The following is a 287770-nucleotide window of genomic DNA, read 5'->3' on the forward strand; positions in this document are numbered from 1 at the left end:
CCAAAAGACTTTGTTCCTACCTGTCACCTTGGTGGTCGGGTGCTTGTTGTGTCCAACTACTTGTAAAACCTCAGCCGAGGCACAGGCTTTCCCCATGCTGCTGCTCACTGCCACGCAGCCTGAGGTGGAAAACATTTTTTTTTTTTTTTTTTTAACTGTGGCTTTGCAAAGGCGCTCACAACCAATGCCATAGGAAAGGGGTGGTTAGTTTGATTTGTTTTTTCCTCCTTTCACGTTCCTGGAAAGAGGGGGCCAGCTGGACCATGAGTCAGGAGGGCTGGGCTCGCCGCCTGCCTCTCCCTGGGGCTCTTGGGGGAGCCGGGCCAAGTCACAGTCCTGGGAGACACTCAGCTTACAGCTGAACCACACGGCCAAAACTGCTAACCTGCTCCTGGGTTTTCCCTTAGCCTTGTCCCACGTTGCCTGCCCAGCACCAACCGTGCTCAGAGCCGCCTTGGGCTGCTGCTGCTGCCTTGCGGCCTCACGCACCGCAGGCTGCGGGACCGGAGCCTTTGCCGGAGGCCAGGCTCCCCTTCAGCATGGCCTGGGGTGGCAGGGACTTTAGCTCCTTCTTTTCCCCAGGCCACAGCAGCTCTCAGAAGCAGGATTGCCGCTCTCGCCACAGGGTGGGACCTCTGGGACGCCTCACACCCGGACTTGTGCTGCTCCACAGGTATGGAATACGTGGATTTGCTCTGAACAGGTAGAAAGACTGGCTGAGCTCTCTGTTAAGGTGCTGGCTGGAAGGGGGAACACATCAATTCCCGAGACCTGCATTTATACCCAAAACTGATGTAACCCAGCAGCTCCAGGACTTGGGCTCCAGCAGCAAAGGCCTTTAGGAGCCTGCATTCGTCACCGGGCATGGGTGAGTGCTGGGTGTCTCCTGCTCAGACCCCGGGAGCACTGCAGCCCGGCAGAATTTCTGCCGCCTATCTGCTCCGACAGGAAAGCAACTGGCCACTTCAGGCCCATCAGCACAAGAGCTATGAAATGGGCTTTCATCTCTTGACAGTAAATGCAACAAATCCTTATGGTCTACGTAATCCCTCGGTTGCTTGATGCTGTTCAGCTGCAGGCAGTGCGTACAGGTCCAGTGCGTGATGCTCAAGGCAAAGACAGCATAAGCTCCACACAGGTAAAGTGGCAGGTGCCAAAATGCAAGTCCAAAACCAGCAGAAGGCCACGGAAACATGTATTTTTATGCAAGAGTGCTTAGTCAAGAAGGGGGAGAGCTAGGTACAATTCCCTTTCATGTCACAGAGACCAAAACCCACATCCCCTCTGCTTCACAACGGCCTTCATCACCACGCGCAAGACATTCTGCAGGAAGGTGCTTCCAGCCAAAATGTTGAAGTGCTTCTACTTCAGACAGAAAAATGAAGCATTTGTTGGCCCAGAGAAAAAGCTTCTCTACTGCGCAAACATCACTGCACCCTTTGGAAAGTGGCCTGGGTTCTCTTAGCCCTGCTCCAATTTCACAGACAAGAGCAAAGCACGAACTGGAAAACAAATGGGATCCAGATCTCCTCTCCCTCACGCAAGTGCTTTTATCATTAGATTAAAAGGTCCAAGTCATTCCCTCCTCATCTGATCTTGTCCCTGGAGCATGCAGATTAAGAGGCTCAAGCGGTCTTAACACCCATGTTTCTTGAAGGCCAGAGCCCTGCATCCCCTCCGGGTTCACACCTGCTGGCACACGTGCCATGAGAGGCAGGGGAGGCTGTTGCCACTTCTCATCAGAGTTTTCTGATTTCAGCACGAGCTGCCCAAATCCCAGGACAGAAGCTGATGGTTCAAAGATTCCTGGCACTCTGCTGTATCAAATAAGGTTTTATGTGCAGGATCGTACGTTGTATGATGGCAGAGATTCCTTTGTACGATCCAAACCCCACTGAATGCTGGGTGGGGATTGGAATGGAGAGGCTGCAGCCCAAGCGTCCTCCAGGTTCTTTCTCTCTCCAGACTACAATCTTCTTCCCTGTCCTCACTCTGATGAAGTGTTCTGCAATCACACAGCTCCCCCAGATATTAATTTCAGAGAAATTGTGAGTTCCTGGTGGGAGCAGTCGCTTAGGCAGAAGAACCGTGGTGACTGAATGCACCAAAGGAAATTGGGAGTTCTGTCATTATTTCAAAGTTGCTTTAGAAAATACCTCATTTTCATTTAATTAGGGATATGTCCCTGCCTGCTGTGAAGTATTATTATGGTGCTTAGTTTCACCTTCACCATTTGCTTTTTCTTCTTTCAAAGAGCTAAGCAAGTTGAGCTTGGGGAAGACTCAATTACTTTGAGGTGTGTTGGCAACATCTACTTCAGAATGAGCTTCTTGTATGATAAGCTGCAAATGGCCTGGCACATGTCATTTTACTGTATGACCACTTCTTTCCCCCCGCCGGCCCTTGCAGACACACACAACCCCTTTTCCACAAGCCCTCCTTACCACTGACTCGTCTGGTCTGATGACTGCTCGCACTGGAAAAGGCTGCCTTTGCAGGGGTGGGGCCCATCGCTCTGTTCCCTGTCCAGCAGGCATTCCCCAGCAATACACCATTAGACACTTTTTTCCAAGGGCAGGCTGGAAGCCCGATGTTCTCATGTGAATCCAGAGGCTGAGGCAATGGACACGTGTCTCCATGTTAATCCAGACCGGCCCCACCCTGGGAGCCCAGAGCACAGCCAAGCGCCCTTTGGTTTCGGGCTCTGAATCTCAGAAGATCAGACTTAAATGACTAGCTCTGAGGACTGCGATTCCAGAGACAGTCCTTTATCAACCTGCAAGCTACCACTGATAATGAGTGCTACCTGGGGGTGAAGATCGTGGTCAGGAGAAGCTGGACCGCAGCCTCTGTTGCCAGGTCCCCTGCCAGCCAGGGCTGCAGATGTGATGCTTGCAGAGTGCGTTAGCTCTGAAGGCAGTGCTCATCTCCCTCTCTGTCTCTCTCCATCTGCTGAAACTGGTTGGCAAAGGAGAGAAAGAATTTAGCACTGTGCGGAGTCTGGCTATCCAGAAAGGCAAGAGGAAAAAAAAAAAAAAAAAAAGAAAACAGAGATAGAAATAAAGGGTGATCAGTAATCATGCCTTTAATAGCTTGTAAATATATATATTTTTTTAATTCCAGGCAACTAAGATGTACATTTGTTGTGTATATCTGACATCTGAAAAATCCATGAGTCCACAATCTGTTCCATTTCATCCCTTTTCTAAAGCACATAAATTAAAGTATCAGTCACCCCAATATACAACAGTTTAATGAAGGAAAAGGTCTTGTTCTGTTTTTACAATTCAGTGTCACCTTTTTATCTGAGACATTATTAGATAGAGTTTTAGCTAGATAATTGTCTTACAACACAAATAGGAAAACTCAGAACTTAGGCTGTCCAGAAAAATTCAAGAAATTTCCACTCCCTGCTCTCAAACTCCACTTCCGAATAAAGCATCAGAGTAACATTTTCATTTCCCGCTAGAAAACGAAAGACCCCCAAAACTCTTCAAACACACCTGGGAAACACTGTTTGGACCACAGAGCTTATTAAACTTAAAACATTAACAGTGCAACGATTTCCCCTTCTACAACTTCAACGCAGAACCTGAATTCACATCGGGATGAACAAGGATAGAAAACACCAGACTACCAGTAGCCTTTTGCGCCTGGGGCTGCTAAATGGCCTCCCACACTCGATTTAGGTATCTGATAAATGCTCTCAGCTTTGAGAGCGCCTGCAGACTTGGGGACCCCAGGCCACTCAATGGTTCAGGCTGAGGCCATTTCAGCATCCCCTTGCTGAACACGGCTCAACCCCGCCTCACACGGCCGGGATTTGAATCCAGGTGGGAAGACGCTGAGGACCCTCCTCTCGCACTGGTGTTCAGCGCTTGGCATGATTCAGCCACGTAGCTGTGGCCGCTGCCCAGAATTATTCCCACTGAAACTGGGGACAGGCTTCTTGCTTATTTTAGTAGGTGCAGGATGACTTTATTAGCAATACAGCATGGGCCTTGACTGAGAAGGGTTTGCTCTTGCCTTTTTCCCATTGGGGAGTCCATGGGCACCACGTACCTGGGGCTGCTCCTCATCAGTCTGCTTGGGAGCTGGTGGGAACAGCCTGTGCTCTAGCACAAGGTTGATTGCACACAGGAAAATGGGAGGCAGGTAGAAACAGTTCATCTGGCTGATGTTTTCACCCATTCCCTAGCACTGAATAGAAAACCTCTGATCTAGGAGAAAACTTAAAGATGAAAGAACACAAAAATAAAGCAAAACCGAGACCTTTACTGCTTTTTCGTCTCCCACTGTTTTGACTAAAGAACCCGATCTAGAAGTGCAGCTAACTCCAGAGACAAATGTACTCTTTCACAGTCTTGTGTGTGTGCAGCACTAGAACAAAGTCACAACTACAGGTGCAAAGGAACAACGTTACAGTCCTCAGAAGACCTACTCTGTGCACTCACCAACAGCTTGAGTTTGCTGATAAAGTTAAGCAAAGAGGTTCATTCTTCTTGAGCACAACCAGCTTCTATCACAAAGAGATTCTAAACTGACATAAATAATTATAGTCTTGATTAAAAAGAATATATTATTCTAGATTTTTGTGGGTTTTAGTTTTCATGTAAAACCCCTATACTCTTGACACCTAGGAACAAAGACAAAAAAAAAAAACCCAGGCACTTGCCGTGCCTTCTCAAGCACTGTTGTGGTGTTTAAGGGACACAGAGGAACTTAACAGATGAGACTAACGCCTACAGTGGAAAACGAGAGGAGTTCTTCATGCCGTTGGCTTTTTCAAGTCTCGGATTTGCTTAATCAAGTAGTTCTTCTCATCAGTGAATTGTTCATCATCCGTCCTCTCTTTCTGGAAATTGCTCAGAAACTCAATTAGCTTGGGTTGGTTTTTCAACAGGATCTCCACAATAGGCTGTGTTTTGTTTGGACTGGCCACAAAAACCTAACATGCAAACAAACACAGGCACAGAGAGACACAGAGAGAAAGAGAGAGGGAAATGAATATCAGTCACAATATCGCCCTAAGTTATTTTCTAACAAGTCAGCTGAAGCCTGGCAGGCAGATACTCTGCCGCTACCCACCTTGTCCCAAGGCACAGAGAGAGGAGTTACAAACATGTTGGTTCAACAGCAAATGGAAGCAAAGCTATGCCTGTGCTTCCCTTTAATTTTGCTCTTTGTGGATAAAGCATTTGATTGTAAGCCCAGCTGTTGAGAGCAGCCTATCAATTCTCAGCCTCCTCCACATGCAAGACTTAAATACACAGAAATTAATTACCAGGAGAACAGAAAAGCTTTGTGTCAGTATTGATATCATTTCCATACTAAACCAGGCCTAAAATTAGACTTGCCAGCTCTGTTTTGGCTTGGAAAAAATGTCAAGAGGCTCCACCTCCCTCTGCCTAGTCCATTCATGGGAGCGTGGAAATTTCCAGCAGCGGGAGCAGGAGTGCCGTGGTGCGCCTGGCATGTTCGCTGCCCTCGCCGAGCAGAGCAGGAAGGCGATGCGATACTCACCTGGCACAGCGAGCCCAGCACTGTGGGCTTACCCGTCTTCTCAAATAGTAGTTTTTAAGGATAAACCTAGTCGTGCTCTGATTTTTCCTCCTGCGAAGCCTAAAGCCGCAGAGTTTTCCAGCTCTGAACGCGACCCCCTGCTCCGCGACACCGTTTCTTTAACATTTTCTCTGCTGTACGTGCCGGCTGACGACAAAAAACTTAAGGCCTGTGGTAAAGGCCAGCAGTGGCAAGCTCTTCCTAGGGACCTGAGGATGCCACAGAGATGCGGGCTCTGCGGACGTGAGGCAGGGGGGGCCGGCGGTGGGAACACAGGCACAGCACAGCCCCGGCCAGCCCGGGAAGAGCTCCCACATCTGGCTCGCCTCGAGGTTACCATGGCTGGTCAACAAAACACCGCCCAAGCGCTTGTGTAACACCATAAATAACTTGAGTTATTCTCTACCCGACAAGAAGAAATTAAGGATGGACAGAACTGGAAAACGTCCAGCTTCCCTCCAAGCCTGTCCAAACTAGAATGAAAACAAATATCTGCTGACAGTACAGAATGGCATGTTGTCCAGCCAAGTGCAGGTGGCGTCACCACTTGCCCGGCTCCGGGGCCACTGGCTCCAGACCTGGGGCTCTTCTGCAGGTTCATTTATCTCCGCTGAGATTGTGCGCACATGAAAACCCAGGCCACATCCAGCTGCGCAGGGAGCAGTCACATTACGTGATGAGGAACATGCGCACACCGTCCTGGGGGGCTGTGTTACAGCCCCTTGCCCCCAGAAACAACACCTGGTAAAGCCTGGGACAGGATTCAGACCAGACCCATCGTTAGGCTTCGTATAACATCCCCTAATTGGGATGTACAAGTGGCATGGAAAATGCCACGGGTGGGGAACGTGTGGAAGGAATGGGGCTTGGCACACATCAACAGTGCCACACTAAGTACTTCTGCCCAGACAGGAAGGTAAGACTTTTTTTTTTTTTATTCCATAAAGGTGAGGCAAAGCATCTACTCTTAAACCCTGGCATCCTGATGCCATAAGAGCCCTAATCCCTGCCTGTGCTTTTGTCTCCTCTGGATCCCTCCTCCTCAGGTCACTTCTAGGAGCCCCTGCCTCAAGGTACTTTTCCCTCTCCTCTGGGGAAAAAGCTGCAACCTCTGCCATGCCGGGTGAATGCTTCCAGGCCCCAAGTCTTTTACAAAGTTCTCCTTGATCTAGCAGCCAGGCCATGGTCCCTGTGACAGTATAGTATCTATAGTTATGCACACCGTCTTTGCACAGGCCTCCACATTGCCCTTCTCTGATTACCCTGAGCTATAATCTCAGATAATGTCTTTTTACGCCTACCTGCCACCTAAAGCTTTTCAAGAGTAGCACCAACAGCCCCAACTCCCACAGATCTCTTCAGAGCAGCCACCCTAAAATAACAGCTTTCCTGCACGATGCTCCAAGCGCTCAAAGTGCAACATCTTACAAGGGACACATCTATCAGTGGGTCGGACAGCTGGTTCACAGCTCTTACTGCACTTAATGGACTGTCGATCACTGATTGTTCTGTTGCAATATCCCTTCTCTTGCAAATAACTTTGATGTGCTGCTATTGATGTGTTGGTTCCCCATATGAGAAATAAAGGGTTTGGGGATTTAAGTCACTACTGAACGTACTTTACAGCTTCCAGTCTGTGTCTTACCTAAGGAATATGAATCTTGAAATCTCCTGGGTATGAATGTTTGGCTCTGGCTGAGACTGTGGCAGGTCACGCTCTCAGCTCGAGCAGCCCCACAACGCAGCTCCCCACGTGCTGACCTACAGCAGGTCACCACGCTGATGGAGGCTGGATACTTCCAGGATTTGCACCATGATTAAGCCCCAAGATGGCTGGACAAGGTTCCTTTCAGAAAAGCAGCACGTAAGCCTACGGGCAGGGATGAGGAAAGTAACCGTTACAGATCTTCATTAAAAGCTTTGAATTTTGGAGTTCAGTTCCCCCTTTGCCACCAGGAGGAAGAAAATGATCAAGTGAACTGACAGGACCCATATTTTCAGAAATAATCTGATTACAGTCTGACCTTGAACATCTTCCTTCAATGAGTATTAGGCCTCCTTATAAAGATAACTGAAGGCTGACTCTCAAAATGAAGAAATCTAAATCATTCTTCTTGTAAAAGCTATCTGGTCTGCAAACAGAACTGGAAGGTTTCAGTGGTAAACCTAGTAAATACCAGCATTTCATATTGGTCCTACAACTGGTATTACTGTAGCAAATAATTAAAGAACTTAGTTTAATAGAAGACATCATGTCCTGTTTATCTTCCTGTTCAATTATTTATAGATTATAATCTTCCCCTTGCAAAACTGTCAAACTGAACATTCAAACAAAGATCATCTTGACTGCCAGTCTTGCTCAGTGTCAACAGGGACTCGTAAAGAGAGGATGTTGAAGGACCAGAAAATTCCTGAAATGTTATTCAATACTTGGGCTAAGCAAACAGAATCAATTCTGCCAGTAACTACTCATCAGCTTCACAAAGCCCAGGATTAGGACCACCATGAGACTTTATTTTTAAAAGAGCCCCCCCTTGTTCAGAACTCTGTGTTGTCAGAGAGGAGGAGATAAAACCCTGAAAACAGAAATCATTATTAACGCTATCTGGAACATTTCTACTAAAAACGAAGTTTAACTGAAGCTATAACACTTCACAGAGAACTTTGTTTCACCTATGGTTTTATTATGAAAGGTTGCGTGTTCTAGAGAACTTGATTTAGATACATAAGAGAGACAGAGACCCAAAATAAAGAGAGTACTCATACTAAAATTCCAACTCTAAAAATAGCTGTTTCAACACAGTTCCGTTTTGTGAATATTTGCAAAACACCTGGAATGAAAATCAGCTCTGAAGCTTCAAAAGTGGTCCAAAGTGGAACTGTTGCTCTCTTCTCCATTAAAAGTCATACACTGTATTTCTTCAAACAAATACCAAAACCACTTGATCGGAGAATCCGACCTTGTTTCCTTACAATTAATAACCAGGCACCACCACCCCCTGGGACTACAGCAGAGCAAAAACAATTACAGAGGTTGGATACCCTGGACTGGGTATTGTAAGTCTTACTCTGGGGTCACACACAATCTTACTGTGTCAGGAAACTGCACACAGAAGTGCCTTACAGTTCATGTTGCTTATAGCACAATGCTTCGCATAACACTTCTTGCCCTTTAAACTCTCCAGCTAAGAAACAGGACACAGCCCCCCACACATGGTTTCAGCTTCATACCAAGAGGAAACTGTCAGTACAGTCAAATTATGTGAGACCATTTGCAGCGCAAGCTGCAGGAGGTAGCTCTGTAATGTGCACGAAAGAGAAGGGAAAAATGAAACTAAGGTCACAAAACACAGTGTACCCATTCTATTTTTAGATTTAAACCGTAAAATCCATCTTGCTAAATGTCTGCTTAAGAACAAGAAAGTTGCATAATCCCAATTCACCACTACAGGGTGTTTTCCTCAAAATAGTCTAATTGTTTACGTGAAAGCCAAGAGAGCTTGTTTTTAGCCTTTATTTGTAAACACGTAAGGTCAAAGGAATACCTGCACCACGCTCATGCACATCTGAAAGAATCGGTCTCCCCTACAGGCAAACTCAAAGCAGGCTCTAGTAATCACTGTCACAAACCCATCACAGGAGCTGGAGAGCCCTTCCCAATATTTGGTCCTCAGAGTGTGCATGCTCAGGACTGAGACCTCTCCACTGAAATCCATGCAGAGAAGAACCAGTGACTCTCAAAGGCTACAACTCTAAGCAACCCCACTGGATTATTTATGGAGGAGGAAGAAAGGGGGTGAGGTGTGTTAGCTTTTCCTGATGATTAAATACTGCCTAATCCTCATGCATACATCGTCTGGGACATCCAGCTTTACAAAGCAGCTGCAGGCCTTTAGGATGGTGCCTCAAGGCAGAAGCTCCATTGTGCTCAGGCAAAAGGAAGAGAAGGAGCTGGAGCGAGGAGGAAGGAAGAATGGAAGAAGGTATTGCAAGTGGGTGCTCTGTTTGTCTTCAATTTCCCACCCAAAGCATCCTGGAGGAGTGAAATTTTCTCAGAGCCTGAAGGGGTACTGGCATTTTCAGCCACAAAGTGTTCCTGCAAAATATTTTTGCACTAGAGGTCCTCATCATTTTCAGCTCTACCTTACTGTTTTGAATCTTCAATAATCAGAAATTGCCTCAGGGAGGTAAGAGCCATATGCCTTTTCTGGGGTCAGCTGGGGCATGGGAGTGTTAGAATCTGGATGTTTACAAAACAAGCACTTTTTCATTTCTACTGTGTCTAACTGGTGAAACATCTAAATCAGGTAACTTAAACCCAAATCTTTTGGCAGCTCAGACAGAGAAGCAAATATCCACTTCTCAGCAGACCTTTGATTTCAAATCACTGTGGTTAGTCTACTGTAATTTCAGCCAGGACTGCACAGGTATTTTGCCAGCACAATTTAAAAATGCGGGCACAGTTTAAAATTTATGAGATTAAAAGCCAAGGGCAAGATTCCTCTCCCAACTACAGGAGCATGGAATTATTACAGCTGACAAGAGAACCAGGCTGAGGGACACTAACCCAGAAACAGGAGGCAGGGACACTGCAGAACAGAGCACAACCAGCCAGTAGTGCTTTACTCCGCTCTCTTAAATAGTTACGGATTTCCTTTAGCAGTTCTCAAAAAGTTAGAATTCAATTTAAGAAGTGAAATCAGAAGAAAACAATCTTTTCTGACCCGCCCTAGAAAGCTAATTGACAATACAATTTTCTACAACATACCCTATAACTACCACTGGGGAGAAGCGGAATGCTTCTACATCCAGCTAACCCAGTTCCTCAGTGAGGACCTCAAAGGCGAGCTCTGCTGCACCTCTAGAGTTACTCTAGTGTGCACTGGTGGTTATAAACGAGCAATTTCCAGCTGATCAGGTCCTGCTCCGAGTCTGCAATTTCCTCACAACATGCACTATGCACATGAGATAGCGTGAGGAATGCCATGGCACCGCTTAAATGCTGGAAATGCTGGAAAAAAACAACCACATCCCATGGAGGTTAGTATCTGAGGTCAGAGTCTGGCCCTTTGAACTGAAGAGATACAACATTACCACTGCAAACTGTTTGTTTTGCTGGACACCCCAAGGCCTCAGCATTACGTCCACATGGTAGCAATTGCAAGTAGTCAAGCAAGGCTGAGCCTGCAATATCTCCAATCTAACTGGAAATGAGATGCAACATACTGGAAAAGGAAAGGAAGGGAGGGAATGGAAAGGCAGAATGGGAGCAACAGCAATGCATTACATGCTTGCACACTGGAATCCTTTCAAGTTATTCCAAATCCCTTCAAATGCCTCTTAAAACAAGCAAAATCAGCTGTTCCCAAGGCCTGGGCCATGCCTATCATTAATTCAGAAACAGCAACTCATGTGTTTAATACATAAAAATCTGGCATTTATTCACAGAGTGTCTAAGAGAGCCCAATCCTCTGATCCCTTCCTTCCATAGGCATCTCAAAGGCTGCAAGTGTTTGGAGCTTGACTGCTCGCTTATCTTGGAGCCACATACCTCCTGATAAGGAGGAGGAGTAGAACTTACTCACAGTGGTTCAGCTGACTATGAAGGAAGTCAGCAAGGGAACAGCTTACCAAGCTGCTTATTTCAGGAAGGGAATTTTTTTTTTTTTTTAATCCTCCTTGAAGCTTTTTTTTTATTTTGGAAACGAAAAGCTTTTTGGAGAAGCTGCACATCCTCTAAGCCTCCAGACTGAAGATCTGAAAGCTTTTTTCCAAATCAGAAATGGCAGAAGTACAAAACTCAGCAAGTCACCCTGAATTTGTGGAGGGTGATGTAACCTTTTTCCAATAGCATGCCTTTTGGTGTGACCTGGTATCTTTCTTAACCATCGTGGGGAAAGATATCCTTACAGGCTCAATATTCCTCTTCTGAAAATCATTAACAGCTCTATTTACATAGTTAGAAATTAATCTGTTCATTCTAAATTAAAGGCAGTTTTGCATAATAACAATCCAACTCACCCTCTGTCCCAAGGCAGAGAACTTTTTTGATAGAAAAATGGTAAACTTTTCACTTATTAACATTAATCATCATGAAAAAAGGGACACTGGTTGGGTCTGGTAATTGTTTAAGACTGCATTAATGATCACTGCAAAAGGACGGAAGGATTAAACTCATTTCAAGCTCAGATTTACCAAATCTTTTTAATACCTTTAAAAGCAAATTGTGTTTGCGCTGATGCACAGCACCAGCACCACCTACTTTTAGTCTTAATGTAGAGTTTTAGGACTTTTATTTTTATCTTTACTTGGAATCACATGGTAAAATGACGTAAGAGTTGGGGGAAGGTACCCTAGATACCACCTAGAAGCTGTGTATTTTGTTACCTGTAGCATTCACCTCATCGCTACTTGACTGACTACCCTCAGCCCAAACCAAAGTGATGCTGCTTTAGAACTCACCTGAAGGAATGCAAACAGAAATCAGAGGCTGAGTGATAGAAAGGTTATAAATTAAGACATTCTCAAATGTTGGAAGTGACTGTAAACCCCAAGCTTTGCCTTAATTTTCTGGGCTTTCTCTAGCCCACCTTGAAAGACACTTTTATGAGGAGAAGAAAAAGTCTGCAACCTCTACAGCTCATACTAGCTCACCTTGAACACGTGGAATGCTTCAAACTGAATGTTGGGGCTTTTATCTCGCAGCAAGTTCATCATCAGCTTCAGATTTTCTGGTTTGCTGATGTATTTTGTCATGATGGCAAAGTTGTGTCGGTCCAGAATCAATTCACCCAGCAGCTATAGACACAATTACAAAAAAATCCCATTTTTTTTATCAGTTCACCACATTATTTTTGAACACAAAGAAAGCAGCAACATATTTTAATGCTTGCCTAAGAGGTTTCAATATCACTACCTTTTAAAAAAAAAAAGTAACTAGACTTGTTATCATGCAATGAGTTACTTAATGCCCAGTAATGCTCATCATCTACATACTACAGAGAGGGATCCCACATATGGGCTGGTGTAATAGGACCTGGCATAAGCCAGCTAGGACAGAAGTAAGTGTAGTGCAGCTGTCCCACAAAGACACCTTCACTTCATTCAGATATTACATTAACACGCCTATCTGGTCCTATCTGCAGGTCATGTCAGACTTGGTGCTGTAGCAGCAAGCAGCACCAGACAGAGACTATCACATTACTCTCAAGTTCATTTTAACCTACGTTCTGAACCAAAGTACAGATTTGAGGTCAGAGGAAAAATGATAGTGTTTGTTCCATAGAAACAGCCCAATACTTCACCAGAGGTCCAGGAAAGAAAAGACACAGTGAGCTCTTGTGCATTGTAAGAAGAGCATCCTAAGCACTTACATCTTTTTTGTTAGAAAGTACATGGCTGCTCTGTTGCCATACATGCATCTTGATATTCTGCCTAACATGGAGTTCAAATTTAGAAGGAAAGTGCTGAGAGACTCTACTTTACCTTCAGAGATTGTCTCTTTGTTACGTAATTCTCAGAATGAAGGAGTTTTTCATAATCCTCAAAGATCTAAAGTAACAAGAAAACACAAATGCATCCGACTCATGTCCATCCTTCCTCCTCCTGGTCCTTCCCACCCCAGAGGAGCAGCAGAGGCTGCAGCAGTGCCACCCTCTAACACTTCACTGCAATGCCAGGGCCAGTCTCATGGCCTTTTTTTCTTGGCTGCTTATCATGCAGTGAATTAATGCCCAGGAACACTCCTCTTCCACATACTGCAAAGAGCAATACCACATATGGACTGGATGTAACAGGAGCTGGTGTGAGCCAACTAGGACAGAAGTAAGTCAGTGCCTGTACAGCCTTCTCTTACAGAGGGTGAATCTGCTGCCAGGACACATAGGTCCAGCACGTAACGTCTACTTACTCATATCATGGTCATGACTTGCTGTGTGATTTAATACAATACCCCAAATTGGTGATGGTGCATCCCGTACTGGCGTATGCCAAAAGCTCCTTTTGTGAGGTGCCACCTCACCAGCCTTCAGCACCCTTGCTCGTTAAAGCCATTTGCCCAATGAGAGTCACTGGGAGCCAAGCGTGTGCTGGCTTTTGCAGGATTGGGCCAAGGGAATCTTGTGGTCAAGAAGATCGAGAGAGAAGGCTATGATATGTTCAAACCATCTACCCAACAAGCAAAAAAACCCAACACTGCTGTCCAAGAATCATCTAAAAAAATGCTCATTTCCACAATTTATACTTAAAAATTTTAAGTGTTAAACAAACATGGAATGGGGACTGTTCCAGAGCAGTGCTTCATTATTAAGGGAAAAGATTAGCATAAACACTAATTTTGCTCCAGTTAAGCTGCATTTGTGACTCAGCAATAATATGCCTGATCTTTATTTAACCTTCTTGGTTACTCTAGAAAGAAAGAAATAGTCTTCGGTCTTTTCACTTTGGCAATGAAATAAAGAATACCTCAGGTAACATGAGAACATAACCTGTGGTCTTAATTCCACGATCCGTACCAGTCCAATTTTAGTTGATTCCAATGGAATTTTTCTGACCCACATTTGGTTCAAAACCAAGCCAAAAAATCAAAGTGAAAAATGGCAGCAAACCAAGGGACTAATTGCCTCAGGATGGTAAGAGGAATACTCACACCTCAGTCCCCCATTCAGGTACACATAATTTCCAGTAATGCTAAAATTTCTTCCCAGTAACTCTTCTCCTCTGTCCCAAAGTATTATAAATAACACCGGTCTGGCCCTATTGGTGATGGAATATCACAAAACTGTTTAAAAATGTGCACCTTTTTTTCCCCATGATCTATTTACATACAAAGTTTACAGTTCCATTCACATATGAGGAGACAGGATGCACGCAGAGAGGAATAAAACTTGCTTTTAAACCAAGTTCTCCTGAAACCTTGGTGTGTGTCCCCAGGTGTGTGCAGAGGGGGTACCTGTATTTCAAACACTACGCAAGGATTCTGCTTTAGTAAAAGCAATGCTTAGTTTTGCATATAGTCCTACATGACTATTTTATGTGGAGCATGAAACCCTCTGCTATTGAAAGCACACTTTTTGCAGCTAAGCACGAACAGATTTTTTAAAAAATTATTCTAGCATTTATACTTACCACATCATAATTTTGTTCCAGAAATTCTGCTACCAATAATTTGTGTCGTGTTAACAGGTCCTGGGGAGAACAGAGAAAGGTTACCTGATAGAGTGTGTTCATTTGATTGCCCCTTGATTCTCAAACGTATTTTAGCATTTTTTACCAGGTCATCTTTTAGGAGGTATTTACAACATGATTCCTATAGACAGAAAGCTTTTAAAAACAATACTGCATTGTGTATTTAGTAGGATTTTAAGAAGAACTCGGCTAATGCTAACAGAATCAATCTAAAACTACTCTAACACTCTTTCTTTATATTCCTTTTCCCTCCCACCTTTTCTTATGGTCATCAGTCATAGTACACAGTGCTTACAATAAACTGGGGTACGGAAAAGGAAGAAAATAAATGAACCCTTTATGGAGGGATCAGCTATGGTCCCAAAGCCAAAAGTGATCTAAATGTTACCCCACAGCTGGAAATTATACTAAGCTGGATCAACGGCTATTGCTCATCTCCCAAGAATACAACAAGACTCAAATTCAACCACTGTATACATACATTTATTTATTTAAAGCCTAAAAGTTAGGCGCTGATCTAAGCCAGCCATCCAGGCTCCCTCCACAGCCACTCCCTCCTGGGAAAGGGCTCTCAGGTAGGTGGGATGAATCCCTTCTGCAGCTCTCTTTCTGCCCAAGGTGGGCTTACTGACACAAGCAGTAGCAGACCTTTTAAACAGCTGGACATGGGATGCCTCCCATGCTAAAAGCCCAACTAATTCAAATTTAATTTAAAGCAACCTCTCCCACAGAAGGGGAATGCTGGTACTCAGTGACAGAGATGCAAATGTTCAGCTCCAGAAGAAATCAAATCTCTTTACTGGATGAATAGCTATGAAATGAAGTGTCCAGTTTGAGGCATTTAAGTTTAATTTTTATCTTATTGCCTCTTTTAAAACATAACACTGCTCACAATAAATGCCTAATGAAGTCCATTCAAGTCAGTATTTTTTCAGTGAATCAGTTTCTGCTATCTTTTTCATCACCTCTTCCTTGGTTTCCTTACCCACAGTCAGAGACTGAAGCTGATGAGTAGCTGAAGCAGATGCACAGACACATCCTCTACAGCATCACAAATAAAAGAAATCCTTTACATACTAATCCTTTAATTTATTTTTACCATCAATTATAAGAGAAAAGCAGAGTCCAGTACATGTTTTTAATACCTTCCTTTATTTAGCAGGACTGCAATGATAGCAGTTTAAAAGGCTGAGTGCAACAAACATGATTCAGAAGCACTTATGCAGGGCACTTAGGAGGCAACTACAACATTTTTCAATAGGGGGCACAAATGGAATATAATCTGAAATGAGTTTTTCATAGAAAATCACGAGAGAGTGTGGAACAGCAGTAATCAATCAGCTCTCTTTCCAAGCACTGCTGGTACCCTCCACAGCTGACTGTATCTTTAAATACAAGCTGCTTTCCTCTGCATTTTTAGCAGCTGTTTCCTCTCTGCAGCGCACCTGGCTGAATTTAATTAAGAAGTGCATCTCCAGATCATCAAAAATTCCAATACTTCCCTACTATAAACATCCTCAGACTTTAATGCACATTTAATTAGCCCTCTTCTGGTGCATAGACTATCCAAGGCTTTCAGCTCTGAACCAGACACCCCGGTGGCAACACTACAAACCCAACACAGGGGAAATAGAACTGAAAACATGAGTTCAGTAAACCAGCCAGCGAGCAATTACAGCACTTATTTTTATGGTATTAGAAAGGAGGTAGCTCCATATTTCATGATTCAGTCACTTCCACATCACTTCTTGCTGTTCCAGCTATTCAGAGTAACAGACAAATAGGAGATGAGATGAACAGCTGGTTTATTTCCAGAACCGACCATGTATCAGGTCAGGCAATTTAAAATAAGGGGCAATTTAAAAAAATGCAGTTTATACATTTTCCCCAAACATTTTAAAAGGTGATTTCTGCCCTATGTCTGAGGATGAACTGCCCTCATACTCTTCTCTTTCCAATGTGTGTGAGGATGTAGAATCCTATTTTTAAATCCTGCTAAAAATACACTCAGATCACAGGGGACAGAAGTAAGTTCCACAGCTGTAGATCCCTGAACAACATCAATCCCGCTTTTCTGGGGAGGGTCGCAGCAGTCTGCAGTCCCTGCCACAGCTTAACTGACCCTTGTCCCCATCCTGCCTCCTGGCTGGGCTGAAGACTGTCCATCACCAACCAGACACTCTGCTGTCCTGCTCAAAGCAGGACCTGGGGAAAAGATGCAAATTTCTTCTGTCAAGCTGGGAACAGAGTTCAGGAGCACTTTTGCTGACCAGAGACAAATACTCTTCCGAGCACAGGGTAAAATGCCAGACAGAGGATTTAAATATCTCAGTTATGTTGCATTTTTATACAGTCCGACACTGTACTTCTGCTTGTCTGTGTTTCTGTGCTACTTCCACTTTCATAACATTTACCTAATGAATACCACGACAGCGCAGCTTAAAATAATGGAAAGATGCTGCTATTGATTAACAGGTGGTTTGAACTGGTACTCCTGCTCAACTCATTACTGAAGAACACAACATTATCTCCACCACACAAATCTTTACACCATTCAGTTCGTAAAAACCGAGGCTGGGTTTTAGTATGTGTTGAATTGCTGAGCTGAACTCTAACATTCTTTACAGTTATTCCTAAGGTCTATCTAATCATGTTTCTAATTAGCTTTGAGAGGAAAGAATGAACAACTTGTTTCTACGACAGCAAGGAACTCAATGATAGAAGAAAAAAGGAGTTACATCTATATTTAGAAGAGCCTTTACCCGAGAAGAATCTTCCCCAACTTGCTTAAATTATTTTTCAGAAATAAACTAATCTTCCCGTACATTAAGCTCATAGGCACCAAATTTTGCTCAAAGACTATACTAGCACCTTGCAGGAAGGATGATGGTCATGTACAAACTCCAAGAAATTTGGCAAGCTTCACCCAACTTCATTTTTAATACAACACAGAGACTCTATACAGAGTCTATGCAGTGCTTTCACCTACTTAACTCTTAGCAGTGTCCTGGTTTCAGCTGGGTTAGAGTTAACTGTCTTCCTAGTAGCTGGTACAGTGCTGTGTTTTGAGTTCAGTATGCGAAGAATGTTGATAACACTGATGTCTTCAGTTGTTGCTCAGTAGTGTTTAGACTAGTGTCAAGGATTTTTCAGCTTCTCATGCCCAGCCAGCGAGAAAGCTGGAGGGGCACAAGAAGTTGGCACAGGACACAGCCAGGGCACCTGACCCAAACTGGCCAACAGTGTATTCCATACCATGTGACGTCCCATCTAGTATAGGAACGGGGAAGTGGGGGCAGGGATTCACCGCTCGGGGGACTGGCTGGGTGTCAGTCGGCGGGTGGTGAGCAATTGCACTGCGCATCATTTGTACATTCCAATCCTTTCATTATTGCTGTTGTCATTTTATTAGTGTTATCATTGTCATTATTAGCTTCTTCTTTTCTGTTCTATTAAACCGTTCTTATCTCAACCCACGGGTTTTGCTTCTTTTCCCGATTTTCTCCCCCATCCCACTGGGTGGGGGGGGAGTGAGTGAGCGGCTGCATGGTGTTTAGTTGCTGGCTGGGGTTAAACCACGACAGCAGTATGGTCCTTACACTGAACCACGGGTCACAAAAGTAAGCATACGAATATGTGGTAAAACAATCAGCGGGCATGGCATTAATCTAAACTTGACTGCCGTACTCAGAAGGGACGGCAAAAATTACAAGGATTTCAAAAGCTTTAAATTATTCCTTCTATTTACTGTTTATGGTCACGATGGGTAGCGGTTTTGTCTCTGGGGGAAAGTAGGGAGAGGAAAAGGCATTTTACAAGAACGGTATGTAATACATGATTAATTTGAGTTTCAAATGGTTGCATAAAAGACCTTGGGTTATCAAGATGAAGAACATTAGTGAACTGTAAATCTGTATTGAATTAAAGATTCTTTGGAGACTTGATCACTGTTGTGAATCCTGTTACAAACAGACCAAGGATTAATTATATCCTTTACTGAACAATAAAAAAAGCCACCCAGTTTAAAGGCAACAGAACATTCAGTGATGACTGCTGACAGAGTGCCATTTTTGACACAATGCTATGATGCGGGTATCGAACAATTTACCTTGAATGTAGCAAAGGCATCAGAAGCTATATCAAAAGTTGACATTTCCACATATTTAAAAAAGTCTCTGAACTGTTCCGAAAAAAGTATGATTTTGGCCAAAGGTTCGTGCCGGATGCACTCTCTCAGCATAATTCCACAGCGTAAGGCAATATTTGGGGATTCGTATCTGAAGAATAAAAAGAAACAGAAAAAATCAAAATGTAGAAGAACAAAGGTAAATGGGCACTTTTCCAGCAACGGGGAACTTTGTAGCATAGGGATCGCCTGCGCCGGAGGGGACACAACACGTGGATGGCAGCTCCCAGCCACAGCACTGTACCCACCAGCCTCAGGACCTCAGCCCAAAGCTAAGGAGCAGACACACAGATAATATGGCCAGTGTTCCCCATCGCTAACCTCTGCCTTCACAAGGCCAAAACACATTTCGGTGTAAATGTGCATTACACCCCCTCTCTGCGGAAAATCCGTGTGGGGAGTGCGTAACGTTTCAACAGAGCTCCTTCACCTTTTTAGATTTATGAGAAAGCAAAGCCCATACAATATAACAATCTCCCTTTTCAGATTTAATTCTCAGCTCCTTAGTTTATCCAAGAAAACTGTAACACCTCATGACCATCCACCACCTCACACTCCTCTTCTAGAGAAGATCGCTATTTATTATATTATTATTTATTATATTATTAATATTAATGTGTCTAACAAGGAAGGTAGGAAGTCTATCCAGGCAGTCTACACAGGATTAAGCTTTCTGTAGTTTCCGAAGATCTTTTTTTGCAGTTTAGGAGGAATTCTGCTCAATCCCTCCTCTGCAGAGGCTATGACTTTGTTCAGGAGACAAGTATTCGTTCCTCAAGTTACAATCCTATTATGGCACACGCATTGCAATAGCCAGGAGCCAGCACACTTCTCAATCTTGGAGAGGGAAGGAGGGGAGAGGCAATTCAGATCATCTTCTATTTCTATAAAGTCTTGATTTCTCTAAAGCTGAATTTAATCTGAAACAAAACTGTTAGAAACACAACTTTAAAAAAAAAAAAAAAGGAAGGATGAAATCCAGCAGTCAGGAAGGACTTAAAATTAACTTCTTCCAGCAATCTTCAGTCATGTGAAAGTGGCGAAGTCCAAGGGGACAGAAAGCATGCTCTGTTTCAATAAGCTGGTTATACTATATCAGAACTGTGTATTATCACCAAGAGCTTATCAGCATCATTTTTCCTTTGAACGATTAATTTCTATCACTAGGCCAAAAGAGGAAGAAAAAAAAAAGAAAAAGAAAAACACAAAATGCCATCTGTGCTGTGAGTGGGGGCTCAAATTTACCACCAGCTTGCAATTTAAAAGAATGGTAGTGTTTTGTGAGCATACCAGAGCTGCATACTTCAACCTCACGTCAACAATAGTTGGCTTAATGAAAAATGAATTACTATTTGAAATAGGCAAATTAAACTTCCCACCCTCAAGGAAATGCAGGCACTCAAGCCCCTATTTGTTTCCTTTTGGGAAACATTTGCAAACGTGAATTTATAACTCTTTAGACAGCAGAAATTTGCTCATGTTTCCCATTGCGGCATACCTCTCCTCAACTCCATTAACAGGAATACTAATTTTCAAGGAAAAAGAGGCAGAGTTGCTCCTAGGAGTGCAGCCAGGAAAATATTTAATAGTTGGCTAAGGAATATTTTGGTTGGAATAAAAGCAAATTACATTGTTTCCAGCACAATAACTTTTTAAAACATAAGTATCAACAGAATCATTCTTAGTCAAATGCTCCATTATCTGGAAGTGGGTTTGGCTCCTGGAATATGCCTGGAAGAAGTTTACAGGCTGTCCCGTCACAACTGGCATGTTCTCTGCACCCACACTTACATGCAAAGCCACCAGGCAGGAATGATAGAAATGTGTTTCAAAATCACTTTTAATAAGCAACTAGTGCTCTGTGCTGACGTATTCCCACAGCATAAAAAAAAATATTGAGTTCTTCTCTGTTCAGATGAACTTACAACCTAAAGAAACCCCCCCATACTGACTACTGGGGGCAACCAGAAAATGAAATAATGGACTTGAAATATTTCAAAACATTCACTGTGGAGGCTGAAAGAGGCAAGACTGAGAGCAGAGGTGCATCTCGGTGCAAAGGGAATCATACTTGCATGGCTAGTGCAGAAGATGGTACAAGGCAAGGAGCACAGGCAGGAGATTAGGAAGGCATCAAGCCTGGGAGAAACAAGGTCTTGACAAACACCTATATTCTGATCTGATTTTACACTAGCTTCTATAGCCTGAGTTTATCCTTGGATAAACTTAAGGGGAATTCTGCAACTTCAGCCAATATACCATTAAAGCTTTAACTGCACTGCGATGTGAAGAGGTCATTACAAAACAGATCAGGGCAGTGACTAAGTATGTTAGAGATAGCATGTGGCACGATATATATTCACAAAGGAGCTTATAAATTTGTCACTTGTGAGAAACAGTGCAAGTGCCACAAACTTCAAGTCCTCTATAGTCACTGTACTAGAGGGAAGATATTTGAAATTACAAAGGATGAAAGTTATTTCTGGGCTAACGCAATATGCTGACACCGGAGAAAAAATTTGGCCCAAATATATCCGGTACTCTATATACACCAAACATTGTATTCATCTGAAATCCTACTCATACACAAAGCCTGCACACACAGAAAATTAGATACTATTAAAGCAAGTCCTCATGCAGCAGGAAGGTCAATTAACCTACCAAAAAAAAGAAAAAAAAAAAAGTAGTCAACTATGTGCTGTATGTTTTTCTGAAGCTGAGAAGCTGGAAGGAAGTAGCCAACAAGTAAAATGAAGCCTAAAAGGTAAGAACAGTTATCTCAAGCTGGCAGTGCCGCTGGAGTATTAGGCAGGAAACACCGGGCGGGAGCTCTGATTCAGGATCCTTCCCACTCAATAGAACTCACATTATGCAACGAAAAAGCAACCTTTTGTTGATACTGTTGGGAACTGACTGTCAGGGGGCAGAGGAAATTTTGCATCCAATACAAGTAAAACAATGACAAGTCTTCACAATAGTCCCGGGCTGTTTCTTTTACAGTCATAGTAGAATTTTTTTTTTTTTTCTCTCCAGATAACGCCATATAACAAACACCGAATGGTACAAGCCAGCCAAATCCACTCTCTTTACCTTTAAGCAGATTTTGATTCCATTTATTTAATTTGCCATTAAATAAATATGAAAACGTGTCCTCAAGTCACGTTTTCAAGTGGTCATGTCTAACATGAAGTGCCTGTTTCCCAGTCTCATAGCTGATTGCACACAAGCACGGCACGCTGCCTGCATGCAGCAAGCTGCCTGTTCAGGGCCCTGCCCTTGCTGTACGCACATATTTTAAGTATCGGTTTTGACAGTCCCAGCAGCAGGACGTAGGCAAGTAAGGGAGCATCATGTTTGACATCATTACGCTGTTCTGCAGCAGCTGCTCAGATACCGTCAGGGCTGGATAGTACTGTCTTCTGGACTACTGCTGATGAATTTAACAGCACTTTCTAACAAGAAACTCCAGAAATGGCAATTTTGATACAGTGCAGTGCTGCGAAGAGATAGCCAAGAAATCAAGAACAAGGAGCTGAGGACCACACTAACATGGACACGCTGCTGCATGCAGCAGCAGTCTCCAAAAAACCACCTAAGTGATGCCATTTAAATACATCCACTGGCTCAGGTCACCTACAGTAAAATGTGTCAGCCACACATATGCATAACAAAATCTTTACTGTCATCTTAATATTCTTGGTTGTTACAGATGCCAAAGAATATCTGGGACATGATCCAAAAATATTTTTTAGCTTTAAATAAAGCCCAGACATATGGTAGCAATACATGCGCAATGTGCAAAAACAAAATGAGTGAAAAATCGAAAAAGCAAAGAAAGAGAAAAGGGAAGAAAATTATTTTATCTATATATGAAGTTGAAAGCAGTTGTACAACTTAATGATGACTGAGAGAATTATCATCACTGTCCTGAAACAACTAGTTTGAGATTTATATAAATGGTGAATTTTAATGAACAAATGAAACCAAAATCCATTTAACTAGCTTACTGGCTTCCTTTGAGGAAGCTGGTGTTTAGTAACACAAAACAAGTCAAGAGTTTCACAATTAAACCTAAATCACCCCAAATCACTATACTTGTAAGAGCAAGACCTAGCTCAGCCCAGCCACCCACCCAGGCTCCTCACCGCCCTGCCTGCAAGGAAGACAGCAGGTCTGCACCTCCTCCTGTCACAGCAACCAAGAGCTTTGCCACCACGTTCAACCACAAGCTCACCATTCTTGAAATCCCTGGTACTGACTAGTTCTCTTGGTTACTTTTTTCCCTACTGTGGTGGTTTGGGCTGGGATAGAGTTAATTTTTTCCATAGTAGCGGGGATGGGGCTGTGTTTTGGATTTGTGACCAAAACAGTGTTGATAACACAGCTATGTTTTAGTTAGTGCTGAACAGTGCTTGCACAGTGTCAAGGCCTTTTTTTTTTTCCTGTTTCTCACCCCGTCCCACCAGCGAGCAGGCTGGGGGGGGGGCCACAAGGAGTTGGGGGGACACACAGCTGGAACAGCTGACCCCAACTGACCCAAGGGACATTCTAGACCATATGACGTCATGCTCAGCACTAAAAGCTGGGGGAATTAAGGAGGAAGGGGGGGGACGTTCAGAGTGATGGCATTTGTCTTCCCAAGTCACTGTTCTGCGTGATGGAACCCTGCTTTCCTGGAGATGGCTGAACACCTGCCTGCCCATGGGAAGTGGGGAATGAATTCCTTGGTTTGCTTGTGTGCAGCTTTTGCTTTACGTATTAAACTGTCTTTATCTCAACTCACGAGTTTTCTCACTTTTACTCTTCCAATTCTCTCCCCCATCCCAAGCGGGGGCAGTGAGAGAGTGGCTGCGTGGGGCTGAGTTGCCGGCTGGGGTTAAACCACAACAGCTACTCAGCTGTGCTGGAATGTGGCCAATTTTGAAGGAAATAACTATTTTAGAGGACTCCCATGCCTATCCCTCTCCTTGACTGGGGTCTGCCCCTGGGAGAGGAGGGAGGCTGACTGAACAGAATTTTATTACCCTTGGGGCTGCAGCCTTGTCACGCACAAACCTTAGATGGTGTTTAAGTATTTTCCTAACTCTGGCTGTGGAGCAAATGGTAAAAATGCAAATCTTCAACCTCAAGAGCAAGACAGACACTTAAAAAAATGCATTCTCTTAACCATTAGTTTAAAAGGCTTATATCATGTTTTTGAATGGCTGTTACTAGCATGACCATACAACTACTATGAGAGTCCACATTGTTTCATACTGATCAGCCAATAAATCTCCTTATTTCTACATCTGTTATTTAATCCCAATCATATATATTCTCTTTTCCTTAGGGAAAAATGAACAAAATCCTAAAGCCAAAAGAAAACTGAGCAGAAAACAGTAGACTTCAAGGGCTGGAAAAGCAAAGCTTCTCACTGAATGAAAGGTGCATTTAGTCAAAAGTAAAGGGGACAGAAGCCCCAAGAGTTTTAGGCCAACACTTGTGCACTCCTGAATGCAACTACAGCTGATGTCCTCTCCATACAGCAGTCTACTCCCCCTCCTTGGCCAACTTACCTTGGGGACCACCAGGTTACAGCTGAGCACTGACCCCCTCAAAGGTTAAAAGACAAAAAAAAAAAAAAAAAAAAGATTTAATGCTGAAAGTTGTGGAGTTCATTACAGAATTAATTTAAAGTTGAAGTTCACATGTGGCTACAAGCATTGCAGAAGTCTGTCCCACAGACACAACTATGCTTTTTATGCATTCTTGCTTCTCTCTGTTCTACCACATAGTGGTCCAGTTTGACTCCAGTTATTTACAGACACCACTAAGTCACTCCTGCAATGCAAAAAGGTCTAAATGAAATTCCACAGTCATCAGCAATGCCACACAAGAGTTTAGGTCAAGAACTGAAGTACACATCACGTGAGGAACACTCAAAAACAATCAGCACATAACTATTCCAACATGAAGTTTAGTGAAGAAATAACGGCCAAATAAAATAATCCAGTCATTAAAAAGTATACAGTTAAGCAGAAAGTCAACATAAAATGAAACAAAATAAGATATCTGGAACAAAATCTGAACGTGTTTGTTTTTTTTTTTAACTGAAAAGTGAGAAAGTAGATCAACTGCAATGTCAGCATGTTCCAGGCAATGCTCTTTAAGGAAAGTCAAATTAAAGTACGCACCCTTTTAGAAGCATGAATAGGATATGTGGATGGGCACTAATGTATTCCACAGTAGGGCTACGCGTGCCAATTTGTCTTCTCAAGATGTTGTTAAATATCTGGGAAACATCCTTTTTGCCCTGTTAAAAAAGCAAAATATATCTTCAGCTGGAAAAACACGAACAAATGACCATTTACTAGGCTCTCTATTGAAAGTAGAAGTGAAATTGAAAACAAAACAGTTTTTTGGGGCTCTCCACAGCCCCACCACCTCATACTTGCTGTTTCTTCCACGCCACAGGAAGGCTTCCTCTGTCGGGTGGCTCTGAAGACTACCAATCCCCCCACTCCCATTTACACCTTTCTTCTTCTAAATGAAGATGTGCATCCCCCTTATTCTGTCAAGGAAGTCCCTGGCTATCTTAAATAGCAACATTAAAGTACTGAAAAAAGGTAGGGTGAGGGTGGTGAAGCACTGGCACAGGTTGCCCAGAGAAGCTGTGGATGCCCCATCCCTGGCAGTGTTCAAGGCCAGGTTGGATGGGGCTTTGAGCAACCTGGTCTAGTGGAAGGTGTCCCTGCCCATGGCAGGGGGGTTGGAACGAGATGATCTTTAAGGTCCCTTCCAACCCAAACCATTCTATGATTCTATGAAAAACAAGTCACTACCCTGAGCCAAACATGCTTTTGCATTGTGTACTATTGCTCCCGCAGCCTCCAAATTTGTCAATCTAGTACCAAGTACACTGCCCCACAGCCTAGACTTACAAAGCTAAAGCTTTTTGTTATTCAAATGCAATCAATGCCAAGTGTGACTGCATTTTTGAAAATCAGGGTTAAATTTAAAACTGCGCCCATTATTTCACCATGAAGAATGAAATCATCAATACTGATAAAAAGGCTGCTTCACATACATGTCTCTTCTTTAGTCACAACTAAGATCCTTCACTTTGTCCAATTTCTCCTGTATACACCTATCTGCACAATCATGTTTTGTCTTCGAACGCTTCCCCAAGCAAACAGCTTTTCAGAAGGTCTTTCCAAATTACATTCTATTCAGCCACAGGGTTTGCCAATACATCTTGCATTAGAAGTCCTCTTCCTCCCCCACCGCTTTCTCCCCTGGCCACAGGAGACAAATTGATGTGTGAAATTAATGGAGGGGGGAGACCGCTGCACTAATGACCAGTAACCAAGGCACTGAGTCAACAGCGGGTCACAAAGCACAGGGCAAGCTAAAGCAAAAGGTTACTTATAATCATGCTCATTGATCTGTCTCACGAGGACAAACATTCCTTGGTGGAGAACTTATCGAACGTTTGAAGCCAAGGAGCAGATAGTTTCACACAGAGGGAAATTCCCTGGTTTCACCTCTACAAATAAATCACTGCTGAGAAACACAAAATATTCTGCTTTCTTACTTGTTCCAACCCAGCTGGCTTGGAGACTCGGGGAATTAAATAGAATAAAATCAGAGCAGGCCAGTCCATCTGCGTTTGTCTGCAACACTTTTGACCCTTGGACATTCTCTTAACAAGGCTAATTCTTTATGAAGTCATCCCATTCTTCCCTACCTTTACAACACCCGTAATGTATGCCTGGAATCTTGTGATCCCCAGCGGCTTCAGCAGTTACTCCAAGACAAAAACAATCCAGACAGAGAAGAGCTGTTGAAAGGGTGAAGTGAAAATGGCCAAAAATTAAGTGATCCTCTCTGCTACGCTAAATTTTATATTAGTTACTTAATATTAAGGGCACTGCAGCATTATTTCCAATAGCAGAGAAGAGATAGATATATCTCTCTATATATCTCAGAGAGGAGAGAGAGAGAGAGATCCAATTACATCCAGTTTTCTAGAGACCAGCGATGATGAAAGCCCGAGAAGTTGGTCTCTCTGGGTTGTCCTGGAGGGAATGGAGGCAGATAGGAGGGAACCAAGGCAGACTTCCCTCACCACCAGACATCTATAAAAATTGTAGGAATACTTTTGCAACACTTCTTACTTGGATCTGTGATTCAGTTTTGCCTTATAATGAAATACATATGGCCACTGAAGTACAAGATAAGGCAGTATGGAGAGAAAGTGGCTAGACAAGAACAAAAAAAACTGCAAAGGATGCCATTACATAAATAACAAATTGATGATCCCTATACCATAATTTAGCTCCTGTTTCCAGACAAAGTAAGGGAAAGCATCTAATGTCACCAGTCCTGGGCTTGTGGCTATTTACTGCCTCTTTTAGTGGCTTTACGGCTTGTGAAACCTTAGGCTTACACGTGGTTAGTAACATCTATTTTTTTTTAGTTGACTTTTTCTGTATGCACACTTTCCTCAGTGCTTCAAAAGTTCAACAATAAATTTCATATTTTAAATTGCAAAAAATCCAGTCTGATCGTGATTCTGGGCTCCTGCCCAAATCCAACTTTAGTGCTTCATAACAGTTTCATCACCAGAATTATACCTTGTTTCTTGAGTGGCAGATGCAATAAACCTATGTTTTCTATAGACGTGTGATGGATGTGTGCAAGTCTCCCCTACACGCATGCCCGCCCCCAGCCACACGTGCTGTAAGCGTACTGGCAGATGAAACACAAATGAGACAGGACTCGAGTCTGTGCTTCTGCCTTATTTTCTGTGGGGGCATTAACTCTGGCCTCTCTCCTCTAAATAGCCATCAAGTTTCATGAAGTCTTTGAAAACACATCTTCAAAGGGGAGTACAGCTGTGCAAAACTGGGATCAAAGTGGACAGCACGGTTGGTGAGGAGGAGACAGGGAGTCAGGACAAAACAAAGTAACCTACAAAAACACTATTCCCTTCAGAAATCAGATTTTCAAGTAATTTATGATTTTGCTTTCTACCATTACCTATGCATCAAAAAATTAATTTGCATGTTATAAACTGATAAAATTGCTTGTTCAACAAAGAAACCTAAATGCCAACTGTGGCCGCCAATATAAAACAGAAGCAGAAAAGTTGATAAAACTAAAAAAGTCAATGGGAATATGAAGACAAAGCAGTACATACTCTTACTATCCTCTCGTTCAATGACATTTCTTTTCTATTGTTGTGCCAAAAGAGTATGTATAACAGCTTTACTAAATGATTGAAAAGGTTTTATCATGGAAAAATCTATTTTGCAGTAAGACTTATTAGAATTGTTTGTATAACAGTAATTCAGCAACAGATTAGGTATTTCATTCAGTGCTTGCATTTGAAGACTGTGGGTTCAATATGTCCATAAAGAATTTTTTGTCTGACAAAAGCAATACAGACTGTCAGGCAACTAAAAAAATGCAGTAGTTTTCCTTCTGTGGTATATCTGCTAACAGTATCTTCTCTGCCTCCCTCTCCTTTTTTCTTAAAAACAAATAAATAAATTACTGGATTTTTAGCGGTTTGGGTTGTTGGGGTTTGGGGTTTTTTGTAATTAAGACATTTAACAGTAACCAGGGGTGGCAGGGAGAAGACAAATGAAAGGATCTCAATAAATTCTAGCACAAAAAAAAACATCTCCTGAACTTAAGACCCGAGGAAGAGTGAGAGAACTCCACTAACACGATTTCAAAAATTAATACAAAACAAATCAGCTCCTTGAATCCTGGCTTTACTGGGGGTGGGGAGAAGAGGGGGAAAAAGAAAACCCAAATCTCCCATCATTCCTTCCTTTCATTCATTTACAAAATGGAAAGTAAAAGTAACAACAAATAACTTCAATAAGGGGGAGAAAACTTCCACAAGAAAGTAACTCCCACAAAAGGTGACTCTGAGAGCATCAGATGATCTCTCCGGGGAACTGATTTTTAAAGTTCAGCAGCTGCCCTGCCCTATACACTGGGTACTGCTCCTGCTTCAGACCTCAGTGGCAGAGGTTTGGTTCCTGGGAGCTGCGGATTTCTCACTGCTTGGAGGTGCTCAGACACTTGTGACGATTCACCAGCACCCGGGAGCCATAGAAATGACCATCGACCACAGGAATACTATAATGACCTGCCAGTGACAAAGTTTCTTCCCAGACCCTACCAGTCAAAGGTCAATTAAAAGGGTTGATATTTATCCTGAATTACGGCAATCTTTTCTACCATAACTCTTCTTATTTATAAGCAAGTTCAGTTGTCTGAGTACTTGTCTACTAAGTTTTTGGCTTTAACAACAAAACTGGCAAGGAGTTCCATGGAATATATAAATGTATACAATTAAATAATATATATACATATATTAATATTAATCTTAATCTTTCTGCTGGCAAAAAAAAGTCATATTCCTTTCTTCTTTTAATCCAAAGAAGTAAGTGGGGGCAACCCAATTTACCTTGCCAACTGTTGTCAGCTTTTAACACCTTTTTCAACTCCTTTCCTCTCAACTAAACCATCCTAATTTTTTTCAGCCTTTTTCACATGAGATGTTCCCATACTTCCAATTATTTTTATTCTATGTCCCTGGACCCCTTCTAAAGTGGACACACTCTTCAGAGACAGAGGTTGGCTCTAGTTGCACTATCCCAAAGTAGGAGGTTCATCACTGCAGCTTACCAGGTTGGTCATAGACAGGATTCTCAGCATCATTTCCTATCTTGTTTGGATACAAAATAATATTTCTTTAATGTTTTTGTTTTAATTAAAAAAAAAAAAATCAGATGCATTGCAGTTAGTTCCAGTATATGAGCACGTCTATCAGGACACTGACCAATCTACAGCAGCTACTTTCTTTAGCATGTGAAAAACAGTTTTGAATGCAATAAAATTATTTAGACTTCAGAAAAATACAGCTCTACTCACTGACAACACAGAGACCAAGGAGATGAAAAGGTTTATGGATGCTGACTTACCTCAAAATCTATCAGCTGCAGGTTGGCAATAAGTGTCACTAGAAGGCCACTGTTATACAGCTCTTGTGCCAGTTGAGCCACGATTTCTGTAGGTGGCTCCTTGTCTGTGGTCCCGCACAGAATTTCCTTCATTGCTTGCAGAGATTTTGACACTTCCTCCGATGCCTGTTCACCAGCAGATAAGGGGTTTGTTTAAAAAAAGAAAACAGAAAAGAAAAAGCAAAACTGTTTTATTTTAAAAGACAAGCAGTTCAAAACAAAAGCTTCTAACCGTACCTACATTGATCGTTACCTATTGTAAAATGGTTTTAATAATTTTAGGTAATCATTGAGGCTGGGACATCCACACTGGAACCTGCAGGTCCTACAGAAGCACACAGATATATTCAACTTAAACACGGTGTGCCATTAATTACAGACCACGGGCATAAAACAGTGGAAGGAGTGCAATTACCAACTGGTGTCAGCAAGATCCTTGATGGATTTGAAGACAGGCACTGCCCTGCAGAAGCAGCAGCACTTTCACCATCGCTCCCCCCGTCCTCCCCAGTGGGTTCCATCAACACCCGTGGGGCGAGAGGTGCCAGATGAAGGTACCAAACCGGACAGCTCCTGCCGACGGTCGGCTGGCTGCTGTGCTGCTTCCTCATCAACTGCTTGCTGATGGACTGTCCTGGCTCGTCTACTGGTAACCCAATTAAATCCTTGTACCCCTGCCAGCTTGGCATTGCCACCACTTATTTCTCCTCATCACATCTGGTTTGAGCCAGCATCTTCCACAAGGGATTTGCCTATGGAGCGCGCAGGCGCTTCAGTCTCAGGTTGGGAAATTAATTAAATTAAACAATTTGCTTTAGCAAAGCTCCACAGCTGCCACCAAGTGAACTAACATAAGTCTTTCATCTTTTGCTCCCACCTAGCGTATACTAATTCTGTGCAATGTTTCAGGTACCTAATGCAGAGGTTGAATCAGGAATTACCTTATAAAATATCTTGGCCAGAAAGCTTACAACAGGAAAATGAAAGAGAAACGCATATGAACAGGTAACAGCTTAGCATTCATGTCAGTCAGCAGGTTTAAATCAGATGTGAACAGGAATGTCCCACTTCCCAAGGGAAACGACTGCTGGCTACAGCATGGCAGCTCCAGCTCACGGTCTCCTCCCAGGTTTGCTCCACTTCATATAAATAAAGACTCTGTGGAGCAAATGCATTGTTTTTTCATGTGTGTGTGCGTGTGTGCTTTAAATGACACCTGCTCTAGCTGTGGAGGCAATGGCTCTTTCTGGGTCAGGGTATATTTAATACACGCGTGACCCGCAGCAAGGCTGGTTGGACTTTTTGGCAGGGAATGGGATGGAAGTAAGGGACAGGTTTGAAAGCAAAGCTGAGGATGACAGCAAAGTGCCAGGCAAGATGGTTAAAGATGCTGAAGACAGGACAGCGTTTCACATCTATATTGCAAAACATTTATTTGAAATTATTGTTTCATTAGCTTAGCAAGGGAGGAAATAAATAAATAAATAAATTCAAGACACACACACAGAAAACCCAAGAGTCATTTGTAAAAGCTAACTGGACATTAATGGATGTTCAAAGCCAGATCAATAATTTCAATTCATCTCTCACATAAACTGAAAGGAAAAACGTCATGCTTTCAAATACCACCCCATCAATCTGCATAAAATAACCACACCATGCTCTGGAGAGGCATCTTTCAGCTGCTGCTGATCTCCCAATGCTTTAATACTGATTTAAATCACAGATTTTATTCACACTAGTGAACAAAAATCCTAGAAAGAACCTAAAAATCCTAAACACCCCCCTCCCCACCCCCCAATAAAAAGTCACTTTCACATTGCATCTCCCTGGAAGATTCAAGCATTGATTTTGCACAGCATAAAGAAATTTTCTCCCCCAATCTGTTTGTACCTACTCTCAGTTTTCTGCTAGTTGAGATAGGTCAGCAGGAGCGGCGTGTAAATGAATATGACTATGTGATAACTTTAACCACATCAGAAGTCTTGTTGTTCCTTACTGTCACTCAGCAAAAGAGCCTATTTTTACCTCAAATGTTAGTGGTATGTCACTAGAGATATCCCACAGAGTACAGATGGGATTAACAACAGGGGTGCTATCTTGGGAACTAAAGCCCTAAAACTTTATAAGAGCTGTGCAAATATTTTCATATCAAAGGAAAAACCCATACATTTTTGGGTTTTCACCCATTCTGCTGGGCAGGGTGTGAATATCTCTCGCATTCTGTGGTTAAAAAAAACCACATTAATACCTTTCAAGTATAAGTAGTCCTTTCTGATATGTGGAAAAATGTCTGCAAGACTGAGCTTTAGGTTTAATTCTCAAAAAGGAGGCCAAAAAGTAAAGCGCTGCAGGAGAAGACGTAACTACAGAACACCATGGTGTTGATGGGCACAGCTGGGCACCACAGCTGTATTTCTCTAATCATCTGCCATCCCATCCACTCATCTTCTCAGCTTTTCTACATGCAATTTACATTTTGTGTTTAACTTCCCCCTCCTTCATATCCTCTGGATAGTCTGTGGTTTGACATTCAAGCCACCACCAAAAGCTGTTCCTGGTCAAATCTAAGGACCGCTCTTCGGTGCCTATCCCTCATAATCTATCTGGAGGAAAACCATAATCCTGAACACAGATCCTTAAAGTAACAGCCAGTTCTAGCCTCCACTTTGACATTTCCACTTAATCTTACTGCATTTTTAGAATAATACCCCAAATACATAATCACTGTTTCTGGGATGGAAACTTGCTCAAGGCTCAGAAAAAAAAAAAAAAAGACATTCCAAGATCCAAAGACCCAAGATCTGTCCAAAACAAATAACAAAATGAATACATTCACTCGCATACATGGAAAATACAAGATGACAGAAACATAGCTGCAGAACAGCTTGTCATAAGAAGGCAGACTGGACCTGACCCTCTTTAGAAAAATTTGCAAAACCCAGCAAAAACCTCAGCAAGACACCCTTCCCCCAAACAATACCACAAACAGAATTTCAGTTACAAAAAAAAAAAAAAAGATTTGATAGAAACTCCAAAGTCTATTATGACTTCCGTACTACTATTTATTCTCCATCAGTGGCAACAGCCACAATAGCAAAGTGCTGCAACTCTCACTTCAGCAGAAGTTACAGAGCAAAAGAAAAGGTTTCATGAAATATCTAAGCACTTTAATCCATTTGAATCGTTCTTGCAATTAAGCACAATCTTCTTTCCAAAAGATTTTCCTTCTATCCTCTAGCTATGAGTCCTTTACATCATGACTGCATTTATGCCGTTCTATTTAGAGAAGCCGGTGTGAGCAGAGGGAAAAAAGAGGGAGATAACTGAACACAGAATCCTAAACAGAACAGCTTATAAATATTACATACGAATATCAAAAGTAGGATACACTGAACTTTGGACAGTTACAGTTGCAGACAGGGACAACAAAGCACAAGATGAAATGCAAGCTGATTCCCAGCACACACATCAGTTTAGTGTCTGCGCTGCTGTCACTGCACAGACGTCAGGATCTTGACCTCCTAAAGCAACTTGCAGGTTTCTAGTCTACAGGCATCTCAGTTCACAACATCCAAACTTGGGAGGATCCAATTCCAGCAGAGAACACTGAAATTCAGGGTGGGTACATGGGTCTTAAATGAATTACAAGGTCAATTTGCAATAGCTGTGTAAGGAGAGTGAAGGAGAGCACAACCCGTGCCCGCCTATGCAATGAAGGCAGTTTTTTTTTTAATGATGGCCATTTCTTTTCTACTTTCACCCAGCACAGGACTAAGAAGTTATTTCCAGCAAGAAATAACTCTTTATCCACAGAGCATAGTTTATAGTGACCAGCAATCCACAAGAGGTTTCTGGGTCCATTTTAAAGTACAACATTTTGTGTAAATGTTGAAATCTAGCAATCTTTGGGTTACTTTGCTAACCCTACTGGACTAGGTGATGTACAATAGCCTTGGAGCTGGAAAACTGACAACATAGGTAAGCCTATATAACTTCTCTACGTTAAATTATAAACGTGTTCAACCTCCCCTGCTTATAAAGTTAATTGTTTGTCAGCATTAATGTGTCTTTCCAAACCTACCAAGAGCTTCAACTATGAGTTGAAGATACTTGTCTCAAGCTTGTTTTCCTCATAGATCAAAGTCTTGTCATTGTCGACTTAACGGGATCCTAACACAAAGCAAGCAGCTTATGAAGAAATTATTCCCTGAAATTCTATATTAAAAAAAAAAAAAAAATCTTCCCTGAAAGACCTCAAGACTGTCCTCTCCACAGCCTAACACACATGTGAAGACCAGCCAATTTTTTTTGCAAAGGTCCAGTCTTTACTGCAGAATGGGTAACATCACGATGCCTATATTGAAATATTTCCCTACTCCAGTGTTGATCTTCCTTTCCCACAGTGCTAATATTGGGTTCTTCAGTTTAACTTGCTTTGCCGGGTCTAGAAGACAATTTCTGAGTTTTTTCTGGGTTTTTTTGGACTGATCTCTACAGGATGGCCAAAGTGCATGATAATGTCCTTAGGGCAGTAATTTAGCATTATTAAGGAATGCTGCAAAACAGTTATTTTTTTCTCTATATTCCACAGTTATACAAGACAGTCCAGTAAGGAGTTTCTTGGGTTTTTTATTAAGGGATTGCAAAGAAATCCTCCAAGTCTTAAATTTTTTCTGTTTGTCTAAAATCTTCCAGAGAGATTTTAAAGAGTAGCACGGAAGGCTAAAACAAAGGTCTTATCTGTTGTTCACACAGGAAGCTGAATTTTTATTTCCATAATTACATGAGTTGGGACTTCCCATACTCAAAGGCTAAGCTGTTTTATTGCAACACTACTTGTGCGTGACGCAGCAAAAAAAAAAAACCCAAAGCAGATGATCTGCTTCAGAAATCAAAACTTCATATAGGCAGGTTTTTTAAAAACCCCATAGCACACCACAGAGATACTTTACCATGAGTCCCCAGCTTCAGCAACTTAAATTTCTAGCTATTCCAACTGGCTTAATAGAAATTACCTCTACTTACTAACCTTGCCCTTCTCCTCTCCTTAGCTACTTATGGTAATTTCACATTTATCTTAAAAAGTGCCATATTAAGTGCTCGTGATCCAAACCTATTATGCTTGTCAAAGAGAGAGAGAGATAGATCTTCTGTTATGCAATGTAGACCCATTGCATCTTTTTACTCCTCTCCAAGGAAGATTACAAAAACCATAAGAGAAAAGTATCAAGCCTTCAATAATCAACAGTCCGAGCTCCTATACCTGAACTGCAACTTTTCAAATCTTTCAGAGGGTTGTCTCTATTTTACCTCTGTTTCACCAACAGGCTAGAGGTTTCACACAGATGTACATATATGTTACAGGTCAGAAGGGCTTATTCTTACTTTTATTCATCCAGCGACTTAATACAACATTTATGACCAACCATAACAGTGAAGAAAAAACAAGTTGCGTGAACTTTTTCCACCTTTCCAAACTCAGATATCAAATATACATAAGAAAAATACAGAATGCCTGACATCTGGCATCTGCATAGCGATCAGGAAATCCTGAATTGTTCACAAGAATATGGCGAATAGGATCATACAGCTTCTGTTTGTGTACCTAGCGTATTTCCAGGGCAAAAAACTCTTTCTAAACGGTTGCTCTCTAGCACAGCAGCAGACAGTAACACACACAGATGCCTGCCAGCGTGATGTTAAATACTCCAATGTGTGAGTCAGTGAACTGCCAGTACTCCTTACTATATATCACAACCAAAAGCATAAAGCTCCTTGTTTGGCTTTATCTTGTTTAAAAATATTCTCACTGTGTGATTCAAACCAATGTTCCTCCTAAAAGAACAGTGCCAACGCAACTGTCTCTACATGCAGCTGTAAGGACTCCCAAGAAAAGCCATTAGCAGATCTGAATCCAACATCTATGTAGCTTCAGGATCATCTCAACTGACCTATCCTTGGTACAATTTCATGCTAAATGGATATATAGGAACAAGTTGTGGACATTTTGGATCAGGAGGCATGAACTCTGTCATTTAGCAAAATATGGTCTAGTACTCAAGGAAGCTGGCAAAGACAATTTGGCCAAGCAGGCACAACAGGGAAAAGCCTTTTAAAAGGACGTATGATTAAATGGAAGAGCCAGGTTTGCCCTACCTGGACATAAATTCCTTTGCCACTGTTAATCCTGCACCTAAGACAGAACTAAAGGTTGTAAAGTCCTTAAAAATAATAATAATATTTAAAAAAAAAAAGCAACCAGAAGAGACAGGTTTTAAACTCTTGGCACCAGCACCTGACAGTACCTGGAGTTTCCCCCACCTCTAGAGCAATAACAGGCCTTAGCAGAACGGCGAAGCTGAAACGCTCCACAAAACCCCAGGGCATGCAGAGCTAGAAGGAATGGGTGCCAAGCCCTTCTTATGTCATTCCCTCCTCCGTTTCAGTGTGCAGCAATCAAGTCGAAGGCAATTTTGCAACTGACTTCGGCAGCTGCAGAATCGCATCCACAGGTATTTACGGTCACGGTAGCCACACAACCATTCTTCCATGCAAACGCACATCACGTCCTCTGCATGCACCTCATCTCACACACCGGTCCCCAGTTGCTTTATCAGCACAGGAGCAAGCAAGGTGAACAGGAGCTGATAATGGCTTTATTGTTGCTATGTAAAAAAGCAGGATTGATTCATATAAATATTTGTTCCAGAAATCTTAAAGTCTTTTAAGTGTAGCCTTAATAAAATGCTGCTCTCCTGACCCTTCTGAACAGTACCAAATTTGTTCACGGAGATGAAACGGAGGACAGATTACAGTGACCTACCCAAACAAGCAGTCGCATTAGATATATTTAAGTGACAAGGGAAGAAGCTCGACACTTCAGGTTATTTTACAACTAGCTTCACGATGTTTCTGAACACCAACTAAGGGCACTGCAGCCTGTGGTTCTGCCTGCCAGGAAAACATTCAGCACGGTGCCCTGAACCAGCTCTAACTCCCTTGGGTTCATATCCAAGTCTTGGACTAGCTATGCCAGAAACTGCAAAGCTTTCAGCCCATCTAGCCCAAGCACAAAGATCAGGCCAAGTTTCAACTGACCCCAGATCCGTTTGCTGTACTAAATTAAAAGCCTGTGACACTTTTGAAGACTTTTGCTGCAGGGCGGGTTCAGAAAATGTTACCAAACCTGTAGGCACTGCAGATGGCACTGAGTCATGGGTGCCGCACCCAAAGGTGTTTGGTTAGCAGGGAGAGGGTGATGTGTTCAAGGACATCCTTCAGTGAATACACAGCGAATGCCACCCACACTGCTTTGTGCTGACCCGACTCAGCAGCTGAACACAAGACTTCGAGAAGTTGGGATGTCACCCCTCTTTTTTTTTGTGAGATGGGTCAGGCGTCTTTTCTATTAATGTTCTTTTACAAGAACATTGCTTTTACAGCAAAAGACATGGTGGCATATCAGTAATAAATGAAGCAGTATGAGCAGCGTCACATGCTGTCTGTTCTTCCTCAGGTTCAATGGATCTGTCCACTTGATATCAGGGTTTCTCCTCTCTTGCTCCCTATTTACATGCATCCTCCGAAGGCTGCAAGAGTTCATGCCAGAAGGAAGAGAGTCTAAGCTCTGAAGTCTTCATTTCCTAGGTATTTAAATACTTCCCTGTTTTTCTAGTTAATTCCTGAATGGGTATTTCTCATTAAATCCAAGCACAGTTTGGTTCTACATGACCAGGATTAACTTTTTATGGCATTTATAGAATTCAGTGATAAAACTTAATTAATTGTTCTTCACCGCATCAAAGCCTGAACAGGATGTCACCAATTGTATGTGCCACAAGAACAGCTTATTTATTTCAGATATTGGAAGAGAGGAGGATGGTTGATAAAGAAGGCTTTAGTCCACTTTTCCAGCTCTGTCTTGCCCTACTTAATCTCCCAATTGTTACATTAGATTTGCCAGTGCTGCAATACCTTCTATAAAATAGCTGTTATTTTTAAAAAAATTTAAAAGCAAGGTATTAGAAAGAGCACTTCAAAGGAAAAGGAGCCACGTGCGGTGGCACTTCTAAACCTGTGGCTTATCAACCATAAGAATGTAGCTGAGAAAATGGCAAAGCTTTAAGCACACATACATCCAATGCAAGCAAACCAACCAACCCAACCATAAAATAAAAGTAAGAACCAAATATTCAAACTTAGCCTATTTTTTAGTTGAGAGCGTTTAAAAAGCATTATGGCAACGCTACACACTCTAATAGTTAAAAAGACACATGGAAGAACTGGGTCAAATTCAACCCTTATCTAAGACAACAGATGCTAGTGCAGTCAATAGAGTTCAAAGTCTGAATGGGTCCTATTCTATGACTAACAAAAAGCATCATTAAGAGTGCAAACTTCTGTATATTATGTGCATACATGGAAATGTGTCTCGGAAAAGATGTATAATTGCCTTTATACTTACAGGTGGCTTCTCTGCATCCTGTGTATCAAGTTAGTGTCCTGCCACCTCTTCCCATTACTCAGAAAGTCTTAACTGGTCTGCTGCAAGGCTCCCTCTACCTGCGGACTGCACAGCTTGGTGGGAATGATCATTTCTGCATTATCTAAAAACAGCCCCTCTGAGGCACAGATGGTTCCTGCTGAAAGTTGCACAAAGTTGTATTAGAAGCACCAAGCCTCTCCCTGTCCGACCTCACACCTCCCCAGCTGCCCTGGGCATCTTCACCTCGTACTTATGATTTCTCAACCAGGAAAGGAAACAAGGAGGTTCTCCGCTAGCCCTGCAGTTAATTTAGGCTTTGCCAATTCTGGCTGTATTAGCAGCTTTCAGCTGTTTCAGCCCACGTACCACACTGACTATGCTACAACAACAGCTCAATTGTCACAGGATAAATCTTCTTGCTTAAACATCTGAGGCAAGTCCTAGCTGGAAGCTATTCTGCAGGCGAGCAAAATCAGGGATGCTGTGGAGTCATACCCAAGAAGTCCTGGGAACCTCAGTTTTATGGTAAGGCAAAACAGCACCTCCCCAGTTCACATGGAAGACTACAAGGAGCCAGAAATCTGAAAAATCAGAGCCCCGATTCCCAAATTTCTGCATTCACAGGCCCACAGGGTCCAAAACCATCTCTTGGATATCCAGGGTCTGTGGCTCTTGCAGGAGCCAGACCTCTGGGCCCTTTTAGGAAAGTTTGACACATTTCATCTCCCTTTGGAAATCAAATTGGAGACAAATTTTAAAACCTTGCCAGGTTTTGAAGAGCACAGAGTACTGCACTGTGCTTTGTTTTTCTTTGCTTTTGTTTTTAGTTAAGTTTCTCTAATCATACTCATGAAAAGACAAGATGTTATTCATTAGTATTACTGAGAGAGTAAGTTTTGAAAACCTGTGTGACATTGAAAATCTCCCCATCATCTTTTCTTCTCCAATTCAAAATGCAAACAACACTTAAAAATGGTTTTACTAAGCCCACAAACCTGTATGGAGAGTAAAGAGATGTGGTGGGGTGATTGTTTTTGCTAGAGTTATTTTACCTCCCATTTTTTAAAGTTTATCATTGGCACAGTACTACAGATATTCCTTAGGATTTACTTCCCTAAACTCAGGAGAATGAATCTGGCTATTTTAATAAGTATTTATTTCAGGACAGCTCATTGCAACACTTTAGATAAAATGCAGTGTTACTAAGGAGTCTCACATCTGCCCTTCTGAAGGGAGAAAGGCCCTATGTGCTTCCTCTACATCGCAGTGCAAAGTCCTGAGTCAACAAGCCATATGTGTAAATACCGTCCAAAAAAAGGCTGGTTTCTTCACTTTCTGCCTTGCTGCTGAAGTGACTACCTTGTCCCCCCCCCTCCTCTCCCCGATCACCCACATTCACCCCAGTAACAGCCTCCATCCCATAGCAATAAAGTATGGCAAAAAATACTGAAAACCAACCTCCTCCTGTAAAATAAGCATCGTGATTAAATTCATGAGCTGTTTCCATCCTAATACGCCAGGGGAACGCTCCCGTATCTTTTGCTTTGTAAGGAAAACACATACCAGCTGTTCTGATTTTTATGAAAAATTTACATCGAGTTCTCAATTTTCTAAGAAGTCTGAATTTCTCCTCCTTTGTCACTGACACCCAAATAAACAAAACCAACTCAAAGCCCAAAATCCTCAAAACCACAACCCAGAGGAGTCATGCTGCAAAGCAAAGCAAATCAAAAAGAAACCCAAGTCTAGAGCTTCTGCTTTGAATGTCGTCTTTAATCAGGCTCCGAGGGATGAATTCAGCAGGGGAGGGCAGACTGTTGGTTTATTTAGTCACTTATTTTAAGTTTTAGTTTGGAGTCAAATTCTCTCAGTACTTTTCAGTTAACCGAAGGTATTTCAGCATGAGACATCAAATACCAGAGGCCTTCTGAAATCCGTGTGACTGATCTTACACAATTAACACACTTTGAGCTACTTGCTTTGAACCAAAAAGTTTCAAGAGGATTTCACTAAGGGCGCAAAGGGCTCTGTGCTTACCTTTTGGGTTGGGTTCGTTCTAATACAGACTCCTGCACAAGGTGGGGGAAGCACAACATGCACACACAAACATTAGCTGCACGAAAACTGTGTTAATGTCACTTATCAGCTATTCCTGTTTCCACTGACATTCAGTATTAACCTAAAATTAGTTTGTTGTTAATTAAAAACATACACGTCTACTACAGTAATAATATAAAGAGCCAGAATCTCAGATGGAAAAAAAAAATTAAATTATTTGATTTTATGTAAGCACAAATTCCTAATTGGGAGCATTTTGTACGCTGGGGTGCATCTTCTCAAATGGTCACTGGAAGAGTGGCAAAAGTAACTCAGGTCTGTGTCACAGAGTTAGAAGACAGCAATAGTATTAGCAAAAACCTAGCGCTATAATTAGAATACGAGTAGCGCAGCTCATTTTGGAAGCACTAGCACCCAGAAGATTGGAAAGGATGGACAGAGTGAGATCTCTTATATATAATCTGAATACATATAGGTTTGCTGGTTTATGTGAACAATGTTCATCAGAAGTAAGTTTTGCTCTCTGGGTACCTACACATTAATTGGCAGTCTCATTTGTTATCCTGCTAAAACAATTAACAGTATAATAGTTTTCAAATAGCCTTCCAAGCTGTTTTGTTAAGTGCATTACTATTCGAAGTAGTAGGAGATCACCCTTTGTTTTGGCTGAGGCTCCTGGATCATAACATTTTCTTTTTGACCCCCAGGTCTGTAGTACTTTACTTATGCAAAAAACCCCCGATTTCAGCAGGATCATTCAAACACAAAGCTACTTACATGTGCAAGCACTTGCAGAACCAGGGAAGTGAGCGAACACAATTTTATTCCCTTTATTCTACTGTTTTCCCCCGCATAAAAACCTTATTGGTCTTCTACAACACTACCTCATACCTTGTCTGTCTTTTTTTCTTGTTTTTCCAATATGGCCATGTTTTCTTTCAGAATTTTCACAATCTCAGCAGGATTTTTGTGCGATTTACTAAACAAAGGCATGGTTTTTCTTCACCTGGATTTCTTCCTTCAGGACAGAAGAGGACTGCCTTAAATCAAATGAGAAACAAAAATAGCTTTTAAGGTTTACATGAAAATGCAATAAAACCACACAAAGGCATTATGAACAAGAAAAGGTTATGCCTCAGGCACTCTGTTTTGCTTCAGCTACTCAGTAGAGCAGTAAAAGTTCTCACGTACAGTTACAGCAAGTTCATCCAGGATTCACAAGCCACCATTAGCACATGGAAAGCAACTACTAAGCACCTGCATGGGAGCTGAATGCTTCCTAAAGCCCCTGACCTACAGGTCAGTGCTCCAGCGAGTCTGTGCCTATATCCAATGTTTTTTGGACACTGCATATCTGGCAGGCTCCACTAGATTTCTGACAGGGGTTTCTGCCAAACTGGTTTCGTTGTGATGCAGCTACCTAACTGTAGACACCAGCATACCAAAAGCGTCCTTTGTTTAGAGCATTGCAAGGTAAGGGTCCCAGCTTCTCTACCATTGCTCCCTCTTCTTCAGCTGCTTTTCTTTTTCAGCCTAAAGCTTCTCAAGGGGAAGCAGTTTAAGCTATCCCCTAAGTCTGACAGACTTCAAGAATCTGTGGGTCAGGTCTCACTTATGTAAAACATTGCTTGAACTAAACAAGGAACAGAGGATCAGGCCCAAATACAGACACAAATGTTTTCATGACATTTAAATGAAAGACTGAGCATTTTAACGAAAATGGGTTTGTTTGTTTAATTTAAAACATTCTTCCTCTGTATGGTTAGAAAGGCAAATACCACATCACTGTATTTATACATGAAAGAAACCAAGTAGCTTAGTTTCTGATCCTACATAGCATTAAGTTGTGAATTCCAATGGGTTTTGCTGAGGGTCCAATACAAAGATCTACTGAAGTCAACAGACAGACTATAGATGGGAATATGTTCTGGCTAAGGCAGTACCACTTTCCAGGGAGAGCCCAGCACCATTCTGGACCACATTCCAGTTTGCACAATAAAGAAGAGGTAAAAAAAAAAACAAACCACAAACCAAAAGCAAAAATAATCTCAAATTTTCATCTCTTTCCACAACAAAAGACAACCATCACCATCCCTCCCCACACACATTTGCAAGATCAGTTGTGAAAACATAAATATATACAAACACCACTTCAATCTCCTTTTTCTTCTTCAACTTTTACAATTAAAAAAAGGCTTTATACAAAAGGTTTTAAAGGAGAGAATTAAAGAGCACAATACGCACAGTATAAAGAAGAAAACCCAGTGGTCCCAAAGAACCCACTCCTCTCATGCTTCATTGTTACTACTGACACGCTCCAGAGTCCATCAGGAAGTGTGACCCCATTTGTGCCACCCATCCATGTGTTACTAATCCCCAAATATCCTATGGAATGAATACCCAGATTAGATATACATTCTATTACAACTATAAATAGCAACCATATGAAACAGCCCAGTACAAAATTCAAACCATAGAGGAGTACTTTAAAAAAAAAAAAAAGAAAAATTAAAAAATATATCTATACAGACTCTTCCCTAACATCTTATTAAAAACATTTTAAAATATTTTTGCAGATTATCTTTACAGGAACAGTTTCTATGACACACAGGAAATACTTTTAAATGTCTTATTTAAACCAAAAGTTCCTTTATAGTGTCCAGAGTAGTTGAATTTGTATATAGCTTCTCATTTGTTGCTAGGTCAGTTTTACAGGAATATATTCATATTCAACATCTGAAAGCTCACGTCTTTCGGATTTCCATTTTCAAGCTCCTCACAGTTCAGTTCAAACTCATTTTTATTTCTGCAGTTTTGGCTATGTAACCATCACTCCTTGGCTGAGCTCTCAACTGCGGACTCCTGCTCCCATGGAGCTCCCAACTGAAAGCTTTGGCAGCACCATCCAACCAGTAACAGAGCACAGTCACACCTCAAGCTGAAAACATGCAAGGCTGAAGACTGGGATTACTAACGACTAACTCACTGGGGCACGCTCAGCTACATACAAGCACTGGAAAAGACTGGGATGCCAGTATTATACAATAAATTTGTTTAAATGCTGCTAGCAAGCGCCAAGCACGCTGTAATCCTGCACGTGCTGCAATTAGAAGATTAGTAATTCACAACATACTTCAAGAAGGACCTGATTCTGCATGTTTTTATTATCCGTGAAGACATGGCATGAGGATGGGAAGATGCAAGAGAGAAAGTCTGAGAGCAGCAGCCCAACAGGCATGTTGCATTTCAGAAAAGAAGTATTTTCATCCAAGGTGGGGCAAGTTTATTCAGATTGCTGAAGTCATCCCTTCATCTTCCCCTTTTAGAAGTCTCCACACAAGGAAAAGCAAAGGGGGAGATAATTTAATTTTTAAATTGAAGTATTCATGAGCTAGAGGTTCTGAGATTAAAAAAAAAAAAATTAAGCCCACATTTCTAACTGAAATGTTGACTATAAATTATAAACACATTTCCCTCCCAAAAAGTAACTTACATAGCTGTCTAGAGTATGGTGTCTGTATTTAAATAATCACTGATTTGCCATAAAATTCCAACAGCCAGGCTAGCACTTTTCCACTGTATAGTTCCAGTCTTACTGCTGAGTTACCACAGCACTGCTCAGTGATAAAATACCATTTCTCTTCACTTCATACCCTACCAGTGTCCTAATCACAACAGCAAAGTCACCGACAATAGGGCAGGAAGGGACTGAAGAGACTGTTTAGTTCATCCCTCTGCTGAACAGAGCCAAGTCTCTGCTTCACTTCATTTATCAGTCTTACATACAAAGCAAAGCATCCGCTGTACGCAAGCGGAGGGAGACAGAGAGGGAAAGGGGAAGAGCCCCAGATGTGCATCAAAGAATGTTTTTGGATTTACCCCTTTTCAGGACACAGTTTTTAACCCATCAGCATCTGGCAAAAGATTATCCATCACTTCAGAAAATACATACTGGCAGCTGCAGGTTACGGTCCCTTTTGCTTCTCCATGCAGGAATCTCCAAGGGGGCACATGCTAGTCACAATTACAGGTAGAAGCAAAAGGGGGTAAAGTCACTCTGCTGAGATTTGGGAGTTGTACTCCTTAGTCTTATGGCTGGCTATTCCCTAAGGCACATGACAAAACAAGGACTCCTCTCCTCCAGCTTTGCTCCTCATGACTGGATTCTCCAGCATCAAAGAAAGCACAAGCTCTTGCTAAAGCTCTTAACACAGCTGGGCATTTCTGCCCTGTCCTCCTCCTTGTATCAGCTCTGCTCTCTCAGCTTTACTTGGAAGGGAAGGTCTTCTCTTTGGTAGAGGCACTAATTTAGTTTAAATTCACTATTCCTTTCATCACTTTTTTTCAGTCCATTTTTTGGAACTCTGTATTTTCCAGGCATCTAGCCCTCTGTCAAAGTTGCTTGAAATTGGCCAGCAAGTTCAAAAGTTACCATGGGAAGAGAAGTAGGATGAGAGATGGACAGCGTGACCACATAAGCTTCGTTTTCTCAAGAAACCAGTCTAAAAAAATAACTGAAATACAAAGATGAAAGACAACTGAAAAGAATGCAACACAGGCTTACCAAAGGTAGCCCATACTACAATCCCTTATATATATATAGTTAGACAGATAAAACACAGTAGAACCCATGCATCCAACATGGAAATACACTGAACTGAATACAGTAGAAAATAAACTAGTTGAAGGAAAATTATCATGTAGAGGAAGACTGATTGTCTGAGAAGTTAAGAACAATTTGGGGATGGGATTGTATTTAGAGAGGCATAGGAATTAAGAGCATACCCCAAAATTGTGGTGCCTCAAAATAGGAAGACACTATCAACAGTGAAGAGGATTGTAATATCATTACCTGAGAAACTGGATTGCCTCACGGACTGAGATAATAAAAATAGGATAAAAACTAAGAGCAGAAAGTATCAGATAATGCTGAATGGCAGAAGAAACAGAGAGTTTGTAGATGCCACATCCCTGGAAACATTCAAGACCAGGTTGGACAGGGCTCTGAGCAACCTGATCTAGTTGAAGACGTCCCTGCCCGTGGCAGGGGGTTGGCCTAGATGACCTTTACAGGTCCCTTCCAACCAAAACCATTCTATGACTCTATCAATATCTCCTTCAAGCTGAAGACTTACCATGAGAAATGACAAAGACAGACACCTGGTGACTACACCCGTATTTTACAGACAGGAGAAAGACAGATGCAAATCTGTGATGAATTACGAAAGTAATTGCCAGTAGAAATACAAAGGTATTCACGTCTTTTGTACAAAGTCTTGATGGAACTTCATACAGAACACTGTACACAATCCTGAACACCCGCAGTGATGTAAAATCAACAGAGATTAGAGCGGGTGCAGAAAAGGACCCCAGCCTGGCCAGAAAAACCAGAAGACCAGCATGTCTAGGAGGCTAAAAGTGCTCACCTTGGTAAGCTTAAGATAAAATACAGGGAAGCCAAAGAAGTTATTTCACCTCAAATAACAATAACACTTTATTTATGCAGAAGCAAATGGCTATAAACTGCCGATGCATAAACTTAAGCTGAAAATGTAAAGGTTACCAACCATTGGAGCTTTGAGATTTTGAAATGACCTACTCAACCAGGCACACTACAGAGCATCTGTTCATAAATTTTTGACACTGCTGTCTGGCAGCAAAGGACAGGGCTGAATAAGCCCCTTTCTTTCCTACTTTCCAGGAAAACTTTTTCCATCTAATGGTTATTCAACATATGTTTTTATAACATCAGAAATGCATTGTGGACAGTCCTGAATTCGTAACAGGGGACCAGCCAACTTCTGAAACATTTAGTTGTAATGATGTTATTTCACCCAGTGCTCTTGTGAGGCACTTACGAGACCAAGGAAAGAAACAGCTGTATCTCACCCGACCGACTCTCCCGGCCTCAGAGATTGTATCTCCCGGTCATGGGGAAAATGTCCCGGCAGTGCTGTAGGAGGAACGGTGTTTTCCAAAGCCTGCTGTTGCCATCAGTATGAACAGGACGTTTCAGCCACCAGAGCTGGAGAGTCCAGCATATTTTACAAGCCCTACTTTTACAAAAATACTTTCAGGGAATAAAATTCCATGTTTATGCGGGAGAAAAAAATGGCACTGATTTTATTTTAGGTAAGTGACAGAAACACCAAAAGGCAATTTTAAAACACTACTTTCTAAATGTTTGGCTGTTTCTGTTCGAGACAGAAGAAAAAAAAAAATTACACAGGCTAAAGCAGCAAGTTAAATCGAGATGGACAAGGTTTACATGAGGTGAGTTTTAGGGTATTCAGTAGCCTGTCAAGGTAACATAACATCCCTTCATACTCGGGGCACGCCTTCCCTCAGAGGCCTTCAACTCTGCAAACATTTAACCGAGATGGAAAACACACTTCCAAAAAAACCTATATACCTGCTGTTACTCTGTTCCCTCTGCAAAGGGAAAAGCTGAAGCACAGAAAGATCAGAAGACTTACCCAAGGCCACATAAAAAAAAATAATCAGTGGCTGTGTCAGGAAAGAAACCTAGATCATTTGACACCAAAGCCTATGCTTTATCTTCAAAATATCTCTTCTGCCAGTTTATCTGCTCATAAAGGAGATGCACTAAGGAAAAAAAAAAACAACCAACCCAAAACAAAACTTGAGAAACTTGAGCTTTTTAATACAACTATAAAGTACCGTAAGAGATCTAGTTCTGTTTATAGGCACTCTCCCCAATTTCTTTGCTCTTAATCATATACTTTCTCAAAAGATTGCAGCGCAACTGAGCTTGTAAGCACAATGAAGGAAAAATGCAGACAGCAACATCACTCTACTCACCGGCCCATCCCACTGTGAAGTGACTCAGTTAAGCAGCTCAGTAACAAATGCTTCCTCCTGCCCACAACAGCAAGAATAGGAGAGAGCACATGAGCCCATCCATGCACTCTTCATAGACATTCCTCCGGACAAGCCATCTGCTCTTCAAAAATGAATGAGTGAAAAAATTTCCTTCCCTTCAAGTATCAGACATCTGCCTTGTCTTAGTTCCTAACCCTTATCGACTTATTGATCAGAATCAAAACTTTTCAATAACTCATACTGGGTGAGAGCTTCTTGAATGGAAAGACAGACCTTTATTTTCCATTCACCCCAGTGTGGCTAAGATATTCAGGGCCTGAATTAGCACACTTTCTCCATAATCTTGCCTAATTCAGTCTCTACATAATGGAAGAGACGCTTTAGTCCCTCCTCATTTCTCCCTCCTGCCACATTTGAGAAAGCTGTTGCAATTACAGAGTGACATACTCAAACCAGGGGATGGAAGCCCCCATGGGTAATGATCACCTGGAGAAGTCCAATCCATCCTCCCCCATGCAGTGCCCTCACATGACCCACATTTCATTCAATATACAGAAGGAATCAGGGCTACATAACAAGTAACTTCTCTGCAAATCCTCAACGAGTTACAGATTGTGGAAGGTACATTGCAAATGAGACAAACAATTAACAGAAGAGAGGACAGTTCTATGGTTAGGGTGAATGAATGCCACCTCTGCTTGGCAACAAAATTAATCCAGAAACTCAAGAATTTACTCAATTGCTTTACTCAGTAGCCTTGCTGTTGGCTACTTGTTGCATTACCTAGAATGAAGGTGGATAGTGGCTGAAACTTCACCTGAACACACAAAACGTTGCAATAATGCCTCCTATCACCACAATCGTCTTTTTTTAGCAGAGGGCAAGCATCCTGAAGATCAGACATGGAAAATAAGTAGGCAGCTCTGCCCTTAATCTGACCACCTCTACAGAATGAGGATATTAATATCACATAGTTGTTCAATACTGTTATGAAACTGAAGGCATTCATGGTGATGCTCCATTCAAGTGCTGTGGTGCTGCTCTATGGAAGCACTCAAAAGAAATTAATAATTCTATTTTTAATTGAGCGCTTGAATGAGCCCATTCAATAAAAAACCAAAAAGCTTACATAGTCTCTCAGCAAACACGGAGGCCAAAATGAAACACCGAATAGCTATCTGGTCACTGAGGCCACAGTTTGATAAAATGCTTTTATTCCATGACAGTACCACCCTGCTCCACATCTATTCCCATCCCCACAGACTCTGTTGGAGTGGTGTGGCTCTTTGCAGGGCCACATAGTGAGCCAGATCAGGGAACCGACCCAGGTTAACAAAAAATAGCCTGGTGGGGAAAAAAGGTCACGCTGGTTTCCAGTTCAGTTCTCCCCATAGTCTTACAAAGAACTATACCAGCGCAAGAGGGGAAGAAGGGGATGAAAGGAGGGTAGAGAGACAGGGCTGCTGGACCAGATGCTACAGCTCAGGTGTTCACCAGCCAAACCCAGAACGAGGCAGTGATGATGGGAAAGGAGGTGTAAATGTGTGATGATACAAACTTAATGAAAGTATCCTGACCAGGGTACAGAGAACAGACTACACTGGCACAGATAAATGCCAGACTTCAAGTTAGGAACTCTTTCAGTGTTTTGACTCTGCTGCCTACTGTCCCTTTTATTGCAGCAAGTCCTGTGCTACCACATCTATTATTATCATAAAATATTTATTACAAACCAGCATTTGCCCAGTGCAATGCCAGGTAATACTCAGGTTCTGAAGTCAAGCAGAAGTGGCATCCTGTGGCACCATACTCACACCTGCATCAATCATCTCTGTATTACACAGGCTCTCCCACTCATGCTAACAAAGTGGCTAGAAGTAGTAGGTTATTACTTTATGTTGAATAAAACTAGAAAGATAAGAAACCAGCGGTTTTACAGCCACCAAATTTGCAGGACTGATGAGTCAAGAATACCTGGGATTCCTATTTCCATTTGTCACCATGGAGGTCTTTCAAACCTAAAAAATTAAGAATTCAATTCCATGCCTAACTGTAGTCCATAGCAAAACTCCCACAAGCTCAGTCACGCTGAAGGAGGTCTCTTAACTAATGTCTCTGAAGTACACATAATTCTAACAGAACAGCCCTTAACAGCTTTTCATTTAAGTAAAAGGGAAACCAAATTAAATTTCCTTTTCTAGTAGTAATAACAACTGTAGAAATAATGGAAACTGGTAATATAATTTAAATAACATAGGCAGCAGCCAGGAGGGAATAGGACTTCCTCTAAACACATTAGCAAGGAACATGAATATTATTTTTGCTTTTTGTTCAATATTACTGAAAGTTACCTCTCCACACAGCATTCACTTGACCATGTCCTTAGCAAGCTGCTGTATTACTTTCAATAGCTTTGTAACAGATTAAAGTAATTTGCTATAGCAGTAATTTCACTTTACTACTAATATTAGTCCAGGAAAGAGTCTTTGCTCAGGAAAAAAAAGCTTCCCTTAAGCTCAATGAAACTTCTGCCTGATAGTGACTTCGTGAATAGCCCGCTGCACAGAATTAGCATTTCAGGTTGATGAGACCTATCGACTATAAATAACAAGATGGTTAATTTATATACGCCATTTCTTGTGACGGTTCACACGCGCGCTCATCTTCCCTTCATCTCTAACTGTCTCCTGCTGTCTTATGCAAGTGGCCACGCTCTCATTCCTCTGCATCTCAAGAGCCAGCCCGCAGCAGACAGTCAGCGGAGAGGAGCAAGAGAAATGATATATTGCAGATATTTTATTTTTGGAAACCACACTGTAAATAAAGCCATTTCCAGAGATATTCCATGGACACGGAGCGCTTGGTTGCGGAGCCAGCGCCTTATGTAACAGGAGGAGTATTGTTTAGGGTTGCCTGCTTTAAAAAGCCACCCCTGGTAACACAGTTTACAAAGCTATAAAAAGCCAACAGCATGACTACCAAGAACAAGCAGGCAAGCGGTTTATTATGAAAAGGTTGGTGCTAACTGGAAAAAAGAAAAGTTTTCTTAAATCATTTAACTTTCTATCACTCAGAGGACATCATCCTGGCTGACACTTACTGTGTGCGGAAAGGTGGGGGCTCCTAGGCAGCCCCGCGCAGCCCCATGGCCAGGTGCTGAAGACAGCTCTGCCACCTCCCCACAGCCCACGCCGCCGGCAGCTGCCTTCAGTTACCTTCCATTTAATTCTGCTTTATTCCCCTCTGCTGATTATCGACACGTGGCAGAGACAAGGGAATCCCGCGACTCGGCCTCCCGCTCTTCTTCTGCCGAGCCGCTGCCAGCCTCTGGAAAAGCGTTAGCAGAAAGGATCACTTGAACATGCACAGGCGCTCACAAGCAGCTGTAAATTTCCACTCCCCGCTGCCTACGGCCGGACTTGCGGCCTTGCTCCGGCTCCTTGTCGTTCCTGCTCCAACTAGCTCCGTGGCTGGGTGTGCATTTTTCCCCCACTGCCCTCCCCGCTTCCCACTCCCTTGCTCGTCTTGCTCGCAGGCTCACACACCACCCCCCCCAAACTCCACGTCAGAGGAACGCGTGGAAAAGCAAAGGAAGAAGCGATCGCTCCGCCAAGAGATTTCTCCAGGGTTAAGGGAGGCAATGCGATGATTTGGCATCACTTCAGTAAGTTTCCATTCCCCTCCGAAGTCTGTCGGTGCAGGGGAAGCATCGCTGATGGGTCCTTGCACCATCACGTGGCGAAGGCTGCTGGAATTAAATTATTCACCTTGCCGTCCTGCTGAGAATGCAAATAAGGGAGCCCAACAGAGGGTTGTTGTTACGAGAGAATACTAAAATCAACATGCTCATGCACCACATCTTTCAGCGGAGCCCTGCCCAGAGAAGCCGAAGTTAAGCTGCTTCCTGCCTGACTATATGTTATAACATAAAGATCCAAATAGTTTACTGCAATAATACTGGGGGGGGGGGGGGGGGGGAAGGTGCAGTATACTCTAAGCAAAATTTAAATCCCACTGAAAAAAAAAACATTAGCCAAAATTATTTTTTCAAAGGCTAATGCGATGGGGGAAAAAAAAAAAAATCATACAATTGAAGTATTCTAAAACAAGTACTACCAGCTATTATCAAGCACACAAAGACATCAAAATACAATTAAAGGAATTTTTAATGCTTCACTTTTCTCTCTCAACAGCTATTGCTCAGCAAGCACCACATATTCCCAAAGGGAATGGCAAGTGCCTTCCCCACCTGACCCCCCCCAGCTGTCTAAGAGGCTTTGAGAGCAGGGAAAGGAGAATGCTTTACCAGCCACCACAGGCACTGCAGGATGGGATTTAAATCCCATCCTCACCCGGATCTCAGATGAGGCCCAGCAGGGACGAGAGCCCAGCATGTATTTCTCCAGAGCTCACCAGCTTGGGGGGAAGATTTCACCTCCTGTCTCCTCTTCCTCAGGGCAAAGCCCAGCCAAAGTCCTACATTGTTAAAAATAATTCCATATGCTACATTTGCTCGGGGAGCTAATCTCAGCCCCTGCCGCACACCAGCACTACAGTCGCATCAGATCTTGATTTAGGGCTCATCTGCAGTAGCTATTCACAGCCCTACATTAAAGGCAACCAAAAAAGTATGAGAAACCTCATTTCTGATGAGTACAGATGAAACAGACACCTTTTAAAGGGCTAACATCCTTTGCTAGCCATCCCAGCTCCTAACCGAGGCAAACAGGAGTATCCCAAATCCTCACGTTGAAGAGCCAAGAATCAGGAACTTGCCTGTCCCTCCAGGGCTCAGAGAGGCAGAAGTCGTCCCTGCTCCCTTAAACTCCCTGCATGTGCTCCTGCGTTTGCACGGGAGGTGCCAAGCTGACCTCAGATCAGCAGATTTGTGCTCTCAACTTATCTGTAAAGCACGTCATCGTTCATGCTTATGCTTTACCTAACAGCTCATCAAGATACCTCAGCCCCACGTTTGTGGGCTGCCCTGACTAGTACTGGGAACAGGCACCAGGGCTGCTCCCGCTGCACCCAAAAATGCTGCAACAAGTGACACCAAGTGGCAATTTCTGCTCAAAACCCATAGTGAAATATTCCTCCAGCACAGAATTAAAGCCTTCCCGTTAGACACCCCCAACCAGGTTTCCTCTCTAGGCCACCTCCCGAGAGAGCTCAGCAAGGGAACGCTGTGGACGCCCAGCTCAGAGCGGGACGAGCCACCCTCCAAAGCGGCATCTTTCTCCACGAAGCTTAGCAGGCACGTGGACAACCAGCACAGGCTGATGTTTTGCGACATGAAGGATTTGGTGGGTGGGGGAAACTGGTGCTGGCACCGTTTTGTGGGTGCCTTGCTCTGCCCCAGCTCAGTGGGGAGAAGGAAGGGGCACTGCACCCTGTGGCACCTTACACCCATGCTGGGGTTGGCCCTTTCTTTTTTATCGGATACCGCGGCCTTTGGGTAAACGTCATAGCGAAAGTCAAACGATAAAAACTCTGCCCTTGGGCTACTGCTGAAGGTACCGGCTTTTCCTAAGGCGACACAAAAAAATTAAATAAATAAATAAAAAAAATCTAAGTACACCATGTCATTAATTTCCAGCATGTGCTTTTAAGAGAATAACTTCTTTTCCTCTTACTCTCCCGAGGGAAATTATATCCTTTCCATAGTGCATCCACCACCACTTCAACAGGTAAAAAGACACCCCTCTGTTGCCCTGTGGAGTTTAACATTGGCGGGTGCTACCCTGCAGTTGAATAGTCACAAAAAAGATTGAATAATCAGAAAAAAGCTGTTTTAGTTGCACATTAAGGGGCCACACTGGATAATCTGTGTATCACTGAGTTCCCTGAAGTATTCATAGACCGTTCTGAGTAAGCAGGCCTTTGGAAGCATAAGAAATTTATCTAGAAAATTACTACCCTCTCTTTTGGGCTAAATATGCCTGTATTCCTGGTTCTGAGGAATAAATTAAATATGCACTCCATTTACAGTTCAACTCTGCCAGTCTTCTACCTGAGGAAATACTTTGGGGCTTTAATAGGAGCCCTCCACACACCAGGAGAGCAAGAAACACAGCTGCCCCCATCACTGCATTGCAGCAGGAGAAACAGTGCAAAGCAGAGTAGCTAAAAGGGGCGGGGGGGGGGGGGGGGGGGGAACTCTCTGCTATTCCAATACTCTGTTTCATCTTCAGCGCAGTTAATTCTCAGATGACAGGGAAAGGCCCCGAACCATCCAAGAGGAATTGAGCTGTAATTACTTAGTGCTCTTACCTCTTTGGGTTTTTTTGTTGCTGAGAGGTTATTAAATATTTCAAAAGAAATGGTTTTTTTCAATTCTTAGTTTGTAGCCATCTCAAATCTGGAATGATGTAATTATTAATAGCCAACAATTCTTTACAGTCTCAAAGTACACTGGGAAAAAAAAAAAAAATCTCTGTGCACTGCTAAAGGACTCCAGCCTCCACATATTTAAATTTCATTATATTTGTTTCCTTTAAAGTGAGCAGAGTCCTCAGGCTAAAACATGGTTAGAGTACTTTCGAGAAATGTTCGTCCTTGCTTTTGTAACTTAAAATCATTCCATCTAATAAAGACCAAAGGAAGAAAACCCCCGTCCATTATTCCTACCCTTTCTATTTATTTTCTAAAGCGGAAAAGAGAAATTAGGGAACTTGAACAATAAGTATGGTAGCAATAAATTACAGCAGCAGATGATAAACATGCAGTACATATATATTAATTCTGCTCATTTAATCACCCACTTCCAGTCTGTCTACCTCCTCTGAGGTGAATTCCAGGATTCCAAAGCCCTAAGCAGCCTCGGATAATAATAATAATAATAATAATAAATAAATAATAATCATCCTTCCTTCCTTCCCCCCAAATTGCTCTATGTCAAGGCCCCAGGCCATCAAAATTCAGTTCTCCACAGCGACAAGTTTAGTTGTGTAATACTGGATATCAAGAGGAGAAACTTTAGAATACTAAAGAGATTCCCCCACGCCCCAAAACCTGAAAACTAAAGAATACCCCCCACCCCCACCCCCAGGATTTCATTCTATTCGTGCAGATCCCAATGTATCAACATTATGGCAATTTATCAGGGTGGAGGGGAACTAAAAACAAATTACTTACACTGTCTACATTGTAAAGCTGTTACACTTTAACTCAAGGCATTAGCTTTACAACAAAGCAATATAAGAAGTGAGCCCAACAACACTTCTAAAACCTCGTAAAATGAGAGACTTTACAGTAACTTTGTATTTCTGTTATTCTAGAAGCTCGCAGATACTAATTTTCCTCAGATCCCCTGCAAGAGCAATGTGGCCGCTCCAAATTAATGCCATTAAAAGTCATCTTCATCTAATCGATCCCAAATACAGACATACATCAACACCCCCACTTTCTCTATTTCTCCCCCATATAATCTCGGAGGCAGACAAGCTCAGAACTGAGTTTATACACCAATCCCCCCAAAACAGCCACCAGCACCGCAAGGCAAATTAACAGTTGGCTGCTCATCCAAATAAAAACCAAGGCAAAAAAAGGGGTGCAGTCTACAGAGGGGCAGGTGGTTTTCCCTATGGCCATTTAAAAAGCAGCAAAGTTTCTGGCCTCTCTCAGGACTGGAAAACTGAAATTTCTTCAGGCAAGTGTAGGGGAACAGAGAGCAGCCAGAGGCAGCGGCCGACCTGTAGCTGCATTTTAGCTGAACTAAGCAGGAGGATTTAAACGGATGCTTTGTACAATCTATTCCTAAAAATGCAAGCATGTCTTCAATGGTTTTCCCCTCTTCCTCCTCCTGGCTCCCTCTAGTGCTTTTAAGCACATACTACCTTTTCCTTCCTGTTTTATTTAATGTAAATATAATATAAACAGTTGCTAAGATGGTTATTTGGGGTTTTTTGGGGGGGGGGGGTGTGTTTTAAAGAGCTGCATTAACTCTTATAAACTGCTCAGGAGTTTTTACATATTTTTACATAATATTACATATTATTCACATGTACACCACTCCAGCAATCACGCACCGACACTGGCCTTTCTACCAGAAACCTTTATGTATTAAATACTTTAAGTACAGGCCAGCGTATTTAAAATTTTACTCATTTTAAAGTCATCCATCAGCTACATCCTTAGAGAAAGTCATAACATTAATCTCTTTCCTTGCACATTCCCTCCCCCAAACAGGAATTACATCTAAACAGGAGGTTACTAAAGTGCAACAACCAAAAATAAAACAGATCAAAATTTTATGCCTGCTCGAAATGTCACTTAAAAAATGTTAATCGCATCCCTTATCTACTGTGTCCCAACATAAAACACAATCAAGAACCATACCTACACTCCCACTTTTATGAGTGGAGGAACAGTGAACTCAGGACAACATCACGCTTTTTACCTGGGGATGTATGCAAACAGAAACTAGTCCTCCAAAACCAGTAACTCCCTGAAGAGCTAAGCAGGTATTTTTAACATAATTAAAGCCTTCACCTCTCCGGACTGCTTCCATCCCAGCTCTGTACAATCAACCACTTCAGTGGCCACGTTTGTTTGTCTAAGGTCCATTCACAGAATTAAAAATGTGAAAAGGAAAGCTCATTTCAGAAGGAACAACAAGAGCAGCTTTGCTGAAGATCTAAAATTTAACCCCTCATCACACATGTACCGTGAGAGGCCCAATCTTACAGTTTGTATCACAGCACACACACACACACAAAAAGTTATTTACAGTACCAACAAAAAAAAGTTACACATGGCCAAATAAGCCCTCGCTGTCTAGTATGCTGGAAGATAGTCCTTGCATCACTGCTAGCACTTTTCTTCATTAGATTGCAAAATTCTTTCATGTGTATAAGAGCATTTATCTCCCATTTCTGAAATATTCAAACAATATTAATACTGTTCAGTCTTCTTGCAAATACTGAATTTAGCTGCTGGTTTCCACGTAACTTCAGCAATCAATTTTCTTAATATTAGGCACGAGTTAGTAAGACAGCATGGGGTACTGCATGTTAAGACATCTCCCCCTTTCAACATGCTCACATATGCAAAAAAAAAAAAAAATCTCTATATATCCCCTACAGTTCCCCTGGTGGTGAAAGACAACTTTAAACTTCCTAACAGTGCTTGAAGCTGAAAGCTGTATTACTGCACATTCATCTCACTAATGGTGCTGTGCAATGAAAATACTAGGCAGATCAACTGCCTTTTGACAACAATAATTTCTTCATACATAACATGTGGCTCTGTTTCTGACAAGGTGGAAGGCAGTTTGGGATTAAGACTCTTCCTCTATTGACCACTACTTTAGAAGTCTAAAGCATTTTTCACCAGATCCTCTCAAGATGACTTGCAAACAAACAAAATTAAGCTTAATTTGAAACACAAGTTAAATGCTCCTGTGAGGCACTCACCATAACAGCCATTTTAGTATAAGGAAACTGAGGTGGCACCAAGCAAACACCCAAAGGTGTGCAGTCAAAAATATACTGTTAAAGAATGTCAGTAGATAGGAACTGTCATTCCGGATCAGAAAAAGCTCCATCAAATTCCATCTGCAAGAGCAGGTGACACCAAGTGCAAAGCAGAAAAAGAAATAGATACCAGAAGAAGGACTACTCTACTCTTTTTCTGCTTCTGGCAACTAGCACCTTTCAGGTTTCCTGAAGTGTCATCCAAAATCACCATGGTAAACAGCTACAAATGGCTCCACACCCATTCACTTTAAAGATCCTAAAAGAGCAACTATTCCTCTTCTTGGGGGACTTTGAAATCATACCTGCAATACTTAGATACAACAGATTGCTCCAGATTGCTTCTTCCTCTCAAGACTGAGCAGCCAAGAACGCTCAGAGACTGCTATTTTCCTGTACATGAGGGATCAAACAAGAAATCAGCACCATCAATAATTTACTGCCTTCCAGTTAGTTACTTCTTCAGGGCAGCAAAGGCCAGGATTTACCCACAGAACCATGGTATTTTTCAAGCGATTGCCCCAGACAAGAGAACAACTACTACCAGAAAGTCCCATACAGAGGTAGAGTGTTGTACCGATGAAGAAATGTGTTCAGACCAAAGAAATCAAGATTAAGTTCCTATCCATGTCATACATTTCTATGATCTTGGAAAAGCCACTTAGTCTCCCCATGGGAAAATGAATGCATTCAAGACCATACGGTGCTTTGACACTACAGTGATGGAACCCGAACAAACATACTAGGCAGTACCCAGCTTGCTGTGTCCTTTTCTTGTAGGCTGGGATAACAAGCTTGCAGTTTGTGTGATGTACGTCTCCAGAACCCATACTCACAGGCAGAACAAACTTCTGAGTCTCTTGTCATGCAAGTTAAAAATCCTACTAAAGCAGAACGGTTGAACCAAAACCAGTATAAAACTAGGCTAAAAGAGTCTAAACCACTGCTTTCAGACAAAGAATTACAGTTTTTTCCAGTGTCAAATAATGAAACCTAAGCATTATTACAGTTCACGAAAAATGGCTGTTATTTTTAAGCAAGTGTTGCTCTAAACTGACTCACCGAAAGTCACACTGGAAAATCGCTGGCAGTCAACACTGCTCCCCTGGATAAACGGGAACCCAGGTCTTCTCACGTTTTGCTCTTTACCAGTTTTTGTCCTGCAACAATGTTAGTTTAACATACCGGATCACAATAGGCAACCTTGAGAATTCATCAAGCTCAAGTTGCACACAGAAACATTGTCTTCACAAGTACCCCAAAGTCAGTCCTCCTGACAAACAATTAAGTATATCCATCACTTCTCAAATTGCAATATATTTGCCTTCACGTGGCACATACATGGTCGGTCAATGCAACACTGGATGCTTGCACTTTCTGTCCCACAATAAGGATCGCAACATGACTTTAATGTGATCATCCTACCTGTTAGGTGATGAATGGTCCCTTGCTGTCACAAATCCCCTATCACAGATTTTAGTCACATATTCTTCTAGGCCCAGGATGGAGCCTCCAGTGCTCCCCTGAAGAGCTATGTAGTAGTCCATTCTGGCCAAAAGTTGACTATATTGAGCCAATTAACCTGTATGGTATTCTATGAAGTCCAACACTGTTACTCCCCAACAGGGAAAACCTAACCATACTTCCCACCCTACTAAAAAGCCATCCGCTGTTCTCCCCATCTATGTTGCCCAACAACTGACATTGCAAATTAATTATTACATCAGACACATACAACCACAAAGTGTCCAATTAAGGGCTGAGTTCCTTTTGATTTAATTAATAAACCAGGGTCATTCCTTGAATTCCTTAAATGGCAGCAGACACACTGCAGGTTGGCATGTTTTAGCGCAGGAATTCTGTCCTGAACAAGGACCAACATGCAGCAGTGTGCTTGTCTTCAGGACAATCTCTGTTTTGGAGGGAGAGCAGCTGAGGCACCTGGGTGTGCTTTGATTCAACTCTGCTCCTGGGTAGCCTCAACAGTGAAGACCCCTGACAGGTTCTGGATACCTGGAAGAAAATAACCCGCCACATGACATAAATGGCAAGCTCTAGATATATAGGTTGTATCAGGTCAAATATACCAATGGAAATCATCTTGGCAAACACCACTCCTCTGCACATCTCTCAATGACATCTGACAGGTCCTTTATTACACAGCATACAGATCTATACTTACAAATGCTGTCACACCCTCTGGAAATAGTTCAAGAAATTATGGTTTTCTCGTGCTAATGGTAGTTTACATATCTGCTCTCTTCCTACACAAGCTACTGATAATTTTTCTCCTGTCTGTGTGTCTTTGCAGTATGCATTCACAAAATAACTTCATCTGCCATCAAAATCTACACTTCTGAAGGATAGAAGACTGCTACATCCAACACAAAAAAAAGTCATGATTGGCACTGAACGTGAGTAAGGTGTACCCCCTCACAAACTAAATAGGAGTCTCAGGCTATATCAGCCCAGACATGAAAAGTTATCTACCATCTTTGCAAAAAAATAACACTTATATTGTAGTCAGAAGCTAGCTGAGTCTGAACACCTGCAGAACACATTTTCTAATATCATATCTGCATTTAGAACCTCAATTCTCTCTCTCATATGACATTCTTCAATGTCACGTCCAAGCCTAACATCATGAGGAGACAAAATTTCATATCTATTAAATCAAGCAGAGATTCCCAAACCCAAGGAGTCAGAGCTGTAGGCCCAATAGCGGAACTGAGAGAGAAAAGTCCCAAAACCATTTCTTTCAAAACAGCAGTGCTCATAAGGACATAAAAATATGTCTGGCATTATTGCCAATTTTGGAGTTTCCACCCAAGTACCAGTGAAAAGAAATGGCTTGTTTCCCGAGAGCAGGCAGAATCCTGTGAGAAGGTCACCTAGCGAGAGTCATACCAGTTAAACCTTCCACGACCGCAACAAGACAGTCTCTACTAGCTGTCATCATGGGATGAAATTACTTTCACAAGCATAAGAACTTCCATTGAAAGATTTCAGCACACAAAGACCTGTATCCGAACAGCTGCATATCAGCCAAGTAACTAAAGACGTAAACCTAAGCTATTTAATACCTCGTCATTTAACCCAACAATCACATTACCTATTTTTACATTTTTCCATTTTAAAGAAATATAGATGACATGGTTAGGAAGTTTAAAAGTAACAAGAATCTGTGACAATTTACACAGAACTGGCTTTTCTTTCAAAACTGAAGACAGGTTCAATATGCTTCCTATAGAGTTAGGAAATAAGACCTTATTTGGTAAAAAAAAGTTTGAAACTTATTTTTTCCTCTTCTCAAAACAAGAAATGAATGTTGTTACTCCCAACAAAGGAATTTAAAGATTGCAAAGATGTACTCTGGTTCTCACAAAGCATGGATTATTGTCTGGCATAGCTCAAGAGCTTCTTGAACAAGAGCAGCTTTTAAAAAGATCTTGGATCTTGATGTTAATTTCAAGTGTTGGAGAATCTATGAAGTCCATCAATAAGCTAGTGCAATAGTTAACTAGGTACCACTTCAAATATTTTTTCCTTTTATGCAAATTCATATTTTTTTACTTTCTGCTTCCTGCTGCTGACTCCTGTATTTGCAAATGTACGCTCTTTGAAGGCTCTCCATTATGTTCATGCATAGGTACATGATCAAATCACTTCAGCAAACTCAGGATTTACTTCTTCACCGCCATCTACATTAAGTGTGTAGATATGTTTTTCCAACACCTACAACCAGTACTGACTTCAATTTAAAAATGTCTTGAAGTGAATCCATCAAACCCGATTATATTCCAGAAGTGAGGTCAATAATATTGGAAAGGAAATCTCCCATTCTGTGTTCAATACATTCAACTACTATCAGCTCTTGGCTGCCGCTTATCTACAGGGAGTGTCTTGTATGCTGCCTGTTGCCCATGAGTCTCGATATCTTGCAGTACCGGTTTTTTGGCCACTGCTCCTCATCCTTAAGGTGCATCCAGTCTTTTTTCCTGGTGATTAACTTCCCAAAGTTTTGAGTCCATCCTTCCAAAGAGTCAACTAATGTGCTCTTTAATTCAATCAAATACATGAGGCTATGCCATCATTTGTAATTTTTCTACTTTACATGGCCTAGATAAAACTCTCAGGAGGATTTTGCATTTTCTTCCAACTGTGTGTTCATTTGGGGTTGGGTTTTTTTGCAAACAAACATCCAACGACTGAACATCACAAAATTATATCTTAATTCAATGATTCTTCATTGAGTGTAACATTTACAGGAGTCAGTTTTAGACAGACTAGATCAAATCCTTAATCTAACTGATATACTAGACATTTTATAATACCTGTTTTCTATTAATCATCTTGAATAGCATTTGCTACATGACAACCCTTAAAATTTTGGACAGTTTTACATTAGCCATTTAAAAAAAAAAATTCCTTGGACTCCACAAATTTGTAGCACAAATTTTCAGAAGTGTTCTTTCAGTCTTTATTTACTGCTGTAATATGATGGATTTGTTCATAGCTATATGATCATTTGTAATATTCAGCTTCATTGTCACTACAGATGTACATAACAGTTCTGTCTTTTCAGCGCTGTTGTTGACAACTTTAGCGCAGCCATCAGACATATGTCACTGTTCTTTTTGCTCCTGGTATTTTTAGAACTTCTCCTCATTAGCCCTAGATCATAAAGAAAATCTGGAGAGTTTTCTTTAATCATCTTTGTAAAAAATTACTTATACTTATTCCTATGTATTGGCTGCTGCCCTTGAATCACTTCTAAATCAAGATGGGAGTCTTCCTTTGCTTAAACTATCTTTTCATATTTGACACTGCACGTTCTAGATAGCCATGTGTTCTTGCATTCTGCCCCACCGCCCCCCCCCCCCAAATTTGAGAGACACTCTTATAAGCAATGTTAGAAGCATAGTAGTGATGTAACAGCACATCACATCATGCAGAACAGAAGATTTGCTTAGTCCCTCATGGTTTTTACCCTCAAAAATGGGAATGTCACATAGTTTTGCAGCCATCTTCTCCCATGACCTTATGAACTGCGATGAGACCTTATGAACCGTGATGAGGAGATACTCAGTTTACAGGGTGGAGAGAGTTCAGTGAGAGAGGAAAAACAATGGGTAACATCTCTGTGCATGTTTTCTTAGCATTTAACTGCTGCCCAAGAAACTGGAATAGCACAAGGATATCTCAGGAAATCCTCTGGCAACACCTTCCTTTCCCTGATAAAAGGGTGGAACACAGATGAATTGTAAGGGCATGTATCACTTTACATTAATATTGGTTTTTTGAACGGAAAAACCTTTTCCAAACAACCTAAAGACTACCAAGCCAATTTGACCTCAGAGTTCATTCAAACCTGTCTTCATTCAAACTGCCTTTAACCAAAACCACTTTGTCTTGTTATTTTTGTATTTTGCCCAAGGCTGCATGCGATGCTTGGAATGGAGCAGTACAGACATCATAGGCAGTTACAGACCTAAACACAGATTGTAATGTAAAAGACAATTTTTATTACTGGACTGCAGATGAGGAGTAGGACCAAAGGTCAACACAATTTCTATGCAATAAGCTTGCATTTAGAAGGTTCAGCCTTACTTAGCTCATTTGCTTAAACCAATTTGTCAAAAAAAACCCAACCAACCAACCAAAAACAAACCAAACAAAAATGATCACACCCCCCACCCCCCAAAACCACAGACTTTTCCCAGTGATTATGTGATATATACAATATTTGCCTTAACAGAGGACTACAACCACTGTGCAATCCTGCCCTCACCCTGTAAAGTTCAATTTAGTGCCTTATTTCTAACAACAAATAAATCATATATTGCAGACAGCTCCTCCTGTATTCAAAAGCAATAGGTAGTGAATGACCACCATGAACTCATGAGCTGGTAGCCTTTTGCTTATTTGCAGAAGTGAGACAGCTGCCTGACTGCCGATGAACTGCAGAGAGCGCACAATTAAGGTACACTTGAGGAGGGAAAGTCGATACAGCCATGCCTCCCTGCCTACATATGAAAAAAAGTGTAACAGACCTGAATGTTACATGTTGCTCAGAACACTACAGGTGCTGGAAGTGAACTTGTTTTCCACATAATTTTAGTCTCTTCATATTCAGTAAGCTCCAGTGCCCTTACTTTAAAAGCCCCACACAACTTCCTTCCCACACTTAAGAGCAAGTGAACTGTATTTTTTGCTACAATAAATTTGTACATATAAATTTGTACAAGTGCCTTTGTGCTAGATTGACATCGGGTCTTTAACAAAGATCCAATAGTTGTCACTCAACTGTCCCCACATTTCAAAGTCTGGCTATGCAGCAGTACTTTATTCCATCTTAATTATTGTCTCTTGCAACAGGAAATTCAAGGCACAAACGTTAAAAAAAACCTTCTGATATCTCAGTAAACTCATGCTGTAAAATAATTTAAAGATGTTGTTTCACAATTAAGTTGCTCTAAGATTACATTGCTTCCAAAAAGGGAAGACTAGCCCTTACTGTCATTACCCCCCCTTGCATCAGTTCTAGGAATGGCACAACTGCAGAGACAGATCAGCCTGTCAGGCACCCTGGAAATTTAACAGCTGGAAAAAAACAAACCTCTCTTACTTCCCCTAAAAATGCAGCTTTTGGAGAAGTGAGAGGAACTGTGGAGGGACTTAATAAATGTAACTTGTGTGAAATTTTTGGAACTACCTTTATCAGTCATTTCTAAAATGGACAATCTGAGCTACAATACTAAAAGAACAAAAGAAAGGAAAAAAAATCCATCCACCCGTGAACCCTTTTTTTGGAGGATGGGGGATGCAATTTTAAAATATTTCTACAATATGTAGTGGCAAAAATGGTTAAAAAACAACAACAAAAAAACCCACAAAAACCAAAACCAAAGGTTCTGTCCCTTCTTACTCATTCCTATACCCTGGCTGCAACCACACACTAATGCAAGGGTCGTAGCACCTTGCTATGAATTCGTTAACAGACTCAATTAATCTTAAAAATAATCCTTCACTTAAAACATGCTACCAAACCACAACTCGCATAACTGGTTCATCACAAACTTGACAGAAACCATATCTGCACACTAAACTAAGCTAACCAGCAGTATTTGGTGGACTACTTTTTTTTTTTTGGCAGATACACATAAAATCTATTTCTAGCAGCACTCAATCTTAGTAAAGCTTTTTTTTTTTTTTTAAATGCCAGTCTGCATGCAATCTAAATTGCTTTGGTATTACTTTGTAACAAATAGCATAGGTATCCACTTAGGTGAAAGGAGGGCCAAATTCATACATTAGAGTCACTTGAGTAACAGTTCTTATGAAAAAGGGTTGCAAAGGTTTGGGCCTACAGTTCACACTGCTGAAAGGATGCCTCACACATTTTCAACATAGCTTCTTTGGTTCCAGTCATTCAAGAATTTTACAAAAAAAATAACAACAAACTTAAATTCAGTCACCCCCAAAAGAAATCCATTCATCTCCACTGTCTGTAGAAAGTGGGAGGGCTTTTTGGTCTAGCGCAACTGAGAATGCAGAGAGATCCAGGCTTAGGACAGCTCTGCTATGCGATAAATACCATCCACAATAACCTGGATACGCTAAGTGTCCTGCCCATACCAGTACTTTGCCTGTACTAAGAAAGAAGTTGCACAAACACTTTAAACTGGGATAAATGACACCGACAATAAAATTAGAAAGCAACCCATCTATCTCCAGATGCTCATTTTGCCCCTAGGCCACCCCCAGTTCCCTGAGAGAAGCAGAAATACCAACTGGTTGCACAGCAAATTAGATGGGGAAAGTTATTCAGATAAAATTAGCTGAGCCAAATAAGTAACTTTTTTTTTTAAAACCCAACCAGTTCCCTGAGCAATGACACAAATGAACAGGGGAGGGCTGAGAAGCACAGGGAGAACAGAACTGTTTCTTTCTTTGCCAGTGCCAATTTAGTGTTCAGGGGACTGCGGCTTCCCTGACACTTCATAAGGCTTATCAACAAAACCAATCGCAATGAATATTAATGGGACAATACTGCTTCCCATCCTTGCTCCTCATATTCTCTACACCTTACTGCCAGTTTCCACACCTCTACAAAGTTAGGCAAAACCAGCTGATTCAGCACAGTGAACTGCATCAGGAAAAACAATCAACAAAAAAAAAAAAAAAAAAAAAGGTTTTTCTTCAGCTAAATTAGTTTTCCCACGGGAGGCTGTGACTAAGGACTATTTAGTCCAGAATATTCTTTTATGAGCCCTACTGTTGAGCCTCTACACCGCAACATACATTTACTCTGTTTTCTATGGTTGTAATCAAATTCCTTTTGGTATATTTGAAACCTTACAGGTTTCAGTTTTATTTGAAAGCAGATATTCCATCTACACACAATAATGACTTCAAGTTTTTGCCGCATGCCTCCTTTTCATGGCTTTTATTCAGTCAGGTCCAGTTCTATGCCAGGCACTCACTCCCTTGCCTCTGTGCAGCTGCTACCAAGACCAGCACTAACCGATCAACCTTACATCAGCTGGCATCACAAGGACAGCTTCCTCCACACTTTGATTTAAAAAATAAAAGGCAAATCAAAAAGAAGTTGTGGAGCACCCTACAGAACATCTCTTAAGAGTGGGAACACCGCAAGTTCACTAAATCTTGAAGATTGCTTTGAAATTTTTGACTGCTACATCCTCGTTTAATGAAAATACTTTGTGCACATACTTCAATCTGTATGCAAACCCACAAAAAAAGCCCATCAAAAGGGTCAGAATACTTTACAACCACTAGCTTTACTTCAGAAAATACCAGTGAAAATTTATTTCAGATAAATACATAGTTATGTTCACATGCAGATATGAAGATAAAAAGGTTTTTAGGCATCCATTTATTTTGGGTTCCTTTCATCATATACATCTACTGCCTGAGATCTCAGGCCCTTTCAAATGCAACTGTAATTACAGGCTTTCAGATCTTGTTAATTCGTCCAAGTCACCCAAAATTAGAGGACACAGTTTTAGGTCTTGATCAGTGTATTGTGGTGGGGCCGTGGCACAGCAAAGATGATGCATGCTGCTCAACTTGGTCCAACATTATCTAACATTTAAACCAGTCCTTGCTTTCTGTGTTCATGTAACCATCTGGAATCCATGTTGGCAATGAGTACTGAGACTGTAAGACAAATACAGCTAAAACTGAAAACATTTCTACTACATAAACAGTCTATAAAGAAGAAATCCACTACATTACCAGTCTCCAAACGCAGACCTTGAAGAATATGCCAGCTAGTGGATGGTTAAGAATTTCAGCATATTGGGCCAGACTCCAAAACCCTCAAGCCAGTTGGTAATTAACAGACATCTAGGTCCTCCACATGAAAGAGGGCTATTGTTTAAACAGTGACACAAATTTTTCCTTTCCTTTTCATAGCCAGTCTCTGCCTGTGTTTTAAGATTCCCTTAGGACCATAACAGTATATGATTTTAGAAGCTCATCTTCTCAAATAAACAATTTGTTTGACTTTTAGTTGCCAAACGTGCTTACATCACAGGTAGAACAAAATCATTTTACAGGCTTCTCAGAGATCCCAAATCTCCCCTTTCTTTAATAGCTGGAAAAAAATAATATCCAAATAACCTAATTAAAACCTAACATACCTACAATAGCAACAGAATTACAAAACAGAGTAACAAAACATACTGAGGGCCTGTAAATAGTCTGTGATAAGTCCAATTAGTAAGCAACGTACCTACAGGGAGTATTAGTCTGTGTCTTCATAAATAATGATGTGTTACAGCAAAACTTCTAAGATAAACCAAAGGATGCTTCATTGAACACATTTTTTAAAGAAGCAATGATCTATGATCTGTATAAAATTGCCTGTTCTCTGATCTGTTACGTTACTCAGACTACATATAAACCATACTTAACTTAATCAATGTAGTAAAAGAGAACATTATGAGGTGTGAACACTTATCTATAAGGGAGCAAGTTAAATCACCAAGAAGGATAACAGGGAGGATGTGACAGAGAAGGAGCTGGTAAAAGTACTCAATTGATATGAAGATAACTTTAAGAAGAAAAGAGTCAATAAAACCAAGAGCCAATCCTGTCAGAAAAGGACAAAAAACTAAATTAGAATTATAAAGCATTTTCCGAATGCCCATGACTTTCCAAAGTCTATGGCTTTGACTGCTTTGTTATTTTCTGGAGCCTGACTGGTGTCTCCGTACCCCACCCAAGCCTATCTGGCCATATGAGGAAACACCCAAATCCCCACAGCATTCAAGATGATAAAAACCTCCCTGGAGAAAAGAACTGGATGAGATAGTTCCTTTTGGACCAGCTTCATCTCCTCCCACTCAAAGGAGCCATTTGCGGTCTGCCTGTCTATGCAATCGTTCATCTGAAGTCTCTAAATCTGACCAGAATTATGTAGCACAAAAGCATAATTCAGCAACACAGTCAACAGCACCATTCACCAGGACAGTCAGCCCTTTCACAGTCACCCTAACAAAGGTGCTAGCAAATGCGTAAGCATGTGGAACAGGCTGTCCTCACCTCTAGGTGCAGTTAGTCAGTCCAGGTCTAGACTGCAGAGTCCCAAGAAGCTTATATCACTGCTAGAGGAGTGCTGCAGGCAGGTTACCAGCATGTCAGATCAGCATCGCTTGTGAGCTTCTGCCACCTAACAAGTTTGGGAAGAACTGAGCTTACTGGCTCACTGGCAGAATTTGCCACTGTGTTGCAGAAAGCCTATCTTACAGCTCTAGATAAAAGCAAAACCAAGGAAACTTAGGTATGTTTCAAAACTGCCTCCTCATTGTAATTAAATTTGTTTTAGGAAAGACTTATTTCCCGTTCCTTTTGCTTCAAATAACAAGCAAAATATATTACTAATTTCTCTTTTGTCTGAGAGGCATAGTCATGTGCTTCTAGCTTCTTCAATCACTCCCAGTTGCTAATAAAAGCTTTTGAGTGCTACTAACACTTTACAGGGAATAACACAGATTACGCCAGCATTACCTCTTCACTACATGTCCTCTGCATTCACTTGCTAAAATACAGAAAACTGCACTTCCAATCACACTGACATAAAGCACATTTTTATATGCGTGAGTGCAAAAGTCTGATTTCAATCCGTCCTAAATTTTATTTTAGTAGATTGTTTGCATTAGCCTCCAAAGACAGCCTCAGCACTTCCCTGCTCTCTTTTCTGGAGCTAGGCCACACCGTGAGTGACCACCACGGACCGCAGCGGTGCACATTCACTGACAAGCACCAGGCAAAAGACCCCGCTATGGCAGATGGAATAACCTCTAGCAGCTTGCTCAAGGCAAAGGGGCCTCTTTCCTCAGTTGCTGCAGGATAACGCCATCGACTGCTTCCAAGTAAAACCGACATTGTGGTCAGATTCCTAACACTTACATTTCAATGAATCATTGCTGGGAATAGGCTCGAGCTCATTTGCTGCTCATGACCATGAAGCATATGGCAACTTTATCATCACAAAACCCCAATCAAACCATCACCCTAATCATATCAGGCAAGCAGACATATACAGCCCTGTTATCCAGCCATAAATATAATCATTTAACAACACTCATTGTTTATGAGATTGCTGTATCATCTCCATATTGCTGATTAATGCTTACCACATAGTTTCAAAGCACGCAGGCAAACACAGAAGGCCATTTAGCAGGCATTTAAGGAAGGAAAACTTTATGAGGAAACCACCTTTTAAAATAACTTCCAATTAATACAATCATAATGATGCTGGGCTCCATCTTCTCTGTATTTGATATATTCCTCACATACAATTTATAATGCCACAAGTGTTTCATAACACTCAGTATTCACTTGCACGTGCACATATATCAAAAATCCAGTAAAATGAAATTACTTAATCTGCAGCCATCACCTCATAATGCAGTGTGTTCCAAAAGCAAGAAATGCTTGTACTTAATTTTAAAATAAACAATTACAGGAGAGAAATCTCTCTTTATAAAACATAAACTACTATTTTTATTGGGAGATTTGTCAGCACATTAGTAATGCTGAGCCACCCTGTTCCCAACGATATTATTGTTAGTTGTCTCATTTCTCTCTGTAGAGTTAGGCAGTACTCATGGGCTAATCAGCAAACTTCAAACACAGGCACAGATGTAGGCATGCCCGTGCAAACATTTAAAAGGTTTTATAAAAGTATAAAGCAGATAACATCAAAATCTTCTGGAGGATCCTGGGTCCAACCAGAGCCCCAAGTCACGTCAACATAGCATTCCCCCGCAGAAAATTAAATTTCTACCCCCCCCCCAAAAAAAAAACCCTAAAGAAATACTTTTAATAATATCCACAAGATTGGAAATGCTTTGACAATTATTTGAGCATGTTGTGTTTACCTCTACAGTTTAAAGTGGTGGCAAAAAAAAGAAGTGACAAGAAAGTGCTGACAAACCACTTTACCCACCTTTTAAGAGCAGGTTAATTTTTGCCTCTCTGAAAAATCCCTTCACATAGCCACAACACAAACACTCATAAAGTAATGCCGCTGAAAATTTTAAGGACAATGTAAACTTCTTTTCACACTTTGAATCAAAAAGGCAGTATTAACTTAGCACTTCATAGGGTACAGCTGGAACCAGCAATGATAAATGGCAGGAGCCAGCAGTGAAGTTAAACAACTCATTCACTCACCAAGTATTATTTTAATTTGGTGGACTGGAATCAAAGGCCCAAACACCCCTCAGCTAACTTGCTTTTATTCTCCCCTACTCCCCACCCATGTGCCTGCAGCCCCACCGAGCTCAGCCAGCAGCCAGGACCCCTTTGGCCAAGACAACTTCCCACAGGGGCCTAGAGACTGCCCAGACTCCATGACACCTGTGGAAAGCCCCACAGGTGGGGAAGGGTCGGTGGGACACAGCTGGCTACCCCACCCCACATGCTGAGAGAGGCACCACGTCCCCCCAGCACCTCAAGCCCAAAACAGAGGCCGGGGCCATGCCTGCAGCCTCACTCAAGCAGATCAGCTGCCTGAGCCGGCCCTTTCCCCCTCGCCCTCCTCCTCAGGGCACTGCTGTGCCAAGATGGCAGCGCTCCCACAGCGCCCAACCCACCTCGCCACCCGGGGGTTACGGCACGGCCCCGCCCCCACCGCGGGGACGCCCCGCCCCTCCCGTTCGCCCCGCCCCCAAAATGGCGGACGCACCTCCTGTCTCTCGGCTCGCCCCCCGCCTCCGCGGCCACACGAGCCTCCCCCCCCGCCCCCTTCCATCACCGCCCCATTGGCCAGCGCCGCCCGCACCAGCTCCCCTCCCCCCCGCCGCAGCCAATAGCAACAAAGAAAGGCGCGCGTCCTTACGTCGGTGGCCCACCTCCTGCGCACAGCCATTCGCTCCCGCGGCCAGCCGCGCCTTGCGCATGCGTACTAGCGCGGCGCAAAGCCCTAACCCGGAAAGTTCGGCGTCTAATCATCAAAGCCTCGCCTGCCCCACCCTGCGCCGCAGGAGAGGGGGAGGTGCCATGGACTCTGCGCATGCGTCCTCGCCCCCCGCCCGGCGGAGGGAGGGGCGGTGTGGCGCTTAGTGCGCAGGCGCAGTGCCCGCCGTGGAGGCGGCGGTGGGGGGGGGGGACGGCTTGGCTGGTAGTGGGCGGGGCGGTGAAGCCTCCCTGTTATGGCGGCGCTCCCTAGCGGCCGGCAGCGCCGCTGCAGTGCGCGCTCCCGGCGGCGGAGCGCGGCCCGGCCCGGCCCGGCCCGGCCCAGCGCCGCCCGTAGGTACCGTTAAGCGGGGACAGGCCTGGGGGTGGTGGCGAACGAGGAGGAGGAGGAGAGCGGCTGGCCCGCCGGGGCCTGGCCCGTGGTTCCGCCGGGACCGCGCCGTCTCTCAGCAAAGTCTCGGATGGGGCGGGGGGGGCCCTGCCCTTGCGAGCGCCGCGGCGGTTAATAACGCCGGGTGCATCGGGCGGAGCCGTGTGGGAGCTGTCACCCGGCGGGGGGGGGGGGGGGGGGAAATCGGCCCGACCTCCCCACACCTTGGGGAACGCGTGCCTGAAGGAGTAGGGGGGGTCGGCGTGACCCTCGCGCCTCAGCGCGGCAGCCTGTCCTCTTTAATCCTTTTCTCTTCTTGATCCCCAGAGACGTTGGCCAGAGGAGGGTGGAAGGTGCTGAGGCGAGGCCCCCAGTGGTGCATGAGCGTCCCACGGCCGGCCCAGCGTGGCCCCTGACCAGAGGCTCGCCCCGCCACAGGCTCACCCCCACGAGAGGTTCTCCCCTGCCACAGCTTTGCCCCACGAGAGGTTCTCCCCCGCCACAGCTTTGCCTCCACAAGAGGTTCTCCCCCGCCGCAGCTTTGCCCCCACAAGAGGTTCTCCCCTGCCACAGCTTTGCCCCCACAAGAGGTTCTCCCCTGCCATAGCTTTGCCCCATGAGAGGTTCTCCCCCACCACAGGTTTGCCCCCGCAAGAGGTTCTCCCCCACCACAGGTTTGCCCCCACAAGAGTTTCTCCCCTGCCACAGCTTTGCCCCCACGAGAGGTTCTCCCCCGCAGCAGGCTTGCCCCCACCACAGGTTCGCCCCATGTCAGCCGTTGGCAAGCGCTGGCGCAGAGCTCCCAGCCTGACAGGCAGCCCGGCTCCCGTCCGCAGGCCCCTCAAGCTGACCCTGCAGTGGTGTCGGAGGACAGCAAGATCAACACACCACTCTCCTACCTCAGCTGGGCTCGGCGCTGGCCCCCAACGAGCGTAAAACAGCCCTCCATGCAGCTGCCCCAGAAGATGGAAGAGAAAAAAAGTAAGCCTAAAAAAAAAATAATGTTCTGAGCAGTCATGAGGCAGATCTTGTGAGAAACTTTTTTAGGAATCAACAGTCTTCACTTAACCTCTTTTCCCAGTCAACCAACTGAAATTTCTGTGCCAGAATGAATGGAAATCTTTTTTCAGTTATAGCACAGAAAAGATTAAGTAGCTAACTTACAAGTAAGGCACGTTTTATGTTCTCTGTGTCACTTGTGGTGACAGTCAGAAATTTGATATCTTCAGTGTGGTCAAAGAATGCTGCCTTACTTCTCCTTGGTGTTACTACAGTAAAGATATTTTGCTTTATCTTGCATCTGTTGAGAAACATATTCAGTAATTTTTTTACCTAAAAAAGGCTTCATTTTTTTCCTAAACAAATTAGTTTAGTTGCAGTAGTGCTGTATTGACAGCATTAATTAAAAAAAAAGAGAGAGAAATGTGAGCTAATAGAAAGTGGGGGTTATGTAGGCTCAGCTGAATATGCTGGAAAGTATGGGTCATCTCATGACAGCTTCATGCTTGAGGGATAATAAGAAATGACCTATGTAAAAAAAATTTCCTCACACAGCTTGTTTCATGTGAGTGTTCTTCAGCTAGGTCTTGACAAGACGTGGGATGACTCTTTGAAAGTGGGGTGACCTATTTCACCACAACGCTTTCTCACACAGTGCTCCCACTGACACCTGCTGTAGGATTTACTTGTATAAATTTTGAAAATCTAAGTAGCTAAAACCATTTTAATTTCTCATCTGATCTCTTACTTGTCCATTCTGCACCTCTTGCAGTGCTATGTGACTGCTTTGAAGTGGAGAACCTTACCAGTTCCAGGGAGGAGAGGACTGAAGGTAGTGTAATTTGGATTTATGGAGGGGAAGGAGAAGGTAGTATATATTTGGCACCACTTTGTGAAAATGGTAACCGGAAGACAGTAGTTTTGCCTTTTATGGTGTATGTATAAGATGTTAGTCAGCAGCACTACAGCTCCTTTACAGGAAACATGCACCCAAGTATTTTTTCCGGTAGCTGGCATAAGTAGCCGTGGCCTTGGCTGCTTGTTTCTTGCTCTAGCATCATTCCCCTGCACAATGCTGAAAAAAGAGAGATATGGCCACAGGGATCCTATAGAGGGAAAAGAACATCCCTCCAGAGGTAATGGCCTCAGCCAGGTTTAGAACTGTTGGTACCAGATGCCAGTCCACACCCTGAGTCATCAGCTGGTGAGATCCTTTTGAATGCTGGCAAGGTAGATGCATCCTGTGTCTGTTCACTCCCTGTCCTCCTGGCTGGGGTTGACAAGAGCAGCATTAACACTGGATAGATTAGTGATGTGGAAATCTGTCTTTTTTTAAATGAAAATTATACTATAAATTTCATATGCAATCTTTGCTTCTCCATGCAAAACCGAGGTTTTGCTGCTAGAGTTTCAGGGCACTCCAGCATGAGAAGTGGGGAAGCATTTCCAAGGTGAGTGAGTGGTTTGAGCACTACACATAATAGTGTATGTTTTATTTCCTTTTGGCCTACGCAAGGTTATAACTGATGATCCAGAAATGAAAAACTGTGTTCTGTCACCCATCCTCTGAAGTAATCTATCTACCAGTGCTATCCAGTCTTAGTAAATGTATTGAAATATCTGAAAACAAGTAAGAAATAAGGACAGCAGTTTTAATCTGCAGTGGTGGAACTTCTTACTAGGAATTTTGAATGTATATTTTTAAACACACATTAAATATACTTATTTCTCAGTATTTTAAATTTGTGATGCTGTCATGCACAGCAAAAGGATGGGAATGGCACAGGGCAGATGTTGTCTCCTGGAGCAGTAGTGTAGGTTTCCAAAAAGTGTTGTGGGCATTTTTTGTAATGGGTCTTTGACCTTTCCACATTTTTTTTTTTTAATTTCTGTGAATATAAAAGTTCATGAAATTATGTTGAGAGTTAGTGCCAAATCAGTTGTTTTACAAGATAAAGTACTTTCAACATTGCCTGTTGATATTAAATATTATGCTTGTAGCTGCTGGTGACATAAGCAGCTGCGGTTGTTGTGACAAAAGATTGTTACTTTCTTCACTGTTGTCATGATGCTTTTGAGAGTAACCATAGAATCTGTACTGCCATAGCATTACTTCGCTTCTGGTGTCTTGGGCAACAGAAGTCATTCTCTGGAATGACTTTGGAAATGCTCTTTTACTAGCCTTACAAGAATGCAGTATTTCATGACTGCTGGGGAGGTGTCACCCTAGCACATTTGCCAGCCAAGATTAGCTGTCTGAAAGTGGAATGTAAACCTAGTACGGTGACAGTGGACTCTACCTCTAGAAATGGAGTAAGAAAACAGATTTACTTGTTCTTTTGTGCTTGATTATTGAAAAGGAGAAACGTTAACCATGAGAGAGCGAGCCTGTTCTCTTTTCTGGCATTGTCTGTTGGCACACTGAACCATATTCCCTTTTCAGAGTCCTTGCCAAAGATGCACCGCTAATGTTTTAACAAAAGCTTCCATGAGTGGGCTTGCTACCTCAAAGGTACATACACTTGGAAGAGAAGAGGTTCTGAACCAGTAGCTTAAAAAGCATTTCTTTAAACAAAATGTTCTTTATAAATATTTCTAGTGGCAGAAGGAGGCACATTGTAAGGGGTGTATTAATTATTGCAACTGATATCACTTGGTGAACAAAATTTATCAAACTGCTTTTATCTGAAAATATTTTGAACCTTTTTTCCCCAGAAAACATACAAAAAATATTGATAGGACAGGATAATCAGCTTGTGTAGCTAAGGGACGTTACAGCTGTAAAAAAATTTCCAAATGCCTTTTGTTTAGTAATATGTTCAGTTCATTCAGTTGAAAATTCTCTCGTGTCCCTTCTATGAGTTTCAATGGTGATTAATTTTTAGTGGGACTAGTTTGCTGGTGTTTGAAGATAGGCTCCCACAGCACCCTTTGTAGACATGCTTGAAAAATTACTTGAAGGAGCATTGTGGACCATCAGAAGCCACTCCAGTTTGTCACTTGACTTCTGTTTAGCTTTCATGATTAAATTTATGAATAGACTTCTGAAGGTTTAAGCCTACAAAAGAAGATAGCTGTCCTGGCTGGTTTTTCAGAAGTGCCTCCCAATGAAATGAGTGGGAGCCTTTGAAAAGCCCACTAGGAGCTACTTGTGGTTTTAGACTTCTTGGGAGCTGTACAGACTTGTAAACAGAAATCTGCATTTCAGGTGATTTGAAGACGTTTTGGACACAACTGGGAGGTAGAAGAGTAGACGTCATATTTGAGCAGGTGCAAAATGTGCTGCTGTTGCTAAAGCAAAAGATCAAGAATGGAACTGCCACAAACCAAGGTTTGAAATCCTTGTAACAGTTAAGCTGTACTGCAGGGGAGCTGTGTGATATCTGCCACAATTCAGATATCTCTGAATTTGAATTACTTAGGAGTTGGCGTTTTTAAGCACTTTAAAAAATGCATCTGCTTTTTAAAAAACAGACTAATCATTTCAGGTGCATTTTGCCATTTTCTCATTTTGCCTGTATACTTTTTCAAACAATGCGTGGCTCTTAACCACATGGAACTGAAGTGTTTCTTCTTGAGAAGTAATGAAATATCTGCAGTGCCTTGTGTTCTGTTCATCATCAGAAGTTTTAGCCTTTCAAGGTGATCTCAGTGAACTGAATGGTGTTGGGGTGGGATTATAATTACATAAGTATTATTTCATGTTGGAGACACCATTATAACTTGAAACGTTAGTAGAAAAATGTGACAGCAATGCCTTTAAGATTGTTCCTGGTTTTCATGGAAATAAGTTTCCTTTACATCAAAATCGGAAGTCTGATAAGCTTAGAGCAGTACACAGTTTTCTTTTTACTGGTGTATTTAATTCAGAAAAATTACTTTTTTTTATTAAGTTGCCCACGTAAATGTAATCTGTGGATCTTACTGCTTTTTTTATGCAAGAAAATGTACAGTAGTGTAAGATGCTTTTAAACTGGTATAGCCACACAGTCTGCATTGGACTGCTTGCTCTAAATTGGTAGCGCAATTTTTTGTGTACTTAAGCTCCCACATCTTGATTTTTATGACACAATATTACAGCAGTACCTAGATAAAAGTTGAACTTGAATCTCCAGGTGACACAATGAATCTGTGACATAGTTAAATTCAAATTTTCCTATGCTTCATTCGGTAAAGATTTCAAACTAAAGTATTAAGATGGATTTTGCTGACTGTTGTCTGCCACCTTGTAATATTTATTGCATGGGGTAAGAGGTTGAGACAGAACTGGTTTCTTCTTTGTGTTCTCACTATCTGAAGGCCATTTCCACCAGTTTAGGAGTAGCATTAATTTGGTCCAGCCCTTCTTAGCCAGAAGATGACTAGTCTGATGACAAAGTAAAGAGAGAAACTTACACTAAATTGTGTTTATGTATATTACTGCCACTAGAGGCTACTGGTTTGTGTGTGTTTGGAAACATTCTAGCAGCTTTCCAAAAGCCAGAGGATGTTTGGTGCTGATTCACAACTACTAATACGAGCTGTAATTTTATTGTAATTCATAGATGTGTCTGTTAAGGACTGTGGTGCAAAAGGTTTCTAATAGTATCAGTCTTGCAGTGCTCTAGATTAGCATAGTGAAGAAACAAGTGTCTCTGGAGGACTTACACCTTGTTTTCCCTGTTATCATTGTCCCTGTTATCATTACTTAAATTACACTTCGTATCTGTTTTGTTTTGGTTTTTGCATAGAATGCTGGCAGGCTTGGGCACTGGTGAATGAAGCTAATCTAGGTGATCTCTTAACCTTGACAAATGGTATGTGCAGCTCGATTGTATTTATTTGGTATGTGGATTTAATTTGTCTCGTTTTACTCACCAGGAGCTTGTTTCCTTTTGTTGAAATCGGTAAAATAGATCTGAGAAGCCTGTTAGCATTACAAGGGAAAAAACGTAATTATTAGTTTCCTCAGGTACTAGACTGTGGACTCTCGCCTGGGTTTGTACTTTTGTGGTTTGTGTGTATGTGTTTATGGCTTGTACCAAGGGAAGCGAGTTTGAACTAGTAAGCCCTGATGAACCTGAGCTGGGTGCAAGCAGAGTCATCTTCTGCATGGCTCCACTAGCTGTAATACCCTGGTGTTGTGGGTTAACCACAGCCAGCAAGTAAGCACCACGCAGACGCTCACTCACTTCCCCCCACCCAATGGGATGGGGGAGAGAATCGAGAAAAAAAGGTAAAACTTGTGGGTTGAGATAAGAAGAGTTTAGTAGAACAGAAAGGAAGAAAATAATAATGATAATAATAACAATAATAAAATAGCAATAATAATAATAAAAGAATTGGAATATACAAAACAAGTGATGCACAATGCAATTGATCACCACTTGCTGACTGATGCTCAGTTAGTTCCCAAGCAGCAATCCCCCCTGCAGGCCAACTCCCCCCAGTTTATATACTGGGCATGACATCACATGGTATGCAATACCCCTTTGGCCAGTTTGGGTCAGCTGCCCTGGCTGTGTCCCCTCCCAACTCCTTGTGCCCCTCCAGCCTTCTTGCTGGCTGGGCATGAGAAGCTGAAAAATCCTTGACTTAGGCTAAACACTACTTAGCAACAACTGAAAACATCAGTGTGTTATCAACATTCTTTTCATACTGAACCCAAAACGTAACACTATACTAGCTGCTAGAAAAAATTAACTCTATCCCAGCCAAAACCAGGACACCTGGCATCCTTTTACCTCAAATAATGAAGAGAAATCTATATATGTGTTTCATATGTGTGTTGTCTCCATGCTCTTTGAAAGCTACATGGAAAATTTAAATGTGCAGATCACCTGGGGGTCTGTGAAAAAGGGTAAATCTTCATGATGCATTTCTGCCTCAAGTTTGTGAATGCACACCTAAGTTTTCCTGTCTGGGGAAAGGGAAGGAGAGAGAGGGAGGGAGAGGAGGAGCAGGAAAGAAAGTGTGAGATTGTGTGTCATGTGTCAGCGAGTCACTCGGTTGCACACCTATATGCAAACACATTACTTTTGTATAAGTTATAAAAAGCAGTTTCCTTTTTTAGTAGCGCACTTGCTAGCATGCTCTTTGTTAGCCGTAGTTCATAGCAATGCATTGTTTTTAATGTATTTTGGCAATTATCTCTTTAGTAACTAAAGTAAGTTCGATTATAAATTGAAATGTGGATTGCTGAAGTTTTTGCTTGCATTCAAATTTTTTCAGTAAGTGATATGTTTGATGGAGATGGCATACAGGAAACCAAACCCAAATTTCAGCGTCTTCTTACAGATGACAACACTGTAGACTCTGTACAAGGTTCTCACAGGTCAGTGTATTTAATAGTTTATTCCATTTCCTTATTTGATCTATTCTTTAGTGCATATGAGAGAGATTAAAATCTCTTGTAATTCTAAAGTCAATGTTTTAAATCAGTTTTGAAACCTGCCAGTTTTCAAAGTGAAAATATTTTTAACTTGACCTACATGGAAAACCTGAGGTTTTGAGTAGACTTCTCTAATTTACCACCTAAGAACTTTGCAGAATAAAACAGGGCATTAGATTGTGAACACAGATCCATGAGTATTACCAGGATTATCAGGGTTAGGACTTAACAATTTTTTAGTTCAGTTCTCAAGCTTTCACAGGCTGTGCAGATTGTCAGGTACATGACTTAGTCTCTCTGTATTTAGCCTCAGGTACTGATTTGGAAGATGGGGGTAAAGACATCGTTTCCTTCTTTTTTTTTAAGGTACTTTCTGTGTTTTAGTATGTAAGTTCTTTCTGGGAAGAAGCTGTTGCCTTTTTTTTTTTTTTTAATGCCACTGAATATGTCTTCATATGATGTTAGGACAGTAACACAATGCGAACAGTGATTCAGTGAAACCCTTGCCTTTCTAGCAAGGCTGTTTCTTTCCTGCGCTAATAATATCGAACTACTAAAAAAACGAGCATTTTACTGGTTGTCTAAGATGCTGCTCTTTTTTCTTTTTTTTTTTTTTCTTTTTTATTCCAAATAGCAAAAAGGAGGAGATGGAAAAAACAGGTTCAGGGAGTAAAGCAGCATCTAGTAAAGTTCAAGATTTACCTTTAAACCTGCAGTACCAGAACCACAAGTGCTCTAGTGCATGTCTTGCCAACAGAGCAGCGGGTTCCTACAAGGGTGAAAATCCTCTTAAGATGCCAATCCTGTTTGACTTTCAAAGACGCCATGCAAAAGCAGACTGCCTTTCAAAATCACTGGATGTGAATTATAAAGCTCCTTGCGGTCGAAGTCTGAGAAGCTTTCAAGATGTGCAAAATTATTTGTTTGAAACAGAATGCAATTTCTTATTTGTTGATCACTTCTCCTTCAACACATATGTACTGTTGGGCCGGAACACCGTAAATCCCGAACCCCTCGTGTTTGATTTTGATATTAGCAATGGAGCCGAGTCTGTGCCCGTTTCCTTCTGCAATGATCTTGACCGCGCAAGATTACCTTATTTCAAATATCGGAGGGCATCGTGGCCACGTGGATATTATCTCAACAATTTCTCCACCATGTTTGTTGATTCATGTGACTGCACAGATGGCTGTATTGATAGGTAGGTAGAAAAATCTAATCCCAGACAAGTGACACATGATGCCTCAATAGCAGGGTGGTGGTGTAAGTCTGAAGGCACGCAGTACCGAACAGTGCCAAATAACGAAGGACCAACGCTGCTGGAATATCTGTGGTAGTTGTCTTGTGCCGTGCTCTGTGTTGACTGACACCACTGTGTCTTTGTCTTCTCCAGAACTTGGGTGCTCCTACCCGTCCAGCCTCTGTTGTAGGGAAGGAAGCGATCAACAGGTGGATTATTGTGTTCCTTTCCCTTTCTTCCCAAATTGGCAGTGCTTCTCCTCCAGGTGGAGCTGGCAAGCAGATCTCTCGGCTTTGGGAAGGGAGTGGGGGAGGGAGAGTCTTGTGCCAGCAGAGGAAGGCTCGTTTTCCTGGCAGGCAGGGAAGGATCCTGCATGACAACTTCTGCTGCAGCTCCTGCTGTGGGATGGTATCCTAGAGATGGGATGGGACAGCCTGGAGAGATCAGATCATTTGGGACTTAGGAGGTTACTGAGGGCAGAGGAAGAAACATCCCTGTTCACAATCTCTATATCCCATCCTTCCCCTTGTCTAAACAGAAACTGAGAAACCCTGTGGTCACAGAACGCATTTATGTGCTGAGCAGTTCAAATGGTATCACTCATTGCTGTCTCTTTCTAAAGCCCAGTAACTCTGGGTTACATATTACTCTGTGGGAACCTGCCACAGTTAACATATGCGAGTTTGGTGATAATTTTGTCCGCTTTCTTGAAGGGTGTTTGTCTTTGACCGGATCTTTGCCTGTAGGTCTTATTTGGTGTTGAATTTATTTTGTATTATTGATAACTAGAGCAGTTGTATGTGCTGGTGTGCAGTATAATTGCGCATGACCCAACAAAAGCTTGAAATCACAGCCTAGTATAATGAAGCTTAAGTAATTAAAGTTATTTAGTTTCAGCTGAACAGTGGGGAGCAGCAAGCACATAACATGCTGCTTCTTTGCACTGAACTCCCCCAAGAGTTGAGATGTTTTTGATGTGCAGTGTTGGAGTTCAGGATTTGGTCCATTGCTATTTGCACAAACGCTGTGGGTCTTTGGAGTTGTCATGACATAAGATGGTGAAGACCAGCATTATTGCTTGAGTTCTCCACTCTGTAGTGTGAAATTCTTCACTTCCTGGGGGCTAGGGTGAGAGGAAGGTAACAAAGTAATGCCTAACAGGCTGGGGTGCTGTGCCAGAACAGGTGATTTTCATTCATTCATTCATTCAATCCATTTGACAGTGTCCTGTTTATAATAAATTTCTGTTGTACTTCAGCTGTTTGCATGTGCCTTTTAAGCAGCGTGGCAGAAGAATGGGGTTGGGGCGGAGAGAACATAGTTGCTGTAAAGCACGTTTAACCAGGCGAGAGACAAAGGGAAGGGCAGGGTGCCTGAAATGGCCTTGTGGAGTAAAAGGGGCGGGGGGGGCGGAAATACAGGTATACATAAAAGTGTGTGTGTGTATAGCCAAGTACATTTTAAATTATCTAGATTTATGTTTGATTTACGCTGCCCCAAATACATTCTGAGATGTTTTACTGTTATTTTTTTAGGTCAAAATGTGCATGCCTACAGCTAACTGCAAGAGGCTGTAGTAAAATTTCTCTGTCTCCGAGTAGTAAAACATCCTGTGGATACAGTTACAAAAGACTGGAGGGACCTGTTCCTAGTGGGTAAGAAAGACTGAACTATTAGCTGTTATTTTATTTGTATGCTCTTATTTTATTCCTGTAGTGTAAGTGCTGCAGGACTAAAATAACTGCAGTTTCTGGATTACTGAAACCTTCCATTTTTTGTCACAATTTTACTGACAGATCAGGGTGATAAAAAATAATCAATGTGACTTGAGTAATAGGAGGAAAAAAACACTTTTGTACTGCAGATACTACAATTTTCACAGCTTAGTTCAAGGTCCAAGAAGAGTGTGAAGAGTAACATAGTATTAGCTGGTCCAGGAGCTCAGACCATATCTGGCCCATGTGTTGGTTCATTCAGGCATGGCAAGGAGAGAAGAGAGAGGGGAAGGAAACCTGCCACAAGAGGAGGAGGTCTATCACAAGACCATCACAGCATGTATCAGCCGAAGAAGTGGGAAGCAGTAGCCACCCTTGGTTTTTGCCCTGTATCTTGTCCACCCGTTTGCTCTGTAGGACCAGAGTCCTAGAGAAATATCAGCCAGCTGCTGTTGCCGGTCTTGGTTATGTGTGACTCTTCCAAGAGTCTCCAAGGCCATTTCAGTGCTGCAAGTGTCCGCCCTTTGTCTTATTCAGCTCCTGTGGATTAATATGTGGCTCAGAGAAGGTGCCAGTAACCTCAGTTGTTCGGGAGAGGAATTGTGCAAGGTAGCTTTCTGCAATAGCCAAGGGCTGAACCCGCAGGCTTAAGGAGCCTCTTTCAGTCCTTTATTGCTGTATGATGTTAGTTTATGGTTGACATGCAGATTTAAAGCTGCCAGTGAACCAGAAACAAATGCAAAAAAAAGCACAATTGTGAATTCTTTTAGAAATATTTTGTTAAATCCTGAAACTCATGACAGCTACAGTGAGGTCCAGGCAGACAGGTTGTCTTTGCTAAAATCTGTTCCAGCATAGAAAGAGGTGCTTCATAGGGATTTCTGCTTCTGTGTGATTTACTGCTATAACATAAAAAGGTAACATCTGGTTTTTCTTGTCTACTTATATCAAAATCTGGCTGACAGACTCTTAAAATTGATGAATCAGCAATCAAGAAAGTCATGAGCTTCAGAGCACTGTTGCATAATCAGTTTTAGCCAGAGTCTTTATCTTTTCAGTTAACTGCCTTATTAATGGTCAGGAGGGAAATTTATAATAGCATCTTTGTTTTGGTAGTGCATTCTTTTATATTGTGTTTTGTTTTGCTTCCTCTTGACAGAATTTATGAGTGTAGTGTGTTGTGCAGGTGTGACAAGATGATGTGTCAGAACAGAGTTGTACAGCATGGCATTCAAGTCAGGTTGCAAGTGTTCAACACAGAGAAGAAAGGCTGGGGCGTCCGCTGCCTGGATGATATCGACAAAGGGACGTTCGTTTGCACTTACTCAGGTAACAGAAGATGACCTGTGGAAATGTGTAGCATAATTCTCCCTCTCCTGTGGCCTGTGCCCTGGAATTTTTTTGAGAACCAAACGGGGAAATACGGGGTTGGCAGAGAAGTGAGTCAATATAATCTTAACTTGCAAGATGATCAAATGGACAGAAGAACCTTGAAGAACTCTGCAATGCAATGGTGCCAGACAAACAATCAAAACATTATGGAGCAAAGCCTATCTCAGACTGTTGATTTTTCCCTCACAGGCTGTGCATCCTGTGCCAGGGTTAGTTTTCCTTCAGTATAAATGCATTCATATTTTGCTTTCCCAAATAATTTTATTGTATTTTTTTAATGTAAGTTTGAGCTGCTATAGTGAGTGCAACCCATGTTAGCAAACAATTTAAAAAAAAAAATCTTTTCTTTTTCTTTCAGGCAGGTTAATGACCAGAGCTGAAGTTCAAGTACTGGGAGATGCTGGTCAAGAGCTGAAAGAGAAGAGTGCTGTGAATGACAGAGGCCACGGCTTTTTTTCCAAAAAAAGAAAACTTGACAGTGATTGTTCAGACTCTGTGATTGAACTAGTGCAGACTGGCAAAAATGACATTCTTGAGAAGCAGGAATCTTTGTCTCAGACTGTGGACAATGAAAATAAATCAACCCTGTAAGTTTACCAAAGCAAACTTAAGCATAACAAAACTAATATTCTGCTATTCTAGGAAGTCCTTCGTTAAACTTGGAGTACAACTGAATGTCCTCAGCTGAGGGTGTCTTTTTTCCCTCCTCAACTTTTTTGTTAATTCCTGATTATTTCTTCTAGTGGGACAGAGTTTTTCCTCTATATTAGTTTTACTTACTGTGTGTACCACTTGGCATTTTCTAGAAATCCAGTTCATCTCCTGGGTGTACTTGATCGGTTCAGGGCATTAATCATTATGCTAATTTGAAAGAATTAATAAAAGATACTTGAGATAAATGATTTAAAGATACTTGATGACACCGAAGGGTTTGATAACAAATTAGCCACTAACTGTCCTGTCCTTTGCTCCCAGTCTCTAAACTTCTTGTTCTTTGTAACATAACCTTTCCTGCTAGGAATCTTAACCTTTTGCATTAGGAGTCTCACACCACCTCACTTTTGCAGTGACTTATGCAAAAGTTCTGGTCCTGTTTTCATTTTACAGTCAGGGTCTCATGGCCTGTCAGGAGTCCTAAAATAAAATCGCTGCAAAGTAACCATGTGGCTTTGTCAATAGCATGCTGTAGTCTTTTCAGAAGGAAGTTGGAAGCTTGTTTTCTTAAACTTTATTCCTCGCTCTGCCAGACAACTTTGTAAACACTTTCTTTGTACTACTGGTAAATGATTGCAAATTCTTGCTCATTTCATAGTAGAAGGTGATTGTGGATCTTTGAGAAGCACCATGAAATTGCAAATGGAAACTTTTTAGAATACCTTCCAGTATATTCTCACTTGCATTTCAGTATCTTGGAAACCTAACGAACTCATAATTTTGTAAATTACATAATTATCAGCAATCAGCTAGATTTTACTTCTACTAGGTGCTGTTACCAAAAATTGCAGGGAATCACACTTTTAAAGTTGTATTTACTGCACTGCTCCCTTAAATCTCATTAATTTCCTTTCCTGAGAATAAAAATGTTTCACATGTGGGCTGTGTAAAAAATATGACAGACAAAAAGACTTTGTTATTCTGCCTCTTAAGAAATGACAGTCCAGCTGAACTGAGAAACCTTTGAAAGGACATCAGTGTGCTAAGCTTGACATGCCATTCACCCAAACAGATTTCCTTTAAAAGGACAAACAATGTAATCATGTAATAATGTCACAAATTCTTGTGGCTACTGCACCGTTTGTGTTTACAAAGGGGTATAAATCTTCAGAAAGCCTTAAAGAGTAGCATTTGTTGCCATTATCTCTAGACCAAAGAAGTACCGTGGTGGCTTTTTGTGCCAAGAAACATATATAAATGTTTTATGTTGAAAGTTTTCTTGAATAAGAGCTGTTACTTATTGCTAGACATTGTACAGATATTAAGATTAGTTTTGAAACTGGTGTTTTCTACTGCACTCTGAGCGTAATCCAAATGAATGTGATTTTAGATGTTTTAAATGTATATGCCAGATACTGCTTCTCAACCTTCCTCAACCTTCTCCTGATGTGAAGGAGTGAGGTTCTTTTGTGGGAGAGTATTTTCTATATCTGCCATATATTGCCTGTCTCCCTCTCTATCCCTTGTCCCCACAGTATCTTTCCTTTCTGTTTGAAAGCTGTACTGTCAAAACTGTTGAAAGTCTTTGCAGGAAAAAGGCAAAACTCTGTCTGTAGGTGCTCTGTTTTGAGATGATCTGATATAGTAAAACAACGGAGAATTTGGTTCCCGGCAGGAGAACTGGGAAAGGATGCAAAAGCAGCTGCTGATCTCTCCAAAAAGTATGAACAACTGGTTTTTTACAAATGCAATTGAGAACCTAACCTAGGTCCTCAATTCTTAAGGCAAAATAGTCACAGAACTTGGGGTGAGGCCAGACTGCAGGCTCTGGTGTAGTCTGTTCTTTATGAACTAGAGACTGTTAGAGAAATGTGTGTTCCGAGAGTTACTTATGGGTCTTTTTGTCTTTTATAATTTCCTTTTGACCTTTCTATACAGGGTTCATCCAAGGAATTTAAGTATTGCAACTTCGAGAAGGCCTGGAACTAGAACAGTTGTTTTCCATAATCACCATCTAAAAATGGTAATAATAATAAGTGGCTTTAATAGATTCATTTTTCACTGTGCTGAATAGGTATGTTAATTTTGACCTTTTCATCTTATACGTTTAAATAGTTCTAATGATCTTTCTTCATGAGATTGTGTCACACTGTGAGCTAAGCCGGTGTGCTGGAAGCTGTGCCCCATCCCTTCTCCATTATCAGTCCTTCAACATGTTCCCTGAGGCCAGCACTAACTACTCTCACAGCCTTCCCTTCTCCACCCTTCGCTTACACTCCAGCCTTGAGAGTCTTAAGAAATCATTCTCCCCCTCCGCCCCCTGTTGTAACTAACTGCCGGGTTAGGGGGTCAGAGTGATAATATTTTTGTGATGTCTCCCCAAAGAATGACATAGCAGGGAGAGAAGAAAATCTCAGGAGTTGGGTGCAGTTTTCTCATGCAGTGGCACAGTTGGGACAATTTGATCTGACCTGGGTGTGAAGTGTTGCCTGCAAATACGTGCAAAGGAGGGAAACTGGAGTAAACTTCCTCTGTAGGTTTCATTGGTTTCACTGCACTTAAGAAATGCACATGGGATTTTCATGCTAACATTTGGCAGTGCTGTCCATTCTGGAGCTCCCATAACTAATTGCCTTTTTGTGGTGGGAGAGGAGAAATCCTGCCACATCTGTTCATTTTATTGAAACTGTGTAAAAAGCGTGTTTGGGCTTTGGTTCAGCAACTTACACAAACATGCTTAAATTCTGGTGAAACTGTTGGGACTTAAGCACTTATTTAAATGTTTTATTGAGTGGGGAGCTCCTTCCAGGTTATTCTGAAGGATAATTTGAACTTAAGATAAATATTGCATTGCAGTATATGTATGAACCTTTGAAACTCAGCCATAGCCATGCATTATAGTAGGTTTGAAACTTAAACCCTAGAGTCCTAAAAGCCACTTGCTATCCTGTGTTGACCCAGAGTTGCATACAGCAACAATACATCACAGCCTTTTCATTATCTTTTATTCTGTTTAAAGGAAATTGATACACTGGTGCACAGTGCCAGCTCAGATGAAGATAATAGTTCTCAGATTCATCAGTCAAGCAAAACAAAACTAACCAGTGGAACAAAGAAAGGAAAAGAAAGTAGGTTTGCAGAGCTATAAATACTGCACTCTTAGTACACTTGTGCCCCATCAGGTGATAGACTTAAAGTGTATAAAGCGATCTTCGGATGTGGGCAGGCCTGTTCTCAGAGTGGCATGATGTTGTCTGCATAATGCTTAGGCTGTCTTAAGAGAGCTCAGTGGTACAGAAATTATTGCTGCCTTGCATATTACAGTGCATTAACTGGTACAGGGCAATCTTTTGCCTGCAAAGTTGATCTTGGGACATGTTGAACAGTCCTAACAGCAGCTTCTCAAATACAGCGCAACTGTGGGAAAATCAGTCTTGTGAATCTTATTGTGTCACACCCAATACATGTTCCAGTCAACAAAAATTGAACAGGATATAATGCAGGAGGGGGGGGACCTCAAGCTGCAAGAGCCAGTGTGAAATTGATGCTATTTGCACATGCATTTTGTTTCTATCTTAATCACAGTCTATGATTCTCTCAGGAATTAAGGTGGAGAATGATGATAAAATGCTATGTGGAAGAAGTCAGTCTGGAGTGGGATTTGAGAAGAACAAGAGACTAGATCACTCACAGGAGACTTGCTCAAGTGCTTTAGGCACCACAGCAGGAAACAGTCGTTTGCGGGAGGATTGATGAGAGGCGTGGAAAAGGGCAGTTGTGTTAGACTTGTAAATAGCAAGGAAGCTGCGTACATTTTGGAGAACGAAGGGTGGGGGGATAAGAGTTCAGGGCCAAACAAGGGAAAGGCCTTAAACTGGCGTTGAAGAATAACTTACGTGTCCATTGACAGAATCCACTCAGCAGCGGAAGGAAGAACATCTGATGGAGATTGGACAGACTGAGTCTGCTGACATGGACAGTGCAGAATGCAAAAGAAAGGGTCTGTCTCTGCAGGGTGTTGATTGTGGCAAGTCAGGTGTGCTGGATGACATGTGTGTTGTGAGGCCACCCAAAGATGTACCACTAAAAGCTGACTGCAAAGAGGAAAATCACAGGCCGTCAAAACAAGATGCATTTTGTGAGGAGGCTGACGGTGATAGGACGCTTCTGAAGAATGCTAATGAAGAAAATATTTACGTACTGGATGCTACAAAAGAAGGAAATGTGGGTCGTTTTCTTAATGTAAGTAAAAAGTTTGTATGTGTTTTCTTAGTTGTCTTAGCTTAAATAAATAAATGGTGTATTTCCATAAATTAGAAGGCCTTTGTGCGTAAACCGTATATGTGGAAGGTACATGACAAGGCAGGCTATGTGGTCCTCCCTGGACTCTAAAGTGACAGAACAGCAGGTTGGGTCACACTGGCTGTTAGTGCCTCCGTAAGATGATGCATGCTATGTACTAGCTGTAGTTTTTGGCACCACCAGGTTCCCGAGTGAAATATTCCCCAGTAATGAGTGACATGTTTCCCCTGAATTTTTGAACAGCCTTTTTTGGGGGCCCAGAGAGCAAATGGCACATTTTGTTGAACCACAAGCCTTATGCCAGCCTCGTTTTTTGTTCCCCAACCATTGTAAATTCTAGCTTGTGCTAATTTAGGATAAGTGGTACGATATTGTAGGAAATTTCTCTGTCGTCCAATCATAGGTTCAGAAAGCGTTCTTCATACTGTGTATGTATCTGCTAAATAAGTCTCTCAGTTTTGACTTGCCAAGAAATAGTAGTGAATTACCAAGTACCTCCAACTAAGACAAATGTTTCATAAACACGTCTGCATGTACTCTGCAAGTAACTTAGTTTTCTTCACTGGCATGAATATGTGTCTTACAGCAAAATCCTTGCACATGTTTAAGCTGTTCTTCATTGCAGAGGTAATATGATGTTAAGATTAGTAGTGCATCTTGCTGAAACCTTTCTTCTGCATCCATGACCATAGACATGTTCCTATGTGCACCTGCATGACCTTTCACATCTCGTATCTCTTTGCCAATATACGCAATCATTTAATCTATTACTTGCTCCCTAGCACTGCTCTCCTGGCTGACAGCGAGATATATCTGTCACATACTGATTATTTGTGGTGCATTCTGAATCAAAGATGAATTCTCACCATAAATTTCTGGAGGACAGCTTGGTAAAAGAATTTGGTTTTCCTAGGCAAAAGTACTTTCATAATATGATGGAAATAATACTTCAAAGAGACGTAGTTACTGCAAAAATAAGTGGCAATGGCACTGAGTAGTAGAGATTCTGTGTGGGCTGGAGAAGGGAGGGAAGAAACTACCTTTACTAGTGACAGATACCTGACACAAAATAGGTTCTTCAGCCAACAACAAGGTGTTTCACTTTTTCTAATTCAGATATTCTGTTTTACAGCACAGCTGCTGCCCAAATCTCTTTGCACAGAGTGTGTTTGTAGAGACTCACAACAGAAGTTTCCCGTGGGTGGCGTTCTTCACAAACAGGTGAATTTTTGGAAGTTTAATGGTGTTCATTCAAGGCACTAGTGGAAAAAGCAGTGCTCAGTTATTAGGAAAAAATTATGCTAAGGGGGGGCAGATGCTTAGATCATGAAACCATAGAACTACTTTCTTACCTTCTACCATAAAACTGACTTCTGACTGTGCACTAAAGACTGGAGGAATACAGCTGTTGATTATCACTAATCGGTTTTGCACTGAAATGTAAACTGAGGAAGCTTAATTTGATGTGTCTGCTTCAGCAATAATCTTCAGTGGAAAAATAGGTTTAACTCAGCATGGTCATTTTGAAAGCCAAGATTCACTGATCCCAGCGTTGTGTCTCAAGGAATGACCAGCTGATCTGGGTCCCATAGGGCAGGATTGGAACCTACAGGGTCTTAAGGCTGAGACACTTTGTGGGCCAAACAAAGGCTCCAGGCCGCCTCCTCGCAGCTACCAAGAGAAGCAGGACTTTGTGTAGCCCAACATGTCCTGCGGGGGTGGCACTAGGATACTCAGAGGTGAAAAGTTCCTCTGAAAGCAAAAGATGTGGGTCTTCCCTTAGCAGATGACAGAAGGGGAGGTGCAGAGAGCTAGTGCCGGTGAGACACAAGAAGGTGGCAGCTAAACCCAGGAGGGGAAGGATTAATTTTATGAATGAAGCTAGCTGACACACATGATAGCAGGAGTACTAGGTGTGAACTTACAATGGAGAGGATAGGGTTCGTTCCAGACAAACCGACCCCAGGGGACACTGATCCTCTGCAGAGCCTTGCAACCCTGTTCCATACTGACACAGATGCTGTGGATTGCATTGTGAGGAGGGCTTCCAAGAACTGTGAAGACAATGTTTTGAAATATGTCAGAAAAAAGATTTTGTTTTAGCTAGAGTCTTTCTTACTCAGGTACTCGGTAAAGAAGTGTGTAGTGGGGACTGAGGCCAGTGGAAAGAAGTAATAGTGGTCAGGAGAAGACACTTAGGGAAGAAGATTGTTGAAGGAAAGGTTCCCCTGGCTGGCCTTCCTGCTTTCTGGCAATCACCCTTTTACAACTGTTCTACCTTAAGGACTGTGTCTGGATCATCGAGCTTAACTGTGTATTTTCCGTGAACTTGCCAGTCACCTTTTTATTTGTTGTACATTTCTGGCCTCCAGAACATCCTAAGGCAGCAAGTCCCAGGTTGCAATTATGTGCTGTTTGAAAAGTCCTCATTGTTTGTTCTCAGCCCGCTGCCTGGTAATTCACTGGATGTCCCTTATATTGTATCCAGTGAGAAATATGAGAGAATTACTCTCTTTGTAATACTCATATTTTATTGTACTGTCCCTCAACATCTGTCGTGGTTTAACCCCAGCCAGCAAGTAAGCACCATGGAGACGCTCACTCACTTCCCCCCACCCAATGGGATGGGGGAGAGAATTGGCAGAAAAAAAAAAGTAAAACTCGTGGGTTGAGATAAGAACAGTTTAACAGGACAGAAAGGAAGAAAATAATAATGATAATAATAACAATAATAAAATGGCAATAATAATAATAAAAGAATTGGAATATACAAAACAAGTGATGCACAATGCAATTGATCACCACTTGCCAACCGATGCCCAGTTAGCTTCCGAGCAGCGACCCCCCTGCAGGCCAACTCCCCCCAGTTTATATACTGGGCATGACGTCACATGGTATGCAATACCCCTTTGGCCAGTTTGGGTCACTGCCCTGGCTGTGTCCCCTCCCAACTCCTTGTGCCCCTCCAGCCTTCTTGCTGGCTGGGCATCAGAAGCTGAAAAATCCTTGACTTAGGCTAAACACTACTTAGCAACAACTGAAAATATCAGTGTGTTATCAACATTCTTCTCGTACTGAACCCAAAACGTAACACTATACCAGCTGCTAGAAAGAAAATTAACTCTATCCCAGCCGAAACTGGGACAGCATCTTAGTCTCAGGTATTTAATTGGGCATACATTTTGGGCAATGAATTTCCTACCTTAGAAATTTCTTCTCTTTCCTGTACTGTCAGAGCAGCTGGTTCATGAGGAGCATGTGTTTAATTATGAGTCTTAGGCTTTGTGCATATACATAGTGCAATTGCATTAAAACATAGCTTGTCATACCAAAGATGATAGCCTTCATCACCAGTGTATCTAGAGATCTATTCAAACCTCAATGTTGCACTGTACATAGTAGAAAGAGCAAAACTCTGTTCCCATTTAGATGTATTCACTTATGCGTTTTTTCCTTTTTTTTTTTTGGTTTGATTTTTGTTTCCCAGAATTAGCCTCAAAGTTAGACCAGGTGGTTTAGACTCTGACCCTATCACACTGCTTGATAAATTATTTTCTCCTATGTGTAGGTATTTGCACTCTTCATAGCTCTGGTAGGCAAAGCAGCATGCATGTGCCAGAGACTGCTTATATCTCTTGGTTCTCTCCCAACAAGCTGTATGTGTGATGCTCCCTGCCCCCTATGATTTGGGGGTTTGCATGTGAGTTGTTGGTGACAAACTGTAAGCACAGTACTGTTTCACTTAGTTCAAACAAATTGACTGAGTGTTTTATTTCTTAGGCATGTGAAAGCTGGAACCGAGCTCACGTGGGATTATGGTTATGAAGCTGGTAGCATGCCAGAGACAGAGATTTCCTGTCAGTGTGGAGTTCAGAAGTGCAGGAAAAAAACCTTATAGGCAAAGCTTTCCTGCTGTCAACACATCATGTACGTGGAGATATACGTCCTGAAAGGGACTACTACACGGTGAACAGTACACTTAAGTCTGTGGTGCTAATTACATTCCACTAAAATGCCTTTCACCTGATCGTTTTTTAAATTTACATTTAAATGTCACTTTTTTAGTTTACAGAATTAGAACTGTTTGTCATAAGAACACGCATCAAACTTCTCCTAGATAATTTCTGTGCTCCTAGTCGTCTTTCCCTCCCTCTTTTCATTCACAAGGAAAGTTCACAGTGCGCTGGAAGAACTCATGCTTCTGTGCCATCTGCAGCAGAGACATGACTTTGGTATTTTCTGTGCCCTTCCACAATGCCAAGTTAGCAAAACTCAGTTTTCTGAAACTCAGTATGAGTGCAAGTCTGCCTGTTTGGGGGACTAAGAATTATTAAAATATACCCAAGCCTAATGGATCCAGTGGGACAGATAGTCTTGAACAGAGATGAGCTTAATTAGAACAGTTTTGCAGAGCTGTGTTCATGCTACAAAATGAGCTGGGCAAGTCCTGCTGCTGCAGGAGAGAAATGACTGGTTTTTGTTGGGTTGCATCCCTGTCCGTATTTGTGACACACAGAGAAATCCTTGAGAAATCCAGTGTGCCTCATTTCAGTGCCATATTGTATAGTGTGGGACAGGTGGGCCACAGAAGTCCTTGCCATGTGGTTTGTTGGTAAGAGAGAAACAAGCTACATTAGGTGACACTAAGTGCAGTTGCAGGAGGCGGCTCTGAAATGGAGCAAGGGATGGGTGTGCAGGTGTGTGGCTTTTGAATGTGTTGGAGCCTTGTGCAAAGAATGTGGTGTCACAGATGGACGATTTAGACCACTTGAAGAACCACCACCAAAGGTATCGGCAAAAGTGGTTTTATTGAAGTAAGATGTTGTAGAAGTGAGACTTAACAAAGTTTGATGGCAAGGTTCGCTCTGTTACTGTGGAGTGTATAATAACGATTCAGAGTTACCAAACAAAATCAAACTTACCAATACAAAATCTAGTGCACTACAATACAAGGTTATGTGCGATACCAGTCACTTACCAAAGATCTGCAGTTGGTAAGGGGTCTCTCAGTCTCGAGGAGTAACCTTGAGAGGCGTCCCAGCTCAAGGGGTGATCCCCGCTGTGCAGCCAGCTGCTTAATAGGGAGAGCTCAAAGGTGGCTTACTGAGGCTGTCATATTTATGGAACAAAGTAGTTGGCTTGTAGTCAAATTACACGCAGAGGAAAAGGTAAGCATGAGACTCCTTGTACCCACAAATTTCTTTGTTCCTTGATAAATGAGTCTTGGAAGAACCACCTGCTATTCATGTGTTAATTGCATGGTTAGTGTTCCAGTTTCCAAGCCCACATGCATCGATGCTCACCATGTCAGCCTGTTCCTGTGTGGGTTTTCAGAGAACGGGTTGGAACTAGAGAAGTTCTTGGCCCAGTTATGGCCGAGGCCTTTGCTTCCTTTGGAGACTGAACCACACTACCACGAGTTTGGTCAAGGGGTCGAGTGCATCCGTCACAGGTGGATTTAAAGCTGGCCCTGCAGTTCACCTTACCTTCACTTCCTGAATTTGTGGGAGGCTGTGCATGGCAGATCATGCAGAATTGTCTGATATTTGCTCAGCCATTAGCAGATTTTGTCACTGGATTTCCTGTTTTACAGAGCAGAGAGAAGTACTATTTGCAAGAGTTAGTGATGATTTAGGCAATTGTATATGGGAGCGAAACATGCCTGTGAGAGACTGCCATGGCCATGGAGTAGAGGTTTCAAGCCTACAGGTATACTGCAAAATGAAAGAGAAGCAGGAACCAGTTCTTGGTGCTCAGGCCAAGAGGCAGCGGATGGCTTCTGTCCAGATGGCTTAGGGTTAGTTCTCTTTTAATTGGGTTGCATCTCTGCTGTGTAACTGTGGACAAACACGGTACCTGTGGCCCTAACCTGTTTTTTGAGTTTGTTTTGGATGCTTCAAGCTTAAAAAACATGGGTTTGTGCTGCAACACACAATGGTCTGGAATTTCTCAACAGTCTCGGCATGCATGAGGAATTTAAGCCTGTTAAAAATGGACTTTTAACAGAGATAACAGACCTGTGAACTATGCTGCTTGCAGTGAAACCTCAACTCTTCTCTCCCACAGCCCTGTTTGAGAGCTTGACATACCCATCAAGCAAACCCCTCCTCAGCTTTTGTCCCAGTTGTTGCACTACGAGTTTGTGTGTGGTTTCATCATGCATCTTCAGGGCTAAATGCAAAAGAGTTGGGTTACCCCAGTGTTGGTGCAGTACCCCTTCAAAGGGTCAGAGCCACCCATTCTTGCCCTCATCTGTCCCCTTCCACCCCTCTGTCACTGAGGAGCACCACCATGTTAGCAGCAGTCAGCATTCAACTCGGTTGCTTCTTGCTTCATCAAAGATCTGTCTCTGCTCAGAGGCAATATGCCTTAGCATAACATTGTGCAGTGTAAAAAATCTCTAGAGACATGCCAAACTGTGTGACAAGCCCGCTGGTAACCCAACACTGGTGTAAGCCTTTTAAACAAGTGAGGGTGTGGAAAATACCTGTCTCTAGGCTCGACTAGGATGTGGCAAAGCAGATGGGAATGTCATTAAAGCATCAAGGGGGAAAAAATGTACATTTTACTGCTGTTGATTATATTTCCCAGCTCAGTGGTAGGAATTATGGTACTGGGCTTGTGAGGAAAAGCTCTGTTTCTTGCTGCAGAATGTTGCTGTTGATGTTTCAAAAGATAAAGCACACACTTGCTCTGTGTGGTCTGCAGCTATCCGAGAGCCTGCTGTCAGCGTGGATTTTACAGTAGCTATGTGTATGAGACGGGGCTTTTTGGCTAGTGGTGTGTATCAGGTCTGTCTTCGGGCTGGTGCTTCTTCATTCTCCTCCTCCATGTGAAGATACACGAGATACAGTGGTTACAACCCAGCTTCTAGTCCCCTCGCAGTCTGATGCTTTCTCTGTTTGTGAATCCGACATACCAGACCAGAGATCGTAACCTGTCCTCTTGTAAACTTACCTTACAAGGTATGTTTTCCACCTGTTTTTGTAATTTTATTAGAATGGGTTCTGCTGAAGGTGGCTGGCAGGTATCCTCTGCGGGTAATGGCTGTGGCAGTTGCATAGACATTGCGAGAGTGCTCATCTGAAGCTTGCTCGCTGCTCAGCTGTCTGTTCCTCTGCTTGCCTTTACACAGCATATTTCTGAACGTAGCCCCTCGTGCCACCCCTGCTTTAGCAGAATATCATGTAAAAGCACCGAGCACAAGCACTGATGGAAGAATAGGTGGAAATGTTCCAAGTGAAACACTCAAAAGCGCCTGTGGAATGACACATTTGGGACTTGTCAGCCTGTCAGAGGTATCAAAAGAGAAAAGTGCCTGATGGGAATTAATTGCATTGAGACGTGGAGCAGAGCCCTGGAAATTCCCGGAAATCACAGTTTCTATTGACCTTCAGGGGAGCGTAGGTTTTACAACACTGATAGAGGACCAGTGGATTCGGGGGCAATTCTGAAACCAATTTAGGCTTTTTCAGGGTGGTACCTTGTTCATGTGAAACGGTGTGGTCCAGCTATGCAGCGTGGATGTTGCTGACTCACGGTGAGCAGGACTGTCCCAACAGAGGGACAACAGGGATGTGAGGACATATAAGGGCTCCATGACCTACAGGGAAGTACATATTGGCACCCAAGGCAAGCATACAAACGCAAAGACAGCTGAAGATCACCTATGGCATAGGTATAAAAGAAACTGGACTGGAGCACATTACACTGATTTTTTTTTTGCCAGAAGATCACTGAGTGCTCATTTCCAGCTCCACCTATTTCAGCAGAACTATATGGCTCTGTAGAGCAGGGGTTTGGAAGAAGAGATCACAAGGGACTTGCAGTTGGTTTTCCTCCACAGAGAATTATTTTTTCTGTGTTGAAGAACAGACCTGCGTTAGGAAAATTTTCCTGGTTTGAGAGTTACGCACCTGTGAGGGTGCTTGAATCCAGTTTACTCATTTCAGTACCATCTAGATAATAGATTTGGGAATTGGTGTTGCGTAGCAGCATCTGGCTAATAGATGCAATCTAATTGCAAGCCTGGACACAGGGGCTGACCTTAGCTCTCAAATGCTGCATCTGGGCAGGCACAAAGGGATTTGGGAAACCAGCTGGAATAACAACAGCAGTGCTGAAAAGCCAAAGCTATTCTAGCCGGTAAAGGGAACTGATCTTATAAAGCTCCAAGTTGTGTTCGGTTTGGCCTCTGGGTGGGCCAGAATGCGCTTGTTATGTTGTGGCTGGTGAGCTGCATGGGGGCGGAAATCTAGGGTTTGTTTAATTATCCCGCACAAGGCAGAGGAACTTCACGTAGGCCTAAACCTTGGTCTCGCTGGCACCGTTTTGCCTTAAGCTTCGAGTGGCTGATGTGCAAAGGGCTTGCAGAAACATTGCACCAGGGTGAAGCAGGAAGAGGCAATCTCTCAGTGGTGTGCGTTGTGTTGAGACCTGCAGAGCGACGAGCTTCTCCCAGCATTGCTTAACGCTTTTGCATTTAGCCGGTGCACGCTCGTCATCTGCTTACAGGGGCGGCGGGCAGCTGGAGAGGATCAGCCTACGTATGAACCGTCAGGCTTACAAGCAAGGAAGCACCAGTGAAGCCCCACAGCGAGGAGCTGGCATGGTAAGAAGTGTTATATCCCCAGTTACCCGAGGATGAACCTGTCTTTGACCTCCTGACCAAGGAAAGCGCTGACTAGCGGCACTGGGACGGTCCGGTCCTTCGTGCACTGGGCGAGCACCACGATGGCCGGGTATGAAGGCAGCGTGCTGCAGCCGCCTCTTCCTCCGCCGTGGAGGGACCAACTGAACGAAAGGCCTGATGGCTGCGGGAGGCACAGCGCCTTGTCCCGGCTGTTCCTGCCCATCTCTTGAATTAGCTGCTTGGTCAGCTGTCATGCTGCCAGCTCCGTATTGGGCACCGATCGCGACCTTCCTGTCACATCGGGCCTCTCACCTGTCGTCCCCCTGTCCTGGTGAAGGGTCGTGCAAAAAAATGAACGGGGGGCGGTGGGAGGATGCAAGATGTCCCCTTCCCCGTGGTGAAATCCCTTGGGAATTGGCAGCCCGAGGGCGGCCACCGGGAATGCCGGGCGCGGGTATCGAACCCGCGGTCCCCAGCCCCGGCCACGCCCGAAGGCGCCGGGGACGGGCCGAGCGCCTCTCCCTTGTCACGTGACCAACGGAGCCCCGCTCCCTACGCTCCCCTCACTGCCCGGCAATCAGCGGGCACCTACTGCGCATGCTCCGTGCGGCGGCTGGGCACGCCCACTTCCGCGCGGGACAGTTGGGGAAGGGGAAGAAGAAAGGGGGGGAAACCGCCGGAGCGAGCGCGGAAGTGATTGTCAGCGCGGGCCGGGCTGTGAGGAAGCGGGGGTGGATGGTTCCCACCGCCCTGAGGTAAGTTTTAGGGTGGAAACGGAGCGAAGGGGCGAACTGGGGCCACACGGTGTTCGGCGTGCCCCCCCCCCCCGTGTCTCAATGAATGGGTCCCGCTGGAGCTCGGGGGACAGAGCGCGGTTGGGGCTGTGAGGGGCACCCCGGGTTTCTCTCAGGCGGAGGGTCCCGGGGAGCGGGGCCTGCCTCGGCCCTGAGCCTCCTGGGGCGGCCGCCCCGGGAGGCTCAGGGCCGAGGCAGGCCCAATGAGGTGATAACTCGCCTCGCTAGGCCTCAAAATACTAGGGTATGAGGGAAGGCATCACCTCAGCAGGCCCCAGCCCTGCCTGCAGCACCCAGGTGTCCAAATCGGTGGAAAGTCGATCCCGCCGTCCTTTTTCCTCAAGTTTTGCCCTGTGGCGCTTAGTGGTAGCAAAGCGGGAACCGTTAGTCTCTTTTAAAAATGAGATTGCTGCGTTTAAAAAGCTGGAAGGCGGTGTGTCAGTAGAGGGTAAGGTGTTACTCTGTGAAGTGCGTCAGGGAGCAATTGAGAACCTCTAACAATAGATGTCTGAACATCCCCCACCTGCTGCCCTGTGTCCAGCTCTGGGGTGCTCAGCACAGGACAGACACGGACCTGTTGGAGCGGGTCCAGAGCAGGGACACGAAAACCATCAGAGGGCTGGAGCACCTCTGCTATGAGGAAAGGTTGAGAGAGTTGGGGTTGTTCAGCCTGGAGAAGAGAAGGCTCCGGGGAGACCTTAGAGCAGCCTTCCAGTACCTAAAGGGGGCCTACAAGAAAGACTGAGTGTTTCTCTCGGGCCCTGTTCTGACAGGACAAGGGGCAATGGTTTTAAACTGAAAGAGGGTAGGTTTAGATTGGACATAAGCGAGACATCTGCATTGAGGGTGGTGAGACTGGCACAGGTTGCCCGGAGAGGCTGTGGGTGCCCCATCCCTGGCAGTGTTCAAGGCCAGGTTGGATGGGGCTTTGAGCAACCTGGTCTAGTTGAAGATGTCCCTGCTCACTGCAGGGGGGGGTTGCACTAGATGACCTTTAAAGGTCCCTTCCAACCCAAACCATTCTGTGATCTTGTGAGTAGGTGAGAGTTTTTAGATCTAATGAGGAACCCTCCAGTCACCCCCATCACTTGGATTGGGTATGTTAACATATACCTTTATAAAGAAAATATTTTTTTATATTCTTAAAAATATTTTTCCTGTAGCAAGTGAACAGTGATCAGAAAGAGAAATTTCTTTGGTTTTGTTCTGAAAGCCTTGCAAAGGCTGTGTGTGTTTATGCTGCTAATGACTTGGGGGAGAATGGGGAGGGGCCTTGTGTAGGTCATGCCCAGCTGATATATGACCAGCAGTGCTTCTTTCCCCAGAAGGTGCAAATGGACACAGTGAATGTGGGGTAGCAGGTGCGTAATTTCCTCCTTTCTCTCTATTTCAATAGATCAAATCCATCACTATACTGGGGTGAAGAGGAAAGCAGAGCAGCAGCTAGGGCAGTGGGTTTCGGTAGTATGCTGGAAGTCAGGGGACTTGGGTACTTTTCCTTACTCCCTTACAGATATGTCAAGTGCGTGCGTTTCCTGCTGTGTAAAATGTGTGTATTTACGTGCAAGGATGCTTTCAGAATTGGTTTTGGAGAGGAAATACTTAGACAAACTGGTAATGTTTCACCAAGGTGTATTTGGAAGTGGCATAATCCTTGTGCACTTACTGGCAATGTTCTTGTCCGTTTCTACTTTCTGTTTCGTTTTCTGTTTTCTTCCATTTTGTCACTGTTGCAAAAAAAAAAAAAACAAAACCAGAAAACTGCTTGTAGGTACCAGGGAAGCAGCCGGAGGCACGTGACTGTTTCTTTCCCTCAGCTGCTTCTGCTCTGTCTTCTGTTTCGCAACTTCATTTGCTCTGTCATTAGTGGAGGGCAGTGGAAGGGCCTTTAGCTCTTACAGATGAGTTAGTCACCTTAGAGTTCCACAGTCTGCTTCTGTGGCAGTGAAAGCTGGCTGTGAAGAGTTGCAGAAGGACTTTGTGACAGTGAGTGATTTGCCTATAAAGTAGCAGGTGAAAATCCAGCATTGATAAGTGGAAAATGATGCATGTGTCAGAGCAACAATCAACGCTGATGCCCTCCATACTATCTGATACCAGAGATCCGGGGGACTATAATAGGTAGTTCTATGAAAGTGTCAGCTCCATGCTCAGAAGCAGTCTAAAATGTGATTGAAATATTAAGAATTATTAAGAAGAGAAAAATACAGAGCACCATTGTGACTTTGGATTGTAAATGGTAGCCCACCCTTTTGAAGGCTGTTTGCTCCTCTTGGAACATAGCAGGAGTAGAGAAGAGATTGAGAAGTGAACAGGGATGATCAAAGATGTGGAGCAGCTTCTGTACAAGGAACAACTAAATAGTTTCAGACTCTTCAACTTGAAAAAGAGACAATAGGAGAAAGAATAACAGATCTATGTTGTCATGAGTGTTACTGGAGGAGCTGAATAAGGAACAACGATTTCTTGCCTTTTCAGACAGATCGTGGGGTGTTAAATGGAATCTGTGAGCAGCAGGCGTAAGACCTGCGAAAGCAAGGGGTTGTTTAGGTGAAGTGTAATTAGACTATGGAACTGGAACCATGCCCTTAGCCGCTCCCTTCTCACTTGAGAGCAGCCAGCCGGATCCATTGCCCGGTTTAGTTCAGTATCCTCTCCCTGGCAGCAATCTCTAGCAGAAAGCTAGGGAAGAGCACAGGGCCAAAGCAATGCTCCTGTGGGGGACAGAACACTGAGCTAAACAGGGCAGTGGGTGCAGGCTGGCTGCTTCTGCAGTGGGGCATGGCCAAGAGCTGTCCTTCCACTGCTTCAGGGTTCCTGCAAAGGTGCTGGAGTAACCCCAAGGCTGACCTTGACTGAGTGTCCTCTGTTCTCCTGCAGCACCAGGATTTCTCCTGAGTCTGTAAGAACACCAGGGGCTGTAGACTCCACCTTTAGCCTCTTCCTCAAGAAATTCCCAGAGCCCCCAGAGCTGGATCCTCTGATTGGGCCTGAGCAGGGCCTATGTATCTGCATCGATTCCAGGTATTAGCTTGCTGCAGAAAACTTTTCATGAGTTATAGACCATTCAAACTCTAGCTTGTTCTGCTTTTTAATTTCTTTCTGTCTTTTTCTATTCTATTTCTAATATTTCTATTTCTGTTTGTTTCTATCATATGTATTTAATGCTTAAGTTCTGAGAGTGATGTGATGGTCACTGTATAGATGGATATTGGAAATTGGTCTCTACCCTACCTTGCTTACAAGAGATAGAAGGACAGGGGAGAAAAACCCAGATGTGTGTGGAGGCAAAGTGACTTGCTGTGATTAAGTAAATTCTCAGTGGCAGAGCCAGAGGGGGGCAAAAAAAAAAAATCCCCTTCTATTCTGGTGTTCTTCTCACTTGAGGCTACCCCTTCCATTTTATGGAAGGGAGATGGGAACTACTGAAAACAGAGGTTGGTGGGAAAGCCAAAGAAAGGTTGTGAGATTTGCTGGACTGTGAGATTTCCTGCCTGTTTTGTACTTGGACCTTACTGTCTGTCTCTCACTAGAATTTAACTTCAAATCTTCTTAATTTCTTGAAAGTAAAAGCAGACTTTTCTTACCCTTATCCTACAGGAGATTGTGCTGTCAGAGGTGACGTCTCCAGCAAAGGGCAGTTCGGAGTATCACACCTAGTAGGAGTGGGAAATTGTTGAAGACTTCTGCGGTGGACTTGCACAGAACCAACAAACAAAGTAAAACTTCTGCTACTAATGTGTAGTGTGATGCTCTAAACTACTGGTGAGGGATGTGGGTAAAGGCTTATCCAGAAGCATTTAGACTGTTTTGTGAAATAAGTAGCTGGCCTTAAAATTTTGCAGCTGCTGAGGGAAAAGAGAGACTGTGTGAAGGAGAACAATTAACACTTGAGTGGATATGGCCAGAAGAAGAGAACAGATGTCCATGGGGCAAATCCCAGGGTATAGAGAAAATTGTCGGTCATGCAGAGCTCCACCTCATTGAGAGAGAATGTTCAAATCTCTTGTTTCTGACTTTGTCTTCTGCCCCCTTTTACTTGCAAGCCTCTCCACACTTCTTTGCTGCATCCTTTTCACAGTAAGGAATTAGTGTTTATTCCCTGTTTTCTGTGAACTCCTGGAGGGCGCTGGAGATGTTTGGGGACAGCTATTTTTCTCTCCTCGGTTGACTTGCAGACCCACATGTGGCAGAACTCACTTAAGGAAAGCACTGCTATGAACGATTGACCTCCTCCAAATAAAAGGGGTTTCACATCTAGGGCATGACTTTCTGGCCCGCTCTTGGGCCTGTTGTTGGAGCAGGTATTGCTGAGCAAGCTTGAAAACTCTTTTATTACCTCTTATGGCTTGTCAGTGACTTTCCAAGAGGAAATAAATCAGTTTTCCTCGTGCTCTAACTGCTGGAGCTCTTGGGAGCTGGTTTCCATCCCACCACTGTCCCAAGAGTTGGCTTTGCCTATTCTACTACTAGTTGTTGCTGGAGGAGCAAAGCACCAAGGTTCAGGGGAGGTAGGTGAAGGAGCAGTTAGAGGGCAAGTGCTAGCAAGCTCTGCTTTCCTCTGTTCATCCTGCTTGGCATATGATAGTTGCATCAATTGCTTTGTGTTTTGTCCCAGTTTTCCTGATCTAGGTGTTTTCCAGATAATGGCGAAGATGGTGAGAAGAACGTGTGCATTTTGTTCAGAAGGGGAGGCTGGTTCTGTAATGTATATTGCCAAAGAGCGAAATATTGCAGCTCATCAGGATTGTCTGGTGAGTGGCTTTTAGTTGGTCGGTACCTAAGAGGAATGGAGAAGAAGAGCTAAAGGGGAAGTTTCCACTGCTTGTCTGTTTTTGACTCTACAATAGTGTTTGAATTAAAAGGTTGGTTACCTGAACCAGTAAGCTTGTATTAGATTGAAAAGCTATAAAAGGCAACAGGCCTTGGCCAGAATTTTGGAGAGGGGGAGGACACGGCTGCACAGCTGGACATGTTGATTTATGGTGTTTTCATGTGTGTCTTCCTGATCAATGGTTCTAGACACACATACAGTCTAGCAGTAGGAATAGGTCGTCTTGAGACACTAAATTGAATGAAGCTTCTCAGACCACAAAGTTGTGTAGTTAATTAAACCTTTGCAGGAAAATATTCACATCACTCGATATATCAAGATAAAAAATTTCCCTGTCTGTGCCTTATATAAAATAAGGAATAAAAATATCAGAAGTTGATTATATAAACATATCTGTGAAGCTCCAAGCGTGCTGTGATCCTAGAATGTATTTACTTTTCTTGCTGTCAAAATGCCTCCCCTTTATTCTGGGATCTTAGTGGAGTTGGTTCTTGGTGTGCAGAATCAATTACAGATGTCGTATTCTCCCTTCAGTGAGGGTTGGTTAGTGCAGGAGATGTGCCTGCTGCTGGAACAGCTTTCTGGCTTTCACTGTTCAGCCGCCTTGTTCTTGCAGGTTTTATGTTTGCATCTTTATTTTTCTACTTTTTTTTTTTCCAGAATGTTTCAGAAACATTTGATACCTTTTTTACAGTGTTACTTGGATGTTTTGTTAGGGCTATCATGTTGCTTCAATGTTGAAGCTTTTTCTCTCGCTGTGTCTGTCGCCCCCCCCCCCCCCCCCCCCCCCCCCCCAATAACTTTACTAATTTCTCTGCCTTAGGCTTCTCTGCACTGTTTGGCTTTTTTGCAGTTAGCTATCACCTTCTGAGCAGACGGACAGTGCCTGCCAGTTGATATAAGGGTAGCTCACTTTCATTTGGAATTAGCTATGTATAATGATTAGAAAAAAGTTGCTAAGAACTTCCCCTTCCTCACTTGCTGTCATGCCTCAGCACTTCTGTGGGAATTAAAGTGGCCCAAATGTGCATGCATACGTTTTTTTGTGGATTTCTTCCAGGCCTTGTACAATGTTTCCATGTTTTTCATGCAGTCAACTGTTGTCAGCATTGGACTGTATGGAAATTTTATGATGAGAGAAATGTTGCATCCAGCTATAAGGCTGAACAACCGGGCAGATAACGTTCAAGGTGTGGAGGTCTGTCAGCCAAAGAGCTTCTCCTTACTCTGGGCAGCCTGGACTTCCAGACTTTCTTCATTCACGCTTCTTGCTAAGTTCACTTTCTCACCTTGTTATCTTTTCTTAGTTCACCTTCAGGTCATATGGAATCTCCTGTATAGGCAGAGGAGCTCCTTTTGACTGGGGAAAGGTTTAAGAACAGCTCCTTGTTCAGTGTAGGTGAAACTTCTTAAAAACACAGAGAAATACCAGCCTTTCTTAGGTAGGGCAAGTGCAAGAAGAAAAGATACACCTTTCCTCTCTTCTCTCTGGAATGTGCTGGTGACTGAGTCCCTCTGTGAATTCTTAATATCGTTCCTTTGTCTTTAGTTGTTTTCCTCAGGATTTGTGGAATCTGAAGAGTATAACCCAGATAATCTGGATATAAGGTTTGATGTGGCATCAGTGTTGAAAGAACTCAAGAGAGGAAAGCGACTGGTAAGGAGTTTCTTTCTGAATCTGCACTTGGTCCTATCTCATAGTACTGAAGGTTGTCTGGCCTGTTTTGTGCTTGAAAAAAAATGCAGAAAAGTACTTGGTCCTTCTCATCTACTAAGGTTATGGAAATTTCAGATTTAGAGTTAGAAACATTGATTTGACATTATATTTGATAAAATTTAGTTCATTTTGTATTAAAATGTGTTGGGTTTTCTGGCCTTTAAGTCCTTAGTCTAAGTTTCCTCAGAGACTTTGATAAAGGACTAAGCCAGTGCCTGAAACAAAATTATGCAACCTGTAAGTGTAAAGGGAAACACCTTCTGGTTTTAGCAGAAGAAAGATTATTTATATGAGGTTTTGTTATTGGCTTTGTCCTCAGCTGCCCTCCTCCCTTACATCCATGGTGGAATTCCTTTCATTATGAAGTTAGCCTAGAAAACATAAATACAAGCACTAATACCAATAGGTATTGAAATAATCTGGGCAAGATTTGGGGGGTGGGGGAGCTGAAGTTGCCCAGTGCCCTCACATGGTGCTCTGCATCATTTTACAAATTTGTCAGTATGAAATAGAGGTAAGATGGCAAAAAGGTGGCTGAAATAATGACCAGGGTAGGAGTTTGCAGGAGTGAACTTGTCTGATGAGTTATACAGAGGCGACTTGCAACGAAAGATTTGATTTTCCCACAGAGGATAGTATTTGCCTCATATGGCAAGATTTTCAGTAGCTGTCTGTAATGCTTACCTGCTAAACTCATCCTGTTCTAGATGTGCAACTTCTGTCGCAAGAAAGGAGCCACTGTGGGATGTGAGGAAAGAGCCTGCCGCAGAAGTTATCACTACTTCTGTGCGCTCTGTGATGATGCAGCAATAGAAACGGATGAAGTAAATGGAGTCTACCGGTATTTAACCAAGTATTTTTTAACTAATTATTGTGAACGTTTTGGTGGTGGTGTCAGCAAGAGACTTGTGTGGTTTTTAAAGTCTTTTTAAAAAGGAAATGTGTTCTCTCTTAAAGTGATGCTTGATCCCCTGTTCGCAAAGTAGGGGAAATGTTTTCCTTTCACAGGAAGACATCACAGCAGTGGGAAGGAATACATTCAGTGTTTGAGCCTGCAACACACCTGAAAAATCTCTAGGCCAAAACTGAGGAAGTCAGTCCTTACTGGCTATTCAGCTAGTCTTCAAGGACCAAGATTTTTATTCTTGTCGCTCAAATTCTCTGTTTCTATTGGTTCAGAAGCTTCAGTAAATGTGGTCTGAGCACAGAGCAGTCTATAGCACTTCTAGGTCTGTTCACATGAGGCAAATTCTGGTAATTTGCCCTCCATATGCTAGCAGAGAACTCTGTATTTGCACCAAAGACCTTGTATTTCAAGTATGTTGCTAGTATTAACACAATTAAGCAGACTTTTAAGTAAATTCTGTCCTGATCATGCTAGTCCCGGTGTCCACTGCCCCTGGGCTGCCTGCGTTGCCATTAGTAGATGGAGTTGTTTGGAGGATGCAGATGAAGGGGTTGCAAAATGGGGACTTTAGGGACCTTTCGAAGTGCTGAAGTTATAGTAAGGTCTAAGCTGCATAAACCCCCCCGATCTCCATTTCCGTGCAAGCCAGAGAGATCACAGGCCATGTTAGTCTTAGATTAATCTGGTAGACCATCTAGTCACTACTTGTTTCAGGAAGAGGTGGATTAGTGCAGTCCTTAGTAGTAGTGGAAGATGGGTCCTTTTGTGTCAAAACACTTGCACTCCCGTCTGCTTCACTAGTGCTCTCAGTCCAAAATAAATACACCTTTCTGGAAGGCTGTAAGCCCAGCCATATAGTGAAGATGATACATTTAGTTTATGCTTATAAAGTCTTTGGGAGTCTGCAAAGCTTGTGAAAGAGTGTGGCTGGGAAGATGGAAACTTTCTATGATCACAGAATAAACGGCTCTCATCATATAGCTTTAGAAAGGATACCTCAGGCTGAAGAAGAGTGAACTTCTCAAGATGTTGAAAAATGAACGGGACTGATAACAGTCTAGGTACAAACTGGTAAAGCAGTGGTTGAATATATAGTCTGATTTGGTGGTTTTCTGAGCTGGCGACCTTGGAGGTTGGGAAGAGGGACCCTTAAAAATGTCTTGTATTAAGTAACTGTGTGAGATTAGTTGCTCGTCCTATATAAAAAAGTAGGAAACAAGGCTATAGCAACCTGTATTGGAGATGAAAAAGGACTGGGTTAGAGAAAGATGGTTAAGCAGCTTTCAGGGATTTGAACCCAATGACTTATACACATTATCAGTGGCATAAATAAAGCACAAAATCTGTAGCTAGCCTGAAATTATTGGAGAGAAGACAAACAAGACTTGAAAAACAGTGGATGTGGGTTGACAGCCCCCTGCACTTTTTCATGGTGAAATATAACATACAGAGAAGCATATCAAAAGAGAGAATTCCTGAGAGAGAGAGAGAGAGAGAGAGAGAGCGCAAGAGCTGGTGTTTTTAAATTCTGAGTTGCCATCGTTGTGATGATGAGCAGTCATTATCAAAACAAATAGAGCAAAACAAAAAAGAGAAGGCATATGCTGCTATAGAAGTAGCTAGTAAGAGTAGAGGTGGGGAAATAAGTGTAACTTGTACTGCCATCTTGCAAAAATGATAGTAGGGAAGCACTTCCAAATAAAGCAGCCTGAGTAGTAAAAGGTGTTGTCTGTTCTTTATAAGATGTTCCTGTACTTAGGAAGGTTGTTTCTATCTGGGAAAGAATAGAATTAAAGGGAGGGGAGGAAAAAAACAACCTCTAAAGGGCAATATTAGAAATTCAGGGATGTAAATAAGGTGCCTCCAGTACTTAGCTTTCTGATTGAACTGTTAGGCATGCATAAATCTGGGGTTTTGTGCATAAAAATGAATTTCATGCAAAAAAGCTGGCTCGTCAAGGAAACAGACTGCATTTCTAAGATCAGTGTTTCTATTTCGTTAAAATAAAAGAACGACAGTAATTAGAAAATGTTCTAGTAAATGCAGTTCCCTTTAAAAATTGCTTCCAAACACTTGAGCATTAGTCTTGGCAAATAGATTTGTAATGAAAAGATCAGCTAAACCACACTCTTGACAAGGCAATTTTGCTTAAAAAGTGATTTGGGATCCTTCTGTAAGAAAGGCACATTATAGAAGGTGGTTCGCGTTCTCTACACATTATTGTATCCAGAAGATAAGGACTATTTCCAGCTGTATTCATTGCATTTTGCCTCTTCCAAGGAATTCACATTGCTCTCCTAGAACCAGAGAAAATATTCCCATCTCATATATTACTGAAGTCTTTAAGGAACAAGTGGATTGAGCAGCTTTAAGCTACTGGATCTCAGACAGGGTGCCCTACTTCCTCAGGATTTGGGGACCACCTCATCAGCACTGGGCAGCGGAAAGGGAGGGGCAGAGAACTCCAAGCAAGTAACTGGTACTGTGCGTGGCAGTGCAGTGCTGCGTGGCTGTGCCAGCATGTCAGGCAGGGCTTGTAAGTTCAAGCTGACCGGTAAGCAGACACATCTAAAGAGGCTCGGGACCTGGCCTGAGTGGTACAGGGCAAGGGGGCAGAACAGCAGTAGCTAAAATCAAGCAATATTAGTACTGTGGTATTTCATCTTGACGGCATGAATCTCATTTTAATAAGGTGTTTCCATAAGAGTACCTCTGCCACAGCGTTCTATCGCCACACCAGATGAAATGTGTCTGACTCAGGATTTGAACAGTGAGCAAGTCCAAACAGAGTGGGATAATGGCACTGATAATTCAAAACTTCAGTGTTCAGAGTCCACTGAGGCTCTGAAAGTACAAATACAAGCTTGTGCATGTATGTGACTTTACAGCAGGTGCTTTCCTAGGTGGGTAATGCTGAACAAAAATACTGATAATTTTTTTAAGTGTCTTTCAGTTTATGTTCAATGAAAAGAGGGGAAAATATCTGTTAAAATCAGTCAGCATAACTCTGTTTACATATTTATTAATACTTTTTCTCTTTTTCTTAAAATTGAACTTAAATTTTAGAGTGTTCTGCCCAAAACATGACCCAGGCAATAGGACCAATCACTATGGTGAGTTTCTTTAACGGCTTCATTGATTTCATTTGTTTTAAAAGTTTGCATCCTACAGTCAATAACTCATTTGAACAGAATAAATGTTACTCCACCTTTATATTGAGCGGTGGATTTCTAATCTTGCAGGAGTGGTTTGGTTGAGATCCATGCATATGCACAAAAATCGAGAAGGTTTTTTGAAGTAGGAAATGTTTATATTTTATCTTCCCCAAATCTCCCTCAAAACTGACTTAAAACACTGTGGACCTGATCCTTTATGCAATTGTACTGTGTGCGGGCAGGTAGGCCCAAGCAGCTTGTGAAATCCATGTGAGAGATGAGCGCCACGCTAATGAGTGATGCACAAGCTTGCACTTGATTAGCAAAGAGAGGGCTACAGGAGTGGTCACCTTGGGATTTTTATCTATAGTTACATTAATATGTTCACGTTTGCATCTTCCATATTCACTGCAGTAGTTTTTTAAATAGGGCCTTTCATTCTGAAGGATCCCAAAGAGCTTTTTAAGTGTAACAAAAGGGTTATACAACCCCTGTTTAAGGGTTGCTTCCTTTGCTACAGAAATGCAGCTTAATTTGGCAGTCTTGGTCCTTGCTGGTTCAGAGGTAGTCGGGAATCTCACTGGCTAATTCAGTGACTTTGTTAACCTAATGCATACAATCCGACTCAAAACAGAGCGGGTCCTAGACTGGCCTTCACTTTGAAGTTAAGCTCAATTGAACTGTGAGCACTAATGCTAAGAGTGGTGTGCTCTCACTGAAGTCTAGCAAACTTCAGCTAATCTTCCTGACAAAGTCTGGCTCCACCTGGATACCACTCAAGGGGTGGGTTAGGTGATTATCATTTAAACTTTTAATCATAGGGTCTGGGGCTTCTTAGCCAGACATATGGTCCATTTAACACCTGATGTTGCTGTGGTTCACTAACCAAATGCAGCTTCTAATTTCACTTAGTAGTTTTGCTTTTTCCTTATCTGTAGTTCTGAGGCCTGACATTCCCTCCCTTTTTAAAATTAATCTGATTTCTGTGGTCTAATGGTTGTTAGTCTGTTGGGTCTGTCCAGGGTCCGAGGTGGTCTCCTGCCCAACTACTAGACAGGGCCAGGATTGCTTCGTTTCCAGTATGAGATGAGATTAAGGCATTAGGTCCAGCCCTGTAGACCACCTCCTTCATAAGGAAGGCTTAAATCTTATGAGATTGAAGGTCTTGGTGTCTTCAAGTGCTGCATATACAATGTGTGACCTGTTCCCTGAGAAGAGAGTTTTCTCCTAGAGGAGACCTTCCAGAGGCACTTAATTTGGAGACCCTCTGTTTATGAGAGGTAAATGGATTCTGCTGGCAGTGTCTGCCTTGCCTCCTGAACGAGCTTCTCCCACCTCTGAGAGTGTAGTTGTACTGCAGGAGGTGGAGAGCAGCTGTGAGAGTTGGGTAAATGACATTTGATTCCCCAAGCCCAATGTCTCCTGCCTCTGAGCAGCTCTCAGATGCGTGTGTGGTGCTCAGAATAGCCAGGGTTATCTGCTGGTGAGTTGGCTGAGGTAGCAGGTACTGTGTTTGGCCCACTCCTGGCCCATCTGGGCAGGCAGGAGAGCCCTGTGCTGAGTGTCTGCAGGTCTGCACAGGGCAGGGAGTGAGACAGTGGCTGGGATGGAAGCACTGTGGCTCCATGGTAGGGTTTTGACTTTCAGGTTCCAACTTGGGTGAAGTAGCTCAGCCATTCCTCTGGGGCAGGCTGAGCCAGTGCTGTGGGAGCAGGAGCTAGTACAAAAGGGCTGCCTCTCTGGGCTTGTTTTCCCTGGTAGTTTGGAGAAAATGGGGTCAAAGAACACCTCCTTGTTCTTGGTCCAGACAACATTCTTGTGCTGAAATGTCAGGGCTCTGCTGTGTGATTGGAAGGGGATAGGGTGCCTTAGGGGCCAAGAAGTCTCCTTGCAGCTCTGCGCAGCAGGGATGGGAGGGCAGTTTGGACTTGGAAACAGACTCCAACTTCTGCTTAACTGAAAATGTTGGATGTGCCCAGAGTAAAGGCTGACAAATGTAGAAGAGCAGAGAACACTGGGAAGCAGGAAGAGTTGGGCTGCTCTTCAGACTGTGTTCCTCTTGTTTTGTAAAGCATCTCTAAAGCAAACGTCAGGAGGGGCTGAGAAAATCCTGCCACAGGTCAAAGATGTGCTGGACAGCAAGGAACTCTTCGTGCCTACACCAGCATCTCCTAGACTGCTCCAAATTAGGCCACCCAGCTTCATTTTGGATGAAGTGAGAGGCTATGATTTCCTTTCAGGCCATGAAAAATGCAAATGTACAACACCAGTACCCAAAACCCAAACCCCAAACTTGTTTCAATAGCCTTCCTGTACCAACAGTAACTCCTCATTCCTCTTAATAGGATGATTTCTAAGGAAAAAACCTTACTAAGTTCTGCCCAAAGGATGTAGAATTAAACGGGAAAGGGGCATATAACCCCACTGCATTTAAAACCTTCAGGTTTTGGTGGGTGGTTGAACTCTTCTCTAGGTTTCTCTGTTCCTGCCATGCCTTCCTTGCCAGAGTTATCCTTCTCTGCCTGTGATGCCGTAGCTGTTTTCAGCTGCTGCCAGTTATGATGTTGGAGAGAGGTTGGTGCATGCTGATAGAAAGGACAAAGTGAAAGCTGGTGATTTTGCAGAGATCTCATACCACATCACTAAAACCACTTTGTAGCGTAAATTAATATTACACTTACAAATCAGATTGCTTCTGGAGGCTTTTTAGGAGGGTCATTATATTGATGAAAAACCTAATGCTATTTGTATGTCTTAGGGGTCTTAGGGACACCTAAAATAATTCTTTATGTAGTCTTAGTTTTGAGGGTGTACTAACATAAACAAGAATTGATTGAAAAAAAACAGTCATCTTCTATAAATTTGCCTGAAGTTTTTACCACCTAGAGGTAGTGCTGTTGCCAGGGAGAGTAAGTTCACTCTGCCACAATCAAAAATCTTATATTAAAAACTGGTGTTTGCTTTATACTGAGTTCAAAAGGCAAAGTGATATCCTAATGCTACAGTGATTTGCATTTCTTCCTAATGGTTCAGGCTTGTAATTTTTCTTACATGGAAATAATGTGAATTCCACTGACATGTCAGGTATTTGGGGAAGCTGAAACATACTCCTGCCTTGCCACCGAAAGTGCCTCACTTCTGTAGCTTTTTGGGAAAAGAGGGAATTTGAATGATGTGAAATCATCAGTCTGAGATTGACACATATGTTACTTTGTTGTTTCTTGATTCCTAGATGCAGCTAGTAAGAGGAGAAGACATGCATTGAAATCTTCCACCATCACGGAACAAATGGTAATTCTGAATTTAAGTAGTTCTAAAACAGGAACCCACATCTGCTACAGCAAAGGACTTATTTAGTGAAGTATTTGGACAGTGTATTCAGAAAGAGACTTCCTCACAGAAGCAATAACCTTTCCTTTACAGCTGCCTTGTTTTGATCTTGTCATTCTGTCAGAAGAAAACTGTTTGCATTTGGAGCTGCTTCAGGCAGAGCCAATGCTGCCCCCAGGTAATGTGGCATAAATGCGATAGGAACCTCTGAACCAGGCTGACTCGGTGCCTGTCACCTTGATGTGATCAGAAAGAGCTTCCCTTTGGGGGCTCTTTTTCCTTGGAAGTACTATGTCTCTCAGGTTTGCTTAGGGCTTGACACAGTTTCTGTGAAAAACTGCTTTTGATGAGTCACACGGCCTTTTAAAGTGGCGCTTACTCGTTTGTGAGCCTGTGCTCATGGTAGATGTGGCAGATTTTCATTGCAGATCAGGCAGTTCTCAGCTCTGCCGGTGAAGATGGCCTTCCCCGGGGTTCGGGAGCTATCAAGCAGAGCATCCCTCTGGTTGCAGGGGGAGTTGTTTTAGAGGCTGTTGTTAGAAAACCTGTAAACACAGCTTATTTTAAGTTTTGAGGTGATTCTCTTGGCTCCACAGAAGTATGCATGGGAACTTCCATTGACTTTGGGGGGCGGGGGGAAGTGTTGGGACTTCCCTTTCTAGAGGAAGTAGCATCCTGCTTTCCTTGGGAAAAACTTCTGCCTTTCCCAGGTCTTGAGTTTAAAGAGAGGTCATGTGGGGGGACAGGGACGATCTCTGCAGCTTTTGTGTAGTACTCTCATAAGGGTAGGTTATTTGTCTCCAAGAATTTCTCAGCTGTAAATCCATTTATGTTCCTGGCATTATTACTGAGATTAATTTGACCTGTTACCCACAGTAATGTGCTGTTTCTGCTGCTCTCCAGTGCTAACGATCTCAGAAATCAATGCGAACGCTGCAAATAAGAAGCTGAGGGGCTCCAGGATTTATCACTGTGGGATAAATTATTTACCATTGTGTAAGCAATGCATTTTTACACTAGTGGAGTTTTGTGAGAGAGCTTGAGAATTATTTGTAGCCCTGTGGTATGATGTGGAACAGCAGAAAACGACTGCGTCCTGTCCAGAGGAAAAGAAAAATATTTCCCCTCTCCTCTCAAATCCTTTCTAGTATTACATCAGGTCTAGGGAACTAAACATCACTTGCACTGGGAGTTAGCAGTAGGTGTTTGTTAACATCTATGCTATTTGCAAATGCAATACTTAAGGAGGGTGGTGTCCCAGGTGTTGGGCTTTTCTTAAAGAGTTTTTGCTTTAAAGCAACTTTTGCTCCATTTTTTAAAAATGGAATGTCTGGAGAGAAATATCGCTGGCTGTGTAGAGAAGCTGATTGTATTCACAGAAATATAGGCTGCTTTTTATCTTTCTGCTAATATAGAGCTAAGATAATGAAAACAAAGCAGTAAATGTCAGTATGATTTAAAAATAAGTTGTTTTTCTTACAGAGCACAGAAGAGACAGCAGAAGAAAACAGTTTACGAATACTAAAAAGAAAAAACAACAGGCATAAAGGTGCGCCTCACTTCATAGAACAGCTAGGAGATACTGTGATCTGTTATGTTGAAGTTCAGAGCTTGGAGATGGTTGATAGCAGCGATGCTGCAAATGTGTCTTTATTATTCTCCCAAGACGAGTGACTCTCCAAGCTCTGGCAAGGGAGCGGAAGTCTGATTTGCAGAATGACTGTGCAGGTTTTAATAATTGTGCAGCAAACAAATCTCTGTGCTTTGGCTGAGATTTGCTGTGTGATGTGAACCGGTGAATTCACCTGGGAATGCCGCTGCTCTGGCTGGCTGCTGCGTTCGGCTGTGTGTCTCAAGCAACCAGGGGTGCTTTTGCCTAACAACCCCCCCCCCCATCAATACAGTTAAATTTAAAAGGGAATCAGTCCTCCTTGACCTCAGTCTCCTTGCGCTGAGCCCCTCTCGAAGGAGAGGGGTGCAGTTCTTCCAGGTGGCACTCTGGAATGGGTCAGCAGAGGAGGTGCCGTGAGGAGTGGGGTTGAGCCCTAACCCAGCAGTGAGAGTTCAGCGCACCTTGAACAGGAGCTCTAGCTCACTGGGTGGGAATGGGGCTCGCTGAACGCTGCGACAGTTACTGCTGCCACCACGTGCTTATCTTATCTTTTGAACCCTAGGTGTACATAGGGTGCTTAACACAATATGGTATTTTACTGCATACATATGGTATTACAACAGTGAAATCAACCGCTGGACCTATCCTTCAGTTCCGCAGTTTTCACGTTAGCCCGAAGGTCCTGCTGCAATTGCTTGTCAGGATTATGCTGTCGCATGGAAGTTTGGAAGGGGTTAGTGGTGATTATTCACCTTCCCGTGGCTATGCTTAGTATATGGGCACGGTATTGTAGCAGTAGGTGGCTGCCTGATGTTTTTTCTGAATTTTTACTACCACTATAAAGAACAGGGAACCTATAAAGATTCCTGGAATACTTGTAGGGCATCTAGTGTAAGTGAAATGACATCTCCTTTCTCACAAATGTCTCCAGTAAGAAGTAACAGTTTTTAATGGAGACTGGTAGACTTCTGTGAGCTGTCTGACAGCTCTTTCCTTTTGAGCAGCCCATTGAATTGATCTCACTGAAAGCTGTCTCTGACCTGCTGCTCTGAGATGAAGAAAAAATAGGTAGTTATTGCCCTAGCAATCCAAATCTGACAAAGTAGATGTATAAAATGGGCTGTAATAAATTACTTTAATGCCTGGATCACTTGGAGTATAAGTAGCCTTAATTCTCTTACCAAATCCAACACTGATTCACTTCTTGCACTATTTTCTGTCCTTTAGCCTGTTCAGTCCATGGTGTCGTCCTGAGGACTGGAAGGGGAAAAAAAAGTGAGACAAATCACTTGCTTTCCTATACTAGGGGGTATCAGGAGGCTTTAGGAATGGTGCATTTAGAGTTGTGGAGATACTTGCTTTTGATGAATGAATCCAAATCTAGAGCTTAGGTAACTTTACACCCAGCGTGATGCTTAATGTCTGCCTGACCCCGTTTTTGTTCCCACTGAAAAGGGCTGAGTGGGTAGCTGGAGGAGCCAGAGATTTGCATAAGTATTTGTTACTGGAAGGGGGACTTTAGCCAGAGTTTTAGTTTCTGAAGCGAGCGAGTAAAGCCCACTTTACAGATAGCTTCTGTGTAAGAGTGTGGTTTTGTGTTTTAACAGTCCGAATAGACTTTCTTAGAAAATGCAAGCAAGCCGGGCTTCTGGATGACATATTTGAAGAAATGCTGGACACACTTCACCTGGCGCAGGAAAAACTGATGGATGACAACACTTCAGAGACAGGTATGGAGACCCATGGGGGACTCTGCTCTCATAGCAGAAATGCTGATCTGAATGCCAGGCACTGTATCTGAGGGTACTTCTGTAGTGCCAAGTAACTGGCTCCTGTCTCGCTTCTGCAGCTGCACAGCAGGTGGAGAGCAAGTTGGTTTTGGTATACCTGTGTGAGTAGAGGGGAAGAGCTGCCAACTCAGTATACTCTAGTAAGGCCTTCTAACTTGAATTTGCGAAGCCACCTTTTACATGTTGGCGTAAGCATAGGTAGGTTAAGCCTGACCTCTTCTCCTGAGCACTGAAGAGGAGAGAGGTCCTGAAGAGAACAGGAAGGTTTTATTTGGATCATAAGTCTGTGTTGTTCTTACAGCTTCACAGAGGGACCAGCTAGCTGTTAATATCAGTACTCTCTTTTGAGAGAAGAATCCCTGACTGTGTACACTTTAAGTCTTTGGATGATTAGTCAGAACTTTATTGTCAACTGTTAGTGTGTATTTGTGGGTTTCATATGTTTAAGTGTCAGGTTGTATGAAGCACTTTGTTCTTGGAGGATTCCACTCTAATGTTGGTTTGTCTGCAACACAGTTAAAGAGAATTTCAAACCTTCCTCTCCTGTTGTCCTCCCAGCTTTACAAAGTTATGAATAATACTTTTGGATAAAGAATGCTAATTTCTGCAAAGTAACTGAAGCACACACATGGAAAGTGAAATGTCCCACCTGGCTAAATCTTCTTCACAAGCAGTTTGCGTGTAACATGGCAGCAGCTGCTAGAAGTAGCAATGAAGTTCAGGACACATGAGGGGTTCAAAGGTTTTCACCATTAAGCAAATCTCTTAATGGTCATGCGAACTGTGGAGACATTTTGTATTTTGTTTCGATGGAAGCCTCAGTTATGAAATTGAGGCATAATTCTGGGCTGGTTTTTAACACCGAACAGCGATAACATTGTCCCACGTCACGTGATCTGTCAAGAGGAATTGGTGTGGTCAGCCCGCCTGTTACACATACAGTCCTGACACGAATGAAATACGACTTAAGTACATTGCTCATTTTTAAATGGACTGTTCACATAGTGCAGACGCAAAAAGGGAATTACAGGTAGGTCCCCTTTCCTGTTTTCTGTATGAAACTAAAAAAAAAAAAAAGTACAATTGACAAATTGATCCTTCTTTCCCAATGTAGAATATATGAGAAGGAAGACATCTTAAAACCTCAAGCAATTGGTATAAGTAATTACTATTTTGTGCTACTTCTAATGTAAGGCTCTGCATTAACGTGAGGGTTCTGTAAACCTCTACTCAGTAATATGAAATCAAATTATCTTTTTCCCCAGAGTATGAAGAGACAGTGATGTCACTCTTTGACTGTGGACTGTTTGAAAATATACTGACAAATATTCATTCAGGTATGTGAAAAAAGGTGTCAGAGCATTAGCAGTTGGTATGGGTTTTGGCATTGAGGTCATTCTTCTGAGCATTTTGATAAAATGACCGTGTAAAATGAAAATTCCAAGGAACTTTTTTTTTTTCCTCAGCATTATATAAACAATTGTATAAAAGCCATTGCTACCTCAACCTTTAGAAATACAGTATGTCAAGTCTGGCTGGCTGACCTGAAGGGGAAGGCAAGCCACAGTTCCACAGCTTTAAAAGACCAAAGGGTCTCTGCCCCAGAGGAACTTCCCTCTCTGGCAGGATGCACTCGTGTCCTGTTTCTGCAGGTGATTTCCCTTCCTTCTCTGCAGACTCCCTTCAGCAGCTCGCCTGCATTACAGCTCTGCTCCTTTCTGATGCATGCTGTTCAGACTGGCTGTTAATGTTTCAGTTAAGAGCATTAAACGCTATGAGCAGAACTTACCCGGGCCTGACGGCAGTTGTAACGTGCTTTGAAAAAGAAGCTGAGAATGCTCAGAGTGAAATGAAAACGAGGGCAGGAGCAGTTGCTTGGGACCAGCAGTGTAGAAGGAAACTCTGGGGCTTGAACTCCAGTCTCGGCTGCTGTAAGCGACAAGGTTAAAACTTTTTCAGATAGGCAAGTCTCTTGCTCTTGTTTCTCTCTGTGACAGTTAGCAGCCTCGTTCTAACCTGCTTTAATTTATCCCTGTGAAAAGGGAAATGGGTTTTAATGAGCTAATGCTGAGGTTCAGTGCATGAAGGTGATGTTTGCTAATGTTTGCCGTTTCCCCTTTGCTTGAGGGAAAAAGCCAGTCTCCTATTCTTGCATCTAAATTCCTGTTTCAGGAATTCCTGTTACCTGACACAAGGTTGGTTCCACCAGTGCCTCATCTGAGGGCATTAAAACATCTCTGCTCAAAACTCCTCATGTGGCACAACCTTGGGTCACACTTGTTTCTTTCACAGCTGCATCAATTATTTCATCCTCTTCTCAGCTTACAGGAGAAATTCTTGATATTAGCACCTACGTACACAGGACCGTGTGATTCTTATGTGTAAAATTTGTCCCCTCTCCAATTTCCCACCACTTGAGCAGCTCAATTCTTCCTGTACCACACAATCTTCTTTTCTGATACCATTGGCCTTCTTTTAATTTCAAGGTCAATAATGAAAACACACATCAAGGTTGGTTCCAAAACTGATCCAAGAGGAGCTCTTAAAATGAACCAGTGAGAAAGGAATGAAAACTATGTTAGATACAAGTGAAACTGGAGGGAGGGAGGGAAATCACCAGCTGTTTTCTTTGGTTTTTTTGCTCTAGCTAGCAAGTCTCTGTGGTGACATACAAAGTCTAGGACTAAATACAGTAGGACTAGTATAAATACTGTGTCGTCTTTGATCTTTCTCCTGGTACTGATGATTTTGGATCATCTGACATGCTTTACCTTCAATGCATTTTTTGTATCTTTTTTTTTTCACTTCTTGGATCATCATGCAAGGTCTGTTGTAAAGCCTTACGTGTCAGCACAGCAAGGTTACTCTGAACTGCAGTTGTTGATCCTGTTTTTTTAAATCCCTTTTAGATATAGGGATAAACGGTTCTTTTGCAGCACGCAGCTCTACTGCAAACTTGACTGCATTTAAAACTTGTCACGTGGGACCTGCTATCACCTCAACAGCCATTCCAAATTTCTAGGCTGGAGGTTCTCATTCTCTCCTCTAAGGAAAAGTGACTGCCTTTAGTTTTGCTTTCTGTTCTGTTGTCGTGTGTCCTGCTTGGGGTGATACCTCAATCAGCTTTAATCTCCTCTTTCTGTCTGTCCAGCAGCTTTTGAGCTCCTCAGTAGCGTTTGTTTTCAGGGGATCTGCAGCAGTGGATTCCGCAGCTCAGTTGTGCAGACAGAGAAGGTGATACTTGGATTTAAAACGGTTGTGCACTACCTTCACTGAGAGCCCCTTAGCACTTCTCTTATGGAAGAGCGAGTGCAGTCATTCCAGGCCCACATTCCTCAGGCCATTCCTGATTTTACAAATACATATTCTTTCCCTTTAGGTCATCTCCTGTATGAGGTGGCAGGTTCCCAGTCTGTTACCTGCCTTCCTCTGGAAGGGCTCCCATAGGCCAGTCATTCCCATCACTGACACCTTTCTCTGGGCTGTTTCCATTTCTGCCACATCCGTTTGGAAGGAGAGAAATGGAACCGTATGTCTTCCATCTGTAGGCCACCCGTATGCCCACAGTAACACAATCGTCATGTTTGCTCTTTGTTTTCTTTCTTTCTAATAATTTATTAATTTTTATCCAAATATTCCTGGAGAGCTTTTTTTCCCAGCTCCCACTTGTAAACATCTGGCTTTTTCTTCAGGTATGTGCCTGCTAGTTCTTTTAACCACACAGACTTGATACCAAACAGCAAGGCCGTGAAGGCTGCCTGCGGCAAGCAACGAAGATGCCGATTTCCATTGCAGTCTTGTCAACTGTTGAGCTGACGCTGTGGAACAGTGGGCATGGACTATGGTGGGACAGTGATGGGATGTGCTGTCAAATAGGAGTGACACGTGACAGCAGAGGAAAGCAGAGAGAAGAGGGGTCAGAGCTAGGGTGAGGCGTCGGGTCCCTCTTTAATGAACCCCTACGCGGACTTTTCAGCAGGCGCTGGGCGCCACCGTCGTTCTGGCTGCCCGTTTTCCACATCCACACTCAACCGCATCGGGTAATGTGTTTAAAAACACGTTACAGAAGTGTGTGCACATCTTCCACGTACGCACACAAATGGCAACAGTGATGGCCCTTCTGAACAAAGAGGAAGAAGCAGGGGGCAGGCAGAAGGCCCATGGCACTTTTTTTTTTTTTTTCTTTAAATCACAGTTAAGGCTGTTTCAGTCTCTGTAATTCAGAATGAACAGGGCTAAGTGTCTGGAGCTACTTTCCCCACTCTGCCCATTACAACTTTGGACACCTCCTCTCTCCCTGCCAAAAAGAGAAAAATACATTCAGGTTTGTACAAAACACATTTTGCTTCTTACTAAAAATCTGAACTCTGGCATTCTCACACACTGTGAGGAAAATTTGCTTGTTGTTCACTGACTTGTTGTTCGCTAACTGTGCTGCTCAGAGGTCCCTGACACCTCTGCATGTTTTGTTACTGAACAAAGCGAGTGCTTCATTTAAAATTTGCAATTAACAAGATAAGGTTCTAGTAATGCTTCTGAAGTCTAGCGAGGCCTGTTACTGAGTTCTCACCCAGTTCAATAATCTGTAACGTTAGGAAGATGGAAGCAGTGGAGAAGCAGAAAGGCAGCCAGGCAGGGCTTTGCAAAGAAGGGGAAGGACGTGATTAATCCCATCGCACACTGGCAAGAACTCCTTTGCCAGAAGCAGGAATGTTTAAATGCTCTTGAGTTGTGTTTTTGAGAATCTAGCTGTTGAACACAGTTGTCCAAACCATCTCTTCACAGGTTTAATTTTTTTGCTGCTGTTGTTGTTGGCTATAATCCATCAATCAGGCTTGTAAGTTTAAGTGTGTAATTCAGAGATGGTATCGTTAAAGATTTTAAATGTGTCTTTATCGGAGGAGTCCCCACACAAATGGATTCTGACAATGGAACTGTTAAAGCTTGTATGCTTTAACAGTAACATTGGGTTAGTAACTGAACTAATGTTTCCATTTGCTGTGATGGTTTAAGTAAGTTAAATCTATAATGCAGCTAGTTTTGAGATTACAGTATATGGATGACGAAGGATGTAACTACTGCTTTGTGTTTTGATGCTTTGGTACTTCAGCTGGTTGCTTTTGTGCACCACGCAGGCTGACTCTTAATGAAGAGACCAAGGGTGCGGGGTGTTGGGCTGGAGCCTTTGCCTCAGAAAGGTGGAGGTTTTGTTGCCGGTTAAACTAAGCATTGGCAGCCTCTGCATTGTTAATGCATATATAACATGTATTTTAAATTGTGACAGTAGTTACAGATGAATAAAAGCTTTTATCCCTTTCTTTTTTTGTAATAGGAACAGAGGAAAAGATCCGGGAACTTCTGGAAAGCAGAAAAAGACTGGATAACAAGATTGAGCTACTGCAGGACTTAAAAGAAGTCGTCCTTCCTACCCAAGAGAACGCCGCTAGTACATCCAGTACAGTGTCTGAATAACCCCTAAGTCTGTCTGTAATGGTGTTGGTATCTAGGATTTTCTAATGATAGAAACCATAGAGCACGTCTGGTCAGTGTCTAAGTAATTCCCCCTCCCCACCCCAAGACAGGGACACAAGAACTGGGTGTTTTACTGCTTTTTAATACCTCACTGTTGCAATAATTTTAAGTTGCCCCTTTCTTTCAATTTTACCGTGGATCAATGAGTGGTTATACACCAAATTTAGCTTTTTTTAAAGCTCAAAACCTTCCACTGAAGACTTTTTTTCTCAAAAACAAGGGAGCATGGGCTGCTGCAGGGCACTTGTTAGTCTCCGTACCTGTGGTAGCCCTCTCCCAACTGTGTGCGGTAGCTGCTGCACTTGTCTGCATCTGGACAGTGACGTTTCCAGGATCACATTGCTGCTTTGGCTTTCCAAAGATGACCAATTAGCAGAACTTGCACTCAAAGAAGCCTTCTGAATTATAAACAGGGGTTTGGTTTTTTTAATTAAATGATTCTTAATTGACCACTTAATGTATAACTACTGCTGCTGTAATGGCAGTGGTGAAACAGTGTTTGCAGGCAGACCAGAAAGGGTTAGGTATCGTACTCTAAACATGTACAATGTAAAACAGATCAAACAATGGACCTTGTCTTCCTTTCTCTATTAAGAAAGGATACAAATTCCATGTGTTTTGTCTTTAAAAATTTGTTTGAATACACAAAAGCATTGTTTAGCTACAAAAGGGTAAGTTAATGAAATAAAACATTTTTAAGAAAGCAGTGTATATGGTCATGTATGTGGCCCTTCTGCCTAGAAAGCACCCACTTAAAACAAAAGAGTATTAACATGGAGCATGGATTTATCTGTTATTGGGGAACAAAGACAGATGCAAACCCACTGTCACAGGAAAGAGGTAAAAGCTCACGAGCACTCTTTTTCCTTGTAAGCAGCAATCTGAATTACTTAGAGGACCAGTCCTGTACCTGTCCCTTCCACCCCCCTGCCATGCTAGACCTTTAGAGTTCACAATCCAAACCTGGTTGTTTATTACAAACAAACATTTGTGACACAGTTGGAAGCATTGTGTCAAGACTGTCCTCGACTGAACTCCCAACATCATGCTACAGCAGCTAGCCACAGTACAAAATCCCAGGCTTTGCAAAACTTAGCAAAGTCATAACCCCAAAATTCAACCTGCAGTTAACCAAAACTTCAAATCTGAAGTTCCAGGCTCTCTGCTCTACCCTGTATTGGTGCAGATGCAACATCTTAGAAGCACACAATAAAACCAGCCGGTGTGTTTGTCCATACATACCTGCTCTAAGGTTGCAGTCACGTATGGACTGGCAAGTGACAAAAAGCAGATCCATAGCTGGACAGCACTGGGGTCTAAATTTGTGCCTACAAATAAAGCTGCAGTTTTCCAAAACTGAGATCACAGGTATTTGTCAAGCACAGCAACATCAGTAAGATTGGGTAATACATTGTCTGGGGTGGGGGGGGAGAGGTGCTGTGGTTTTGGCTTGGTTGGGCAGTTTGGTTTTGGGTTTTATGGTTTTGGTTTTTTTTAAAAAGCAACTTACACACTGGGTGTAACACAAAAAGCTTGCAGTTTTCTTCAAAGGCCAAAGAAGTTTGCTAGCAAACAGGTACAAAAAAAGTGAATTTTATTACATGTCATTTAGATTTATACAACACTTAAATGCAAGACCCCCACTTTCAGAACAGTTTGTGCCCCCCACCAAGGGAACCACTGTAATCTGAAGCCACCAGAGGGAATTTTTTCCATTAACCATTATAAATATTTCTTGAACAGATTACACAAAGTACACATTACAACTGACAATAAGGTTACATACCCAAAGATAGAGATTTACGTCCGATTAGATTGGCTAGTTACCCCTTTCTTCGAAGCTACTTGTGTAGGCTTTGAAGATGTATGATTTCTGCACGCTTTTCTAAGCACTGGATACACTGGTTAATTACACACAGCAAATGGCAAACTCACTCACAGCCCTGCACATGCAGTAACAGATACCCATGCCATTTGCTTCTCTATAAGCCCAGGGCATTAATGATGCAAAGTCATTCAGTGGCTCAGGTCAGACTACACTCCAACCCCAAAAGTAAATTGAAAATACTAACAGGCAGTTGCAGGGTTTCCTCTCTCCGCCTCAAATCTCAAGCTGGTTCCGCCAGCCCGGTTTGCTAAATGCATGTGGATATTTTGCTTGACGTTTTCACAACAGTTCACTCTTCAGCACAGAAAGCATTTGTTTTCACTGTGGCCTTTCACATCTTCTGGTACAAGAGACCAGGTGACACTCGCTTTTACCCATACAGTTATGACATCCCATTATAACTGCAAAAACCCCTACCAACACCCAGAACTTACAGCCTCATTTCAGTTCTTAAAGGCTCCACATTTACTGGCTTTAGCAATGAATTCCTTTAGCAGGGGACCATCCATTTGCCAAAATGCTGTAGTTTGTGTCACTTCCGTCAAATGATTGACACAAAACTTAAAGCAGAATTCCTCTAAGTCCTAAACAGAAAAGAAAAAAAAAAAAAAAAAAAAAAAGAAAAAGATCTTATTATCTTTGCTTCCATTACTGAAATTTACTTTCAGGCACAAATGCCTGTATATGCTTTATTTTTGCAGAGAATTAGACAAACGCATTAACCCAGTGGCTCTCAATGTTTTTCCCCCACACAGTCACTACGCCAATGCAGCAGAAAGTAGTAATTCTACCCATGTGACAGTTACAAGGGGAAAAGTAACCGTCATTTGGTTCTCACTATATAGCTGCAGTCACAAAAATCAGCTGTTAAAACTTCTCCCACTCAAAGAGTTTTGGCTGCATTCACTGACAGCTATTAAAACCCAATACAAATAGGAGATCTTGGGGTAATGATATATAACCAAGACTGTGGATTAAGAAAATTCAGCTCTTTTGTTCCATAACAAACTCAAATCCGTACATAAGATTGCTTGACTTCCTGCTTAGTTAAGGGCTTAACTGAAGCCGTGAAGTTGCCTGTCACCAGGCTCAACGCAAGCATGTACTAACTGGATAGTTTTAAAGCCCAGTTCAGGCAGGCAGGCAGGCGGCCTTTCCGTGCATTGGGAACAGACTCAGGTGACAAAGTATTTCACAGATGTCCCAAAAATGATTCAACAGAAGTACTGTGGCACAATACAGCATAGCAATTCTTGCAGAAAGTGGACTCTGGATATTTGAGTCTACTTGGAAGTGCCTTCCATCTAACAACGACTAGAAAAGCCTCACAACCATCCCTGCACCCGCAGGATGTCAGAGAGAAAGGATGTCTAAAAAAAACCAAGACGCAGTCCTTGTCAATATAAGGTTGGCTGCAGAATGCTTCCCACTCAGATTATTTGTTTCCAACTCCTCTTTTGAGGAGGAAATCTACTCTTATGGTACAGATCTACACTGCTATAAGGAAGATGCTGCAGCCCTTACGGAACAGCAACTCCCCACCCTGTTCTAATTTCCTTATGTTGTAAGTTTGTAGAACTAGTACTTCACACGTGAGAACACGCCCTTCCTTAGCTGCTCAGCAGGCTGGGCGCTGCAGTAAGGCATAACAAATTTGCAGAGCTCTTTAAGCCACGTGAGGTATGAAAGACTGATTAATATTCATGTTTTCACTTAAGGTCAATACTGAAAGCTAGAGAAACTGTGTGCCAGTGGGAGTTCTTGACACAACAATATAAAAATATATCCTGGCCTAAAACCAGGCATTCTGAAGCTGTAGATCTTGACTTGTGTGGCATCTGTGCAATGAAAAAAGACAAGCTTATTAGAACTGAACACTGATGGTTTTCTTTTTTTTTTTTTAAGTAACAGAATGAACTAGCATTTTAAACAAAATTACATCATACACATGAAAATATTTTGCACTGCTTTATTAAAAAAAATTCATATTCCAAGTAAATGCAACAGAAGCATACAATAAACAGAAATATTGTAGTATTAGTAAGTAACTTCGGAAAATTTAAAGTTCTGTATAAAAAAAGGCTGAATTTCATTTGCAGATGGATGCACTCCCAGCAAACTGTACTTAATATAGACTTAAGTGAATAAAGGCACAAGGTACATCCCATGATTATTTTAAAAGCTACAGTAAGAAGCCAGACCTGACCTAGTTCTAGCCACTTCAATTCAGTCAGTCACCAAAAGGAAGTATAGGAGAGTTTAATGTCATGGAGGTATTTTAAATTAGTAAAGCAGCTTCTTTTAACTGTTGTCTTCCAGACACACAGTCCCTTGAATGAACTACACCACCCAAGCAATTTCAAGCCCCCATCTAGCATTACTGCATGTAAAAAACACTTTTTACTAAAACCCAACCCCTCAGCATCACCCATTCTCTCCCTGATGTAGCATTTAAGCCTACGGTTCTAACTTCGTTTAGCTAGTAAGGCACAGCCAAGGCATAGTCACTGGATTTCTTCTACCCTTTACAAGCGGAATCAATCACACACTGAAGACCCATCCTGCAAACAATCTTTTAAGGCTAAAGTATGGAAATCTTCCTATTTTCCATGAACTCCCACCAAAGAAATCGTTATTCACAGTAGAGCTGAAGCCACAATTCAGACACTAACACAGCCCTCTGGGTAAAGTATATCAAACAAGCAACACACTACAAGGCTCTGAAATAAGTTAGGGCATCTGCATGCCAATCGCTGGATATCAAGTACAAGAAAAAGCAATGAGTTGATGTACTGAGTACCAAAACCACTTTATAAGCATAAGTTAAAAAGCAAGTTAAAAACCAACCAACTGAAGTTGCAAACACGATGCACAGATACTATGCTGAACACAGAGCCAAAGCAAGCCCAGGAATACTTCCTGATTAGTTCACGAAGCAGCACGTTAGTGATCTAGCAGTGAAGTCGGACATTACGCAGTAGGGAAGTTGCGCTAGCCTTCCCCCCTTTCCACACACCATTTCTCTGTCTTCAACATCTATTAGGCCCATAAAGCAGTTCTTATCCTGCCGCTTCATTAGCGTACTGTGAAGACTGAAAGCGTACTTGACTGTAGCTGAACAAAACAAACAAAAGGCCAACAAAAAAACACCCTGACAACCAAAAAAACCCTCAAATGCACTCAGTCCCCAAACCTACCACCATATGACATCACACACAACACACCACCTTACAAATAAGTGACTTAAGGCTTACAAAACTGCTTTTCATTATGTTATGGGTTTTGCTTTGTATTTAAACCCTTTCCTTGTTTCAGAGTTAGTGTTTTCATCCTCAGAAATTTTTTGTTACAGGGTTTTCTTTTCCCCCACAGAAACAGTAATTCATGAAACTTGGCACAACGCCATAACCTTTTACCATGAAATTAAGCAATGCAAACATTTACAGATACGGAGTCTCAGCCTGGGACTTAAGCCATCTTTAGATATGTGTACTAGTTCACCTTTCCAGTACTGGTTTACAGGGGGAAAAAAAAAAAAAAAGGAAAAAAAGATACATCTCTCATGGCAAATACAGTTTTTATAAGTCCAACATTCTCAAATTCTGAAAATGGCAAATAGTATTATCTGATAGTGAGAGAGCACGTATATGAATATATAACTGGCTGCTTTTCTCCATAGTTTAAGTCAGAAAGCAGCCACCTATTTAAGAGATTGAAGTTTAGAAGTTTACCTCCGCATCATATCTGACAGCAGCAGAGAGCAATGAAAATGCATTTTCCACAGTAATTCCTCGCTTGATAATGTGTTGACACAGTTTTTTCAGCCTATTTTCACAGTACGAAGTAGCCAAATCCAAAAGCCCTGCAATTAAAACACCATTGTATTAGTCAATTATGACGATCTCTGCTCTTTCAACAAGAGTTTATGCTCCTGTGGTACAGATTGCATCTGTATTCTCTATGCCTATATCATGCTTTTTGCAAGTAGGTCACTATTAAAAAAAAAAATGTAATTTATCATTACACAGGAAGAAAGGCCTTTTACCTCATACCGCAATCCTGTTAATCTCTGTAAATACACGAGCTGTTCCACTGATTTGCATACTTAACTGCTTGCGAGTGGAACTGACATGAAACAGGCACCACGAGAACACGAGCAAAAAGCTACCGTTACAAAAATCTGTGCTTGAATTACAGCTTGCTCTTTGATCTACTGTCCAAGTTTCCCCTATTAGATCTACTGAGATTCTTTAATATTATCCTAAACAATAATTGACTCAATTTAGTAAAATATGCAAGTATTTTAACCCAGAGAAATAGTTTCTCTCCCAACCTTAAAAAAACCTGCTCATAGTTCATTTCTAAATATGCACCACTTTTGCTGTAGTAGGTTTGCTACAACAGTATTTTAAAGACAGCTTAATTAATCACCAGCAAAATCCATTACAGGTGAGACTAGAAGCCTATATCAATACATTTATTCTGCATCCCCTGTCTCAGTTTTTCTGGATGCTGCCTTCTAACATAATTGGACCATAAGCAATACCTATTGCATCTTCAGGCGGAAGGTCAACACTGTCTGTATACAAGTACTCAAGAAAGGCACGATACACAGGATAAGAAAACTGGTCTATTTCTATCACTTCCTTCATATCCTCATTCCAGTATGACTGGAACATGGTTCTGAAGTGTTCACACCTAAGAGACAAAGACATCATCTGGAACACTATTATATGAACACATGAACATTACATTACAGTCCCCCTGAAAAACATATTTGGGGCACTCTGCAATATTCACAAATATTTCACTATACCCCATCACAGCCGGTGGTCCACATTTTGGTTCCTAAGACGTTGGCCATTGTTATACTTATGCATCAAGATAAAATCCTTATTTGATCTATGTTACAAAAATGTGTGTGCATACGTTGCAAACAGACCAACTTAACAGAATTTATCAGCCTGCAAACAAAAAATGGGCTTAGTGAAAATTTAATATGGACCATTTAAGACAGAGTTTTGATTCAACTCCTTTTACAATCACTTCATTTAAAGTGATTATGGGTACATAGATGCTATATATTACAGGTTTAGGGGTCCCTCCCTACCCTTTACTTTTTGTCCCCCCTTAAGATGCAATACCAAGAGATTATTCTGTATAAACAAGAGCTGTGAAACGTGACCACTACCTGATTTTCAGAACAGCTTTGTGGACATGGATGTACTTTCCATCCACACGGAACTTTAGGTCTGAGGTTTCTGGGCTGTCAAACTCTTTCTTCAGAGACTCTGCTACTGTTAAAAAGTCTTCATGCTCTATGGAAACAATTTTAAAACAAACAAAACAAAACATGTTAAGCATCTTAAACAGAACACACACACATTGCTAACTAAAGCTAGCAGCTCAACTAAGAGCGTGTCAAGGAAAATAGGTCAGTACCAGGGCTCCATTGGTTTAAGCGGTGAAATGGGAGGAATGAATTAATCCAATACCATTTCCTGTTGGCAAGGTCTGCTCCACAACAGCTACAGGCAGCACTGGTCAGCAGTTCCCATTCCAGCTCATTGCACAGAGGTAGCACAGCACCAAGGCAAGTACCTGGAGAACTTCCTCTCATTCTCCACCCATGAAACTGCCAGCCTCTGGCAGCTCAGTGCTAGTGCTGGGTCAGCTCAGCTCTGCCACCTGCAAACTAGTCTCTGCAGCTAACCTGCAGGCTGCTGGTAATGGGAGCCTACAGCATCACCTGCAACTGACTTGAGACACGGCAGACAGTACTTCAGCCATGGTGTGACCTGAGCCTAAAGAGTAAGGAAACGTGTCACCAGTTGGCCACTTTTTTGTGCTGGCAGATTGGATATAGCCTGCAGGTTGTCTGTTAAAGTCTTTGCCAGGGCTCACTAACACGAGCTATCACTGACACCATTATACTCAGTTATCACAACACAAAATCCAACAGCAGTGCTGTTGAAGAAGAGAGACAGTAGATATTACGTTCTCGGTACAACCAAGGACACAGGACTTCAGCAATTTTGGAAGTGGATTAGAAAACCTAATTTAACCCACTATTTGAAGCTTCTGTTGATGCATCTTAAAAGTGTGTTTCAAAACACGTCTTCTAAGAAGCAAAGTATGGAAAAGAAAAATGAGTGGATTTCCACTATAATGGGATGTGGTCTGTCTCCCAGGTCCCACAGGACTGCACGTTGTTCATCCATATACAATCCACAAATTACCCTTTACCATTAGGGACAGCTGAATTAGTTGGTATTTAAAAAGAAATACTGCTATAACAGACAAGTCACATTTGTGCCACAAAAGACCGTACAATCCTCCGATTTACATGGATCATCCACAGAACCTGCATCTCATCAGGGCTAACTAAACCATGCTCCAATCCCCCTCCATTTGCTCATGTGATTTTTTTTTTTTCTAGGTCATCAGCTTAGCTTAAGCTATGCACTAGATCAACTTTCACTCCAAATACCTTAAGTTCATTCCTCAAAAAAGGCTGCAGATTTGTACTTCACCACAGCCAATCCTGAGTGAATAATTCATTTTTTTGGCAGAGCCATCATAACTGGAAGTAGAACAATAACCTTTATGCAGACTTAGCGCTCGCTAAGAAAAAAAACAACAAACAAAAAAAACCTAAGAAAAAAGGTTTTTCTTAACCTGTATGAATGAAAAAGGTGGAGAAGGAAAAAACGCATATGGAAAATGGAGATTAAAAATGCCTCCAGAATGAATGCTTTTGATTTAAATATTCAGTAAGTAGGATTATCAGAATAAGAGGGGAAGAACCCCCAAAGGCTAAGAGGAATTAAAATGCAGGTACAAAAGTCAAATACCTTGTTATTCTCAGCCTGGGAATACTTCATAAAAATCAAGAACTTGAAAGGTACTGAAACTGGGGAGATGTCATTTAAACAGCCTTCACTATTAGCAAAAGGCAACAGACCTGGACAACCATCAGACCTCTACAGAGGGCAAGACTAACGCATATCACAGAGGATTAGAGAATGGAGAAAGTGAGAAGTGGGATAAAACAAGACTTGGATTTACCCAGAAGCAGATCACACTAAGTTAATCTTCTCTCTCTTTAGTAAATCTCTGCAGTTTTCCTCTATAGACAAGATGCTGTTATCTGGACCTCTATAAATGTGATAACATGCTAAATGAGAAGTTAAGATGGAGAAGCTGGGTTAGGACAAGCCACATGCAAAGATAAAGTCTGAATCTGGAGAAAGGTTACTTAGGATGTGATCCCTCCACAAAACCAATTTTGTACAGGGACTAACAAAATTAGGATCTGTTGTCAATGTGAAAACAGATTAGATTTCCTAAATGATCTTGAGAACTGAAACAGCAGATCCAAGATGAAAACATCCTCATGTTTTGAACATGAAAACACCTTCATGTTTTCAAGAAAGTGCAGGCTAAGCACTTTGTAGCATATTTGGGGTCAAATAAGAATTAGCAGCATGTAAATCAAAGATAATCAAGAAGAAACTCTTGGACTTACTTGCTGGTCACAGAGACTGCATCCCAAAGTGTAATCCAAGGCAATATAAGATGAGAGTTTCAACAGCGAAAACAATTATAGTAGGGTCTTGTTTTACAGAGACTATTATTTACAGGTCTGCCTGTCTCTGGGGAAAGTCAAACTAAATCAAGTTGAGAGAAATCATCTTACAAAATGAAAACTTGGAATTCTGTTACTTTACTTTCCTAAGATGAAACATAGGAGAGAGATTAGCTCCTTCATATTCATATTGGAAGGGTAAATACTAAGGAGGGAAAGGTAGAGATAACATTTATAATTCAAAGTTGTTAGATAGCAAAGTAACAAGAGTCAGGAGCAGTCTTCCAAGTAGGAATAGTTTTAAGAGAAAAAAGTTATGTTTAATGATCCAGGAGTCCTCCTCAGTCCTGAGCTGGAGCTCAAACAATACAAGTGTAGGAAATACACAATATTCACAATACAATGGTAAAACGGGGTTCTCTCCAGATGTATACTTGCAAGCAAACAATCTTGTTAACCCTATTCTAGATCCTTAGCTGCTGAAGTAGACTGTTTTCTTCAGAAGAAAAAAAATCCTAGCTAAAAGAGCTAACTTTAATTGCTGGTTCTCCTTAAAGCAGGAACCATCCTGCCACAGAAATGGTATCCTGTACTAATCGCTACAAACGTACACAGAGAATATAGCACTGGCTGCCGTATCACAGCTTGTTCTCACCTACTGATAGAAGACGCCACATAACAGCAGGGGTAGCAAAGCAAGCAAACACATCGTCAGTGCAGGCAAAGTGAGTGAGGTGGGGAAAGATCACCGACTGCCCACGGCATTGGCCCCACATGTACACCTGGCCGCTCTGGGTCTTGGCAGCCGATGTGTGAGCGGAGTGGCAGGCTGCAATCTCCACAACCCTGAGAACAGAAGAAACCTTGTGAGATACTTACAGGTACAGAAACAAGTGACGAATGCCTCACAAAAATAACAGCCAACCAAACTATGCATCTACACTCCTGTACTTCTTTCCTTGTTCTGCATGAATGTGATACTCTTTGAATGGATATTGAAAAACTGCAATGACATTTTCCGATTGCTTGTAGATTTAATTGTAATCAGATATTGCTTTCATTATGTCATTCTCATCAGTTGACATTCCTCCTTTTCTTCCATAACCATGGGAAAGGGATGAAGAATAACAAAGTTTTGTTTTTCCCCTTTAAAACCAATGCACATCAGACACTTATTCTCAAGAAGAAATGCTTATGGAGCTTATGAAACTTTCAGTTAGGGAACAGGCAGGAAAGTTATACTACTAAGATTTTTGCAGAACATTTTTCAGAACTTCTTTCAAACAGATGTTGTAAAAATTCTCTCGTTTTGAGATTAAGTTCCCATGTATTTTTCAATAAAGCCTTTATTAGGAAACCCTTCTACCCCCCTTTTAATCTGTTTTTTGTATGTAGACAGAGATCTGACCTCCTGCCTGTATTTCTGACTTCTTATTTTGCTGTTAGTTTCCTTTCCTCAACGCTGAAATTCAGCATGGAACATGGACAGTACCTTGTTTGAGAAGTGAATACATGCACTTAACGCCACATTCTTGAAGAGCTATGACAGTTTTTTAACTAAAGTCTATATATTTTCACCCATCTCACGTAGTTCCTTAAGATATCAGAGCTGCTGATGCACATTTATCTGTTCTGTTCCCTCATTGCTCAGTCAATCCCTAACTTGCTATCTGAAACATTACAAGAACTGAAAAGAATCACATGTCCATTAAAAGGACCGCAAGGACATTTCCAGTGTCTCTGTTCTCATGATAAGCAAAAAAACAGGGGAAGTTCCAGCGTTAGTTCAAAATAAAAGCTATGCTTTCCTGTTTTTTCTCCACACTAAAAATGCATCAAAGGATTTAATGCTTTTGTGCCAGAAACAGATCAACTGGGACAAATAAATGTCTTTCCAAGCTGTCTAAGAATACACATATCAAAATGTTTGTTCCTTTACAGAACGACATCCATGAAGAGTTAGCTTTTTATGCAAAAAGCTTTTTTAGCACAAAGCCCACATTTTAAGTGCAAAAATTATTTCAAGATAAAACACAGAAAGAATCGACAATCACTTTCAGTACATGTATCAATAATTTATGTCAGATAAAAGACTAATGGGTTGTTTTACACCATTATCAACTTATGAACCTCTATACAACACAGATCTTTCAGCATCTCTGCAAGAGACATCTTAAAGTAATTGTTTTAGGGACAACTTATTTTCCATCACAGCTATTACCTAAACTACTTCCTTTCCCAAACTTCTTCCTTAGTAGAACAGATTCTTATTTTTAGAGTAACTATACTGTACTTAAGAACTATAGTAGAACATGTACTGTAACACCTTACATCACGTGTTTAACATCAAAATTCAGGCCACTGACCTTCATAGCTGTTCCTCTAAGCTAACCCAAAATAAAGTCTAAAAGTTCCTCACAAGCTATATGTGCAATATTCTTCAAGATGGCATCAAATGCTACCTCCTAAGGAACTGTCACCAGCATTACATATAAATGACAAAAGAGTTATATAAATGAAAGGACCAGGAGAAGCAGCAGTAATATGCTTCATGAGAAATGAGAGCTCACCCACTTATAGCACTGTTTCCAAGACAGCCAAGTCAAGCAAGATGACTAAGTTCAAGTGACTTATCTCTCCCTTAGATTCCAAGCAGAAGTTCTATATTTTCTCCCTCCTTTAGTCATTGAACAAATGCCAGTTTTATTATAATCCCATGCTTGAGTTCACACAGTTCTAAATGCGACGGTTCCCCTTAGTTCACTCAAGAAATAAATCGCTAAGAAAACAAAGTTGATCTATTTGCAAACATACACATTTCTCTCTCAGTGCTTTTTTAAATAATATTTCAGGTTGCTTCACTAGTGTCAGTTCCTTCACAGACAAGCTAGCCTCACCTCAGTGGTTTCTATTGTGATGGTTCCCTTCTTCTTTCCCCCACCCATTTTTTAAGCTCTTAAGTAATCTCAGTACTGTGCAGCTTCTAATTTCATGTTAAGTGTGAGAAACAGTAAAAAAATAGGAATGACTTCCCAAAAAGACAGTTCAGAAATGGAGGAGAAAAACCAGCCACAAGTATTTCCTAGTTAAGAGGAGATTACAAATTAAGAGATTTACAGGTTAAGAGATTATAGACTAAGTGGTTTCCAAACAGAGGTACATTAATCTATAGGTATACACATGGGCCCTGAGAATGGGACTGAGGTCCAAGTTTGTAGGTGAACAGCAGAAGAGCCATCCCAAATATGAGGATGACAAGGGTGCTAAAGGAGGGTGGACAACTCTAGGAAACTAAGAAACTACAAACTACTAACTGGTACCACTGATAAAAGTGGCATTATCTGCCCTTAGCTCTAGCAACCTTGCAAATCAAGTTCTGTTTACGTGGTCAGCTATTGTCAGCCTTTCAGAAAATTGTTTTTTCCTCACATGTCACTTCTTACAAAGGTGGTGCTTCCTCCCCCCCCGCCCTGCCTTTTTTTTGTTGTTAATGTAGGCCTCAATACAGTTTAAAAGCTTGGCTTACTGATTTCATAGCTCCAAATTTTTAACCAAAGGAGCCATATTTAGAATAGCCTAACACTTAGTCATTCATTATCTTTTAGTATCAGGTAAACAAAGTACATTTACTTTCAATAATCATTATAGATAGCAAAAAGCACTCAGTCTATAATAAACAGTAAGTTACCATCCTTTCCTAGAATTTTAACATTAGCAATAGAAAAACAATCCACCAAGCCCTACACATGCATGCTTCCAGTGCTAGAGGCTGCATAACACATGCTCAGACTTATCAATCCAGAAACAGCTTCAGCAAGATTACCTTTCTTTTTCCATCATGATCTGCGTCGGGCTTAGCTGGTTACTTTTATTGCCAGTTCCCAGCTGCCCATAAGTGTTAGCTCCCCAGGCATAGAGCAAACCCTCATCTGTTAGTGCTAGTGTGTGCGCATAGCCACAGGCAATCTGTAAGTAAATGTAAAAGCATTACTACTAAACAAAACAGACATGAGAAACAAAATTATCGCACACGTTACCTTAGTCTAGCTGATGTTAAATATCTCGGGCATTCTTCATTTAGCACTACAATGTGTTACTCCTCAGTACTTAAACCTAACACAAAATATGTTAACTGTAGGTACTGGAAAAGTCCCAACTTAATTAATTTAGTGTTCATTGTTTACTCCTAAATAATTTACTGCACTCTTGCAAAGTCTCCCTACCCTTTACTTGCTTTCAGTTGCAGGCTCTTCACACAAAGAACAGTGAACTTCATCATCACATCTTGCAACTCTGAAATACTTTCAGAATTTGATACTTTGAATACTATAAAAACTATGAGAGCGCTGCAGCTCAACAGCCAACAACCGTTCAACCCAAGTTATCACATGAAATTTCACAGAACCTTACTAGAAACCCAGGAAATCCCAAATTTTAGTTTTATTCTTTAGCTGGGGAAAAAAAAAAACCACCAACAACCCCCCAAAACCAAACAAAACCCAACCACCAAACAACCAAACCCACACCCATAACTCATTTTCTCTGTCCCCTCACTTCTGAAGGGCTAATTAGAATATTGATGCAGATTCCCATTTGAACAACTTGTTCCCCCTCATTTCTTGTCTCTGTCTGGTGTATTTCATTCATTCAGCTTTGTAACAAAGATGCAATTTGTATCCATAGCATAATTTACTTATAGTTACACTAGCTAACTTTAAATCATTCAGAACATTCACAAAAGCAAGTGTTTTACAGATTACTTGCACTTTTTATAAGCCTAATATAATTTATAGGAGCTAAAAAAATTCAGTATTTGAACTGTGAAATCTAGCAGCAGGTATAAGATTCCAAAGATACAGTTTTAGCAGATGCTAGTAACACGAATGCATTTTTATTTCCATGTTAGACATACCTGGAGTATACACACACCATGTAATGCTGCCACTCTGCATGGCGTTAGCTGATTGCCGTTGTTGCCGAGACCTAGCTGACCATTACCATTGTAACCCCAGCCATAAACCTGATTGCAAAAGGAAAACAAAATTAAGCCACTCCTCTGTAGAATTATAGAACATTTAAGACTTAGTATCAAGCACAAGTCAAAAAGTACATGTTATTAAAAAACTGTACACTATTTCAACAGCAATAGAGAGAAGGCTGAAAGATATTAAATATGCTGCAATGACTGACTGTATTCAACTTTTCAAGCCTGCATTTACTTTTCAAATAAGCTTTCAAAATTATATTTGCCTTCAAAGTGCTAGGAATTTTGCAATAAACTTACAATATACCAAAATCTCTCCCATAGCATCAACATTTTAGGTTTTTTACACCTTTCTTTTTCCTTATTATTTTCTCTTTTTTTAAAAGAAAACAAGAAATTAGTTATTCTGATCAGCTAATTAGCTATTGGATTAGTTTAAACTGAAATCCCCAGTTTAGCTCTAATTTTTCCTTTAGTTTTGTTATGATGGACACATCAGGACAGAATTATGTACTATGAAAGCTCATCTCAACCTCAGGGACTTTTACAATCCCTCCAGTCTCAAAGAAATGCTACGCTTCAAGTTTGGTCAAATGTAGTAAAATTGAGGTTACAGTTCATACCTGGAATGGAACAGTTGCACAATACTAGGGCAATGTTCAAAAGCTTGGTTTAGTTTTGCTGCTGGCAATTAAGCAATGTGTTTAAGAACCAGGATCAGTCAGTGTATTCTTGCAGAAAGATTAACTATTTAACTGTGCACACTTTCAAAAAATCTACTTAAGACATGTTAAGTAATCTATTGAAATATGAAGACAGATGTGCTTAATACAACTATTCAAATTCTTGCAGTTGCAGACTCAGTAAGAATTGTGTTCCAATACAGTCTTTGCCATAAGAAGGAATGTTTAGTGTACAGACAGCATCTCCACTTAATCGCAGAGTTTTCCTTAAACTGGCCTCTCAGAAGTTATCAATATAACTCTATGAATACAACTCTATACACCTTGAGCACTCCATGTCAGCACTTCTCCATGTTCAGACATTAACCTCGTAAGTTCAGGTAACAAAGAGAGAATGTGAGAACGCAGCACTGCTTACCTCACCATTGTTTACTACAGCCATGGAGGAGGTCTGACCACAAGCGATGCCAACCACCATTTTACCCTGTAAACAGTTTGAAACTCTCCGAGGAGTTGGCTGGTTTGCTGTAGATCCAGATCCAACTTGACCACAGTTATTATAGCCCCAAGCGTACAGCTGTCCATAAAAACAAACAAAAAAATGCAGTTTAAGCCTTAATAGTAATGATAGTAGTAAACAATAATCTTACTGTAGTCAGATTGGGTAAACTGTCCTATTTAATGAGCTAAAATGCTTAAAATTAATTTTCAGCAGCTGAAATTATAAACAGCAATAGCACTCATCTAGCAAATATGAACTTAGCACTTTTTTCAGCTTCTTGCTACAGAATCAGAGCATCCGACTACAACAGGAAACAAAAGGAACATATTTCCATATGAAATGTATGACAGGCTATAAGACAAGAGCATAGTGAGCAAACTGTCTTTATACTTTCATGATGTTGGAAAAAGGAATGCAAGCCAGAACGTCATTTGTTTCCCAGACAAGCTGAACTCCCCAATTTACAGCTATTTAGTTTTCTTCATAGAACTCTACACCAGGTTATAGCTGGACGCTCATCATACCTTTTATATCTTTCAAGACCTCTAACAGGAGGTGGTTTTGTCAGCCCATGTTTCATAGTAGCAAACCTCTCCTACACAATGGCATTAACAAAAAAGCACCATCTCTGACAGTTCAAAGTTTGCCAGTGGCAAACTAATAATAATAGAAACAAAAATATTGGCTCTCTTCCTCTAAGAGTCCAGAAGACAGGGAAGTAGTTTGCTATAAAAAAATATTTATAGCTTTATATTTTCAGTTCCTTCAATTTTTATTACATGCATACACACCCATAGTTTGGCATAAAACTATTTCTGATAGTTCATTCTCTGGTGCTTCACCCAGTCAAAAAGTTTGTCCTCTTGGAAATAGCCAGCCGCTGACATGCTAGCTAGTAAAAGCACACTGACAGATACCTTAATGTCAAGTCTGCACATCCTTTGGTGCCAGAAGCTGCCTGTTTACTGTGACACCAAACCAAAAGTCAGTCATTAGAAACAAACACCTCCCTCACCACCAAAAAACCCCAAACCTAAAACCAAAAACCACAAACCCAAAAAAACACCAAAGACAAGAACCAAAAAACTCCCACCAATACAACTCATTTACCATGTCTAATATGAACAAAAGAAAGCATTAGTCCTTTGCTTTTTGTTACTTGTATTTGCTGGACCTTCGATTCCTACTGAATATTTGAAGATGCTCTATAAAATATCTTTATTTCAATAACACAGAAAAAAACTGAGGTCGAGAATCTCAGAAGGGAGATCAAAATGCCAAAGAGCTAATCAGTTTCCTCTCTCAGAGAAGCATGAATGTGTGCAGTCCTTTAAGTCTATCACTGATACTTATTTTTTAAATTTGCGCTGCATTAAAATTGCACTGAACCAACTGTACAAATGAATTATACCAAGTATTTCCACAAATACTTCCAACTTCGATGCCTCTCTGAAATTCTAGATATATCAAGTCACAAGGGTTTTTGCAGCCAAATCTTTCTGTAAATAAACCGCTACTTAACACATTTTGCTCTTTTCAGTATAACCAATTCTGGTACAGATAAAACTTCAGAGCACAAATAGACTAAGCTACTGCAAGGTACGCTAGGGATGGATTTATAGTACATTAGCTAGCCACAATGGCAAGCAAGCTGCAAATATCAACTCCATGGCAAACACAAAGAAACTTCCCCGCTTCCATTGAGATTTCAAGCATGTTACATTTATTACAAGAGACAGCATGGCCATCAGAGGCAGCTACCACACAGCAGCTGGCCCCACTAGTTTAACTAATACATGAACACCCTCTCCTTCCTGCATGCACACCAAATTTTGTAGTTTAACCAAGGCAAATGTGACAGCATGAAGATCTTTCCTAAGCGCAGGCTCTCCTTTCAGATACAACCCAGACCACTTTAATTAACCCAACATCTCTTTCCTACCCTCAAAATACTGATTTGCTGCTTTGTATTACTGTTGCGCTATGACTCCATACTGAATCGTAACACAGACATGCTCAGATTACCAGGATGGAAAGAATCATAGTTTCCATTTTCATCGTTAGGAAGGTTTTAAAATTAGAACTCTTCTTTTGTTAAAGCAGAGCTGAAAACAGGCTTTCCTTCATGCAGTAACATGCAGCTCAAGTCAGATACACACACATTGGTCAAATCTGACTAAGTGGAAACTAATTGTACTTGTTTCCCACTACACATAGCCTTAAGCCATGTAAACAAATAGCATAAAGCAGACTTGGAGGTAAACCAAGTGCTCTTTCATTAGCTACACACAAAGGTATTCAAAGGTGTGCAGAGCAACATTCTTTCACAGTGCCGGTGTGGAAATCATGAAGACTAGAAGAAAAGGACTAAACGCTAACCAGTGGATACAAATAACTCGACATATACCCCTTAAATAAAGAATTGCGAGCAAACAGTAATGTTACATTTTGCACCTTACAGGTAAAAGAGTGGGTTTGTAAGTGACACAGCTTTCTGTTTACATCCCTGTGAAACATACAACAAATGAAAGACAAAAGTTTACTAAGCTTTTATTCCCCTGTTTTTGTGGTTGGGTTGGGGTTTTTTTTGTTGGGGTTTGTGGGTGGGCTTTTTTTTTTTCTTTTGAGTTGTTTTCAAGTCTGCTCTGAAGAAAAGGACATCCTAGTTAGAGGCAGTAGGAGAAAAGATTATGTTGTAACTACACTGTAGAGAAAGAGAGAACTTCAGACTGCAAGGTCACCTGCACTATTCACTTCAAGGAGATTAAGAGATTTGAACAGGTTTCAACTTACATCCCCATCAAACGACAGTGCCATGGAATGATGAGAACCACAAGCTACTTCCACCACTTTCTTTATTAACAGATTTGTGCAAACTTGAACAGGAGTAATGCCCTGATTGGTTGTGCCATTCCCAAGTTGGCTGTAACCATTATGTCCCCAAGCATACACTTCACCATCTGCAAAAATATTTAAGTTTGTGAGAAAAACCACCAAAAATTCCAAGGAAGTTAAGATAGACAGAATTCTAAGAAGTTAGCTAATGCCAACATGAAAGTGATGGACATTAACAAATAGTGAAACTATTACACAAATCATCCACATACTAAAAAATTATATATGTATATAAAAGTTGTATACAAACTATATCACAGTATAACCTCTAGATTTATTGTGGAAATACACGAAAGTGCACAGGTAAGACTGAGTATGTCATAAATGATAGAGCAAAACTCTACAGCTGCAACGTAATGGAAATGGAAACTTACTTTACCTATTACAGAATACATTTAGTTCCACTTAAGACCAATGAGAACCCCTTAGTGTACATTACCCAATTAACAAGTTAATACAATTACACCTTAACCCATTCTTGTTAAATGCAAGTGGAACTTAAAATCCATAACTTATGTTTCTATACTAAATGTTAATTTTCTACCTTCAGTGCAAAGTACCACATGGGGTCCACTTCCATAACTGAGACTGGAAATCTTCTTTCCACATAAGGCTTCTAATTTCTTTGGTAGTATTGTGCTCTGATTATCTCCAGTTCCCAAACAATTACTGCAATTCAGTCCAAAAACAAATACCTGAAAAACAGAGGAATACTCATTTCAAGTGATTTATACTCAGGTATGCACAGATGTGGTAACATCCAGGTCTTCATAAAGCCAGGACAGAGTTTTACCATGGACTCTCGAGGGCCAGAGACTTCCCTCGTGGAAGTTAACAAGCTCAAGAGTCAGCACAGGGACACTTTGGAAGTTAACTGATGAGCCTGAATTCTTCTGATCCATGCAGGCCTGGATGCTAGGCTTCTCATTTGCAGGAACTTCTATTGGCTTTGTGTGGCAAGGTTTTGGTAGTGGGGTGGGTTACAGGGGTGGCTTCTGTGAGAAGCTGCTGGAAGCTTCCCCTGTGTCTGGCAGAACCAATGCCAGCCAGCTCCAAGACAGACCCAACACTGGCCGAGGCTGAGCCCATCAGTGACGGTGGTAGTGCCAGTGGGAGAACAGATTTAAGAAGGGGGGAAAAAACCTGCTGCGCAATAGAAACTGCAGCCAGAGAGAGGAGTGAGAACATGTAAGAGAAACAACCCCGCAGACCCCCAGGTCAGTGCAGAAGGAGGGGGCAGAGATTCCCCTGCAGCCCGTGGGGAAGACCATGGTGAGGCAGGCTGTCCCCCTGCAGCCCAGGGAGGTCCACGGTGGAGCAGATCTCCACCTGCAGCCCAGGGAGGACCGCACACTGGAGCAGGGGCATGCCCGAAGGAGGCTGTGACCCCGTGGGAAGCCTGTGCTGGAGCAGGCTCCTGGCAGGACCTGCGGACCCATGGAGAGAGGAGCCCATGCAGCAGGTTTGCTGGCAGGACTTGTGACCCCGTGGGGGACGCACGCTGGAGCAGTATGCTCCTGAAGGACTGCATGCCGTGGAAAGGACCCACGCTGGAGCAGTTCGTGAAGAACTGCAGCCCGTGGGAAGGACTCACGTTGGAGAAGTTCGTGGAGGACTGCCTCCTGTGGGAGGGACCCCACGCTGGAGCAGGGGAAGAGCGTGATGTGTCCTGCCCCTGAGGAGGATGAAGCAGCAGAGATAACGCATGTGATGAACAGACCATAAACCCCATTCTCCGTCCCCCTGCGCCACTGGCAGGGGTAGGTAGAGAATCCGGGAATGAAGTTGTGCCTGGGAAGAAGGCAGGGTGGAGGGAAGGTGTTCTGAGATTTGGTTTTATTTCTCATTACTCTACTCTGGTTGATTGATAATAAATTGAGTTAATTTTCCCCAAGTTGAGTCTGTTTTGCCCGTGACGGTAATTGGTGAGTGATCTCTCCTGTCCTTATCTCGACCCACAAGGCCTTTGTTATATTTTCTCTCCCCTGTCCAGCTGAGGAGGGGAGAGTGACAGAACAGCTTTGGCGGGCACCTGGAATCCAGCCAGGGTCAACCTGCCACAGAACTGTACTATAAAAAGTATTAAACTGTGAAAGTAGAAGACACCACCTTCTTTTAAAAGCAGTTTGTAAAGAGCAGCCACAGCTGCACTGTAGGAGGCTCATCCTACAGGCAGCTTTGATAGGACTTTGGGAAAAAAAGAAATCCTACTCTACCCAGTCTTACAAGAAACCCTCCCATTAATTCATCCCAGAACATCTGGCTTGTTTTCTTTCAGCAGCACAATGCTAACTCACACTGAGTTTCTGAATCATTAAAATCCATAGATAATCTTCCGCTGTATTGTTACTTAGCAAGCCATAACCTCATTTTATATCTTCATACCTGGAAGTGCTTGCACTTAATTTCAAGCTACCACAACTTCTTTTGAATTCTGACTGTCTTCAAAAGTGCATGTAATCCATCCTGGCCTTTGCCATTTGCAAGTTTTCTAAATATTCCATCTATATGGTCCCCACACAAAACTAAAAGAAAAAAATTACAAGTTATATCCAACTTGTTTTGAAATACACAAATTTCACACAATGCTTTTGAGAAGCTATTAATTTACAAGTATTCCATGGACTCTGAAAACAACTACCTGTAGAGTACATGTTCCACTTTATTACAGCCTTACCTCATCATTGTGCGTTATGTATATAGCTTCATTGGCTGATGTACCAAATACACATGCCTTCCGAATAGATGCTATTTCTTGAGGTGACAGTAAGGTAAATATTGGCCACTTGCCTACATCCACCATGATGCTGCTGTGTGTCATGATGTTTCTACAAGTAAGATTACATTGCTGTAATAAAAACAAAAGCATATTAAAAAGTGTATTTTGCACTTTCATCAGTAGGCAGTAAGACAATTTCCTTTAAATTACAGAAAAAGACACGTTATGACTCTGAAAGTATAACATTCTATTCTGTATGAATTATGTAATTATATTTCCATGTATTAAGGTGAACAAATAGCAAGTCACTGGTAGGACATTGGAAGAACAGACCTTTTCTTAACAGGATATTTAAGTAAACTGTATTCAGTGCAACTGAACATCTGCTGTTCTACAAGCAAACTTATTAAAAGCTTGTGATCTAGCAAATATCCACTGGCGGCAGAGTGGATTTCTGAGGGAATTTTCAGAGGGAATTTCAGTTGGAATTCCCATTTATAGAATTTTCACTCATGACATTTTTTTGTAGTCTTACAACTTATATATGCCATGTAAGCAAGCTGTTGATGTATATGTGAAACCTGCAAATAAAAATAAAGCTGGGGCTGTTGAGCATATGACCCAAATCTGCCATCTCTTGCATAATCAAAAGCTGTTATTATGGTCAAAAACTATTTGTGAGAGCACAGAAGCATGAGATAAACTCATGAGTTTATACAATTAAGCACTGAAACACATCAGAGAAAAGTGATTAAGTAAAATTGTCATAATCCGTTACTTAGAAACAAGCTGGACCACATTAAAAGCTGGAAGCACGACTAGGTATAGACATCATCTGTCAGTGAACACAGATGTATACAATCCATCCTTCCACAATGCTCCTTCTTCCCAGTTTCCTCAGGACAATTGCACCAGCTCAAGAACAAAGCTGACAGTCAACACAAACATACAGAGCTTATCTAGGCCTTCAATCCTGCACATAAAAATTGTAACATCACTCATACCCTGAAGGGATTCTGCCACTGACAATCTATGATCCATGCTCAGTGTGTAAAATCTGAAAAGCCCTAGGTGGACAATTCCACAGAATGTCAATGGCATGATACAAATCACAATAAACCATTTAAAAAAGAAAAAAAAAAGCAGCTAAGGAATCATTCAATGAGTAAGAAATGCAGTCTCTATCCAGATGTCACCCTCTCATCAACATTTAGTTCCTTCCTTTTCATTTGTTTGCTCCAGTCCTACCCCATCCCCCTACTCTTTTTTCTGTTGCCTTCAAGTCAGGATTCCTCTTGATGATGCCTGGGTATCAGATATGGATAACAGTGAGGACACAAGAGAGCCTCTTTCCTTTGCATCTGATGCCTGGTTCTCAAAACTGTGACAACCAAGATAGGGCTTCAGAAAGCTATTCAAGGCCAGCAGTCAATCCTAACATACAGGTTGTTCAGTGCAGATGTTTTTTGGAAGGAGGGGGTTTATTATTATTATTTTTTTTTTTTAAAGTTTGAGAAACACTGACATCACAATGGAAGTATGCATACAAAAAAATCAAACACAAACAAAACCCAGACTTGTCTCCTTATCAAATTCCGTTATCTTGCTCCAACAACCCAGCTCTGCTCTACAGGCACCTCTCTAAGAGCCTGACTTCACTCTACATTTCACATTTGAAGCAGGTCTTGAAAACACCTGAAGTCTCCAGATGGCACATCCATAATAAATTTATTTGTAGAACAGCTTTTCAAAGTCTACCTGATGACAAGACAACAGCACATTCTACACAGCTAAACAGATTTGAATGCATTTAAGCCTTCTTAATTTCTAGTCCAGTTACAAACTGAGGCTAGTTAGCTGCTAAGGTTTGTTATCTCACTTTGGGAAACCTTTTAACATGTGACACTATCAATCAATTAAAAGGAGACAGCGATGACTTGTTCTTTTGAGCAAAGTAGTTGTCCCTTCTGACTTTACCTATTTAATTTGCCTCATATAATATACAATTGGCAACACACAAACATCTCAAACTGGACATTAAGAAAAATATTTTCTTCACTGAAGTTCTTTTCAACGCATCCTGTCAATTTAAGGCATGAAGACAAAATGATATTTTGATGGAGAATATACTAGTAAATTAACATTAACAAAGTTTTACAGCACCCTGAGACCCTATTCTACTCTAAAGGTAACCATTTTAAAATGTGCTACTTTATCTCTCCCTTTCTGATCTTTGTATTGTCTTCAGTCCGTCCACTTGGCTTATTTGCCACTATTGTATAACTCAGTTAACCACTCCTCTTTGACAAAACCTTTCCGAGCACTTCCAAAACCTATGCGAGTTACACTGCATTTCCCATACCTCAAAGCTCAACTGGATATCTTGTCACACAAACTAATACCAGCAGATAGAATAAAAGCTTTCAAGCACACAAGAATTTCCAGATTGAAGACATGAGCAATGAACTCCATCCACAGATGAAGAACCTTACGATTTTTGACAGGTGTAACACTGCTTTTTCTAAAACAATGCTGCATATTTCCAATTTCAACTGTTAATACAAGCCTACAAAGTTATTTCAAGGGTTTTCCCTAAGAGGGTTTTAATGACAACTCATCTGCCACTGGCAGGTTAGTTTCTTTAATAAATATAAATCCTAAAGCCTCTCCAGGTTTAGCAACCAATGAAGGGTCTCAAAAATCCTTAAAACAAACCAACAACAGAAAACATCTCTTGCCTTTTATATATAATATGTACTGTTTCTCAAACACACACCCTTTTCTCCTCCTCTACAAATATTAACTATTGCCCTTAGATGCTGCTGTTTGCTGGAGTACCTATCATCATTAAGTTGCAACGTTTTTGCAGTAGCAACAGTAGCTATTTTTGTTTATGTCTAAATGAGTGAAATAACATACAAACTTGAAAGTTCTGGGGCTTATACATGGACTACTGTTTCTTAGCTTTAACTGTGCATAAAAAGCTGTTTTAACTACTTATTCTCCATTTTCCACAGAAAATAAATGCCCAACCTAGGCATAAGCACCACCTTTTTCCTCTCTCAAGATGGATGCCTTAACAACCTTAGTCAACTTCCTAGTTTTCCAATAAAAGTTCTCGTTGCCACAGGAGGGGAAAAAAAGAAAAAAAAAGTCTACAGTGGGAAAAGAGTATTTGGGGAATATATATTTATATACAGTACTGCAAATGGAGATGTCAGTAAAGTAATTCACTGTTATCAAAACAGAAACCAAATTAATTTTAGCATCCTCCAAGACATACTGCACACTTTCCAAAAGTGTAGATACTCTGCAATATTGTGATTGACCTCTCACACCAATCACACTCAAACTTCAACCTTGCACAGCCTTTACCTGAATATGGGGGGGAAAGGCGCGTGCAGGGTTTCTTCTGGGCAAATCCTTGCTACAAAAGGCTGATCTAGGAGACTTCAGTCATGACATTGCAAGCAATGGCACAAAGAAACACGGTGTCCTTCACTCACCCTTCCGGTACTGCATCAATAAGAGAGCTAAGGTTATTGTTTACTTCTCCTGATAGTGACGCTGAGGCCTGGACTCCGCTCCATTACATACTACGCAAGGACTGCACCTTAACTGAAAGTTTGTAAGTGCAACACAGTAGCAAATGTTCCAGATGGAGACCAAAGTAATGAAGTTATTTTAATCTGTATGCAAATTGCTGTCTCAATATATTAGCTCTCAAGCTATTGTTTAAATTCTGTAAGCAACATGGCAGCAGCAGTTCTAAGGAGTATCTGTCATTTAGAGATCAGCATCTAGATTTCAAGTTAATTGCAATTAAAAGCCTTATAAGTATAAAAGTTGTAAGCTTAAGCTTGGTGCTCTGGTAGATAGTTGCTTTTAGAAACACTGTATGTCACTGCTTTTAACTGTCTTTTAATTTCTGCTGCATGATCCAGTGATAAACAACTATATACCATATAGCTTTATTTCTACTGCAGAACTAACCAGCAGAGGGAGCTTATATCAACAATACCTCTTCTAACTGCTTTGACATCTTTGAAATTATCCAGCAATATCAGTATACAAACAGGAACAGAAACAAAGATGATTGTTTGAATTTCAGTGAGGCTAAAAATAAGCAAGACAGGATGACTTGTAGAGAAGGAAACTGAACTGGCCACATATTGTGAGATAAAGAAATTGAACTCGGAGCAGTCACCAACATTAGGGGAAAAAAACCCTAAAATCTAGATTTGCTCACAATTTAAAAAAGCCACATGCTTTCAGAGACATAAGCCCTTCAAAAATTCTGTGCTAAACTGCTGCCTATGCATTCAACTTCTCACTAGTTTGCTTTCTAAAGAAAAAGTGTGCAGGCTGACTCCCAGTGACATATGTAAGCAAACATGAATCCCTGCCTTAAAAAAAAAACAAAAAAAAACCAACAGTGTTTACAAAATGTTTTGTTAAATGATTTTAGATAAAGTTTTACAGAGCTTATAGTTCAGCTAAACAAATCCATGCTGGAGAGAACAATAGCCTAACACAACATCCTACCGGGAACACAGTACCAATTGTCAGCGCAACAAAAAACTATAGTTAACTCCTCAAAGATTATCCCCTTATTTGTAAAGGCTATTTGAACACAATTGCACATTTGTTTGTTTCACTCTTTTCTCAGGCTCCAGTGTTGCAGTTTATTCCAGCTGGGCAGACTTACTCTTGCACAGAAAGAAACTGCAGGCTCAGGCCTTCATTTCTCCTAATTGTCTACGGGAATTATAAACAGCAGTGAGAACACAAAAGCTGGGATATCTGGCTTTAGAACAACACGAAATGACTGGCACGCTTGATCCTTTTTTAATTTTAAGAACACCTCAACCAAGAGTCAAATCCTAGACGTAACACTAATCTTCCCCATGTTTTCTCCAATTTGTGTTTGTTTTTTTAATCTCGTATTTCAGTATGGAGAAAGGACATGGAAACAATACATACTATTGACATTAATAAAACGCGTGAACGAAGCGATGTTATTGCAGCTTTCTCCCTGCCAACAAAAAGGTATTTCACTCCCTGAAATCACGTGCCTTAACTTACTTTCCTTAGACCTTACATAAGGCAAGATTTCTATGACAAAATCTGTGTGTTCAAACCTCTGCACGATTTATTTTTTGATGCCTTTTATAAGCAATACAGGGAAAGAAAAACCTGCTGACCTAAGAACTGACAACCAGACCTCCTATTTGCTTTGAGTAACCACCTGAAAGAGATACAAGCAAGCAAAAACCACCATGCACATGAATACTATTGAACATACGACTGTTTTAGCCATAGGAAAAAACCTGTAGTAGGATAACAGATATCCACTCACCATAACAAAACTGTAATTACAGTCACAATATGCCGCCTTCTTTTTTTTTTTTTTTTTTTTTTTAAGCTGAACCATTACTGCAACTTATTGAAGCCATTCACTTGGGACATCTTCTAAAGCAATACCTGTATTTCAATTTGATGTATACAGAGATAAGCATTCAAAGGAAAACATTCATGTTAAGGCTCTAAAGAATTTTCGCATCTTCCAAACACTCTTTTTCCTAAAGAAACTTCGTGCTCCAAACACATTTCCATTTACGATGTTTAGTATCTTTTTCTCATAGCCCCATCCCTAGTTTAAACGATTAAAGCCCATTTTACCTTTTGCCAGTAGACAACAACACGCTTTCCAAAAGAGATCACTTAAACTGTCTAAATTAGAAAGTTCCTTTAAAGAAGTAAATATTCCTTTAACATTTAATTCAGGAGAAGTGTATTAAAAAAAACGAAGAAACACTAATTATTTATATAAAGCCCGGTGAAGAAAAACATGAATAAATTGCTGAGAGCCCTGCTTTTTCGGTAAGCTAGATCTCAGCCTTCAGGAAGCGGACCACAAAGGGAAGGATGAACTGAAACACCACGAATCAGAAAAAACAAAAACAAAAACAAAAACCCCCAGAAAACCCCTGCGAGAACATACTGTGAGCTACGCCAAGCAGGAAGAGAGCCTTCCAGAGAGCTGTGTGGGAGAAATTCACAGAGAAAGCTTCTCCAAGTCGCTCGGATGAGCCGCGGCCGTTAACGGCCGTTGGGCGCGCGCCCCGCCGCAGGTCAAGGAGGGGCGGGGGAAAGGGGGGAGCGACGGCGGCGGCGAAGTGACGCCTCACGTGACGCCAAGCCCCGGGAAGGGCGGGGAAGGGCGGGCCCCGCCTCCTCCCGCCCGCCGTCACGTGGCCCGGCGGTCCGCGGCTCCCGCCGCCTATTGGACGCGGTCAGCGTGGCCGCGTGACGCCCGCCCCGCCCTCTCCTCTCCACAGCGGAGCCGCTGCCGCCGCCATCGCCGTCGCCTCAGGGTCTCGCTGTGAGGGGAAAGCGGGCGGCGGCGGGGTCTGTTCCTCTCCGGGAGCCCACAGTCCTCTCCTCATCCCTCCGCTGCGGCTCCTGTCCTGGCGTAGCCCCCCCTTGCCCTCAGACCGGCCCGTCCCGGGCTCGTGTGAGGCCTCCGTGAGCGGCCCGGCCCCAGCGAGCAGCTCCGGGGGCTGTTTTCGCTGGGTGAGGCCGCGGCAGGGGTAGGATGACACCTTTCTGGCCCAGCATCCTCACTGGCGTGAGGCCGAGAGGAAAACGAGGTGGGGTTGGAGCCAGCCCGGGCTTCCCGCACCGGTCAGAACCGGGCAGGATCCGTGCCCGGTGTACTTCAGGCTAGAGCCTGTAACGCCCGACACCGGCTGGAACCGAGAGATGGCGTTAACGGTCTCCTGACACCCTCGCATAAAGAATTCTCTCCATTCAAAGGGTTTTAGGCGGTATATAAGTAACCTGTGGATGTTAGAAGGGAGCATTGACATAGTCTTGTCTCTACAGTTTTGGCTGTGGCTATACCTGCAGATAGAGCAGGAGACAGCGCTGTGGGGGAGGATCCAGGAAAGGGAAGATTGGACACCAGTCCTCCCAAGAGAGCTCTTTTGTTACACAAAGCTGTTAACCAGGAAACGGCTTCCGCTTTTCTTAAAATTTACGTATTTTCCTGACTGCACACAGGGTCAGAAGGCAGCCGGGCTTTGCAGTGAGAGGGGAGCTGACTGGTCTGAAACGTAAAGCAGTAGGGTAGAGCACACTGGAAGTATCAATCTGTCTTTGGGGGTGGTCAATTTAGGAGAAGAAATTGTAATTTAAAAATGGGAAAAGAAGAGAAAAATCAGCTTCAGTACCCAGGAAGCAAGTGGGGATGTGTTGCTGTGAGAGGGAATCGGTGATGCTGAAGAAATTCTGCCCCGGATTATGAGGCGAGGAAGGTGCAGCAGTAGGTCCAGGGTAAAAAGAGATTTTCCCTGCCAAGTTCTGGCTTACTGCGCTCTTGAATGACTTTAGCTGGCATCAGGAAGGCGCTGCTGAATAAGTTGTGCAGATTCTGGAGCAACAAAAAGAAAAGGCATAAGTAAGAAGATATGTGGAAAAGTGTCATCAGGGCCTCCATGGGAAGCCCTAAAACAGCCAGAAAGGGAACACACGCAACACTTATTTTCAGCTCGTGTTCATGGCTGTGCAAAGGAGTCATCTGTCAAGAACAACTGCCTTTCCTGACATTGCTAGGAAATGGAGCGAAGGTGGAGCTGTGTAAACAGAACTTTGATCCAATTTAATACCTTAGAACAGACCTGCTTAGTTACAATATACAGAAACCCCGTTGTTTTAACAAGTACCAGAACACAAGCCGCCAGCCAGGTTTTTTATTCACACAGGTTCAAGTTTCTTGTTACTAGTTGTCACTACTTAGTTTTTACTGTGTGCGGTAAGTAAGTCCTTAAACAGTGGTTGCAGGCAGTTTATACTGTGTCTGAGCTTTACAGTCAGCTGAAACAACTAAAGAAGTGCTCTGTATGGAGCAGAAGTAATTTTATAATCTCACAAATAACTAGTTTCAGTTCTTTTTCTTCCAGTTTGGCTTTTTGTAAAAGCCAGCAATAACAAAAGCAACCTTCCCCCATAATTTTTTTCTAGAAGGAAAAGGGATATGAAACCTTATATCCGTCTGGGAAAACTTGTGACAGACTGGAAATGTTATGAAAGCATTGAATAGGTCAGCCAGGCAAAGCAATGATATTCGGAGATGGGTTTTGTAGAATATAAGGAATTACTGCTTGAGACAGTATACAGATAACGTGTGTAACTCGTTGCTGACCTTGGTGGGTTAGCTCAGATGCTGATCCCTCTCGCTCTCACACTGATAGTCCCAGCTTACACCTTTTTCCCATCAGTCAGTTAACTGTTTTCATTCAAACTGCAGAGTCCTGGGATACGATGCCAGCTAAATCTAATATGAAAACAATCTGGACCTAAATGTCACCTGCACAGAGCTGGCATTTTATTCCAACTCTGTTCCGCAGTCCTCACCATCAGCTTTCTATGGCTGTGAAAGAACAGGTACACAAAATATACGTACAGTTGTTGTTCAACAAAACCCGTTTCAAAGTGATCCTGCTGCAAAAGGGTGCCAAGGGCCTGAGGGCTCCAAGTCCTCTCCTGATCAGAGCAGGAGCTCGTTCCGCCCGGGTCTCTGCCTTGAGAAATGTCTGGGATAACAGTGACACTCTGTGGCCAGCCAGGTAAAATGCAATGTCTCAATTTTCACAGGTTTTCTTTGCTTTCATCTGTTTTACCAGACAGAAAGGTAGTAAGGATCAGTTTGTAGCTTTCATTCTTGTTGATAATTTCCAGTAGCTTTTCAATACATTTCCTTTATTGTTTTAAAATGTCCTAAACATGTCAGCTAAGACAAAAACTAAAAACAAACGACCAAACAAAACCTTGCATCCATAACGCCTGAACCTGAGGAGTGTCGAGAGTGAGACTCCACTGTTGCTCTGCAAGTTGTACGAAGCACGTTTTCAGGTCCATGCTTACAGTGTCATTTTAATCACTTTAATTAATTTTTTCCTGTGGAACTGGAATGAGGGAAGCCCCTTAAGGGGACCTGGAATTGTATATTGCAAAGCAGAATTTCCTCCGGACTAATCTGGAGAGCTGAGTTTTGTCAGCGTACCTCCAAGCTGTAATTTTACTTCCCATAGAAGTAAAGAAGATATTACCTATTTCATATATAGTGCAAATGGGCAGTATAGTTCAGCATCATTAGATGGCCTCTGTAGGGCTTCCTCTTGATAGCAACTGAAGGAATAGCAAAAAAAACCCAGTCCTTGCTTCATAGCTTTTGCATTCAACAGATGGAGGAGCAAATACTAGGATATGTGAGAGGATGGAGTAAGAGCCTTTTTTTTGGCACACAGAACATAGATATTTTTGTACGCATACCCATTTTTTGCTCTTTTTTTTTTTTTCCTTTTCAGCTGGGAACATTAATGGAAGATTGAGATTAAGGCATCTTAACCCCCAGGCCAACTCCCCCCAGTTTATATACTGGGCATGACATCACACAATATGCAATACCCCTTTGGCCAGTTTGGGTCACTGCCCTGGCTGTGTCCCCTCCCAACTCCTTGTGCCCCTCCAGCCTTCTTGCTGGCTGGGCCTGAGAAACTGAAAAATCCTTGACTTAGGCTAAACACTACTTAGCAACAACTGAAAACATCAGTGTGTTATCAACATTCTTCTCATACTGAACCCAAAAACATAGCACTATATCAGCTACTAGAAAGAAAATTAACCCTATCCCAGCCAAAACCAGAACAATGATTAACCACTGATTTCCAGTGAATTGGTTAGAATTAGACCTACCTGCTTCAGAGCTCGCCCTGTTTTGGTGTATGGCATCACAGCTGTGAAGACAATCTTGACAGCCATGCTACGAGCGTCATGGTCCAACCATGATGATGTGGTCTCCCTAGGGAACCATCAACTATCGGCTTGTTGTCCAACGCCTGTGTTTCACGTCCTACTGCAGGTCCTAGAATCATAGAATGGTTTGGGTTAGAAGGGACCTTCAAAGACCATCTAGTCCAACCCCCTGCCATGGGCCAGGACATTTCTCACCAGATCAGGTTGCTCAAAGCCCCATCTAATCTGACTTTGAACACTTCCAATGATGGAGCATCCACGATGTCTCTGGGAAATCTGTGCCAGGGTCTCACCACTGTTATTGTGAAAAAATTCCTCCTTATGTCCAATCTAAACCTACCCTCTTTCAGTTTAAAGTCTCTTTCTTCCTCCTGTCTGCATCCCATGGAGTGAGGGCAAAGTGCTTTGACAGTGAATATAGTGTTTGGGACAAAATTCCAGTTACTGGAATATTTAGGGCATGGGGAGGAGGGAGGATTCGCTCCTACAGTACTAGTCCTGATTATTGCTCTTTGTGACAAATATCTAGGGAACAGGGGAATGCATGCCTAACAAACAGCAAACAAATACATTGACTGAAATTCTCTGAAATTGTACATGGAATTAGCGACCACTGCCTTTGCTCCTGTGAATTCAGAGACATGAAACAGGAGGCAAGAATATTTGTTCCCCCCATGTAAGACATAGCTGGGGTAGGGGTTGTCCTCATCTCTAAACACAATTTCTGAATTATTTAGCATATGGCCTTTCTGCTCCTGCAATAGATTCACTCAGAGCTCATCTCGGCTGCTTTTACTTTCTATTCCTTCATTCTTTCTTAAACAGACTTGCAGTTGCTCCCATGTATTATTTATTGGACATACTATGCTTTTATAACATAGCTGTGGGTGGAACAGACTCTGTAGGCACAGTTTGCACCCCATATTTGGAATAACTGGCAGGAAGAAAGAAAACAGGCTGCAGTTCAATACATAGGGTATGAGAATGTAAAAAAAAAAAAAAAAGAGAGCTGCCTCTATTTGCCCACAAATTACTCTCTTCTGTGCCATAGAAAACCCAAAACCATCTTCAGTAAAACTGTACCCTAGTTGCATTCTTTATTCTGGCTTTATTTCTTCTTTTTCTTTTCTTTTTTTTTTTTTTTTTTACAGAAGCAGCCTACTTCTGTAGCATTTTAGAGAGGGATGCAATAAGGACTCCATCAGATCATATTTCAAATACTCAATTATTCATCTGATGGTAGAATCTCCACGCTTGCTTCCTGTATCTATATTTTAGTTTACTTAAAAGAAATTTCAGTACTATGAATGTCTGGTCAGGTGAGACAGACGTGTACTACAGCCTCCTTCCAAGCCTCAGAGAAGACGAGCAGTAGCAATACAGGAGAAACATGAAAAGATCAAGAGACAAATCACTCGACCCACTGGCACATCAAAAAATACCAACTACATTGATCTTACAGTACCATGCAATATGGGGAGGAAGGTTTTCCCCAAATGGAGAACAAGCAGATTAGGGAGCCAGACAACGATTTAACTTACTTTTAAAGACAAAGAACTCAGACAAATGGATAACCCTCAGGCAGCAGCATGCGCTGCAGAGTGTGCAAACAGTTCGTTCCCTGAAGGATCGGGATTTGCGGCACATCATAGTTCTCTTTTTTCATTCTCATCTGGAGACCTTCCTGCACCTTTTCCATTTGTAGACTGGTTTCAGAAAAGATCACACGTGAACATATACTGCATGATTTATCACATGCGTGGCGGTGCATTTATACTGTTAGATTAACTCTGCAACAACTGCTGTAAATAAGCTTTAGCTTTTGAATTAACCTAAAGCCTGAGCATAGCAACACATCTTACATATCCACAAGCTGCACAAAGCTTGTGGAGGCTCTCGGTGCCAACCAGCTCTGTGGGTTAACTATGGGAGAGACACGTACCACAGAAATATCTTGCAAAACACGGTCTGTAGGACCCCTTGCAATCCCATGCAGCCTGTCTGGGCTGGCCTCGTTTTGTTTCTCATTCATCTTCCTTTCTTTAAAAGATGGAAAAGTGGCACATCTTGCCCCCCAGGGTAAGAAATATGCCTCTGGTTGGCCACCAGTGACCCGGTCACTGACCAGACAGTGCCCAAACTTCATCCCCAGCAACAGTGGCTTGCGACACGAAGGCATCATGTGGCGATCGTTGCTGGGGAAACTGCATCTCCCACGGACACGTGGAAGTCCCCCGCCGTCCCAGGGAAGCACTGATGAATCACATTTCCTTCTTCATCCTCAAGTAAAGGTGGCTGGAGAGCAGCTCCGCATCAAGGCCGCCATGTGAGATTTACAGCTGCTTGCAGTTCAGCACGCCTCTGGGCAACCTTTTAGGAGCAAAACCCAACCAATAAAGAAGGTAAATACCAGCTTTGCTGGGACTCCGCCTGGCTACCATCAGCCGCTCTTGCACAAGTGACTCTGGGAGCTGTTTCAGCAGCACATTTTTGCCTCTGGCGTGTAAAGTTCAAGTGGTGCTGTCTTGTTAAACATTGTTCCCTTCTTCTAAGGGATGTTCTTACACCCTCAGCCACAGAGGACTGACTTTGCCTGACTTACGAAAGCTAAAATGTAGTAAATACCTTGTTGTAAAGAATTTTATAGATTTTCACCCCAGGGAAGGCATTTTGACTAGCTGTATTTCAATGAGACATTTAAAAAAACAGGCTTGTGTGCATTTTTTTAAATTGCTGTCATTACCATCTACGCAACAGGTAGTGAAAGCTGATGCTGCGGAGACTTGGTTTGTACTTTTTGACATAAGACTGGCAGAAAAATTGGCAGTTATCATGTTGATCATGTTTAAATCCACACCCTTGTACTGTGATTCAGCAAATTCCCAGAGTAACCCTGGTCTGAAACCCGGGTTCCTCCTTGTTCTGTCCTGCTGGGGGTGGATTTCCCCTAGAGAAGCCAATGAACAAAAGCTCATTTATTTCTGTAGGTGGTGAGGAGGAAACTGTCCACTATCTCCCCACCTCTTCCTGCAAAATGTTGGCTCTCTTTTGCACCGATCACTTCAGGTCACGAATGAAAATGGAAGCGAGCAGCAGCGGAGCTGGGGTATAGAAATTGTTGTTTCGAATGGCACTCCCTGGCTCTGCTCCACGCTTCATAAATAATAGCTCTCACCTCATTTTGGCTACAAAGAGAAGCAAAAGCAAGCTGCCTCTGTCTTCAGCAAACCTAAGGTGCTCTCTTGGAGAGGTAGGACTGAGAACTCTGTTCTTAGCTGACATTATCGAGGAAATACGCTCGCTTTCTTTTTTCGGCTGCAGGTTTTTTTGCCACAGTTGCGGCAGCATCTTGATGGGGAAGCTGATCTCCAAAGGCCAGCCCAAAAGAGATGCTCGAGTTGTCATGCTGGGGCTCGACTTCGCCGGCAAATCCACCCTTCTGTACAAACTGAAGAGCGGATGGGCTGTGGAGACCTGCCCGACGGTGGGCTTCAACGTGGAGTCTCTCCAAACACCCTGTCGCGTATCCTTCACCCTCTGGGATGTCGGCGGACAAGGCAGCCTGCGGGCGAGCTGGCCTGACTACCTGGAGGACACCAACACCCTCATCTTCGTGCTCGACAGCACGGACACGGCTCGGCTGCCCGAAGCGATGGCAGCGCTCGAGGAAGTCCTGAGCCACCCCAGCATGGCTGGCATCCCCATCCTCCTCCTGGCCAACAAGCAGGAGATGCCGGGAGCGTTGGCTCCCGCCGAGCTGGGGGAGAAGCTGCGGCGGGGGCGGCTGGCGAGGCACCCTTGGGTGCTCCGGGGATGCAGTGCCCACACCGGCCAGGGACTGCAGGAAGCCCTGGCCGTCCTGGGAGAGCTGCTGCAGATCTGGAGCAGAGCTCCCCGTCCCAAGAGCAGCCCCTCGCAGGGCCAGCGGGGAGGAGGCGAGCTCCGGAGTAAAGCTGAACCTCAGGTGGATGCTTCCCACTCGTCGCTGCCGGCAGGTTTGTCGTAGAGGATCCCAGCCTCCGGGTATCCCCTAAAATGAGCAGACCTGCGGCCGGCATGTGTCGTGGAACACCCAGCTGAAACCCACCAGGAAGACCTCCGAGCAAAACTCCCATCGTGGAGCATTTTTGGCCCCGTCTCTTGGACTCTCATCACCAGCTGTGGCTTTTCCCGCTGTCGCCAGGTTCTGCTCATCCATTGCGTGCGTGTCCAGTGCTTCAGCAGGGATGCTTTTTGCCAGCGCAACATAAATTATAACAGAGATGTGCACAAGGGACAGAAGAGGTTTTCTTCTTTCTGCAGCTCCCAGCCCAGATGCAGCTATCCTGATGGGGTGATCCCCACCGCGGGGGGGGTGTTTGAATGCTCCCCGTGCTGCTTCTCTCTCAGTTCAAATCACACGTTCATCAGGTGGAAAAGCAGGCAGCCACTAAAAGGAATGGCTGAACAGAAGCAGCATAAGCACAGGACTTTGAATGGGCAACAGCTAATTGGTTTTAGTGTGGCAGCTACAGGTATAATCTTCAAGCCATGGAAGCAAGTCAGGATTCAATGGTGTAAAGTGGTTCGAGGATGTGTGTATATTAATTTCTGCATTTCTTGTTTTGGGTCTTTCTTTTCCATTCGTTATTTTTATCAAATACTGATTTCATGAAAATGGCACCTCATTTTCCTTGGATTATATTTAAATACAGAGAAATAAAATCTGACTTCTAGATGCTTGGAAACACATCTGCATGGCCAGTCAACCTCTAAATATCCTCATGGTAGCCTGAACAGCCAAGACAAAGCCCTTCTCTCAGACTTTTTGAAACTGGATGAGACCGCTCTATAGGCAATGATTGGTAACCATGGGCACCTATGGGTATGGGCAGGTTTGTAACCAAAGGGCTCTTCACACTCAGCTGCACCCGGGGCCGTCGAAATGCCCCTGGCAGCTCACAATGGGGCCAGGTCCTTTGTTGCAGTGATGGTCTTTGTCCGATCCGGCTGAACCTACCATTGGAAAGATCTATAAAATGTGTACCTGCAGGCTCCCTGTACCCAAAATTCTGTTATTTGGGGTTAAAATTAAGAAATATCATAGGGGTCCTTCCTTTATTATGAAATGAATGAAAGTGGTGGGGGAAGGCGAGAGAAAGGACACAAAATTTTCAGGCAGCAGAAGTCAGCTGCTTTCAAGGAAGAACTTATTCAACCTAGAAACACCAAGGAGAAATACATGGCGAAAGCCCCTTGTGTTCATACCAGAGCATTTTACAGTTGTTAAGGAATTAATCATCCAGCTGTTACTGGTGCTGTTATTAGCCTCATTTCATAGAAGGCAGCAGCTGGAAAACAAGGCTTAAACAGTCATGAAGAAACAGAATATGACATTTATAGGAAGGTCTCAATAAAAGAAAGCCTTCCCAGTGGAAAAAATCACATTTTTTTAGCTGCGTTAATATAGAAGAACTATTATATGCTATAAAATAGTAGTCCAGCGTTGATCTGGCCTAAGTGATCATGGTTATGAGTATACTTAAACAGCACTGAAACGTATAACAAATTATATGGCAAAGCTGCGTGCATGGTAAGGAGGGCAAAATCACATCTTTAAATCTTTGCAGTTACCGTAAGCAGGTCGATCTGCCTTTGGCTGGTCGTAGGTGCTCATTGTTTGCTTCTAACACACAAGTCTCCAATGCATGTGTTGGGTATTTGACTGTCAGAGGTGGACCAAGAGTTTTTGTGAGACAGCAGCACACGTGCTAGTACCTAGACAGCGATGAACGAACTCAGGTCATCTATGCAACCCGGTCACCAGTACATGAAAAAGCCACATCTTCTCGGGGGTCCGTCTGGCCATTTTGAACACCAGTCCTAGAGGCACAATGCAAAAGGTTCTGTGTTGCATTGCCATACCAAAAAAATTCTCCTTATTGAGTTCACTGATGTTTCGGTCTTGCATCTCATGTGGTACAAAGCAGAGTATTGTACATTAGGGTGGAGGATCGGCAATAGTTTAAACTCAACACAGACTGAAGGGTTGTCCTGATGATGTTTCACTCTTAATTGGCTCTTGATGCATGCATTTGACTCTACAGGATTGTCTGCTGGTGGTTAAAAAAGGCACTGAAGCTATCCCATTCCCCCGTGGGTGTTTTTTAAGCCCTTCAAAGAGAAAAAATAGGCTCCTCTGGCAGCAAATAGAGGTAACCACCAGACTTTTGTAGATACCAGCAATTAAAAATTAAAATAGCGAGGTAGAAGGTGGGGAAGAAGGGGTTGCTCTTGGCAGTGGGAACCCTGAATGCCTGAAACTGATGAAGCAACATCCTGGTTGCTGAAAGCGTTCTCACTTCCCCTGAAGCAGTAATTTGGCAAAACACCCCATCTCATGGGGAGTCATGTGATTTACCATCCTTGTTTTCTGGAATAAGGCTTTTCTAGATGCTCAGTCACATTACTCAGTTCATTTATGCCATTGTTAGAGACTGTCAAAACGACTCCGGGTCATAGTATTTGAAACAGCAACACAGAGTTTACTTCTGATTATTTTCTCTTTTCTCCTGTGTTGTAAAGCGTGTTAAAACAAGTCAATCTAATGTGCCCTGCACTGCTCTAATCAAATGTTTGCAGGACACTCAACCGACAGCACTTAAATGCTTCAGTGTCAAAACTCCTGCCTGGTTCAAAAGGAGCAGCCTGGAGGTTTGCAGGAACAAGCCAGCCCTGGGGAGGGCAGTTTGTTATCTCTTTTTCTTGGCAATTCTGCAAGAGAGCCTCTGCCACGTGGAGCCATATTAATCCCTTAAACATCTGCGCTTACTGACTCCAGCCAGGAGGGCACCCTCAAACTTACAGTTTGCACCTTCCTGAGCATGTGATAGATGTCACAGCCTCTGCACCCATTTCTAAAATAACACAGCTTCTCTCTTAGTAGCAGGCAAAAGAAAAATCCTTAGGACACTTCCTTGTTTCAGGTTCCTCACAAATTTGAAGCATCCTTTGGGTTATTGGCCCCAGAGCCTACTCTGGTTGCTCAAGATCCCTTTTTAGCAGCTTTTCTGGATGCTAAGTCCATCCACTTGCTATCCCTGACATTGGCTGTCTCAAAGCCAAAAGGAGAAGTTTGGAACAGCAGGCTGTTTCTCTTCTATTTCCTTTTTGTTTTGTTTTGGGTTTGGTTTTTTTTTTCAGCAACAAGTATTTATTTGTGTCTTTTTATAAAGGAAAAGTATTGCTTGGGAATAGTTTCACTGCTGGTTTTTCTTCCCCACCACCCTTGTTATAACCTGCATCCTGCCTCCAGACTCTGCTAGTAGCTTCCTACAGCTTCATCAGCTCTCTTTAACTGACCTGGTCAGTATTTAGTTGTTAATGACGCGGTCTGCTATTCCGTGATCTTGAATCTGGTGGCTATAAGCTAAATGTATTGGCAGAAGTGGCCAACTCGTATGACAGCAAGGTTTGGAAAGGACATCTGGTCCAAAACCCTGCTTAAATCAGGTTGCTCGAGGGCTGGTGCAGCAGTTTTGAATGTTTCCCAGGGTGGAGGTTCAACAACCCAACACCTTCAGAGGCATTCTGGTATGTATTAACCTTTACAGCAACGTAACCGGAATCCATAATTGTGCATTAATCTTCCCAGTCACCACTCCACTGAGAAGGGCCATACTGGTAAGTATCTGCCCTTGCTGGGAGCTGTCAGAGCAGCCTCCTTGCCCAGGACCATCAGCTCCTCCAGCCCTGGGACCTCCCATCCCTTCTCTGCTTTGCAGGGATAGCTGCAGCGGGAGCTGCCTCCGTGTCCTGCTGCCTCCTTCGAGGACACCGAGACACTTCAGTCTTCTTTCAGACTGATTATGAAAGGACACAGCTAATTACTCACTGGTTTACTTACCTTTCTGTGGGACTGGTTTTTAAAGCAGCCTCAACAAACCCTTTTCATGACTATGAACCCAGTGCAGATTTATTTCTTGATTTCTGACAAGAAGTATTCCATCTGCCCCCAGAGAGAAGAAAAGCAGCGAGCTGGAAAAAAAAACAACCAACGTTATAACCAGTGCAGGAAGGACAATTCACCTTTTCCCTGGTCTCTTCACAACTTCCATATTTCAGCCAGTCCATGACACAACACGGTTTCTACTTGCGCATCAGCTGATTTTTGCTCTTGGCTCCATTTCTTTGTTTTCGGATGGACTTACGTGCCGTTTGCCCTGCAGTTACTGATGGGGCTTCTCCGACGGGTTTCACCACGGTCTTGCTGAAGGGCCTGAGATCAGAGGGGAACCACGCGATCCCAGGGCTGCAGGGCAAGGGCATGAACGGTTGCCAATGAACTATTTAAAGAGGGAACACGAGGGGTACGTGAGAGGGAGCTGTGACCAGCTGTAACGCCAGGAGAAGAGTGTTAGGGCAGCAGCCAGAGACCTGGGAAAGGCCTGGGGGAAAAGAATCCAATAAGAATTTCTGAAAAGGCTAAGAAGAGCTTTCTTTTCCAATACAACGTGAAAAAAAAAGATTGCAAAAACACCCCTTTTGTTAGGAGGCTGTATAATGCAGTGGAATGTCTTAATTATGGCTTTAATATACCTAATGGCTGTAAATTAATTTCCTCCTCTCAAAGAAACCCTGAAATACCACCTATAAAGATTCCCCACATGTAACTCACCAAGAAAAAACAAGGAGCAAAACCACTGGTGATGCCACCTCTTAAAAAAATTAATACTGTTGCCAAATGGTATTAAAAACCAGTCATGCAATTATGACTGAGACAAATGACAAACTACAGTTCAAGACATTACAGCCTTCAAAGAGTTAATTAACAGGCCTTCACCTAAACTTTCTGATACTTGATTTTTTCGTGATGCATTTGCTTGAGTCGCAGCCCTGAGCTTGCTGTCTAGTTAGTGTTAAAAACACCAGGTGAAGGCTGGCGTTTGGGTTAGGACCCAACCATGGCTGGGAGGGCATCATCCCCCCACCTTGTACTTCACACAATGCGATTTGCATAAAATTCCTGCAAAAATGAAAAAAAATATATATATAAATGAGCCAACCGCTGTGAAAGGTGACGCTGACCTGGACCCAGCCAGCGCATCCCCCTCTGCCCGTGCCCCTGCTTCTCTGTGGTCGGACCAGAAACCTAAACCTCTGCTCCAACCCGATCCAACGCCTGTCACCTCCAAAGCTCCAACGCTTTAAATCAGTCCAGCACCATCAACATCTTGTCTGCTAATTGCCGGGAGAAACAATCTCCCAGGAGCTCCCAAAGCTGTTGAACTGTTCTTAAATTCTCCCTTGGACTGCAGCTTTTTATTAATTTATTAATTTATTTAGTCTGTGCTGGCTAACCACATTTGGATGTGGCAACAAGGGTTTTTTCAACAGGCCACAACCACGCGCAGAAACAAAAACCGCTTGGTGATCGGCGGCTTAAACAGCAACGCCTCACTTTGCCTTGGACGTAGGAGCAATATTTGCTTTTTAACCAAACCGTGGCAAGGTTACGAAGCCACCAGTTTCTGCATGGAGAGGACAAGCTCACACAGGCCCACGTGAGGTTTGATAATGGAGGGAAAGGACTTCGGAAAGACCAAACTGGTTTCCTTGGGAAGAAAAAAATTTGCCAGGGGCATACGATCAGGCGAGGGTCTGTTCTGGTCATAAAGACACGCACTTTACACCTCATTATTTTCTGGCTTTTGATAGTACTTAATAGTAGTCTTTTTCTTTGATACCAGCGTAAATGAAGACCAATGCTGAAAGTCCATCGCCCAACACAGGCAGTATTGCCAGAGACACAAGGTTTGGGTCAGTACAGGGCTGGAGCAGGAGTCCAGCACCGCACCAGTTGTAAGGTACCTGCACAGCACACCTTGGGGTTGAGCTTTCATGAGGATGGAGAAGTAGCTTCACTCTGTTCCTGGTCAATAAGGAGGCAAAATTCCCGAGGATACCCCATTTCTGCAAGACGGGATGGGCTCCTCACCAGCAAAGCAAGGGAAGCTCAGCAAGGAAGAGCAGGTTTTGGGCTGCAATCACGGGAAAGTGGTCCTGAGCCTCCAGAGCTGCCCCGGGAGGGACAGGGACAACGACCGCCGTGTCCCCGAGAAAAAGCAGCTCTTCAAAGACAGCGCGCGGGAATGAGCGGGAGGGTGAGGGACGTGTCCTGGTGGAGGTGGCCGCAGGCAACCCTGGGACTTTGGGGGACGTGGGCACCACAGCCTGGGAGGAAGGCGCTGGTTTGGCCCCTTGGTTCCCCCTGGGCTTTATCCCTTACAGAGACCTTTATTCTCCCATGTTTTCTCCCTGGGAAGAAGCACTTGTGACTGACTTCAATCAGATGCCGCTCTGTCTCTGATAAAGAAAACAGCCTCAATATCTTTGTTGGTTTTTTCTGCATCCTATCTTCATCCCATATAAAAAAAATCGCTCACGTTGCCATCTCTCCCCCCAGCACCATCAACAGAGGTAACAAACGACCTTGTTGTTCCCTCCCCTTGCAGAGTAAAGACCCCATTAGCCCCCTTCACCGCTGCATGGGCGAGCTCACGTGCCGCTGCTGACAGGAAAGCACTAATGCAGGAAAATTGCAGGAGAACGGGTCCTTAGAGCGTTAACTCTCCGGGAAAGATCAGGGCTTCGGCCAGAAGGAGAAGCCGAAAATGCCACAGATTGGCTCACGGCAGGCTGCGCCTTACTGCGTCCTCAGGGCTGGCCCCGGCTCGCCCCGGTTTTGTCTGTCACTTGGATCTCGTCACCAGCAGACATGCGGTCCTCGACCGCCCGGTTCGTGGCCACTAGCCCTCCAGCCATGTGGGACCATCTCACGGTCTCTGCTGTCTTCCTCATGTGAGATGCATCCTAATTAAATTATTTCAGTCTTGTTTTAGTGCTGGAACTTCATGGAGCTTCTTGCTATTTTCTTGAAGGTGATGCGCCCCAGGAAAGAAAATAGGCGCAAGGAAAGAGCTTTTGAGAACATACTTGCTGTGAATTTCAAGACTGCATCTTATACCCATGATGCTAGTACAAGTACTGCACTAAAAGTCATGTCAACCTTTTAAAAAGGAAAAAAGATAAAGTAGCAATATAAATAATACATCTATAAAAAAAAAAGCAAAACAAGCCCTCAAACCCTAAAAACCAGGGACAGTGCAGGAAGTTTCAGCTGCAAAACAAAAGCTATACCCAAACCAGGCTGCCTCATTAAAGTCATCAACTACGGAGCTGAGAATATTAAGCAGCTGGGGTCAGACTGTTTGTTTTTGTCATGTCCTGCCCAGATTTTGGTTTATTTATACCTAGTTTGGGCCACAGCATTGTGTATTCCCAGCACCACGCATGTCTGTATTCAGCGACTGAACTCAGCACGTTCAGTCCAAGGGAAGAAGCCGCAGCCGATACTGCAGCACGGGCCCTGCACTGTAACTTCAGGACAAAGATCTTCCCGGAAACAGAAACTATCAGTGCTCCATAAAAGTTTCATTTCAATTTTTAAAGGTTTAGAAGCAGTGAAACAAAAATAATTTTTAAAAGCCACAGTAATTTTTCTAGGAGACTTTGTCATTCCAGGTTTGGTGATGCTCACCTGAATCACTTGGAGGGATTGTCAGTGGGAACCTCGCCATGCCTTCACGCTGGTTTAGCACCTGCTGGATTACAGCCATGGCAGGCTTTGTGTAAGGAGGACACCTTTTTTTTCCCCGAATACGCTGGAAGTGAAAGAATGTGGTTTTCCCCAGCTCTCCTATCCAAGCTCCTCGGCGGCAGCATCCTGCCCAACACCCACTCTCACCTGGGCAAATGTCCTTGGCAAGCAGGAGGGACTGGGAACAGGGTGCTCTTGAGCCGAGGGGACCCGTCGGGGAGCAAATTTCCAAAAAACCTTGAAGACAGTGAGATGCCCACGCTACAGAAATTGCTGCAGAAGCACGCACCGGTCTGTCTGCAGCCATAAGTGAAACACCATGCCCAACAACTGTTGCTGCTCAGGCTGAAACGCATTTAATCTGCAACGGAGCTAACAAAGATCTCATGAAGCGCAGCAGAAAGCGTTTAAAGGAATAAAAAAAGCAAGTGGGCAGCACAGGGCTGCCCTGACTGCTGGTCCCACCACAGGTAGCAGGGAGGGGTGAGAGGGTGGCTGTGGACAACAAACCCTTCCTGCCCTAACATGTGCCGGGGGCTCGGCGGGCACAGATCCCCCTCCTGCTACCTTTATGCACACAGCTGGGCATTGAGCTCCTTCTCCCAGGTGGTTTTTCATCCGTGAAACGAAGCCGAAGTGCATGTGGGAGCTCTGACCGTAGCAGCCCTGCGTGAGCTGAGACTGGCTAAACTCCCAACTTGGCTTTTATCACCGGACTAAATCTGATGACGGTAACCTAAGCTCCTAATGCAGCGATACGCCCACGTAAGGTGTTGCAAAGGGGCAGTTTCTAACCTCTTGTAAGTTAGTAGTCACCTTCTCCAAGGTGCAAACTGCCACCGAAAGCCTCTTAAGCAGCAAACAGCCTCAAGTCAGTTGTTCGGTTCCCAGGGACAAGCAGCGAGCCCGCCTCCATGCAGCTCTCCGCTTCGCAACTCTGAGCAACTACACACTGAGTAAGTCAGGAGCAAGTTACGCGCACAGCGAGTTTCTCAGGTGTAACGGAGGGGGATAACCTGACTTGGGAGGTCAGTCGCCAGGCACGGAGCCTGCAGCCGGCGGTGAAACCTGCCCAGCGAGGAGCTTTTGCCTCTCTGCCACCGCTTTTAGCTCTCACACAAACTTAGCTTGGAAGGAACATCAATGCAGTTTAGCAACCTGTTCTTTTGAAGATTTCTAAGTGAGAGGGGAGAAGAAAAGAGCCCCCAAGTCCTCTGTTAACATTTCAATGCTTGCAGCATTTCTCTTTGAGTAGGCGATTGGGGTTGGAGTAAGAGCCAAAAACCTGATGGGCTCAAGGGCTCTGAGGAATACTTGTAGCAGTGTTCCTGCAACTGGAAGCACGAGCAGCATTCCCCAGGTGAGGTCAAGAAGAATCATGGAGTTTATTAAACTTACATTTCTAAACCTGTAGGATTCACATTTTCAAATTTTCTCTCCCATCTTTAAGGGCTGAATCTTTCTTTTATTAAATTTTGGCTAATATGCAACTGCTTAGGTCAGGAAGACTCCTGGAGTATTTCAAGAGCTCAGATTTTGACTAAAATACCAAATACAGAGAAAACTGTGACCACTACCAGCAGTGATTTCTTCCCTTTCCATCATTTTTTAGTATTTCAAGCACAGACCCCTGGTTGAACTCCCCTAAAAACACATCGATGGGCATCACTAGCCATGCAAAGCTCAGTGCAGACACGTGGCTCCGTGCTGCTGACAATGAGGTCGGGTGTAAAACCCCAGGTTGGGTGTAAAACCTAAGCATTTTGATAGCAGGGAGAGTAGGAACATGCTGCTGCTGCAGAAGCAAGATGCCACCTTGCTAAATACTCCCCTTGGACTGTGCCCTTTTCTCAGCAAAGGGTTAAACATTTCAGCACAGAGCCCTGAACTTCTGAGATTCCAGGCAGAGCTGGAAGTGAGTATTATCACCAGGCATCCGACACAGTGTCTGCACATTCAGCTCCTTGCAAGTGTTCACAAACGAGCCCTTTGGACAGAAATTTTTTCCATGGGGGGCGCAGGCGTCAGCATGTGTTTTAGCAGCAATTGAACCATTTTTGTTCACTTCCTAACATGTGGAAAAAAGGTGGGTTTTTAATCTCTCATTATTTTTAATATTTGTTCTAAAGCAGTAAAGGCAATGGCTCAGAAATGTGAAAAATGACAGGGATCGAGGGACGCAAAAGCTGGAAGACTACATTTTTGAGGAAGCTACACATTTTCGGAAGAGTTTAGATGTCTTTGATTTAAACATGAGAATTTGACAAGTCCAAAGACCCCCCCTACACACATTTCATTCCCTGAGATTTCTTATGCACTGCCATGCTCTAAAGAGCAAAAACCAAGACCACACAAACCATTCCCAAAGAACCAGTATCAAATACTCTTTCACAATTACAGGCATGGGGCCAGACCTCACTGCGGTCATTTCTCCCGTAACCTAGGGTCACCACAGCAAGGAGAACAGAAGGACTTTATCCCTTATTTTCAATATTAAAAAATGCAGGCAGTAGCTAGATTTCAGGGATGTAGAAGTACAAAATGCAGCGGAAACCAGCTGTAAACTACATCAAACAGAAAGGAACAGCGATGGGTCTAATGCCAGGGCAAGAGGTGCAGCTTCCCTAAGCATCTCCCTGCACAAAAGTAGAATTGAACTTGCTGAAGCCACTGGCAAAATATTTCAGTTTCATCCTCCCTATTCACATACAGAGAATTTGTATGGGGGATCATGTGGCTTCACAAGGTAGGGTTAAAAAAAAAAAAAAGGAAAAAAAGCCACTAAAGATGATCAGCTTGCAGGATTGCAATTAGGATGCAGACATGAGCTCCCTTATGCTTCATGTCAGCACATTAGAAAGATCCAACCACCACCGTCTTCTGCAGGACCCCAATTACCAAGGAGGCTGGTTAATCCATCTTCCGCATTTTCGTGCATCCCTGGGCCCTACTTAATGTATGTCGAGCGAACCAGAAATGACCCTCCTCCTGCAGTTCCCTGTGTCCAGGGAAGAGCCTTCCTGCAGGCTATCCAAATCCTTCACAAAATTTTTCCTCCGAGGTCGCACAGTGACATTCGCCCTATTTTGCTGCTGATGGGTGAAGGCAGAGAGCAGTAAAGACTTTAGCCTTCATTTTAAAACACAAGAATCTGGGGTTTAATATTCTTAGGCATGACCCACAAGGCTGCAACGTCCCCAATATACTTTTTTTAAAACTAAGGTTGGAAAAGACCAGCTCCTATGTTCCTTTATAAACTTGTATGCTGCTCAAGAAAGCCGTACCATGACTGCATTTGAAAATGAAGCTGCTCGTGCTGCTGCGGTGTCAGGTGGAGATCTCTGGGTCTAAGCCAGCAGCACAGATCAGACCTGCCTGTTATTGCTGTCTGCAGCGGGGTAACGCGTACACAAACCAGAATCAGGAAAGCGCGAAGCTGCTCCGGTTCATAACTCCGCATCTTAACACGAGGGGATTTTCCTGAGCAGTCTGAAGTAAGGTACCACACCGAAGCAGACCCGAGCAGCTCAGGCGATTCCAGCTCACCTTGCCCGCGCTGCCATGGAGCTGGGAGCAGCAATCGCGACAAACCCCTGCGGCAAAATCTCCCAAGGCTTTGCCTGTTGGAGCCCACAGTTTTCTACTGTTTGTTTTGGGGCTGTTTTTTTTTCCTTTTCTTCCTGAAAAGTGCTTTCTAATGGCTTGGCATAATTTGTTGTCCTACATATGTTTGAATAGAAACATAATCATGCCACAAAAGGGATTATTTTTTATGCAACAAAATAGAAGGAACACAACGCAACTAGGCTGCTTTGGTAGAAATGACTGGTTTGAAACACACTCAGAATCCAGAGGGCATTATAGATCTGATTAAAATAACAAAACTGCCCTGAACTATCATTCAGTCCACTGAGATTTAAAAAAAAAAATTTAAAAATATGCCTGTCAGTGGATCTTCTTACTCATTTCTCTGTTTAGTACATCAAGCGAGCAAAATGCAAGTGTGTATTTTTAGAAGTATGGGGAACATTAAGATGTCCTCTAGGTTTTACTATTTCTAAATAAGATGTCTTTAAAAATAACGCATTATTTATTCAGTGTAGTGCCTTTCAAGCCATCTAGGTTGATGACAGGTTGCAAAAAACCAACACAACTCAAGAGTTTCATTTTGTCAACTGAAAGCTGAAGGAACCAGCCTTTGGAAATGGGAGTTGGGTTCTTTTGAAATCTTTATCCGTTATATCCCCATGGATGAGCATTTGTGAAGATTTAAATACGGCACTGGAAGCTCATCTCCATCACCAACCTACCCGTGGAAAGAGAGGGAGCAAGGATGGCAAAGCCACAGCCAGAGTTGCAGGCATCCTTCAAGCAGTTCAAGAGGTTTTCCTCCATGGGTGCTGTCATGTAATTAAAGCAGGACTGTGCTAATTAGGAGGCTGCTGAACAACACAAGTTTCTGACAGCTCCAGTCTATCCCCAAGTGGTGCCCCAGTGGGGTTGCTTGCGCCCGAGGTGAGGGACGCTGGCCATCCCTCCCAGTCTCCTGCCTAAAGCCGCTCTTGGTGCACACACCCCCCCCCCAATGCACACCAGGCAGAGGGAGCTGGGCCAGCTTGTACAGCACCCCGAGCTTAAAATTAGTGCTGAATCGGCAATCAGCCCAGCACTGGGAGCCTGGAATGGACACTTCTGGAGGTAGAAAAAAAAAAACAAAACTGTGAAAGTTCCTTGACTCCATGGTGCACCTTTGAACCTTTAAACTGAAGTCACTGTTTAAAAGTTACATGGATCAGCTGCAGCCCACTTACCACAGCCGCCGGTACACAGTTGGGAAACGTCTTCTTAAAAAGTATAAAACTCCGTACTGGAACAGCATCCCAAGTTTCAGAGATGACTGCATTAGCTTACTTTATTCATTCTCATAACATACTTCAAACTTTGATGCGGAATTCTGCTAATACCTAGTCAAAGACAAAAACCCCTAAGTCAATCCGTGAAGACTAAGAAGTTTCATCATCTTCAAAATAAGTTCTTGAATTTTTTATAGTATTTGATAGCAGCTTTTTATTGGTTACAAAACCTAAGCCCATATACAAAATTAGGAACACATTTAGATGCCTCTTTGAAAGAACGTTTTAGTCTATTTTAACTGATAGTTTAAAAAAATAATAAAAACAATGCAATTTTAAACACTGTTCTGAAAACGTAAAAGTGCAGCAATATACTTTGTTTCCTTTATTAACTACGAAATGGTGCAATCCCAATCAAAAGCTGATAAGGTCACAACAGAAAGAACTGAGCAAACGCTTTGTCCTGCCTTACCCAGTTCTCCGATGTTCACTTTTAATGTAATGCATTGAGTGCAAGAAAAGGATCAAATCTTCACAGTAGTGGAAAACTGTTGTTTCAATATCAATTTGTATGTAATCTCGAGGATAACAGTGAGTGCAGGCTGAACAGGGTATCCGTCAGTCTATATGGCATACAAGGAGACTAAATTGAATTGGAAGGGGGGAAATATTTGTTCACAATAACATCTGCTGGAACTCTTAATTTCACAAAAACTTTGTGACCTTACCTAACTTTGACTTTTTATTGTTTAGTTTTTTAGCGAACACCACACAGTTTCAAGATTTTAGACTATAGTGTGTGAATAGGATGCAGTTACCATATGAAGCTTCAACTCAACTTTTGGGAAAAGAAAAAAGGCACAATGAACTTCAACTCAATTTTATGTGCACAAGAGTTGAAAAATCTGAGCCACCTTAAAGAGAAATTGATTCTAAAATTTATAAAACCTATAAATAATCAGAGGCCAAACCACTATATTAAAACAGATTATCTAGCAAGTAAAAATCTTGCAGTTTAAACATACGCTTGTATCCAGTTGAGATACAAGACAACTCACTCTTTAAAGTGGCTCCACCTTGGCAGATATATATTTAATGAATGCACACCTGCTATGCGTTGTTCGTCAGTGGAAAAACAGCTGATCCACAAAGCTCTGATGGCATCTGTCCTTATCTTCATCACAGTAAATACAACCCACATCCAATAACTAAATTAGTTTAGATTTTTCTATCCCTTCACATCAATGCATTGGGAAATTACACCCAGTAAACAACAGCAACAAAACCAGTTTGTGTGATAGCTTACAGAATTGCAAAATTATCGATCTTCGCCCCAGCAATACCAAAATCCCTTTGAAAATGACTGGGTCAGATGATTTTCCAAAAGCAATGACCTCACATACGTTATGTAAAGTTATTTAATGTGCGCTGCACATCAGGTTTATGCTGAATAATGGCAGCTTCCATACAGCCTCACACATCAACCAGTTTGTATCTTTTTTAATCATGTGAATAAGATTTGAGACTAATTTCTGAATTAATCTTCCAACACTCCAAGAATGAAGCTTTTATGACGCTTCTAAGTAGTTGCTGGTTTGTTGCCAACCACATCATCATAAGCACTGGTTACTAAGTAAAAAATAGTTTAAGACTAAATTACAGTAAACATGAAAGCTCCACAGTTTAAACCCAATATAAATCAACCATATCCAATTATCAATTTAAAACAAAATATATTGACTACTGAAAGTTGAAAGCAAGATTCTTTTTAACTAGTACATTTTTGGACAGAATTTTTTTCTTCTACAGTCTGGGACTCTTGCTTTCAGCTTAAACAGAAGTTCAAGTCCATAACAGGTTGTAGCTCAGGTAAAATACCATGCACAGCATTTGATTACTTCAAAACAGCAGGAACACACAGGCTGAAGTGAGTGGTCAAATAGGGCTCGCTGTTCTCAAAAATTAGGTATAATGGCAAAAGCTTTACCAGTCCAAATCTACAGTTCATTCTCCAACCCTGGTTTCTGAGGCAGTTAATGAACACACATCAATTACTGATAGCTGAAGTAGTTTTTTTTGTTTGTTTTAAACTTAAGTGTTTAATCAATTGCCAAGTGGTTTTTTTTTGTTTGTTTTTTTTTTAAGTTACTTTTATTTCAGTTTCACCAATGAAATTCATTTGGCTTGCATTTTTGAATCTATTCTTCCACATAAAGTATACGAAAATATGTTTGTGGAGGACGATGATGGAGGCTCAGAGCAAACTGGGCCCCTGTAAAGTCTTCCAAAATGTACGCATCATACCAAAGTGTCTTGATCCACAGCGCACCATTTTCCAAAGAAGCTACTTTTCCGTGGAAAGCCAATGTGCCACCACTATGGAATATTCTTAACAAAACTGCAGATTGCGGTTGTCAGCATGTGGCACCAGGAAAAAGGCAAAAAAAGGTAGTTGGGACTGTTAAAAAGAATTTTGAAACAGTTTAAGAGATCATGCATATGCATTTACAGTCCATGTGATAGTGACATTTGGCAACTGCAAAGTGACCGATACATGGCTTGCTTTAGAAGCATCAAAACGAAGAGGCATGTGTGTCTTGGAGCCTTTTGTTTCTTCACTTGGTAGCCATCTGGTGGTGCTTCATACTGGTGTGGGACAGAGAAGCTGCACTTTTTTGAACTTAAAAATTAAATTCTTTTGTTTGAAGGTTGGCTGTTGGGTCAAAGTTGTAAGTACCTCCTTGAGTGGCTTCAGGAATGAGACTGGGATCTTCATCAATCTATGAAATACAACAACAAAAATACATGAGAGGCCAATTCCCTGCACAATTCAGTACACGTAAAAGAAGTTCACAAATGTTCCATCTTTTCTTTTTTTTTTAAATATTATTGCAATAAAATTAGATCAGTTTTTCCAATTCAATTCCTCAAATATGTTTAAAAAGAAAACACATCAACTCTGTTGTAACACCATTAGGGAACAGAAAATTGTAATGGTTAGAGACTGGGTTGCTGCTTGGTCAAAGCAGTTGCTATTTTAGCTGTGTGATTTAATTTTCAATGCCAATTTTTAGTACTTCTGGAGTTGGCTAATCACTAGGAGTGAATTCCAAAATTAGTTTCGTACTTTCTCCCATTTTCTTTCAACATGAAAATAATTTTTATCGGCAGCTGATAGAAATACTTATATAAAGCTTAAAAGAGTTCTTGGTATCTCCTATCAGAATCTGAAGGATTTAGAATTACTCATTTTGAAGCAGTTTTATATAGCTCTCAAAAGCGCAATCTGAATTATTTTTTAAACCCAAAGTACTTTGTTACTGTACGGATATAGAATGAAAGGTATCAGTATCCAACTTCACTCAACTTCCTCAGAGCTGTTAGAATTTAGGTATTTACTGCCTCTAGGAGCAGCAAATAACATGGTCAGTAGCATCAATATGCAGAACTTAAAACCTCCTCCAAATCACCAGCTGCATCTACTCTCTGAACACGCAACCTCTACAAACCAGGCTGCAGGAAGCATATGCCTTGTTTCAAACCATGTGTCATTCTGAAGCAGGTAAGAGCCCTCGTGTGTGGGGTCTAAATAGCTTTCTGACATCTGGCCTTGGAGCAGTGCAGATGTCAGAACTGACTCACCTAAAATCTTTGTTTCTCTTTACTTTGGGTGACAATACCTAAATTGCAGGAAGAGATTAAGGCCTTTGGTGATAGCAACAATCTGCAGGAGGAAGAGTGGGGCACGTCATGCCCAAATGAAGATCAAATCCAGTTTCAGAATGCTTTGCAAAATGTTTGTGAGTTGATAAATTAGCACTTCTGCCTTCTGCAGGGGTACTACAAAGTAAGGTTACCTAAGTTCACATGTCTTTAAGACAATAAAGTCAGGAAGCCATTAGGGCTGGTCCTGAAGTACATGCCTGTGCACTTTACAGGGCTCAGCAAAGGAGCAGATGGGATTAACAATAAAAGGGTATCTAGTAGCCACCAACATCTCATGAGAATACAGAAGATCCTGAAGCAACAGAAGGCATGATACTCCTGGACAGCCAATCTTAACACTGCCAAGCAGGCTAACATAACCAGTCTCTCGTCTCCCTAGGGCAATTTGGATTTATTCCCCGTGCCTCCCCCCTGCCCTGCCTTTTTTTTTTCACCAGTCCTCAGAGGACAAGGGTTATTTTCCTACTTACAGTTACTGCCTGAAAATTTGTCTGGTTCTATGTTTGAACTCCTATCTCCCAATGACCGAATTTCTACAATTTCAAGTTTCAGAAGCCCCAGAAAACATGGTAACAGTATAAACAGTAATCTAAAGTCTTGCTCCCGAGTAAAGGAGGTAAATTTAGCAAATCAGGCATTGATTAAATTGCCTTAATTTATGTAAAAAGTAAATGCACCAAAGGGAGTACTAACCTCAAAAGGGATATTTTTCCACCCACACCAACAGTTAGCTACTGAAGTCTCAGAGCACTTATGGAGACTATTAGACAGTGCTCACCGAATCATTACAAGCATAGGGAACTTTTCACATATCTTAACTTCTGGTGACTAACTTCACAATCACAAGATGGCCCCATGAATTGAAGATTAATGAGTCCTAAAGTTAGAACTGGTATCTGGAGAGTTCAATTTAAGAGAAGAACTGAAGACATATTTCTGCTAGGCTGCAGAACTACAGACACCCTGGATGGCCTAAAAAAGATAATTATTATTTGTCTTCAAATTGCTTGTTGAAGTGCTTCTGAGGCACTCACAAGCAGCCAGTAGCAGGAGAGCTAGAAACAAAGGGGTCAAAATACCTAATCAGGGTGCAACAAAATATCAGATGGTCTAGATCAATCAGTTGCAGAAAGTGTTAACAGTTTTGATGACTCTTCTGAATGCAGAATCCAGACTGAGCAATTACAGAGCTGAAATACAGTAATCTAACTCCAAGTAAGGACCCACTGCCCCCCTCCAAAGACTGATGTATGAGAAAGTAATAAAAAGGAGAGCCAGACAACTGTTTAGATTCTAATCACAAGTAATTGCATGTCAATTTACATGTCAGTGTGACAAAATTAGGTCAGCGTCAATCAATTTATTAGGCAAAACCACAGCAGTCGTCTTGATGTTGCTAAAGAAAATTCTTGGTATTGAGAAACTCTTCAAAGACTTTCAATTAAGGGAAGCTGTACTGAAAAAGGAGCAGGAAAACCAACTTCCCAGATAACCTATGTTCATGACAATTGGAACTGAGGAACAATGACAATGTACTTACTAAGCTAACAGCACAGCACATGTACTCTTCAATCTTTAGCATACTTACATCATCACCAGAGAAATACTGATCTATGATTTCAAATGCTAGTTTATAAATGTCTTCATTCTCATGCTGTTGCAAGGCTTCGATTTTCTCTAACCCTGAAGAAAAGAAAATGAAGAAGAGTTTTAGAAGTTTAACCTGCAGTTACCGACTACTTTGAAAAAACTAAGAAAAATTATGAAACATTACTACTGAAACACACTAGAAAAGATGTAGCTCAATTTTCAAATATTACCTACACAGTAGCTATCTTGGCCTCCTGGAGAAAAGAGAAGTAGTTTGTGAACCCTTGCATGCCATGGAATATCCCATTTTATGAACAAGGGATAATGGAATCTTCTCTCTTTTTAGATAAAACACTCTATTTAATTTTTTTTATGATGACTTCTGTCTACTATATAGCTTTTGTTTCAGTCATTGTGCTTTCTGTATATCACCAAAAGGAAGTGGCTACATTTGTGTGTTGCATACCAGTTTAAAACAAAAAGGCAACAAAGCCTCACACCAAGAGCAGCTTAAAACACTAGTCCCATTCTCAAACTGGATAGGGAATAATACAGGGAAAAACTTCCAGTGTAGTACATTCTTCAACACCCCTTTACTGCTATCTTACTATAATACATTAATTAGCATGTGTTAAAACTTGGATTGCAATATCCAAAAGACTCCTTATCCTGCTTTGGTCTGTAATGAAATTAGGATCCTAACAACTGCTTCCAAGGCAATGAACTAAAGAAAGAATTGTGTGTTTTACCACAGAACAAAGTATATGCAATAATCAAATGAAAAGAAGTACAATTCTTATTTAAACCTAAAAAATACCTAAGCTACAGAAAGCTTTTTCAACAACTGCCTCCAACATGACTATCTCTATACTGAACTAAACAGAAAAAAAGTAATTTCTCTCATTACAAAAGTCTCACTTGCCTATTCAGATAGCCCATGGTAAAAAAATGCTGTAGTAAATATCAACAGCAGCAAGGGGAACACAGAATAACATCCAGCAAATTAAATTTTTTAAAAGCCTAATAAGCTCTTACCTCCACACTCTTCTATAATTTCAGCTATTGTGCTAGCCTCATCACCAGCCATTATCAGGATGTTTTTCAGACCATCCAGCACCACCTGTACCACTTGAGAATCCTTTACTGAGAGTAGATTGCAGAATGGTGGGATTACATTTTGCTGTACAAGGTATTCAACCTAAACAATAAAAAAAAAAAGTGCTTTCAATATTGTGCTTCTTACAAATGACTGCATGTGCAACGTTTTAGTGACAATTTGAAATCCCACTACACATACCTGATCTTTTCTCCCACTTATTGTCAAATTGCTAATTGCCCAAGCAGCTTCCTTTTGTGTTCCAAAGTCCCCCTGAAAAACAAAATTAATAGCTCATTAAAATCAGCATGGAAACATCTGTCAAGCTTATTATTAAAAATCACAGACTCCTCGTGTCAGATTTATAAAAAGAGGATGACAACTTGCATAGCTGATAGTTTGACTGACCTTAGCCAGCTGGTGTATGATCATAGGGATTAGCCCAGCATCTATTACAGCCTGAACTTGTTGCTGGTTTCCTGCTGTGATATTGGAAAGGAACCAAACTGCTTCCTACAATTGGACAAAACAAAAAAGCAAAATCCTTTTAAAAACTAGTCAACAGATGAAAAAAAACCAACCAAACCCCAACCAAACTAAACAAACTCAAACCCTAAAATCATATCATGACCAATCACTAAACAGAACCTCCAGGTTTCTTCCCCAATAGCACTTCTAGTACACAAACTTTTATTGCACTGTGAAAGCCAAACATGCAGGAGATCAATGTAAAATTGATATCATGAATTCACGGGGCCAGATTATTACTTACACAAGGAGTGTCTCCATACATCAGGAGCAATAGTGACCTAAACCTTACATCCACTTTGTGCTGCTGGAGTCACAGCCATGTTTTAAACTTTCCATAAGTTTTGCAAAGAAAATAGGAAAACTGGTAAAACCTCATATTAAAAAGGACTTATCCTGCAATCATACTACTGACAGCTCAGTAGTAGCTTTCTGTGCTGATACAAGGAAGACCAACTCCAGCTCCCATTTTCCTCCTGAAACATGAAGTGGAGCTCACAAAGGTCATTCAAGTATCAGACAGGACTCTCAATCCTGAGACTTTCCTCAGGAGTTACTTCCTTCAGGTGGTTCATCGACATAGCTAACATCTAGCTAATGGCAGTTACAAATTCCTGGTTACAAAGGGGGATACTTGTCAAGGAATCCAGAACATCTTACAAAGGCTCCAATCTTAAGTAAAAGACAAACAGATGTGGCAAGCAGCCATTTATGAAGTACTGCAGGAAAAAAAACGTAATGGGTTCCATTTTTCAGGGATGTGTATCTTGCTTTTATTTGTATTTGCCCCTCACAACATACACTTAAAACAAAGCATTTCTAGACTTTCCTTATACAAAAATAAGCTCTTCATCATTCTTTTGTGAGAGCTAGAAGGGCAGGCAGAAACAAATCACAGCAGTTTGAACTGTCAGATAACTTCCTACAGAGCTCTTGACAGTTTACAGGGCCTGAAGAAACGGAGTTTCCTCACAAATAGTTTTCCCCTCAATGGTATACTACGTGGGGGAATCACATAAGCTTCCTCTTCAGCCAGCCCCATCTCTGCAATGGAAGATGGCACAATGATAAAAAAAAAATGCAAATAACACGAACTACAGCTCTGGAAAAGAGGGCACTGATGACTTAGAATCATAGAATCATAGAATCATTTTGGTTGGAAAAGACCTTCAAGATCATCGAGTCCAACCATTAACCATGCCCCCTAAACCATGCCCTGGAGTACCCTGTCCACTCGCTTTTTGAATACCTCCAGGGATGGTGAATCAACCACTTCCCTGGGCAGCCCATTCCAATGTTTGACAACCCTCTCAGTAAAAAAATTTTTCCTAATATCTAACCTAAACCTCCCTTGCCTCAACTTGAGGCCATTTCCTCTTGTCCTATCTCCAGACACCTGACAGAAGAGACCAACACCCACCTCACTACAACCCCCTTTCAGGTAGTTGTAGAGAGCGATAAGGTCTCCCCTCAGCCTCCTCTTTTCTAGACTGAACAACCCCAGATCCCTCAGCCGCTCCTCATAAGACTTGTGCTCAAGGCCCCTCACCAACTTGGTTGCCCTTCTCTGGACACGCTCAAGCAGCTCAATGTCTTTCCTGCAGCGAGGGGCCCAAAACTGAACACAGTACTCGAGGTGCGGCCTCACCAGTGCCGAGTACAGGGGAACAACCACCTCCCTGTTCCTGCTGGCCACGCTGTTCCTGATACAGGCCAGGATGCGATTGGCCTTCTTGGCCACCTGGGCACACTGCTGGCTCATATCCAGCCGGCTGTCAACCAGCACCCCCAGGTCTTTCTCTGCCGGGCAGCTTTCCAGCCACTCTTCCCCAAGCCTGTAGCGCTGCATGGGGTTGCCGTGACCAAAGTGCAGGACCCGGCACTTGGCCTTGTTAAACTTCATACGATTGGCCTCAGCCCATCGATCCAGCCTGTCTAGATCTCTTTGTAGAGCCTCCCTACCCTCAAGCAGATCGACCCTGCCTCCCAACTTGGTGTCGTCTGCAGACTTGCTGAGGGTGCACTCAATCCCCTCATCCAAATCATCAATAAAGTTATTAAACAGAACTGGCCCCAACACTGAGCCCTGGGGAACACCACTTGTGACCTGCCACCAACTGGATTTCACCCCATTCACCACGACCCTCTGGGCTCAGCCATCCAGCCAGTTTTTCACCCAGTGAATAGTGCACTTATCCAGGCCATGAGACGCCAGCTTCTCAAGGAGTATGCCATGAGAGACAGTGTCAAAGGCCTTGCTGAAGTCTAGGAAAATAACATCCACAGCCTTTCCCTCATCCACTAGGCGGGCCACCTGGTCATAGAAGGAGATCAGGTTGGTCAAGCAGGACCTGCCTTTCGTAAACCCATGCTGACTGGGCCTGATCCCCCTCTTATCCTGGACTTGCCATGTGAGTGCTTTCAAAACAAACCGTTCCATAATCTTTCCCGGTACCGAGGTCAGGCTGACAGGCCTGTAGTTCCCCGGATCCTCCCTCCGACCCTTCTTATAAATGGGAGTCACATTGGCAAGCCTCCAGTCTTCTGGGACCTCCCCTGTTGACCAGGAACGCTGATAGATGATAGAGAGTGGCTTGGCAAGGACCTCTGCCAGTTCCCTCAGTACTCTTGGATGGATCCCATCAGGTCCCATAGATTTGTGAGTGTCCAGATGGCGTAGCAGGTCCCTAACTAATTCCTCCTGGATTAAGGGGGGTATGTTATGCTCTTACTTACTTTCATCAAACTCTCCCTATTCCATCCAGTCCTTGCAGCAGCAAAGTTACCTCTGCCAAAAGGAAGGAGAGGAAATGCAGGGACAGTTTTCAGAAAAGGACAGCGGTACTCCCTACTTCCTTGAAGGTGAAGATGGACAAGAGAACAAACTCCACTATGAAAAGGTGGAGTGGAAAAACTGGATCAGTCAACTCACTGGACTCAACCAAAAGTAATGCTCTTTAGTTATGAAAAACTATAATACAAGTTAGTCAGTTACTCACTTTGAAAATGAAAAAAAAGTATCACACTCCAAAGCAAAAACCATCAGTCCTCCCAAAAAGCACTAGGCATCAGCACCAATGCATGGATCCTCACTATGGCTGTTTGGCTTTAGCCCTAATTAAGCACCAAGCCTCAAAGGCTGTGTCTTTATACAAAATTGCTCGCATGCTGGAAATAATGGCTGTAAGAAATTCTTCTGTAGTATTCTACAGACTACTGTTTTATTTCTTAAAGAAAAAGATTAAGTTAGGAAGAAACAAATCATACCTTGTTTATCTTCTCTTTTGGATGCGTCAGGAGATTTGGGAAATAAGACAAAACATCACAATTGAGAACAACTTGTGTCTGTTCGTCAGTACCAGTTACTATGTTGCCTACTGCTCTCAGTGCTGCTGTCTGAATATCCAAAGAGGGAAGGAAAAAAAATTGCATGTTAAAGACATTGCTGTTACTTATGCTAAAACAAAGCTCATTTTAAGACGTCTCTTTATAAAAACACTTTGCAAAATACAATTTAGCACTTCATCCTCTGAGCTACATCATAAAAATGGGTAGTTTCATCACAACAGAAACACACAGTACAGCATTTTACTGAACAGATGCACTGCAGCTCAACTCAAAAAGTGTAAAGATTAGAAATTAAAAGAATATTAAAACAATAGAAAAGTTAATTCATCATGTATCTAATCCGAGTTGCAATTACATTAACTGTTTCTAGGCTTTGACTATGTCTGCCAAGGTTGCTTACTTCTCCATTCGGCTCTCCACTACAGAATTAAAAAACCCACAACTACTTTTCTTCTTACTGACTCTCAGTTGACTTTCAGAAATGGACTTTATAACTTTATGTATTGGTTAGTAAATGCTCTACAAGTGACAGAATACTGGAGGCACTCCTTTTCATTAAGTGAACTGGTCTGACAAATTTCAAGACAGCCACATCTCATCCAAAGTACAAACTAAACAAACACGACAAATGCACAGATATGTAAAAAAGCTCCCAATTACAACAGTTGGTTCATAAAAACCAAGCATACATTAACTAACTTTCAGATTCCCTTTGTCTTTGAAGTTAATCAAACAAGCTCAGTTAACCTACCTTTTGTAGCTAATTAGAAAATTACTAAAAGGACTCAGCAACTGCAAATATTTTAACATTCAAAAGGTCCCCAAATATTGATTTCCATGAGCTATTCAGACAGAATATGCACAACCATGTATGCAGCAGCAGTAAAGAGCACATATAACTTGAATTCTGAAAAATGTAAAATCTGTTGTCATGAAGTATTTTAGGACTACAAAAGGAAGGCAGCCCTGGTAATCATACAATGAAAGTTAATGTTTAACCTGTCACTTTACTTAAAACTACATTAGAACTGTTTTGTTTGAGTTTTCTTTCATTTTAATGATCTTTTTTCCTCAGGGTAGGTAACATTTTTTGTTCAGTTTTACCTGCAACAAATGTAGCTATAAATGCTCATCTCAGTACTCCACTAATAAATACTCTAAGACACTTTTTTTTAGAAAACAGCTTACAAAGGACTATTCAATAGCAACTGAACCAGACTTACTTGAACTTTAACCTCCTGGTGACTCAGAAGGGGAACTAGAAAAGGTACAACTCCTGAATCAATCACCATTTGTATCTGTTCGTTTCCACCATCTGTTAAGTAGGACAAAGCCCAAACAGTGTCCACAAGAATCTACAAATTGGAAAGAACATGATTTACACATTGAACAGTAAAATCCGTATAATGGAGGCTTAATTTAGTGATCAACATTCCACATGTTTGGGGGTGGGGGTGGGGGAGGGAAGAGCATGCAATTTAGTTACAGGAAAAACTCAAACATGATTATGACAAGACCCAATTAGTAAAATCTTAGATTATTATGTACAACTATGAAAAACAGGGCCATTTGTTCCATAACAGTAATTTCTATATGTCCTCTCTCAATTTTTTTTTAAATTAAATACCACCTTTTGGTGCATTAAGTGACAGCATACATCATCTCACAAAGGTAAACTGTTAGGCTTGATTTGCATTTCAAAGATAGACAACCAGCTCAGATAAGTATTTGTGCTAGTAACTTTCTGAAGAAAATACCAACCCAGCCTCCTAGCACTGCTATAATTTGTTAGCTGTGCTATCTTTTGATTATAGAATATGTAAATTCCCTTAGTCTCTAATCTATCTATCTACACCTTGGCATTTCTGATCCATAGTGCAGTTCCAAAGTGAAACTGCAAACTATTCTGTATGTATGCCTTTTTCTGCCTTCATATTAAGATTAAAAATCCACAGCAAAGGAAAGGAGTTCCTCTACCACCTAAAGGGCTAGCAACTATTGTAAGGTGGCAACTGTTCAAGCAAAGCAAAAACCCACAGAAAAATGACTACCATGCAGGGCAATCTTAGTATCTTAAAGAAAATAAAGACTAAGTCACTGATGCCTTGATAAGGGTGATTTGAGAGCCCTCAAAAAAACCAAAAGGTACAAAAGTTACAGTCACTGAAAGGTAGTATCTGAAGCAGAAACAAAGCCAGCAGAAAGAGGGATATCGCATCACTTAGAGATGATGTTAGGAACTGCAGGAAGAGAAATCTGGACCCCACTGAGGACATCATCTGTTGAGGTACTAGATCTACTCTACTTTTAAAACAGACACCCATTTAAAATTTCCATCTATCAAGACAGCTAAATACTACAGTACGGAAACGTAGGAAGGACTTTAAAGTCCTGACCCACAGGCTGCTTCCACCCAGCTTCAGGGACCAGACAGCACAGACCTAATGCTTTCTTGTCACAGCCTGCTGCTGCCCTCACCTGCTAATGCCACAGGGACAGCAGAACGTGCTGCAGTGGAGCCAGTATCGCAGCAGAAGCAGTGAGAGATGGTGCCTCACCAGTTTGCTGCCCCACAGCCCTGTTGGTGACCAGAGCAGCAGCCGCCAGAAGCGCTCACAGGACTGTTGGCTGACCTACCTGCATCACTGACTCATCTCCAAACATAGGTTTGCTGCTCCAGTACAGAGAGGCTGGGACCAGACTGGTACCTCCAAACTAGCACCTGACTCTCAGGATCAAAAAGACGGGCACCCTAATTGAGATCAGTCAAAACCTGGCATCACATAGTCTCATATCTACTTCAAGAAGTTCTTACACAATCATTGCTTGCAAAAGCTTTCAAATTTGGCAGGGGAAAAAAAGCCAATAGGTTAGAAGTATGTTTGGTTTTGCTATGAATTTCCATTCAGGTTTGTCCAAATTACAAATTGGAAAGTCACCATGTGCTGTCTCCCACCCACATTACACTGGGAAAACCCTGGCAAAATCCCAGATTAAACTGTTTGCAAATATTTTGTGGAGCCAAGCCCACTTCACCATTAAAAGAGCAGCAGAAACACCACTACCACAGCGTGGAAGTAACGAAAGACAGCTTCACCAATCTTATGCTCCATCCCCAGACCCACCACAAGGGTTCAATTTCTGCTTCCCTAAATTGAAGGATCACTACAGGGAGCAAGAGTCAAAGACATTACAAAGTCCTGACAGGAGGAGGAGGAGGAGGAGAAGAGCAGCTCAGTATCCCTTAGTTACACAGATCTTTGCTCCTGAAGTCCCAATATAAGATTTCAGGAGCTAAGTACACCCCTCTAGGACTTTACTCAGAAAATAGATGTAAACCCATGGATCAGGAATGTGGGAAGTACTGAAGGTTTAATATTAAAAACCTGAAGGAAAGTTGCCAGAGGTGCCACAAAACAATAGTTTATTCAAGTATATTTTCATACGTGATTTCCTTAGTTAAACAGGTTGCAAAGTCAGGCACCCAACAGATTACAGAAGTCAGATTTACCCATAGGATTACAATATTTGATTGGACTGATACGTAGAATTATATATATTTTTTTCTACACATGCATTACATATCATCTATGCAAAATTATAAATTGGGGCAGAATTAAAGTGAAGCTGATGGTAAAGCTGGCACTTTAAATTTCTAGTTTCCAATTCCGCAAAATAGGATTTTTTAAAATGTAGTTTCTAATGTAAAGGATAAAAAAACTTTTAGAAAAGGTATTTTGGAAATGGTATTTGCACTTTCTTTTTCATGCTCTGAATGACTACAATTATATTAGTCTTCATATTTACTACTTAATTATACATGAATTAACACACAAAAACAAGTTTGCCACAATCTTGCAGCATCTTCTAAAGAAAACAAAGAATCTAAATATCTAAAACTTCAGAAATTACTTACATTTATATCTGTATGGTAAATGAGAACACACAATGCTGGCAAAATCTGAAAAGAAGTTCATCAGTCATTAGAGTAGAATAAAATTGGCTGTACAATCATGAATCCAAGTACTGCAGTTGCAAAGCTTAGCCTGAGACTGCATTAGCATATTGCATTCACACACTTCCCAGCAGCTGGTCATTCCCTCAAAGTATGTACAAAAATACATATATACATTATATTTAAAATTTGTAAAAATACAAGACTGTACTATATTTCAAAGACACACAGAGAGTAGACTATATTTTGAGGGAAAACAAGCAAACAACAGAGATAAGACATCTGCCTGCTATTTTGAAAGCTTTGTTACCACACAATATAATAAAAATCATTAGCCTAATATCAATATATAAAACCCTCTTGGATTAAAATAAAATTTTATTTTTGTATTCACATATGGAGAAAATATAAAACTGAGCCATGATAAGAATGCTTAGAATAGGGGTTTTTATTTGGTAAATTATTACTTGTAGAAGTTTCCCTGTTCTCTGCTTTGGTTTTAAAATTTCATTAGTTTAGTTGCTAACAATATTATACTTCACATGGCTTCAAAACCTGTATCTACACTTTGGAATTTATCTTAAAATGAAGAACTTTACGTACCCTACAACTACAGTTCTAGCCAACTAGCATCACTTTACTAGCTGTGCCTACTCTATGAACACTGCATTTGCTCTGTTCACCAGTTTAAAAGGGTTTTCAGATGCCTCCCTTCTCAAGTGGGGACTTGACATTGACTGCATGTTCACAGCTAGTCGAAGCACAAACTACTCTACATTCACTAGTTTACTTACATTTCCTCTTACTGAAAATAATTACATTTGAATACTTATATATACAGAATCATGTTTGTAGCCTTTTTTGATAAAAACATGACATACTGAGTATGTTAACACTTTCAAGTGTGTTAATTTTTTGTTGCGTCCATTTTAATATATGGCTCATCAGTCTTTAGTCTTACTCAGTTTCAGATGTTACAAATACCTTTATTACAGCCTTAGTAAGAAGCATCAAGTTGGTCAAATTACTTCATTTAACAGCTGTTAAGTGGCACAAGACAGTGGCAAAAAACATGCATAAATTCATAGTATGACAACGTAAAACATTTGGCCTCTAGCCCACAGTATAAAAAATGATCTGTCTCATAATTCTTTATTTACCTCCTGAACTGTCTCCATAGGCGGTGGGGGGTCCTTATTCCTGCAGAGATTTACAATGACCCATGTGACGTTCCGAAGGAAGGTGATGGGAATGGAGGGATTGATGAAGGACAGAAGAGGTTTGACAACTCCCAGTGATATGACATAATCTCTACACTGAGGACCATCACCTACAGAAATGAAAATTGTTGTAAAAGAAATTACATTAAAAATGGAAAATCTTGAAATGTATGCAATGACATGTTGGGATACTGAAATACTATGTTTCCTCACCAGTAGTCTACTACTAAAATGTCATGTTCAATTAAATATACATACGTACAAATATGTATGTATATTTGACAAGACATAAAATTTATCCTGTTAATGTTTTGTGTAGCAAGTAATACTATTCTTTAGGAAAAAAAAAGGAAGTACATATGTAATTCTGGCCACATGAAAAATTATAACAAGCCACAGAATTTAGAGGAAACATAGTCTCATATGATAATGCCAATGTTCAAAAAGTCAAATTCTAAAATGAAACACTCGCTCCCTGAATTCAAATCATTATAACAACAAGAGTTACCTATAATATTTCCGAGAGCCCAGACCGCTTGCTCACAAACATTCTGGTGTGGTGAATGAAGTAGTCTCAAGAAGAGGGGTACTGCATCTGCAGAATGCAAAGATCGGATTTGTTTTTACTGGACATGGTATATGCACAATAGTTTCATTGATTAATACAAAACACTTTCTCTACCATGCCTTATACATGTTTCTGTTATGAAGAACACACAAAACCTCAGTTAAAGATTTCTATACATATCTAGAGAGGGGAAAAAAATAGACTTGAGAACAAGCACCTATTAAACCACAATGTTCCCCACTTTTAAACCTTTTTCCGTATTTCTCAAAGTGATATGCAAGAGCCTCAAGTATGTAGGTGCTAGGTTTCATGTCCTGGTAATTCAGATTTTCCAGTTATCCAAGATCACAATACATACCTAGCAGAATGACATGCCTGCTTGAGCAAACGTGCTTCAAATCTTGACTAAGAAAATAGCTTCCTCCCAAGAGGTGGCTATAGTTAGTTTCCATACGCAGTGAAGATTTACATCCATCTGCCAGTCCTAAGACACGTTTTAATTTGCTCTTATATAACGCAGGCAACATAACAGATTAAGGAAGTGGTACTGATTTTAGATAGCCATCTCTGCTGAATTAAATATATTTAACAGAGCTATCTGCTCTCCCTCTACTATTCCCATGCGTTACTTCCCTTCAGACAATCCATACTGTTTGAAAGACAGTAATTCTTGCAGGAAATTTTTTAAATCTATATGTGATCATACTCATCCTATAGTCTGAGCAAAGTAAAATAGATCAACTTATATACTGTTGAAGGAAAGAATATTTTTTCTTGTAGAAATTGCTTCAGAAATTTTAAAAAATTGCAACACAATTTGTAAGCAACTGTGAATCAATATTCTGTTGATAATGTAACATGTGATAATGAGCCAAAAACCCTTGATGTGTTTTCCTGAAAAATAGAGCAATGAAGAATAAAGACAACCTAAAATTCCTTCCCCAGCCTAGATGAGTAATTCAGCAATTGCCTCTAACTGACAAGTTAGGTGGGACAGCAACATACTGTTGCTTAAGAACACTCTCTCTGTTCTTGTAACAATCATCCCACTTCCATTAGCTCGGGTGGAATATTCAAGCTTCATTCTCAGTGATTACCGAGATTACACTTCAGCCATATGTGTATTCAACATATTTCAGAGAAGTCAAGTATGTAGTTTATATTAGATTGCAATCCTGGTATGCTTTCAAAAGCAGGAATGAAATTATTTCATAACTCAGGCAGGACAGTTTCAGAAAGCATGAGTTGCAGGTTATCTGATCTACTGCTCCCAAAAAATTAATTATTTCTGCTCCAAATTGGCTCCTGCCAAGATCTATTCTGCAAATATAGTACTTCTCCTCTTTTGCTGGGCCTTCCAACTGCCATCTGTCCCTCTTGATTGCAGGAGGCCTTCTTTTGTATTTAGGCTACACCAGCCTCTTCTACAGCTGCGAGGGCCTATTGCTTTGTTTCCCTCATCTAAAGGGAATAGGGTTGGGAGGCTGTTTTCCCTTAGTCATCTCCCAGCCAAAACAGCAAGGCTTCTCGACTAAACTTCTTCCATTTTCTCTTCAGGAGTAAAGCTTAGAAAATGCTTTTTGCTTCTTTGAAGTAATTTTATCACATTTTCTTCTTTTCAAGCATTAGCTAAACAGATTTTGGACGAGACATATCCCAGCCTGAACTTCTAGTAATTGTTCAGGTAACAGCAATGCTTTTGGCTGTGCTGTACATACTTTCATTCTAATTTTAATTCTTACTTTAAGATTTTTTCCAGATTCTTCTCTGCAAAGCTAATACTATAAACAGCCTTTTCATTAGATTTATTCATTCAAATATGATAACACTGTGGGACTTGAAAAAGGAAGAAAACAATGACTAACCAATGAACAAGTTGGGAAGGATGAAAAAACTTGGGAATAGATTTCCAAAGATATTTAGACACCAGAAAAGGAGTCTAAAAACAGAGGTGCCCAAATCGCATGAGGATTTTTTGAAACAAATTCAAGACGTTGATTTTTTTTTTTTTAAAAGGCTTTGGATTTTTATCCAAAACTCATTTTGATAAGCATTCTTATTCCTATTGTTCCAATATCTTCACTATATAGAATCTAACAATTGGTGAGATATTTTATTAGCTATTTAAACATACAAAACAGCATTTTGATTTGAAAGGCAGGTTCATACACTTAAAAAAAAAAGAAATCAAATAACTAAGTCACCATTTTCCCATATAAAAACACTGAATACGAATAAGCCAAGACAATTTTTTATATATTTGCTTATCTATAGTCTCCTGTTTAATGACAAAATGTTGTATTTACCACAAAGATGATTGTTTTAAGATAAGCGTGCTGATACATAAAAGATATACATATAATCCTGAAAAAATAATTTGAATAATTTATCTTCAATTAACTTTAGAGTTTATTTCCTATCTCTTTTCATAATGGAATTCTCACTGGCTGGTTAAGCAAGAAACACAGGCCGCAAAACAAATTCAGTGTACACAGGAGCTGCTAATCATATGGTCAGGGAAAGGATGGTAATTTTCTTAATTCTGTATTTAAATGGGAAACCTTACATAACTATATGTATTTAAAAACTTTAATAATATTTATGAACATACCTTTGAGATAGAAAGAATTACTTCCTAACATAAGTTTTAGCCGTAGGGGAATTAATGGTACATGATTTCAGAAATCAACCCAAGAATTAGAAAAGACTAACATTTTTGTCATACTCATTATATCATCTGTCATTCTCTATCTTTTTTTATGGGAAAATCAGGTCTGGGATCCTTAATATGAATCGTTAGTGACAAACAGATTAATGTTTAAGAGCAAACATAGACATTTTTTGAGAAAGAGGACAGACATGCATGTATTATTTTAATGGTTCTGACAACAAATGGCATTTGTTATCCAAATACCCCCTTTTCCCTTTTACCCACAATATCCACCATCCCCCAAAAACCAAACTGTAATACTTACTAGACTGTACAACAGCTTGAGTCTGTGCAGAAGTGCCTGATGCTATGTTAGTCAATGCCCATGCAGCTTCAAATTGTAATGAAGGACTGTAAAGAAATAATTTTATAGTAATAAGTTGAAACATGATCTGCATATTATTTTATGGTTCATTTCAGTATTACTAGCTGTGTCCACTCTGAGACACTCTACATTTAAGCAGTGTCACTGGGCTAGAAGTTTTAAAAAACCCCAAAAAACTAAAACCTCTGAGCCTGGACATTTCAGGGGAAAAGCTGTAAGAAAAAAAAGATTTTACATTCTATGACCTTTTGTAAACCAGCCATCATTCTGACTTCATATAAGTAATAAAAAAAACCAAAATAAAAGCAGTAATACTTGTGGAAGCACATAACAACCAGTGAAGCTGACCGCTACTCTAGTCAACTAATTATCTCCTGTATGAAAGATTTCTAGCACCACTCATCATAAAATGCAATTATGCCTCTCTAATATGTAAGAGACCTCTTCACATCCAACTGATCCAAACACCATTCATATTTAGTGAAGAAAGTGCAACTGTCTTGCTGCCCTTAGTAGTTCTCAATAAATTAACCATGCCTGACCAGAACTAATAAAAACTTGGCCCTTCTAACATTAAAACCCAGATCAAGTGTAAGCTGGTATACCAGGATAAAGACGTTTTTCTGCTCCATCACAGACAGGGGAAAGATTAGCATCAGTATCAAAAGACAGCACAATACCTGCATTAAAACTGACTTACTAAATGCAGATAAAATTAGTTACAGATATTATGAAAGCTGGGGGAACATCTCCAAGACGTCTGTCAACTGTTGTCTATGCCAACAGCAATTTAGTAAAACAGTTTGCATGAAAACTGTTGTTCAAGCAAATGCTAAAGGTTAAGAGTTCTAGAAGCTATAAAAGAGTTTACAGCTTATGGTGGTTAGCATAACAGTAAGGTTATGCTTTGGGAGGAGCAGAGAATATTTATTGTTAGGTGACTGTTTTTCATTTCCATGCTTTTTGGGGTCTTCATCAATTATGTTTTATATATAGCCATAGGACCTGCTTCCTTTAAGGTTTTTTTGTGCATTAGTTCCCAAAGCATTTTAAGGTTTTATCGGTGATGAGATTGGAAAGGAATTAGATAGGAGAGCCCAAGATGTGTAAATAAGGATTTGTAAATACAAATAGTACCTGTCAGCACCTATCTATAAACCTTTACATTCTAGGATTAAATGCATTAAAATTCTAATTCTAGGTTGGTACTTCTTTTCTTCCTCTCATGATAAGCTTCCAGTTACAACATGGACAACAGCTTTAACAATCCATTACACAAAGTCTTTGCAGAGTTTACCTCTACTAAATATTATATACCAATCACAATTAAATGGACTGCTTAAGAAAATGTTGAGTTCAATTTCAAAAGGTTTATTAAACATTTACAAAGGTAAATCATACAAAAACTAGACTGAAAATTAAAATTAAAAGAATTTTCACAGCACTGAACCGTCTGCTTCTAGAGCAGACAGGCATTCATGACCCATTTTAAAATGTTATCCTGATTTGAACATTATCGCCAGCTGCCTTCTAAGCAACTGTTTTATTAAGCAAGCTAGAAACAAAGCTACTCACGCTCTATGTTTTTGCAACCACTAAATTATACCCAAAATGCCAATTTGCATTTTTGAAGTTTCTAGCGCTCGTGGCTGCAGAAATAACCTTGAAAATGGAAATACTGTAAATACATTTACGGCTGCCTGAGGCCAGAGATAGGCTAAAACATTTACCTCAAATGTGTTAATCCTCATCTATCTGAATAAGGGGCTCATGGATTGTGGAATATAGCATTTTTCTTACATGTCATTAAATTCTTGCAACTATATGCTCAATGTTCTCCACCTCCTTTACTGAAGCTCTTGTTTTCCAGCTAAGGATCATAACAGAGAACATGCTCACATGAGGAAGCAGCACAGAGCCAGAAGGGAACCCACCTTGCAGTGAGAACAAAAAATGCTAGAAAATTAAGCTAATAACCTTAATAAAAAGACGACAAGTGTATTCTGGCAAAGGGAAGAGCCCTGTTCACAAGCAGGCATGTTCTCTGCCTTCACACAAATACACACAGTAAGTCTGAGATGGGTTTCTTAAAAACAGTTAACAAAAAAGTCTGAAATATTCAAAACCAATGAGAAATTTAGTAGGGTTTTCTCCATTAGTTGGATATGCTCATGCAAGCTCTAAAAAATGAAATGACATTTCAGTGGCAGAATAAATACTCCTGGAGAAGTTATGGTTTATCATCATGGAATGTGATCCACTGTGTCAGAGTATATGGTGCTATGAATCTTCAGTTTCATTTGAAATAATGAGATTTTCTTTGGATGCAGATTCTCAGTAAAGGTGAACATTTTTAAAAGTATACTTACTTATCATCCCTTTCTAGGCATTTTACCAGAATTGGTAAAATTCCTGATTTTATTAAGTCATCAATAGGTGGATTTCTGTCACTGGATAGGAGTTTTCTGTGAAATTAAATGTAAAAGTAAAGTAAGTAACTTTCATCATGAAAAATGGGTAGGAAATACATTTCTGTGCCTTTATTCATTTTTACCTTGCAGCTTGGACAGCACTCAGTTGGATCACTGGGTTGTCACTTGTGGCGTTCTGAAAAAAAAAGAAACACAAAAAACCCCAGTAAAAAATAAAAACGCACAGAACAAGCACTTCTAATAGAAAAAAAAGTTAAATGTAACGTACCTGCAGTATAGCTTCTAGTGTTACATTTTGCTTGAAAAGAAAAAAAAAGTTTTAGTAATTTTGTTGCTAAATTATATTCTTTTAAAACATTTAATACAAACTAATTTTAACAGTGTATCAGTTCATAATTTTGCTTTCAAATAACTGCAAGACTTCCAGTGTTAAAGTAAAAACAGAATACATTGTTTTGAGACACCACCAAAGTTTTAAAAATAATTCCAGAATCAAGGAACTTACTGCTTTGAAGTCAGCATCAACATCAGAATCCTCTAAACTTTCTTCTTGGGGAACATTTCTTTTTTTCAAGAGATGTTCATCTCTTTTGTTCTGTAAATAAGTGACAAAAAATAAAGACACTTAATGCTTATTAGTACAGGGTGACAATATAATGGCCCCTTTCCAAATAAAAGTTTAGATAGGATTGCTTTTTTTTTTTAAAGGCATTTGTAACTGCGAATAGAATTTGCAATATTTCAGCTGTAAGAAACTAGCAGCTTGCTAATCACAGACAGAACTATGACAATCCATGACATTTGAATGAATTAAAACTTACAGTTTGGGGATCAATTTTCTAGCAGACATTTACAACACACGTAGATCTGCATGACGTTAATAGTTAGCCACATATGACAAATTATTTTCCAGTGTAAGATTAGTTTTCAGCTAAATGTACTTCGAAGTTCCCTGGTTACATGTATTTTCATCTTGTGTGTAAAGTAGCATGCTCCAAGTACACTGACACTTGTAATATTTCCCACTCATGCTGTTAGCCTAATTTCTGACTTAAAGCAAAGCACCCTCCATCCTTAGCTCCTTTAAGGAGTTACTAAGAAAAAATTACCTTTTCAGTGGTAAAGTACCCATTTAACATTTCTACCTTGCTTAATTAGAATATTTGAACACCTAAAGCCCTAATTTAAAAAGAAAGAAATGAAATAATCAATTGTAACTGTATCCAAATGCAGTTTTTTACAAATTTAAAATGTATTAAAAATATTATTCCAAAAGTACAAAGCAGTCTTTTCTAAATTTTAGACTTTATCTTTTGCTTGGTATGTCTAGAGGTACAATCAAAGATAGAAAGGGCAATGGAAGATGACAATGTAGCATGTATATCTGAATACATTTTCGTACTTTGTTTTTTTGTTTAGTAAGCACATTAAGATTTCAATCTCTAATGAAGCAAAACACTGAAAAGGTATAACAAACAGCTATAACACCTAAAACAAACCTATTATTCTAGCAAGGAAAGGCAGGCTTTTCAGTATCCAAACAATTATCTGATAACTAAACAGTACTGGCTATAGAGATTGTATTATATCATGCCTTGCTTGTAATGTATGAAAAAGCCTCTAAACAGAACCATGTTTTGAAGGAGTCCCCAGTATTTTATTTTCTCATATGTTTGAAAAAACAGCAACTCAAAATTTCTGGGACTTGTTTACGTTTTAGACTTTTTTAAAAGAATTTAAAACAATTTTTCCAGCTTCAGTCTGAAAAGCTCCCAAGCAATATAAAGAATTTTTTCAGACAAGAGAATGCTAAAACAATAAACAAGCACCAGAATTAAATAACCTTTTAATGCAGAAGACAACATTCCACAAACTTAGCACAGTTTAATTTTTGTCAAGTCTACGTACAGAAGCTAAATCCTTCAAGAGGGCACAAGATCACCTAGATTAGCTATGGCAGCCTCTCCAGAGCCGTACAGTAACGGCAGCACACTTGGAGCACATCTACACAGACAAGCACTAAGGGTATTTTGTTGTCAAGTGGTTTTGGAGAGAAGGGAGATGGAAACGAGCAGGCAGTTAAATGCTGTGAAAATACTGTTATGCAGACAAACTGCATCATGCAGGTACACATTGACAGATGGATTCACCATGAAGACCTATAACGTATTTCTCTTTTTTCCACAGCAAGTACTTGGCACTGCCATTTTAAGCAAAGAGCAAACATCATTCAACCCCAGTCAATCTGGCTTTGCTCAAGTACAATTCTTTTTCCTACTATTTGTCTAAGCCATAGCCTATACTTTGGCAGCTGCAGGGACCGGACCCAGTTTCCAGAGGCCATCTCCACGATCACATCAACTTTTCTCCCCAGGGCACAGCTACTACCTGTGGAAGAAGCAGTTCCTTCCTGCCTCGGATGAACGGCTGTGCTGTTATGGTAAAACAAGCCAATAGTGGGAGAAGGGATTGAAGCTGGAGGAAGGTCCTGATGTCTTCAGTCAACTGTCTTCCTACCCAGAGGTATCATCACAGATCATGGTGATGAACAAGTCCACACGTGCGCGAATGTACAGGGAGACATGTTTAGTTATGAGGGTGGCAGACACTGGTCCAGCAGACATCCCCTGTCTTCAGAAAAGGCGCAGACTGAAGGAATTGGAATCTTAGTGCAGAACCATTGCCACTGTCTGCCGGAGCAAGTTAAACGTTTTTGTATTAAATCATCTACTGAGAAGGGTAAAGTTTCCTTGTCATTAGCAACAAACTACTGTAGTACAAGGCAGGGTTTTCTGATTCTGTTTCTCCTAAAATATGTGGCTGGATTTTCTACATCTCATGCTCAGAAAATTCAGGGAAAGAGCTTTGAAGGGTTTTTCTAAAATATGTTTGATTTAAGAATTGTTATCCACACTGATCCACCTGGTGATATCTACATGTTTTTCAAACAAATGATTCAGTATCAGTGGCACTCAACTATGTGTTCTGCAACACCTTGCAATAAAGACGGGTGATCTTTACTTTTAAAGTTCTGTAAAAAAGCCTGTTATATGCAGGCCTCTTGCTGATCCTTTGATTCAAAAAATTATGAAATACCTAGAATAGTTAAGAATCTAGCAAACAAACTCTTTTTATTGAACCTACTGAAAAGAAAATTCTAATTAGGAAATGTCACATTATCTCATTTGTTATTTTCAGGTTTCTTCTGTCAATAAAAAAATTAAAGCTTTTTAAGAGCTCAAACAGTAGATTCTCCCATTTAGATGTTTCACACCACTGTATTAGCAGATTCACCCACCACTGAATCCTCTGACCTTAAGGAACTGTCCCCATATTTGGAAAGAGAATCTGGTACACCACCATTCCACAATGCTCCCCACAGAAGTATCTACGCTGGCACAGAATGGATGCACCTCAGAGAGCTTCGACTGAAATCCCTCCAAAATACAGAGGGTACGCAAGAGCCATTTACTTCACTGCTATTGTAAGTGGAAACTTAAATAAGGCCAAAGTCATCTTAATTATGTTGACATTAAATAGATGGCATCCACCCGGAAGGAAAGATCACATTATTAAAATGGAAATAACATTAGATATTCACATACATGTGGGCCACAACCATCATGCACATTATTTCCACCCTCAATATTTTTCCTCACAAAAAGACATTAACCAGAAACAGCTGAAACCACATCATGCATTTTCTAGCTTGAAAGATCTAGAAGTTTTTGGATACAAAAAGCAAAGTCACACTGGAACAACTGTGGTACTGAACGTATATCCCTGTATAGACGTGTGTGTCTCCAACATACACAATTACATCATTCTGAATGATCAGTGTTTGTCAGGGTTGTGCCTCTACTAGAGTGTAACATAAGGGCTATGGTATCCAGTTACTCCAGAGAGCAAGAATGAAGATGTGTCTTGAGATCCTCTTTCAAACATCCTGAAATACCAGGACAGCGGAGGCTAGAATACAGCAATGAATCACAGAATGGTTTGGGTTGGAAGGGACCTTAAAAAGTCTAGTCCAAGCCCCCAACACAATACAGAGAATATAGCTGGAACAAAGTGAGAGTCCCACTGTGAGTGACTGAACAGCAGCTTCACAGAACAACAGGAATGAGCTGCATGGCCTTCAGCAGCCGAACTGCTGGAAAATTACCTTCCACACACACCAGGCAGTAAGTCTAGAGCATGTCAGTGGACAAAAGCACTGAATTATTCCATGCCACTTCACCCGAAGAACTTCAGAAAGACTACCTGCCTGTAACCATTATTCAATACACACTTCATGTTTATTCACAGTGAGCGCACTTCTATACAAGTACCATTAGCTGAAATAATTTCCCTAAACAGGATTTAGAGGGGCATGCACAAGTTCTCTCTGCCTGTGGCCACAGAACTGGCGATCAAAACTTTTTTTTAAGTTCTTCCAATTCCCTAGAAATCTTTCAGGGACTTGGACAAAGAAGAAAGGAGGGCAGGTTGTAAATGAACACATAATTACAGAAGAACAGTAACAGAACAGTAGCTTGTCTCTCTCCTTCAAGCAATTGTCCATGTACATTGATGCAGTGGGTATCTCCAAACAGTACTCCTCACAAAAACTCCATTAACCTGGAAGAGAGTCCCATGAATCCCTAAATGAACAGACACTGAAGGACTGTTCTAATGGCAGCAACATGCTGAGAGGTGAAATAGAATGGAGCTCCAACCAACTGTTCTGCAGCTATCAGGAATGGAGATATCCCACTGGGAGACCACCGATGGTGAAGATGGTAACAAAGGAACAACATTTCAAATTCTGGCCCATCAAACATACATAATCTAGGTTTAAATTTCATTGTGGGACAGGGTCTCTTGACAAGAGCAAAATGGCATCAGACTAATTAGAAATCTTAGCATGGTAAGACTGGGTAACACTGAAAAGCCTTCCATTTGTAGCTGCATGCTAAAGATGGCCATAATATTCCATAACTGAACTAACCAAGAGCCTAGTTCTCTCCCGTTCCAGCAAGCAAGTTAATAGCTCCTTAGACAGCCTATTATACCTGCATACACAACTATCCAATTCCTTTGGCAACATGAGTATGCCTTAGAGAATGCTTCCTAATGTTAATCAAAGTAAGTATGAGTAAGCATGCATATTCTAATGCCAAGATATTCTACCCTCCTTAAGAGAGCAAGCTGAACTTCACAGGACATAACTGACAGCAGGTTGACACTAGAATTTCTGCAAATGCAGGCAACATCTTCAGGCTGTCAGTCATATGGCGCAATGGGTTCCAGAAAAAACAACCTTAGCCAGGGAAAGTAAGAGCGAGCAAGAATGTTCCTGTAGCTGTTTACAGATGGTTGGGCTGAAAAACAACTGTCAAGAACATATATAGAGGAGCTTCCACAGCAGCCTGAAGCAAAGAGGCTAGTACTTATTGAGAAGCACTAAAAATTTCTTACTAAGGAAAAGCTATTCTTATTAGCATTTCTTATGAAGTCAAAGTGTTCATGGAACCTAAGTCCAGTCCTGAACTCCAGTCCTAAAAGGTGGTTCTAAGGCTATTTGAAACAGCTCTGTCCATTTGCAAAAGCATCCAATTCCTGGACAGCTAAACCACAGTATAAAGTAATTTGTTAGACCAATCACTCCCCTGCATAAGGTAAAAGAACATGATTTGCAGCTTGACGTAACCTTAAAATGTTTGCATTTTGTCGCACTGTGACAAACTCAAAAGTTTTTGCCTAAATCATAGCACCAGCCTCTTCTGCAGGCTCCTGTGGTGAAAATGGAGACAAATGAGCATACCTGGATACAGCTGTACTGTTCAAAGCCTGGTGAGAGAGCTCTTTGAAAAGGAGAGGCATCAAACTGGAATCCCTGATGAAGGGTAAGACCTTGTCACCAACAAAACTAAGCAGGTCTCCTTCAAAAGGAAAGATGCTCAACCACTGCCTGAACTATGCGTGCTATGTACAATAAAGTCTGAAAGTTTATAAACAGCAGCTGGCTGCTGGTTGTAAGCATGTCGACATTCTGGTACACTACAACAGTCTACAGAGGTTTCCGTATGAACAAAAGGTATGCCAGGGAAAAATGCCAAATGGTTAGAAACAACAGTAATGATACCATGAGTGCACTTCCTTGTCCAGTGTGATAATATATTAAGAGTTTTTGATGACAGATACCCATCGTGTGCTTCACTGACAGTGGGAATGTCAGGCTGCAAGAACAGTAAATATGTAAATCCTGCAGACCCCAGTACTTCTTGTTTACGTTCTTGGAAGGTGGCCACAGGATTAAAAAAAAAAGCTTATCAATGCAAATGAGTTTCAAAGACAACATGATTAACAGAAGAAGAATCCTTGTAGGCAAAGAGGATGTCCATCAAGCTCTATGCTGCATTCCACTTAGTACTATAGGACATGGCCAATAGGATACTCTAATGGAGCTGTGAAAGGTGTTAAATACAAATTTATACATGCTTTTCAGCATTTGACACATGGGAAAACTCTTTGAAGAGTCTCAATTCCCTTGGGAAGCTTCACGATCAACAGGGAAAAGAAATAAACAAGAAAATCTTTGCCCTCAGGTGACAAACATCATTATGAAATGCTTATTCAGGTCAGGGCAAGGTTTAGGAACTCAGCAGCTAGTAGGAAGAAGTTCTTTTGGCATGAAAGTTAAGGCATTTATGTTTGAGTCCTCTGGGGACAAAGAGCAGAACTTCAAGAACATCTCAACATCAGGAACCAGAGTGCTAGCCAGCATTAGGTATACTCACAGCTGACAACAAGCAGCTCTTTCCTCTGCTCTGACATCCCAGGAAAGACTAAAGGATCAGACCAGTGATGGAGGTACATTCAGGTTGTCTGGACATCCCTTTTAAGCTACCACTGTTGTGACAGACTGAGCTGAACTTCTAGGTTTCACTTACATGTAATCTCCAATTTTGATTTTGGGGGCTGAGAGCACCTGCTACAGTCCATCATGAAGAAAAAGAAAATGCCTACCACTCCAACCTCTTCCTGTTACAGGGATGCTCTGAAAACCTCTACTGAATATCCTCTTAATGAAAGTTTCCTTAGGTGGGCTATCTAGCCTGAGTGAATATCTAGTAACAGCTCTTGGATATGAACCTGGGGAAAGATTCAATTTCTCTAATGGTTGGGAAAGGACCATTAGCTGGCTCTACTCACTGCCTCAGAACTCATTAACACCTAGAAAGATTTTTAAAAACCCTGTAAACAGGCTGAACAGGTCAATCTGATGATCCTACAATCCATGGATATAAAAATTATATCCTACACGCTTAGTGAACTAGGTCCCTTGCATCCAAAGGCAGTCAGATTCCAAGACTGTTCTTCACATAAAGAGCCTAGCTACGGATATGCAGTTAGAAGACAAAGGCAATTTTTCTACATTTGAGTTCTGCTAACACACCTTTGTGACAACAGACAGCAGTCACTATGTTCCTGTTTGGCTAGTGCACATCCTTCTCAGAAGGTGAGCAGGTTGACTATAAGTAGACACATATGTATACACCAGCGTGCGGCCCAACAGCCCCAAGCACAGATTGCAAAGACTGAGGCTTGTTAAGTTAGGCAAAAGTATGTTCTTACTAAAATGGACTCAAGCAAGCCTCCAAGGAATTTCTTCATAGCCCTTTTCAACTAAGTTTCCAGAAGAATACATTAGGAATATAATTTTCCTCCTAGGGTCTTTTTTTTTTTTTTCTTTTTTGGCGGGGGGGGGGGGGGGGGGGATCAGCCAAGGCAGGTTAGATGCAAGCTCTTCCCCAAGAATTTGTGCTGCTAATACTGGATAGGAAAGCCTTCAGAAGAACATACTAATAGTGCTTCAGTCTCCCTATGATCATAGCTGTTTCTCTAAAGTTGGTAGACTTATGCCTAGAAAAATGTACTTTACAGTCAATGAAAAGCTATATGTTCACATTGAACTGGAAAAGATGGGTAAATGAAGCAAGTTTTACTATCCTGAACCTGAAAATGTGGAATTTTTTTTTTCTTTTGCATTCTCAGACCTCCTGAGAATCAGAAAAAGGTTTTTCCCACACTGGCTCTCCCAGCAACATGAAGACACATTCCTTTCTTCAAGGCTCACTACATTATTTAGGAGCTATTGTGGACATCAGCAATCTTATTTAAGAAAGATCAGAGTAGGGACAACAAGTACAGTATGCCAGAGAAACAGGTTAAAAAGACATATGCCCCTGGCTCTTAATCCACCACTTGTTTAGCAAATAATTGCTTTGCCTTCCATCAAACTTAATTGGCAATTAAGGCTTTCATGAGCTCATGTCTATGAGCTCTCAGAGGCAGCTGAGTTTGCCAAGAAAGTAAAAAATAAACCTTGTGAGAGATCCTGGAAGTTCTTAGGGTTCCAGTTAGTTAGCAGGCCTGCTAAGGTTAGGAGTGTTAAGGCTTTCTTTGAAGGGTGCCATCTAACTCAATGACCATAGCATTGACCCAGCTAAGGACTACCTTTCTTAAAGCACACAAGTGGCCCAAGTCAAGCTTCCTCCTCATAGAAAGCCAAGTGCCTAGAACCAAAGGATCTCTCACAGCAATGGAGTTACAGGCTTCATTTAGATATGGAACCTTAAACTGAATCCTAACCATTACTCATCCACCCCACTCCGCTTCAGAATAAGACTTATCAGCTAGGTTAACCAATTAATTCCAGGGTCCCTGTTGCTAACACAGCACCCTTCAAGTTTCTGTGATGCTGAAATTAAGTGATAAACATTCTAAATCAGACTTTGCCACGACACTATACTGAGAAGTTTAAATTCTAAATCCTGAGATATTCTCCGTCACCAAAACTGACATCATTATCTTGTCTGTCTGGAAAGAGAGATAACTACTTTTTAAGCTCTTAGATCTACTGCTGCACTAACAGTATAGCCAGAGACCAAGACCATCTTTCCAGAAATGTAGTAGGTCCATTCCCAAAACATGTAAAACACATGTTCTGCAAGGCCAATATGGAATCAGAAAAGGGCACCTGACCATCAGGGGTGTCATCTAACTGGTTCATGGTGCCAACCATGCCTCGCCTGGGCCAGGATTCTGCCAGACGACTGCTACCCTTTTATGTCAGAGGCAGCTTTGATAGCTCAACTCCTAAACAAATAATAAGTGATTGGGAAAAGAGAGAAAAAAAAAAAAAGAAAAAAAGAAAAAAGTAGTTTCCTTCTGAGTAAGAGCTGTGGTGTGAAGATAGTGAATAGAGATAATATATTCCTGAAACACAGAATGTCTTGCAAATGCACCTTGATGTCTGTAATATCAAAAGAATAAACACCTCACACTAATGCATGCAGAAATTGTTTACTACTGTTCAAAGCTGTGAATTTTTTTTATTTATTCCATCTTACAAAACAGAGATGTAAGCAATTTCATCAGATCCATTCATTTAATATTTATACACACGTTGATTCAAAAGACAAACCGATGACTACGTAGTGCTTCAACTGTACAGATCAAGAATATGCTCAATTTGCCTGTTTTCTTCAAAAGCTAGGTGTACACTCAGCATCTGGATAGCTGGGAGAAAGGGAAGATACCCCTCTGTTTTGAAGAGGCACTGGTGGATTACTAAGGTCATGCCAACACGTATTTCTTGAATTTCGCATACTCATGCTACGGTAGCAGTGTTAGCTGTAAAGATGAAGACATATTACAGCTTATCCCTTCTACTGCTGGAGCTTGATAAAATACGTCCCTTTGCATTTCAGTCCCAATTCTGTACCAGAAGCAACCTCACTTCTACCACAGAATTCCCACAGCAAACCAGTTGCCCACCAGCACCAGTTCAGTTGCTGCAAACCAACAACTCGGACACATGCTCAATCTCTTATTAAAGCAGATTTCTTCTGGCCTCTGCAGTGGAAGATGTTCAGCAAACACTCCAGAAGAACACAACTTCCTGCATTTAAGAGTTCTGCAGCTGCTCTTCACTCTTGATTTACGGTCTGACCTACATCCAGCACTTAGGCTTCTCTAAATGTGTAACTGATCTTTGCATGTGCAGTTTTCAGTGAAAAGTCACTAGCAGCTCATAGGCTTCCTCTTCGTCATTTTCACTCATGTATTACTGGCACATACAAGATTCCTTCCACACAGAACAATCCATTCCCTTGTCTTAAGTGTATGACTTGCTCCCCACCATGCTTCTGGCACCATGGCCTTGAAATTGTGACCTGTTACAAAAACCAATTATGAGAATTAAATTAAAATTAAAATTCTCACTTTGCACTGCAAAGCTCTCCAAAGATTGCACTGGAATGCTCGTACGCAGTCTCAATTTAGCAAGCTGTATGCAGATACGCTGCATTAGCTAAGCCATCTTTCACAGCGTTGCTTTGCTAGCAGGCATAGGCTGCCCAAGTGGTATGAATGACTTCCCAGTAGATTTCACAGTTATACAGCAAGTTCTACACTGAACTAACACACTAGTTCTGAACAGAGAGGGCCTCTAACATGTCGGCATAAACTTCAACTGCTGATAATTCAGATATCAAAATTAATCACCTGAATCTCATTTTATGCAAAAACTGGGTAATTTCATTTTTCACTCGGTACTTGCCACTGTATGTAAAAGTAGCTTTCTCCACACCTCGGTCATCTGCCAGTACTCATGAGGCCATAGCCAGCTTAAGCTACACAACACATTCAGACATCTTCAGCTAGTTTCTTTGATTAGGAAAATACAAAAACATTTAAGAATTTTTAGATGACACATCATGTTCATGTAAGTACTAAGATATTTTTTTTTCCAGTCGTCTGGGTCCAATTAGGTTTCTTCAAGTAATTCTTATAGTCTCAGGATGAATCTTACGTATATTTATTTTTTTATATTGTAATGAGATACAGAAGGTTTTCTATAAAACCTGAAAAACCAAAAAAGTTGGGGGTTTTTTGGGGTTTTTTTTGGTTTTTTTTTGTTTTGTTTTGTTTTTTTAAGAAGAGCAGAAGGATCCCAGGAAAATACTAGCACAAGAGTTTTGATAGGTCTTACACAATCAGGTAATAAGTGCAGACGAAATTTCTTAAAACCAAGTCAAGCTGATTTCTATCAACATAACTTCTATTTACAACCCCTTCACAACCCATTCACTTTCATTTTAGCAAGACTTTTGTCTTCTCTCTCAGTTTGCAACTAATGAAAAAAAATTTAGATGAAATTGGGTGGATGTGCACTCCTAAGCAAGCACCACTCAGACTGTCAATGATTCAATTGGCAAACTGGAGATATGCATCAAATGGGAGACCCAAAAGAGCTTGGCCTATATCTAGAACATTCAAAGCACACACTTCCCTCAAGTCATTAACAAAAATATTAGAAAACATGGGTGATACCAAGCTGGGGAGGCCTTGAAGCGTACTGTGGAGCAGAATGGGAATTCAAATTAAGAAAGTCTGGAAAAAGCAGATGCAATTCAAAAGACAAGAAGCAATCATGTTTAAAACTTCTGCATTTATTTAACTATGCAGATAGAGAACACAAACAACTACCCTTGCTTTGTAGTACTGTAGGAAGTGTCCGAAGGATGTAACGGATCACAGACTGAGTGCCTGTCAACAACATACTCGAAATAAACAGGAATACTATGTTAAGAATTGTTTTTCACTGTCCCATTTAAACCTCAGCTGTGGCCTGCATCCTTCCAGACTTCCACATTTCCAGAAAGATACAGGCAATTTGGATCTGAAGAACAGCAACAAGTCAAAACTAGGAAACAGAATGTTCAAGGAAAGGGTGAAAAACTGAATTTGTCTCAACAGGATAAAACTAAAGGGGCCAGTATCAGTCCTCAAGTATACTGAAGGTACCCAAAGGCAGATGAAAGTTTACCCCTTCTCTTTATACAGATAGCCAAAGAGTAGTTCAGCTTATGAAAGCGTCCTCCAGCAGCAAGTCTTCAAGGTGCCTAGAAAGGCTGTTGGAAGAGTTACAAATGACGAGGGTGTTGTGGTTTAACCCCAGCCAGCAACTAAGCACCACACAGCCATTCTGTCACTGCCCTCCTCAGCTAGACAGGGGAGAGAAAATATAGCAAAAGGCTCGTGGGTCGAGATAAGGACAGGGAGAGATCAATCACCAATTACTGTCACAGGCAGACTCGACTTGGGGAAAATTAATTTATTGCCAATCAAATCAGAATAGGGTAATGAGAAATAAAACCAAGTCTTAAAACACCTTCCCCCCAACCCTCCCTTCTTCCTGGGCACAGCTGCACTACTGAATTCTCCACCTCCTTCCCCCAGCAGCACAGGGGGACAGGGAATGGGGGTTGGGGTCAGTTCATCACACATTGCCTCTGCCGCTCCTTCCTCCTCAGGGGGAGGACTCCGCACTCGTCCCCTGCTCCATCGTGGGGTCCCTCCCACAGGAGGCAGTCCTCCACAAACTTCTCCGACGTGAGTCCTTCCCACGGGCTGCAGTTCTTCACGAACTGCTCCAGCATGGGCGCCTTCCATGGCGTGCAGTCCTTCAGCAGCACACTGCTCCCTGTGGGGTCACAAGTCCTGCCAGAAAACCTGCTCCAACATGGGCTCCTCTCTCCATGGATCCACAGATCCTGCCAGGAGCCTGCTCCAGCACGGGTTTCCCACGGGGTCACAGCTTCCTTCGGGCATCCCCCTGCTCCAACGTGGGGTCCTCCCTGGGCTGCAGGTGGAGATCTGCTCCACCGTGGACCTCCCTGGGCTGCAGGAGGACAGCCTGCCTCACCATGGTCTTCACCATGGGCTGCAGGGGAATCTCTGCTCCGGCACCTCCCCCTCCTTCTACACTGACCTGGGGGTCTGCGGGGTTGTTTCTCTTACATGTTCTCACTCCTCTCTCTGGCTGCAGTTTCTGTGCCCCAGCAACATTTTTTTCCTTCTTAAATACCTTATCCCAGAGGCACTACCACTATTGCTGATGGGCTCAGCCTTGGCCAGCAGCGGGTCCGTCTTGGAGCTGGCTGGCATTGGCTCTGTTGGACATGGGAGAAGCTTCTAGCAGCTTCTCACAGAAGCTGCACCTGTAGCCCCCCCACTACCAAAACCTTGCCACACAGACCCAATACAGAGGGTGTAACAAATGCCGTATTTAGGCAGAGCACTGAACTAGATCACCTCTTCTGCTCATGAACTTCCCATCTATATTGGCATTTACCCAATATAACCAAAATCTGACCATAAAATTAACTCCCTCTACAGCACAGAAGCAGCAATTTCCAGAAAACAAAATAAAAGAACATCCACACTTTCTAAATGCTAAAACTCTCCCTTTTCCCATTCAGAGACTTCAAACATCTGAAGAGCTGACAGTTTCACTGTAATAATATGAGAAATGGTACAGAAACTGAATATGGATTATTTCCAAGCAATACACTGGAGTGAAGCAGTACTGTTCTGCTGTACTGAGCTTAATGAGTTGGAGAGTAAAACTAACATTAGAATCCGCAGTTAGTAATCTACAAATTTACAACTTTTCTATGTAAGTTTGGGGCCATAAAACAAAGCTTACGGCAAAATATTTAGCTAACATACCAGAGCATTATTAGCAAAGTAACACAGTTGATAAACAAAAGCAAACTCACCTTCCGCAATTCAATTGTAACTTCATTTCTGTGTCTTCTCATAGTCTGTAAATAAAAAATAAAAATTATTTGTATGTAAAGAAAGTAGTATTCTGTTTTGGAATCAGTTGTTTCTAGGTTAAAAGTGCAGTTATTCATCAAAAGATAAGGAAAACAGTGTGCATATTTTATAACTCAATCTTTCCTAGCAATGTGCAGAAGTTATTTGGGGGGCAGGGGGAGGGGGGGTGCTGGGGTTGGGTTTTTTTGTTTTTTAAGATTATCCACGTTACAGAAAGCTTTGTCATAAACCACAGTAAGTATCCCAAAGGCAGAAAACATTGACCTCCCCATGCAGTTTCACTGGAATGACTCTCCAGGTGTTTATATGTGCACACCAGAAGAAGCAGTAAATACACATTAGACTGTCTCATATTCACATATGATCACATTCGCAACCTAAACACATAATCTATGCCAGTTACCTGGCCAAAATCAAGCACAAGTGACAGAAGACAACTGAGCTCAATGGAAACAAGACAGATTGGGCTTGTGGCAAAAGGAAACAACGAAGTGCAGTGGTACTGAGTCTATTTAGGATCTATAGCCTAAACACTGTAAAGGAAAACCAGCCCATCAACATCTCAGCTCCTTAAAGGTACTGGGCACTCAGGATGCATTCACTACAATGCTGCTATACCTCTTAGCTGAGAGACATCAAAAGATTGAAAAAGAACAATTTTAGCCTACTGAAGGCAATCTCCCTAGGTTCATTTTACAATCAGTGGAAAAGACATGTACCATCAGAATGCAATTCAGAGAAAATCAGGACTGGATAACTACTGGCAGCCTAGAAAGATCACCCACACTAACTAAAATTAGCCTTTTAAAATACTTTCTATGTCCTATCCTTGCTACTGACCTTCACTGCTGCTATCACATTCCTTTTGAGTTAGGACAAATAACTTCCCTGAGCTAAAAAGTATCAGTGAAGACCAGCAGTACACAGAAAACACCAGCACTCCCCATCAGCCATCTAAGGAAACACCAAACATGCTAAAGCTCACGGATAAACACGGATAAATGAAATGAGCAGACTTCACACCATGAATCTATACAGGACATAATTTCAGTGCTTAGAACATTATCTTAGTTTCACTGTTCTCAACCAGTTTGCATAGCAGTATTCATTTAATTATCTTAGGTTGACTTGAGAGTAAAGAAGGCTTGTCTTCCTGTCCACTGCTTGATTAACCAACTCAGAGACACAATTCTCCTTTTACATCTACAAGTATGAACTATACTACTTTAAACAATGCAAGTCCTCATTACAGTAAGAGGACGCTAGCACTACAGCATGTACTAGAACTACACTCCCCCCCCCCTCATTATTTTGCTAAACCATGTGATTCTTGTGATCATCTGAGCCTGCTGCAAAAGCTCAGTTTGATAGGACTGGATTGCTGGGGAATGGGAGGGCATTGAGTAGGTAGGGAATGGACAAATGAAGAACCTGAAAATTCGTCGCATGCAACTAGCGAGACCAGTCATTCAAGTTTCTCATTCAAATATAAAATTCTAATAGAACAATCTTAACTGCGTCAAATTTAAGGGCACTGAACAGCCTAAAAATGTTTTTCAATACTTCTCCCCCATGATAACTCTGCATTTCAATGGAAAAATGTAGTTAGATGAAGCTGTCTTAGACTTCTGCTGTAAAACCTCCTTTTCTTGATCATTCTGAATGTGCTAGACACCAAAATTCTTTACGGAACTTTCCACTAGTAACACTGCCCCACCTCCCCCTAAAATCTAATCTTTTATTCCTACTTATCTTAAATTTTAAGGAGTACCCCATCACGACAAATCAGTTAACTTGAGTGTCCATTAGCATTTTCTCCCCAAAATCCAGTATTGCATGTGCCGATTTGAAATCTCAGTGATTTAATTGATGCAAGGCACAATTTACTTCTAAATTTGCTCCCTAGTTACAATTTACTCCTACATTTTTTCATTTATCTATGTGATAATACTCTAGAATATTTTCTACTGAGCAGAAAAATCAGACCAAATTTGAAGCTTTTCAGGGGACAGCCATAACATTTGCCACCTATCATTCTTCTGGGAGCAAGGCAGATTTAAGAAAGACTATATGCTGTGTTCAACAGTTCAGCAGCTTAATATTTTTGGTTTAGAAAAAAAAAATACAGTGCAGTCCCAGGCAAGGCATTACTACTATTCATTTCATCAATTTACTCTAAAACCTCCTCTAACAATGCTTTGACTAAAGACAGTTACTTAGAGCCATGCATCCATAAAGGCCCTACTGGGAAGACTCTAAGCTTCTTTCTAAAGGCAAATAATTCACTCAGATTTTCAATTAGGGTTTTTTCTTTGTTTCATACTTCCATTATTTCAGCCCCACTGATCCTACATTATTACAATTCTGTCTCAATATTTTTTTTTTTACTAGTTTTTTGCTTTTATCAAGCTGATCTTCAAAATATTTGACTACTCCATTATGGTTTTACATTTCATGTGCAAGAATCACCCATCTTTTCCTCATTTAGAGAGCTACCATTCTTTAGAATTCTTAAAAAAAGATTATTAACTATGTGGACGTTTTTGCTGACTAGTAGCATACATTTTCTGAGCTTTAATACTCTTAAGGCAATCTCCATACTACCTGGGTTTTACCCTTTTAGCTGTTCTTTTGTATCTCCTTTTAAACTCATTATATGTAGTTTCTCTTTCAAAGCAGCTCTGGTACATCTTCTATTTTTCCTTCCTCCTTTGAAAGGCAGGATAGGCAGTACTCGCCCCTAAGCCCAGAGCTGCTTCTCCATTCACAGAGCAAGTAGGTTGATAACTGGAGCTATCACTTAGCCTTAACTTCACAGAACTGTTGAGTGTTATCTGGCCCCCACTGAACTAAGGGCTTCCGGTCTTGCAGAGTCTCCTGCTGGCACAGCATCTTTAAAAATTCAGCATGTCAGGGTCGCCAGGATCATCCAACAATCAGCAATACTGTGTTAGGGCTAGCATCTTCCCACAAGCATATTGGACTGAAGTTCCCAAAGAGCCTATGGTGCATTCTGGCAGTTAAACTTGGTTGCCATGGTCAGATTATGACTAGTGCTCTCAGCTAGATGTATGCTGACATTATTTCTAACCCGACACTTCATGTCCCCAACATACGATATGACCATTGTATGCCAATATATTTAAGACCATGGATTCCACTTCATACACGTCAGTTGTTGCAGTTATAGACTGTACATGAAAAAGACACATATGCACTTGACATTGGCCTGATTTCTTAGTTTTATCCCTGCTAATTAATTGGAATTTGTTCAGACTGTTGCCCATCTTGATTTTGTCCTCTTTACCACAGGAGCTGATACGCTAGGTGACGGACTGCTATATGGTAGACCTCTGAATGTCTGCAGTTTGGCTACCCTTGCCTTGAGAGACCATACCCTTAAGACCAAAAACATGCTTCAACCTCATTTGACTACAGGAAATGCAGGTATACATATAGCACCATGCTGTATACTGGACTCTCCTGCTGGGCTTTTGCAAGCTTTATTTTAAAACTTGCAGACTGATAGGCATAATTTCTAATGTTATCTGTTGGAGGGGGAGAGTTGGGAAAGCTCAGATTTTATTCCCCCAAAACCAGACTGAAGTGATCCAGTTTATTTTTTGTCCTGATTTGGCATTTCTTAAAAGGTAGATATTTAACGCTTGTGTTTCAGATGAAGCATTTTAGAAATCCACCAGGTTATCAGCACCTTCCTACAGCCTCAGAAGAAGTAAACATACTATAATCCAACAGCATATAAAAGAAGTGGTCTTAAGCACCACTGCAAGCCTCCCTTTAAGGAAGCATTACCACTGCAGGCAGAATACCACACTTTTATACTACCTGCAAGCCCCAGCATGTAGGGAACTGATAGGCATTTACAAGAGATTTATACAGCAGTAGAAAGGTTAAACATTTTCCCCAGCTAACATAGGTCAGCTAAAACAGAGAGAAGAGACAAAGTTATTCTGCAAGTTAACCCCATGGATTCATTACCAGCTTTCAGGCTGGGAGGACAACCATCTGCTAAAGCCTGTATATGCAAAACTAGTTGAAGCCTAGTGAGACGTTACCAAAGGATCTAATACAGTGTTCGACATCCACAGCATCTGACTATGGTCACTTCTCAGCTTAATGTACTCAAACAAGTCACTTCATGTCACACTGAAACAGCACATCTCAAAACTACCCCCCAAGACAAATCTGAACTGTTTCACTGAATAAAAAATAAATAAATAAAAAAAAAAATCAGACTCCAAATCTCAGAAAGGGAAGACTTGGCATAGGCAAAATCCCACAAATCACAGAAATTATAACAGTTTATTCCTGCAGAATCTGAACTGTGAGGCCGCTCCTAAACACAAGGGTATTAATGCACCACATGCAAGGTGCGGAAAGTAAAGGAGTAACTATCAGTCAGCATGTACTATTAAGAAACAGGAACATACAACACTTACCAAGTTGTGCTACAACATTACATCTCCATTGTTACACATGAATCAAGTCAGACTTAAGTTCCTAATGCTTTTGTAACAAGAGATTTCTTCCCCCCTGTTCACCGTCTGTGAAGAACAATTACTTACCAGTGTGTTTGACAGGCTGACATAACCACAGTAATGCACCAAGTACTGTAAGCCTTGCAACAAGTCAAAAGTAGATGTTCAGCAGTATTTCTAATTTCAAGTTCCTCGGCAGTTTCTTATTTTATAAAATAAACCAGAAAAAAACCCAAAAGATGTACTAGATGCTGTTAGATAAATCAGTGTTCTCGCTTCTACCCTGAATTTCTGAATATTCTTCCAACACCAGATACAAAGCATTACATGCCAAGACTCTCTGTAACACCTTCCATTTAAAAGTAAAACAATCGCTAGTTCCCTCAAAGTATCAAAACTGAAATTAATTTCATATGCCAATGAAGAAAATCACTACACACATTAGGGCTGGTGTGTTAAGGGCCACAAGGGAACCTTGTTTCACACACAAATACGCTAAGCTGACAAAAGACAAGAGATTTAAGAGACACTAGACCTAGAAAACAAAGCAAGCCTCAAGTCAATGCCCAAAATAAGGCTTCAAAGAATCCCAGAGTCCCTGTAAAACTGCCTTTGATACACTCAGTGGGCAGAAGCTCCACAGAATACAGCCATCCTCACCAGATCAGTGTTTCAGCTGTGGTATCTCTCTTCCAACAAGCCACTGACAAGAAACTCAAAGCTCAGTTTCAGAGCCACCCGTGGAGAAGGGAAATGTCTTCCTGATTTTTCAGTTGATACTTGGTTTATGACAGAACACAAAACCATATATAAAACTCTTGATATCAAAAAGCAATGGCTAAAGATAATCCTGTGAAACTCTGAATTATCAGTATAACAGTAACCCTTATCACCAGGACATTCAAAGAATTATTTTTAAGTGACTGAATGTTTGGGACCCTCTGGGTCAGCTACGCATACTTCACAAATACCGTTTGTGATACCCCATACAAAAGTGCACAAGATCCTCACTACATGTTAAAGAGCAAGTACTACTGCTGTAACACTCCTGCTTGATGTCTTAAGACAGCCCATGCACACCTTCTTGGCAAACAAAAAAAGATTACTTTGAAGTTTTGAATAGCATTGAGATTCTAAGGAGAGAATTAAGTCTAGCGAGCTTCTCCGGCTTGTTCAGCCTTTAACATAAAAAACATTTACCTGCATAATAGATTAAACTACCTGCAAAGGCAACTCATGTAACTTCTGTAAATGAAAAAAAAAAAAAATATCAAGGAATCCCACATCAATCAGCTGTACCTGTCTAACATACATCACAACAAGATAACATTTTCCAAAACCCTCTGTAGCAAATACATAATGTAGTGTGTTTTTCCGGGCAGGGGGGAACACGGACCCCAAACCCTACCAAAGTTATACAAGACTACAAGGTGAAAATTCAGGCTAATTCAAAAAGACAAAATCACATCTGAGACAAAGCAGTCAGAATAGTCCTTCTACTTATGAAAGAATGATTTAAAATATTGGTACTACTTTATGCAAGTTAGTTCTCATTCACAATGAAATATCGGAACGAGTCTTAGGGTTTCTGTTAATTTGAAATCTCTACTTCATATCTGAAAATCAGTCTTAATTGATTATAAGCACTTTAAAGTCCCTTAAGTATATCACTTCCAGAGACAAGAAATTCTGGATACTTGATAAGATTACTTCATCCCCAGTTACAGTACAAATCAGAAACCCAAAACTATTTAAATGTGTGAATGATACAACTAGTGAGAAGCTCAAGTCATTACACTCCCTTTGTTATGCTGGGATAAAGATTTCTCAAATGAAATTAAAAATGAAGTTTCACGTACAAGGTGTTTAATAACATACATTCTCTGTACAGAAAAAACCCAATCAAATGCTGCAACAGTAAGTGGTATGAATTTTAAATATTTTAACCATTTCTAGTTATACCAATTGTGTCAGAAGGAAGATTAAAGCATAACCATCATTTAATGACTAAAAACCTACCTACCATTGTAACAACGAGATCTGGAGCTCAGTGTGGTGCTCACCCAGACTAGCCACCTCATTAAGTGGGATACCTGAGGAGTGTCATCTTTTAATCAACACATTTACACCAATTCCATTGCAACAGAAGCAAGTCCAGAAAACATCAGAGATGGAGAGGCAGGAAACAGATGTTTTAATGCCAGCCAGCATATCAATATTGCCAGCGCGGCTGGCCTGCCAGCTGCCCCACAAGCAGCTAGCTGGCTACCCCTGCTCATCTGCAGGCCAACCAACATGCATCCACCTCCAGCTAGCCCATGGAAGTGGGAAAGCCAGGCTCACCTTGACAAGAGGAACACCACACACCAGTATCAGATTTGGCTATTCTGTGGATACAAAAGATAACGTTTTCAGGAACTTCAGTAAGATGTGCATTTAGTTGCTTTTGAAAGTTCAGCTATTAAGTCAAAAAGAGAGAACAAATTCACTGACTGATTCTAATTTCTCTGCATCTACAAACTTCATTGAAAGGTAACTGGTCATTTAAATTCCTTATTTCTGCTCTTGCCTCTCAACATTACAGGAACTGGTCTCAGAAAACCAGAAGATACATGCTTACAGGAAAGAGTACCCTGAATACATAGCTGGGATAGTAAAGTAGCTTGATTAAACATACAGGGTACCCAAAGAGCCTAGCATTTGCAAGTCAATTCCAGACTACTTCCACCTGCCTAACTGAAAGAAAAAAACTGGACCAGTTCCAACAGCTGGATTGGAATTAACTAATACCTCCCCTCTTGCATATGAGCATACCCTAGAGTATAGTTTAAATACTTTACAACATAGGTGTGGGAGCAATACAGTGAAAGGAGAAGGTGTTTGCATCGATGAAGTAAACACTGTTCTTCCCTAGAAATTGCTTTACTAGCCTTTTTTCCTTACTCCTTCTCTGACACCTTTTAACAAGCGTGAAATACTGCAATGCACATGAAAATGCAGAAGCCTGGGTTTGGGCAGAAGAAAAAAAAAAATCAAGGGCTTGTTTGTATACAACAGTTGAGATGATTAGGGTTGTCAGATGCCTATCTTTGGTTAACATTAGAAGTTAAATATTCCATATTACCATAGGAATATAATTTGTTAGTATGTGTAAAGTTGAGGCTTAGAGTGATGATACTGTTCTACTTCTTTTGGTACAGCAGGCTTCAGCCAAAAACAGAGACAAAGGGACACTGATAGAAGGTGATACTGCTGCTGTTCTACCTGTTCACACTTTCAAAGTGCATATAGCTTATTCCAAGAATTGCAAGCAAATCACAATACACAAAGCAAAAATTCTGGGACTACTAAATCAAAATTCTGGGACAGCATCACAATGGTCTGAATGCAACAACTTAATCACAACTGAAAGAACTAAACCCAATGACGCTGTGCACACTGATCCTCTCTATTTCTTTAGGACATGCAAAAAGATTTGACATCCATGCCAAACTGAACCAAATGTTTAGTCAAAATTAACCCTTCCTGCTAGGTTTATTCCTTTAGTTACAAGCATCATGGATTATTACCCAGCCTTTTTTTCTCCCCAGTGTATGTTCTAGGCAGGCTCTTCTTCCCCACACCCAATTTTGATATTTACCTAATTACCAAGTATTCCCATAAAGCTCCAACTGTCCTTCTAAGAAAAACAGTGATGTTTTTTTCAGTCATATAGACTACAAAGTTAGAACAACTTCACCTCTGGCTTTGTTATCACAGCTCCATATTAAATTATGCTGACCCAGTTAGAAATGCAGGCAGGGGGCATGGATTCCACAGTACAACAGATCTACCAAAGCAGCCAAATACACTTACAATGTGCCTGTACCCTGACCTGAGACTCCACAAGAGTCTTATTTCATTTGATTACTTTTTGACCTGAAAGGTATTTGCTCCTCTTTTAGGGAAACATTCTATTATTTTGCAGAAAGTATTAGAACTTGGTTCAGATTCTCTGTGTGCTGCATAACCTTAATACTATAAAGTTTCCTTTTGGCTTGTAACCTTTAACACAGTAGTAGGTACATTAGAAGCAGAGTGCAGTATTTACGCTACTGTATTTTATGCCACAATCTGTCTGGGACTTGTGTTCCTCAGGGTTAAAAAAAGGCCACTGAATGAAAACTAGTTCTTTTGCAGTTGGAGCTGCCACTTTTTTTTTTTTTTTTTTTCCCCTTAAAATCCCCAGTTTGGGGCCCCGAAAATGAATACCAGCTGGTTTTTGTTAGTCAGTCTGTGGCAAGATAATTCAAGTATCTGAACCTAGCTAGTCTCAGCAAACTGGATGCATGAGATATCCACTGTGACTCTTACTTAGTGATGGATAATGACTCATTGAAGTCAGACATGCCATGCCAATATGAAAAGCCACAAGCCTCCAATTATTGTTGCTCATGGTGCTGACTCACCTGAAAGCCCTATGGAAGCAAAGCTTCCCATCCACATTATCTACTTCTACTGCTCCAAAAGATGTTGGCAGAAAAGCAATTGCTCAGTTTCTTTCTTACCAGCTCTTTTGTAAGCATGTTCTTTGAGGTCCTGATATCCTCTCTGCATTTGTTTAACCTGCATGTCGAGCTACTACCAGCAAAGAAGTGAGATGTGAGCACTCATGTTCTAATTTCCATATACCAATTACCCAGTTTACAAGTACAGACATATCAATCCTCAGGAGACTGGACCTGAAGCAGTTTAGTTGGCTGCATTCAACACAAACTGCACCAATATTGAAGGACACAAAGCAGTCCAGAATACAGTCAGCACGTTATCTGCTGGTTTAATACAGAATAAAGGAAGAGGTAGAATTCTCTATTCAACATCAAAACTCAAGTGGGGGAAGGAAGACAGAAAAAGCTAGTAGATATCCAGTTACTGCTGTTGCGTGAATCAAGGACATTATACCTAGTCAAAAGTTTTACAGCATTTCCATTCAGATGTAGATCTTAGCATTGTTAATCACACCTTTAGTGACATCAGACCAAAGACCCCAACGAAGCCATATGGGCTCCACCTTTAGTCAAACTGAAGTTTCCAGGTAATCCCACAGCACCCCAAGCTAACTCATCACTGCACAACAGTTGGTCTCCGCAGACCAACAGGCAGGCAGCAAGAATCACCAACTAATTCAAAGTACTCGTTTTGTCCTGTGGTCCTAACAGGGCAAGGAACCTGTCCATGCAGTGTTGCAAAGAGCAGTGATGCAGCCACTGCTATCTCCACTTTGACAAGGGCCCACCTTGAAGAACTTAAGTGTAGAGTTTGGTCATTTATGCCTCAGCCCAAAAGAAACTACTGGTCTGAAGGACACCTGTATCAAGTATTTCTCCTTTACCTGTACTTTTTGGAAACAGAAGGGCATACTGAATTTTACAATGATGCCAGCCCTGCCTTATCTGAATACTGTGATATGGCAAATAAGCACCAAGAACAGTGGATAACCAAGACAGCCTAATTACAAGTGATTCCTATTCATACTTTTTTTAAAAGTTAGAAGATTAAGGCTTCTTGACACACTCTAAATACACACAAGGATTTGAAGTTTTATACATTTTTGTGTTACAGGAATCTGCTTTTGCCAGTACACAGATTTCTATTCAGATGTGTGAACACTAAAAAGATATTTGTTATTTTCCTGTATTGCACCAATAGTGTAGCAGATGCTTTAGAATCTCCTAGAAACAGGAGTTTATCCTGTCCTTGAGGGAGAACAAGCAAGGCACCAACCTAACTCCTTGGTCTCTCAAAGAAATGACACCACCTCTGTCCTCTCCTACAATTTCTAAGCAAGTGTCCCTCCCATTCTCTTACCAATGAGGGAAAGTACACTGACCTGTCTATTCAAGCAGAACACTTGATTGCCATTGCAAAAGAAAATGAGTCTCTTTCCTCTTCTATAGTCTAGAAGACCCCAATTCAGAGGTATAGCTTCAGTTTTTTCTAACAGATTTTACCAGAAACCAAATCCACCACTTTTAATGTCATACTTCACAGCCAAAATACCATCTTCGCTTGTGTACAGGACACGAAAACAGAAAACAGCACAGCAAAAGTAAAATGACTGTTCATGGTAACTAGGTACAAACATCAGACTAAAATTTTGATCTTTAGATCAGCATAAAGATTTAAATAAATTCTTTTGAAAGTAAAAGCTTTTATAAAATTGTAGATAACCACTTTCAAGAATCTAATTACAAAGCGAAGTGTTTGGTCGGAAAGGCCTCACAGACTTCTGGGGCAAATGCCACAGATGACCAGACATTCTTAAGATTGCCAAATATTTATACTAGTGTCCCCTAGGAAGAAAAAAAAAAAAGAAAAAAAAAAGAAAACCTACTAGGCTAAATACTAGCCAGATACCTTCTTGTGCAATCTATGTTTGAACAAAGACACTCCCTTTCCAGATACTTAAAGTCTTCAACTGTGATATCAAAGTACCTCAGACAATCATTCTATGATATATTTATAAGCACCTCCCTGTGAAGTGAGGGAAAAAATTCCTATTATTCCATCTATAAAACTGGAAAAAATAATTGCAATTTGTGTACATTCACAGGGTGCCATGAAAAAAAACAAATCAAGTCCCTAGACAGCTAGTCTATATTCAACCACAGCAAGCTTTTTTGGTATAATATTACATGGCTCAAATGAAATCAGATTTTTTTTTCTATTTTTTGAAAGATATAATCAAAAGGCAAAAAAAGATTAAACATGTGCTAGCTGCCTAATTAAATCTATGAAGAGATCATTCTGCTCAAGTTGCAAGAGAAAACAACAAACCCAGCTGACAACCCAGGAAGAAGATGGAGCATTAGGAATTAGAAAATACACTCCAGCAACATCCCACGATCTTTTATGAACCCTGTCAGCAACTCTTCTGATTTAATCATTTCAGTATCATGAATTCTAGATGCTTCCACCTCACTTTTTAATGTGACATAAGCCCTGATTCCATGTTTCTGCCATTTGAACATTCTAGGTATCATACTTCTCTCCTTGAGAGAAACCTTCAGTTTCTCAAAATTCCAATTTATACATCCTTCCATAAAAAGGGTATCAGCTAGCCCTACAAAGTCGCTTAGACCAAGAGTGGTGTGGTTTTGATGGACAAGAACCAATAAGAACTCCTTTGAACCTCACAGCTATAGGGCCCACCAAAACACAGGTTACACTGAGCGCAGAGGTATAGGGGTATGGCCCACTATAGGCAATGGGCACAGGAAGAGGGTACTGCCAGATTCTGAACTGCCACTGGCAGCTTGTGATGGGCTCAAAGGTGCAGTCTCATCAATTGCCTGTATCAGAGCTCCTTAAACGTCTCTTCTTGTCTGGAAGGTTGCTCTTCACTGCTGTTTGTTCGGTGTTATGAACACGACCCGTTACCAGCCTATGTTCTTCTTGCACGCCCAACAAACAGTGGTTAACAGGATCCTGCTGACTCCTAGCAGGGCGCTCTCATTTCAGGATTCTATCTTGATGTGGAAAGCCTTCTATATCTGGCTGCAAGTCAGATTTTTGGTGCAGAGAAATCACTACCACTGACTTTGTATCTAACATTTGTGTGCATGAAATGAAGTTAAGAGACCCTGATGCCAAAAAGCTGCATGCAAAGACAGTATCTGCCAGTTAGGGTGACCTTAGCTTACCTGAGAGACAGACACAATGTCTCTCTGCGTAGTAACGTCAACTTTCTGACTTACACTGTAGTTGACTAAGAAAAGGCAAGGACTAGGACGTCCTGAGAACTGCAAACCTGAAATCTCACACTGCACCTGGCCAGGAATTCCTTATTACATCTCTGAAAACCTGGGCACAAGTCACCTTAGCACCCTGTCTGACCACCTTCTCCTCATGCAGACAAGCTTTGACTATGTTCCACACCAGCAAGTTTGCAATGGGGCTTGAGCACTCATTAAAATACATTTCCATCAAGGCTAACAAGTCAAACTGAGAAAGCCATTTCTCCAAGTTGATTTTGCAAATCACCTATTCTACCACTACCTCCAAAGTCCACCTGTTACTGAATCTGACAACAACCAAGGTTAAAAATGCACAAGAAGAGATCCTCAGCTGGTCAGACATGACAGAACATGAGGCAAATGAGTCATTCAGTAATAGGTCTTTGAATGGGGAAGACATTAACTTTGCCTCCTGTTCTGCAGCCATTCGTACAGTATATATTCCTATTTTGTACCTGTTGTGTTTATTAAACACACACAGACACAAAACCACATTTAAAACTGACTGTAACATTTGCTCAACCTGAGAAAGGAGACAAGTGTCAGCTGACGCAGAAAAAACGATATGGAGCTTCTCCAGCAGATTTAAGGGTGTCAATCTGACTGTGAAGGGATAACAATCCAACAGTTAAATAGCACTAGACAAGATATACCTTCTCCCCTCCACACTGACCTCTTTGAGCCAGCACTGGTCTTCTCCAGACATGAAGGGCTGGCTCAGGAAGCTAAGGGAGCAGAAAATTAAAGAAACATGAACAGCTTTGCAACTAGTTCACTCCAAGGCTCAGACAGTTCTGATGCAGGACTAACTTTTTGGAAGAAACTAGCTCTTTTGACTACCCATGTCAAATTTTGTGAAATGGAATGCAAAGCCCACAGCTTCTGCTATTACAGAAGTAATCAGGAATACCAATTCAGTATCAGAGTTTCACAGTGCTGGGTATTTTGGAAACAATTGATAGACTCTATTCTTGGAAAATATATAGGTTTTACATTTCTTTTTCATTTCAAGTGAGTTCACTTGGCAATTTGTCTTTACTGCTCGATGGCATGCCCCATCAGCTTCAACAAGTTCATTGCCTCTTCTAGCCTAATCTTATAAATTAGATGCCTCATTCCACTTCCCATTCCACAATAAATACAAATCTGATCAGTCACTTGTAGCTCGTACATCCTCCTAATCGCTGTCTTTTCAGATAACATAGTTTTAGAAGACAAAACGTCCTGCCTGGATTTGTGCTGGAACTGCACAAATATTATGAAAGCCTCAAAGAACTTATGTAAAAATAGTTAAAGAGCTCTTAAAACTAGTAAGACAGTTACACTGCTAACAACTTTGACAGTTTACAAATTAAAAATCAATCCTTTAATAGAAGAAGGTTTAGAGATACCAGTGCAACTGCTGTAGTGTTAGAAATACACAAGAATGAAGGAAAACAAATTCTGCAATTACAGGAAGATTAGCAGAAGGCTTGGTATATCACAACAACAAACAGCAATAATTGGGCCTCAATACAGCAAGCACAGATCCCAATCAGCTTACGAAGATTACGTTCATCATGAGATGCCATCTCCAAATTGTTTTCTCCACAGGTATTTCTGAAATAAACAATGACTTCCTAAGGTATCTGCATCTTTAAACATTTTTAAAATGCAATACATTTAATTGATTTTGAATCTCACAAGGAAAATACAAGGCAGCATATCTAAGTGGACTTATTAGGTGTTTGTTTTCTGCCAATAGTCACAAACATTTCACAGTATTGTACTATTTACTTGCAGACTAACTAAAGTTTGGAGAATTCTGTAGCAATAGCAAATGAGGAGGCTTCCCACATCCACCTCTTACTTCCTACCCATGTAATTCTTTCCAAGGTACAAACATGTACACCTGTATTCTCCCAAGAGTATATATACCGGCCTGAAAGGGTAATAAAGAAGCTGCAGGAATCAGAGCTTAGGAACTCTGCATGAGAGTATTGGGTCTTATACTAAATCCAGTTCCCAACAGGAAGCTACCTGACACCTGTGTTTTCACTTAACCTACTGAGATTCACCAAGCCAGTGAGGCTATCGTGACAGCAGGTCCACAATACCTTAAACCAACCTAAATCAGCTGTTACAGCCCTACTCCATCCCAGCCCTTCTTTTGCCAGTATCCATTCCTGTTCCACCAAAGCGAAAGGCAGAAAGCCAACCAATCTGTAAAAGTGAGCTCCTGAAAGAAACTGGATTGTTGCTAAGTAGCTGGGAGTAACAGGCTTTCTGGGATTGCTACAAGCCATGTTTGTTTCATGTAGTGTCTGAGGAGAGTACAGGGAGACAGCAAAGACACTAGTCCATGCAGAGAACAGCATCAAGAAATGAGCTGGTCGTTAACACCGCGCAGCTATGGTACCTCCACTGCAATAAGCCTTTGACACTTGACAGGAACATGGCTTTAAGTCAACATATACCTTTCTCAAGACGCCCAGAGACTGTACAGATTTGGCCTCCCCAGAAAGATATTCCTCTGCTTGCAAAAAAAATCATGGCAGCATGACAGAAAAATGTGAGCAAATTCAAGCATCCTCAATAACTAGATCCACACTGTTAGCAAAGCAGCAACAGTAAATACACTGAAGCTGCCACAGCTGATGATGGAGATCTGGGCTAAGCCCAGTTTCTTCCTCTGCCTCATCAGGGTTTGGGATGCTGAAGGTACAGAATAAAAATGGATCCTTCGATGACCCAAAGATGATACAGACCAAAAGGTGACACAATTGCCCCCAAAAAACTGTAACTGTGGAAAAGACATCAGTGGCCAGGACCTCTGAAGCTTAAAATCAAATAGAGCAGGAGTAGGTGAAAGATGACAGAGTGGCTATGTCTCCCTTTGGTAAATAGCCTTCAACAAATCTCCAGAGGTTAATCCTATGGCCTAAGGAACAGAAGTTCAAGGACTTGTGTTCTTTTGACTTATGATTAGGGGTATGACAAGTATACAAAAAGGAAATTTTAATCCCCATCATTAAAGTGCTTTTACAGAAAGTTATTTAGGTTATAATGCACTAACTCCTCACTAGATTTTTGGGTTTGGTTTTTTTTTTTTTCTTTTTAATGAGCGCACATGGACCTTTACTTTTGATCCAGTATGCATTTTGCTAATTACATGACCACATAGTCTCATTGCACCACACACAAAAATAACAGTAAGTCATGCCAACAGCCCTACAAATTATAACATCTCCGTTCATCAAGAATTTTTCCTCAGTTTTAGTCAGTGATGCTGACTAATGCCAACAAAAAGAAATGGGCTGAATTGTTTGATATGTCACCTTAAACATCAGAATAGTGAGCCAACATATGCATGGCTGCTATCGTAATAAAGAATAAGTAACACTTCTAGTCCAAGAAGTTGGAGGAGTAAAAAAGTCTAATAAGGATGTTACTAGGCAAAGAATGAAGCCGAAGAACTGCAAACAGAAAAATCAGAATGTTCAAAATTGGTTTTCTAAAAGCTAGGCTAGCTTAGATGTCAATATAAACAAATAAACACAGCAGTTACAAGGGGTATTACAAATTAAGTGATTGCAACTGTTTAATCTTGTCCTTGAAAGCCTCAATTGTATTGGAATAATCAGTGCCTTACATTTAGAAGCCCACTGAGACGTAAGATTACTTGCCTATGATCAACACAGGAAAGCTTTCTCTTCGTATATGGGACAATTTAAAAACCCCTTTCCCATCTCTGGAGAACATAAAATTGAGAAGGTTGTGAGGAGAAACTGTTCTGGCAGTTGTTCATCCAGATGAAACCACTAGTGTCTTGGCTCCTTATCACTCAGCTCTGCAGGTTCAGGTTAGCTCTGTCTGCTGCTAATCACATGTCAGTACCTATAAAAATAGAAGAGTCTCACTAATAAAAGCAAGAACACAAACTCATATTAAGCGGGTAACACTTTGCTTCTGGCATTTGGTTTTGCTGTTATCCCTTTTGGGGGCTAAATACTTTTTGGAAGTATTAATACCTCAAAATCAGAATTCCAGTTCTATATACACAACTCTACCTCCTAAACACAGGAAGCCAACAAAAAGGTAAGAAACTTCCACCCAAACCTGAAACTAGGAAAAGTAGAGTGAACCTGTGCAGGTCAAGGATTCAGAAGTTTTGACTTCTGCTCAACAGATCGGTTTCTCTGCTCTTAGAAAAGGAGCATAGTGAGAAGTTACATGGGGTAGTGAGGTCTGTCTTAACATAAAACAAAAGTACTTACTCATCTTTTGTTTCCCTTAAAGTTGCATTAACAAAAAGCAAAGACAATTATATGGCCTAGCAAACCCAGTAATAAAATGAGAGTTAACTACAAATTAAAGGAGTAAGTATTTTGGTCTGCCAGAAGAGTCTGTACCCAGAGGGGATCAATAATAACTCATCAGTATTTATTAGAAGCCAAAGCAAGATTACTAAAGAATGTATTCAAGTCTGATGAGTTCAAAGGCAGTGACTGTCCCCAGGCAGAAGGTGACTCAAACACCACTGTTTTCAAACCAAACTTGAGAGCGTATAGCTTTGAGTATTTTAGATTTTCCAAAGGATGTAAGATTTTCCAAAGGACGTAATCTAGATATCAGACCATGATTTATTATTCCATCATCCTGACCACTTATTTTCTCTTTGGTGGAATTTGACAAAATGTGTTGATGCAGATCAATGCCAATGACAGATAGCACTGATGCCTCCTTGTTTACAAAGTTAAGGACAGAAAATTGGAGGCAGGATCTCTACGTGAAACTCCTTATCGCAGCACAGGGCCCAAAACAAGTGTATTAAATTGCTGACAGCTGGGAATTACGTATAACATTTGACTTAGAAAAGAAACATTTTGTGGAGAACTGATAACTTTCACTAAATACAGACAAACTGTCCAATCAGCACGTCAGTCTGTGTACCAGTATCTCAAGAGAAGCACAGTAAGTAATGGCAATTATACAGCACTGCTGTGCTCCTTCATTCTCCACTATAAACTCAACTTACATTGTTTTACTTCTAGAGGCTTAAGTTAGATAAAGTTTACTTAGAAGGGTACTTCTAACACGAACTTTTAAGTAAGCACCATGATCAGAAAAGAATCAAAAAGGAGGTGTAGTACAAAATTTCAGACATTTAATACAAATTAAGTTGTTCTGAAAGATGCTGACACATTTCTAATCTTTTACAGTCCTTTAAATGAATCTAAATTTCATTTTAGCGTACCTCCATGGGTATACAACTTTTACATACTTCTGCGTTTCATCTGTTTGTTGCCCCCAAAAGAAAGATGTTGCTTAGATTTTAACCCTTTTCAAAGGCGTGGATGAAAGCTTTAACCACGTTAACATTTTTGGAGCTATCTACCAAACAGTCTTAGGCTCAGCCACAAAAGGAAGTCAGTCAGCACACTGGAAGATAACCCTAGAGGATATACTTCTCTGTAACAGCAAATACCCTGTTCCAAAATAATTACTCCCCTTTGGGAGGAAATGAGAGCTAAGCTTACCTTAGCTGGTCTGGTACAACTAATTTCAGTAAAGCTTAGGCAGTCAGTTCCCTTCTTCCCCCCCACGGAGGCAGATATTTAATTCCCCTAGTCTCTGGCATGCTATAATATAAGCAAGTATGGATGACAGATCAGTTCACACTAGGCATGAACATACCTAACCTTTCCCTGTTTATAGCTCTGATGGATTCAGGCCAGTGACTGAGAAAGCAGCAACAAAGCCAGTAACCAATACAGGGAGATGAGACAAGGACAAAATGAATGAGGAGCCGCAGGAAGAGTCTCACTGGATGAGAAGGGGAAAAAGAAACCCACCACGCCTCCTCCTTACCCTGAAAAGCAACTGCTAAACAGAAGGATGGGCAATTTTTAGTTACTTTCTAACATTTACTAATGTTAGCCAGAAGTGTTGAAGTTATCATACTCTCTACATACGATATTTTCTGCAAGAAAGATTCACTGTCCCCAAGTTAAACAAAAATTAAGATAAAGATTAATTTACACCGTGAATGTCATCTTAAAGACACTGCTGCTGCTAAGCCTGACCTGCATAAAATTGTCTCCACCCAAACAATAGCAGCAGAGGTGTGAATTCTCCTAAAACACAAAACAGTGCTTTCAAAGGACTAAAATTCCAGCCCTACTGATTACAGAAGTGAATTTAAATGATGAAATCAACAGAAACATGGAAAACACCCTCAGGTGAAGTCGAAATAATCTGACGCATATTTAGGTTTTCACTCTAGCAAATCCTAATCCAATTTCAACCCTAGCCTGATTTCAGAACGACTCCCTCCCCCTTCCTTTCCTATTACAGGAACTTAAACGCAGGATTTGGGGTTTCCTCCCTGTTCGGTTGCGACTAGAATTGAAGATGTCCCCGCTAATGACACACGGATTCAGAAGACCTTCGGAATACCTCAAGGGAATAAGCTTCTAATCACCCAGCCTCACTGAAATTCGGGGGGGGGGAGTAAACTACTACCCCATTAGCCTTAGGAAGCACCACACTCCTTCCCGATTTAGATGGAGCCGCACAGCAGAAGATTACTTGTGTGCCTACCAGCATTTTTAAAAAAAGGAGGCGGGGGGGGGGGGCAACCCAAAAAAGGTTGATTTAAGGCAGTACAGGGAGCAAGATGGGCCAGCACAGTACGCTGGGAAAAGGCTCCTCCGAGCGTGGGAGCGGCCCCTACCACCGGCACAGGCCTCCGTCTGCGGCAGCGGCAGGGCGGGGGGGGTGGGACACGACACGGGCAGGGCAGCCCCCCCCGCCCCGGCGGAAGGGCTATTACCGCCCGGAGGGACCGGCACAAAAGGCGGCCGGCACCATTGTCCACCCCCTCGGAGCCCCGAGCACGGGGGAGGAGGCAGGAGGGGGCAGGCAGGCAGCCGGGGTGGGAGAACGGGGAGGAGGGGGCGGCGGCGCATCCCACCGGCCCTGCCCGGCTACGACCGCCGGTCCACGGGAGAAACGGCGGAGAGGGGTGCCGCGGGGGGAAGGCCCGTACGCCTCCCGCCGGGACCGCGCCAACCCTTCCCCCCCCCTCCCCTCACCGCCGCCCCCCGCCGGCCGCGCCCGCATGACGGAGGAGAAAAAAAAAAAAAAAAAAAAGGGAAAAAAAAAAAAAACCAAAAACGAAAAAACCACCCCCGCGGGCCTTTTCCCCGGCCGCTCCCCGCCTCCTTCCCGCCGGCGGCACCGCGAGCGCGACCAGGCCCCGGCCCCGGCCCCAGCCCCGGCCCCGGCCCCGGCCCCTCCTCTCGCTCTTGCCGGAGGCGGAGGCCGGGCCGGGCCGGAGCCCCCGCCGCGCCCCTCCGTCACCTACCTCCACGTCGCGGCCTTTATTCTTGAAGCTTTTAATACGGTGGTTCTCCAGGCCGGCGGCGGCGTTCTCGGCCATGGCGGAGGCGGCGGCTCCCGGTTCCTGTGAGGCGGCTCGCAGCGGCGGCGGCGGCTCGCGCGAGGGGGGGGGGGGGCGGGGGGAAGCGGGACGCTCCGTGACGAGCGCGAGGAGGAGGGAGGGGCGGGGGGGGGGGGGAGAGAGAGCGAGCGAGCGATCGCGCCGTTGCTGAGTGACTGAGGGAGCGGCCGCGACGCGACGCGGCGGGGCGGGCTCCGCCAATGGGCGGTGCGGTCCCCGCCTGGCTCCGCCAATGGGCGGCGTGGTCCGCGCCTAGCCCCGCCCCGCGTAACGACTCCTTGCGGGAGTCACTCCCCGCCGCCGCGTTGCATTCTGGGAGGTGTAGTCCCGGCGGGCGGCGGCCTCCCACGTGGAGCGGGCGGGAAGGGACGCCGCCGGCTTCGCGCCTCGTCCCCGCGGCTTGCGAGGGTCCCGCTGAGGGGATTCCAGCTCCACGCTGAACGTTACCGGGCTGAGGGAAACGGGGGAAAGGCCTGAGCGGCGGGGCCCGCCTCCCCTCCTCCATGGATTCGTAGTTCTGAGGGGGGGGGGACCGAGGGCCTCGCCTGCCTCATGGGGAGCCACGCTGACAGGATGGCTGCGGTGGGCTCTGTCCCTGAGCCCCCGCGCCCTCCTTAGCAGCGGTTTTGTCCCACAAATGCAGCGTGAGGTGACCCCAGCCGGCGCGGTTCGCGGCCTCATCAGCCAGGAGATACGTCGGAGATCTGCTCCTCGCGTCGCCGTGTGTCGCCCGGGGAAAGGCTGCGCGGCGAGCCTCTCGCAAATCCAGGTGTTTCGGGGAAGGCCTGAGTCTCCTCCGGCTCGCCTGCCCGGGCAAGCAAGCCCGAACCTTGAAAGCAAATCCGGCGCTTTCGCGAGCCCGCCCTTCGCGCGCACAGACGGTAGCCGTGTGCGTCCCCTGGGGTTTTGTACCTACCGTAACGCAGGGCACAAATGGTCTCTGCCAGCCCAACAAATTGTCCCCAAACTGTCAAAATTACTGCAATCCCCTCCCCCCCAAAGTCATTAGTGCAGCTGTGGTGGTAGTTGTATACACCGCAAACAGACCCAGGACCTCCAGACCGATAGCAGCCTGGGCACAGCCGGTTGGGTCAAATAGAGTGCCTCAAAGTCTCACCTAGTATTTCCAGGCTAGAAAACAGGGGGGGGGAGGGGTGAGATAAGGTAATTGTACATGGGTAAGCAGCGATCTAACACCTTCCATAAAGCAGAGTATTATTTCTTTGGAAGAAAAGTATCCATGAAAACCCAAACCCCAAAATAACGAAAACATGTAATGTTCATATCCAGCTCATCTTAAACTACTTCAGGTTCTGCAACAGGCCCTTATAGCTATATATAAGCTTTTCACAGACCTCTTTCAGAGTCTCTCCCTCTTAATTGACAGCTCGGCTTTTTAATTGCCTTCCCCCAGCCCCTCTTTATATCATTCAAATCACTGTAACTTGTAACTCACAGTTCTGGCAAAACAAGGCTTGCAGCCTGATGGAGATGAATAAAAATCTGGAAGACTAATGCTCTTCACTGTCGTTCAGCTGCGTGCCAAATGTTCTTATCTGAGGGATCAGTGTAGCATTTCCATCCCTCTCGTATCCAAGTAGTTTCGGCTCCCGGTGCACATCGCTCTGTGCCTTTTCCCAATGGCTTTGTCTGGGTGTGCTGCACCATTATGGCTAGCAGTGGAAGAGAAGAAGGAGCCAGGAGCAGCAAAGCCCAAATGGCACGACCGATGTGGCTGGTGTTTGTCAAGATCGCTAATGTCAGAGATGGCTCCTAGGCCCTGGCGCTTGCCATTTGAAGGAGAATTGGATCCAGCTGTCCAGCTGTCCTCAAGAGAGCTGCTAAAGCAGATTCAGTAGCTGAGAACTTTGTTTTACCCGCCAGTAAAGGTGGCCGTAGCTGCCAGCTGTGGCTTACTCAGGCCTGGTAGGACATCAGAGCAATGCTGATCCGATCCCAGCCAGGCAGGGGTGTTGCAGTTATCCTCTGGAGGAGTTGCTCGCCATTACCACGAACAAAAGAGCTTTGTTCAGCTCCATCCTTTAACCTGTGAGGTAAAAGGAAAAGTTGCAAATAAAAAAATGGAGTGTCTCCAAACTGGGACAACTCAATTTACCAATCCATAAATCTATACCCATTCCACTAGATACGATTTATAGACACAATGGCAGCAATGTCTTTTCTTTCCCATTTCTTCCTATCCACGATACCAGCCTTTCAGGGTTTCTATAGAGCATTTCATTAGCCTTAGTAGACACTCAGGAATTGAACGCCTCTTAGACAGAGCTACATGGAAGTTTGATTAGTTTTACTGCCTGAATAAAGCTTCTTGGTGGAGCTCTTGACTAGATAATTAAACTTGCATGTACTCGGAGAGAAAACATTTTGATGTAGTTAAGCAAATACTACTTTTTGGCACTGTAATTAACAGACACTACTAAAACACAAGGAACGAGTACTTTGCTACTTTGAAAACTGAACGAACCATGTGGTTCCAGGTAACCATTCTTCCTCACAGTATGAGCTTCATATCAATGTGTTCTTGTCACCAAGACCTGGAAGATGTATGTCAGGGCCATGAGCACACCAAGGGGATTTACTGAGCAGCCTCCCCGCACTCCATTTCAGCCCCCTGCCCCAGCGACACTGCAGCGGTGCTGGTCTCCAGCTCCACCACAGCCCTGGCCTGGGTGCGCAGGCTGATGTCCTGGCTGGGCTGAAATGGGGTGATGGGACGGAGTGAAGGGGAGGAAAAGAGGCTGGTCAAGGCCAGCGAGATTGGGGGGGGGAGGTGTGCCTTCAGTGCCCCAACAACATAAACTTCATGGCTTAAAGAGCTTTGGGGAGGAAAGATCTTTCATAATTCAAAGATGTGGGACAGTAACAACTCTTTGGGTGTCCCATTACTGAACAGAGTTGAGCTGTGCTTGTTTCTGAGACGACCTGTTGGCTTCAGCAAAACAAAATGAACCCGGCAGGTGACGTTGCCATATTTTGGGAAGTGCATGCCATCAGCTCAGGAACCCACCTGCAGCTCCAGAGTCAGAGGCCACTCACCTTGTGGTAGCCAGTCACTTGTTCTTTTGCAGTCCGTGATTTTGTCTGTATCCACCAGTCAATACAGCTGCAAGAAAACCAGCATGTAAAAGAAATGTAATGAACCTGAGTCATGCTCTTGCTGGCAGTCCCTCCAAGAAGGATTGGGGAGATTTAGGTGCAGTGCTTTAAGATGCTACCTGTTGTCAGTCCCACCCTGCTAGTGGATGTTAGAAGGCGAGGCAGGAGAGGCAAATAAAACATGTGTCAGCTCCCCAGTCTCTCTGTTCACAGCCACGAGCAGCTGAAGCCAAGACCTGTGGGGTGGAGAAGGTGTGGATGCCTCCCCAGCAGAGCAGCAGGGCAGCTGGCAAGTCGGTGTCATCTCAAAGCACCGCTGCTGACTTGGCTACAAACCACCTGTCAAGAGCAGTCTGTAAAACCGTGCAACTTGTAATCACAGAAAGGTACAAGGATTGTTACTAAAGCCATTAAGCTAACCGAAACCACTCACGGGTCTTGCGCCTTGCTTGCCCATCTCAGAACGGGACGCCTAAGCATCTCTGACTTGGGCTGCACGACAGCTGTAACTGCGTATTACCGTTGGCATGGCAGAGCGAGAGAAAGCTTTTTCCTGCAAAATTTGCCGCTGCTTTTGTGCTCCCTAACTCCCAGCAGACGTTAACTTTCATGCCTTGCTTTCTCGTGTCTGTTAGAGGCAGCGTGACTGGCGCAGGCTCAGACACGTGCGCAGCCGGGGTCCCTGCCTGGATCATCTGCAGCTGTCCCCACGGTACGTATAGCTTTCCAGCAACCGGCTGAGCAGCGTCTCGTCGGGTGTTGCTCCCTGACAAAAAGGGATGAGTAACGCGTAAGTAAACTAAAGGCAAAGTCCCCTACAAACAATGCCTTTGACACTCATTTTCCCTCAAGATACATGTATCGTTTCAGTGAGACTATTAATGCATGTTTGCACTTCTCTCCATCATTGAAGTGAAAATTTGTCTTCATAGGAAAATAGTTATGTTCTTCCCTCATGGTAACTAAGGCTTAGTAATGAGTGTGAGGTAAATCCTGGTAAAGACTCCAGCTGTGTCAAAGGCTGCCATCAAATACCATGGATGCTAAGAGGTAACGCGCCCAAGGAGAGATGAGATAGGTCCACCGAAGAGAAGCCCATGGAAGGTTGCTGTGTACAAAGATCCACACCCCCAGGTCAGGAAACCCCTAATCTGAAAATGGTTGGAAGCTGGGAAAGTGCTGGGGGAAGCATTGCTTTTTTTTCCAGTTCTTATGCTTTTCTTAAGACATCTGTTTACTGGTGACTGTCGGAGATGCAATACTGAATAAGACAGGCTTTTGGTCTGACCCACAATAGCCCTTATATTTACAGCAGAGAGTTAGTGCTCAGTGAACCACATCACTATGAATTTGGCACCCAAATACTCTCAGGGTACAGTGTGTTCCTCCAGTTTCAAAGCAGTAGGTTATGGGTGTCACCAGACTGTCCTGTTGCTGTTTTGCCCCTTTCACGCCAGGGTCTGGGTTCTCCAGTCACCCACCCTGGAGGCAGCTCCAGTCTGGGGTGAAAACAGCTGCTCGTTTGGCAGAAAACTCCAGCCACAGGCTAGGATGGTGCACACAAGGAAACCCTGCCCTGACTACAGTGGGGCTAGGGACCTCATCAAATTTGGCTCTCCGATGTCCTTTCCCAGTCCTTCAGCAGCGTACCGATGGACCTGGCAGTCTCAAAGACCTCTTTGCAGCGGTGCACCATATCCCGCTACCCACAGGCAGCAGCACGGTCAATGGCACTTGGCAAAAACAGGCAGCTCCACCGGGCTGTCAGAAGGTGCGTGGGCAGGTACAGGGCTCAGGGACATGAGGTCCCTCCTCAGTATGTCTGTGCCAGGACCAGTCCCAGAGAGCTGCCCTTGCTGCTGGCAGAAGTCGCTTCTAGGGGCAACACAAAGAGCTGGTGAAGGAGCTGGCGTGAGGCTGGCTTTGGAAGAACCAGTGAACAGCCCAGGGTCGGGATTTATAAATGCCTCATTATCTGCAGACCAGGAACAGAAGCATTGGGGGAGCAGCTGGCTGGTCTGCTAGCGTTTCCAGAATCTGGGGGATGTTGTTAGTGAAGGAGGAACCGTAAAGCCTCTGGTTAGTCATAGGCCCTCTGTGTTCACTCTGAGCCAAGTTGCTTTCTCAGCATCTTTGTCCACACTTTGACCAGGAGGAGAATTAGGGGAAGCTTCTCCTGGGACAGAGCATCGCTTTCCTCCTCCGCTATTCTGACAAGAAACCCCGGAGTAAGTACACACCGGTTCCTCATCTTCTGCTGTTTCCCACTGTCGGGCAGCTCCACACAAGAAGGTGAGCTGGGGCTGAGGGTGACAGCAAGGTGGGCAGGGGCTTCATCGACAAGGGCCTGCTGCCACGGTACCCGAGCAAGAAGAGCTTGGTTGGGTGATGGTCGGTCAAAAACTCAATCACCAGACAAGACCGTAGTGATGAGGCACGTCCCAGGTCACGTCAGGGTGCAGACTGGTGAGTTACACGGCCAAGCACAGGGATAGCTGCAATGTAGCTCAGGCAGAGACTAAGGACAAGAGCCCTGCTTGCAAGCGGTTCCTGAGATAAGGGGAGTGAGTCCCCGCCAAGGCTCCTCACAGCTTGTTCTCAAACAGCTCTTTGATTCAAGGCCAGGCAGCTGCACTGTCAAAGCTGGCCCTGGGCCCAGGCAGCCCAAGCCCCAGGAGGAGGGAGATGTGCTCAGGGCTCCGGGCACCCACCTGGAGCTGAAGACATCCCTTTCTCCTGATGTCTGAGCTCCAGGCTGCCGCAGAACCAGGGAGGTCGTGGAGACTTACACCGGGGCCTGGACAGCTTTCCCAAATTTAAGGCAGATGGTGATCAGATGGATCGGATGGCAGATGGAGCCAGAACGCCATCCTGCCCAGAGCTCCCATCCAAGCAAAGCTCCTGAGATACTGTTCACAGAGCCATGGGTCCACCAGCCTCCCAGGCTTTGGCCTTGGGATGCAGGTGCTCAGGAGGCTGGGCTGTGCCACAAACAGCAAAACCTGGTGGGCTCGCTGGTTTTCCTGGTAGGAACAGCTCTGGGCAGTCTGCTCCACAGCCCCGGAGCCTTTTGCCAGAGGCAGCCCAGGGATGCAGCCGTTGAAGCCCAGCCCCAGAGCCGAAAAGGGCCAGGAGATCCCTAGCGCAGACTATGCTGCGCCTGAAGGAGACATCAAAGGGATGCAGTTTACAGGAAAGGTCCCTGAGAACCTGGGATTGACTGTCCGCAGGATGTCTCTCTTAATTTATATTTCAAAGTGGATAATTTAGTTGGCATAATTGGGAGTTTTCTCTTCATTATGGGTGCACAGAATACAGTAGTAGAGACAGTGAGAGGGAAGCATATCTGGGAGGGAGATAACTGCAGAAGTAGTCTGCAACCATGTAAATAACGTCATCCTGTTTGGGAAACTGCAGGGGTAATAAAGATCTCCTTTAAACATGCGAGTCACAGGGTATGGGGTACCACATCCCTCACCCTCTGGAGCAGGAGAGGTTTATTTCTGTGTCATGGCAAAGTGGAGGGGAGAGTCAGTGCTCCCAGGTGATATCCTTAGTGGTGCCAGCCCACGCGTTATAAGGTGATGGAGCTGGGTATGCCGGCCAGGCCCGCTGTTGGAGAGGTTCGGCAGCAGACAGGCTCTGGTTTGGTGGCACTGGACGATCACTTCTGAAGTAACCTAACTGCAGGTTTGGAGAAACAACCCCGCAGGCCCCCAGGTCAGTGCAGAAGGAGGGGAGGAGATGCCCCAGGCGCCGGAGCAGAGATTCCCCTGCAGCCCATGGTGATGAAGACCATGGTGAGGCAGGCTGCACCCCTGCAGCCCAGGGAGGTCCACGGTGGAGCAGATCTCCACCTGCAGCCCGGGGAGGACCCCACGCCGGAGCAGGGGGATGCCCAAAGGAGGCTGTGACCCGTGGGAAGCCCGTGCTGGAGCAGGGGACGAGTGCGGAGTCCTGCCCCTGAGGAGGAAGGAGCGGCAGAGACAACGTGTGATGAACTGACCCCAATCCCCATTGCCCGTCCCCCTGCGCCGCTGGCAGGGAGGAGGTGGAGAATTTGGGAGTAAAGTTAAACCCAGGAAGGAGGGAGGGTTGAGGGGGAAGGTGTTTTTAAGATTTGGGTTTTTTTCTCATTGTCCTACTCCGATTTGATTTGCAATAAATTAAACTAATTTCCCCAAGTCGAGTCTGTTTTGCCCGTGACAGTAACTGGCGAGTGATCTCTCCCTGTCCTTATCTCAACCCATGAGCCTTCTGTTCTATTTTCTCTCCCCTGTCCAGCTGAGGAGGGCAGTGACAGAGCGGCTTTGGGGGGCACCAGCGTCCAGCCAGCGTCAACCCACCACCCCATCACAAAGCACGATGACCCATTTCAGATTTTGGCACATGTTAGCAATACACTTTTTCTCCTAAACATAGTTGCTGAGAGCTGCAGGACTTACACTTGCACTGCAGATAATAGGCATTTTTTTAGCAGAAGTATCTCAAAGTAGAATTGCAGTGACACCGAAGTATCTTTAGCACTGACATTGTTAAAGATTATCAGGAGCCTTCACTTGGATTTGATCTGATTTCACTAGCTCAGATTAAGAACTTTTTGTATAAGCAAAGACAATTTAATGCAAATAATTATGACAGACAAGGCAAAGATTTACTGAGGTGGATCTGGGGGTCTTCTGGTTCCCCCCCCGCCTCAGTCCCAGCAATGCAACATGCATTTCCACACTGCGTGCACGTTGTCCAACCAGTGCCTCCCCACACTCACCCAGAGCAGGCTGTCTCCATCCCTGGTTAAGGCAGCTCTGATTACAGCATCCTTAGAAAGGCAGATTTTCTTTCGTGTTCTCATATCCATGTATTAACCTGCCCTGACATCACTTTGTTTGCCAGAACTGATAGCACAGCCTGTGATCACTTCGCTGCAGAGATTACACAGAAGTAGAGGCAGATTCCAATAACTTCTGTTCTGCAAAACAAGTTTTAGTTTCTACTCCAGTATAAGTTCTTATATATACTTATTTTGTCTCTCTCTCTCTCTCTCTGTATAATAACTTGTCTTGCTGCAGAGATAAGAAAGTCACAGGCACGGTGCTATGTGAATCTGGAACAAGAGACACGTCCCTTTGTGTGCCTTGATGGAAGAAAACTCAAGTGTAGTTACACTTCTGATACCAACACAGACCCACAACAGCTGGCTACTGCCACCATCTCCTGCTCATTTGAGGAGATGTTCTGCATATTTAAAGCCTGCAAATAATTATACACTTGGTACCAGGCTGTTATGAACAACATACAAAATTCTTCCTGTTTCAGTAACTTCAATTTGTAAGAAGTCACCAAGGCAGTGAGTCCCCACACTTAAACATTGAAGCTGGTTTCACATGATTATTGGCAGAAATGGCAATTTTATTTTAAAACCTCCTGTGATCTGATCTCAGGATCTATTTGGATCTTCAGTCCCCATGGCAATAGCTTCTCAAATCCTGAAAATAATAATGTGCGCAGCTATTTTGACTGAATAAACCAGACGCCACACATGCGTAAGGCTAAGCATATGGGTGCATGCTTGCAGGGAGAGGGTTTCCTTTCAGTCATGAAAGTAAATAGCTATTTTTTGAGCGCACATAGAGGTCTGCTCTACTTGGTCAGATGTGTCAAGTGAGGGAGTGCTGTTTTTACATTGTCACTTTTTAAAGCAGGCCTGCATTCATCCTTTTGAATGGCTTTCTAATGATACCTGACGCGGTTCACGTGCACTGGGAACACATTAGGCATCACCTTTCCCAGCGAAATACCACTGAAATGGTGCCACGGAAGAGGAGAGGCAGGAAAATGGATCCTAACCTCGTTTTGTATATTCATGTGTTCACCCTTTGGACTGGAGCTGTTAATCAAAATGGGAAGCCTTGTGAGTTGTTTTGGTTAAGAATAGGAATTTGGTTTTGTCTTTGATGCTGCCTTAAGTGTTTGAAGATAACGTACGAGGAAGGAAGAATCAACTACACAGGCAGTTGCTTTGCTCACAGCATTCTGCCTTTCTGAAGGACCTTGATTTGGTCCTCTGAGGATGCTCCAGCAGGACTGTGCCTGGATGGACCTCTTCCTGCAGGCCACCAGGTATCCCATGGACCTCGTCTCCTGGTTGCCCAGCTCTGCATCACTCCTGGAGCGTGCCTCCCGGGTGATCCCAACGCAGGAGTGGGCGCTGGGTCCAGCAGGGAGATGGGCACTGTTTGCCATCGGTGCTTGCCTGCTGGCTGGCACTCAGCTGCCTGCAGCCTCCCCCAGGTTGTTGTGCGGAGGGTGTTGAGACAGCTGGACCTGCGCAAAGATTTATTCACGGCGTCTGTAGCTGCTGGCATGCGTTGACTCCAGAGGTAATAGCTGCTTTTGGGGAAAGATGAAAAAATAGGAGAGAAAGAGAAGGGAAAGGAAAACTCACCCCTGTGGCCAGCTGGGAGGAGAAGGAACAGGAGGTCCCCAGAGGAGTGTCCTTCCCTGGGCATCCTCTCTGGTGGCGTGGGTGCCTTCCCTGCAGACAAGTTACCCATGGTAACTATATGTTTGGGGTTTCTTTTTTGACCCCCTCCAGCTCCCTGTTGGTTGCTCCTGCTTACAAAGCTGTTAGTGCTGATGGGAGCACACGCCGATGGGGCACACTGGATGGTTCTGAAACACCGCACGTGCGTTTTGTTGGGTCCCCTAACGTAAGCCGAGAACAACAGCCCAGGAATAGGAAGAGAGGTGGGAAAGGAAGGCGATTCTCACGCCGGTGGCTGTTACTTCTCATGGGAGACAGTCGTAACAAGGCTTGCAGGTGCAGAGCCATGAGAATAAGACAAAACCAACATGGGTTGACAAGGGAAAAACACCGCCCAGGCACTCGAGAGAACCCAGCAGCATGGGGGGGAGACACGGAGCAGTGAGGAAGCTGCAGAGCTGCAGACAGGAGCCCTTAATTTTGCACAGGTTGAGGCACTTCAGGCTCTGCACAACACAGAGCAAAGCCGGGGCATGGCTGAGAAGCACACGCAGAGCCAGGAGCTGGGAAACACTCCCAGTCGAAGCTGTACAGCTCTAAATTGTCTCTTTTTATTATCGCAACCGGCAGAGCGGGTGACGACAACTGCTTGGTACAATGGCATCTCACCACCTGCAAGCGAGCTTGCTTAAATGCAAGTGTCTTCAGCTCCTTGCTTGGCTCTCGCAGGCCGGCTGGCACAAGGGCACCCCAATGCATCCCCATGGGACTCGGTTGAGGTGATGGAGGCCCCACGGCTCTCTGGCCACGATGGGGCAATGCCAGGCGCCGTGCCGGACTTGCCGGGGTCCTGCTGGAGGAGATCGGGATCCGTCACCTCCGAGCTCGGCACAGGGCATCTGGCTGCAGCCGACTGCTGTTCCTGACCCCGGCATCCACTGACGGATGCTGTCATCCCGGGACAGGGACGTCCGACCCACTGGGGAAATGGACGCACCAGCTGCTGTTTTCCAGCAGCAGGCATTGAGCTAAGCCAGTCCTGAGTTTGGCTTTGTCTGCAGGGTGAGGCCGGGAGGGATTTTTCAGATTTTCTTCATCAGTGCAAGGAAAAGGGAAACATAAGGGCAAGGCAAGGGAAGAAAAAGTCAAGGCAAGAAAAAGTCAAGGCAAGGCAAGGGAAGAAAAAGTCAAGGCAAGAAAAAGTCAAGGCAAGGCAAGGGAAGAAAAAGTCAAGGTAAGAAAAAGGCAAGGCAAGGCAAGGAGAAGGCAAGGCAAGGCAAAAGAAAAGAGGGCAAGGCAAGACAAGAGAAAGGCAAGGAAAGGCAAGGAAAAAGAAAAAGCAGGCAGAGGCAAGAAAAGTCAGGAAAATAATAGGCAAGGCAAGGCAGGGCAAGAGAAGAGAGGAGAGGAGAAAGAAAGAGAAAGAAGGAAGGAAAGAAAGAAAGAAAAAAGAAAATAAGGCAAAAAAGGACAAAAGAAAACTAATAAGGAGCACTGTAGTTCATACTTCACTGCTTGTCTCAAGCTGCAGTGGATTTAAAGTGCAACCTCAAACAGCATGAGTGTTGGCAATGCTCTATCTAAGCCGAAGCATGACAATGACAACATAACATGAATAAAAAATGTGAGTCTGGAGTAATTGAGAGGGGAGGGAGCTTTTTGTAAGCATTTGTTTGCAGATAGTTTTATGATGATTCAATACAGTTGATGTAAAATCTAGCTGAGTTGAACTGGGTGTCAGCCAGCCCGGTGTGGCTACTAAAATTTAGCTGAAAATGATATTTTATACCAATTTATTTAGGTGAGGAGAGGGGTGTTGCCTTTTGGGGCGGCATCCCCCCTGCCAGCCCAGCCGCGAGGGCTGGTTCTGCTCCCCAAGGGCCCCCGCCACAAGCCAGTACAGGCGGTTGGCAGGCTGGTGGTGAACCACGTCAGAGAACTGATCCAGGGGGAAAAGAGGAAAAGGGAGAGAGGGGTGTTTTCTTTTCTTTTCCCAGGCTGTTTTTCCTGCCCTCGGCCAGCTACTAAGCGAGAGACCAGTGGGGCCTCCCAGAAGCCCTCCAGCAAACCTGCAGCAACGTGACTTAGTATTTCCCCTGCTGCCAAGGTAAATACAAGCAGGGAGGAAAAAAAAACCCAGCGGTAAACCCCAAAACCCTGCAAGACTTCTTCATTCACTTTGAAAAACGATAGCAATGGGGGCCCCTGCGTGGGTTCCCTGCAGAGAGCCCCTCAGCAGACCCACGTATTCCCTCTTGCCTCTCGGTGGGAGCGCTGCTCGCTTTATGAAATGCTGAGCTGCCGTCCCCCTCTGCTCTGCACATCGCCACGTCCCTTGTCAGCACTCAGCGAGCCGGTATTAAAACAAGAGGGAGGCCAAGTGGAAGAGAAACTGAAAGCCGCCCTCCTGGCTACGGGGAATTCCTTCCCTGGCAGAAAATCGGCACCGGCTCTGCCAAAATTCCCGCCGGATTTCTCTCCTTCCAGAACAGAAGTGAGAGTTCAGATAATTATGCCAGTGCCACAGATTTTAATTTTTTTTTTTTTTTAAATGTCATACAGAGCATACTTGGTGAATCCCTGGCATTGCTCCATCAGTGTAGAAGGAATAGGGCTTCCTTGTATTTGAAGAGGTAACAGCGCTCCAGGCTACAAAAGATAACTGTGCTTTTTAATTTAAGATTACAGCCATGACAGCAGTGCAGGGGGTCTCTCTGCTCCAAATATGCTCAACCTGCATTGACTGATGGCTGTTATATTTGAAACCTCGTAGGTTGCTATGGGGAAAGTGCCAGAATAAACATCTCTGCTTACTAGAGGCTCAGAAGACTGAGATGCAGTTAGATGTAAATACCTGGTTTGATAGCTCGTATGTTTGGGGTTTTGTCTGGAGTCTCACTAGGTGCTGGTGGTGGTTTGCGAATAATTACAGTTATATTTTTGAGTGGTATCAAGCACTGGGAATATACATTACGGTCCCGAAGCTGGAGGGGAAGTCCTTGCAGATTATGAGGAGGGAAGAAGGCCACTCACTGTTCACATTCCCTTTACATTTAACTTTTACATTTAACAGTTAAGGCAGAAATGATAAGATTTCTGCGCAGATCATTAGAAACCCATATGGGTAGGGAGAGAGTGAAATATGAATGCACTTTGTAAATCTAGTAGAAATGCAATTCAGGAAGATGAATGCAGCTATTAAAACTTCACATCTTAGATATATTTGACCAATATACACATGTTATTTGGAGCTATAGTTTTTGGGAGTTACTTATACCATTAAAATAGCAATAAATCCCTCATAGTGGGTATTATTTAGCATCTGCGTTTCAGTTCGTTCCCCAAAAGGATGCCAAGAACTGAAACAATGAATTAGAGGGCAGATGCCTTTCATCAGCTCTCCTTAATTGCTGCCCAGGTTGCACTTCTGGCAGATCAGCAAGAGACCTCTGCAAAGACCGGTCACAGTGATGAAAGATGCCACGGTGATGGGCATGGGAAACACCAGCAGCAACCTGGATAACTGTCACAAGCATAGGTCCAAACCGGTCTATTACAGCAGCGACTTCCCAAGGTGCCAGCCCTGTCGACGGCTCAAGGAATCGGCTTTTTAACCCACCTGTGAGAAGCCAAAAAATGGAGAAGGCACCCAGAGCAGATGCTTGCTGCTAATGAAGCAGGGGCCACAAGTCAGATTGCTTCAGACCTAGACCGTCTGCCACCTTTCCTCTCCTACGTACCCTTCAAAATAATGCATAACGCAGTGTCAGCCCCTCCCTGAATGCTGCCCCATGAGTTTCAACTACAGTTTGGCTCCGAAGGCACAGCGTCTGCTCTGCTCCATGATCTGCCCTGCACTTGCTGGCACCAGAGACCCTTCCCCAGCACCTATGCACTCGCCATTCTCCCCTGCGGTATTTTCCTTGCGGCATTCGGCAAAGCTCGTGCCTTGGTCCTACAAATCTCTTCTTGAGCAGCAGGGAGCCAACACAGGGGAGAGCAAAGAACCCAATTAAGGCTCAAGGAATTCATTTTCCAAGCATCACCTTTCGTCTTTAGGTTTAGCGGGCACAAGTCCTGTAAAGGGCACTGGTGGCCAGTTTTGTTGCGCCTGGATTTCTTCATGGCGAATTTTTTTGGACCGCTCTGACGGGCCCCCATAGCAGGCTTCCCCAGGAAAGACAGGAATGGCTTTGTCACTGCAGGATTGTTGCTTTTCCCTTGCCTTCCCTTCCTTTCTCCAACCTGCCCTTGAAATGACAGGGTTATATGTAAGAAACCACCTGCTATGGCATAAAAATGCCCAATCTCAACTCAGCTTACTCAGCTCAGAAGCAGATTTAAGCCAAATCACAAGAGCATCCCCTCTGCTTTTGGTATTGATTTAAGCTGGGGATAAAGTAGGAAGATTAAAGATTAAATTGTCTCCTTTAGCCAGCACACACCAGCCTGCCTGAGCAACGAGCGTGGGTGGTACGGGCTGTGCCCATCACCTTCAGCCTCTTAACACAGACGGACATACTCTGGGGCCAAAGACTTTTAAAATATCCTCGACCCGGCAGAGAAGCACATATAAACGATGAAATTATTGACCATGAATCACGTATTCATTATTCTAAAGAGAAGACAGTGTCCTTGGGAATTGCTGAGGGGTGCGAGTCACCCTCTTAAAATCATTCATGGCTCTTGGCGCCACGCAGGATGAAAAGGTTAAACGAGCAGCAACACTTGTTGAATTATACGCCAAAGCAGTTTCGCAACAGCGTGACTGTTTCAGTGTACCGAGTGTCTCCTGGTGATGGACATGGCAAACTGCTGACAACGTCGGATTTTAGGTGAGCTTGCAAGGAAGACACTGAAGCACAAGGCTTGTTTCTGTGTGCTTGGGAAAGAAAGCGAGGAAAAGCTACTGCATTTCTGTGCCTCTTCTGGGTGCCAAAAAATGAAGTTATACAAAGATCACACAGTTTTACCATATTTTGATAATGATATGCTATCTCTTATCTTCATTAAGCTGAGAAGTTGCGGTTTACCCAAGAGAAAAGGACCTTCTCCGGGTTTCCACGCTGCCGCAGATTAACATCCTTCCTCGGATGCTGCCCTAAAAGGCATTACCTCCTCCTCTGAAGTTTTCTCCCCATGACCACCAGGTCCGATGCCCGGGCAGAGGCTCCAGCCCCGCAGGCCTCCAGGTGGGACATGGACCACGAAGCCCACCCCAGGTCTCCAGCGAAGTCACCCTGCCGTGGGAAGGGGGGCCGTGACCTGAGCCGTATCTCTGCAGGCATGTATCTGGCAGTCGCCTGGATAAACCTATGAGCTCAGGGTTGTGTAATGTGTTTTCTTGATGGATCATCCTGTAAAATCACCAAGGGTTCCTGAGGCAACCTGACACCTGTAGTCGGCTGGAGGAGCAGATCTTGCTTTGGAAGGCGACTTGGCAGGGAAGGGCAGGGTAATACTTCCCCCACATTTTTCCTCTCCGCCTGGTCACGGCAGGTTATTTGACAATTGTTTAAACTGGCTAGAGAGTAATTGTTTTTCTTTTGAACAAACCCAAGTTGAAATGAAAGAAAACTGTACGATCTTAAGGCTGTGGGGTAGAAAGGAGGAGGGGAGGGCAGGGCTGTGTAAAAATCACACTCTGTCTGAGAAAGTCGCAGGGATTTAACTGCTTACATCCCCACTAGGCTTGTGCTGAAGAAGGCGAATCTGGTTTAAGCTGGAGGAGGGTCTCCGTAGCCTCTGCCGTCGCAGGGAGCCCGGAGCAACTCCTGCCCGGCTGCTGCTTACAGGGGTCACCCAGTGCTCGGTGGGGTGGCAGCTACCACCTCGCATCTCCCCACTTGTTCCTGTGACCGGTCATCCGTCCGTTCCCCCCCCCCCCCCATTCACAGTTATTTGGATGCAACAGAGCATCGCCCCAGAGCTGGGCACCTTCGCCCCAAGGATTTACAGTGCTATCTGTCCTCTCCGGCGTGCCGAGGATGAGGGCTAACCCTCTGGGGTGGCCAGTTTGGGGCCAAGGTGGGTGGCCTGGGATGTGTCACGTTGGCCACGAGGTGCCACGTGCCTGTCCCCGAAGGGAGCTGCTGTGGCTCGCCGCGAAGGGAGATGGCGGGCAGAGCTCAAGTCTTACGGGAGAACGTGGGAACCCTGAGCTGATGCGCTGGGACGCGCCAGGTCGCGAGACGCCGGGCGAGGTGAGCGCCGATGGGTTTGTGCGGGTACGAGGAGCATCGCCGCGGCGCGTGGGGCTGTGGATTTCACACCAAGAGGCAGCCGGCCCCGAGCAAGACGTTGGGACGTGGAGCGGCAGGTTAATCCCTTACGGGAGCCGGGATTGCACAAGTAATTGGGGAAGCTGAAAGCTGAACTCAGGTGGCATCAGTTGCGCCAAAGAAACCGTAGTCAGCCCCTGCTTCGGCAACGCCACGTCGCAGCGCTCGTTTCATCTGAGGAAGAAAAATCTCTTCGAGCCTGGATAAGCTAACATCAATCAATCAGTACTGGAGTGTTTGATTTAATGCCCATTTGCTATTTTACTTTAAACATTTTAAAATAACTAGCTAGGAAGTTATTTGTATCTTTCTTACATCCTAATTGCAGGAACACAATACTTGTGTGCTGATGGATTTGTCATTTAATCTGCTAGTTAATTCTTTCTCAATATTAACATTCCAAGAAGCAAAACGAGTATCAAGACAAAAAGCAAAAAGGCTGAGTGAAGAATATTTACACTATTGTTTGCCGTATGTTAGTCTTCACATAGCCATCACCATCCTTATTATTATGCATATTATGATTAATCATTAGCTGTGCAATGTCCATCTTCAGGAATGCCCTGAGCTTATTTCTCTGGCTTCCCTGCCACAATTGATATGTCCTGGGGAGTTAATTGCTATGAAATTCAGTTACAGATGATGCATAGAAATTTCAGAAAATTGGAAATGAACTTCAAAATTCACAAGGGATAAAGATAAGAAAACGAGGAGTGGGCAAATCAACGTTCAGTGAAGATAAGACACTTTTGTTAGTATTTGATTGTGGCTTTCCTCTTCTGGAGGGAGTACAGACTTAAGACATCCTTGTTAGTATGTCTGCATGCTTCAGAAAACAGAAATTGCAAAACACTGCTATTTTGGTTCTTACATTCTCCTCTCTCACTCTCTATTTAGGGGTTTTGTCTGCCTGCATTAACTCCAGCAGCCTTAGGATGGGAAGGCTGGCTTAGCACAGCTGGCTGCGCTTTCAAGGCTCAAACCGAAGGTAAAATCCCTTCTTACATACCTGGGTTTATTTTTGGTTCTCACGACTCAGCATTTTTGCTGATTTAACAGAGGTGAGCACATCTGGCCAGCTGCCACGCTGCACACGAGCCCAGGTCCCTTCAGGGTCCCACAGCAGCCAGTAGTTTTGCAGTGGAAGGAACTTTTTGGGGTACACCACACCAAGGTCCTGCTCCGGAGGAGGGTTTAGTGGCTGTGGTTAGCTCAGCCCACAGCTCCCCAGCCTAAATCCAGAGTTGTGAACCCCAAAATCCTGTCCAAGCTGCTGCTGAAGCTCGGAGAGGGATCAGACTTGGGGACACGGCTTCGATGCACCTCACGCTTAGAAAGCAGGAGCAGCAAGAGGCAGTGACCTGCAGCCCACCCAAACCCACCCTGGAGGGTCTGGGGCACGGAGACCTGCTCGGGGTGATGGTTCATCGAGGTGGGCACAGTTCCTTGTCCCACTGGACGTGGTCCTCCTCCCGTCTTGGTCAGATCTGGGCAACCACAAGGTTACCCTAGTCTGCAGAGGGACAGCTTCAGGCACCAGCAAGTGGGGTGAGCCAAGAAAACACCTTCTCCCATGATCTAAAGCAAAGCCCTGGGCCTGCGCTTGCTAAAGGTCTCCCCACTCATTGCGTCGAAGCTCCTCGGAGACCCCCTCTCCATCCCCATCTGCGGTACCTGGCCCACAGGCATCCGCCTCGGGGTGCAGACTTCTCTTCTTGGACAGGTGGGAAAAGGTTAGGCCGGAAAACGTCATATTTGAGCTAGAAACAGTGGCTCAAGTACATTGCATAGCCATAAAATATCTTTATAAATTTAAATATATGAGCATAATATAGAAGCATAGCTTTGTGTTTGTTATTATATAGTATCAATATGTGTTTCATATATAAATGCTCTACATGTGTATATGTAGATGTATATAATCTCTATAATTTTTGTTTATATAGACACACTATATATGAAATATGTATTTGTTTATGTTGTATTTTGTATTTTATGTACCTAGTGCTACACTTTCCTTTCAGCCATGGGTGCAGAGGCTTCGACGCTGTGAAGAGTACAACTTTGACACGCAGCGTGCAGAAAGGCAAAACACAGCCCAGCTCCAATTGGTTTAATCCACCGCGAGGGATGCTCCAAATTCCTCCCAAAAAACGTCATTTTTGAGGCTTCGATAGGAAAGATGCAGAGGTTCTGTGGAAGGCGACAGGGCCAGCTTTCTGCAGGAGGGATGGGTGGTTTTGCAGCGTGTTCCTGGCAGAAGGAGAGAGGTGAGCGATGGAGAGTCTGCGTCTCCATGCGGTGGGGTGGCTTGGGTGCTGGACGAGCTCGTCCCACGCTGAAACCCACCCGCCACAGGACGCTGCAAGCACGGAGACGTGCCACGGGGAAGTTGGCCGTGCAAGTTTTTGGGGCTGCTTGGAGATGACCAGGCTGCTCCCCCGACATTTGGGAAGGTAGATCACCCCTCGCTCAGGTCAATGCTCCCAAAGCGACAAAAAGACATTGGTTTTTGTTCAGATTCAGAACGGAGGGAGAAAAAAAATTAAAAAGCTGGAAATATTTGCAACGAGCCCCATCTTCTCACAAGGGAGAGGGGGAATCGCCCCAAAGCGATTCCTTCCCTGCGGGAAGCACGCGGCGGCGGTGCTCGGCAGCACATCCCCGTCCCCCTCGACTGCGGACCCCCCCGTGGGAGCTGCCTGGGCAGAACGTGGCCAGGAACGGCTGGGACGGAGGAGGAGAGCCCGTGGCTGCTGAGCCACATGTGAGGTTCCCGTCCGTCTCGCAGAAACTTGCCCATGCAGAGCTGTTTAGGAGGGCTCTGCCGTGCTCAGAGGGAGAGGGCAATTATCTCCCCTGTCAGTGAGTACTCAGATTTATGTATATCCCCACGCCTTCCCCTAAACAGGCTTTCAATACAGAAATTGCAAAGCTGAAGAGATCCTCTGCAATTAGGGGAGAAGACATCTCTCTTTCAGCTAACACGAGAAAAAGAGCTGATTGAAACCGTGCATTGTTAACGCGCTTCGGCTTAGTCACTGGGGAGGGTAATAAACAAGGCAGACTTGGTTGGGATAAAAAAAGCGTCGAGTATGGTGGGATTATGAAACAATAGGTACTGATAGAGAGGCAGCACAGAGCCAGCCGCAGAGCAGAAGCTTTACTGAATGCCTGGGTTTGAATGAATCCTAATGATAATGACGGGCTACATGGCAATTCGCTTAAATAACGTGCCTCCTGCTTCCTCCCAGCCCAGCAGAATGAGTCCATACATGTTAATTGCTTCGTTTTGAAGAGAAAGCTCCTCTCTGTGCGGCAATATTATATATTTAATTTTTGCTGTTTATTTACTCTGCCCTTCTTCAAGCCTTTTGCTGTCTATAAAGGCATCTGCTGCTGTCGTTTTGCATTTCCAACAAAGGTGTTTGCATCCAAGCTCTGAAGCCATTACAGGAAATTTTGCAAGGAAAAACGGAAAGGACTGATCGCTGCCCAAGATGTGTCAGATTTTGGGATGGAAGAGGAGTTGGTCAGCCAACCTGTACGTCAGAGGTAAGAACCCCGGCACTGCAAGTCCTCTGAACTTTGTGAAGGGTTGGGGCAGGCTGCAGCTCGACCCTCTCAAGTGTCGTGCTCCCTTCCAGGCAAAAAACTGGCGCGAAGACTCGAAGCACACCCAGGAATGTATGCCTTAAGATTAACATTGAGTGCATCCTCTGGGCATGCACGCTGGAGAAGTCGGCGTGCTTAAAATAGGTTTAACAGAGAGCAACCACAATAATAATAATAATAATCGACCGAGGTTTTAGCAAGATTACGTGCCATTTCGTTGCTGAAGCAGAAGCATGCTCCGCCACGCAGCTGCACTACCGTAGTACCGGTGAGAGCAGAGGCAGTAGCATCTTTCTGGGCATCTGTAGCCCGAGTTCTTGGTGCTGCTGCTAGACTTAGATCCTGGGTCTCCTCTTCTCTCCCCGCCCCTGTTCAGTTCCCCCAAGAGCCTTTCTCGAAGGGTGATTAAGCCATTATTGCTGCAATTTTTTTGTCATGTCTTTAACAGCCAAAAAGTAACGGGGAATTCAATGCCAGCTGCTTTTGCGCCCAGTAGTTTATAGGTGCGAATTAGCATCCGCTAAGTTGTATTTCCTCTCATGTGGCCTTTGTTCCCAGCTGACTGCAGGTCGGTCCTCTCCTGCAGACTGCTACATTAGCTCATTTCATTTGCAGAGGTTTTTAAAAAGATTTTTATGGGGCTCATCTCAAAAAGTGGTTGTGAAGGTCACCCTGTTCCAAAACAGCCTATTCCCCAGAACACTTGATACTCAAACTTATCACTTAATTTGGATATTTCACCTTCTGCCAAAGCTTGCTGATTAAAATGTTGCTACCACACTGTGGGATATTTACGAAGGGGTTACCATGATTAGAAAAATTCATTAGAATGTACTGGAAAAAAACAGGAAAGCTTCTTGCAAATGCAAATAGTGTTGCTAGTAGATATTTTCCCAGGTCTTACGACCTACCTGAAAGCAGACAGGATTGCCGTTTGTTTCCTGCAATTAAAAAAAAATAGTTTATCTTCCTCATTAACATCCTTAACAGCATTAAAAATCAGATTTCAACAGCAATGTATTGAAATGGCACCACGGATGTATACACAATACCATTTATGGCTATTAAATATTATTTAGAATAATGCCCTTATGCATGGTAGGGCATGGTGCTGCCTGCACCGCAAGACAAAGGGTTTTTTTGGTTTGTTTTCACTTATGTATGGAAAAAAACAGGTACTTGTCAGTGAAGGAGAGGTGGTTTCACGTGGCTTACAAGACAGATGGATGCATTACGTGTCCTTCCACAGTCGCTCTGCAAATCTGCAAGGCGGGCGGCTTGCCCCTGCTCCTTTTTGAGATGAAGGATGTGGCCATACAGCCAGGCTTCTTGGAACTGGAATTAGGAACATTTTACTTTCTCAATAGACTGAAAAGCAAAATGCCTTCAATTGTAGGACCTTGCTCCCTCAAAACGCATCAGAAAAGGAATTGCCAAAAATAACAAAAGCTATCTCTGCCACGGATTGACAGCCTAGAATTAGTCTGAAGCATGCGGCTCTGCAAAACAGTTCCCAGATTGTACGGCTGCTCCTGACAGATGCTCAGGCCCCGTCCAAACAAAAGTTGTTTCACTTTCATTCTTCTGGTACTGTATAATCCCCACGCCTCTTTCTCTCCTCGCCGAGCGTGGAAGCAGATATTCCAGCCAAAATGTATTAGTAGTGTAACTTATGTCCATGAAAAAGGGGGAAATACATTATTATACCAAAGTACCCGTGCATGCCACCCTGAATTACACCTCTGTAAGTGTTTCAGAGGAAAACTCCACCTTTCTCCCAAACCCTGTAGCCTTTTTCTTGAACAACAGAAAAGCCATGTACAGGCTGGACTTTAGGCTTCTGTCTAGAAAAAAGATGACAGTTTTTTCTTTCCTCATTCCCCTCAGAGCCAACATAGCTGCTGATCATACTTTTTTCCCCAGTGTTTTGCAGTTGGATCTGTTCCCTGGCCTGGACAGCTCATGAGATTTTATGGAAGCCTAGTGCCAGCACGAGGAAGAGGATGAGCATGGACACCCTTATCGGTGCCAAGGTGGACTTTTAAGTCAATTACGTGAATATTTCTTGAGTCTTTCCAAAGACACTGAAATTACTGCCCAAGTGCTATATGCCCTTGCCTGTTCTCCAAGAATGGGGATTGAAACAGTTACTCCCTCTGCCACTATTGAACACCTTTTTCCAAAGGCTCCCTTGGGAATGGGCCGCAGACCGAGTGATGCTTTCTGGAAAGCTGCATGGGTCATAGCTGACTGCTACTGCTTTGGGGTGGAAATGCTGTGGCGATGCCTCTTCTATGTTGCCTGCACTATGTATTTATTTATCCTCTGGCTCTGCACTCACAGTTTTAGACCAGGACATGGGTAACCAGGCTCTTCTGCAGCTTGCAGAGTTTCAAACCACCTCCCTCCAGGACAATGCATTCAAAGCCAGGCTCTTTCTCTGGGCGAGGGGCTCACTTCACACCTCAGGTCTGGTGCTGAGGCTTGTTTTGTGATTTGCACTACACAAGTGTTGGATAATTACAGGGTATTCAGGAAAGCATCATCACACACCTGCCATCGGCTGTGGTCTTCCCTGCAAATCCACTTTTGGCCGCTGTGTTTATGGCTCGTGTTGGAGGCTGTGTGCTGGGCTTAGCAGACTTTCGGCTTCACCCCATATAGACATTTTCTTTTAAAAAAAAAAGTCTTCTTCACGGCTTTTAAAAGAACATGGGGTGGCTACTGGTAGTTAAAAGGAGAGTCGGAGCAATTCAGGATGTCCTGAGCCACCTTCAGGCATCACATCCTAAGCGAGAGCCACCAATGCACTGGGCGAAAGGTATAATGAGTGGACAAGTGTATGCCGGATCCTGCCCCACTGACAGCCTGGTAGAAGGGTTTTGCATGATTTACATGCTGCCATCAACGTAAATAAGCCAATGAGTGTGTTTTAACTTTTGCAGGGAATTTAACACTGCAGGCTAAGAGCAACTCAACAAATACATGTTACCCCTAGCCAGGGGAGCAGCACCCCCTGACACTCTGGGTGCCTTTCCCAAGTTTTCCAATTAAAAGGGAAAAGGCAGTCTTGCTGCCAGTTGTTTGCTACCGACTCTACCTGGCATCAACTAACCATCGCCTCACGGCACCATCCAGGTTCATTATGCAATTAATGCTGGTTTGCAATGCATTTTAGGCAATTTTCAAGTTAATTTTTAGTGCCTGAACGTCATGCCATGTGGGGCACTGCTTTCAGGACTTTGTATATTGCCGCAATATGGGTTTTGGTAATAGATTGGGAGAGAGCACAGATAAAGGTTGCTGATAAAAGGCACCTTTTTCAAACTCACACAGACTGAAAATAAAAAGCCTTGCTAAAGTTCTCTTGATTAAAACAACAACAAAAGGCCTTGATGAGACATACTGAACAGAAACTGTGTCTAGAATTTTTATTGATTACTGATATATGCTGTTGTCTAAATGCAGTCTTGGTAGGATCAGAATACATCACGTGCTTCATAAGGCAGCCATGGCATGCCTGGATTTGTGTAACCATGTTTCTGGAGCAAGCTGTCCTCGTTTTAACCTGATGTGACTGGGAACGTGGGTATGGCACTGGGCAAGAGGCTAACTGGCTGGGAGGCCAGCTGTGCCTGGATCAGGGTTTTGTTTTCAGCCTTCTTGCAAGCTAGCTTTGACTCCTTCTGCTTGTTCTTCTCGAGGTGCCATCCTGCTTGTAGCTCTGCTCAGTCACTGCAATGGCAGCGTCTTTGTATATGGTCAAATAAGTTTTGCTGAGAAATCAGGACTTGGGCTTATTCCTCTCCTCAGAGGATAAGGAAACCAGGAGCAGGTGAAAGCACTGTGACTAGGTAGGGCATCAAGCTAACTAGGAGAATGCGTTAGATAAATTTTCTGGAGCACATGGACACAAAGAAGTGGAGCCTGGCTGCAGCCAGCACAACTCTGCATGAAGACAAGATCGTGCAGCCCAAGAGGGGAACTGGGCAGCGACCACTGCAGCGTAACTTACCCTAGTGTAAAATGACTCCGGGCTCCTGGAGGAGTCCAAGGCACCAAGCAATTCACCCGTCAGGCTAACGCCAGCAGCTGCAGATCCTTCTACGTCAATGCAACGGGGTTTGCGCTGGTATAAATCATGCACGTTCCTACATTCAGCAACAGGAAAATAAGGAAGGAAGAGAAACAAAGGGCAGAAACAGAGATGGCCCTAAAAGGGAACTTACTTTCTTACAGAGCAATCCTGAAAGCAACAATAAGGTACTAAACAATAAAGCACGGCTAAGCGGTTCATTGCCACACAAGGTCACAGTCTACCTTCCCCCACAACCGCCCTCAGTGGGAGGCTCATTGTGGAGCGGCGGATGCAGAGCCGAATTGACAGCCGAACCTGGGGGATCTGGCCGTTTCCCCAGGATGGATCTGACATCCCTGGCTCTTAGGATGAAGACAAAGGATGAGGGAACAGAAATATTATGATTGCCATTCTACAGAGGAGAACAAATAGCGGTGGCGTTAAGGCTATCTGCACAACAGGACGGCTTTATCAGTACGGGAATAGCAGTGTGCTATCCTGCAAAGCACGTCTAGCGAGGACAGAGCTATTTCAGTAAAACTGGAATATTTTTTTTAGCAGAGTAACACCCCCCTGAATGCAGTGAGCAGCAATGCAGCTACAAGCAACGTTTTTGACAGTTTAACACTCACTAGCCCAGAAGCTCCTTCCCACTTGCACGGCTGTGTTAGCCGGGGATATCAGCCCTTCCCACTCCTCACTGAAAGAGCTTGGTTCACCTGATTCAGACTTTCTGTGTGACCTGGGATTAAATATTTAGGGTAGAGCTCTACCAGAGCTCGGCTGGAGTGGGAGAGGTGTGCTTTCCCACCAGTTACAGTCACAGACTCTTCCATTCCCACCCTACCACGACAGCAGCAGCAACAAATGCAGCAAATGCAGAGGATTTTGGTTTAGCCCTCGCTGTTTGGTCCAGCTCTGGCTCTTCTCCCCAGAGCCCCAACTTTCAACATGCCGATGCTGCTGAGAAGCCTCCAGGCAGCTCAGTTTGCTTCCTTATCCCAACCAGCACAGCTCTGCAAGGAAAAGCTCCGGCAATACGTGGAGAAAAGGAAAAAAGGCCATCTGTCACTACCGCGCTCTCTGTTCGAGGAAATCATGCAAGCAGCATCGGCAGAGCTCTTTTGCTGCGTGACATGCATCTCCCACAGGGGGTTTAGCCAACAGGATTAGGTTGACCATTGCTTTTTAAGTAGAGACAAAGTTTCCCAGAATTTGGGAATTGTCAGCCTGCGACAAATAAATGGCTGGCGTATCGCCTGCTTTAATACTAGTGGGAAAACGGGCCTTTAGAGCAGATGAAGAGAAGATGATGAATTAGATGAGAAGAGAGGAAACAGGCTGTAAGCAGCCCAATCCTCTCCTAAAGAAATCTCTGGCAAAATACAGACTCTTAAGATAATTAGATGGCCCTCCCTTTACTGCAACGTCTGAAGGTGTGTTCACACCACCTACTCAGGGAGCTTAATTTAGGAGTTATAACTACTACATTCAAATTAGTCATGAGTGATTCAGACTGCTCAGACTTGATTCCTCAGACAATGGAGAGATGGAGTTGTGACAGGCATTAGGGTACGAGCAATCTGAACATGGCCCCGGCTGCCTCGGTCTCCCGAAATGTGTTCTCCTGACGTCCCCCCAGAGCAGGAAGCACAATTTCCATCCTACATGCAGGAAAAGATGACTTTGTCTGGAGCACACTACCAACTTGCATGAAACAAGCAGCTTCAACCAGCTTATCTTGATTTTGCCAGAGTTTACTTTGGCCAAGAGCTGCACTTTTTCCACACAATATCCTCACCAAACCACGGCAGTCATTATTCAGTATAATACTTTTTCACTTATGAAAAGGTCATAAGCCATCTTATACTGAGTACAGATATTTTAAGGCAAAAGGGAACTTAGATTTCTCAACAATGGGGAATTTAACGTGTACTGCTTGCCAATATAATGAGTGCATCCAAGAAATATGACTCAAGTCTTCATGTTTCTTGAAGCTAGGAACTGTCTTGTCTGCTAAACGTGCCAGAGTTTTCCATGGATGTGACTTGGCTTCTATTTTTGCTCTCCCTGTATTATCATGAATTAGATTGCAGGCACAATGCAACCTAAATACATATACACAAAGATATAAATTTTTTTTCTTGACATGTTCTGGAATTAGGGAAAAGTGACCTTAGTTTCATTTATGCACTTCTATTCACACTGAATTTCTGGCATTTTAGCAGATGACTCCCCACGAGAATGTTCTTTGAATCTCATTTAATCCCCAGCCCACCTCTCTTGACAGCAGCAAAGGAAATTCCAGTGTCTTAGTGACTATTCCTCTTCCCTGGAAGTGTCAGACATTTGGACTGAGTGGGGAGATAAAGAGCTCTTCTGCTGACTTATCCTGGCAGCCAGATCAGGTGGACTTCCTTATGTCCAACACAGGGCTAGAAAATGGGCTAGGAGAAGCTAAAATGTCTGGATGGGGGGAAAAAACCAAAAGAAAAAAAGGGCTCTCGTACAAGCCAGTTCAGGAAGGAGTTGGTCCTACCAACTCTTTGTTCTTGCAAATATTCAACACGCAAAAATTCAACATTCAAGCCACCAAGATTTGCCCCAACAGAGCTTACATGAAGCATTCAAAAAAAGCAAAGGTCTGCCACTGTACATCTGAGAGCTCTCCCTAACCCTTTGAGCTTTTGTCTAGAAATCCATAGCCAAGATGTCAATAACCTGAAAAGTATTTAATCATGGAACTAGGCAAGGGAAGGAACAGTGAAGAGGCACTTAGATTTGTTCCAAATCTTCTGTCACAGGCTTCTTGCAAATACCTTAGCAGCATCGTCTTGGACATATTTATGCAACCAGGTCCCTCACTACAGCAAGAGATAGTAGTTAACCCCATTTCCAAAAGCAACATTGGCTCTTACACATCAGGTACCTTGCGGGGCTGGATCCTTGGGCCTTAAAGCCTGGATTCAGAGAGACACATAAGAATCTATGCTTTGCTGATTCACTTGTGGACCTTTGTGAAACCTCCTCTCAGCCACAGGCTTGATCGGTTGTCAGCATACAAAGCAACGTCAACACAAACTGATAACAAAGATGAGTGAGTACTACAAAAATAATCTAAACTCACTCAGATAAAGTTCAGAAATTCACATCAGTTACTAGGACCCTGTTTCTTCTACTGTTTTTGCACACAGCTGTATGCCTGCAGAAAGGAAAAACAGTGCGCGTGCTCATGGAAGTCGGTATTCTCATGAACATTTGCGCCTGAATAGCACGTCCTGCCATCCCTGAACGCTCTTTGTAGGCCTGGGAGTAGAACTGCTCTCAATGGGATTTAAGGGACCCAATGCACATCACAAAGCTTCTCTTTGCAGAGCATCTATGTGACCGTATCCTGGCATGACTTTTTTGTGGAAGAGTACCTTTTCAGGCAATTCTTGACAGCTATTTCTAGCTTTATGGTACCTAATTAGGCTTTTAAGTTCCTTGGAATAATACTACCTGACTTCTTCTATCCCCGAAGCACCATAAACAGTTCCAGTGTTATAACAACTCGACTGATCTATATGCAACCTGCATCATGTGCCCTGTCAGTTCTATTGATTTGTGGATGCGCAAATAAAGTCTGGTTCAGACTTCATAACTTGCTGCCACAGTATAATCTCAAAAGGACTCAGAAAACATAACAGGATTAGTCAATACAAAGTTTTGCACTCAAAGAGATAGGGTGTCCAAATTGTAACATTCAAAGATTAAGAAAACATTTGGGTACAAACAATTAGTGGAAATACCTCAACCATTTCACTGGGAAGCATGATTCATTCTTATTAAAACAAATTTGCTACTAGCAAATATATTGCTAAATCTTAACTGAAAATTACTTTCTAGTGCAACCTTCAGAAGCAGGTGTTGCATCTCATTTCTCTGGGCAAAGTTGGGACTGGGAACACATCTGGGAAAACGCCTGGGAAAACATGCTGAAATGACATGCCGAGGCACAGGTTACTTCACATTCTATTTCTGTGGTCCATCTTCTTACCTGTGCAATGGAGTTAACTGTATCCTTGCTTCTCTTATGAACTATCACTACAAAACTTATTTTGAGATGAAAACTGTGCTCTCTTTCCATTTTGATAAATAAATGGTAATAATCTTTTATTCACATCCCCCCCCCCCCTTATTTTATAAAGTTTCCCTGTGTCACCAGTTACAGAACAAGTTTTCTGATTTTTACACAACAGGTGTAGTTACATTGTGCAGCATTACAAATGCATCTTACTCTAAGATGGGAAACGACCAACTTTGAGCTATAAAAGCAGGCTCTTTTCGTATTTTTGGTGAATTTAGCAGCTATTTTGAGTATTTTATATTTACCAAAATGTTTTCCATTTCTAACACCAACTTTGAAGACGACAGCCTTCTCTGTGTTTTAAAGCAAGTCTACATTAAGCTCAAGGTAGCAACTTTTACTGGTAAAGATTCTTAAACACAGCAGACTTCAAAAAAAGTTGTTTGCTGGATGCAGTTAGATAAAGCGATAAGAATTTCTTTAAATACTTCCTCCTTTCCCCGCAAACATGAGAAATATAATTCCACAAGAAGCACTTCCATTTTGGTAGTCTTTCATGGCAAAGAACCACTGTTGAAGGCATTGTTGAAAGATATCAAAAGGCACTTGAAGGCACGTCTAGCTCCTCTTCAACTTTGAGGGCAGTGAACCTATTTTGCCACTGTAAGCCCTTAGGTGAGGCAGGAACCTTCCTCTTGGTGCCAGAAGTCACCAGCTTCCATCCTTCCCCTTCTCCAGAGGTTTTGGTTACCTTGATAGGGCGAGGTAGACACTGCCCGCTTCCCTCTTGCTTATGGGCTCTGAGGCTCTTCAAGCTCCTAAGTCTCAGAGAAGATCCTGTCTATCTCCCTTCCCTCTTCTCTGATGTGGTGCAGCCTGCCAGCTTCCTCCTGTAACTCCTCCATTTGGCAGCACACCTTCTCCAGGACAGCACACCTCCTGAAGGAGACGGGGCCATTTCTCCTGGCCTCAGAGAGAGGTCCCAGGAACTCCCTGCAACCTGGGACTTGGAGGGCCGTGTCAGCCATCTGAGGCTCAGTCTGGGTGGAAGCTCTATTGGGTCTGCGTGGCAAGGTTTTGGTAGTGAGGGGGCTACGGGGGCGGCTTCTGTGAGAAGCTGCCAGAAGCTTCCCCCATGTCCAACAGAGCCAATGCCAGCCGGCTCCAAGACAGACCCAACACTGGCCAAGGCCGAGCCCATCAGTGACAGTGGTAGTGCCTCTGGGATAACCTATTTAAGAAGGGGGAAAAAAAAACAAACCCAAAACTGCAGAAGAACAACAGTAGCTGGAGAGAGGAGTGAGAACATGTAAGAGAAACAACCCCGCAGACCCCCAGGTCAGTGCAGAATGAGGGGGAGGAGATGCCCCAGGCGCCGGAGCAGAGATTCCCCTGCAGCCCATGGTGATGAAGACCATGGTGAGGCAGGCTGTCCCCCTGCAGCCCAGGGAGGTCCACAGTGGAGCAGATATCCACCTGCAGCCCAGGGAGGACCCCACACCAGAGCAGGGGGATGCCCAAAGGAGGCTGTGACCCCGTGGGAGGGACCCGAGGGCAGAGCAGGGGAAGAGTGCGGAGTCCTGCCCCTGAGGAGGAAGGAGCGGCAGAGACAACGTGTGATGAACTGACCCCAATCCCCATTGCCCGTCCCCCTGCACCGCTGGCAGGGAGGAGGTGGAGAATTTGGGAGTAAAGTTAAACCCAGGAAGGAGGGAGGGGTGGGGGGAAGGTGTTTTTAAGATTTGGGTTTTTTCTCATTGTCCTACTCTGATTTGATTTGCAATAAATTAAACTAATTTCCCCAAGTCGAGTCTGTTTTGCCCGTGACAGTAACTGGCGAGTGATCTCTCCCTGTCCTTATCTCGACCCACAAGCCTTCTGTTCTATTTTCTCTCCCCTGTCCAGCTGAGGAGGGCAGTGACAGAGCGGCTTTGGGGGGCACCAGCGTCCAGCCAGGGTCAACTCACCGCAGAAGCCTCTGCCCTAGCAGGGACAGCTGCTCCCATGTCTACTGGGGAAACTGCTCAAAACATCTGCTGGGGAAACTGAAACGAAACATACAAATGTTTTGTTTAACTTAGATTACGGATCTGCCCACAGCAAAGCAGAGCAGATTTCAAGGGGAGATGATAAAACTGCACTCTAATCTCCCCAGCTTTATACCAGAATGCTGACAAGGGCATCATTCCTTTCAGGTTGAAAAGTTCTACCCAACACTGTCATGTGATAGCCAGGCTAAAGGGAAGGAAAACATGGGCCACTCAGAATGAAAAGACAGATGCAGAAAATCATAAGGTGAAAGGCTTTGAGAAAGCTGTTTGTATTTGAAAATTTCAGAATCAGGTAATTTCTAAAAATATTTAAATAAAATCATTCATTTATGCAAATGCATTAACCCAGGAAGAGCCAAAACCAAAAACCAGACATCCAGTATGAAGATTTTCTTTACAATAAAAATTCTTCTAGGAAGTATATTAAATATGACAATAAGGGGAAAAAAGCATTTCACAATTTATATTCAAGGGCATCACATTTTAGAACAATGTCTTAGCCATTAATCATTTATAAATGATTCACAAAGAAATTAAATATGCTATTCCATAAAAGAATAATCTAATTTACAGTTTAGATGCAAGGCTTCACCATAACATCTCACACCCTTCACCTGGCTTGATCTGTACTCACTCTCCTACCAGAGTAACACACCATGGTGGTCCTCAAAAACACAGGTAGCGTTCAGGTTTACTTTTTAAGGTTCAACAAAAAAGTATTACTAGAAATTGTCCTATTATTTGTCACAATAAAAGCAAATGAAAAGCTAGAAGAATTAGATAAAGTTATATTTGCCTGTCTAAGACTGAGGGAATGGATTAAATTATACCTTGCAAAAAAAAAAAAAATTATCTAGCTGCTAGTTATGCCATCGTGTTATTAGTCATTGTGCACAACTGGGACACCGCAACTCCAAATGACAGACTAGAAACACAGTGCTTCCTTTAAACAAAGTACATAACTTCTGTGTGAAAAAAGTTGGGGAACAAAATCATCAGAACTATCCATCTCCATAGCTATCATATGCATAAGAACTATTTGGTTTACAGGGCTCCAGTTTATTCAAAATACTGAATGTAATACTGATGACAATAAAGTCCCTTAGTCTCCTTACGCATCAAGTACAAATCAGAGAAAAACCCTGTCCCAAAACATTCATTTTCAACCACAAAACACTGCTAGGAATCTCATATTTGCAACACAGTTACCTGGTGTTGCAGTTAACATATTAACTCTGCAGACGACAGCCACAAGTACTTACTAAAAATACAGATATGTTTCCTAAAAGTAAAGTGAAGCTTTCTTTAAGATGACAAAGCTTTTGTAACAGTGCAGGGTGCAAATTTTCGGTATGAAGACATTCAGAAGATTTGCTGCTCAAAGAGGATCTTTTCAAACCCTGGTGGAGGTGTATGATAAAATTCACTGAACTGACAATCCAGAATGGCACTGTCATCAACTGCAGAACAGAAAGAAACAGAAGGAATTAGAGAAGGAACGCTTACAGTTTGATCCTCTATTACACCATCTTACTAGATTATATACTATGCTCAGACCATGAAGAATATTCTCCAATACATCCACTACATATATACAACACAATTAAAAGAAATCTCTTCAACAGATTTGCCAAAGCCCTACAGACATACCTGAGGAGTGCAAATCATCTCTCTCTTCTGCTGTTTGGTTTAGTCGGTAATGGTCCCTGGTGAAGTCAATGAGAATGCTACCTCCAATTTCACTGGGAGTGTTAGCAGGGCCTCAGGCAATTCCCTCCAAATTTTCTACTCTATTTCTCCAGAAATCTACAGGCTAAGGACACTACCAGATACATATTGCAGGGCTGTCACCTCCTCAGCTGTGTATTTTTCTGTCCACTTCCTAATTCTGCTGGAGTGTCAGCTGTCTGCAATGATTTTTCTGGAGGTTTACAAGGTTTCAGATGTCTGCAATGGTTGGTGTCAGACCATCTGTTTTAGCACATGATCCAAAGAGAGCTTCTCTGACTGCTTCTTGAAGTTGGAAGTTAATGGTTTTTTACAATACCTCTCCCAGTTTTGGACCCTTTGCTACTACCTTCAATGTAGAATATAAAAAAGAAACTGCTGAGGATTTTCAGAGCAAAGCTTTCACGTATTGCATTAGCAAACTGAAATACCCAACCAGTCAGAAAAGCAAGATCTCTTTCAAAGACAACTTCTTCCAAGACGAACCTGGTACACTAGCAACATTAGATCAAACCCGAAAAGCTTCAACTCCATATTTTGGTTTGGAGTTTAGATATCTCAGAGCCAAGGTAGTAATTTTTCCCTCCTAGGCTCAGTTAAAACTCCTATTAGTATATTTGTACAGTTCTGTAGTACTTATGCAGTGTTTGCATCTCACTTCCACAAAAGTACCTGAGGTACAGCTGCTGTAGGTAACAACCTTTAAGGCCATTTCTCTGTTTTACATTTTCAAGCCTGACACTGTGTTTGCCTGCTCTATCCTGTTTCTCTTAAAAAGATTGAAAAAGATATCTGTAGTTGTAGTCTGAATTATGGATAGGGTAAATGCTTAAGAAACTCTCTTCTCTATGGTCAAATCCTTTCACATGACTAGAAGTTCACATTAAATTAAGGACATGTATTGTTAAAAGTTTATACCAAGTAAAACCACACAAAAGCAATTTTCAGACTTCATTTGTTACAGCTATATGTAGGAGACATGATAATTACGATGAAATTATGCCCACTTGTGGAAGATAAAAGAGCCTGGCAATAAAAGGTCACTGCACTCCCCAGGCACGGACCTTCTTTAGTCGGAGAAAAAGTTGATTTACAGTAGGCTAACATGCCACCAAATGTTTTCTGAAGGCAACCTGCATTCTTCACGCTTTGTAACACCATTTCCAAAATACAGGGAAGATGCAACAATCAACTATCACACCGCAACTCCTCTCCTGCTGCTCATGAAGCTTTTTGCACAAGGAGATCCCGCAGTGCTGCAGGGCACCTGATGTCTGCCACAGCATTTTAGCAGCGCCATCATGTGGCTTAAGAACCCATCACAAAATGACCATATAAAACAATTTCCACTCTTAATAGCTTGGAAAGATGTTTGTCAGCTACATTTACAGACTTCAAAGGCTCTACAACACATCTAGAGTATTTTCTTCCTGTTCATAAAATTCAATATTACCAGTGTATCAAGATATAAATGGGAACATGCCAACAGTTTATTAGGAACCAACCATGAAATGAAAAAATTATCCATGTCACATAGCTAATGGTATCTCAAGAGCAAAGTCATTTTCAAAGAGGCTACTACTTCGATGAAGCTCACACAGGAATAAAGATAAACTGGAGATGGCTGTAGGTGTAATACAGGGAATCTGATGAGCAGTTATCATTTGCTGTAAGTGACAAGCCAACCCAGAGTATAGCGCTGATTCTGCACTGAGCTAGGGGAAGTGCTGCCTTTCAGATGAGATGTTAAAACAGAATTCTGACTACTTGGGAACTATAAAACCACCGCCAAGTTCTGGAAGAGTAAACTGTTAACACATGTCTTGGCCAAACTCCAGCCTCCATAATTCATAAATTCTTTCTTAAGCTGCCTATGCAGGGATTAACTGGATACAGTATTTGTTTCTTGTTCAAGACTGCTGGGTTGTATTGATGGTTGCTGGTGAAACAGCTACCACAATTCGCTCACCAATTGATGAGTTTCAAAACTGAGCATCAATTTGGTATAGCAGCAAAGAGCTGTACCATTATACAGCAAGCAGCTGTACTAGTAATACATTAAAGTTATTACTTCCATAAGAAAATACAAACAGCAATTCAGCATCTATTCATATTTAACACCGAATGCATTTATGAAGTATGTGAAATTAACAGGCATAAATACTAAGCTTCAGAGATAAATCAGATTAGCCCACAAGCCTACATTAGTTCAAATTTGTTGTTTTTCCTTTTTTCATCTGCTTCACAGTTGTTTTTTACCTGGCGATTTTTAGACCGAGTGCAGTAACTCCCCAGCTTGTTGAATGTGGACACTGTCAGTAGCCAGTAAGTGGTGCTTTTTTTCCTAGCTCTTAAGCAGCATTAAAAATGAGGTGAAAATACACTTTCATATTTTCCTAGGTTTGTATTTTCATGCAATTTATTGTTGTAGTTGCCAAAAATAAGTGATTGATGTGTGTTCCATTTAAGTGAGAAGAAGCATGCATAGCTCACGAGACAGACTTGGTACAAAAATATTGTCCATACTGTGAAACAGTTTGAAAACCTCTGACTTACCATAGACCACTGGATAGACAGTCCCTCGGATTCCTGAAGCTGGACAATGCATGTTCTTCCCATTTAAATATACATTTAATTCTACATGGTCATATGTAATGCCCTACAAAGTACAGAAAATTAATAAAAATCAACAAGTTTATACACATATGATTGCTACTTAATTTAGCTTTCCCAGCCACAGGCAAATTTTAACACCATTATGCAAACCGCAGCATCCTAGAAAACCTCACTTGAAATATTCCTGCAAAGCACTAGAAGTTAATAAATGACCATTAACATTTGTATTTTCAAATACTCAGGATTCCTTAATGCTCATTCAATTTGGATGCACCACAGTACTGCACACTGCATCTTACTAAGTTTACAAAACAAATTTCCAAATTATTCTTCACCATGTTAAAGAAACACAAAATTTTCAATGATTGTGAATGTTAAGCAGTTTGCAGTCTTCTTGTTTATATCTCCTCATGGAAATAACTTTATTAAAGAGTGATGCTATGAATTAAGTTTATCTGTCCATACTTCCATATGGAAACCTCTCTCAGCTCATTTACTCTGCTAGCAGCAACAGACCGTGGTTTCATACACAACGCTATAAATATGCTGACCACAGAGCAGAAAGCAAACACTAACAAGGTAATAAATTACTTATTTGTTAGCTAAATGATTTTTCTCCATTTTGGTATGGCTAAGTGTGACAATTTGCATTGTCATTCAGTACTTCAGAAATCTATTTTCGTGACAGAAGAAAATAAATTGAAATTTATGAGAACTGGGGAGTTAGCAGTAACACATGAGCCACTTTTTTGTGTTTAGCTGAAGCTGTTCAGACTACATAGGTTGACGAAACCCTGAAACAGTCTGCAACCCTCCAAAAAAACAATTTCAGAACGGGATGAAAAGAATAATATAGTATCTGAGAGTAAAGGATGGAGGCATTAACCTTAGAAGTTTGGGGCTTCTAAAGATGAAATTTCTAATCATTGCTATATAGAGGCAAGGTTACCCAGCAAGAAAAAGTAGTGGTGATAAATGGTCTAAATTTCATTGCACTGCTCCCATGTATTTTTGAAAATAAATCTCTAAGAAGATATTGAGAAAATGACAGCAATAAAACACAACCCTTTGTTCAAAGTCACTTAAAGATGTTTTGAGAAACCTGTAATAGTAAGGGACAAAAAAAAAAAAAAATCTTAAGATTCTCTATTTGCTCTCATCCTTAATCATTTTCCCAGATAGCATTACCCCCCCCTTATTATCCCTCCTTCCCTACAAAAGTTTGGCTAAAAATACAATTAATTTAACACCCAGGACCTGTCTCTGCTCAGCTTTGTCTTTCTAATCATTAGCCAATTCGCTACAGGATCCTGAGTTCAGCTGGGCATGGTACACAGCTATGTAATGCATTTCAGCACATTATTTGTTCAGGAAGGTCCCATCTCAAACAAGAGGATCCTTGTGATGGAAGTTATCCGTCAGGTAGATACTGCAACCAGACTGCAGCAGAGCATTAGAGGCTCCTTTTCAAACACTAGCAAATCCTGTCCCTCATTCAGAAACACATAAATGCTGAGAATAAAGTCCACTGATATCCAGGCTGCTGATCCGTTTAAACACAACGGGAGTTTGTATCAGCACTTTCCAAACTGGGAGATGCAAGCTGAAAAATTTGACTGAAACAGTCAGTCTGACCATAGCGCTGTAAATAAGAGGGATCTGGGAACACCTGGGGAATTAAAGAAGCCTTAAGAAACTCACCACCACATCGCCCTCCTGAGGAAGGCTGTTTGCCGGTAGTCTGTTTTTCTCCTCATTGTTATAGTAGAGAGCTCCATCATTTCTCATCACCAGGCTATGGACATCTCGACCAAGTGGAATTTGATTCAAGTTTGCTTTCTGGGTTGCAACTCCAATACCCCAAATCCCTAAAATGTGACATTAACATGGTAAGAAAAAAAGAATCATTATTTTGAAAACTATCCGACTGAAGCAGGACAGCATGAAGAATGTGTTTTTAACTAGTGCTATGGCGGTACTACCAGTAAATATCTCTTGGAAATACCAGGACTACTGTGGATTAGCCCTGGCAGGCAGCTAAGCACCATCCAGCCACTCAATCACTTGCCCCACAGGCCCCAGTGGGATGGAGGAAGAGGACAGAAAGAGTAAAACCAAGAAAACTTGCGGGTAAAGATAAAAATTGTTTAATACACAAAGGAGAAGTGGAAGAAAGAAAGAAAACAAAACAAAACAAAGTGATGCAATGGCAATCGCTCACCACCTCCCACGGGTAGACCGCTGCCCAGCCAATTCCCAAGCAAAAGATGTCTAACATCCCTCAATCCCCTCCTCTCCCTTTTGCTGCCGAGTGTCACATTATGTGGCATGGAATATCTCTTTAGTTAGTTCAGGTCATACGCCTGCTTGCATCCCCTCCCAACCTCTTGTGCACCCCCAATCTTATTCACTGGAGGGGTAGAGTGAGAAACAGAGAAGGCCTTGATGCCGTGCCAACACTGCTCAGCAACAGCTAAAACATTAGTGTGTTATCAGTATTGTTTTGGTCACAAATCTAAAACACAGCACCACAGGAGCTGCTATGAAGACAATTAACTCCATCCTGGCCAGACCCAGTACAGTCACAAGAGACTGAAGATAAACAGCATTTATCCTGAAAAAGAAGGATCCAGAGAATTGTAACCACTTAGCTTAACTTTTATTCCCAGAAAAATATTAAAAACAAACTCTGAGACTGTAAGAGGATGTAAAAAATAAATCCAACTAGCATGGATTTGTGAACAACACAATTTCCTTTTCCAGTGGGTTAGACGAGTCTTAGGGAAAAAGAAGAAACTGTAAATATGATAGAGCTTGATTTGGTACAGCAGTTACAGCAATATGAATGCATAACTGGTTAGAAAACTGTCCAGGACTACTCATCAGTAGCACCCTGTCAAATCCAAAAAGATGACTTGTGGGGTTTGAGGTTTTGCATTGCATGCACAAGGACAGATACTGTTCCATATTTCACATCAATGACTTGGATAACGTGACAATGTGCTTATTAAATGTGCTGCCAATACCAACCTGACAGGACTGCAAGCTCTTCAGAGGCCCCTCAAGTTTTAAATGATCCTGACAAATTGGTTAAAAGGTCTGAAATAAGGAAAATGCATTTGCTTTTTCTGAGTTACGAAGAACAGCAGGTAAGTAGGAATAGTAAGTGGCACAAATACAATAGTGGCTTGGCAACCAGTTCATAGAATATAATTTGGGGGTTACCACAGACTACAAGCGGAGCATGAGTCTGTGCCCTATTGTGAAAAACTTCTGGATGTATGGCATGTATAAAGCAGACATACTGTATGTACAGCAGATGAAGGACGTCTACTGCTACTGCAGCTGGAGCAGAGCATCCATTTTAAGCATCATACCTCAAGACAAATTAGGTCAATTAGAGATATTCTAGAAGAAACAAAACCAATTAAAAGTGTAAAACCATCATCTCTAAGGAGACAATGAAAAAAACCCAACCTGGTACTCTTTAATCTACAGAAGACTAAAATGAGGCAAAAATATAGGAAAATTAGTTTCAAAAGACAGAACTGCTGAACAAGGTATTCTAATACTTACATGCCCAGAATGAAAAGGACAAGAGTGTGAACAAGATTCAGATTCAGAAAACTTTCCAATAGTCAGGGTGATCCCATAGATGACCCCTAGTAGACTGTGCAAGGACACTTCTAGGAATCAAAAGTTATAAGTGATCTACAATTCTCCTGCCTTGGGGCACAGGAATAGATTAAGACACAGCTCAGAGGGACCAGGAAAGTTTATTTCCTGTGTTTCTTAAGTATAAGAACATGGATACCGTATCTGTGTGAATAATGACCATATATGAACAACAGCTGCAGTGGATTCTTCCCCCAGCAGAAAGGACACTAAAATTGCCAAGTTAAGACTGATCTGGGCTTTACATGTACTTTAAAACTAAACAACTGGTTTGACTGCAAGGTGTTTTGGACAGATTTGTGTTCATGCTGCCTGCACTCCAATCCAACGGAACGCAAACAACCCTTACCCAAAAAGCGCCAGGTTCAAGCTCCAGCTGGTATCGTAAGGCCTGTCTCTGGACTAACACTTCCCTTCTTCTTCCCTCCCCCTATACACTTAGGGAAAGAACAGCTTCATTTTCACAGTGTCTGTTGTTTTTAAAAATACAGGCTGATTTTTAATGTTAGAATACAGGCAAGCCTGAAGCGCACTCTGTACTAGTGAAGCTGACCATATTAGTAAAAGCATAATGCTTCCAAATTTCATTCACTTTCCGCTGTCTTGCATTAGATCTGTGCAAAACAAATAAAGAAACAGGGTGCTGAAAGGCTCCTCTTGACAAGGCGGTGTCAGAATAAGTGCTGCACATTTGATTTGAAGAGCAAAGTGTAGCACAAGGAGTGTTACCCTTGCTTGGGCAAACACAGTGCGTGTTAAAAGCAAATGAAAGTAGATATATAGCTACAAATATTGCTGGATAAACAGCACTATTTAAAAAATAAAAATACTTCATAGCTACAGTGTTTTATGTGGTCATAAGTATTTATTTACGAAAAACATTTCTAAAATATGCTAACTGAAAAACATGCATACAACAGCACACAAAACAATATGGTGTTTTAGTATTTCCACCCCTTTAGTAATATACTTACCATTCTTTTTAGTATTTCAGAGCCACAATAAAAAAAAAAAAGAAAAAAAAAGAAAAAAAAAGAAAAAAAAAGAAAAAAAAAGAAAAAAAAAGAAAAAAAAAGAAAAAAAAAGAAAAAAAAAGAAAAAAAAAGAAAAAAAAAGAAAAAAAAAGAAAAAAAAAGAAAAAAAAAGAAAAAAGAAAAAAAAAGAAAAAAGAAAAAAAAAGAAAAAAGAAAAAAAAAGAAAAAAAGAAAAAAAAAGAAAAAAAAGAAAAAAGAAAAAAAAAGAAAAAAGAAAAAAGAAAAAAAGAAAAAAAAGAAAAAAAAAGAAAAAAAAGAAAAAAAAAGAAAAAAAAAGAAAAAAAGAAAAAAAAGAAAAAAAAGAAAAAAAAGAAAAAAAAAGAAAAAAAAAAGAAATTTCCTTTTACACAACTTATAAAACTCTCCAATATTCACAAGTTCAAGGATGCAATTAGAAAGACACATGTGCTCGGTATTTGAGATGTGACCACCAGCGGGCAATCTGACATACCTTCCAAGTTTAAAGTTGTACATTTTTGCTGACTAACCTGTGGACTGGATTTTAAACTCAAAATAGCTCTTGTTCTGATGCAAAGGTGCATTGGCTAAGCAGCCTCCTGTGCCACATATTCTTCTGCCATTTTTAACAATGACAACATCTGTTCCTGCAAGAAGAAAAAAACCCGCAAAACTTCAAAATATTTTTAGATGTCTGGAAGCAGCCGTTAAAAGCCCTGAACATTCAGAACAGTTTTTTTTCTTTCTGCCCCAAGTAAGAGCTTCATTAGTCTGTGAGAATTATGATGACGGGCCACACTTTGAAGTAAGAAAAGGAAGGCCATTTACAGGCTAGTTCACCTTTCAACTAGGGTTTATTTACTTAAAATCTATATGCTGCTCTAATTTCACCTCTTGCATTTTATGACACCATGCCGATTACAAACTTTGCTCAGCCACATCAGAAGCGTAACTTACAATTTAGTCAGAAAGGGTTCACTATGAGACCAAAGCCCTGTACCCTGTCTCTATACAGGGGAGAAAAACATTCTGCAAAGAGAAGGGAAGGCACATCGGGTAGAAATGTTTGATGGAATTGCAAAGTGTTTAATTATTCTCTGAAAAAATCCTTTTATTAGAAACATGCCCGCCAATACAGAGAGAAAAAGTCCTCTGCTACCTTTTCCTTCTCCAGTAGAGACTTCATCTTTAGGCACTGTTGTCATGGTCAAGAACGTGGGAGACAGGCGAAGTCCACTGACACAACGGAATAAAACCGGGCTAATAATTGCGCTTGAGCACTGGACCCTGGATTGGCCACACTACTTTCCTCCTAGCTCTTTCCCCGGCTCTGCTGCAGCTGCCCCAGATCACTTCTCTCCTCAGCAAAGCCCGGGCATGGTTTTGTGGATAGCTCATCCTAAGGATGACGCTCAAACAGCAGGATGGACGAAACGCCCTATCGCTTGGATCCTTCTGCGTCTTCACTGCCATAACTCACCCCCTCAGCTCTGAACCACCATCCCTTGCCTAACCTGACCAAGATCTTCAGCCCCCCTCAGACGGTGGCACACCCCCACCTACTCATTCTGCTGATGAGCTTCGGCTGAGATTTTTTTTTTTTTTCCCTGAAAACTGCCAAATCCTTCTAAAGAAGTAGCCAAAAAAGCCACTTTCCCAGCGCCCTTCCCCCAGAGGATAAACTGTAAAGGCAGGCGCGCATTCCCCCTCGGGCCGTTACGGTTACACCGCATTAAAAACGGCCGACAACCCCCACCGGCTCCAGTTCAAGCTTCCCGCCGACAAACAGACAACCCCGGCCACCCGTCCCCCTCACGGGTGGACACACCCCGCCGAGTCCCGGGCCTGCGGCCTTCCCGCCGGGAAGACACCCGCGTCGCCCACCCCCCGGCCCTTCACGAGGCCTGCCCACCCCCCTTACCCATACGCTGCGTGTCGAGATGCACCGCCGGCATCTCCTTCAACGGGATATGGCCGGCGCCGCCATCCCTGCACCAGGAGAAGCAGCAGAAGACGGAGGCGGCCATGACTGGCGGGACCCCGCCGCGCCGCGCAGACGCAAGGAGGGGCCAGAGAGGCAAGCAGGGATGGGGGGGGCGGGCAGCGCCCCCTGGCGAGCAGGAGGTAGCCGCCGCCCCGTCGCGACATGGCGGGAAGCGGCGGGACATGGCGGGCGGCGGGCTGAGGGGCGCAGCTGGGCCCGGGGTTTTTGTGAAATCGAGGACCGTCTAATAAAACAGAAACAACCCCTACCCGCTTAAAACCCCGTCTTTCCTCGGGAAGTGAAAATTTAAAGTGAAACGAGCGCAGCCGGAAACCTGCTCCTTCCCCTCCGCAGCTGAGGAGCTGCATCTGAAGGCGGTGCTGGCTTGAGGCGGCAGCGCGCAGCCACCCAAAGGGCAATTTATACATAGATACACACACATATACAGGACAATTTTTATATATATACCTCCTACATATATATATATATATATATATAAAAGGGGACACTGATCATGATGAGCAGATGGTAGGTATCATGTTGACAAACTTCACAGTGCTGGGCCATGTGGGAAGGGACTGCTTTGTGGAAATTTACCGGTCAGTTATTCCTGGCTCCAAGTAATAAGAACCCCATTTATCTCCCCCCCCCCCTCCCCCCAATCTTTTTTTTAATTCTTTCTTGGAAAAGCCAAAGTGACAGGAGCCCGTGAAGCAAAAGGTTCGCTCCCGCCCAGGGTCTCTCCACCTGCCTCCATGGCATTTGCTCCCTGTGGGTTGCTCTTTCTCTTCATCTTCTGTCCAGCTAGTGAGTCTTAACTCTGAACTTTTTGAGTCCTGCTTGCTTCTAGAGTACTTTCTCACCTGTTCAAAAGCTTTTGTAGAGTGTTTCTCCTGATTTACTCAGGACCAGCTGAACTCAACTGTAAAGACCGCTACAGTGAAAAGCCTGCGTGCTATCATTGCACTTACCATCTTTTTGCAAAGCACACTTTGGGACCAGCTTTGTGTCCCTTTCATAGAGGCAGAATGCCACGTAATTTAAAAAGCTGTAGCTTGACTTGTGGCCTTCGGGTTACGCAAGTGTTTCTTCAGCGAAAGCCCTAGAGCTGTCCCTACAGCACGCAGCATCCAGAACGGGGGCCACAAACTGGGCTCCAACATATATAGTAAATAGTGATAACATTGCTATAGAAGCCCATGTGTACCTACTTCACATTCTTATTTACCTACAGAAAAATATCCAATAAATGTTTTGCAGACAGCAGATAATTTAAATACTTCTATTTAAAGGCTTATTTATCTCCAAACCAATTTGGGATGAAATTGTTGTTTCTCATGATTTTCAGCTGGTGCCTTATTTTGTAGCATTTCACCTAGAAAGCTCCCTTAACATTCTATTACAGTATATAATATCATGGAACTAACGTAACCCATGTGGTACAACATCATCTGTCCTGGGAGGGTAGGGGGCTAAGCGGATATTCAAAATCCCTTGTTAAAAGAAATCTTCATAGCAAGAATTATCTTATTGGTCTGGATGGGCTGTATCAGTCACGCTTACCCCTTTACTTGAAACATGAGGTGAAACGCTGTCTCTCTCAAAATTGTCCCTAAAACCAATCTGATTTTAAGAACAGTTTTTAAATATGCTTCCTTTCTTTTATTTGACTTACTGTTACAGCCCATAAACATTTGGGGTCAAGAGCTCACTTCCTTAAAATATGCCAAATGGGATTACTCTTGAACATCTAAGAAGTAAATATTAGGTGGAAACTGATGTTTATTTATTTCATATGGAGGGCATCATGATTCTCCTTGGTAGCTTGTTGTTCACATAATTAGTCCCATTTAAGTCACTGCGGGATTTTTATTGTCTGTCACACACTGTGGGTTTGTTACAGTAAATGCTAAATGACAAATGTTAATATAGTTTAAAAAAAAAAGAACAACAACTTTGAGACTCAACCTCCAAATGAGTTCCCATCCCATTTTTTTCTCTGTGCCCCAGTAAGCCCTTTCTGCCCCAAAATGAGCACTGGGAATCCAAACGCATCTCGCCACATGAAGTCAGCATTGCTGAATCGTTTGGACACAAGGGGATGGGGCTTTGGGGAGCAGTGGCTGGCCATGCCTTCCTGCCAGTTTCCCGCTCCACTACTTTCTTAACTTGAGAGGCTGGTTTTACAGGCCAGCAGACTGCAGCACTCGTGAAGGTAAAGTGCATGCTGCAGCTTGGAAAAGTTGCCAAGCACATTGGCTCCAGTGCCTATGTGCTCGGCGGGCAGGAGGTCAGTGCAGCTCTCATGCCTGCGCCCATCCTGTCTCCCTCCAGGTGCGGAGCCTGGCTGCTGAGCACCCTGACAGCGGCTGGTGACAGCTCAACGTCACAATGGGTTGCGCAGGAACAGCGGTAAACATGTCCCTGTGCTCCGAGTGAAGGCTCCGGCGCCGGACAAAATCAAGCAGATAACAACGCTGGTCCGGTGGAAGTAAGGCAAAAGTCAGCTGGTCGGCTGGTAAGAAACATGGCTTATTCGTATGCCTTTCTTGGAGGATGAGGTGAGCATTTCCAGCAGGACAGTATTTGTAAATGTGCTTGTCAGCCTGTTTAGAGCATATTGGAACACTAAAATTCTCACAGCGCACAAAGAACTGCGCCAAGGAAATGAAGATCTGGGCCCCAATATTTAGAAGTATAATTGTGCTTGGTAATGAAGGGTTAATTCAGCTTCTGCCTTTCTTGAATGTGCATTTCTTTCACTGGGGAGGCCAAGTATTTAGGACCCTCCCACACTGGAAGCAAAATTATGCTCAGCATGCCTAAACATGTTTGTTGCTCACAGGGTTTTAACTTTATTTCCTCGAACAGTAGCAGCAGATACATTTTGTCTGGGAACCATGTTAGAAGGACAGGAAAACGACCCGGTCCCATGCATTTCACAAATGCAGGCGTATTTGGAGATCCTGCTGAAAGAAAATGGTGGTCATTGACTTGTTTTGTTCTTTAGCTCAGAGCTTCATTCACAAAGTACAACTGTCTCATTTGCCCTGCAAAGTAGATCTACTGGCTGCAGACAAGTATGTTTCAGAAAGGTTCCCTGATACCGCCAAATTCATGGGAGAGAGGGGAACTCTCTCCTGCTGTTACAGCATGTAATACAACACGACTAATCAGTTCTCAGAAAAATAATTCCTCTTTGCCCTGCTAGTAAAAACCTCTGGGACTTGCTTCTCCGCTGCCACAAGCTTTGTGGAGGCATTTACACCTGTGAAAACCAATGAAAAAAGTAGTTATTAAATATGCTGGAATGGATTTAGTAACCTCTCCATGCAACTTGCACAGAAGTAAATGATGGTGCAGGACTGGAAAATCAAGGTTTGTTTATTGAAAGCAGTCCTTCCACTCCCAGGGTCAGGCCTGTGGTTTGGAAGATGATACAGACAAGGTCTCAGATGAAGAACAGGTTGTGCTTGTACTTTTGAAATCTTCATTATAATGTGTTCTTGTGAGGATTAACATTCTGTAGGAAGTCTTCTGTTTTATACAGTTAATCTGATGCTTGCCAAATCGCAGAAGAAATTGTATATGAAAATTAATTTTGTTCCTCGTTGTTCTATTTACTTTGGAGGTCACTTCTCCTTTCCTCTTTATGCAATATAAGCAAAACTCACCGGAGCAGAGCTTTGATCTATAGGCAATCACAAACCTCATTAAAACCGACAGGCACGCTGGCCATGCTTTGTTCGGCAAGGAACAATCAAGTTCTTTTATGGCGTAAGATAGCTAAAAACTAGAAACCGCTGCCCACGGCACAGGGCTACAAGGCCAAGCGCTAAGATGAGCTAACTCCTATGAGCAAGCACTAATTTGGGGAAAGTCAGAGAGATTTCTCTAGGGACTGCTTGCAAACGCGGCAGCAAGAGCGCAGATTGGTTGCAGCTGTGTTTGCCTGTGTGCATGTCCGGGACCGGAAACACCACGCGAGAGCCAGCAGACAGTGGGAGAAGCAGTGGTGCATGGCCCTGAGAAAAAGCCAAGGGACAGCTTCTTCTGGGCAAGCATCCTGGCTAGAGCAGCAAACTTGGACTGCCGCACAGTACTCCCTCCCATTTGCTTCCTCTGCGTGCAAGGAAATGGGACGTGGCTGTACATTCTTTGTAAATAAATAGGGTTACGCTAAGGAGATAACTGAATTCATCATCGATTTCCCTCCCCTCGCAGGAAAATCTGGCAAAGTGCTGAATATTAGTTAACCGTGTGGGTCAAAGTTCTGTATGTAAAACTACAGAGCTTTTCAGTAGTGCTAAAATAGTTGTCGGAGACACTGCAGATATCAAGGCAGTCTCTGAAATTCAGACCTCAAAACAGCAGTTGATCATTTCAATCGCTGATGATCCTTCATGGATTTTTAACGCCTGGTATTTCTACAATGCATATTAAAAGTAGCTTTTATGGAACAATAACAAGAAACTGCTTTCTCTGATCCCTCATTTGGAGTGTTTAATATAGTCCAGATGTATCTGTTGAAAAGAAACGTAGTCAGATACAATATAGTTGTGAAACGTTTATACATGAGTAAGGTGTTTGATACAGGGAGCTGTTTTGAATAGTTTCTTTATTCGTGTTATCTTACAGCATCTTCTTGCCGAGCTGCTATTGGCATCAAAGCTCTTGCAGATTTATTTCCGTGTTTAGGTCCCCACAGCGACTACATCGTACATCTCAGAGTGTCTCTCTCCACTTGAGGGTATGCTCACACCAGCACAGCTGAATAAAGCAGCGTGCTTCAAGAAGTCACTGTCCCAACGCTGGAGTGTACTCTGTGTGTGCTCTGACACCTCTGCGACGGGACGTGAAGCCTTAACCTCCTTCAGTGGGAAGTAAAAGGCAGACTTGCAGCCAAGGATAAGACTGGAAAATGCCTTCAACTCACCTCTTTGCCTTGGTGTTTCACCCTAGGAGACAATTACAATCTGACAGGTCTTTGGTACCATGGCTTCAGAGGAGCCTTACTGATGGGGAATACAAACATGGGGAAAAAAAAAACAAACCAAAAAAAGCTGCTTTAATGCCAGCTACATTTATCAATCAGTTTTGTGTTCGACATCTTCTCCAGCACAGCACAGGGGGTGCCTAGGGCCCGGCATGAGCAGCTGGTGTGGCCGAAGGGCAAGGCTGTGTTACTTTTGGCAGCAGCACCGGCAATAGCTGGCTGGAAGCATTTGTGAAATTATGGTCTGCGGGGGCACTTCTGGTTTATGCTGACGTGTGTGCAGGCTGCCACCGAAACAGGCCCTCTCGCTAGCTCATCCTGGCATTGTTTGGCTGCAGGATCAGCTGGCTGCCAAAATTGATCCTGCTGAAAACTTTTTTTTTTTTTTAAACTGGATTAGCTTTCAGCTCTGTTGGCAAGTGGATCTAGCCTAACATGTGGCCGCATGAATGTCGGAGCCAGCGGAGAGGAGGCATCGGGAAAACATGTCTAAGGGAAGGGAAAAGGATGGAATGATCTCTTTTGCCAGTAGCACAGTCTCGGCTTGGCTTAACCCCCCGTGAATCTACCTCTTAGGGTAAAATTAGCTGTTACAGCTTGAGTCACATTAATGGCTTGCTTCCACAGAAAGGGAAAAATCTTGTTCCTCTTTTCCTCTGATGTTAGACCTGGTGATTGTCTAATCTTGCACCGAACTGGTTTAACTCATTGAATCAGCAGCAAACTCACCTGGCAAAGACAAGGGAATAACGTTCTGCTGGCTTAGCGGATCGAATCAGCTCGGTAAAGCATCTGCCGAGGCTGGCAGAGCTGGTACAGGCGAGGAGGGCACAGTAGCGGTCAGCTCTGAGCTCGCTGACTGAACCACAGCATACAGCTTCAGTCTCAGAAATCTGCTGTCTTAACACTGAGTAGAAGATCCACGATCTGGGTTCTCTCTGTAGTTTAAAGATGACAGTAGGCGCTATCCCTTTGTCTTACAGCAAACATGGTGTTTGTTCCATAAAGCTGGAAGTTGCCATGATTTTATAATTCCTTCCAAACTCCTACCCCTGTATTTTCAACCCTCCCATGGGTAAGTGACTTTTATACTAACACTTCCCTTCAAGCCAGGCCTCTTCTTTGAGCCTAGATTTCCCTTGGGTTTCTTTCCTTATTAGATAGGGAAATATTGCCACAAATCTACTAATGCTCTTTTCCATCGGCCAGAATGTTTCTCTGAAGCTTCAACAAACGGCCTCTGATGCTGCTTCAGGAAGACACTCTGTGCTCTCAGATGTGGGAATGCAAGCTCATAAGCAAACTGCTATTGAAAAACCTCTATAAACAACAAGGAGGTAAAAAGAGTATAGAGTATATGAAAGATGTGTGCAAACAGTTGTTCTATCAGTCAGATAGAAGTAGTAAAATGCCTGAATTATATTTGATCACGCTCAGGACAGCCATGGTACACTTAAGTATGGTGCTGGCTGGGCACTGTCACAGAAATCCCAAGCTGTGTTTGCCCAGAAGTTTAAGCTTTCATCTTTGAGAGAAGAAAGCCCAGGCAAGGAGGGACAAGAACATTTTCCGATGGTCCTAATGAAGAGGAGATATCCCAGGCAGGCAGGCATCCACTCTTATGCCCATACAGCTCCTCCTTCATTTATAAGGAGACAGAGTAGGACCAGCCCAAAGAATTAATGGAGAATAAAATGTACTCTAAAAATATATCAGGAAAAAAGTTACATGCGAAGTATGTAAGCTTAATTATGAGTGAGGAATCTAAAATGCCATGTTGTCGTTAATATCTTTAACCATAAAATTAAAGAGAAGATGAGTAGAATCGGGAAATTCTTGATGTTGGGAAAGCGTAGACAAGGGGTACTTGGAAAACGTAAATGTGCAAGCATTGGGATATCACTTGAACGCAATTTGGGTAGCTGAGGAATGCATTAAGCTATCACTTTTCAGAAACTACCTGGAATTACTTGTTTTTAATAAACAGCAAAGAAGATGCCGGACAATTGAGAAGAAACAAGCACGATGCTGAAGTGCACCTAAAAGTCTTTGTTGCTTTTGTGCAGCAACTCTACTTTCTGGGGCCATTCTCCTGTAGGTAGTGGATGAAATGCCCAAATGTGTGAGGACTCTGAAGGGGATTTTCAGAAATACTTGTCCTTGGACAAACTGTTCCCGTTGAGTCCAGCTGAGAGGGCAGGCCACCTCGGGTGGAGGCAGCAGGAGGAAAGGTGAGGAAGAAGAGAGCTCTTCCTCCTCTGGCTGCAGTAAATTGGGGAAGCACAGCCTCTGCGTGTTATTGAATGGCTTTTAAAATCCAGATTCTTAAACAATTGGAAGAAAGATGTCAGGTGCCTGAGGGAGCTTCATTTGGTGGAAGTACAGTCTAGCCTGTGACCTTAGTTGTGTGGATAGTATCGGTAGTATCGAACGTGAATCGTCTCCCCTGTGCCGATGAGCGACGTGACTGCAGGGGTGAGCAAAGAGTAGGGGAGTGACAGGGATGCAGGAGGCAGAGTACCGTGCGTTTTAGGCACGGCTTTTGATGTAGCATTTCACAAAGTCTTATGTTGACTGCGAACTAACAGAAGGACTGCCAAAAAGATACAGATCGCAAAGGTTCTCCGCAGTCTCAGCACTTCCAGCCGCAGTTTCGTAGTCCTGTAACCGGAGGGTCCTCCCAGGTGGACGCGGGATCCCCCCTGCTCTGTCTCCCCGGGACTAGTCGGTGTTATTGGGGGAGACCTGCGTAGGTTCGACAGGCCGCGTTACTCCCCAAGAGATTCACCCGTAGGAAACGGTACGGCCAGCGCGTTAAAGCAAACAGGGACGCGTCTCCCTCCTTTTACGAAGCACGTAAGGCTGTCATCTGCCTAAAATGACGTTCTTTTTTCTTCACGAGTGCCTTCAGGAGGTGGAAGACGCTCGGCGGGCATCGCCAGCCGGCAGCTGCTCCTCGCTGGGCTGCGCAGCCTGCGCGCTGCGCTCCCCGAGTCCCAATTTCGCAGAGTTAATCAACAACAGACAGTATCTCGGCGGCGGAACAGCCAGCCTGCCTGCCTGCCTGCCTGCCTGCCCGGGGCGGGGGGGGGCCGCACAGCTCGGCCACCGGCCTCGGACTAAGCGGAATCCACCGGCCTGCCGGGCCGCCCCTTCCCTCCCTCCGGACAGCCCCAGGGGGGGGCTTTTTCTCGCCGCTGCCGGGGCCGAGCAGGAGGAGGAAGAAGCCGCAAGGGGCCGGATCGGCGGCCGCCGGCCAAGGTGGGTGGGTTCACCCCCCCCCCCCCCCCCGACCCGGTCCGGTCCGGGACGGCGGGCAGCAGCTCCCGACTCGGGGCAGGGGAGGGGGGGGGGTTTCTCTGGACGAAGCGAGGAAGGCGCCGGGCGGATGGCGGCGGCCTTCGGGATCGCGCCGCCGAGGTGAGGCGGGAAGGGAGCCGGGCCCCGGAGCGGGGCGGGGGGGCGGCGGCGGCTGGGGCCGGCCGAGGCAAACCCCGCTCCCTCCGCCTGCCCTCTCCGCGGTCCCCGGCCGGGGATGGTGAGTAACGGAGCGGGGGACGGGGACGGGGACCGGTGGTCGGCGTGGGCGCGGGGCCCGGAGGGGCAGGCCCGGCTGGGCGAGGGAAGGCCGCGGCCGTCGCCGGTGGTTTGGCTCGCAGCCCTCTTCCCTCCCGCGTTAACCCCGCTGCCCGGTTATCGTTTGCGGGGGCGAGGGCCGCCCTCCTCCCCGAGAAGCGGTGCCCGGAGGAGGGCAGGCCGGGGAGCAGGGCCGGGCCCGGCGGGAACGCCATGGTTCAGGCGGGTGTCGGGGATCCCCCCCCTACCCCCACCCCCACCCCCTCCCCGGGCGGGAGGGTGTTTGTAAGGCGAAGGAGCGAGGGAACCTGTCCCGGGGCGGAGGGAGAAGGAGGGGAGCGCAGGAGAAGGGGTTTGGCGGTGCTCCCTGCGCCCGGCGGATCGTCCAGCCCTGTCAGCGAAACGGTATTCCTGGGGCTGGTAACTGCACTGAGGCAGAATTGCTTATTTCTGCAGGCCTTTCTAGCTTTCTGAAGGCTGAACGTGTTGGATCTACCTGGTGTTCCCGGGAAAAAAAAAAAAACAACAACTTTGGCCCTGAAATAACAGGTTTAAAGCACGGGCCACTTCCCTCAGCTCTTTTTGGCTGCCGGGATACCTACTGCACCCAGGGGTCAATCATTCCGCGTTAAAATGTCTGCGCTGACCCTCCATTAGCTTGCGGTTCCTCTCGGTGGGGCGAGCAGAGTTAAGGTTGTTGCTGCTGGGAGCGGGAGCTCCCATCTCCCTTCCTCCTGCCTTTTTCTGCGTGGGACCCTTTTTTGGGCTGATTCAACACACCAGCCTGACAGAAGGCTGGTGGAATTGCTCGTAGGAGGTCCTGACAAGGACCGGAGTGCTTGTGAAGGAAGGGAGACCAGACCTCTCCTGATGAGCTCAACTGCTTGTGGAAGTGCAGCCTGACTCGGCCAAGTTTTATTTAGAATACTTACACGCCATTGCGGGAAACTTGCAATTCAAGAGCTATCTTTTTGTTTTGCTTGAAGCTTGGTGAAATTCTGGTTTTGCTTTCAGCCTGCTGCTGGCTGATAAACCCAACTTCTGTGCTGAGAAGCATGCTAAATGAATTTCTCTCTGGAGCGTGGGAAAAAGCTGCTGTGGTTGTTTTTGCATTTTATGGTTTGATTTGTTTTGCCATTCTTCTTCCTAATGATAAAACTTTGCAAGTTGCTCTTTCTGATGGGTGACATCTGCTGGGTTTCTACCCAGAGAGTTTATGTAGCCCAGGTGAAGGAAGGAACCGCTGTGCCATTTGGTCTGTGTGCTACGAGCGGGGAATTCCAGGGCCGTCCAAACCTGGATGAGAAGTTACACAGAGAAATTCCCAATGGAGAGGTTGAAATGTTGCTGTAGTTCTTCACACAAATACCAAGTTGCTAATACAAAGGGATGTTTCAATCCACAGGCAACTTACGCTCTGAAATGAATGTCCTAAAGAAGACAGAAGTTCAGCTGTCCCAAGCAGGCATACAAGTTTTCAGTATTTTTGGTTTGGTGTTACTGGTGTTGTAAGAGGGGGAAAAAAAAGCTTGTAGACTTGCCCGTTTCTTTTTTTAAAATCCGAGGTTTTTAATGATGTCATACAATGGTTTTGAAATTCAGTTATATTTATAAAGCATAATTATTTGATTGGATAAGTGGGGTTGGAATGCAACAGGACAGTTTTATTTGGATCATGAAACCTTTTTGTGTATGTTTTCTGTATTTTTAGGAGCATGAAAGTCTTCAATGTTTGTCCTGCAATTTTGATGGAACGTGTTGTAGTAAGCATTTTCTGCAGTGGTTTGCTGTCCTCGCTGTCAGGCATGCAAAGCTGCTTTTCCAGCTCCCTAACTAAGAAGTAAAATCCTCCCCAGTAAAGGAGATGGAGCAAATACTTTCTGCACTGTGAATTTCCATTTACTAAAAGATGGAGAACTGTCATTTTAGTTTTGTAGTTATTATCCTGTTGACACATGAGCAAAACTGATCTTTGTGCTGCTACTGTGGCTGAAAGCTGTGAGCACAAGTTGGAGAGAGAGAGCTATTCATAAAGAGGAACGCTCAAGAGTATAGGGGCAAAATCATCATCTTCCCATCATCCCATTCTTTTTAGCAGAAGGAAGAGAGTGGAAGAGAAACTTTAACTTTGTGCTGAATAGCTCAACAATAACACGTTCACTTGGTTATTTAAAAATATTGCAGGAGCAAGAGAAAAGCTAACTTCTTAGGTGAGTGGTAACTCAGCTTTGGCTTTGCAGGTAGAGTAAAGAGCCACATCATGTATTCTGTAGCTGAAGCAATTCTGAAGCTGGTCTGTTTCAGTCACCTTCTTAGAGTAGTGGGGCATGGGGTTTGAAGGTGTAAGCTTTGGATGAGTTGAGGAAGTAGAGAGTAATCGAGTCTTAGTAGGGCGTATTGGCTGGGTATCCTTTGTGAAAATCCAGTTTCTGCGTATTGCATCAGTGAGGAAAGATGCAAGTCTTGAACTGTTATTATGAGTATATGAGTTATTTTCATTCAGAGTCCTTGCTGAGTTTGGCAAGCATTCTTTTCCAGGATTTCTCCTGGAGTCCAAAAATGGTTCTGCCTGAACAATGAGCCGTTCTTATGCCTGCCATCTGGTGGCCAGATACCACAGGTAACTGGACTGGCTGCAAAAACCCAGCTGAGGCTCTGTCTTAAGGATATGGGAGAAAAAAGTAGATCCTTTTCTCACTGAGCCATGTCTCAGATGGAGGTCGGTTTTTGCGTGGTTTTCCTGGAGGAGAAATAAATTTTGTAAGTTCCATTACCATCTTTCTTCTCTTTCCTAGGATATGATGGAGCTCCTAGAGGAAGATCTCACCTGTCCCATTTGCTGTAGCCTGTTTGATGATCCTCGTGTCCTGCCCTGTTCACACAACTTCTGCAGAAAGTGTCTGGAAGGAATTCTTGAGGGAAACGTGAGGAATGTGCTTTGGAGGCCATCCCCTTTCAAGTGCCCCACGTGCAGGAAGGAAACTCCTGTTACTGGAGTCAACAGCTTGCAAGTCAACTATTCCCTGAAAGGTATCGTGGAGAAGTATAACAAAATCAAAGTAACTCCGAAAATGCCTGTGTGCAAAGTTCACAGCGGGCAACCCCTTAACATTTTTTGCCGGACAGACATGCAGCTGATCTGTGGGGTATGTGCCACCCGTGGTGACCACACAAAGCACGTTTTCTGTTCTATTGAAGAAGCTTATTCCCAGGAGAAGCGGGCTTTTGAAACCCTGTTTCAGGGCTTTGAAACTTGGCGTTGTGGAGATGCCCTCTCGCGGCTGGATACCTTAGAAACCAGTAAGAGGAAAGCTCTGCAGATGCTGACCAAAGATTCTGACAAAGTGAAGGAGTTCTTTGAGAAGCTGCAGCACACACTGGAGCAGAAACGAAATGAGATTCTCTCTGACTTTGAGACCATGAAGCTTGCAGTGATGCAGGCCTATGACCCGGAAATCAATAAACTGAAAACAATTCTGCAAGAGCAACGGATGGCTTTTAACATCGCGGAGGCCTTCAAAGATGTGTCTGAACCCATTATATTTCTGCAACAGATGCAGGAGTTCAGGGAAAAAATCAAGGTGCTCAAAGAAACCCCTTTACCTTGTTCCAGTGTGGACATCAGCCCTACAATGAAGAGCTTTGATACCAGCCAGTGGAATGGAATAAAACTAGTTGATGTGGACAAACTTTCCTTGCCTCAGGAAAACAACACTCTTAAATTCAAGATTCCCTCGGTCTTTTCACGCAGATTTATAGTGAACTCTCTTATTTGCTTGCTTATTCTTGCTGTCACCAGAATGTCCTTCGTGGAGTCAGTCGTTGACAATCTCCAGTGCTGGAAATCTCAATTCTTTACAATTAGCTTGTCCTATTTGGCAGATACAGTGGAGATAGCAGATCATGCGGTCTTTTACTGGGAACAGATGACAGATGGAGCTTCACTTCTAAGAGAAAAGTGTAAAAACTATACGTTGGTTGTACTGGATAATGTTGCACAGTTTGTGTGCAAGTATAAACTGTTGTGAAGTCCCTGCTGAAATATAAGAACTAAGAGAGATCTGGTGAAGAAAACATAGAACTTCTTAAAATTAATTGGTTTTTTAAGAGTTCCAGTGAAAACATTCAAAGATTTGAAATGTTTCCAAAACATTCATACTGTTCACATAGTTTCAGCACTGATAAACTGGAAGATGAAATGGAGCTTTGAAAAACACATTGTTTCTGGATTCTTTCAGTGGTGATTATGTGAATATTATTCACTGTAAATAATTTTTCTTACCAAAATATAGGGCCAAACTGTGTACTTAGTTTAATGTTAATGTAATTGTAGAATAAGATAAAAAGTGTCACTTCTTAAAAGGTCATAGTTAAAAAAAAAGTTATTTTTAACTGGGAGGTGGTTAGGAAAGAGGAAGAACAGTTGTGGTTGAGAAAAGCACTGTCCTGAGAGGCTTGTTGATACAAAATACAGAGTGCATCATTCACGTTCTGGAACCACTTTCTATCTGAGGACGTTACTTCTCAGTGAAATAGATGTATGTATTTTTTTGCATAACCAAATATTGTAATTATCCTGTGCATTCAGATTACTGTAGATACTGGATATTGTTTACATGTTCTGTGCAAAAATACATCTTCAGGGCAAGCATAAATTCTAGGGGTAAAGAGAAATCAGTTGAGGTTGGAAACAGAAGAACAAGCGGCAAGATAGTACGTACTACTTTGCAGATAGTACATATTTTGCAGTTTACTTTTCCAACATCAAATTGTTGGGTAACTGAGCTGTCTTGTTAGATCCATGTTTCTCTGAAGCCACACTTTCTTAAAAAGTGGCCTTAATGTAAACAGTTCAGTGCGATGAAAGGCACGCACGGGTCAGCAGCAGGAAGGCAGCTTGCGCTCTAGCCCTGCAAAGGTGGCAGGCAGAGCAGTTTCTCTCCTTTCCCTCTGTGTCTCTCCAGATCGTGTTCCAAAAGCCAGGAAAAGTGCTGGGATGATTCCTTGGAAGAGAGCGCGTAACGTGACAGGAGTATGGATGTTGTTGGCGTTTGGAAGTGCTTTAGTGTTGGAACATATATAGGCTCTTCTACTGTTACTGTATTTTCGTGTACCTTGTTTCAGGAATTAATTGAATTTTCTGAGTGTATTGACTTGGCCGTAGAATAACAGTGATTTAAAGCAAACTGTAAGCTTGAGTTTTCTGAAGTGCCCTTCTTTAAGAGCATACGGTACTGAAATACGTTGCTTGAAGCTCATCTAACCTCTTTTTGCAGTGGTCCTATGAACAGCAATATATAGAATGAAAACATTTAGTTGACATTTCCGGGAAACAAACGTAATGCATGCCTGTTGTCATATTTTGGGGATATTCGTTGGCCTCTCTCAAGGTTTGGTAAGTTGTGACAGTCAATTTACTGTCTTCCAGTAGTCCTTGCAAGCTGTTCATTTAAAAAATAAAACATTAAATTCCAAGAATCAAAGTTTCCAAGCAACCAAGCCCTGCAAACAAAACTATTGTACATGATATTTACATCTTTGTTGCCTGGGAATCCTGTCGCTGCTCCACACCTCACTCCAAACGCTGAAAGCACTGAATGGTTCTTGCAGCTGCAGATGCCTTGCAGTTTAGGAAAGATCAAGTCACAAACACGTAGATCAGAGAGTTAGAGTTCTTGAGTGGCTGAGATAGCAATGAGTAATCAAGAGGTGGTCATTCTGAGCGTGGGAGGTGTGAGATTTGTAACCCGGGCTTCTACCTTGCAGCAGTTCCCCGAGTCCAGGTTAGCACGGATGTTGAACAGTGATGACCCAGAATTTAAACTGGTGAATGGAGAGTTTTTTGTGGACAGAGATGGAACTTTGTTTAGGTACATCATGGACTTCTTGAGGACTCTCCAGGTCTCCTTACCTACTGATTTCTCAGACTATCAGAGGCTGCAGAGAGAAGCAGAATTCTATGGACTCTACCCTCTGGCCGACCTCCTGAGCCAGGAACACTTGCTGAAGCCGAGGCTGGAGATCTTGGAAGTGCGTTTTTCTCTCCAAGAGATGCAGGCCTTTTTCCGGATCTTCGGTTCCTGCAGTACCACCGTTGAGACACTAGCTGAACAGATCACTGTGTTAACAGGGCAGCAGTCAGGACAGAGCTGGAACAGCTCTTTTCCTTCTCAGAAACCACTTGTTCCACTTCCTTTGGAAAGGCCTTCTCATCACGACATGGTGTTTCAGTGCGGTACTGACTACTCTGCTGGTGACCAGTTTGTGGCCAGGTACTCTCCCTAGTGTGACTTCTCATTATGGAAATGTCTTCGTGACTTCTAGTCCCTGAAGTACATGCTATGTGCTAGCAAAGCTCATTTTAAAGAAACTATTGGACAGCTCTCTGAGAGAAAAGAAACATGTTTCCTTCTTTCTGCTAGTTTAATGTTATCTTTTTCTAGTTCTGGAATACCCAGTTTAATTTCTGTTACGCTGATTTGCCTGTTCTTCAGCTTCCTAAAATACTGTTCTCAGTGTTTGTTTTTGAGTTCCATTGGGTCTTTCTCTCCCTCTGCCCTTTCCTCCTCACTCTCTCTCCCAGGCTTTAGAATTTCACGGCATCAGTGACCTTCTAGGGGACTTGAAAAACACAGGGTAAAATGAAGCAGAGAAAACAAAACAAATAAGGAGCAAAGTAGTGGAGAAGCCTTTAATCTCCACTAGCTCATGGTCCAAAAGACTTTCATGTGGAAAGGAAGAAAAAAAGAATGGCTAAACAGAGTTAAAAACACCAGTGGAACTAAGATAGCAATTCAGGGACTGGAAAGCTTTTGTAGAGCCTTTTATTGGGGGGAGGGAGAAGGAGTAGATTATTAACTATATGCTACACAGTGGGTGTTCTTGGAATTCAGAGCCAGGTTCTGTTTTTTATTAAGATTACTGTGTATCAGTGATTTTTGTGATAGCAGTATCGTATTCTAATGACAACTTACATTTTTTAATCAAGCTTTTGCTGGATGTCTCTATTGTATGGAGACAGGTTCTTACTGTATAAGAAAATGTAACCTAATTTGTCCTCTGTGGCTGTTAGAACATGTGGAATTTTATGGAAATTTCATTGAAATATTCCCCAAAGGGTTATTCTATCTGAATATATGAATCAACACAGCAGTCTTTTGATTATTTAAAAAAAATGATGAATAAAGTTTATCTTTCTTCTAGCTTGCTTTAGCTAAGCAAGTAGAAGAAAAAACACTTTGCATTTGCGAAGCAATATGTATTTATGTGCCAAACCGTAACTCTATAATGTATTGCTAATTTTATTGAGCTAACAATTGGTTGAGTAGGTTGTGGCAGCTTAAATAGTGGGGAAGATATTCCCGATTCTTTCCTTTATTTCTTCAGACTTGGTAAAAATGTTCCTCTGCAGATCAGTAGAAACCCTTATCCTGAGTAATGAAACAAATCAAGTTTGATGATGCTGCCTGTTGAATTTCTATCAACTTTTAGTCTTTGTGGTGACGTGGACTCTTTCGCCTTTTTTTCTGCTTTCTATGAATGTTTGCTGTACTTTCCTGTGAACTGTGGAGCGGTTTCACCCCTGTCAGCTTATGTATTTTGTAATAGTATTTTTACCTGACTTCTGTTCCTCGAAATGTCTGGATAGATTCTTAAACTGTACTTTATATCGAGTAAAATCATCTGAGGCAATGTGAAAATGATTTTCGTACTTGTTACCACAAGACCTGCTGTACCAGGTAACTTTGCAATAAATGTCACTGTTCGTAGAGAGAGATCCCATGGAATGAAAAGTGATGCTGTTGGGGTGAATGTGACGTCCCTGTCCTTGCCATCATTTACTCTTACGTTGCAGCATTATACGGAGCATGCTATTCACCTCTCCTCCATTAAATGACATGAGATAGAGGTCAGCACAGCTATTTCTTAAGAAAGTAAGTTTTGGTGTGAGGGTGAAAGAGAAGCGCTTCTTCCCTGACCTGTAACTGGGTGAACTGAGAATTACTGTTCTTAGAATGAGGGAGAGGGTTGAATTGTCCTCAAAGGAGGAAAAAAATAGCCAGAACCTCGGTTGCTGTAAACCTGTGGAACTGTGCTGACCTGTACCATCTGAGGACCTGGTTTGTTTTACAAAGAAATTGATTCCATCCTTCAGGAAGTGAAGTCTGTTGTAACTGCTTTTTTCTTATTTTAGGTATGTTTCCATAAAGCCTGACAATAGAAAGCTGATTAATGGTGCTAATGTGCTAGGCCTGCTGCTTGACACTTTACTCAAAGATGGATTTCGCCTCATAAGCACCAGGACAGTCTCCGGTGAAGAAAAAGTCGAATGCTACAGTTTTGAAAGGATGCAGAGGCCAGCAGGCCCTGCCGTCACGGTGAACCCCACGCCAGGGAGCTCCGGGGTAGCACAGGCAAGGAGAGACCAAGTGCAGAAAGGGAAATAAAGGCTTTTCCTTTCCTCTTTTGAAGGTGGAAGAGGGGTGTGTCAGCAGTAGTGGCCTTTTTTTTGTTGGCTTGTTTGAAACTGCAACTATTGAGGGAAGTGACAAACAAACAGATTTTTTTTTTTTCAAGTATTCAGAAAAAAAAAATTGCTTTCCTGCCTTTTACCACTCCACCCTCTTCAACTCTAAATAAAAGTGAACCACAGGTTCACTACTGGTTTTGTGGACCAGATACCAGCATTTTCAGGGGTCGTTTTTGGTTTTCACTGTGGCTAAAATTTATATTAGGACTTGCAAAAAATCAGCCATTCCTTCTAGAAAATCATTTTAGTGTTCTGTGCTAACCTGTAAGTAGATTTTAAATACATGAAGAAATAACAGCTTGACACAACTGTCACCCCAGCAGTTTGGAGAAGTGGCTGGAGGAAGAATGCACACCTCAACGACTGAATATTGCTTCTGCTTTCAAAAGATATACGTACACCGATTCTCTTGCAATTAGCTGAAAGCAACGTAACGGAAACATCCCAAGTTGTATTGCTCTCTGGCTCCGGACATGAGAAAGTGGCTTTGTGAAGCCACCACTAGTGTCCACGAAATAACATGTTACTGTCTCTTGCAGAATACTCCTCTGTCCTCTCCTCCCACTCCGAAGGCATTAAGCTGCTCTTCAGTGCTGAGAATTAAATGATAAAGGTCTTTGCAAACAAAGGGTCAGTTAATTTTTAGAGCTTTAACTACAAAAAGAATGAGAATGTGATAAACAGTCCTTCCGATGGATTAATACAATTTAAAACAAAATAGTACCCAGGATTTCTTACCACTTGTTAAGCGCAAAACATATTTAGGAGGAAGGCTTGGCAGAAGTGACTTTAAAAGCCTTGGGATTGTTAGCCCCGTACAATGCTTTGTAACGATGCCAAAATTAGCTCAGGTACCAGGAGAGGTAAGTTAGTGAGGCCTTATAAACTAAGAATCTTTTGTCCTCCCTTCAGGGCAGGGAAAGAAGATAGCTTGAAGGATTCGTTATTTAAATCTGACTTCTGTTATGGATAAAACACCATCTTTCCAAAGTTACAAACAGCCAAATAGAGCTTGTTTGGGCTTTCTTGGCTGACTAATTAGTTCTGGCTTTTCATTAGCCCTAAAACGTGAATTTATGACTTTATTTGCAGCACTTAAAAATGGGGGTGGGGGGTGGGAATCACCCGTCTGTTTCTTGCCCTTAGGAGTCTCAGTGAAATGGATCTGCCCAGGGTGGTGGTGCGGCTATCGGTCATCTCTTTTCTTTTGCTACCGCTGTAATCCGTTTTAGCTTGAGACAAGTTCAGAAGTTCAGCAGCAACAATGAAGTCCTCTTCACTCGGTCTAGAGCTCTCTGGGTTGAGAATAACGTGATTAGGGGACTACATCTCCTCAGCTGCTTACGGGTTATGCAATGTAATGAATGTTGAGGAATGTAAGAGTGGAGGCTTTCAGTTCAGATAGGATTTTTTTTGTCAGTATTGTCAATGTGTTCGTATTTGTCTTGTTATAAGACATTTTTTACAGTGAGAACCGTCATTCACTGGAACAACCTCCCCAGGGATGTGGTGCAGTCCCCACTGCTGGGGGTTTCAAGATGCAGTTGGACAGGGTGCCAGGTAATCTCACCTGGGGTCCCTTTCCCACTGTGCTGGTTTGGGCTGGGACTGAATTAATTTTCTTCATAGTAGCTGGGATGGGGCTGCATTTTGGATTTGTGACCAAAACAGTGTTGATGATAACAAAGGGATGTTTTAGTTAGTGCTGAGCAGTGCTTGCACAGCATCAAGGCCTTTTTTTTCTGTTTCTCACCCCACCCCACCAGCGAGCAGGCTGGGGGGGCACAAGATGTTGGGGGGGACACAGCCAGGACAGCTGACCCAAACTGACCCAAGGGATATCCCAGACCATATGACGTCATGCTCGGCATGTAAAGCTGGGGGAAGGAGAAGGAAGGGGGGACGTTCGGAGCGATGGCGTTTGTCTTCCCAAGTCACCATTAGGCGTGATGGAGCCCTGCTTTCCTGGAGATGGCTGAACACCTGCCTGCCCATGGGAAGTGGGGAATGAATTCCTTGTTTTGCTTTGCTTGCGTGCGCAGCTTTTGCTTTACCTGTTAAGCTGTCTTTGTCTCAGCCCACGAGTTTTCCCACTTTTACCCTTCCGATTCTCTCCCCCATCCCAACCGGGGGCAGCGAGCGAGTGGCTGCGTGGGGCTGAGTTCCCACGACATGGGGTTAAACCGCGACACCCACGAAAGGCTGGCGCAGGTGAGCTTCCGAGGTCCCTTTCAGCCTGGCCTGGCCTGTGATGCGGTGAGGACCTTCCGTGAAGGTCTGTGTCAGAAGACCTGTCACGGTGGCCTTGGAGGTCCGACTGCTGATGGCAGCATTGGGGTGGGACAGTGTACCAGCTGTATGGGATCGCTGTCCAGACAGGTTGCTGTCCTACAAAGACAACGCTGCTTGTTTTCTAAGTTCATGTTGAGGTCCGTGGACTGACTTTCCAGAAAAAGTTCCAATTCCTCCAACCAGGATAAAACTGAAACCAATAATGGTGAGTACTGAGTGAGTCAGTGAGTGTGAATATTGTTGGTGAAGATACTTACCAATAATAGCAAGAAACACAAGACAAAACTGACAACTTTTTACAGGGAAAGGAAAAAAAAAAGACTTGAACATCACATGTTAAATGATCACTGAAAGCAGCAGTGTAAACGAAGTGAGACTAGTTTCAGAACCCCTTGTACTAAGAAAATTGGGCTACTTCACCTGCTGCAGAAGTAGTGAGTTTATTTTTCCTTGCTGCAGCAGCCACTGTGACAATTGAAGTTTGGATTACTTTTTTTTTTAAAGTTAAATATTTCCATTGAAATGGAAATATGAAATATTTCCATTTTTAAAAAGCCCTGGAGTTTTAACCTGTGCCATCACTCATGCTCCACGGCTTTGGCAAAATGAGTATTTGGTAGAACCATTTCAGTAACAACTTGTGATGGGCTAGTGCTGAACACTTTTTTGTTCCTCTTGTGGGTTAATTTTTATTCAGCACAAACATAATTCTGTGAATGTAATATTTTGCCTCTGGAAAAATATACCAGTGCAAGTTCCTGTCCTGTAAAGAACCATACATGCTTTACCCTGACCTCGAGTAATGCCGTACTGTGAGGCTACGTGTCTTTTTGAAGCGAAGCACGTGACTGTCAGCAAGTTTGGACTCCCAAAGTTCTGGAATGTCACTTGTTCACCTGCAGAGAACGTGACTAGGCTCTTACACGCTTTTGTTTTGTTTTTTTTTTAACTGATATCTGCTTAAATAAGTTTGAGAGCATGTGTGTGTCAATAACCTGACAGAAATTTGTTGGAAGTGTCTGACTGAGACCGGTAGGATAATGGAAGCAGCGATGGAAGAGCTACAGGTGGTGTAGCAAGCTATGACTAAACAGCAGTAATCACGGAGGAGGGGGTGAAAGTATGGTTTTTTTCAGGCGAATACAAAAATCGCATCAATTTACTAGGAGGGTCTCCAGCTGGTCTGGGTAGCTGCTGCCCTCCACCTTGCAAGATTATTCATGTTACTGTGAAGTGTTACTGAACCAGGATAGCAATTTTTCTGTGCCCCCTTCGGAGTGGTATGCAGCCTGTCCCGCAGGCACTGAGGCAGTTATTTAGAAGAAGCAGTGGCCAATATTTTTACTGCGCCTTCCCTTCTGAGGTCCCAAACAGGCAGGGATGCAGCAGACTGTGTGGTATACCAGCAGCAGAAAGTTCACGCTGGTGCGTTTCCACAGAAGGTAACGGCTGCGCGAGTAGAAGTGAATTTGGCTGCCGAGAGCCCAGGTTAGCTACGAGTCTGAGTGATTTTAAAAGCCTTCTGGTCAAAACCAGGTTGTGTGTTAAACTGAGTACTTTCACCCAAATCTTGGCAGGCAAGTCAACTCTAGTAATCTCACAACACGATCTCTGCTGGTCTAGAAGCGTGTTGTAGGTGACGTGGTCATGCTTTTACACACAACAGAAGCAGAAGCTCTGATCGCTCACATCTAGCTCTATTTTTTATTAAATAGGAATGGGATTTTGAAACATTTAGACATTTTTTTCCAATGAAGTTGGAATCTGTGATCCCTAACATGAGCCAAGTCATTGCCAACTTTCTCAAGAGAATTCTTTTTTCCTGGGAAGGTGCAAAATCTGCTGATTTCAATAAATTACTGCTGTATTTGCCTTTTTATGGTTCCTTGGATTCAGCAAAAGTGTGCAAACTGTCCCACTGCCCAAGATGCTGGAAACTGACTGCCGGAGTGCTGGGGGCAGCCCTCTCCCTTGCTCACAGCGAGCAGTTCAGCTCTCTTCTGCTTTTTAACACAGACGTGGACTGCCAGAACTATAAGATCACTAGAGGGAAAGGAAACTAAACAGAAGGGTAACACCATCATTCTGTCCTACACGGACTGTAGTTTACACGGCAGCAGGAGATGATAATCTAAAAAGAGGCGACAGCTTGCTGGATTTGCAAAAGGCAGATAATTCAGAAAGACACCACCTCATTTGTCTTATGTTTGCTTTCTTATTTTAATCACTTTTCCCTCCTTTATAGTTGGATTTCATCCTGTATTTCTATATTCAAGGCTGTCAAGGGCTTTACCAACAGTCTCGTGGTGCCTGTCGGATAGCCCAACAGGATGGAGAGAGCACCCTTTTTCCCTCTCCCCTGTTCTTGCGCCGTGTCGACTTCCTTTCGTAGTGATTGATTACATTTTTGTGCTTTTAAGTAACTTTTTGTCTGCTTCTTCACACACTGGGAAGTTCTCTTATGTCCTTCTTATCTCTTCTGGGGACATGTCATTTATTTACCACCCGAATTGTACAGTGATCTGCTGATACCAGGAAGGAGAGAGTCTGACATGAAATATCTTCCTGTTTGCTGGGTATTGATTTCGATATGACAGTTCATGAGGGGTTTTGTTCTTTTAGGAAGTGCAGTCACTGCATTCTTACAGGTTCTGCAGTCAGTGCTCATAAGACTGTATAATTGATTAAGAATAGATGTTTAAATAAAGCTATTGCAGTTGATACCATGTTTAGGCTAAAAAAGTGTGATCTCTCAGTGCTGGCCATAGCACTGGGAAGTTTTCCCCTTTACTAAATAATTCCAAACCATTTGTCACTTCCCTGCATAACTGAATCTCTGGAAATAGTAGAAGACTCCACCCTAAGATGCAGTATAGGAGGAATTAATAGCCCTAGGGCAAAAGAAGGATGCTGGAGCAATTGCATCCTGCCCAGCTTCTACAGGCTTGCAAAAAGGGGTAGTAACTTCTGACTTTGGAGAAAGTCTTCTCCACATTGGGCTGCTCCCACTTTTTACCTATTTTGGGTAGTTTCCAGTTTTCCAATGCTCAAAAATAACTCCTTTAATCTGAGCTGAGCAAGGCTGATGTGCTTTTGTCTGTCTCTGGAGGGGGTAAGTCTAAGGTATATCCAACTCACAATCAGGGCGATACTTCATTTTGATCCACAGCTGAATTCAGTACCGGAAAGCCACCGAAGTGGATCAGAAGTCCTGTTTGAGATTACAATGAAGTGTTCATAACTTTGAATAATTTTTTTTTTTTTTAATTTGTTCCCAGATTGCTGCAAAGTGTTATTGAATATTCATTGGGAAACAAGCTGGGAGCTAGCCAAGAGGGGGAGGGAGACTCATTGCCTCTTACTCCTTCCCTCTGATTTGTGCTGAACCATTGCCAGGCTTTAACTTTACAAGGTTTATTTTTATTGATTTTCAACAATAAACAGTGAGAGTATCTACAATAAAAGATTTACAGCGCATCACAAGGAAATACAACTCCCTACCAAATATTATATTGATCTATTCCCAGATGCTACTGAAACAGCATATAAAAGCCCAAATGAAGTCCAGTGATGGAGAACTTCCTCTCTCTAGTGACAGATGCGTATGACTGTTATGTCTTCAGAAAACAATAAAAGGGAAGGGAGTGACTCTGCTTCTTTGACCATATCTTCAACAGCCCAGTTAAATCTGTCAGCTCAATGTAATCCACATAAATAAAGAATTTGGGAACCAAGGGAACTGCTAGTGCGTCTGAAGATTCCCATTCTTTGAAGCTGCCTCTCCTGCTGCAGTCAGGCCATAATTAGTCACAGAAGGCCTTGTTGTGACTAGTAAATGGATGGACCAACAATGATTTGAATAGTCTGGAACCGGCTGGAGATATGCCTGGAGCCCTGAATATTCTCAAATGGGTGGGTGGGATGTAAATCACTAGTCATCGTATAAAATACAAATAAATCTGACTTCTATTAAAAAAAAAAGGGGAATGTCAGTTTTCTAGACCATCGTGTAGTTTCTGCTGAAATAACCCCCTGAAGTGTGATCTGACGTGTAAATTTTTCCAGGAATCCTTCCTCCAGTTCTACTCCGTTTCCATTCTAATGCAATGGTTCAATAATTGGTGGCTTCTTTCTGGTCAGAAGGATGATCAATGTAGCCCTAAAGGTTGGAAACAGTAATGTGTACGAGTCTGCTGTAGAGAATGAATTTAGGGCTTTGCTTTCTAAGCAAGTTTTGGCTGCACCAGTCAGGGGAGTGCTTGCTGAAACTGTGAAGAATTAAACGTTGCAACATTGTTCCATCCTGATTCTCCATTGGAAAAACAAGGCAATAGATTGGAAACACCAAGTCTGGGGTTTTACTAGTACTTTGGAGTCAGGAACTCGGTTTTCTTTAAATTTCAAAGGCCGTTTGTAGCTTTCATTGAGGGCCTTCTGAAAAGACTCGTCTACGGTTTTTGTTTTTGTTCCCCAGTGATAACTAAACTGAGTAATAAAATAATTGCTGACATACCGTTTTATTTACAATGTTGTATTCAACAATAAACAGAAGGCATGCTGATCCTTCTGTCCTTTAATCTTTGTGGTTTTTTAACCACATCTTCAGCTCACTCCTCAGCCTGGTCGCTGCTGGAATAGGGGAAAAGGCGATGTGATAAGGGCAGGCAGAGATCCACAGAAGGTGGCAAACTCACTTCTTTCCCATTACAGAGAGGGAGTTAAGGAATAAAATCCGGCTGGAAAGAGTCACTGCCTTTGTGGGACCAGAGACACAACTTATTGTATTGAAGGGAGGACGGTTAACAGAGCTGTCAGAAATTTCAACGCCACCAGACAAGGAAAAGCAGATCTTACAGGGGTGAATGGATGGCTGGGTGATAGCTGCTAAAGGAAAGTGGAAAAGGCACAGGATGACTTAGGTAGGAAACTTAAACGCTCATGAGACTATAGGGACATTTTCTTTTTTTCCAATGTGTTAGGTAAGTGGATCGGCAGAACATCTTACATTGATAGTTTGCATAGCTGAAGAACAAAATTTCCCTCTCAGAGGTCATTCCTGCATTTGTGCTATGAAGTGAAACATTGCAGGATCCAGACCTAAGATGGGTTAATCACATCAATACCTCACATCTGGAAAGAGAAGCTAAGCCTTCGGTGCCTGAATAGACAAACTCTGAAGATCAGCACACCAGCATTCCTTCAGCAGTGCTGGGGTTATAAGCCTCCCCAGTTACTTACTGGACACATCCTGTCAGTGGCCTTTATTTCAATTCCAGTTGCAGTGTGGTGAGCAGTAACTCCATTAGTAAGTTCCCAATTTTTCATAAACTGGAAATGTATCTTCTGGAACAGACTGGTTTACATTATGTTTTCCCCATTTGCAAATCAATCCTTAAGCCATATTATTTTCCTTTGCTGCCTATGATTGTTCAAAACATTATCTTCCAAAGATGGCTCAGTCAACTGTGGATCCCTGGAACACATTAATGGCTTAATGATTAATATGGTCATATCAAGAATGTAAATGAAAAATTGTAAATGTGTGGCCCCTGGCGTAACTGAGATCCTCCTCCCGTCTTTGGTTAGGCTAACGATGTTTTCTGCTGTTACTGA

At 42.7% G+C, this 287770-nt stretch overlaps 9 protein-coding genes and 1 long non-coding RNA gene across 23 annotated transcripts; 6 read left to right on the top strand and 4 right to left on the bottom strand.

Moving 5' to 3' along the window:
- Nucleotides 1–3054: 3054 nt before the first annotated feature.
- On the bottom strand, nt 3055–67527 carry CAB39L (calcium binding protein 39 like). 5 transcript variants are annotated; one of them, XM_052786155.1, is made up of 10 exons: nt 67390–67513; nt 50445–50671; nt 41393–41541; nt 29917–30081; nt 25108–25226; nt 18857–19025; nt 14689–14748; nt 13048–13113; nt 12217–12360; nt 3055–4948 (listed from the first exon to the last, which is right to left on the bottom strand). In XM_052786155.1, exons 3-10 carry the CDS (start codon nt 41492–41494, stop codon nt 4769–4771), a joined length of 1005 nt encoding a protein of 334 aa, XP_052642115.1. In that variant the 5' UTR covers nt 41495–41541; nt 50445–50671; nt 67390–67513; the 3' UTR covers nt 3055–4768. The 5 variants fall into 5 exon arrangements, with proteins under 5 accessions (XP_052642115.1, XP_052642117.1, XP_052642116.1 ...); XM_052786157.1 differs by lacking the exon at nt 50445–50671 and having other exon boundaries at nt 67390–67527; XM_052786156.1 differs by lacking the exon at nt 67390–67513 and having other exon boundaries at nt 50560–51049.
- A 2963-nt stretch (nt 67528–70490) lies between these two features.
- On the top strand, nt 70491–99707 carry SETDB2 (SET domain bifurcated histone lysine methyltransferase 2). Of its 3 annotated transcripts, XM_052786146.1 has the most exons (18): nt 70491–70606; nt 70967–71094; nt 71196–71229; nt 71331–71620; nt 72411–72470; nt 74847–74969; nt 76369–76434; nt 77849–77951; nt 78643–79209; nt 80784–80903; nt 82123–82292; nt 82714–82942; nt 84948–85032; nt 86029–86137; nt 86920–87251; nt 88444–88532; nt 91092–91238; nt 92905–93900. In XM_052786146.1, the coding sequence occupies exons 1-17, from the start codon at nt 70506–70508 to the stop codon at nt 91207–91209; spliced, it is 2724 nt and encodes a 907-aa protein (XP_052642106.1). In that variant the 5' UTR covers nt 70491–70505; the 3' UTR covers nt 91210–91238; nt 92905–93900. The 3 variants fall into 3 exon arrangements, with proteins under 3 accessions (XP_052642106.1, XP_052642108.1, XP_052642109.1); XM_052786148.1 differs by lacking the exons at nt 72411–72470; nt 92905–93900 and adding an exon at nt 99618–99707; XM_052786149.1 differs by lacking the exons at nt 70491–70606; nt 71196–71229; nt 92905–93900 and adding an exon at nt 99618–99707 and having other exon boundaries at nt 70954–71094; nt 71476–71620.
- Nucleotides 96607–120320, top strand: PHF11 (PHD finger protein 11). Its single transcript, XM_052786159.1, has 11 exons — nt 96607–96698; nt 100338–100456; nt 101356–101491; nt 103121–103228; nt 103996–104129; nt 107262–107308; nt 110583–110641; nt 112163–112229; nt 113900–114022; nt 115348–115419; nt 119415–120320. Exons 3-11 carry the CDS (start codon nt 101384–101386, stop codon nt 119552–119554), a joined length of 858 nt encoding a protein of 285 aa, XP_052642119.1. The 5' UTR covers nt 96607–96698; nt 100338–100456; nt 101356–101383; the 3' UTR covers nt 119555–120320.
- An 871-nt stretch (nt 120321–121191) lies between these two features.
- On the bottom strand, nt 121192–146983 carry RCBTB1 (RCC1 and BTB domain containing protein 1). 4 transcript variants are annotated; one of them, XM_052786150.1, is made up of 12 exons: nt 146878–146983; nt 140832–141002; nt 138699–138849; nt 138053–138219; nt 135176–135334; nt 134003–134110; nt 132914–133056; nt 129746–129936; nt 126694–126820; nt 126049–126200; nt 125234–125364; nt 121192–122086 (listed from the first exon to the last, which is right to left on the bottom strand). In XM_052786150.1, the coding sequence occupies exons 2-12, from the start codon at nt 140973–140975 to the stop codon at nt 121946–121948; spliced, it is 1614 nt and encodes a 537-aa protein (XP_052642110.1). In that variant the 5' UTR covers nt 140976–141002; nt 146878–146983; the 3' UTR covers nt 121192–121945. The 4 variants fall into 4 exon arrangements, 3 of the variants coding, with proteins under 3 accessions (XP_052642110.1, XP_052642111.1, XP_052642112.1); XM_052786151.1 differs by lacking the exon at nt 146878–146983 and adding an exon at nt 140540–140679; XR_008235029.1 differs by lacking the exons at nt 126049–126200; nt 146878–146983.
- A 4834-nt stretch (nt 146984–151817) lies between these two features.
- Nucleotides 151818–156268, top strand: ARL11 (ADP ribosylation factor like GTPase 11). Its single transcript, XM_052786162.1, is given in 2 exon segments — nt 151818–154567; nt 154570–156268. Coding segments are annotated over 2 exon segments (822 nt in total). The 5' UTR covers nt 151818–153819; the 3' UTR covers nt 154644–156268.
- A 10942-nt stretch (nt 156269–167210) lies between these two features.
- Nucleotides 167211–222107, bottom strand: KPNA3 (karyopherin subunit alpha 3). The gene is made up of 17 exons (XM_052786161.1): nt 221978–222107; nt 202295–202339; nt 189187–189276; nt 188950–188979; nt 188804–188856; nt 188619–188714; nt 186190–186275; nt 183155–183241; nt 182587–182756; nt 181388–181432; nt 178695–178826; nt 177391–177519; nt 174004–174108; nt 173797–173868; nt 173535–173697; nt 172498–172592; nt 167211–169963 (listed from the first exon to the last, which is right to left on the bottom strand). The coding sequence occupies exons 1-17, from the start codon at nt 222050–222052 to the stop codon at nt 169865–169867; spliced, it is 1572 nt and encodes a 523-aa protein (XP_052642121.1). The 5' UTR covers nt 222053–222107; the 3' UTR covers nt 167211–169864.
- A 10397-nt stretch (nt 222108–232504) lies between these two features.
- Nucleotides 232505–243878, top strand: LOC128141444 (uncharacterized). 2 transcript variants are annotated; one of them, XR_008235034.1, is made up of 6 exons: nt 232505–233781; nt 234237–234307; nt 238853–238943; nt 239961–240225; nt 241380–241510; nt 243494–243878. It is a non-coding gene; the product is annotated as an uncharacterized LOC128141444 (long non-coding RNA). The 2 variants fall into 2 exon arrangements; XR_008235033.1 differs by lacking the exon at nt 234237–234307.
- Nucleotides 243879–252008: 8130 nt separating this feature from the next.
- On the bottom strand, nt 252009–262851 carry SPRYD7 (SPRY domain containing 7). The gene is made up of 5 exons (XM_052786163.1): nt 262701–262851; nt 261310–261426; nt 257814–257980; nt 256053–256155; nt 252009–253228 (listed from the first exon to the last, which is right to left on the bottom strand). The coding sequence occupies exons 1-5, from the start codon at nt 262804–262806 to the stop codon at nt 253131–253133; spliced, it is 591 nt and encodes a 196-aa protein (XP_052642123.1). The 5' UTR covers nt 262807–262851; the 3' UTR covers nt 252009–253130.
- A 2200-nt stretch (nt 262852–265051) lies between these two features.
- TRIM13 (tripartite motif containing 13) lies at nt 265052–275551 on the top strand. Of its 4 annotated transcripts, none has more exons than XM_052786168.1 (2): nt 265052–265281; nt 274131–275551. In XM_052786168.1, the coding sequence occupies exon 2, from the start codon at nt 274134–274136 to the stop codon at nt 275361–275363; it is 1230 nt and encodes a 409-aa protein (XP_052642128.1). In that variant the 5' UTR covers nt 265052–265281; nt 274131–274133; the 3' UTR covers nt 275364–275551. The 4 variants fall into 4 exon arrangements, with proteins under 4 accessions (XP_052642128.1, XP_052642126.1, XP_052642127.1 ...); XM_052786166.1 differs by lacking the exon at nt 265052–265281 and adding an exon at nt 270872–271020; XM_052786167.1 differs by lacking the exon at nt 265052–265281 and adding an exon at nt 271110–271179.
- Nucleotides 275552–276769: 1218 nt separating this feature from the next.
- KCNRG (potassium channel regulator) lies at nt 276770–281250 on the top strand. The gene is made up of 2 exons (XM_052786169.1): nt 276770–277607; nt 279530–281250. Exons 1-2 carry the CDS (start codon nt 277030–277032, stop codon nt 279780–279782), a joined length of 831 nt encoding a protein of 276 aa, XP_052642129.1. The 5' UTR covers nt 276770–277029; the 3' UTR covers nt 279783–281250.
- The last annotated feature ends 6520 nt before the right edge of the window (nt 281251–287770 follow it).

The sequence above is a fragment of the Harpia harpyja genome, chromosome 4 (assembly GCF_026419915.1).
Source record: "Harpia harpyja isolate bHarHar1 chromosome 4, bHarHar1 primary haplotype, whole genome shotgun sequence".
NCBI classification, from domain to species: Eukaryota; Metazoa; Chordata; class Aves; order Accipitriformes; family Accipitridae; genus Harpia; species Harpia harpyja.

What these genes read in the sequence shown, in the direction of transcription:
- KCNRG (XM_052786169.1), top strand. Translation starts at nt 277,030, where the DNA reads ATGAGTAATCAAGAGGTGGTCATTCTGAGCGTGGGAGGTGTGAGATTT. An exon ending in GGTGACCAGTTTGTGGCCAG is followed by an intron (nt 277,608 to 279,529) that starts GTACTCTCCCTA and finishes TTCTTATTTTAG; the next exon opens with GTATGTTTCCATAAAGCCTG.
- RCBTB1 (XM_052786150.1), bottom strand. Translation starts at nt 140,975, where the DNA reads ATGACACACAGCAGCATCATGGTGGATGTAGGCAAGTGGCCAATATTT. An exon ending in ACATAACGCACAATGATGAG is followed by an intron (nt 138,850 to 140,831) that starts GTAAGGCTGTAA and finishes TCTGTTTTTCAG; the next exon opens with GTATTTGTTTTTGGACTGAA. An exon ending in TGTGGTACTTTGCACTGAAG is followed by an intron (nt 138,220 to 138,698) that starts GTAGAAAATTAA and finishes ATATTTTTGCAG; the next exon opens with ATGGTGAAGTGTATGCTTGG.
- CAB39L (XM_052786157.1), bottom strand. Translation starts at nt 41,494, where the DNA reads ATGCCTTTGTTTAGTAAATCGCACAAAAATCCTGCTGAGATTGTGAAA. An exon ending in AAGAAAAAAAGACAGACAAG is followed by an intron (nt 30,082 to 41,392) that starts GTATGAGGTAGT and finishes GCTGGTGAACAG; the next exon opens with GCATCGGAGGAAGTGTCAAA. An exon ending in CTATTCATGCTTCTAAAAGG is followed by an intron (nt 19,026 to 25,107) that starts GTGCGTACTTTA and finishes TTTATTCTTCAG; the next exon opens with ATACGAATCCCCAAATATTG.
- SETDB2 (XM_052786146.1), top strand. Translation starts at nt 70,506, where the DNA reads ATGGCGGCGCTCCCTAGCGGCCGGCAGCGCCGCTGCAGTGCGCGCTCC. An exon ending in CAGCTTTGCCCCCACAAGAG is followed by an intron (nt 71,230 to 71,330) that starts GTTCTCCCCTGC and finishes CCCCCACAAGAG; the next exon opens with TTTCTCCCCTGCCACAGCTT. An exon ending in TCTCTTAACCTTGACAAATG is followed by an intron (nt 76,435 to 77,848) that starts GTATGTGCAGCT and finishes AAATTTTTTCAG; the next exon opens with TAAGTGATATGTTTGATGGA.
- SPRYD7 (XM_052786163.1), bottom strand. Translation starts at nt 262,806, where the DNA reads ATGGCCGCCTCCGTCTTCTGCTGCTTCTCCTGGTGCAGGGATGGCGGC. An exon ending in GTTTAAAATCCAGTCCACAG is followed by an intron (nt 257,981 to 261,309) that starts GTTAGTCAGCAA and finishes GTCACATTTTAG; the next exon opens with GGATTTGGGGTATTGGAGTT. An exon ending in TGTCTATCCAGTGGTCTATG is followed by an intron (nt 253,229 to 256,052) that starts GTAAGTCAGAGG and finishes TCTGTTCTGCAG; the next exon opens with TTGATGACAGTGCCATTCTG.
- KPNA3 (XM_052786161.1), bottom strand. Translation starts at nt 222,052, where the DNA reads ATGGCCGAGAACGCCGCCGCCGGCCTGGAGAACCACCGTATTAAAAGC. An exon ending in ACCAGGAGGTTAAAGTTCAA is followed by an intron (nt 177,520 to 178,694) that starts GTAAGTCTGGTT and finishes TTGGATATTCAG; the next exon opens with ACAGCAGCACTGAGAGCAGT. An exon ending in TCATACACCAGCTGGCTAAG is followed by an intron (nt 173,869 to 174,003) that starts GTCAGTCAAACT and finishes TTTGTTTTTCAG; the next exon opens with GGGGACTTTGGAACACAAAA.
- PHF11 (XM_052786159.1), top strand. Translation starts at nt 101,384, where the DNA reads ATGGCGAAGATGGTGAGAAGAACGTGTGCATTTTGTTCAGAAGGGGAG. An exon ending in TCAAGAGAGGAAAGCGACTG is followed by an intron (nt 103,229 to 103,995) that starts GTAAGGAGTTTC and finishes ATCCTGTTCTAG; the next exon opens with ATGTGCAACTTCTGTCGCAA. An exon ending in CAATAGGACCAATCACTATG is followed by an intron (nt 107,309 to 110,582) that starts GTGAGTTTCTTT and finishes CTTGATTCCTAG; the next exon opens with ATGCAGCTAGTAAGAGGAGA.